Raw genomic sequence first — 257,166 nt, 5'->3', positions numbered from 1 at the left:
GATATGGACATGTCTTCAGATAATAGCATAAGCTACAGTCTTTTGTCAACTCTCTCTCTCTCTCTCTCTCTCTCTCTCTCTCTCTCTCTCTCTCTCTCTCTCTCTCTCTCTCTCTCTCTCTCTCTCACCCATTTTGAGCGGGAACCCCTTTTGGTGGTTACATACCTTACGGTATGTTATAATTTAGCTATTGAAAAATAGCAGATCTACAAGCTCAAGCTATATGAACTTGTAGGTCTGCTATTTTTGAAAAATCGTTAAAATGTGCCTCAAATCTTTCAGAACATTGTCATGATTTAGAAAATGTTTTATTTTATTTCGACGTCAGGCCTGAATGGGTCCTTTCCTATAAACCTGTCAAATATATGTGCATTTTCAAATTGGGACTGACTGTTCCTGGAGAGGAAATCACAGCCACAAACCTAATAGCGAAGCCTTGACGTTTCTTTTTTTATCTGTTCTGCCCCTGGTGAACTCAACACAAATAACCTGGAGCAACCCCTGCCCACAGGTGTTCACTGCAGGGTTTGACAGTGCTGTGTTTGACAGTCACTGTTTCAGGAACAGGAGATGATTAAATCAAATGAGATGTAAATTTTGTTCTTAATTAATGATTAATGCATTGCGCCCGTTTGCTGCCTGAAGCTTCCCACAAAGGCTCTTTATCTGAGGCCCCACTGGGAGGTACAGTACAAGGAGGAAGGAAGACATTTTCATCCTTTCATCAGATGGCTAAAATAATCTTTTGTTTTATAAATTATCCCATATCTAGTGATAATGTGACAAAAAGTAGTTTTTGTATCGTGATGATTTGGAATCATTTGTTTTTCATTAGTAATACTAATTGTGTTGGTACAACTTCCAGGCAAAAGAAGCACTAATATATTGAACTCATCATTGGCAATTTGCCATTATAGTGTAAGTTAGAACTCATGGTTTGTTTTCAATATAATCATATAAGTCGCAGCTTGTCTCCGGATCTTTTAATTTATGCATCTTTACTCAAATCTTTGCTTCTGTGAACAAGATATTTTGAGATGGGGGTCCGCGGCCAAATACATATAATGTTGGGGGTCCTTGACATGAAAAGGTTTGAGCACCACTGGCATTGATAGCAACTATACGGTTTTCGGAAAACTGTTAGGATTTAGAATAGACCTCCACAGTAGGCTACTAGTACACACATCCTCCTCCACTTTCAACTATTTTTTTTCCTGCAGGTAAAAACACTGTATGTAGCGGTCAGTAAACAAGAGCCCTGCCTCAGGTGGCTGGCAGGACATCGACTTGTCACCATGGTGACACATTTTCCTGCCACCAGGAGTGTCATTCTAGGCAGCGCTAATTACAACAGGGAGCCATTTGGACAGTTTCCCGTGGTGAGCCCTGGACACAATAATGCAGTAAATCTCAATGTGTTCATGTGCGCGCACACCACACAGGTAAGGCCTGAAAAGTACAAATAAAGAGTCATGAACAGACGTGCATAAATGCATGCATTTTAGGGGTGTGCTAATACCCATATAGCGATATATCGTGATACTTCCTCCTGCAATACATATTGTATCATCCTCCCAATAGCGTGATTGATTATTAGTACTATAGTAGTAGTCCATTGTTGTGGACAGACAAAGTTGTGGACAAGTTGCAGTCAGTGTGTTACTGTTTGGAGGAGGCAAGATTCATGTGCTTATTGGCCAGGTTGAGACACAAAATATCTTGTAAGATTTTGTAATAAATACATAATTCAAGATGTTTGCATTTTATGGTTATTTTGATCATATTATCGAGGCACTAATATTGGCACAGATATCGTATCGTGACGTGAGGTATACCCATATCTATACACTGCACCAAACACAGTGCAGTGTATAGAACAGCAGCACAAACACACTTGACTCAGAAGAAGAGGCAAGTTGAAATGTCAGTCAGCTCTGCAATTTAATAAAACTGGCAGACCCAGTTGCTCCACAATTGTATTTGGGTACAGTACGTAGTCTCTTTTGAATGTCTTTTGATGTCCAGGTATTTTTGTTCCACTTTGCATCCACTAATTATGACATACTATTTCACCGATCCATTTCTATCTTTTCACTGTACAGCTGAAATCATTTACAATATAAACTACATTTCTATACAACTATTCTGGACACTATATTTAGAGAAAGTGTACAGAGAAATGCTCACGAAGAAACAGCCATGCACAACAGAAATAGTAGCTGCATGTCTAAGACTTATATCCCCTGATTGTAAGTATCTATGCAGGTAACCATTCATTCAAAGAGGAAACCTGAATGCTTGAAGAATGTTCCATTCAGGTGGTATAAACACACATCCCAAAGTTCTAGTCTAGATTGAATGCATCGCCACAACACGTACTGCGGAACTTGATGCTCCTGAATGACAGCGACTGCGGTGCACCTCAGATCAATTCAAGTTCAAGCTCCACAGGCCAATGACAGCTAGCAGAGTCATGTATGCTCCCACTGAATAACAGCGGCTCTCAAACGTTCTAATTTCAATGACCTCCATAAATCTGAGGCCCCGTCGTCCACAGATCACAAGCTGGTTATTGAGTGGTGCAGCCACTCCAAGGAACAGCAATGTCCCTATGTCCATAATATGTCCATGTCCATCCATACCTATGTATGTCCCTACAGTGTATGTTTAGAGTACCAGTAGGGGCAAAAGTGGTGCTGTTGTGAGAGATAGTGTTGCACTGTTGCCTGCTAATTACAATGTGGAGCGCATGATAGAGAGAGAGAGGGGGGGGAGGGGGGAGGGAGGGGGAGGGGGAGAGAGAGAGAGGGAGTGTTGTCTGCTAATTCCCCCACACAGTAAAGGTGGTTGAACACTGGACGCGTTTTGAACTGTTTTTGAACCGTGTGAACTGCACCACTCAGTTCACACGGGTGTGAGTTTTTAGAAACGTAGGGATCTAAAGTGTAGATTTTTTAAAGTCTGTTTATTCGTCCCCATGTGGACAAGATGAACTGGCTGCATGGTTTTGCCACTTTAGCTATGTTTTCGTGTGGACGGAGAGTTTTTGGCTGGCTCTGCCACTTTAGCTACATTGCCGTGTAGAGGCGCAGACTTTCAAAAACGAAAAAAGCTATATGTTATAAGAATGAGAAGTGAGTAGTGTAACTCCGTGTGGGGGTCCCCGGAAGTTCCAGACCCACAGGACCACGGCCAGGGTGCCGGCCCGGTTCGGGCGAGCCGCCCCACGTCCGAAACGGTACAGAAATTAGTTACCATGTGGGGGTCCCTCTACTGTACCCTCTACTCTACTGTACTGTCACTGTACTGTACTGGCACACCCGGAATCATCATGTATACAGTTAATATGTGCTTGTGTGTTTGTGTGTGTTAGGTTGCGCACAGGTGGTGAAAAACAACCATGCTGTTTTCGTGCTCAGACCCTGCAGGCACCCACCCACCCAGCCAGCCACCCAGCCACACACATAGCTCTGTAAGGGAGTGGTTGCACCACTCAAAAATACCTGTGTAGGTGTGTACAAAGCCTGATGCCCCTTTTCCACTAAAACCAAATTCGTTCAGAACCCTAAAAGTTGGTTTGGAACTGCAGAACCAAAGCTGGTGTCACTATTCTACACGTTGGAAGATGCAGTATGCAATATAAACGACAGCAAAAGGAAGCGAAAAATCATCACAGTTCTAAACAGGTGAATTTTCAAGGCAGTTTTGGGGAGCTAATTCCAGACAGAGGGGCAGCCACAGAGAAAGCCCTGTTGCCCATGTAGGTTCGGAACCTGCATGGACCTCAACGTCTTCTATTGGTTTCCGTTACGCCTGCCGGAAACCAATAGAAGGTCTTAAAAACATGGAACTTCATGCTGACTAAGTCAGCACGTACTACCCGGATGAGTGGGACTCAGAACTTCATAGCGGATGGCTACTGGAACAAAACATAACTTCATTTCCTAGAAGTTTGTCCTTTCCAAAGACTGGAAGGAGGATTAGTCACCCTCCATACAGCAGATCAGGAGGCAACTGCTTGGCTTAAGGACTTTGCATTTGCTAAATTACCTAATGTCATAACTTTATACAAGCAGGATCTACTTTAATAATTTCATGATCGATGGAAATCTCATTCTTGTTGCCAACTTACCTAACAACTGTTGCCAACTTTTAATGCAAGAGCCTGAGCATACAACACCTACAGTATGGGTGTTACGTACTGTATAAAGTGCCCACACATCACAGTGTAGCTTATGTTTGTATTATAGTGCCCCTGCCTGGCCTCAATAACACACTGTGTCATCTCATCTAATCCACTAATCCAGTCTGGTTCTGGTTCACATGGCAGTTGGGTGAGGGGAAGACAAGACAAGACAAACATACGTATTAACATTGTGGCACTAAAGCTACATGTTTATGCTTCACTTCTTTTGAACCTATGGGTGGGTAGTAGGCATTTAGCAGCATAGATCGGTAGGTACGTATAGCAGCAATGGACGGATCCTGTTAAACCTCGTCAAACCACTGGGGGGATGTGCACAACGATCATGGTGCTTTCAACCCTGGCTATCCTTCTGCGACGGCGTTTCAACGTCCGTGTCAGTCCGTAAGTTTATTTTATCTTTTTTTTTCTTTCCGAAAGGGTTTTTCCTGTCATGCAATCACTTCTTCAATACCATCATTATTTAACATCAGCACCTGAGAGCATCCTGGTATGCCCATAACCACAGTTTTTGCTGGTGCACACTTGTTACATACCTTGAAGATAGTTCATCTAAGTCTAAGCTGATTATTTACAACCAGATTCTCAGTTGGTACTGCGATTAATGGCTCAAATCAATCAATTGAAGATGGAATGCCCTAATGATGATATTATGATGTCACTAACATGGTGTATTTCGATTGGGCCTTTTGACACAAAGGCTTTCAGCTTTCAGGAAGAAACCAAAAATACACAGGGAAGACATATATTTCAATATTCTATTCTATTCTATTAGAGTAATGTTAACTCCACATACAAAACAGAAAAAGTGCAAAAATCACAGCAATCCATTTTTAAGTCACTTTCAGTACACACTTGACATAAGAGTGGAGTATAGTTTCCATTCATAGTATACAGGATTATAAAAGAAAGAAAGAAAGAAAGAAAGAAAGAAAGAAAAGTAGCGAGAGATACAGTGCATAATCAAGCTAATTTACGTATGTTGTTTTGGATTACATTTTAGAAATAGCCCTTGATCATTTAAAAGAGAAATCATTTGCACAATCATGGCCTTCAGAGTATTGTTTCTGTCATTATTTACAGTTTGTCAGATATCGTCCTCTTCACACTAATAAAATAGTGAGGTTTAAACACTCTAATGATGTTAATAGACGTAATGGGATCTAAATTGAGCCATTTTCCTGGAGACTTTTCCTCCCTCAAAGCTTCAACACCCCCAGGCAGTGTGTGGCTGTGTGTCCATGGATATTTAGCTTATCATATGCATTGCTCAACGGGGTCTAAAGAGGAACAAAGCAAGTCAATGGTGTGAAGACCACCCAGGCTGTTGAATTGATTAAAAGGAAATGTGTTCTGGGATGGGGAAAAAAAATACTTGAAATGAAAATGAATGAAATGTTATGATGTTTCTCAGTCTATTAACCTCCTTGGTGAATGTTTGGTAATTGAAGCGCACCTCCAGGAAAAGGTAGCCATGTTATGCTCGCTATCTGATTGTAAATGCCAAGGTGATTACATTGACTGCCACAATAACAATAAAAGGTTGATTTCTTTTGGACATGGCCGATTTGAAAATAGTAGCAGACAAAATGTTGTTTGTTGATAAATGACTAAATCAATATATGTCCTAACTATAGTGACGTCACCAATGCAAAATCAGCTATTTAGATTCCAATGATTATGTGCAATAAACTAGTAATCCGCCTGCATTCATAATCATATTAACCTGCATTTCACCTGCAGAAGAAAAAAAAAAGACTTGAGTGGCCGGTCACAAGTCCACCTTCACTACTGTCACGAAAGCTAAAATGAAACAGTGACAGGTCTAATTGTAATCCTTTGTCTTTTTTTATACCTTACCTCCCATCGGCCATCACTATAGGTCAAACCAATTTGTGAGATGCTGCTGTTTTGGATAAGTTTATGGAAATAGTCTGAATCCACAGACTAGCTGGGAAACAGAGAAAGTGAATTATAATTAATTATAATATATTCTAATTATTGATAAATTGTCCTTCTTAACTGAATCTTTTGCTACACTGGCCGTGATAAATGGTCAAGAATGGAAGTAAATTGTAACTGTGTGTGTGTGTGTGTGTGTGTGTGTGTGTGTGTGTGTGTGTGTGTGTGTGTGTGTGTGTGTGTGTGTGTGTGTGTGTGTGTGTGTGTGTGTAGGATTGGTACAAAAATAAAATGTGTTTTTTAATTGTGTGATCTTTCAGTGAGAAATAAATGTGAAAATGTAAACTGTCATACCATTGCTATCACTGCAATGGTCTGATGCACAAAAACATAATATTGTGTGTGTGTGCTAGTGTCATTGACTAGCACACACTCCTGCAGGTTAAATATTACTTAACTACAAGTGAAAGTTGCTCTGTCAGGTTTTTACTTGAGTTAAAATACTGTGTGTACGCCTACTGTACAGTTCAATCAGATTGTCAGTATTTAGCCAATGTGTGTGTGGTGACTGTTCGGGAGGAGAGGATGGATACGTTTTGTGGTGACTTGAAGAGTAGGCTATAGACCGAAAAGAGCAATATGTCCAGCGTTTCCATAGTAACATAAGATGGCGCTGTATTAGGCTACATTCAATTCTAGCCTGTGCTTTTTGTATTTAGTGTAAATCACAGTGGTGTAAAGTAACTAAGTAGATTCACTCAAGTACTAGTATTACAATAACATTTTAAATAGCAGATCAGAATAGTTTTTTTTATCTCTCAGTGCTCACACTTCCTCAGTTGTGATTATAACAGTTTATCGGACTAATTTATTAAAATTTGAATCAAAGAATCTATTCAGGGGGGGGGGGGGGGATTTATTTTCTTCAATAGGCCTACAGTATCTTCTAAAATACAGAAAATAGCCTTCTATAAGCACACAATGTGACGCGATGATGATCATATGAGTTATTGTTTCTCTCAAACTATTGTATTACAGTCCCGTGGTTATATTTATAATAATCCTTCTAGTGGATTGTAACACTGCCAACAGTCACAAAGAATAACTAGTGTTCTTTGATTCACAGTACTGTTAAGACACAGACTAATGGTATTTTATGGGCCAGCACATAGCCAGAAGGCACAGACATCATTTAACTTCCTTAATAGGAGATGGTACATCAGTTAGAACGTCTTAATCAATCTATTTCAACAACTATTATTAATTTCAACAACAAATCTTACAATTTACAGTTTAGGCATTTAGCAGACCAACAGCTTGGCGATAGGGTTGGACCAACTTATATCAATATTTAATCTGAGCCAGGGCTAACATTTCATCTCAAAGGAGAACATAAATCAAGAGCTCTTTAAAACTTTTTGTATGTTATTAAAAGGTGTATTTGAAAAACACAACATAGCCCTCTGATTGCTCTGTTTTCAGTCATTCATCAGGTATACACGTTATAAAATGAAGTTTCACTGCACAATAAATCCTATGTTGACCTTAATTGGAGGGCTTTAAAAGTTGACTGGAGTGAGTCAAATCAGTGCTAGTTGCATATGGACATAATGTATGGCTCTACAGACTAGGGCATATATGGACATACTGTATGGCTCTATAGACTAGGGCATATATGGGCATACTGTATGGCTCTATAGACTAGGGCATATATGGGCATACTGTATGGCTCTATAGACTAGGGCATATATGGGCATACTGTATGGCTCTATAGACTAGGGCATATATGGACATACTGTATGGCTCTATAGACTAGGGCATATATGGACATACTGTATGGCTCTATAGACTAGGGCATACTGTATGGCTCTATAGACTAGGGCATATTGGCATACTGTATGGCTCTATAGACTAGGGCATATATGGGCATACTGTATGGCTCTATAGACTAGGGCATATATGGGCATACTGTATGGCTCTATAGACTAGGGCATATATGGGCATACTGTATGGCTCTATAGACTAGGGCATATATGGGCATACTGTATGGCTCTATAGACTAGGGCATATATGGACATACTGTATGGCTCTATAGACTAGGGCATATATGGACATACTGTATGGCTCTATAGACTAGGGCATACTGTATGGCTCTATAGACTAGGGCATATATGGGCATACTGTATGGCTCTATAGACTAGGGCATATATGGGCATACTGTATGGCTCTATAGACTAGGGCATACTGTATGGCTCTATAGACTAGGACATACTGTATGGCTCTACAGACTAGGGCATATATGGACATACTGTATGGCTCTATAGACTAGGGCATACTGTATGGCTCTATAGACTAGGGCATACTGTATGGCTCTACAGACTAGGGCATATATGGACATACTGTATGGCTCTATAGACTAGGGCATACTGTATGGCTCTATAGACTAGGGCATATATGGGCATACTGTATGGCTCTATAGACTAGGGCATACTGTATGGCTCTACAGACTAGGGCATATATGGGCATACTGTATGGCTCTATAGACTAGGGCATACTGTATGGCTCTATAGACTAGGGCATACTGTATGGCTCTATAGACTAGGGCATATATGGACATACTGTATGGCTCTATAGACTAGGGCATATTGGCATACTGTATGGCTCTATAGACTAGGGCATACTGTATGGCTCTATAGACTAGGGAATATTGGCATACTGTATGGCTCTATAGACTAGGGCATATATGGACATACTGTATGGCTCTATAGACTAGGGCATATATGGACATAATGTATGGCTCTATAGACTAGGGCATATATGGACATACTGTATGGCTCTATAGACTAGGGCATATTGGCATACTGTATGGCTCTATAGACTAGGGCATATATGGACATACTGTATGGCTCTATAGACTAGGGCATATATGGACATAATGTATGGCTCTATAGACTAGGGCATATATGGACATACTGTATGGCTCTATAGACTAGGGCATATATGGACATACTGTATGGCTCTATAGACTAGGGCATATATGGACATACTGTATGGCTCTATAGACTAGGGCATATATGGACATACTGTATGGCTCTATAGACTAGGGCATATATGGACATACTGTATGGCTCTACAGACTAGGGCATATATGGGCATACTGTATGGCTCTATAGACTAGGACATACTGTATGGCTCTATAGACTAGGACATACTGTATGGCTCTATAGACTAGGGCATACTGTATGGCTCTATAGACTAGGACATACTGTATGGCTCTATAGACTAGGACATACTGTATGGCTCTACAGACTAGGACATACTGTATGGCTCTATAGACTAGGACATACTGTATGGCTCTACAGACTAGGACATACTGTATGGCTCTATAGACTAGGACATACTGTATGGCTCTACAGACTAGGACATACTGTATGGCTCTATAGACTAGGACATACTGTATGGCTCTACAGACTAGGACATACTGTATGGCTCTACAGACTAGGACATACTGTATGGCTCTAGACTAGGGAATATATGGACATACTGTATGGCTCTAGACTAGGGAATATATGGACATACTGTATGGCTCTAGACTAGGGAATATATGGACATACTGTATGGCTCTAGACTAGGGAATATATGGACATACTGTATGGCTCTAGACTAGTGCATATATGGGCAACTGGCTGGCCAGGGGCCACCTTAATGCAGCATGTGTGCACTAAACTGACTAAAATACTGATATATTATTGATTTCAGTTGTTACAATTCCAAACATGCAAACATGACCCACTTCAAAGTAATTACTATTATGTTTATATTAGTAGCTTAATGACTATAGTAGCCTATTAAAAGGCCACTTCAAGAGCGTATAGGGCAATGTTAGGCACAAATAAACAGGCACTTTACAATGTTGCATCAAGTTCAAAGACATTAGGCAATCCAATTTTCACATTTCTGCGTAACTAGCCATATCCTCTGCAAACTGAAGTACCTTAGAACAGCTATAGGGATGGACCACTTTGCATTTTGCACTCTTCATATTAATAGGCTGTGTGCTTGAAATGCTCAAATGAAAACGAGAAGCCCCTGCATCATGCAAAAGAAAATAACTTTTCCTCAGAGCATTTCCACTATTTTCACACGGTCAACACAATTAATCTACTGCATTTAAGTCAAGTAACTATTATACAGTCATGGACATTTTCTTTTACCTTTATTTTATTATTTTTGCGTTTTTTACGCCTTAACCCCTAAAAATGAGTTATTTAGCCGGTAGGCCCATTTATACTATACTACTACTTAGATAATCTTGTACCCCATCTCTGCCTCATTGCTTTCAGCTACACGGATGAAGATGAACCAGGGGAGAAAAACGGGAGCAAAACTGAGTGCAGCCCCTCCATCTCAACAAAGTGAGGATCCCCAGTGCTTCAAGCATAGGCTACTGCACCTCTTCAGGTAATACAATCACTGCAGAAAGGATTTTTGACTCCCGGAAACAGGTATATATAAAAAAAAATGTGATGACAGGGGAACGATGGCATGCTCCGCTATGATTTGTATTATTCACAATGCTGTTTATTCAAGATTGATAGGTTAGAGTGCAGTCCCATCTCTTCAAATATGGTTTCACTCAGTCAAACAATAACAATGCAATAAAACAGTGCAGAGAGAACCGTGTATAACAAGGAAACCAGAAAAACAATGATCTGTACAAAACTACCAGGTAAACAACGAACCTAGTATAAGTCTCTAAATAATATGAAAACGAAATAACATTAACAGGTTGTCAAGAAAAACAAATCTAAGAAACAAAGACACGACAAGAAAAACGTGTCAAGAAGAGGTACAGGGAGAGTGATGTGCCGAGGGTGAGGATGAGGAATCTGGAAAATTGGGACGCTGCAGTTCTGACTGCACTGTTGAGTTTATTCCACAGTTTGGGAGCCAGGAGGGAGAAGGGTTTGGGACCTGCGTTGAGCACTGTCCAGGGTGGTGTGTAGGGATAGATACTTACAGTATATAAATCCTGTGTTAGCTGATCTAAGTGAGTGGGAAGGGTTGTAACATGGGCGGATTTAAAGGGGGTGCACTGCACCCCCTGGCAAAAAAAAAAAAAAAACTTAACTTATGGCTTCTGACTGTAGTTTATAATCATCTCTCTTATCATGATATGATGCCTCGCTGTACGGCTGTAGTGCATGTGTGTATGTGTGTGAGCTGCTGTACTACCTAAATAACTCATTTTTAGGGGTTAGGGCATTGTAAAAGCGCGTGCGCGCGGGAGTCGCTAGCCAACCAGTCGCACCCCCTGGCGTCAGGTTCAAAGTCCGCCTATGGGTTGTAATCAGGACTTGAAGGTTTCGTACTTGGTGCAGGCAGCAACCGGGAGCCAAAGAAGGAGCAGAGAAGCTACTATTTCATGCAGTAGGTTGCACCTTTAACTGAGAGTGGCCTATTTCTACATTTAGTATAAAGAGTTAACACTGAACACATTTTACTGTCTGCACAGAGGTTCCATGTTTTTTGTTTGTTTGTTTACCACCCCACTCAAACATTGACACTCTATGAGGGCGTATCATTTTCTGGTATCAAATTCCATTGTGGAAAGTGTGTCAGTCACCTGAATGAGGATGCGCCGTATTGAGAGCAATGACCCAACACTGGTCCTGAGTGGTGTGCTTCATCATGGCAGGGGCATGTGACAGATGGACAGCTGACGCCCATGTCTACCAGCGCACTAGAGGGATGTGAGGGAATGGAGCATAGAGAAAAGACAAAGTCACAGGGTAAGAACTTGTAAGTCTTTTGTGAAAATCGTAGATCAACATGCAAGCTCACAGGACATCACATCAGGATGCTGTGTGGGCTTGTACTGTAGATGGGCTGTTTTTGGCACTCAATGCCGTCATGTGATCGACAAAGTACAAGGACAGGCCGGCTTTTGAGGCTGTACACAGCATTAACATTTAATATTCTGGTGGTATGCGTTCTGGTGTTTTCTTCAAGCATTATTGGGTTTCTTAGCTCTGCCAATTACATGTGAACTGAAAGTAATGAACCCTCTACTGTGTGATGTTCTCTCTCCCAGGCAACCCAAGCAACACCACAATTCTAAATCATTTATATGGTCTGTTATTTATTACTGTATGGGTGTACAAATCAAAAGGGTGGCTAGTTTAGTTGTGACTGAGGTATATAATAAATAAAGAACACACACACACACACACACACACACACACACACACACACACACACACACACACTTTACTACCAAGAAATATTCAGAAATTGTTCATGGAAAGGGAGGGGAGATATGAACTTTAAAGAAGGGAGCAACATTTTAAACAGTTTGGTGCCACTCTGAAGAGCATGTGCATATCTGTCAGTGGAGTAAAGCTATGGAATGAATTAACAGAGAATGTCCAGCAGTGCAATAATTTAATTCTAGGCTATTTAAGAAAAGGTAGAAGATGTGGGAGGCATACTTTGGTTAGACATATAGCATTGGTTAGACATAGCATTGGTCCGACTTGGATTAAGGTTGGTGAGGGGTGCGTTAAAACGACAGGATTAAGGTTGGTGAGGGGTGCGTTAAGGGTTGGGAGAGGGTTAAGGTTAGGTTTAGGTGTGCTGCCCCGTGGGAGGTTAGGGTTAGGGTTTGAGATATCGGACCAATGGTATAAGATGAGGCTTTTGGAGAAATACAGATATGATAAGTGATGGATTTATGTGTGTATACTGTATGGTGTATGTATACTGTATATGAATGCATGCATGCATGTGTGATATGTAGGTAAATAATACTGTGATTGGAGGTATAAGAATGAATTTTCGAAGGTAAATACTGAATAATGTTGTGTTCGTTTAACGAACAATGGAAGGAATATGAATGTAAAAGTTATTATATAGGGGGATCATTCATTATGAGAGTTTAAAATAGAAAGAATTTACTGTTAATCTTATATAGTATGACTATGCCACCTTGAGTTATCAAGGAAAATAATGAATAGTACGTAAATCGGGTTCCCCACACAAATTCACCAATGAGGTTTGAGACAGAGTTTTCCCCAAACACATGAGTTTATTTAAGTTAAAGACATGAAAGTATGTCAATATAAATAATACAGCAGTTTATTATAGGTGCCTAATTAAAAAACAAGAATGTCCTAGAAAAGTATCACCATAAATGCAATAAACCAATTGGCAGCAGTTGACCATTTATAGGGGGAGCTAAGCTAGGAAAGCTAACACCCAACTGACAACTAAAGGGACTATAAGCACGCACACACAGCAAGTTAAAACAAAGCATGCAAGAAGGGGCGACATCGTGCAAAGAGGTGCTCGCATCCACACAACACAGCAAACCTTTAGGGTCGTGGGCTTAAGTGATCCTAACGTGACACCCTTGCAGCCGGTCAGCTATACACCTGGGCTCTCGTTGACTGATAGCCGCAATACTACAACAAAACAAAACAAAACAAAACATAAATTAGTACAATGGAAATGGCTTATAAACAATAAATTAAAGCAAATGATAAAACTCAGGCTAAACAAAACAGCAGTGGTGAGAACTAGGGAGTGGAGAACAACCACCATTTAGTACAGTATACAAACACAAATAAATCACATTGTCTAACAAATTGAATGGATGTATACCTTCAACCTTATTTTTATTAACAATAGTTAATACAAATCCTGATTTAAACTATCAAAACATCAATGTGCGGTTATGTTACTGACCCAGGCAGGGAAAAGGAAAAACACAGAAAGACCCAGGTCACAGACCCCCAGCCAACATCAAGAAACATGTGTTTGTTAAAGGGCCTTTAAATACTCCCACTGATTGGCCAGGAAGTGACAGTGCAGCCAGCCTATGGTGGCCCCTGAGGCTCAACTCTGTCTGGCTACACAAAGGATAGGCATTAATAAGCGTTGAGCTTCTGCCTTTTTTTTAAGACTGTCCCAGGAAATGACCTTGTTGGTGTTTGTGATAGTGTTGATTCTAGGATGTAGGCCTTTGAAATATAGCATAGCTATTTCCTGTGATCAAATATTTACTTTGTTGTGCCAACTGATAAAGACTGTTGGCAGTATTGCTACATATGTACAGTATTGGGCAACGGTCCAGAAACTTTGGCATTCAAAATGCAAGATGACTGTCTTTACAAAATAAAAATGTAGTATATTAAAATACCATACAGGAGACATTTTGAATGCTCCTTGTAGGTATTGATCTCTCAAAAATAGAAAAATAGAAAAATAGCCACCGCTCATCTGCTGGAAAAGACTTAAGGGAGGTGCTGGAGCCACAAAGGTATAGTATAAGAAAAAATAAAGGGAAGCTCCGCACACTCAGATCTGCGCATAATCAGATTTATTAGCAATTAAGCTTTCGGTCTACTGACCTTCTTCAGGTATTGATCTCTCAAAATTTACTTAACATTTCATCTTTCTCAGAGTACCGCCTCCCTGGAGAATTATCTTCGCCATATAAATGGGAACAGCCAACACCGATATCCCTCTTCCTGTACTACAGATGGCAAGCTTTCTTCCATCAAAACAATTTATCCATACAGGCAGCTCTAGTCTAGATGTTCATCCTCCCACTGAAGGGACTCAATGTGGATCATGGGGAACGAACTCAAACAGACTCTACAAAAAGAGACGTTGAGCTTGCACTATGGGGGCATTTGAAAGATGTCCTCACTGGAATGGAACCTATGCTCCTGCTGCCTACTGGGTGTCCTCCTCTTCCTCATGGCAAAGCCATTCTCTGGAGTGACTTTATTCTATCCCTCACTCCTCTCCTGCAAGACTCATTTGGATTTTTAGTTTTTTCAAATGTACTGCAATTTTGGATAGCTTGCATAGTAATAATTTCCCCCACTCTTTAACACCTGTCTTCTTGTGATATGAAGTTGAGTTTGTGTTTATTTAATTACCTTGTGTAAATGACATGAAACACAAATGTTTTATTTTGTCCCTTTTTAGGAACTGGTTAATTTCCTTCATGCCAAATTATATCCTGTCTTTTCCTGGCTAATTAGATAAACTAGTGAGTGCTTGTTGTTGTCATAATTGTTTTTTCTGTTCTTGTTGTCCTGGGGACGCCATGTTGTAATTGTTTACAGTCTGTGAAAACAGGCCACAAAGCTATCCCTGAAAAGGGACCGAAAGCCATTAGTGTGACAAGAATATGCCGCAGTCATTCCATATACTCTATTATGTCTACAGTATATAGTCTATTACCATGAATATCTCTTTTGTTGTCATCACTGTGTACCAACTCCTAGTCATGATGTGCTTCTGGCAGAAACCAGGAATATAATGTGGGATAATATGTCCCAGGGAACAGCGCCTTTGCCAACTGTGCACTCTAAATTTGCCTGTGTAATCGAAGGGTGTGCAGGACATAAAGATCTCCCGATAGAGGCGGTGACACATCCATATCTCAATACTCCTTCCTGTCCTGATGAGCTGCGTTGGGTCTCAAATTACAAGGTGAAAGTGTGCCTCCTGTGTGACAAGCAAGGCAGGACAGCTTGCCTAATGACTGAGTATACTGTAGCTTTCCTAAATGTTCTGGCAGGGCGAGGTAATCTAATGATAGGGGAGAGGGAAGAAAGCTATGGCTCCTAATGACATCAGAGAAGCCACGGTATAGATATAGGGAGGGAGTAATGATGTCTGCAGATTTCTCCACCCTTCATCAACTTCCCCCAAAATATCACATTATCACTTCAGCCAGCATCACGCTTGCTGTTATGGGTTCAATTATCACTCCACCTGACTTCCACATTCAATATGGATCATCTCTGACACAGGTAAATAAATAGAATACATATTGAATGAAAAGCTATTATGAGACTGAAAGGAGTGCATTCAGACATCAATATTTACTAGTACCACAGCCAGCAAGTTTTCCATGTTAGTATATGAGGTAAGACTTTCCCTGAAAAGTCGGTAGAAGGCTCAGGCATTCATCTGGCATGCATGCCTGGACAATAGAAATGTATTAATGTACGTATGGTACAAGTCAAGTGTCATTATGGACTATTTTGAACATTTCAGATAAGTAGGAGACATGAAATTGCTCTGCTTCCTAATTATTTCTAGGTCGTGCAGGCACACATCTGTCTCACCAACTGGCAACTAATGCCTTTATAAGAAATATGAAATAGAACAAATAAAAATATGATGAAAAGGAAATACCGGTATGCAAGGATAAATGAAGTGAATCTGTTAAAATCTGTGTAAAACACGTTACTGCCTGACAGCTTTGAGACCCTTCAGACTTTGATGCCCCATTGCTCTATATTGATGTGGGTTTTAGAAACAACCAAAGAGTGTCCTACATGAGGTTCTCATACTGTGCTCGCTCAAGCTCATATGAAATGTAATAAAAAAATAATACATATTTATAAAGCACTTCAAAATGAGGTTGGAAGTGCTTTACATAAACTGATGGAATAAAAAATAAATAAAACACACACGAGGCACTGATGGCCAAGTAGTTAATGCGACCGAGTATCAGGGTCGGGAAGTGATTGGTCATCACTCACCCAACACCACTGAAGTGCCCTTGAGCAAGGCACTGAACACCCAACTGCTCCAGTGGAGCTACTTAGTGGCCAACAGTATAAGACTGAGGTTGTACTGGTCAGCTCCCAGGTTTTAATGTGTGTGTATCTATGTGCAGGGCGTTGCTGAAAATGGGCACTTGTGCTCAGCTACTATACCCTGGGTAAATAAAGAAACAAAAACAAAAAAAAACACATAGGCTTTGATGCCCGACAGCGTGTCCTGCAGGGTTCGATTCCAAAGCCCGGCAGAAGATTTGCTGCATCGGTGCATCCCCAGCTCTCTCCCCTGTTCTTTGTCTCTCTTTACTGTCTTTATCGAAATAAAGGTGAAAAGCCCCAAAGGAATAAATCTTAAATAAAATAATAAAAAGTATAACACCGTGTATAACATGGTATACATGGTACTGTCCAGTGAGAAATAAATCATTAAAGACAGCAACAGATATTCGTATCAGACTGTATACTGTATCTGAAGTTGTCCCCTACCTTTAAGAGAATCAAACAATTCAACATTTTAAATTATGGAAGGCTTTTTGATAAAAGTATGTAAGAAGTTATTTTATAAGAAGACACTGATTCAACCTGAGGAGCCCTGACAGCAGAGTCTACCCTTTGTCTTCTTTGGCCTCAAAGAACAAGCAGCAGGTTCCCCACCGAGGTCGAGGACCTCAGCCGCAATAGCAGCCTGGCCTTTGTAAAGCTTTAAAAGTCAACAGTACAATACGCACAAGCAGTGTGGAGAAATAAGGATGGGTGTAATATAGTTGCATTTCTTTTATTTGGTCTAGCTAGCAGCAATTTTTATGCTGGAGACGGGAGATATCATTTTTTACTGATGTGTTGTATGTGTCTGCATTCAAGTATAAAAATACGCCCACACACACACACGCAAAGACACGCGCGCGCACACACACACACACACACACACACACACACACACACACACACACACACACACACACACACACACACGCGCACACACACACACACACACACACACAGAGTGTGGAGATCATCTGGTTTGAAGGCTGCGTTGGTGAGATAGCGTTCAGTGGCTCGGAGAGGGTGTCAGAATGGTGAAAGCAGCATGACATCTCCTGCTCTCATTACTGCCAAGGTGCCACTTCATCTACCAGCAGGAGACAAAGAGGAGCCGCACCTAGACGCAGGAAAATACATCACGGAGGTCCATGGGGAAAAGAACAGGTCAAAATGTGTCTGATGAAAAGGTGTATTTATCAGTTATCAGTCAGGTGTTCATTATGTAAAAAGCATAGCAGTACATTTACTTAAGTAGGCTACTGTAGGCCTACTTAAAGTAGTTGAGGTATTTGTACTTTACTTGAGTATTTCCAATTTCCAATACATTTACTTCTACTCCACTACATCTCTGCCCATATGGTACTTTTTACTCCACTACATTTATTTGAAACCTTTAGTTACTATAGTTACTTTGTAGATTGATTATTATTACAAAACATACAGTAATATACAGTACATTTCAGCCATTTGAAAATAGGCAATGCGTCGACACATTGTGAGCTAGTTGATCTGCTATTTTCAAAATGATTTTTATTTGAAAACTTGAAATCTGACATTCTGCTAAATTAATACTTTCTATACTTTTGCTACTTTAAGTACATTTTCATATCAATACTTTTGTACTTTTACTCAAGTTCATTTAGAATTCCAGACTTTTACTTAGAACAGAGTATTTATACATTGCAGTATTGATATTTTACGTATAGTGAATAGACTTTTCCAACACTGAGAAAAAGAAAGTGTCACAATGAAGCGACACATGAAGGTTCAACATCTGAAACAACAGCCTATAGGCGAATAACCGTTGCCTGGTAATGGATAAAGCATATAAGCAACAATTTCCAGTCTTGTGCACCAATCACTGCATCCCTAGTAAATTCACCCTTGAGACATTTCATACATTTCTAATGCCCACTGGCCGTGATATTTAATGTGTGTACAATCTGAGCTGTGTTCAAAGGGTGAAATGGGCTCCCCCTAATCAAAACAGGCAGGTTGATTTATTCATTGCACAAAGCTGCTTTTCTCCTTTTATGACAGTGCACACTCCAACACAATGTTCCAAAAACCATCATACCGCCACCACACCCTGCACGAACACTGGAGTGATTCCCCATTACATATAGCGCCTACAACAGTAAGTCCTGGGCCCCATGCCCTATATGGAAATGGAATGGAGATTTAGGTTCCCTCCATGTGTATGATTTCCTCTATAGATATTATTGACAAATGAATTGTGGTGAAAATAAACAAGAATAGCGATGTGGCCTCCCTGTCCAGAATTTAGCTATCGATACATTTGTGCGCACTTTGTCAATGAGCTGATGAAGTCCTGCAAGGCGAGCCTTATATAATTTATACAGGCAAAATGAAACATGAATATGCAGCATGCTATAGGGTCACATCTGACAGAACATTTCTCAGGAGATGAAGCCAGATGGTTGTGAATATCACTTGTCACAATGTATGTGGCTTGTAATTGGTGATAATTGGTGCACAAGTGTTGAAATTATGCGATGAAAATGGTTGCTTTCAGAATCTTGGGAGCCAATATGGCCTTTCTAAGCTACAAGTATTGCAAGTTCATGTTGGAGTGACAGGAGAGTCTCTGGCCTCATGAAAAGGACCTTATGCAAAGACTGTTAATTCTCCACACAGCTGGAGAACTGCTGCCATTTGCAAAGCCTCTTGTGCCATCCCAATTTCAATCAACAGCTTTTAGGAAATTGTCATTCTTCTACCAGTTTCACATGAAAAATATATTCTGGTTGACATGCCTTTATGCAATGGTATGCAGTTAAATAAAAGGCTATATTTGCAAAGCCATTTCTAGGTAAAGCTTGAAAGCCTCATGAAGAGAACATTTTTCACAACCCAAACCATATGATATAACTAAACTACCCATCTTTCAGATTGGAGCACATTGCCTTTTCGAAGCATTTAAGGCCTACATTTTGTTGCACAAGACTTGCATGTGAATAAGATCATCTCATTTACCCTCAGGGCCCAGGTGTTTACTGGTACCGATATTTGCCATCTGCATAAACGAAAACCTCCCCCTCCACCTCCTCTTTTCATCTATGTGCATCATGTGCCTCTGCATGCCTCCAGGTTGGAGCACTATCACATTCAGGGTAACAAAACACTGAAGTGACTTTGATTTGAGCAACGAGAAGTCATACATGACCAGTTTCTCTTAAATGATTGATTAGTCTGTGGCAATTATGAACATAGAGCATTTAATTACCCTTCAGCCCTCACATCAAAATTGAATTGATGTTAATACATAACAAGTGACTGAGGTCAAGTTAATTTATAGAACAACGAAGAGTAACTGCATAAACTGTAGTAGCCTATGTTATGGATAATTTAACTTGACTCAATCCTGTAGCATGGAGGTGCTTTCTTCCTATAGGATCCTATACTGCCATCTGTTGGCAGAATGTGTTCATATACAATTGTTAAATTGTTTGCATAATCATACAGTAATAGAAATACAACATGGTAATTAAGATCAGATTAATGTTAATTTCAATAATAAATAGAACTGGAGCCAGCAACAGGTGCAGTGCTTCGGTACATGGCTGCATTAGCCGCATAAATGTAATTTTCGGGATGTCATCCACAACCGATTTTACTAACATTTTTCTTTTTCTGACATGGTTAGATGTATGTATGTAGCTATAATAACATTTAATCCAAAGAAAACTAAACAAAAAACAAGAACAATATTGTAATGATTGTAGCTAATACTAATAAGTGAATTGAGATGTGGTCGGATACTGTTGATATATAATTAGCAGAGCTGATAAAATAGATTAATTATTTACCATTTCAGACCCTGACATATAGCTCAGGAGAAGAAATAAAAAAACACATACAATAGATGTCCAGTACAAGAAGTGTCATATCGCACAAAATTATTTGAAAACATCAGCTAATTCTATACTATGTCCATTGCAAACAATAAGATATCCTAGTGGCCCTAATATAAGTATAGGCCCTGCTGTGAGAACATGGGGTAGGCATTTAGGCAACCTGTGGCTCTAGAGCCACATGCAGCTCTTTGGCCCCTTTGGCTCCCTGTTGCTTTAGCAAATATACATATGAAAATGAATAGCGGATGTTAGGCGTTTTTGTAAGTCTTTTTCTGGTTTTATACCCGTAGCAGTCAGATTTTGTATTGACCTGTAGGCAACTTGGTACAGTTCAAGTACCAAGTAGCCTACAGAGCACCGCTCTATATTTTTGAGCAGTGCAAAAATATATTCTGGTTGACATGCCTTTATGCAATGATATGTATGCAGTTAAATAAAAGGCTATATTTTCAAAGCCATTTCTAGGTAAAGCTTGAAAGCCTCATGAAGAGAACATTGCACCGCTCCCATGAGTGGCCGAGTGTGTATGTCTGTCTGTATGTATGTCTGACAGTGTAAGCACACCTAAGATTCCATGTGCGGACAAAAGAAGCTGTCTGCCGGCGTCTCTTCCGTGTCTTTAGACAGCTGGTGGATGGAAATTAAGCTCCACCCACGCGGCAGATTGTCGCGTCGGCCAGATTCCTGAAAAAGCTTGCCCCAGCTGCATTCTGCCGTGTGGGTGGAGCTTCATTTCCCTCCACCAGCTGTCTAAAAACACGGAAGACAGCTTCTTTTGGCCGTGCATGAAAGTTCAGGTGTGCCCAGGCTGAATGTAGTATGATTCATTGATCCCTGCAGCATGCTGATTGGGGTCACACACACACACACACACACACACACACACACACACACACACACACACACACACACACACACACACACACACACACACACACACACACACACACACACGAGTGGGCACCTGAATTAGAATTCTCTATCACAATCTATTTTTAATGCTTGTGGGTGTGATTTTTCTTTCTTTTTGGAAAGAAACTGTGAAACTGTAGAACCGTGATTCAGATGAGAGGGCAAGAGAGTCTTTGGCCTGCGTTCCATGATAGCAAATTAGTCCTTTCAGGCGGCAATAGACTCATTCTCTTAAAAAAAAGAAAAGAAAATTCTGGAATCTGAAAAGTAGGCTAAATGATAGAGGAGAGATCTGGAAAGAAAGGGGTGGGGGGGGTATATGGATGCATATGATGGTACTCGTTGGCAGGAGGTGTATCACAGTACTGTTTGATGAGAAGGTAGGAGTTGATATCACAAAGTGATTCAAATCAGGTGAGCATGGGAGGAGTTATCATCAATGACAGGTAGTGGGATGGTTGTCATCAGGTGAGATTGAAAGAGATGAGAAAGGAGGTTAGTCATGCCAAGTTGTTGCTATCAAGTGCTATAGAATCAAGTGAGTATATGGGAATAGACTATAGTGAGGCGGTAGCATGGATGTTATTCCATTTGATTGTTCCTCCTGTCTTTCCTCCTGAAAATACGATGTTCCAACTCCATATAATGTGCTCACATACAATCATGTCTGATTAGTAGCCTACAGCTTTTCCACTGAAGTTATTTGCGCAGTTTATGCATTCACAAACACTGCCCATCCAGTTTGTACTAGATTCGAATGACAAGTAAGCAACATCTCATGTCAGACACAACCTCAGACAGTAACTGTGTCTGATGGTCCTCTACTCTCACAGTGGGGGGGAGACTATAGAAACAACCTCATGTCCTCATTTTGATAGAAACTAGATAGAAACAACCTTGTCTGAAATTCTGCTCATTAGTCAAATCAATCACACAGAGAATTCTAAAAGCATTAACTGTTTATTTTGCAACAGTAGCCTTCAGATACACTTTTTCAATAACTTCTAGGCTATTATGACAGAGCTCAGAGAGCTGGAACAGGGAGGTTTAGCCAACCATAGTTAACCATTTAGCTAAAGCCTATTTGTTAAAAATGTTTTGCCAGCCCATTGCTTAGCTATATGCTTCATGGCTTCATCAATCATCAGTCTCTCTTTTATTTTCGTTGACATGTCCTGGATGTGCTGTTTGGTAATTCTCTCATTTCGTCGCTAGGTGGAGACGTGCGACCGCTTTTGGTTCTCCCAACTGGTTAAACTCGCTCACCAGCGTCCATCGGGCTCAACTGTATATCATCTCAGTGACAACTATCAACCGGTACACAGTCGCAGTCTGGCATCCTGCGGAGAGTTTGCTCGCATCCCCCCCGCGAGTGCATGAGTGCGTGCGGACTGTGTGCGCGGTATCCCGGACCCTCGCCCGCCGGTCTGCGGATCCCCGTCTGCTTTCAGGATCATCAGGATGGATCCAGAGAAAGCAGACCTGGACTCGTCCTGCTTTAACAACGGCTCCAGTCAGGTCGTGTTATACGGGGAATTCACGGGCACCCGAAAAGTCAGATATGCCTTAAGCTTGACCGAGACGGACCTCACGGTTCAAAGGATCCCATCCCAGAACAAGGTGGTCTTCAGGTTAAAGGACTGTGTGGGTTGCCGGGCGCACATCGGGGATGACACCGCAGAGTACTTGTTCACAGCCTACTTTTACCCACTGAAGAAGCGATGGATGAGCTCCGGGGGGTCGCGACAGAGAGTGGAGCTGTGCTACCGGGTCTCGGGGGTGCAGGACCAGAGCGCGCTTGCGGAGACAGAAAAATGGGCTCGTGTGATTCGAGAGCGCGCGGCCCGCCAACAATACCTGAGAAAAGGTGAGGAAAAGGCTAATTATGGCAAAACTTCCTTATTGGTTGTAAATTGCTCTAGGCCGCTATAATTCAGTTAGCCTCGGAAACCCAGACGTTTTTATTTCCATGCAGGGAGAAATTCAGTTGATGCGCTGGTGGTGTCCCAGTCCGGTCCCACTGCATAGCATTCTGTTTGTTCTGTTCTACCAGTCTCACGTAGGCTACACCCCCTGGACTGGGTCTATAGGTCTAGGATAGGCCTACAAGTATGATGATGAGAATGAGAATTCTATAGTCAGTATAGCCTAAGGAAAAACTAAGGATAACTAAGGAAAAAACGAAAACGAATGGTTGTGAACTTTGCAGTGGTCTAGGTTAAGTATTTATGTATTTAATAAATGAATACATAAGTCTCCTCTTGCCACTATAGCCAGTAGACACAGTCCAATAAATAAGGAAACAATATAAAGATAGAGCTATTCTGTGTCCATTAAATTAGTCACTTAATAGCCTGTGAAACTGGTTTCTTGTCTGGTAGGCCACCGCACTTATATTTCTGGTTATCCTGCTTTTAAGACTTGGCAAGGATCGAGTCACATTACTGGAATGCATATAAGTATTGTCATGTAAATGACGCAACATGGGAAGAACGACAAACAGTTATCATTTCTGCTATTAATTGATGTAGCAGTCAGACTAGTAGCCCACTTAATTAGTTATACTTTTTGTGTGCATGCACAAGCTCACAGCATCAGCACCAAGACATTTAAATCAGGCTTAATTACCAGTAGGTTACCACAGTGAACACAATGTTTGGAGGGGAGGTTGTCACCATATTATCCCCTTCAACAAGTTGCACTGGCTGTAAAAAGGCTTTACACAAACTGCTGTACGCAAACTCATATCTGGCACACTGTGACCCAGATAGTTTGCACATAATACAGTGGCAACATTTTCTGTTACTCAATACATGGGGCAGAGAAGAAACGGGCGGTTAAAAACTAAACATGGCATATGTTATCTTTTTAGAACGTTAATTTTAATCTGATCCAAGTTGACCTAAAACACAGTTTCGTCCCCATATGGGAAAGAAAATGATTGTGTTCAGCAGAAAGCCAAGATACTAAGAATAACACTGGCTCCACTATAGTTTTCTCACCCCAAAACCCCTTATCTTTGTTCGCAATACAACACAGCTCATGGCCATTTTCCATTTCCAGTGTGATTGTTTTGCTGGGAGTCAAACCCAAACCAATTTAGTCTAACCCATGGGGAAGCCAAATAGCTCGGGTTGTTGTGAAATATACATTTCAAGTAAGCCCAGTTCACGTTTCAGAAGTTTGACAATATTAGGATTGTGATCTCCTCTCAGCAATGCATATCAGTGTAGCCTACCTGTTCAGCTCAAGACCCAAAAGATGCAATTGGTGTCAGACACCCCAGGGCCAAAACTAGCTCACAAAATACATTCTGAATTAACCACTCGAGTCCTATTCCAAAAATAGTTAAAATAGTCGATCTACAAGCTTCAATGTGACGCATTGTGAGCTTGCTATTTTCACTATTTCTTAAGTCTTTAAAATATATGGAATCGTTTTATATTTTTCCCTCTGAAAATCTTTTGAAATTTAGTGTTTAATGTTTACATTTTTGAACATATTTTGAAACACAAATACTAATTATAGGCTATATATATTTATTTTTTTGTATTATTTAAAAAAAATAAATTATAAAGGAAGATAAAAAAAGCGATATTTACTGGTTTGCGAGCCAAAAATGGGTTCCGAGTCCCGGCCCATTGTTTTGGAACAACTGATCTATACTGATACTGCCAGAGGCTCTATGTGCCAAAGACTACTAAATCATGTTGAGTAATGAGGATCACTGGGGATCTTAGCTATTAGTCTAGTGATGTCAGCAAAATCTTGACTGTTCCATCAATATAGATGGACTTCCAGTATACATTATTAGTATTATTCGATATATTTGGACAATCTTAATTCCTCTGTCCTCCTCCTATACTATACATTTCTAACTACAGATCAGAGAAGATATTTGACGTATATGGCATAATAGATTCTAGTACACACTATGGTCCATTTATTCGCTATTTATATATAAATATATATATATATCACCCATTCTTGAGATAAGGGACAAAACTTTTTTCAAACTGGATTTTTTTTTATTTTAAGATACATTCAAATCAAATAGATGTATTTGTAGACACAGGTCTCAACTACCAATCTTGAGAAGGAACAGGTTTTTCGCATAACATTTCTTTCTAAAATGGGACATTTATGCACTTAATACCTGATTCATGTCAACTCCGTCAGACACACTAAAATCCCTTTTAATTGAATTTTATCATTTCAACAATAATATAAAGTCCTCAGTTATCTTATAATGGCTTTCAGTAGGCCTAATCAAGTTAAGTAATACAAATCTTTTAATATTATTTTGTTCCAATATCACACTATTATGAAATATCCAATTTCTCAAAACCGTCATTTCAACCTTTATTTTCAATATTATAACATGAAAACCATGTAAAAAAAAAAAAAATCATCATTACGTATCATTTCAGTTGGTGTTTCAATACATAAGCACAAAAGATTTGACAGCGAATTTTCTATTTCTTTGGAAATTAACAAAAACATCACGGGACGAACGTCTGACGGAGTTGACGAACATCTGACGGAGTTGACAAGTTTAACTGATTTAGGTTCTAGACCACCTAGGATCTTGATTCTGGTGACTAATCCCACATTTTCAAGGATGAGGAATACAGTGGTACTATTTAGATTTGCCCTGTGAACATGGCAGCCATTTTTCAAAATGGCCGCCAACTTTCTGTTATTTCCCAATAACTCAAGTTCTACACCACCTAGGATCTTGATTCTGGTGACTAATCATACATTTTCAAGGATGTGGGATACATTGGTACTATTTAGATTTGTCCTGTGACCATGGTAGACATTTTTCAAAATGGCCGCCAACTTTCTGTTATTTCCCAATAACTCAAGTTCTACACCACTATAGGATCTTGATTCTGGTGACTAATCATACATTTTCAAGGGTGAGGAATACAGTTGTACTATTTAGATTTATCCTGTGACCATGGATGGTAGACATTTTCAAAAATGGTGGACCTGCTATTATTTTACCAATTTACTCTGGGAATATTATCAGAATAATATAAAATCTGTGAATACATTTCTTACCAAGAATTTTCTTCACCAATGTTTGTAAAGGTGTCTACTAACATATCCCACATCGGTTTCTATTTGACCACCCTAGGGGCATGTTTGACAGCTGCTGAAAGTTGGGTACCATCAACAACCAATATAAGGCTAAATGTTCTAAATTTCATTATGCCAAGTAGCATGTGGCATGTCAAACTAGGGGCTTTTCATGATTCTGGATCCATTCCAAGCATTAGTTTTGCACAAAAAACACTACGTTGGCTAAAAACGGCCATAGCCATCATCACAGATGTGATGAGGTCAGCACATGTCGGCACATTTGGGCAAGTGGCTATGGCCAAACTAGGGGGTCTATGGCCAAACTAGGGGTCAAACTCCTTGGGCTAAATTCGGTGAGGTGAACAGTGAGCAGTGAACAGTGAGCGAAAGACTGAAGACAGAAGATTTGGCTTCAGGACCATCAGGCAGGATGTGCAGACACTGAAGGCATCAGTGTCTTTCTCTGTGTCCCCAGCATGTCAACCAAAGCAATGTTACCAAATCAAAGGAGCCTTCACCTCATGTCACCTGGGGCTGGGTGAGCAATCGTATCCTGTATCTAAACTCACAACTAAATACAGACACTTGGCCAGACTGCCGTTTGAAAGGGTCAAACCCCTCATCCTGATTGGGGAAGACCACCCCACCTAATCACACCAACCGAAACAAGTGAGGTTGGGGCCTCCAGGTGGGCCAGCAGCCATCTGCACAAGACTGGGCTGGACCCTGCAGGAAAGCAATCTCCAGCCAAGACAATGTAAGTTGACTATAACAGAGCCCCAGAACACAGAGCTCAGGAGAAGGATGGAGAAACACTGGCAGGAGGCCACCAAGATACAATGCCCCAGAGACCCAGAGTGTGCCACCACTGGCAGTAAGGAGATCAACTGCTGCAGCAAAGATGTCATGAAAGGCAAGTCTCCACCAAAAAAAACCCTGAACCTAATCGGGGAGTCAAGAGACCAAAGTTTCTCCCCCACAGTTCCCTGCAGTGGCCAGTGAAGTCAAACTGTGCATCTGTACCTGAAAGGGGCAAGTCAAAGGCCAGAAAGCCCACCTCCTTTTAATGTCCTGTCAGTAGAAACTCAACCTGCACCTGAAATAAGCCCTTACCTCTCCCAGAGAAAGTTCATCCTTTGAAATGTAATGATTAGTCGCCAGAATCAAGATCCTTGGTGGTCTAAAACTTGAGTTATTGGTAAAATAACAGCAGGTTGGTGGTCATTTTGAAAAACAATGGCTCCCATGGTCACAGGACAAATCTAAATAGTACCACTGTATTTCTCATCTTTTAAAATGTATGATTAGTCGCCAAAATCAAGATCCTAGGTGGTCTAAAACTTGAGTTATTGTAAAATAACAGCAGGTGGCGGCCATTTTGAAAAAAAAATGGCTGCTATGGTCACAGGACAAATCTAAATATTACCAATGTACCCCACATCCTTGAAAATGTATGATTAGTCACCAGAATCAAGATCCTAGGTGGTGTAGAACTTGAGTTATTGTAAAATAACAGCAGGTGGCGGCCATTTTGAAAAATGGCTGCCATGGTCACAGGGAAAGTCTAAATTGTACCACTGTATCCCTCATCCTTGAAAATGAGGTCTTAGTCACCAGAATCAAGATCCTAGGTGGTGTAGAACTTGAGTTATTGTAAAATAACATCAGGTGGCGGCTCTTTTGTAATATGGCTGCCATGGTCACCACGAGACAAATCTGTGATGGCCCCATAGCCAAAAATGTTCCTTAAGGCATGCTCTAACTGTGTGCCAAATTAGAATACTGCCCATTATTCAAAAACAATAATTTTATTGTTTTAGGAACACTTTTGTCAACTCCGTCAGATACACGTCAACTCCGTCAGACGCAACATCTGACGGAGTTGACGTCTGACGGAGTTGACAAAATGGCATTTGTTTTCATCTTAACCCTCTTTAGTACAATGTAGCCATTTTGTTTTTGCTTAATTTTGTTAGCTAAACCTAACCCCTAAACTAAAATAATAAACATTATTTTGGAATTCTTAACAAATGTTAAAAATGTGCAGACGGAGTTGACATGTAAAAGCTGTGACCACATTGTTATCAACATTGTTTGTTTAAAATATCAAACAATTGAATGCTTGTCAGACCAGGTACTCCACTGTTGCAACAAATATAAATGGGACTTGGAAAAGGAGTCTTCAGGCTAAATCTGTCGACAATATTTTCTGATTAATTTAAGACTTTTAAAAAAACCTGACGGAGTTGACGGAGACGTGGGACGAACATTTGATATGAGATATTTAATAGAAAATATAAATTAAAATTAACTGTGTATATTATTTGCTATGTTGTTGACAATCTACTTTAATTTAGTATGTATATTTATGTGATTGTGACAGTATTAGACACTTTTTTGGCAGTTTGAAATTGTGGCCACTTGCTGGGGACAGGCTAAATACAGGCCTTTTTGGGTACAGGGCCTGCTTTTAACTAATTCAGATGGAATATGAAAACAATTATAATGAAATTAAGGGCATAATAATACACAACTGTATTACACTTAACTTTGCAAGTGCTTTTATTTTTATGAATTAATTAATTTTTTACATAAAATAAGGCTCTTATGTGTGGGACATGTTTTTTCCACTTTTGTCCCTCATCTCAAGAATGAGTGATATATATATGGGTTTTGCATCAGCTCTGTCCTCTTGATCCTTCCATTAATTAATGTATTGTGTTCACTGCTGAATAATTGCTTTGTCTAATGTACATACACAGACCAATTATTTGTTTAAACAGGCTACACCTTATGCATGCTAAGCTTTTCCCAGAAGGCCTCCTTCTGACACTTGCATGCTGAACCTCTGCATAGCATCAACCTCAGCATACCTCAGCATAGCATCACACTCTGTACCTCCTAGACTGCGACTAATTTGAATAGAAAATGATTGTGACTCAGAGTAGCAGCGATTTGACCATTGACAATGAAGGGAAAATTTACATCATATTGTCCCTCATTACGTCATATTGTCTCTTTATTGTTAATGGCATTTAATGTTTGTGTTGGCAGTGTTTGTTTTATATCACCCTTACATCACCTAATCAACATGAGTTACTTAATATATTAGTGGTTAGCGCCCCTCACTTCACGTGATTTTAGTTTTTTTTGTAGAGTGATAGAATCTGACTTGAAATGGGGAGAGAGATGGGAGAGTGACATTCAGTAAAGGCCGTCGGGATCGGGAGTCGAACCCACGGCACACTGCCAGACTGGATTACCAGCCAAGGTGCCTGGACCGCTATACTGGCCCAGGGCTTGATTGTTTGATTTAACGTCACTGGATTGATGATTATTTTAACGTCACTGCATTGATGGGGACAAGAAGGATATAAGAGTGATCTACATCAGTGTTCACTCACTAGTGCCCCAATTTACTCCTATTGGTTTTAAACACTTCTCCATTACAAATAAGAAACGGAGACTGGGAGTCAGCAGGTGCATGGAGAGGAACTGTGGAGTGTAACCATGGCAACCATTATTAATGGCGAGTCTTTTGAGGTACAGAATCGTTAATTCAATTTTGTCTATTGTCTATTGTCTCCGTAAGGCGGGACAACTGAAGGCCGTCTGTCTGTCTGTCTGTAGGCCAAGGCCCCACATTTTTCAAAATCAACCTCATGATGGTGCTATAACAGACAGCCCACTTAACGTTTTAGCCTATATAACTGTTAAACCGTAGGTCATACAATCAAAATTATTTCCCCCTGGATTCCTTAGATCATGATGCAACTCCACATACAGGCCCCCAGCCATTCTTTTGTGCCAGACTACATTTTCCGCCATTTCGCGTTTTCTTCAAAACACAGACACGTTTTGATACAACGCCTACAACTTTGTTCAAAACTCTCACAAATCTGTAAACATTATCTCCGGAGTCATGTATGTGATCAAGATGTATCAGATTTGTCATATGCCATACCACTTGTCTTAACTGCACTTTTTACCAGCTGCAAAGCAGGCTGGTCTACTTTCTATCAGGTTGGTAGTGGCAACTTACACGTATAATTTCATTGGCTGCCGTACCTAGTGGCAACTTATCATTTCATTGGCTGCTGTAGTCACCTATCTTTCTGATTGGCTGCCTCATCTCTAGCCAACCATCCAAAGGGATAGCATTGCATTGCAGCCAGCAACAACCCACTAGTTATTTCACCCACAATTCTGCAGATAACGCAGCTGTCATCAATTCTTGTTTTGTCTTTGATTATGCAGTTATAGAAGCTCAATCAAGATCAAGCTTTCTGTATTAATGGATACATGGTGATTTTAGACCTACAGTATACTATACATGTTTATTTCTCTGACATATCTGTAGTATTCTACTAGCCTGCTAAGAAACTGTCCAAACAGATGTCAGACACCAGGTTCTACTCGCTGTATGTTTACAATCTGACCTGATGTAAAACTAGATCAAGATCACGTCATCACGTCACCAGTGCAGTCTGGGATGCAGCAGAATTGCTGTGATTTCCTCATACTTTCCTTGTATGTGCTGTTAAATAATGGCCATCAGTTTACGGCAAATTTTGACTCATGTAGTCAAGTTCTTCTTTTACTCCATTTACTGCAAATGTGATAGGATGATGTCACCATTACAGCGTGAGTTCAAGGAAAGTAAGAAGAGACACAATTTGTTCCACATTCTCAAGGGACGTACGTCCTTTTAGCAGCAGAAAGCAGGCCGCACTCAACCAGTCAATGCCATTACTAATAGATTACCTCTGGACCCAGCCAGTATAATGGTTTTTGATCTATTATGTATTGAGCAATGGGGAGAGTTCACTATTGCCTCATGAAATATCTTTATTTTTTTTTAGATAGAACACACCACTATACTTAAATTTGATCTTGTAGAGATACATTATTAGCCAGTATCGATGGCCAAAAGTTCAGAGAAATATTAGCACATCAAAAACCAAGAATTAATGCTTTGATCTGCTTGTTTTGTGATTACTGAAGAGTGAAGAAGATAAATATTCTAGCCTGACACTCAGCCTGAATTTTCATTTCGTTTCACGCCCAGAACATATTAAACTGTATGCCTACCAGTATTTAGAGATGTAACAATGGAAAAAGACAGACTTTGATCAGCGGTTCATTGTTGTGATAGTCACTTCAATCTTCAGACTTCATCATAACATATTTCATCTTTCGGCACAAGAAATTTGTCTGCAATACAGGAAGCAAATCTTTCATCCGGCCTGCATACATTTTGGATTCAAATATGTAATATTAGTTAACTACAGCATATTGCTTGCCTTTCATTTTTTACTTGTGTTGTCGGCACAGTTCACCATTCCAGCCATGTCTTTCCTGGGTGTAACCAAGGAAAATTATAGAAGGAAGTGTCATGGTCACGTGACTGTGCTGCGCCATGACACTTTCATGGGAGCCAAATCTCGCACCGGAAGTGACATGTATACAAAGCAGTGAATGGAGCAAGCTGGACCAGCTCATAACATTATTTATGAAACATTGAGACCTTTGTCATATAATCGGTTCAGGTATATAAAAGAAGACATATCACAGTTTGTTTTCTAATCAGTTGCTTTTCGATGTGCACAGAGTCCACAGTAAATCATTTTATTTGAGGATTTAAACAGCAGCAGGTATCGTTTCTGTTCCGGGGGTCTCGTGATATTTGGCTGCCAGACAGGAAACGGTGGGCAGTCTCGCGATTCTTCTGTACACATCGAAAAGCAACACAGCAGACAATAATGTGTTACATGTCTTCTGTTATTTGCCAGAAGTGATTACTTTGCACGTCGGTGACCTTACCTCCATTTAATATACCTTGGGTGTAACACTTGACACTGACCTTTCCTGAGGGTGTGACCATATCGAGTGACTAATCCAATCTTAAATAAAGCACGAATGATGAAACTTCCTGAGTCTCTTGTGGTGTCGGCTTAACCCATTTTGACCCGAGATCAGATTCTAAAAATGTCTGTTTGAAAATGACAGTTTTCTGAAAAAGCTATGTTTCTATGTCAGTCGTCACTCAGTGCCGCGCTATGAGCTTGTAGATCTGCTATTTTTCAATAGCTAAAGCATAACATAATGCTAACACCAAAAGGGGTTCCCGCCCAAAATGGGTTAAAGGCCAATTACCGTAAACAGAGACATTGCAGCAGTGATCTCCTCTGTTCCCAAAGATAGAGAAATATTATGAGAACTATACTGTACATACTGTAAACGTCTATCAATGTAGCCCCGTTTATGTAAATTGTGTGTCTAAAACACTGAAAGCTTGTAATATTTTGGGAGTGTGTGTGAGTGGGACACTGTGTTCCCTGATGATTCCTCACTTTTGGACATTCACCGAAATGTGAAAAAGAGCTTGACAAGACCTCAGAGCCAAGTCTCATCCATCGGTCTATCCTGGGGATTTGTACAGCTATGTCAGAGCTGTCAACATCATGCCATTATTTTGAGCATGTTGAGGTACATTTTTATTTAAATCCAAATGGAGGGATGCCCCTGGAATTTCACAACATCTAGTCCAACAACTTTAATTATGAGTTTGCCATGAAATATTATCTACAACAGGACAAGCACAAAGATGTAATTCAAGTAAACTGATATGCAGACAACAACCGCAAATTGTCTATTCAGTCTACAAAGCTGCTAGTTTCTCTCCGAAAAAGTCAGGATTTCTCCAGTAACAGAACATGTGGTTGTGGCTTTTTTATGATGGGAAGTCCATTTCCTCCACATGCAGGCAGGCTATGCTTTTTTAAATGGCTTTGCTGCAGTGCTTATGCCTTCATTTGTTTCACAAAAAATATATATACTTATTTTTTAAATATAAAGTCTCACACGCCTAAATTATGAAATTGAGAGGAGGTCCTGTTAGATAAGGAAGTAAAATATTTACTGCCTGTATTAAATAACAAACGGGGGAAACAAATTCCACTATAAATTCCACTTTCACTAAACGACAAACTCATTCTGAACACTGTCGGAGCCATTGAAGGAGAGTTACTGTACGACCGTTCACTTCATTGGGCCAGTCCAATTCTCTTCTACATAGACTTATATTGGCGAAGTGCATGGCAAAGTGTGACAAAGTCCTGGACCGGATCGGAAGTTGACAGAATGCACTGGAGTCAGGCAACAGCCCAGCTTTAATGATCTTAAATCCATTTATTTGAAATAGTTTTTTTTTTACTAATATTACAACATAAACATTACATAGACTTTAGTTGTGACTCAGTTGGCATGTTGCACACATGCCTAAAATTGCTGATATTTGCGCCGCTCTCGTTGAAAACAATGTATTTCAAACTCCAGCTTGTCACACTCCAGGTCTGCATGAACAGCACTCTACTAGCAATGTTTTCTGCCCCCTCAATGACACCACTTTCCTAGTCTACAGTACGTGCACTCTGAACATTGTTAGTGGCAGCAAATGTTCTGCTAGTTGAGAAATCTTAAGCTTTTGAGTTTGACTTTCCAACACCTCCTCCCTAATTTGAACCGGAAGTCTAAAATATCCATACCATTCCAGAAAGAGTTATGAACCCCCACAACGAATACGGAAGATGCTGGTGAATCAGTGCATTGTCAAATGGCTCACTGCAATAAATACAAACACATACATTGTGCCTAACTTTAACTACTTGTGTTCGTCTACTCTATACTGATTCCAAATAGCAGGTCTACACACCGCCATACACTTGTAGAACTGTTCTTTTTGTTCTTTCTTTAAAGATTTAAAATGTTTCGCCTATAGCCTTATGACATGCCAAAATAGTTAAAGTATGTCAGATGTAGTTGCAAGTGAAATATACGTATTTATTCATTATAACAATGTGACAATCATGTATGTTTTCTGAAGTGCTTAAGTGCGTCCAGTCTATATCTCGTTCTTCATTTCTCTGTCTCATTCTCCCTCCTCTTATGTCTCAATATAGACTCACAGAACGTACACCACCACCACCTCCCTCCACACCCTTTGTGGTCTGGCTCAGCCAAGATCTGCTTACATGCTTCAAATGATATTCCATGTTGCTGTACAGACTGCACTGTGAACAACAATCCTCACCTCACATTATTATACAGTACATTGAGATTTACATGAATCTTACGAGTGAGGATATTTTTAGTATAACTTGTCCCAGGAGGACTTCATCTTAAGATATTGCCATTTGACAGTTAAACACAGCTGAAGGTAATGGCATTAATTGTGGGCATCTTTCATTAAGGTCTTACTGTGTGTGCTAGCATTGACAGCTCCTGTACAGTAAATGCTGGTACACAAACGCCTAACTGAAACAGCTGTCATGACTTGCTATCTTCACTTGGTATGCAGTTAATGACGGAAAACTCTTAAGCTGATACAAATCTCATATCCCAAAGGGCACATTTTCAGAAGCCAAGTTACAGACTTCACAACAAATGCATTATTGATTTGTTTTTATTTGTTCAATAGGTTTTATAGGCACAGTATTAATGCAACTTACTGTACAGCTAAGATATATAGAGCTGGTCATTTTTGAGAAATATACCCAGACAGTGGATTTATTTCTCAATGACACCCTTTCACTATCCTGCTTATTACATGGCGGCTTAATTATTTAGTTTGTACACAAAGCATAAGAGATTTCTTATTGATTAAAATAATTATAAATTTAGATTCTACCGGTAGCCATCTTGATTGGTCTGCCATCAAGAAATAACAGACTGCAGAATACTGTGATTGACCAATCAGAATTGAGCATTCAACCAAGTCATGTAATAATTAGTGCATAAAATGTATACAGCTCTACAGTATTGCATATAAGCTACTATGTTAGTACTGTGTACTACTGTGTAGCTTTGAACTATATTTCATGACACCTTTCTCTGAGAGTTGAGTCTATCATGGGACCATTTGTAGACTCGAGTTACAGACCTGTAAGGGTCCATTTGGAACCCCCTTCAAGGAACCCAGAGGTTTCCTGTACCACTAGACCAAATTATGTTCATCCATTATTCCCTTAATGTGTGCATGTTTTGCTAAGATTAGAACTCCCATCAGTGACTGAAAGGCATATAGGCTTTGACATGTATCTGAATTATTCCTATCCTAAATCAAAATGCTAGCTACAGTAGCCATGCTAATTGATAAATATTATCTGTAGACTGTACATTAGTTTGTATTCTTGTAATGTTTTAGGACTCGACACAATTACTTTCAGAAAAAGATCTGAATGATTTTTTTTTAACATTGCAGTAGCCTAGGTAGAATGCAGTGGTGGAAAGTAACAAAGTACCGTACATTTACTTAAGTACTATACTTTGAGATTTATTGTGTACTTTACTTGAGTATTTCCAGTTTCCAATACTTTTACTTCTACTCCACTACATCTCAGATCCAAATATTGCACTTTTACTCCACTACAATTATTTGACAACTGTAGTTACTTTGTAGAGTTTGATTATTATTATTACAGAACATGCAATGGACACTTCAGCCCTACATACATTTTGGCCATTTGAAAATAGCCGATCTACAAGCTCACAATGCGTTGCAAAGAGACGGAAATAGGAAATGGGACATTCTGCATAAGTACTTTCTACTTTGTAGAGTGGCTGGATGGTAACCGCAAGGTTGCCAGTTTGAACCCGGGTTAAGTAACAAATATGAGTACTTTTTCCACCCCTGAAAGAATGTCAACAAAACTGCGCCTACCCATTGATAACATCAGTTCACAGCTTCACCATCCATGTGGTCGAAACAATGATAAGAATGTGAACATGACTTATGGATGGTCAACATCCATGGAACCATAGGAGTATTCGATAAACATTAACTACTAGAGGAGTTGAGGAGTTATTAACATGTATTAATTATTTTGAATTGTACAGCCTTGAAATTAAATTAAAGTTTACTTTGAGTCAACTGCAAAAAATAAGAAGGGGCAGAGAAGGGCCAGATGAGGACTTTCTTCTTACATCTTATGACGCGTAACACAGCTTGCACGCTCGTGCGCACACACTTCAGGCCCTCCACCCCTCCTTACACTCCCCAAGGACCCCATATCTTATCTAGACAGATATTTGGATGAGCCTATGACTCAGTCAATCAGGCTACTCTAGCTGAAGCTAACCACGTGTGACAGAAACGGACCTCTTGCTCAACCCCATAGAGTTAGCAGTCTCTAGTCTTACTCACCAACAGTAATTAAGCTGTGTCATGCTTCCCTGCAGTCGTGGAATGGCTGGAGAGTCGAGACAATCGGCATGACCGACTGATACAGGAAATATGTGATATTTTTATGGCGAGTGTAAATAATAAATTGGCATACTAATCTATCTATAAATTCACTAAACTTTCATGTCGTTACTCGGGTGCCGTCCAACTGATTGGCCTCAAACATGGAGTGTGTGCCGGCAATGACCCGAAGGTGTCGTGTGGCACAACTTGTTGATATTACAACCCATTGGTTGTAATGTCTAATGTTGTTGGTACTGTGGTTGGGTACTGCGCTGGATACTCTAATAACAGCGAATATTTCGACAACCGGTAAAATAAAATAAAATAAAGCAACATAATAAAAAAACAATAAATTAGTAAAACTTGAGTCTTAAAAGTACAAACTGACTTCAATAATCTACTGTAATGTTGTTCCAACATGTAGGGGTTGTGATGGCAAAGGCACATAAGATCATACAGGTATATCATTCCATGACAGGCAGCTCAGTAGACAATATTAACAAGCAACCCATGTCCAATTAAAGAAACAGCTGAATACATCAGAATGTTTCTGATGGGCTATTTTGTGGCACTGAAACACCACCGTTCTTCCTTTATGCTGTGAAATTGTAGCTTGTAGACTTGCTGAGTTTTGTCACACAGTAGGCTATACTGTAGTCGGCCTTTCTCAGATATCGTGCACCTGCAGTGTTATTCTAAGATTCTGGGCTGAAAAAGGAGGCACTTTGGGTTTTCCCTTACATTTTAACTTCCGTTTTCCTTTGGTGAAAACCTCAGTAGTGATTATCCAATTATGCTCTGGAACAATTCCCACGCTGTGGTTTAAAGCCTGAAGATCAGACATACTGTGTAAGCACTACTTTGGAGAAGAGCAATACTGTGCATAGTGTCTTTGCAGTAGGCGCTACTAATTTAACATCAATCCTGCTCAACTATGATGATGGTGAGTGACTATGATTTACGATGACTCTTTTATTCTTCAGAATCAAGTGTTTAACAGTGTTCACCTTTTATACCGTAGTTGACCATCCTTACTATATGGTACATCATATCATACAGTTTGTCTGTTTGTCTTTCATGCATGTCCACAACTCAGGTCAGATGAGGTGTGTTATGATCCGAGGAAGGTCATGGGCATTGGGTAACCTTTGTTATTGGTTTAATACTTTAATATTTAACTTTGGAAACTGATTTCATACTGGAAGTCAATTGGAGGTCGGATTGGGCTGAAACATTGCCAAAATATTGTCTATTTCACCCTTGCAAAAACAAGTGCATATTATTTCACCCTTGCAAAAACAAGTAAATATTGTTTACACAGAGGCCATTAGATCATGATGTACGGCTAACGTGTGACATCAAATGACAGACTATCCATGCACTTACAGTTTATGGGCAAGAGCAGCACTATGTCATCACTTGAACCCCAAATAGCTTCACTCAACATTATCCAAACAACTAAAACAAGCAATTGAAAAATGTCTTGACTAATAACAACCTCCCAAGTTAACTCCAAGACATCACACATGTATTCCTTACTGTCCAGCATATTGAATGATATTAATGAAACAGTACACATAATCTACACGTTCATCACAATGGTTTGTGTTGATTTGATGCTGTCATTCCTGAGCTTTGTGCTGTGACGTAACAGCAAGCAAACTAATGATAGAGGGGAAAACCCAAACCTAGAATAGACGCACACATTGATATAGCTGTGGGATATTTTCAAAAGGGGAGGAGGTAGCGGCATGCATTGGAATTAAAAGTAGGCCTGTGTGGGCTCACTGGGCTGAGGGCTCCCAGAACGGCAAGGTCACATCCTCTAATGTCAAGTAAACTGTTTTGAACTGTTGATTAATGAGGACACGTCGTTAGCATCCTAGTTCCGTCTGGAGCTGTGTCATTATCTCCTTGGAGAGTTAGAATCTAGTCCATGGATGCACATTGCACAAGGAGGATCTTCATCTGTCTACACAATACACATCATTGGCTCCAAAACTTTTTCAGCGGAGACCCAAAAGATAAATCTCTTCCCGGGACCCAAACTTACAAAAACATCCATTATGAATTATCCACAATAGTAGTTCTTCTGGTTCTACCAGTTCATCAACAGTAGCTGTGCCAAATGTTTTTGGCAATCTTCAGGCTTGTTTTGGTCTTACCCTCCACACTCATAATTTATCACATATTCGCACATCAGCCATGTTGCTCATTAATACTACTGTAGGTTTTCCACCTCCTGACTATGAAGTGAGACATGGGAATATGTTCCATTGTCTCATTTTATATCCCTTTTTTCCATGACCTGACGAAGATGTAATCTGCCATTGAAGCGTTTTCTTTCTTTTTTTTGTCTGTGCTTTGCACCCTGTTCTCAAAATAAAAAGGCTCCAATCGTCGTATCACGCTCCTGAGACTCACCGTATAATGCCTGATTTAATTTTCGGCTTGAGGCACGGAGGAATATCTCTTGATCAATCCCTGCTTTTTTTCTTTCTCCTTGTGTCTTATCTCAGTGTGGCTCTTGTTTCTTTTGCAGGGCTGATGTTCAGTGAGCTGCAGCGGCCCTGCAGGGTGATGCTGCTGGTCAACCCACAGAGTGGGAACGGACAGGCACTGACGCTCTACAACAGCCATGTGCAGCGCATGCTGCATGAGGCGGGGGTCCCTCACACACTGGTCATCACTGGTGAGTAGCACGCGCAAATGGCAGAATGGAGAATTCACCTGTCAAGGTCGTCTGCCAGAAATATGGGGAGGGGATTTGTTTTTTTGTTTTGTTTGATAATGCGACTGTGTCCGACAGACTGGTTAAGACTCATCCGTCGCTTCCGCGTGCGGTGCCACTCAAAGCGACTACTGGGTTGGACTGCTGGATGCAAGGGGTTGGGCTTTTTATGTCTGGCAGACATAGTTGAGGGGTGAGGATATGTCCTGCGTGCAGCCATCGATTGAACAAATCAATAATTTAATAAAATATTTAGGTCATGTCTTCATAGGCGAAAGGTTTCCAGAAATGTCAAAACATATCAAAATTATTGGGTGAATGCAGTACAAAATGTAATGTAGGTGGTTAATCGATTTGTTGATAAATAAAAATAGGCTTCTCAACTTTTTTGATTAATTGAAAAAGTAATCGATAGAATGATTGGTACAAATATAATCAATAGTTCCAGCCCTACAACAACACAAGCACATAGATGCACGCCAGGCACACAGGCTAACACACACACACACACACACACACACACACACACACACACACACACACACACACAGTTTTGTAAACAAGATATGGTTTTATCCCTATACGTAATTAGCACAGAAAAAATCTCTATCCCTGCCAATAGTATACACGCACACACCAGATCTTCTGCTGAACAGTTCCTTTCTCTGCTTCTTTATCAGCCCATTTTCTCCCTCCCTCCCCATTTAAATCCTCAACATGGTGTTTGCGCTGTCGCCGTTATACACCCATCAATTGCAGTTGACCCACATGCATGCAGAGCTCTTATGCAATATATTGTATGTGTAGAAAGACACACTTGTGATACACAAATTGCATGCGCATGAATATAAGTACACACAAGTGCAACACACACACACACACACACACACACACACACACACACACACACACACACACACACACACACACACACACAAATCCTTTATCCATGATTTGATTTGATGTAATCTCACAGGGGGCTCATATTGATGGAGGCATAATCATCATCGTAATCTAAACTAATGATCAAAATCGTGCCTTTCCATATTGGAGCAGCTAAATCGGTTCATGACTGGGGATATAGCAGAAAAGTCATTGGAATGTGTCATGAACCTGCAGAGCTGGAGCATTTAAATTATTTGGTGGAGGCCTAATGTGTCTGTCACTTTGAACCTTTTCCCTCATGGTCATAAATCACCACAGTGTCAGACATACAGACTTTCACCACAGAAGGAGAGGAGGGGGGAGGGAGAGAAGGATGCACTTGAAAATGTCTTGTGTGTATGCAATCTCAAAATTGCTCATGACTTCAGATATGTGCTTTTCAGAAATGTAATCCAGGGTTCTATACAAATTTAAAACCCTAATGTACAGTGCATGTGGCAAAGAGCATGCCCATTCGGCAAAAAATTGGAACTTCCCAGTAATGAACAATGTGTAGGCTACCGACAAAAACCCTTCACGTCAATGCCATACTGTGCGGTTCCTTAGTGCAAGAACATTAAAAACAAATGGTGACTGTATAGATGCATGTAAACTCATGCAAAGACCGTGGCATGCTTCCATAAAGGAAAGCAAATTGAATTGGAAATTATGCAGGACAGAGACCTATTGTGCCATGATGCGTTGGTGGGAACGAAGCTCTCCATCTACCATGCATTACACAAAGTACAAAGTTAGAGGGTGGCAGTGGCCAAGAGATGGAAAAACCTAAGAGTTAAATCAACAGATTCTTTTGCTGTGTCGAGACAGAATATGAGACATAAACAAACGAAAGGACAACAATTTACAATAAAACCTTCCTTAAGGTATCCATTAGCAAACAAAACCTTACAGGGAGGAATGAACTCATTGCAAAATTCTGGGCCGAAACAGATATTGAATATTGGCCGATTATAGCCGATTCATTTTATTTCGTTTTTCATTCCCAATATTGTGCCAGTCAAACAAATACATTTTCATTAAGAAATAACAGTTTCAGGGCTTTAAGGGTCATGATTCATAACACTATCTTTTAAGTGAGCACAAATTCAATCAAATACACAGATTTATGAAACGACAGCTAATCCGGGTTAGTCCGGGTCTGCTTGTGCAGCACAACACAGTGCAGAAACAAATATTTCCCACTGATGTGGGAAAATGTTTTGTTTTTATTTTTATACTTGCATTACATAACACCAAGACTTGGAGTATAAAATTCCCCGCTAGAAACCCCCCTAGAGGCTGTGCTGATCAAAGTGCTTTGAACCGACCTACAGTATGTTCAGAGAGGCTGGAATACTTTTCTAGCCACACAAAGTGAGTAAAAGGAGTGAACAGGCTTCTGCAAATATAATTACAATTGCTGATTTTCTTTTCTATAATACAGTTTCCCCTCTTCTATAAATGATAATGGGCAGCAACTTAAAATAGTCAATCATTAACATCAGAATTATTTCTATTTTTCAGTTAACTACTCATTAACATAAGACTCTGACAAGTCCCTAAGTCCCTTATGTTTATTCTCACAATTATGTTTCCCGCATATTACAGTATTTTACATTTTCAACAAAGTTGGGTTCAATGGGCTTCAACTTGAACACCATAAAATCAGTCATAAGTCATTTGCCAATAAAATAAATTAATAAATGGAGAAAAGATTTCAGAAGGTTTTTAGCTCATTTTGCAAGCATGCATGCACACATGCATGCACAGTTGCACACACACAGCTAAAAGCTGTTTTCAACTAAACTTCAACAGAGAACTCAATTTGTAAAGCATATTCTTTGGCTGTACTTCAAACATCTGCTATGACCATTTAACAAGTAAATGGCTTTGACAGTTGAAAACGACAACAACAACTTAAAATTAGACCGCAAGGCCCTGATACAGTTGTTGTCTTGAAATGAAAATTAGCCTGTGGCAGTGGCGGGGAGCAGTTTGTCGTTCCCTGCAGCTGTCCACAGCCACACGACCTGTTCATATAAAGCTGGGGATTTAAGGTCTAATCAGTGTGACTACTGACTGGCTGGAATTTTTACTGCCTTTGTTTTGATCGGGACTAGAAGTACAGTATGTATAGAGTTTCTCAGAGATATAATATATTTCAACTCTGGTCTCCATTATAAAAGGAGACTAAAGCCTCCTTTTAATCCACAACACTCAGACTCTCAATTTCTGGAGCCTTTCTCTTACTAGCCTCGGAAACCCAGACGTTTTATCTCTTACAGGAAGGAGGACTACAGTGTTGCCAGCTGCCAGCTCATGTATTTCCATCATTCAGTAATATAGTCCATTAATCATTTTTGGGGCTGATTTCCCCTTTCGTGATGGACATGTAACAACCTTCAATCTGATGTGACCTATTTTAGGCATGTCATTAGGCCTATATGAAAAAAACATTTTCAAAAGTTGCCAAAAACAGCTAATCGCAACATTTCACTTTCCACTAGTCTGTAACTGGAGAGAATATCTCTGCATTGTCTCCTTAGCTCACTCGTTTTCTATCCTTGGAGGATGAGAGAAGGATTTTCTGTACCGGCATCATGAGTTACATCCTGTGCATATTGTTGAACGCTCCTCAGCTCAGTATCACACAGCTTCTCCATCTGCTTTTCCTGAATCAGCCCGGTGTGCTTAGCCAGGCTTCTCTGCTCATTAGAGCTGTGAGAATACCTACAGTGTCTGCCACCTTTCTTGCTGAACTCTGCTTGGTGTTTTACCTCCTGAATCTTCACTTCAGCTGAACCTTTTTTAATTTATATGCACTTCTTCTCTTGAGGAGAAAATAAAGAAACATTGTAATGTGTGCCATTAGTAGAATCTGCAAGCACTTTCAAATCAAGTTATTGCCTCAGTTTGGCTAGACTAGAGTCTTAAATCAGACCAATGGCTTGCTGCTTCCGTTAGACTGGAACATTAATTTGTCTCGCCTTATTCTCTGGGTGATTAGGTGGGGTGGGAGCGGCCAGCTTGGGAGAGCTTTCTGTTTTGTTTTGTAATGTATGCATGGATGTATTTGTTGTCTACTGTATTGCTATGTATTTGCTGTATGTTGCTGGACCCCCTCGAAAACGAGATGATATATACGGCATATTCTTTTCTCAATAAAGGTTCATATATTGAGTTAAAAGAGATGCTGTTAGATTTACTGTAGGCCCCTCCCAGCTTATTAGTACAATCTGAACCCATTAAACTTACATTTTAAAAAGCCTTTTTAGGATGGTTCATATTGATGTTACTGGTTGAAATAAACAACCACTCAATGCAGGGATTAGTAAGGGGAACAGCGGTATGGGAGAGAGGTATAACACATGTGCAGCAGGAGCGTCCGAAGACCTTTCTCATGCTAATTTGCTCATATAAATGTCACCACATTAAAACACAATCAGTGCCGGGATTTCTTTCAATACAGAAGCTCGGGGTGCCGGGCAGATATGGCAGCTTTTACCCTGTACAAAAACCGGGAGGCATGGCCATGGCTCAGTGGTCCAGGCACCTTGACTGGTAATCCAGTCTGGCAGTGTGCCGTGGGTTCGACTCCCAATCCCGACGGCCTTTACTGCATGTCTTTCCCCCCCATTTTTCCTGTCAGCCTACTGTCTGTCCCTCCATAAAATATATAAAATAAAAGCGAAAGCCAAAAAAAAGAACACATAAAAAAAAAACCCCAAAGAACGGGAGGCATAATATTGCTTGCTTACCTTACGATAATAGAAGCGTTAATATTCCGGGCGAGAGACATGTTGTCAGAAATGAAGTCAGAAATGAAGACGGAAGTATAACCATCTGGTCAAAACCACGGAGAGCTCCTTAGATTACGCGTGGTGAGACTCTTTCTGATCCGTAAATAGGGAAGTGAATTGCGTAAAGAGTACATTGCAGAAGGATAGGCCAACTAAAAAAAAAGAAATTAAATCAATCAGCATTGGTAAAAGTTAACCAATGGTAGGTTTATTCACCAAATGAGCACTACAAACCGGCATAAATACAGGAAGCTCTCTACTCCCAGCACAGACTTCAGTTCACTGGCAAAATGGCAGCCTTTTATACCCAGCTGGAGATAATGAGAATGTACTATCCCATTTACAGGGGTGTCTTCAAATGAGAACATACCATAAATACATACATAAGCATACAATAAATACATATAAATAAAAAACCTTCAACCATACAAATGTCACACGTTTCTGTGAACTACATGAACTATACAAGTTATATAATAAGTCTTTCACTCTACAACATAAATAATCAATCACAACAGCACATCTTAACCCCCCCCCCCCCCCCCCCCCCCTGCTATCCTGACATGGTCCAGCCCAATCCTTACTGAAACACATCACAGGCAATTGTTAGGCATTCAATCAAACCTCAACAATAGAACTCCACATTATTGCACTTCCCAAACATATTGCATCTATAACCTACATTGCACTTGCCCCTCAGGTTTGTCAATCACCAAACATTTCCCCAGGTGGAACTCGTTGGCTGAGTGGCCATCTCAGCTAAACAGGAAACGGTATTCAACAATAAAATCATGATTGCAAGTTTAAGATGTGCCCTGAAGTGAATCACCCATTCACAATATTAGTACAGTAAACAGTACTGTAAACGGCAAACCTTTGAGACAAAGCCGATCATTGTCATCAGCCAATTTTTAGGCAAAATGTGGTCACCTGATAATGGCCGTCATCTGTGCGGTTTGCCATTTATTTGTGCTGCTTTATTGTTAAAGCAATAATGCACAGGGCCTTGAATCTTTTGACACTACTGAGATGCTTTAATACATACATTCTTCAAGAGATAACTAGGGTTCACAACACTCTCAAAATCCAATATAACATTAATCCTTCACTGTGTGTGTGTGTGTGTGTGTGTGTGTGTGTGTGTGTGTGTGTGTGTGTGTGTGTGTGTGTGTGTGTGTGTGTGTGTGTGTGTGTGTGTGTGTGTGGTTTCGTCCTGCATTTACACAGCAAAATCCTAAGTTTAACTGAGTGAGAATGTATGGAACCCTCTCATGAGTTAAAATAACACTGAGGATTTTACTGTGAGTGATGATTGCACATGTCTGTGTGTGTGTGTGTGTGTGTGTGTGTGCGTGTGTGTGAGATCAGATCAGATGTGTCTTCCTCTCCTCTCCAGCCTAGACGATGCTTGTCAGACAGTATTAAATGACTGCTACATCCTTGCCATCTGCATGTCCCCCGGTGCCTAATCTGCTTTGTACAAATTAGAATTAGTTATGAAAAAAGACAGATATTCGCAAGGGATTACTATTCATACATCTGTATGAAGCAAGCATGAACTTGAGGACAAGATGACACCAAGGCAGCACCACACGACGATATGTTCCAAGGTTTATATGTTCTATTTGTAAATGTATGTTGCACATACATTTGCATTAGCCACATTACTTGCATGCAGAAGATAAGTCATTACGTATGCAAGATAATGCAATAATAATCAATGTGTGTTCAGTGCTGTCCCCCTCCCAGCAGGCCTGTCACAATTATTACATAATCGCCTAATCGCATTTTTTTTTGCATAATTGTCAATCGTTTTCATGTTGAAAAAATGGCCAAACAAAAAATATATATATATGTTTTTGTTGTAAGCTTGTAGATCAACTATTTTTGCTATTTTGTACATTCTTTGGAAAGAAATAACAAAAATATGAAATGTCTTACTTGTCATATCTGTCCTGTGCAACTTGTGAGATGCAAAAAGGAAATGTTCATTGGAAAATACAATTATATCATTAATCGCAATTATTTGTGTGACAATCAACTTAAATTTGTAATGGTGACAGTCCTGCTTCCCCCTCTCTGTCTATTGGTGCACTTTGCTTGCTGATTGCAGGCCTTCAGTCCATCTAGTTTACAACTCCTGCATGGATACTGTGTGGGGGGATGTGATGTGACTGCACTGATAAGGAGGAATTGATTTCTCTCTTGCCTGCGCAAGGAAGAGAAGGGAATGAAATGTAATGTAAGAAGAGAAAGCCTGGTAATCAGATACTGTGTGTGTGTGTGTGTGTGTGCGTGTGCGTGTGCGTGTGCGTGTGCGTGTGTGTGTGTGCGCGTGCTGTATTTGCCTGTGCGCAGCAGGAACATCTCTGTGTTTCTCTGCGTCTCCGTTTGTGGTTTCAAAAGAGGTATTGCTGCTACCGTTTGTGGACAGTTGTGTAATTGTTTTGGCGCGGCAGCTTGTCAGTCTACTTAGAGATGCGATATGGAAGTCAATGGGAAAACAAGGCACCGTATGTTTAAATTGCTGGGACTGAGCGTGGTGTCTACATGGCTGCACTGCACAGTTAGTGGCTCAGTGGACCAACCCACAGGTGTGGGGGGGTAGACTTTTGTTAATCCCGTGGGGGAAGTTCTGTTCCAGGAGGCGAACCGGTGACGTTCTGATTCCCAGACTGCCTCTCTGCTCAAGCTATAGCTGCCCCAGGCAATGTCATATGAATCGATCAGTACTCCACCCTTCTCTATATTTTGCGCCTCTCCCTTTCCTTTCAGTTCTATTGTTTTGAAAGGAGAGTACGTGGTAGCATTAGCTGAGAGACGGGTAGCGAGAGAGAGAGATGTGATTGCTATTCAGTGTGGAAAAGAAGCAATGGCACATTGTGGTTTATGGTCCACTGCACTCGACTGGCTCATTTTCTTTTACTGTTCACAAGACTGCTCATGACCTTTCACCTTGAAGAATATACTGTATGAGAAACAGTGAGACAAATGTCTCAGAGGTGCATGGATGGATGGATATCCACCGGGGACTTATTAAGCGTTCCAGAACACAACAGGCAGCAAGACAGACACACAGAACAAGAGTGCACTTTTACACTCTATGCACTTTTGTCTGTATAGCTGTATGTAGAAAATAGAAGCATTTAAAACCACACTCCAGTATAAACTCCTTTTTTAGTGCACGACTGCATGTAACCTTTTCCCTGACTATCGCAGAATAAGACAAAGGACAGTCTTCTAAGGCGCAGCTCAAGCCTTGTAAACCACACGAATGAATTATGGACAGTGAGGATTTGGCTGCATACTGCCTGTTGGAAATGGGACAGCACACTGCTCACTGTGGGGGCATCACTTTAGATGGGTTCTTTTCACTAAAAGACCAGCTGTAATCCACAGTTGAGAATGAAGGCAGTGGTAGAATGTAAACTGGGAACAATGTTGGAACACAATGCATCGACAGTGGAAGAGTTAATGTATGATGGAAGTCTTAGGAACCTATACCTCAAGTTGAACAAGTGTAACAAGTTATAAGTTGGGTAGTTTTATTCTGTAAGAATAGGTGCCATCTATTTATAGAATGAAGAATTTCTGGTTTTCAATCCCTTCCAAAAAGTACCTTTCACCTCGAGGAATGGAAGAACATATATTTTTATTTTAACTTTAGATTTTTATTTTAACTATTAACTACTAATACTATGAATTAAATTCCTTAACTATTTGTACATTCTACTTTTTACTGGCTCGGAAATACTGCCATGTAGCATCCCCCCTAAGAGATGTCTGGCCCCGTCATGAAGGTGCCACCTCATCAGATTAGACGGCCCTAGTTTAATTTGATGGAGTGCTCCTGGGTAATTCAGCGCTCCTGATCTAATTGGCACTGTGATAGACACTTAATTTAAGACCCAATATCAGCTTTCTCAGCCACTTGATAACTGATACAGGGACTCAACGATGAGGGAAATGAGAGTTTTGAGTTTGGCTTACTGGGATACAAACGGTGTAGTGGATGTGTGGACCCGTGCGTGCATGCACAATGTTTCTCTCTCGGATTGATTCTCATTCATTAACTTGTTTCCTTATTTACACTGATATTTGTTTACTAGGGGGAATGTATTGTTCCATTTTCATACAAAGTGTATGAAAACGGAACAATGTATTTCCCCTAGTAAACAAATGTGCTTTTATAGTATAGTCAAGTGTATGATACACTTGACTTGACTATACTGTAAAAGCACATGCCATGCAACACACACACACACACACACACACACACACACACACGCACACGCACACGCACACGCACACGCACACGCACACGCACACGCACACACACAGTCACACACACAGTGACGGTGCCTCTAAAGGTGGAATCTGTTGTTTTACAGAGCGGCAAAATCATGCCAGAGAGCTGGCCAGGGAGGCAGACCTGTCACAGTGGGACGCTCTGGTCATCATGTCCGGAGATGGACTACTGTTTGAGGTAAACGCACGCGCACACACGTAAAATATTTACTTTATTTGCATGATACATCTCTAAACCGATTATCCCATTGCTAGTAAAACATTTATTTGATCTAAATATGAGAACAGAATGTAAAAATATGGAACAAGTACGTTTCTGCCCAACAGTGATGACATACAGAGACATAGAAATATACTGTACATATAGAGTATAGGTACCTGGGCTAGTGTAATATAGACATGAATGGCTTGTGATGTTCTGTACCCTACATGTTTGGTTATTAGATCAGATTGACTGACAGCCAGGCTGCAGTGCAGGTAATGACTAAGGACAGCCCCAGCACATTCTGGTCCTTCTCCATTAGAATCTACTTGATTCAAGCTGTCTCGTCTGTGTCTGGCAGGTAATAAATGGCCTACTGGAGAGAGCAGACTGGGAAGAAGCCATTCGCACTCCACTGGGCATCCTGCCTGGGGGCTCAGGCAATGCCTTGGCTGCCTCCATACATCACTACTCTGGGTGGGTTACACACACACACACACACACACACACACACACACACACACACACACACACACACGCACACATGGAGTACGCCATTAAGATTAAGTTAAAACTGTGATCACCTATTTCTACGTAGGTGAATGAGCCAAATAGATGAAGCAAAATAACCTGCATGCTTCAGGGAAATGCTTGAGGCTTTTGTGAAAACTTAATTTAAATAAACCATTACGGTACAGAAAAGGTCATGTATTTTTTCTCACTACGTATTGTTATGTACACTTACTTTGAAGAATACATTTCAGACAATACACACTATGTTAGGCTGCTGTTGTATACAAAGCACCACCATACCCTGCCTAGCCTAGGGTATGTGTAGTTAAGCGATACCCATTCTGATGCAAATAAAAATATACGTAGCCACAAAACTGTCATACCCCAAATCACGGGAGGAGTGCCTTCTCTGGTATAATGAATATACAATTTGTTGGCTGTCATACAGTACAATACTGTGGTTTCTGTTATTTATATTATGACTGCTGATTTGCTATGTACTAAATACCACTCACACAGTGAATTTTGTGTAGCAGCTGTGTTAATTGTTGTATCTGTATATGTGTGCAGCCCTGACATTGCCATACCTGTCAAACTATACATTTGCCCTTGCACTTAACCTTTGACCTTAACCAATGCCCCTCGGGAGATAAGAACGGCTATCAAACAATGCTATCATGATGACGACGTCATAGTTCATACTTCCCCCATCGGCTTCTATGCGGGCTCGCCGGGCTTGGTGGCAGTAGTAGCATAGCAACTTATGCTACTATTTTGGTGTCACATTTAGCTTCATACTGGGTGAAAGTCTCATTTAAAAAAATATTTTTTTTGCTCGAAAATCTTACAATGACATTGAGTTGACAATGGACCTTTAAAGGACCATACAGGCATCCATCCATACATGTCATTGTCTATTCTCAGATTTGGATGTAGATTGTTCATAGATTTTACCATGAATGGCTTTTTTGTGGTCATTAAAATATTATCGAACTTACATGAATAATTTTGTATTTGCATAGCAGATATGCTACTTTTGATGCTTTTCTGTGACGCTGTACTGCGACTGATCAATTAGGGTATTAATCTGCAACAAAACACAGTGTAAAATATGGAGAGCAGAGGTTCCTGCCCAACAGAGACGATATAGATGCATGATTTTGAGCAGTGCTACTGTAGCTGCTCCAACATTTGACCGTGTGTGTTTGTCTATCTCAGCACGGGAATTGCCCATATATGGCCATGTGGCATGTGCATATGGAACCGACCAACTTCAAACCTTAATGAACTACAGACCTTATTGAAATTAACTCAAAGGCACTGCTCACTTCACACTGGGTGTGATTTATTATTATTATTAAAGAATTCACCCCCCACTGCTGGTGGTTTCCACAGAACATCATTCAATGCTGGAACAGAAATGACCCATCAGCCACACATTGTCTAATGTTCGACTCTAACAGCAACAATGACAAGAAGAGACCAGACTCTACATTGTTCTGCCCCCCCCCTCTCTCTCTCTCCCCTCCACTCCATTCCTCTCTCTCTCTCATTCTGTCTCTCCTCTCACCCCATCTTTGTCTTTCTCCCCCTCTGTCTGTGTCTCTACCTATTTCACCCCCTATGTGTCTCTCCCTCCCACGGAGCAGCCAGCAGTATCCAGAATATCTACAGTATCTACACGCAGTGGTTGGTGCAGCTACAATGTATCTGTTATCATACCTCAGCTGAATGTAGGGGTTCAGCGGGCTGTGAGAGCCGCATGTGGATCCAATGAGTGGCAGCTAGAAGAAGTGTGTCTGGTGGTGTTGTTATGCACTGCAGAATGTAAAGACTCAGTGAGTGAGTTCCTGGACACGGCTGCATGGAACGTGTCCTTAGTATTATGCATGGCTGAATGATGGGTCCAGTGGTCGCTAGTACAGTATGAGCTGATTTAGATGTCACAGGCTATGTGACCTGGACAGGTTGGAGATATGCCTCCCCTGAGAGTCTCCCTCTCCTGGTGATTTATAGTCGCTGCTATAACGATGATCACTATCCTGATGCAGTACATGAACAACACTCAAGTATGAAGATGGGTAAAGCTATCTTCATCAGAGATGGCCATTACAAAACCATGGTGCTGTTATATTTGACTGAGTAGAATTCTTTTGACCAACCATTATTTTTCTTGGACAAATGGACCAGGTAGGATGTTTCATTCAATTGCATTTTAATATACAGTACCAGTAAGACGCTCTGAGGGTGAAAAGCAACCTCGAACTAAAGGACGAGGTCTTGTACACGCATTGGCCTGCGTGGCGGCAGACTGCCGGGCGAGCGCTGTGAGACGCAGGATTTCATAGTAAATTCGGTCGCAAAAAAATCTAATGACTCTTTATGTCATCAATGATTCAATTTGTGGAATTATTAATGTAATTTATGACGATTATGTGTTTTACCACAAAATAGTTTTCGATTATCTTTCATCTTATACCCGGTGTAGGTACTGAGCACGAGAGCTCTTTTTCAGCAACGCCCTGCTTCACTTTCACACACTGATCAGAAAGAAACATGAGAAGACTGTGTTTAGATAGAACAGCTAGACCAGTGAATATGATCAGGCTGATGAATATGGATGGGATTCTAGCCATGAGAGAGGCAGTCAATTCCATTGAGGCACCCAGCTTTAAGAGTGTGCGTGTGACCTTTTACCCCTGCCTCCCAGTCTTACAGCTGATGCTGTCTTTGTTGTCTGTTGGCCCATGAGCTGATCTGTCCCTCATGATTCCCTGCTATCACCTCCCAATTAATTTGAGACCCTTTACTGGTCAACGTTAGTTGGTCACCCCCATTCCTCAATGTCGGCTCAATTCCCAGATCCCATATCTGACAATACTACTCCCAGTAATTGCCACGCACGCACCCACTCCAGCCAATGATGATGGTAATACCTTCTCAGATGTCTACTCTTCCCTCACGGTCATTAGTAGCTGCATTTCAGTGGTGATGTTTACTTCTTGGCCCGGGGCTCCCCTCCCCATGCACTCCCCTGCATGGGTCCGCCCTCTATGCCACTCTATGGTGTTTTCGGACTCTTCTCGTCCCACTAATGCTCTCCCTCCACTCCCCCCGTTCTCCAGAGCTGTGCAGGTGTTCGGTGAGGAGCTGTTGGTGAGCTGCGGCTTCCTCCTCTGCAAGGGCCTGGTGTCCCCCATGGACCTGGCGTCCGTCCACCTGTCTTCCAGCCCGCGCGTCTTCTCCTTCCTGTCGTTGGCCTGGGGCTTTGTGGCAGACGTGGACGTGGAGAGCGAGAAGTACCGGCACGTCGGATCCGCCCGCTTCACCGTCGGCACCCTGGTGAGGTTGGCCTCGCTCCGCGTCTACCAGGGCAGGCTGGCATACCTACCTGCTGCCCACAAGGAGGAGGACGAGGAAGGGGGACTTTTGGGCAAGCACACAATACCATATAAGCCTTCGTCTTTCTGCCCGGCCTCCCTCGGTTGCCAGCCCTCCCAGGACTCTCCCCTCCACACGTTCCACAACTCGTGCAACTCCAACAACTCCCTCAAAGTGAGGAGGACAGATGGCACGCCGTCTCGCAACGCCAACAAGGCCCTCAGCGGTCCTCCCGACTCCCTGCTGTCGCCCCTGGACCAGCCAGTGCCCAGTGACTGGGTGGTGGTGCAGGAGGAGAACTTTGTCCTCATGCTGGCCATGTCCCAGTCCCACCTGGCAGAGGACCTGATGGCGGCGCCCGGCTCCACGGCGGACGAAGGTGTCATCCACCTCTTCTATGTCAGAGCGGGAATATCTCGCACGGCGCTGCTGAGACTGTTCCTGGCCATGGAGAAGGGCAACCATTTAACAAATAACTGCCAGCATCTGACTCATGTCAGAGTGCGGGCGCTACGGCTGGAGCCGCACTCGACCAAAGGGGTTATAACGGTGGATGGAGAGGTGGTGGAATACGGGCCAGTGCAGGCGCAGGTTCACAGGGGCATGGCGAGATTGATCACTGGATGACCCTGAATGGAAATTAAATTACCACTAAGGGTTCAACGAGGTTATTCAAGACCTAGTTTATTTGTAGTTCCATCTCTGCTCTTCTCTTATGATGAGGCACACGTTTATCAGATATGATAATCTACTCCTTTGTAAAGGTATTAAAATGTAAATTCCAAATTAAGAAGCTTACATTTCCAGCAATGGACGTATACCTGTATATTGTTTTAGTTGTTCATGCTGCAACACAGTGAGAATTGCCACTCTGTTTACTTTGGGCTCGTTTTACACTGGCAAACATGTTGGTTTTGCAAATGGTTGGGGATATTGCATTGACATTCATTCCATATCCTCATGTATCCCTAACCATATGCAACTGCAGTAAAGTCTAACCTATGAACTGGTTTGATGTCCACAGTTCTCCTTTAAACATAAGTCAATAATGAATGGAGCGTCATTGTCATCTCCACTATAGGTGCTGTTATGCAATAGCGACCATTTTCAGATTCATGCCGTGATGATGACTCTGCACTACAGTGTCACGCAAGCACAATACATGTGTGTGCAAGACAATAGCCAGGAGCTAGCAGCGACATTATCATGACATTCTCTTTGCCCTCGTTTGAACAGAACCTAATAAGCTTTGTGAGCGTTCATTGTGAAATCAAGCCCCAAGTGTGGCTTACAGCCATGTGTCAATACTGTAGTTCAAAAGCTCAACCGTAGAGTAATGGACTGATGCACCTAGTTATGCAATGGAGTGAATGCAGGTGGTCTTCAACAATAAGGCTGACAATATCACTTAATCAACCAAATTGATAGATCGAAAAACTACATTGTTTTTTATCACTTCGGGCATAAGTGAACAATTTACTAACTTTTATTTATCAGGCACAGGTACATTAATGACTTAACTAAGTGCTTTAGTTTGGAACAGCCTCCTACTATGCACCCATACTCTATCTGGATTGATGATGTAGGATAGGCCTTTCCAAGCATCTCCTCTGGGGAGTCGGGGGTGGAGCAGCAGCAGTAATGTCGCTAATGTGTAAAACCAACCAAAACAAATATGATTTAACAGTGGTTCCATACATCAGCGTGGCCCGGTCTGCTTTGTCCTCCAAAAGAAAAGCTGCTTGTGCTGTTCAGGTTGGATGATTGATGTCTCATGGTGCCTCGATAAGCCATATGCCTCCCAACCCTCCTCCATACAGCCCCATACCCTTACTCCTTCAACACCCCCCCCCTTTCATCCATTTGTCTTCCTCTGCAAGTGCTGCAATGCGCTGGAGAGCACTGCGAGACTCAGCTGCTCTTTCATACTGTTTATACAAACAGTCACCTCTCTCTTTTTCTTTGTCTCTCTCTCTCTATACACACACACACACACTACACAGCCATTCCCCATGGGAGATGTATTGACGATCATCACCTGGGTGTTCTTACCACCGTGAGCATGAAGTCACAGACAGTGATGACTAGCCCTCACTGTGTCATGAAGTCACCCAGACAAAGAGTCTGGCACAGTGAGGGCTAGTCATCAGTCTGCCTCTTGGACTCACTTGCACAAAACATTCTCATGTCCTGTTCGAATCCTGACGTTATTTGTCTCATCCACCTGACGAACCACTCTGCTATTCTGTTCCGTTGTACTTAACTGTACGTCCAGACATGACCAGGCCCAAGTGAATGCTTTTGAAGGATGATTATACACAGGATTATACACATTAGACACAGGTGGAGGCTAGAGAAGTAGAAAGATCTTAGTGACAATAGGGATGGGAGAGAAGGAAGGGATGACTCTAGTCTAGATTGTGTGATAGGTTGTGGTATTGACTTGTTAAATGAGGTGGGTGACATTGTGTTCCTTAACCAGGTGCCCTCCTTTCTTCACCTCGGACCGTGGGTGATTGTTTGGTTGCACCATTTCATTAACCCTGTGGTCCTGTGAAAAATGTGTATGACATTTATTCCACCTGAAGGCTGACACTAAGGGTGTAACTAGGGGTGATGACGTGATGTCCTTGCTAGCAGAATAGATGAAATACAGTATGAACGAATCCTTCACTGATAGTTGATGCTGTGTGTTTACGAAGAAAGAATGACGTGTAGTGTGTAGGCCATTTGTGTGTATGCACCATGTACGTTAATGACATTTAATATAAAAGAAAACTATTAATGTTGATTTCTTGCCAATACAATTTAGGAAATTCATATTGGGTGTAATTTTCTAATTGGCTGACAGATGGATACGTATAACAAGCATTGTATTAACTTGGCCTCTTTAACTGAACACGTATTTGAAACATTCCTCAATGATACTGACGTTAAGGCATTTCAGTTTCCATCAGATGTGGGATGATATTTTGACTGAAAATCGTTTGAAACATAATTCAGATGGATTATACTTTTGAAATCAAGCACAGGATTTCACTGGGACTGATCCCATGGCCATGAACTGTATACTGCTTCTATTTTGCTTGTTGTTGGTTGGTGATGTATGTAGTGTTCCTCTATACTATTTGCTGTGCCTTGATTGTGCTGCCTCCCAGTGTTTAGAATAGGAATAGATATATTCACTTTCCATGGTCTGAAAGAAAGTAGCCTGGCTCCGGCCACTGAATTGTTAGCCACGGCCATTAAAAATATGGAGTGAAACAAAATGAAAATTCAGGCTAGAAAGCCAGCTCTCTTTAGCTGAATTTGAAAATGTTAACTTTTTGATGCCTTTGAGAGTAGAAGTGGGTTGTTTAATTTCATAATGCTGCTTTGATTCAATATAATTAAACTGGCACAATGTGAGGAATGACAAATACTACTATTCTTAATGGAGATTCAACGGGGCATAGCAGTGGTGGTCATTTTCTATTCCCATCGTTCCAGACCCCATTCATGTTTCCCATCGATGTACATTATGTGGTTCGGCATGATGGCCACCACAGCTATCCCCTATACTATTTTTTCCCCTCTTTACAAAGGCCTAACTTATGCTTCAGGGAAAAAGTGTAACTTCACCACATTGTCATTAAGTGTTAACCAAAGGTTGGGTAGAACTCCATCTACTTGGTGAAGGACATCGACCCCTTCAGGCCTGAATCAAATTTCCACCTAGAAGCCTCTGAGATTGAAAATAGAATAAGGACAAGCAAGAGTGTCCCAGTTTTTATTCAGCCTAACATTTTAGATGACTAAGGCTTATGCTCAATTCATGCTCAGTCATTATGTCAAAGTATGAATCGGGCTTTAATGTATAGGTCTACTCCTTTGGCACAACAGTGTCGCTTGCTAATGAGATGCAGTTAGCTTGGAAACATTGTACTACAGAGTGTAAATTACGCTATAAACCGTGCCGTTAGTACGTGAAGGTACATTACAAGAATGTCAATTCCAGTCACACACTCAGACCCCAAAGATATACTTGATTTGTCTTACTGCTGCTTCTGAAATATTATCTCACGTGTCTAAATGTTTGTGTGGGTGTGTGGGGTTATCTTGACTGAAAGACTGATTTTCTGTACTTGAAAATTATATAGATTTCTATTTTTTCCACTTTACAAATGAAATTTTTATGATGGGGGGGGAAAAAGTAATCAAATTAAGCAATCTACTGGAGTGTTTTCTATTGACCAATAAAATGAAAATGGATAATGTGACAGTCTTCGTCTTCTTTCAGTCAAACTAATGGTACATTATTTATACACATACTGTATAGTGAGCCCAAAGCCAATTTACTTGCTCAACACAGACATGAGAAAATGTCAAATTAATAATCCTGTCCATTATTTGTTGCTACACTACATTTGCACACAGAAGAGCAATTTCCGCAATTACCATTTCCGCAATTTCCATTTCCCAAATTTCCATTTCCGCAATTTCCATTTCCATCCGCAATTACATTTTCCGCAATTTCCACAATTTCCATTTCCGCAATTTCCATTTCCAACTATTAATGGCAGCTGGGTTTCATCATTCAAATAAAATAGAATTCTGGTCCGTTTAGCTATAAAATTATGTCAGGGAATAGGGATACACAGTATATGTCTTTCATTTGCATTGCATCTCCCCCCCCCCATTTTCGTTCGAGTAATAGTACAACTCTAATAGTATTACTTATAATAATGTAATTAAAGATAACTTCATTCAGATTTCTTTATTTTTATTTCATTTTCCAGATTTTATTTTCTTCTTTTTTTTTTTTTTTCATTGGTGGTCCAGTCATAATGGTCCCGCGGGCCTGATGTGGCCCGCGGGCCTGAGGTTGAGTATCACTGGTATATAGAATTAGCTGCAGTACCATAGAACCCACTCATTAAGGCAGGGAAAGCATCTAAACATTTTAGATTGTAACCACTAACCATTATTTTATACTTTGGCTACAGCGCATCACTGTCACACTGCAAGCTTGTAGATTTTTGCTTCTCTGGGGCCCTGGAACGAAATATTGGAAGTAGGGGCGGGGGTGCATACATTTAATTTTGGGTGTCATTGACATGGAAAGAGTTTGAGCACTGCTGATGCAGAAACATATGTTTTTCAGAAAACGTATTGTGCGAGTCTGTCCGCTTTCAGTTGTGGTTCTTTGACTTCCACAATGTGAATACAATGACACCAGACTCGACTCAGTGCTTGGATATTTGCAGTGGTGGAAAGTAACTGTAAGTACTTAAGTGCAATTTTGAGTATCTCCAATTTAACTTACTACATACATTGTGGCATTTCTACTTTTACTTAAGTAAAACGGTACTTCAACAAAACAAATTTCACCCAGTTTTACAGTACACCTGTATTCATGTGATGTGACAACGTTCTGATTCTGAATATTAATACATTTACCCAGTGCTAATACATTGTGGTATTTCAAATACCACAATGTATCTCCTCTTTTACTTCACTTATTTGTGACATTAGTAATGTGGAGGCATCCATCTACTGTATTGTCTGCAACGTGTAGTTATCTACACAGCTCATAACAACGTGTAGTTATCTACACAGCTCATAACGTGTAGTTATCTACACAGCCCATAAAAAGAATCTAAATGGACAAATAAAAGCCACAGTGGTATTATACTGCTTGCAAAGTTTAATGCATCAATTTATACAGTCTGAATGCAACAAAAGTAAACTGTAAAAAAAGAAAAGGAAAAGAAAGAAAGGGTACAATATTACACACTCATTTTTATACATTTATGCCCCAAGCATTCACATGACTACTTATACTCAGGTTTCAGTTAAATATATATGTATTTATATATTTATATAGTCATGACTTCTGTACAGAGGGAATCAGGCTACAAATCAACTTCATCAGTTACTTTTCTTAATATATCAATAACAGGCCACTGTGGAAATGTAGACATCATACAGTCAAGTCTTGTGTTTAGCCCATTCAGGAGGCTTAAAGCAACATGTTACATGCTTTGGCTATAAAATAATTCTTGCAATAACAATAATAATGGTTAGATCTGAATAATATACACAGAAAATTGTACATAGCTTCATGTGCTTGATCTCCCTCTGCATGTTGTTTCCGAGAGCTAATCAGGTTTACATTTTCCGTCTTCGTTAAGAAAAAGGGTTAAAGATTTATGTGTGGCACATGGCAATCGTGTTGCGGTGGTCACCAACTCTAATCTATTAGACCAAGCAGTGACCATGTTTTAGGCCCCTGACTGTAATGGCTAAATTATACTTGGTACGGCTGTGTCGCTTGCTGAAAATAAAACCGTCAAGCAGCACATTCATACTGTAAAAATTTGGGCTCAAGAGAAAATACACTCCTCCTTCATGGATTGAGCACTGGGTGAGTGACAAACATCAGGAAGTGACGAAGACGCAACAAAATAAGGCTACATGCAGTAGTTAGAGCAGCCCATGACGAGCACACAACAAAACAAATCAGGAAGAGGGGCAGTCATGGAAGACTGACTGCAATGAATGGTATTGCAATGGAAGTTTAAAAAATAGACATAGTTGGGAGGGTGAGCGGAACAATGTAACAGACAAAAGCAATGCACCCTCATTAATATGTTCTCTTTCGTCACATCACAACTTTAGTTTTGGTTCTCACTCCCTCACAATGGCACAATGTACTCTCATTCAAAACACTCTTAAGGATCTTTGTTCAAGTAAAATGCTAGAGAGACAACTCTCCTTTTATTTCACAGGTAAAGCAAGCACAAGGGGTCTGACTGACCTGTATTTCATATTATAATCACAATAAGTGGCAAAACAGCAGTATTATGTTCTGGCTAGGCTGTTACTTATGGATGTCAACATATTATTATGATTACCCAGGAAGCACTATCAAATCCATAAGTTTCAAATTAGGTCGCAGCAAGTTGATTCACAGTACTTTGCAGGACAGAAACATCGCGCAACACGCAAGCAGAGAACAGCTCGCCAACTAGGAAAAAGTAGCCTTTCACAAGAAAATGCAACCAAAAACACTACTTTATGGCGTAAGTAATAAAAGGTTATAGGCTAGGAACATTCTGAACATGAGTGCTGTGTAACATCTTTTAACTTGAGGCGTTTCTGCAAAGGCAAATTTTGTTATAGCTGGAAAATGAATTCAAAACAAATTCACACTGGTGTCCCAACAAGGGAATTTGGGTTCAAAATGGGTAACTTGCGTTATTCTGTGGCTTTAGCAGTTCCCATTCGGGGGGGCTAGACAGTTATTAGTGTGCTTCAGTCAGGGCAAACACATCAAAACAACTTCAGCATCAAACTTCTATAGTCATTTAATTAACTGCACGTGCATGGAAGGGCTGAATACAATATGACTTAAGTGTACTGTAAGACTTCTCCAGTTATCTTGGAGGGGTGTGGGACAGAGGTTTATCTTCAATACAGATCTGGGTTCAGTTATCTTGGAGGGGTATGGGACAGAGGTTTATCTTAAATACAGATCTGGGTTCAGTTACGTTATCAGAGTCTCTTTACAGACAGACTCAAGAATCGTCATGGGAAGTAAAAACAGATCAAAGTTCTGTACTAAAAAAAAATAACTCTGCTTGGAGAAAACACTGGAATAGGGTGTAGTATAGCCGAGCGTAGCGTGTGTGTACTGTATGTATGTATGTGTAAGAAATGTCTAAAGCATGGCGCAAGCAGCTCTTTATATATGATGGTCTGAGATCAGTTAACAAGAACAATTCAAGTAAGGCAACATGTCGAGATGAGATGACGGAATGGATGCTGTATCTGTTATTCTTTTTTTTTTTTTTTTTTTTTTTTAATTGTGTCATTTGCAGTGATGTGGGTCCACTTACGTTAACGATGGCGGAACTCAAGAATGGGGGACAACCTAGTGGAGGACAGGGGGACAGCTCTGGAGGATCAATGGTGAAACCTAGTGGCCATCCTATCCTAAACTTGCAAAAACGTGAATTTGCCCGCATCGCGTATCGTGATCTTAATTGAGTCAAGAGGAAATGTTAGCCTACAGAAGCGGTGCAGCTTGTATAGGTTTCTAGAGCCGACCTTAAGCAGCATGGAGCCATAGCTCCAATCGGACCTCTCCCTCCGCTGCAGAGCTCCAAGATGAGGTTTCACTGTGTAGGGTGTCGGCAGAATGCGACTCCGACGAACGGTGGCCAATACTGTTGATTCTAATTTTTTTTAAGAATCAACAATTAATGGCCACCGGTCGCCGTTCTGCCGGCACCCTACGTAGCGGGACCTCATCTTGGAGCTATAAAACAGAGGGAGAGTTTCTAAACGGGTCTACAAGGAGTACTGTGGACACGAGGAGAGGGGCCGACAGTGGAGCACTCTCCTCCTGTTCTAGGCTTGTTTGATTAAGAGCTTCATCACGACCCACCCTGACCTCCAGAGGTGATGATTATGTAAACTTTGTCACTCAATGATCGCTGCGTGGTTCAGTGCGTGCAACCGGCCAAGTGGATGGAGGGGGGGGGGGCATATGGGTTAGGGGCACGGGGTGTGGACCACAAAGTAATGTAGCAGTCATGGGAGGCAGTTTTAAACATTCAGATATTTGTATGGGTATGTGGCGTGCGCATGTGTGTGCGTGCGTGTGTAAAAAGAGAAAGGGAGAGAGAAATAGAGCGAGAGAGAAAAGAGTGGAAATCGTACAACTAGTAACATCTACTTGAAAAAGGAAAGAGGAAAACAAATAATCTTCCCGACCTACAGTTTCTATGGCCTCTGCCAGACCAGATTGTCCATTAGTATACTGTAGTGCAGGGCGATACAGCCATCAGAACTGTGTGTAGGATGCCCGTTTGCGTGTGCATGTCTACGTGTGCATCTGTGTGTGTACCACGCAATGTCATAACAAAGTCTGCGTTGGATTTCTTTTTTGCGGTCTGATTGACAAAGCAGACAGATATGTGTTGCCATCAACACCCATCTTGTGGTCGACCGCTGGAGGCAAGATACGGGATTGGGGAGTCAATGGCACCGTTTAGTCTAAATGGTCTGTTGTGTTCTACGTTTTTCTCTACACTCAGTCAAAACACAACTTCCAAACAAGACTCCAGTTCCACTTCCAGGGGCAAGTGTCCACATGCTTAACGCATCCATGCCCTCTAATGTGTCGGCTCTCGATACGTGTCAAATATCCAATCCACTATTCCCACAAGTACATCTGGCTTCTGTAGCAACATTGAAGGAGAGACACGTAACCAGGTCACATATCCACAGCAAAACACTGTTCACTGTTCTTCTGATGTAAAGTGCTATGCTGTTCTCCTGCCCCGTGGTGTTGATTTGTGCCGAGGCAGGTAAAAAGGGGGATCCGAGGTTGGGTAGTAGCTAAAAAAGCACTAGGGGAACGATATGGGGAGGGTAAAAAGGATCTGAGCATAGATATGGGGCAGAGAAATGAGCAGAGGCTCAGGCAGTACTGGGGACACAGTACATCTCTGATGAGCGGTGCAATGGACCAGAGAGAGATGGCAGGACCCAGTAGAGTAGAGTACCAAGACCTCAGTGGATTGAGGAGGATAATACGTTTAAGAGTAGGAAGTCAGATGTAAAGAGCAGAAAGGTTACAAAGGGTGAAGTGGGTAAACCGTTGCTGTGGGGGGAAGGGGAGGCACTTACTTGTCCTCTGTGTGCTCGGGGATGCCGGCCTTGACCAGTGCGGCGCGGTACTGTGTCAGCACACTTTGGACGCTCTTCATGAAGCCCTTGGAGAGCGGGAAGAGAGGGAAACCAATGTCCGGGTAGCCACTGCGCTCCGGAAGGAAACTCCGGTAACTCTTTCTCCGCTTCTTTGGTCGCACCGCCGGCTGCTGGCTTCCTGCTCCCGCCGAAACAGGGTCCGACACCACCACACCGCGTACCGCCGGGCCGGCTGTAGAGACGCTGCCGGTCTCGGCTCCGGAGGAGGTGTTGGCCGCCGCCCCGTCGCAGTCAGAGTTCTGGCTCAGCTCTTGACCGGAGACCGCAGTGGTGGAAGGGCTCAAACCCGAGTCCTCCAGCTCCTCTTCCAAAATACAGCTTCCAATCACATCGTGATTAATCGGTTTATTAGGGCTGCTTTGAGCTATGGCCTGCACGGATGACTCGGAGCCAAGGGTCACCTGTTCATCCAGGGATTCCACCGATGGGGGTCTGTCCCGGGAGGACTGAGACTTAGAGGGCAGGGGCGCAGATCCCCTCTCTGAGGCCTCGTGAAGCTCCAACCAGGCGTCCAGACGGTGGACGAGCCGCCAGCCACTTGTGGAGAAGTGCTCCTGGATCTCCTGGCTGAAGACCTCGATGGGGGACTGCAGGAGTTGAGTCATGGACTGGACCATCTTGATCAGGGCCATCTCGTTATAGCAGCGGCTGTTCTCGTAGCCTTCCTGCAGCCCTCGGTCGCTGTCGAAGCCCGCCTCGTTGTAGTAGGGCTCGTTGACGAGGATCAGACCTGTGGGGAAATTATATGATAGAATTACTTCAAAATCTATAAAGCATGCTACCATCGAAAGTTTAGTTGATCTACATTAATTTGTACAATAATGATGAAAAAACAAAACAAACGACAAAGCAGAATTTCCTCCAGGTCAAATAACATGGGAAAAGAAATGTTGACTTTGTTTTAGTTTTGATCTTTGACCTTTTTGACTCACCTTGTATGGAGATAAGAACCTGCAGAAGGCTAGACTTGCTGGTCCATCTTTCAGTACCCTGTGGATCACATCACCATATAAATAGGTAGATGAAAATGAATTATTTGTCAGTAACCTTTTTTTGTTGCGACCAGAGGTCGCAGAGAACTCTGAAATCTTGCGTTTTTGACACCTAAGCCACAATTTATTTGTTTAGCCGTGCCCGGCGAAAACTAGTGTTCTCACTATGTCACATTTAGCCAAATACAATTTCAGGAAGAGAAAAAAATTGCACTTTGATCTCAAAATGCACAAGTGAGTGAGGCTTTAAGTGAGTTGCAACAGGCAAAACCAAACTCACCTTGCCAATCCAGGTGCCCAGGAGACTGACGCAGACCTTGCCGTTGTCGTAGAGGTTGGGGTTGAGGCGCCCGCTGCACTGGGACAGGTAGCGGAAGAGAGGCGGTACAGAAGGGTAGATGTTGGGCAGCTGGATGTCAAACAAGAACAAGCCGTCCTCGTATGGTGTGCGGGTTGGACCTTTGATCAGAGCAGAGAATATATCCTGTACAGAGAAGACGGGGAATTAAATGTTAGTATTTTTATGAGCTTGTTAGACGTAGAAGTTCTTTATTTTTATGATCAGTACTTTATTTTGACTTTTTACAAATAAACAGAAAAAACAAACAGCAACAACAGAATACGCATGTATGGACATTATGTATGATCACAAAAACATAAAATATAGACGTAGAAGTTCTAAGTTATTGTAGGAGAATGATTTATTTAAATTGAGGTTCAAGGATCGAAGAATAGAACTAGGAGCGACAGATGGGAGGAGAGAGGCTTTGTATTTAGTATTATAGAGAAATGTGCTTTTGGGAAACTCTTATGCCGACAATACTTTTTGCTCGTGTGTTCATTTGTTGATGGCCATCATACCATGCGATCTTCAAAGGTTTTGACCATGATGCCGTCAGGCAGAGAGGTAGCCAACAGAGCCATCTCTTTCCTCACTGTGCTGAAGAACTTCTTAGCCTCCGCTGGCTGGAATTCCATCTTCTTAAAAGTGTGCGTGTCTGTGGAAACAGCAATAGAAAGATATGGTAATTTACATATACCGTTTGTGCGTGTGAGAGAGAGAGAGTGTGTGTGTGTGTGTGTGTCTGCAAGCCTGATTTATGCTTTGCTATAGTTCTGTGTGTCAGTTGACAATACGTTTGTGAGGACACTCGTCAAAGTTGACATTTATTAGCGGTTCATGCATTCATGTCTAGTGGTATGGTTCAGTTCAGAAACCACATGGCACGACATTTTAGTCGCTGAAGCATACTGTAAATTAGGCTTAAGGCTGGAAGACAGTCTGAGAGATACAGTTATGGAATAGGAATAAAGGCAGATGTGATGATTCATAAGATATGAGGAAACATATTGGGAGCTGCTTCCAAAAGAACAGAAATGTGCCTTCAGAGACAGATGCCATCACAGGGTCACTTTAAACAGAGACAAATTGCCAGACAGAATCTCTAATTACAAATAAACGAATGAAAACAGACGCCGATGAGATTTCTGTTGAAGCAGTAATGGCAGATTGATGTCATTGTTGTGATGTGCCAACCACTTCTGTGGCTATCGTCAGCATAACTTTCACTTTGCAGGAGGCTGGCGTAGATCAGATCAGCCCGTGTTGTTGTGACCAGTCACATTTAGTTGCAGTACACAGCAGTGGTCAGTAAGAGGTCATGATGCAAGGACTTGAATAAAAAGCAGTGATGGAAAATAACCAAGTACAGTACGTAGTACGTACTGTACTCCGTACAATTTTGAGGTAATTTTGCTTTACCGGAGCATTTCCAATTTCCAATACTTTTAAGAAATTGCGTCATGTTGTAGATAAGTCTATGGACTTTAATGTTTGTTTAGGGTTGTCATGATGCAATTTGTTGACAGCCAAGTCTGTAGAGTTTAATGTTTTAGGGCAGTAAATTCTTCGCAACATCAACATGCCTGGTCGCCCCTCACTTCACACTAGTGTGATTTTCTTACCTGGTGACCACTCCAGCACAGAGAACACCTCTCCCCTTGCACTGGTGAAAGTGACTCCAGGTTTCCCCCCGCTCCCCTGGCACAGTACTGGTGTCGACTCACTGGGCCACTCGGGACCACCCACCGGTGTCTGGGGGTCCGGCTGGGGGTGCTCCTCCCCAGCTCGCTCTGCCTAAAAGAGTTGGCATGACCGATAGTGAGAACATTATACTGTAATTGGTCAACAAATTGCCTTTTGGTAGTGTTCGCCATCTAAGCTTTACAAAGGCATAGTGAAGATATCAAATCTGGTATTATTAGTCATTTATGCATATGCTTACTTCCAGGGGGTCTACTTGTACATCAAGCTGCATCACACTACAGAAAGAGGAGATAGGCTCCTGCCCTATGGGCCCTATGGCTCGGCAAGGCTACTACTAAAACAGCATGGTGATAGATTCTACGATAATGTAAATAATGTGATATGTCCGCAACTCTGCATGCTCACAGTAACCGCCATGTATGCCGCTAGTGCTGTAAACGTGTGTTCCGACCACGGTCAACATTTTTTCTACAGACAGAGGAGTCATCACAGCTTAAGGTCATACTAAATATTATTACTGTTTATGTCTGCTCAGTGCTGTGAAATGGGTACATAGCAGAAGAGTATGAGAGCATTACCAAACGTTTAGGATAAAATCATGTATTACTACAATACTTACTAGGGATGTTAATAGCTAATTGATTAATCGGCGTTAAGAAATTAGTCAATTAATAACTAATCGAATTCATCGATTAGTTTAATTTCTCATACAAAGATGCCATTGCCTGGCCCCGTTTCGTAAATGGTCAAATAACTATTTGATTAAGGAATATAATATGGCTTTTGTATTCTCTGTATATCAGCAAAGTGTAGATTTTTATGTTAGACATTGAGGGAAATTAAGATTCTCCGATTAAAAAAACTAAAACAAACGCCGCTTATCAACTAACCGGATAATCGATCGATAAGCTTATCAAAACTATCAATAAGTCAAATGCATTAATTGATCATTCCCATCCCTAATTACTTACCGTATATTTACAAATAGTAGCTCTACCTTACATAGATCAGTCTACCAAATAAATAAAAGCCTGCTGCAAATAGCCACCATGTTCCTTTTAAACGCCCAGGGTCCAAATCGATTTTGCATATTAAACGCCCAGGCTACTATTTGGAAATATACGTTATGCATTGAGACCGGATTTTCTCCAACTAAACATGACAGAACATCAATAGTGGACAGACAGAATCCCCAGGGGACAAAACGCTGTCCCCTCCTTCCCTGAAGCATCAGACCCACATTGGATGACTCTTTGTGATTTTCTTCAAGAAAATCACAAACCTCTGCTCCTGCCGCCGCACTGCTGCCTGGACTCCCCACCACGGCCTCCATCTTGTCCTCCTCTACGATGGCCACGTTGTCCAGCGTCTTCCTCAGGTTCTCCTGGAGCTTCTTCATGTCATCCAGGAAGCGCTTCTCCTTGGTGGGTTTCTCAGGCGCTGTGGGCGTCGCCGAGCTCGCTACGTTGGCGGCGGATGATGCAGGTTCGATGGAGGTGGGGGAGGTGGGTGAACCGCCGGTCCACAGTTGTTCCACCGTCATGTTCTTCAGACTCTCCAGGATCTTCAGCGCCTCCTTCAGCTCCCTGATGCCACGTGCCATGCCCTCCTTGCCGGCCTTCTCGGCCCCGTCGGAAGGCCCTCCCAGGGCTGGGGTGTTCTCTGGGCAGACGCAACCACCAACCGCGGCTCCTTCACCTTCTTCTCCTGGGGTGGTGGGAACTAATTTGCTGCCCTCCTCCGGTGGGATGATGTAATCTGAATCCGTGGGTGTGGGGGCTGGGGTTGCCGTAGCGGAGACGTCTAAGTTTTTGTTGACACGACTGTCGTCTTCCGTGGTGAGACCGTTGTCCGTCTCCCAGCTATCAGTTTCGTCCTCCCACTCCTCGGTAGACAGACCGCTGCTGGTCTCCTCCACTGAGTCATAGTCTGTTTCCTCGATCTCTGACTCCACGTTGTATAGGTGCTGTGTGCATGGACAGGGGGAGACGGAAAGATTCTCTTACAAAAACTCTCATGAAAAGATTATTTTGTCAGTTTCACTTCTCATGTTAGTATGTCTTAATTAATAGACCATGGGTCACAGATGTTTTAATACATTTTGTAGTCTGCTGCAGGGCACTACTCCAACCAGTCAAAAAAACGTAGTGATTTTGAAGTAGATTTAAAATGGAAGTTCCTGTGCAGGAAAGCTGAGCATTGTTATGTATTTAAATGTATTCATTAAATAAGTTTGAGAAACCATGACATTTCAATGTCACAACCACAACAAGACCATAGGTCTTGTGTGACCAGTTCAAATGTAAATATGCTTTTACACATACCAATATTGAACAGAACATGTTATTGACACATTCACATTTGTGTCAATCTATGGGATTTTTCAGTGGAACCAGAAATCCACACCCACTGCTATGCCCTATAGCCTCAGGTCTTATAATTACATTTGACATACAATTTGCTCAGACAGTCCACAGTCTGTACGTGAAGTTAAATTTAAACCGGTGATGCCAAAAAAGCTCATGAATGTATATGTTCTGATGAAGATCGAATAAGATCGAAACGTTGACGAGCAATACAACTTCAGAGGAGCCTTTTCAGCATCACAGTACTGCAGACTGTTGATATTTCTGCTTGTCTTGCACCTGGGCCACGGTTGTGTGTGCACTATCTTCCTTCATCAATTTGAAATGGATCCATGGTTACCTGTGGTAGGACGATGGTCATGGAGTTGTCAGCCCACACTACCTCCACTTTGCTGCTCACGTCCACTCTGGAGACCTGGCCTACCGATGTCTGGCACAAACAAAACCATACAATACATTGAATGTGTTTGATAAGCCCAATAACAATAAAGTCTGTGATTGTTCAAGGTTCGATTATTTATTAGACAACCCCATTTGACATTTCACCTCATTTTCACAGTCGTTGGTCTGTCCGTTCTGTCCGTTCTCAGAGTTCCATATTCTGATGACAATGTCCGTGGTACGGAAGTGGAAGTCTGGGTGGTCCGCGATGTCGTAAACACTCACATCCTCCTCCTCGCCTATGACCTGGGATTAAAAATAGAAAAGGTCAGAAAACTTGATCATAATACATTTTTTGTCCATGAATTTAACATTTGCCTTTAGGATAGATTAGACAAAACTCCTTTACCTAGTGTGATGACTGGTGCATGCAATATCAGTAGAACATCTATAACCTTGAACAACATACAATAGCCAGGTATCGAATCATAACGACAATGTTTCCCCTAATGGCAAATAAGAGCCATGTTGCTATGGTAACCATAATTATTTGCTTGCACTCACTAACCTCCCCGACATGCGCGTAGGTACATCCATACAAGCTGCCGTACACACACACACACACACTCTTTCCAACTTTGTATCTCTCTCTCGCTCTCTCGCATTAAACAACCGATAGGACAGGTGGACAGAATGAACACACAGTCACACACAACTGACCTCCACATCGTCACTGGAGGAGTTGAGTTTGATCCACTTCACAGCACACGTCCTGCCCTTGTGATCACCAGACTGGATCACACCATACACTGCCGGGTCTTGGGAGGCTTGAGCTGGAAGGACATGCACACACAATTTACAATTGTAATGAATGCAGGCATTTAGCAGACGCTCTTCTCCAAAGTACCAGGGTGGACTAAGACATTTAGCAGACGCTCTTCTCCAAAGTACCAGGGTGGACTAAGACATTTAGCAGACGCTCTTCTTCAAAGTACCAGGGTGGACTAAGACATTTAGCAGACACTCTTCTCCAAAGTTCCAGGGTGGACTAAGACATTTAGCAGACGCTCTGGTATTTAGCAAATATTTAAATAATGTTGGCCTGGGTCGTGGCTCAGCGGTCCAGGCACCTTGGCTGGTAATCCAGACTGGCAGTGTGCCAGACTGGATGTGCACAGAGAAAGCTTGTGACAGTTTGTGACACGCCATCACAGCTTGAAAATAAATCCCCACACTTCCTGTCCATTTCACACATGCATAAACTTGGTATATGTTCAGGAATTGGCCTAGATACTGTAGGCAGTAGGTGGCTGAAGATAGGTGGCCTAGATAAGCCATCACTTCACAATCCTCAGGGACTGGCATGGTATATACGATATGTCTTGCACAACACAAACAGTTACTGTATACTCAAACAATCCATGAACCAAGATTTTAAGTAAACAATGATACAATTAATTCAATAAAAGACATTATTTTATATAATACCCCAATACGATAACTGAAATGAGATCAATGAGACAAGTCAAACTTGATGTTATTTATGTAGTTAAATTCTTCAACATTTTGAAAATAGGGTTTAATCTTACGTCGCTTGTCAACGACAAAGTCTCCGGGACAGAACTCATGACTGTCCAGGTGCTGGATGGGGATGAGGGTGTTTGATCGGATTCCCTTCTCCACCCGACCGTCCTTCCACATCACGTCTGCTGACGTCTTGGTGGACACCACCTCCACTGCCACCCTGAAGGAACACAACACGCACATGCACACCCTTGATGAGATGAGATGAGATGAGATATACTTTATTGTCCCGCGAGGGGAAATTTGTCTTGGGCAAAAGTGCATTAGTACATACATCAACGCTTTTTAAAACAGACAGACAATACACAGTAGCAGCAAAGTACAAGTCACAAGAGTATCACAAGAGAAGTGCAAATTGCAATAAGAGAAGGTATAATATAAAAAAGTGCTAGAGTATTCAGAGTTTATAGTATCACAATCACAAAAGTGCAATAAATAACTGATGAAGGTCAGAAGTCCCTTCCCCACTAAGAACTATGAACTATGTGGCGGTTGTTTAGTAGAACAATTGAAGTGGGAAGAAAAGAAAGTTTGAAGCGGTTGCTCTTGCAACGACACGCTCTGTAGCGTCTACCAGAGGGTAACAGCTCATTCTCTGATAATATATGTGAAGGATCAGACAACACTATTTGACAGACTGAGCACCGTTTTCTCAAAGATTGTCTGAAGAGATGGAGAATCTTTCCTACCAATTACCTTCATGGCTGTTTTTTCCATTTTAGCTATTCTAGATTTGAGCTGGACAGAGAGTGTCCCAAACCAAGCTGTCATGCCATATCTAATAATGCTACCTAGCACTGCATCATAGAAGGTTGACATGACTCCCTTGCTCACACCAAAGAGCCTGAGCCTGCGGAGAAAGTGCAAGCGTTGTGCCAATTTCGCACACAGATAGTCCACATGGACGTTCCATTTGAGCTGGTTGTCCATTTGGATCCCCAGGTACTTGTATGATACAACCTGCTCAATTTGCGTGCCCCCCATGACCACTGGGTCATGGATGTGGACACCTTTTGGATCGAAGATCATCTCTTTGGTTTTTGTGGTGTTTAACATAAGGTGGCTATTATCACACCAGTCTTTAAAGTTATTGATCTCACTGATATAACCCACCGGGTGTTCAACACCCCTCAACAGGCTGACTATTACAGTGTCATCAGAAAATTTCAAGATGAAGTTGTTAGGCTGGCTGCTTCTGCAATCATTTGTGTAGGCAGTGAAAAGAAATGGTGAACTCACCCCCCCTTGTGGCACACCTGTGCTACACAATTTGGAGCTTGAGAGTACTGAGTTCACCTTTACCTGTTGAGATCTGTTTGTTAACATGGAGTGGAACCATCTAATGATGAAGGGATTTACATTCATGTCATTTAGCTTTTTGACAAGTAACAGAGGGCTTACAGTATCAAAAGCAGAACTGAAGTCTGCAAAAAGGACACGAGCATACGCCTTTGGCTCCTCCAAGTGCTTGCTAATTAAGTGAGTTATACTGACTACAGCATCCTCCGTGCTGCGCCCAGCCCTGTAAGCGAATTGTAAAGGATCCATAAAGGAAGCCACCTGAGACTTAAGTGAGTTCACGATAATTCTCTCAAAACATTTCATAAGCCCACAAGTTAAAGCAATAGGTCTGTAATCTTTGTTCACAGAGGGACAAGATACTTTGGGAACAGGAATTATTAGTGACTTTTTCCAGATATCAGGAACCATGTGTTTGTCTACAGACTGTTGGAAAATAGGGCACCAGGCAGCTGTAAGCTCTTCAGAGCACTTTTTTAACAACAAGGCAGGCAAACCATCAGGCCCCGTTGATTTTTTGTTGCATACCCTGCTAAAGACACTCTGTACTTGTTTAGGATCAATGAGAAGTCGATCAGAAGCATTACACATGATAGAATCAATGTTAAAGTCCACAGACTCCTGCTCTGAGGAGTCAGTGTCATGACGGAAGAAAAAGTCATTCAATTCATTGGCTTTTGCTAGTTCATCCAGTGTAGCAATGGGATTTCGGTTTGTGTTCATGTTCGTTATTTTTTTCATATGATCCCATAGACCCTTAGTGTTCATGGTGCCGACACTTTCCTCAAGTGCAGCTCGGTGGTTCCTTTTGGCCAGGGACAACATCCGATTGAGCTCCCTTTGGGCCACAGCCATGCCCCCCCTGTCCCCATTTTTAAAAGCCACTTTCTTGCTGTTAATACAGGCTTTTACCTCCTTGGTGATGTAGGGCTTGTTGTTAGGGAAGTGGCGAATGGACTTTTTTGGGACTACATTATCCACACAGTTAATGTAATCCGTTACGGTCTCTGTAGCCTCGTTCAATTCAAGGTCATGAAATATGCTCCAGTCTGTGCATAAGAAGCAGCCCTTAAGAGCCTCCACACTGTCCTCTGACCACTGTATCACTGTTTTTTGGACAGGCTTACTGGACTTTAAGACAGATTTGTAAGTGGGCATGAGCTGGACAGTCGAGTGATCCGAGTTGGCAAGAGGAGGGAGAACCTTGGCTCTGTACGCATTTATTATGTTGCCATAACATTTGTCTAGCACATTTTTGTTCCTTGTACCACATTTGACATACTGGTGAAACCCAGGTAAAACTGGCTCCAGTCTACAGTGGTTAAGGTCCCCCAGTACGAAGATAGGGGCTCCAGGCGTACGTTGCATTTGTGAGTGTACACAGTCTGCTAGTCTGTTTGCGGCTCTAGCTGCATTTGCACTAGGCAGTACATAAGCTACACAAATAATAATATTGCCAAATTCCCTCGGAAAATAATTATAGAGTTATTAATAAAATATGATGATTTGGGGAACATTGTGTTTCAAAATCTTCTCAACTAGAGTGGGCAGTTCCCACAAATTACATGGCGTAAACGGAAACTATAATTATGCTCCCCGTGGGCATGTTTATGTGCAAGCAACACCATCTTCAGAGTAAATACATCAGAGAGGGTGTTAATTATAGTGTTTACATGGTTGACAGTGACATGATGTCCCCCTAAATTTAGATTCAAGTCAGAGACCAAGCCGATATCAAATGAAATAAATATATTTGAGCCAAATAAAATGACGCCCGCATCGATTGTTTTACGAGTAAAATCTTCGGAAACGCTGAAATGCATTACAGTTGGAAGGAGCAGAGTGGTCATGCGAAGGTGTGACCATTTACACAGACAAAGAAGAGAAGGGATGGGGGTGGAGTGTCTGCAATCCAGACAGAAAGCAAAGGACAAAGAGATGGATGGATCTGGGTGTGTATGTGCACAGGTCAGAGGGTAAGAATAAAAAATGGAAGGCGTGTTGAGAGAGAGAGAGAGAGAGAGAGAGAGAGTGTGTGCGCCTCTCTAGCCAAAGGTTGAGGATGTTACACCATTAGGAGGTCAGCACTAAAAGGCTGTCTGTGTGTGGAGTGGAGGTCACCAGGTTCAGAATGCAGTACAGAATCAACACCTTACAGACTGTCCTTTTATACGCCAACGGACAGAGTGAAAGATGGAGAGAGGGAAGGGGTGGGAGAAAGTAAAAGATAGAGGTAAGATAGATTCTAGCTTTTATATATATATATATATATATATATATATATATACCATTCCACATTAATCTTTAACCAACCTGTCTCCGGGCTTGAACTCGCGAGAGAATTTAGTCCTCTTCTTCTTGTGCTTTCTCTTCAGGTTGCGGATGGATAGCGGGATGCTCTTCTTACGGTTCATTCCAAGACCGCCACTCTGAGACGAGGCTGTGGAGCTGGCCGAGGAGGTCAAGGAGCTAAGGGTGGGGTTAGATGTTACAACATGTGAAAATTCATCAAAATTTAGGTATGTTTTAACCCATTGTTTGTTTTTCTATTAGAGAAATAACGTGAGAATGAATGGCCAAATTGTCATGAAAGTTGGGAGTAAATAATCAGTAGGCTTTGCTTGAAGAGATATTAAATTTTGAGTTAAAAAGGTCAAGGTCAAGTCCAAATGTAATTATCTGTCATATCTCTACAATCAAGAAAATTTAATAAATACGTTTAGATACATTGATTCCTTGTGCAAAATTAGATCAGGTGTAATCCATCAAATTATGTCATCACGCACAAATGCAGCCTGTGAACAAAATAACACGGATATATATGCAGATGTGTGGATTCTGATGGGAAGGTCACAATCGAGACAAAAATTACTTGGCCATACCCACGGACACAGGCTGATTGGATGAAAAGTTAACCCATTTTGGGAGGGAACCCCTTTTGGTATTAGCATTATGTTATGCTTTAGCTATTGAAAAATAGAAGATCTACAAGCTCATAGCTTGTAGGTCTGCTATTTTTGAAAAATCGAAGAACCACTGACATAAAAAAAACATAGCTTTTTCAGAAAACTGTCAGGATGCAGAAGACATTTATAGAATCTGATCTCAGGTCAAAATGGGTTAATGGGTTTTTGCCTCGCCACGGTCTTGTCCAAATCCATTCACAACTGCTAGAAAGTCTGCCAGCAGACAGGAAAGAGGCATAAACAGCATCTCCTTGACAGATGACATAACAGAAAATCCTATAAAACTTCAAAGAGACCTTGTGTCGTCTGTGTCTTCTGCACCCTCGTCATCGGCATCCTGCTCCCCGGACTCCGTCCAGCCATCAGCAGGGTTTTGAGAATCTTTGGGGTTGTGAACGATGGATTCCACTGGACCATTGTTGTTGTTGTTGGGATAGGAGGACTCTGTCTGCACTGATTTGTGAGCCGCTGGAGGTGGGGGTAACAATAGGAAAGAGAGAGAAGCGGAGTGTGTTAGGTTTAAAACAGTAGAGATTATAACCAGGAAGACTAGATTCTCTACAGAACAGATTACTTTGGGAATGGGTTGGTCAAATAATAATAAAAACAGTTAGCTTTTCCCTCATATACTATATAAAGTGTTTCACATCAAAGCAGAAAAAATAAGGTACACAGGAACTGCTGAATGAACGGTTAAGCCTGTCCAAATATATCTAATCTACAAATCATAACGCTTTGTGACCCATTGTGAACTTGTAGATCTGCAATGTTGGACACATGCACGCCACAGGGTATAAATAACCATTCGTTTTTCTCACATACAGGCTCCCACAAGGAAATAATAAATAAAGATTAACTTTCTCTCCCAGCTCTCAATGTTTAAGCATTTTATTTTTTTATCTTGAGAGATACAAATTAATTCCTTCATTTGCTCAGGTATTAAAAGTTGTTCAAGTGCTCATGCTGCTGCACTTCAGCATAATTTCCAATTACTCACTTCCCACTGCAATGGCCTCATTTATCACCAGATCTTTAATAATCCTATGAGTAAGACTTCTTTTCACAGAGCTATCAAGTTCTCAGCTACTGGTGCCACCCTTAGGCCAAAATGTCTAATTGTCTTCTGTTAAGGTGTGTGTGTGTGTGTGTGTGTGTGTGTGTGTGTGTGTGTGTGTGTGTGTGCGCCTACCCTCTGGTTTCTCTGCAGAGTGTTGATTGGCACTTTGTGGGTCAGCATTCTCAGTCTTTTTCCCTGAATCCTTCTTGAACATTCTTTTCAACTGCAGGAGGAACAGACGCACCCACAATCAACTAACTCAAAAAGTCTGGTGTTTACAGTCTGTGAAATAGCAGGCGTCCCTGTAGCATTGCAATCGTCCGTTTGCTTCTGCATGACACACGGCGAATGGTTGGAACAAAAAATGCTTGTTGAAAACAAACCACAAAAATGTATTTCACAATTTCATCCACTACCAAATTAGATTTGACACAGTGACACAAATAAATTAAACATGCTTTATATTACCACAAACACACACACACACACACACACACACACACACACACACACACACACACACCTTCCTGGCCACTGGGTCTTCAGGCAAGACAGGAGCACCTTCAGGTCCTTCGCAGGTGATGCGTGTGGCATCTCCCTTAGCGGGGAAGACATAGAGCGCCCTCTCTCCCAGCTGCCTCTGTGTGTGGTCATAGTACCCTAGTCGCCTCACCCTGCGGACAACAACATGCACTTAACGTTAGTGAGATCGTGTTCAACCACATTTGTTGAGGTTAGATGTGTCTCAAGCTCAATTCATAACTATTGAAATAATGCTACGTTTAAGGAATTAAACAGTTAAGGTCCAAAATAAAGCATCTATCCACCCATCTATCTTCAACCTCTTTTCCGGGAATCAGGAGTAATAGTTCCAACAGAGATTGCCAGACTTCCCTTTCCAGAGCAACATTACAATTTACTCCTGGGGAATCCCGAGGCGTTCCAAGGCCAGTGATACCCCCCTCCCTCCACGCATCTGGTCCTTGGTCTGCCCGGGGTTTCCTCCCAGTGGGAGATGTAAAAATGTACAGGTATTAAGGTTGGGCGATATGCAAAAATTTCAGCTATGGTCTGCCCCCAAATCGCACATTGATGATATATTCACACTATAAAAGCAATATGTTCACAGGTCCTGCAGTGAAGCACGGTACTCTTCCACTTCATCTACGTTGGGGTCTGGTCTTCTGACAACATGTTTGTGTCTATAATATAATAATAATAAGACATGAGACAGCAGTGTGCATTCGATTGTATTAAACTGGGGCTGGATGGACGTAAACCTAACCAATGCTTCCCCAATGCTGCTGGGGCAGACCATGCCAAAGGGAGGGGGTTTCCACTCCCTATAATAGCCGCCCCACCATGCACACACAGCTGTTGCTGTGAGTTTGCTGGACAAAATTAATTCACATTTTGCACAACACTTTATTCCGCCGTACAGGTTATAATTGGGTTACATTTTAAGAGTTGGATTTTCGATAAGGCTGAGTATTCAAATTTGCGGGGAAAAAGAAAAGAAAAATCAGAGAAAATCACCTAATAAAAATATTCGGCGATTGCCGATATATATTCGTCCCATCGCCCAACCTGAATAGAACAGGTATATTTATATCTATGAATAATGAATAATGGCTACTAGCTATAATGTAATGAATAGAATAAAGGTTACAAAAATGTCCAACCTGGAGAGGTTTTCCTGTGTTATGGTGGAGGAAGGGGGATAGACACTGTCTGAACCTTTGGGCGAGTAGCTTTTGGTGATCCACGTCACCTTCAGCTCAACCACCTTGACCTGTCAAGAGCAGCACAGCATCCAAGAACAAAGATGCAGAGTTATCTAGGAAGACTGAATGTCGTGCATTGAACAGATAAGGGTTTACTTCATTTCCCGGAAAAGTGAACAAATGTAGTGACCAGCTTTACCTCCTCGACCACCACCCTGAACTTGCACTTCTTGCTGAGGACAGGTTTGACTCCCGACAGCCACAGCACATTGGAGAAGACTTTTGCAGGACCAATTAGGACCTGACCTGGGTAGAAACCATAGGCCTCGTCGAAGAACAGACCCTGGGTAACAACACAAGAACCAATAATGTCAATAGGCATTGAATCAATGTTCAGTAACTGAATTTTATATATTTTTTACAAACGAATGCAATCTTCTTGCACACTGAATGTACAAAACAAACCAAATTAAGGAAACCCAATTTCCTGTCTTACAAACACTGTATTTGGGTCAATCCCATGTCATCTCTTTGTGTCAAGGGCAAGGCACATACATAGTCTGGATTTTCGGTGGTTAGGTGACCACCGAACTACAACAACATGACGTCAAGAGCAGCGGTGAAGAGCAAACCACCGCCACCGCTTCAGCCCTTCTCTCTGTTTTTACTCACCACCGCTCAACGTTATTTCAGCTCCGGTGGTCAGCTCACCACCAAGTGGTGGTCACCTCACCACCGAAAATCCAGACTATGAATAGGCCTTCAGTTCTTTAGCCTTTATGAAATTGAGCTGACCGTGGAACACAGCTCAGCTGTTTAGCAAGAAGGGAGGGGTGAGGCGATATACAAGCTCCTGTAGCGGATACGACAGATGAGTGTGTGTGGCTACGCACACACGTCTGACATGAGGAGAGACCTGTCACAATTATTACATAATCGCCTACCGGTAATCACAATTAGTTTTGCATAATAGTCAATGGTTTTTTCAGAAATAGCAGATCTACAAGCTTGCAGATCAACTATTTCTGCTATTTTGTATATTTGTTTGGAAAGAAAAACATCAAAAAATGATAAAATTAGTCAGTGATTTCTTTGTAATTTGTTATTAGTCATATCTGCCCTGTGCAATTTCTGATTACAAAGCCTAAAAGGCAAACAGAAATTCTAATTGTAACATTCCAATGTTCAATGCAAAAAAAACGACACAATGAAATCATTAATTGCAATTATTTGTGTGACAATTAATCGTCAACTCAAATGTGTAACCGTGCCAGCCCTGCATGAGGACAAATGAGAGCTTGTGGCTACGCACCGAGTCACTGACATGAGGACAGACATCGTACAGCTTGGCACCGTCCTCCACACTCATGGAGCACCTGGAGGGAGGAGAGAGAGCGTATGGTTAACACATGTGTGTCTGTGTGCACATCCCATGCACACTGCAAGCCATGCATCAGATCCATATACACCCACAGACCAAGCATTCTCATGCATGTTCTTGAAAGACAATGCTGACGCAAACACAGACGTTCGCTCATGCTCACGCACGCCCCCGCCGCCATACATACTCCACTCGCACTGATTACCTGGCTCCATTAGACAGCTTGAGGATGATGTGATTGGTCAGGTCGTATACTTTCCCCAGCCAGAAGTCATAGGCTATATAGTCGCCATACATAAAAGACTGAGGAACACAAGCACAACAGTGGGATGAGTTCTGACACCACACGGAAAATCACATTCAAAATAACATATCTTTTTATGTCTACTACAAATAGTTCTATTGATATTAGAGCATGTTATTGCCATTGCCCAGAACTATCCTTGGGCCGATTTCTCCCAAATATTTAACTAAATAAAAATAAAACGTTTTAAGAAAAAGGTTTGAAATTAGTAATTACCTATAGTTTGTTGAAATGAATAGCATGCCATGCTGATTAATTAAATCGTGTACATTCAACATTTGTACAGATCTTCATCGTAGGCTACCATAATTCCACAAATATCCATTCTTACCCAGATGTGCTGGAGGTCTTTGCTGTTGACTGGGTACAGCACACAGTTGGTCCCCACGAGTTTCACTGCACACTCTATGTCGATGTTGGTCACAATACCACACTGGTTGTCCTGGAAACCAATCAGAAAGCAAGAAGGCAAGCTAAGCGATGCACTGTATCAAAGAGATATACTCCTAATAGTAAGAGTCACTTTTAAATGTAGAGGACAAATCTCACAACATGAAACTTGACTTCAAATGTCCCAAGTTGCCATTCTATTCAAACCTAGCATCAACTTCTTTATTATTGCAAATGTTCATCTCTTGTTTTCAGTGGTGTACCAATATTTTAATATTAGCGGCATGCCATCCCATCATGTGAATTACACACATTTTATTTTAACACTGCAACTCCAGTCTTCATCAGCTAACGCTCCTTTGATGCCTGTATGCGTCGGTCAGTAATGATATTCCAGTCATGCCTGACGCAATTAAACTAACTAAAAGAACAGCGTGATGAAACCGAGTGAAGCAAGACTGTGAGCATGTGACAGGTATAAAAGAGGAGTGAGAGGAGAGAGAGACAATGAGGACCCACTTACATTGGAATTCATTCGTCGCACAATGTCTCTAATGACTATGGATCGATCTTCTAGATTCAGCTGTAAAAAGAAATTGACAAAGGTTAAAAAACAGTTGCAAAATCAGATACAGACAATCATTGTCACTGGGGTGGGGTATTACTGAGTGGGTGATAATGACCTGTGGGTGGGTGATATTGGCTCTTAAAACACCAACCTTATCACATATTTGTGACTACCGGTATTCATTGTTAATGCTTGTGATTAGATTCCATTCAGCGTTTAGTATTTATCAATTGTTAATTTGTCTAGAGAAAGGGGTTGAAGGATAAATGGAGCATCATGGATGTATGGATGGATTTATGCCGGGCACCGCCAACTCAGCGTATGAGGACCACGGCTTGATGTCGTGCTTTAACCCATTCTGACCTGAGATCAGATTCATACGAGGTTTCCACTGGACACACACTGGTCTGATGAACCCATTCTGACCTGAGATCAGATTCTAAAAATGTCAGTCGTTCTTCGATTTTTCAAAAATAGCAGACCTACAAGCTCGTAGCGCGCCACTCGGTGGCGCGCTATGAGCTTGTAGATCTGCTATTTTTCAATAGCTAAAGCATAACATGATGCCAACACCGAAATGGGTTCCCGGTCAGAATGGGTTAAGTACTGGGAGCTGATGGTAGGTGTTGCGCTCCACCTTAGCATCCAGAGGTCTAGCGCATCACACATACACGCGCAAGTCTGGCAAGTGTTCCTGTTTTGTCTGGTGCTGTAACCCTACTCGGATGAATTCTTGAGAGAGGAGTGGAGGCAATCGATGGGCCGCCATGTTCCCTTGTAATCTATTAAACAGTAGCCTGTCTAATCCGGGCTGTCTCTACTGCAGGAACAACTAGTTCCCTCCTGATACATACAGCGACACTAATATAGAGCCAATTTTTTAGAGCGCACATACACACCCACACCCATCACTCTACAAATAATTAGTCCATTACTAAATTATCTCCATCCATCTTCAACCGCTTATCCATAGTCGGGTCGCGGGGGTTACAGCTCCACCAGAGAGCTCCAGACTTCCCTCTCCAGAGCAACATTAGTGACTTCCTCTTGGGGGATTCCGAGACGTTCCAAGGCCAGTGAGTCGATGTATTTCCTCCAACTGTGCCTTGGTCTGCCCCGGGGTCTCCTCCCAGTGGGACGTGCGTCGAGGACCTCCCCAGGGAGGCGCCCGAGAGGCGTCCTAACCAGATGCCCGAACCACCTCAGCTCTGTTAAATAATTAAAGGTTGAATAGAAATATATATCCAATTAGGCAGCCAAAGTATCCCACTAATCATCTTCTGACACTGAATTCAGGATAGTAATACAATTCCATAGAGACAACCTGTACAGAGAGCAGTGTACTGTGTACCATTCGATTAGCCACACTAGTAGTGACGGGGCTCCAAGGATGGCAACCAACACTTTGCCACACCGACTGTCTGTCTGGGGTCAGATGCAGCATGAATGTTGAACAATGCCAAAGACGCTGGCATAGGTCTGTTTTTTTCAGTAAGATTTATTTTTATAGTTATGTGTTAGGGACACAATAGTCTCAAGTAGCCAGACAACTATTCCACAATCTTCGAATTATACAGTATATAGTCTGGAACTACACCTCCCTAAATCAAAGTAAGGAAGCTGCCATTTCCGTTCAAGAAAATATATTTTAAATTATCTTTACATTTTTATTTCCTTTTCTGCTAAGCAGCAAGCTATATATTCTTAGATGATTTCAATTTATATTAGGATAAATGTGCGCGACTGTAAAAACGAAACGGAAATGGGGAGGAAGCTCCACTTCCGCTTTATATTTTACTCATGATAGCTCTTCCGTTGCTCAAGACTGTATGATGGAAGCAAAATTGCGGAGGCAACAGTCTGGTAACACGAGACTAGGGACACAACAACAGATTCTTGCAAACTTGAATGTATCATACATTCTCAATATGCTCTCTCCCTCCCAAATGAACTAAATAATAAAGTAAGACAAGGTCACTTTAGAACTTTTACAGACACTGCCTGTCTGTGTGATGAACAATGCCAAGGACACTGGCAGGGGTCACTTCACAGCTTGTGCATGCAGATAAATGCTTATAAGTTGTTTATAACCTAGAAGACCGTTGGAGTTTGTGCACACTACAGAGAACCTTCAAGAACCTTAAGCCATAGGTGTCGTCTACAATATGTGTTAATCCTTCAAAAGGATGGTGGCGGTTGGATGTAATAAAAAGCATGGCCTCTAGGGGATGCTAGCAGGGCTTTAGTCTTGACTCTTGTTGAAGCAAGCATTTCCAAAATATCTGTTGCCTGAACAAGGTAGCAGCAGTGTTTATGTGTGCATCTGTCTCACCCCACAACACAAGTCAAGCAACAGCACAACATGCACACTGAATGCAAATCATCCAGGAGAACCGGTTGCCCAGAAGCACTCACTAATGTATGCATGCAAGTGGTGATGTGCACAAGCAACAGAGTGGGTTTCATTTGACAAGAAATCTATATGCCTGTTTTGCGGCTTACAAATTCCAGCTTAGAGCGAAGTGCTTGAATGTCTTGTGTTTATCAGAATGCGTTATGTGCAGTATCAAATAGTATGTTATATGTAAGGTCGGGATTTCTACGTGTTCTTTTTGTTGTGCGTGTGTGATTAATGTTTCTGAAGCTCATCTATGAAAATCCTGGTGTTTCTTTGTGCACTCTAAAGCATTATGGATTTTTGTCAGGTCACCAAGCTGGTGCAAGTAGTGCGCGCAAGTCAGGTATGACTCGACATCACGTGGTACAAGGATCAAATCCTCATCAAAGACATGGCTAACAACACCACCACCAAAAAGGTGAAGTCAACAAAGCTAGCTTGCACATCATGTGAAGTTTCCACAACAGTGTATGTGCACAGGCACACACACAACTAGCCTACATGTGACACAAATATAGGCAGGGGTTTGTGTGCATGTTTGTTTTTTGCACACAACATTGATGATTGCAGAGGGCTCAGGAGCTCAACATTATGATTGCAGAGGGCTCAGGAGCTCAACATTATGATGGCAGAGGGCTCATTAACTCAACATTATGATGGCAGAGGGCTCAGGAACTCAACATTATGATGGCAGAGGGCTCATTAACTCAACATTATGATTGCAGAGGGCTCAGGAACTCAACATTATGATGGCAGAGGGCTCATTAACTCAACATTATGATTGCAGAGGGCTCAGGAACTCAACATTATGATGGCAGAGGGCTCATTAACTCAACATTATGATTGCAGAGGGCTCAGGAACTCAACATTATGATGGCAGGGCTCATTAACTCAACATTATGATGGCAGAGCTCAGGAACTCAACATTATGATGGCAGAGCTCAGGAACTCAACATTATGATGGCAGGGCTCATTAACTCAACATTATGATGGCAGAGCTCAGGAACTCAACATTATGATGGCAGAGCTCAGGAACTCAACATTATGATGGCAGAGGGCTCATTAACTCAACATTATGATGGCAGGGCTCAGGAACTCAACATTTTGATGGCAGAGGGCTCAGGAACTCAACATTATGATGGCAGCCATTGGCAGGGCTCATTAACTCAACATTATGACGGCAGAGGGCTCAGGAACTCAACATTATGATGGCAGGGCTCATTAACTCAACATTATGATGGCAGGGCTCATTAACTCAACATTATGATGGCAGAGGGCTCAGGAACTCAACATTATGATGGCAGGGCTCATTAACTCAACATTATGATGGCAGAGGGCTCATTAACTCAACATTATGATGGCAGGGCTCATTAACTCAACATTATGATGGCAGAGGGCTCAGGAACTCAACATTATGATGGCAGAGGGCTCATTAACTCAACATTATGACGGCAGAGGGCTCAGGAACTCAACATTATGATGGCAGAGGGCTCATTAACTCAACATTATGATGGCAGGGACTCAACATTATGATGGCAGAGGGCTCAGGAACTCAACATTATGATGGCAGAGGGCTCATTAACTCAACATTATGACGGCAGAGGGCTCATTAACTCAACATTATGATGGCAGAGGGCTCAGGAACTCAACATTATGATGGCAGGGCTCAGGAACTCAACATTATGATGGCAGGGCTCAGGAACTCAGTGGAAACCACGTTTTGTTCAGAGTTCAAGCTGCTACCAAAATACAATGAGAGCAAGTCAGCCGCATTGAGCGTGGAAATGACCTGTCTCTTGTTCGCTAGCCACAATGGAGAGGGGGGAGGGTTTCTCCATGTTTCCTGGGCTATCTTTTTTTCTCTCTCTCTTTCCACAACCACATGCATCCTTCTGTCTGGGAGTTTCTCTCTTAATGATTAATACACCATCCACCACTCGTAGACGACACACACACACACACACACACACACACACACACACACACACACACACACACACACACACACACACACACACACACACACACACACACACACACACACACACACACACACACACACACACACACACACACACACACACGTGCACAGTGCAGTAATGTTAGGGAGAGAGAGACAAAGAGGAAGGAGACAGAAAAAGAGGGCTGTGTGTGCTTGTTGTGGCTTGGCCCAAGACAGGAGCCAATCTTGGCTTTCTCTTCATCAAGGCCGATAAGGCTGAAGCTGCCAAAGTGGTTACGGGAATCGACGGACAAGCATTTTGCTTCTACTTCCTGGCCTAATTAACACACATCATTATACAGGTGCCGTGCAACTGGGGGGCGGTGAAAGACAGCGAGAGAAAGAGAGGGACGGGGAGACAGACATAGTGACAAAGAGGGGGTGAGGCTACAGCGGGACTGCAGGCGAGGACCACGCCCGCGCTGTTCTAATAGAAGCTCCGGCTCCATTAGCGACATGACGAGTACAACGAGAGATGTCTGACTTACACTCACTCGACTAAAGGAAATCACAACACAGGTTACTGTATGATTTAACACAGACACACACACCTTCCTCACCACACCACTATGCCGTCACTGCCAGACTCCTAGTAGTTACTGCAGGAATGTGGCGTCTGACTGAAAGCTATTGATTGTGATACACAGCCATCACCCATACAGTATCTCTATTAAGGAGGCAACAGCTTCTTACCCAGAGACAACATGACACTAATATCACAGGCCCTATTAATAATAACAGAGAGAGAGAGAGAGAGAGAGAGAGAACCGATTGAACACCACAGTAAAAAATAATAATATATTTTACCGTGTGGGAGAGCGAGAGAGAGGGATGGGGGAAGCCTGGCAACATGAGGAAGAGGAGAACAAAAGCAGCCTGGGAGCGGGTGTTCAAGTAGAATGAAAAGTCTAAGTACAGGTGAGAGCTGCAAATATCTATGATATATATATTGTATCAACGAAATGAACAAATCAATTAGCACAAGTGAAGAAAAGATTTGTGAACAAATAGAGAAAATAGGCAATCAACAAGCTGAGCTTGCAGAGCTTGTAGATTTATATTTTTTCATAAAGAATTAAAATGATTTGTTTGATTAATTGTTACACCCCTAAAGGTGAGGAGGACAGGAGGGTCAATGAGGGGGCGACAGAAAAAGGATGGAGATGAGACAATGTTCAGCTGGTGAACAGAGAACAGGGAGATGGGTGGGTGACAGAGGGGGAAAATGAAGACACAGCGAGCACAAGTGGGAGACCAAAACAGAACCAGAGAGAGAGAGGAAGAGACAGCAACAACCATGGCAAGTGCCAGAAATAGACAGTAACGCAGCAAGCACAGCAGATACAGGGATGGGTCAATATGCAAAGGGAGAGAGGCGAAAAGATGGTAGACACAATATGAGAACTATGGGGGAAATGAGGGGAAGGTATGGAAGAGAAGCATTCACACTGCTGTTTAGTATGGAGGCTGTCCACTCCTGTGTGCGTGCACACGTGTGTATGTGAGAGAGTGGGGGGGGGGGGTCCGAATGTATGTCTCCGTGTGTTCTATAGGGAGATGGAAAGAGGATCAGATGAGATCCATTATCTGAGGGGCAGGAGCTGGGTGTGGTGCAGTGCACGCGTCTGTGCACGTGTGTGCATGGACAGCCATCAAAACAGCACCACATTACATCACTGCTGCTCAACATTTTCCATCACAGGCCTAAGCGTGCGCTCGCGAGCGACTGAGAGAGAGGATGAGTGTGAAGTAGGGAGAGAGAGCCCCACAGGAAGAAAGGAGAAAACGGATGTGAGTGAGGGAGAGGAGATTTTCATAGGAGAGGAGGCTTAGAGTGACAGGAGAGCATGGAGGGTTTGGAAGATAAAAAATGGGGAGACCATTAGTTTTGAAGGGGGAAACTGAGGCTAGTGTCAAAGAGAGAGACAGGGTTAAGAACGACAGCTGGAGGATGGGATGGAATGGAGAAACAGAGATATAAATTATAAACAATAAAGGCAAAGGGAAGATAAGAATGAGAATTGAGAAGAAGAAACAAAGACAGGACTCAGGAGGAAGAAACGGAAGAGTGGAGGTGAGGAGTGAGAGATTAAGGAAACAAGGAAAGGGGGGGCAACCGTTGTGTGGGGAGGAGGATGAGAAGAGTGGGAAAAGGGCATAAGTGTCATACTGTAACTAATTCCACTTTACACCTTTTAGGATGTTCCGTCTGATCCCTCGCTCTGACAGCACGGTATTAAATGACAACAAAAAACTGTTTGTGCACGTGCATGCGCGTACATCTTGTCTGTTAGCTTTATATCATCTCACCTGCTGAGTCACCTCAGCACCTCACAGACCTCTGAGGCCACAATGTCTCTTCAGCCAGACGAGACAAGGTTCTGAATAGGTTGATGACACCAGAGTGTGAATGCTCGCTCACCTGTGTCCGTCTAGTCTACCCTAATGTACAGGGCATCAAAACACAGGGGGGTGGGGTGTATACGTGTGCATTTGTATATTGTCCTTGCACTCACATACAGTACACGATCATGTATTCAGCATAATTATGTACCTGGGATGGGAGTCTAATCTGGACTGGCTGGCACCCACTAAACTGCCTAACTCAGGCTCTGTATTCCAGAGCACTGCTGCTGGGCGGGCCTTGGCAACAACCTCCTGTCCAAGATTACACTCCCGTCTGCCTACACCTGCATTTAGCTTCCCTGAGCAACACATAGGACAGCAGGATACACAACACATGGTGACAACTACACCCGGTTGAGCGCATGGTTCGCAGTTACAAACAAGCTGCGTGACTGGCACCTGAGCATGGGTCCTGCAACTGTATTACCGTTTTGCAAATCATGCCTGTAAATCTCTGGAAGAAAGCCTAAGGTTCCTCAATCTGCGAAGCAATGGTGAGATATGAGCATACTGAGAAAATTGACTCCTTGGGGTGTCGTCTTCCTGGGACGGCCACTTTGCAGTCCGTCTTTGACTTCACCAGTCTCCCAGAACTTTGTCCGAATGTTGAAAAGGTACCAGGGCTGACACCTAATAATGCTGCCACTCTGCGTTAACGGAACAAACGGGACAAATGTGGCCATCCATGATGGGGGCAGTATTGCTGCTTGGAGCATACACACATTTAAAGTTGCAGGACCCATGCTCAGGTCACTCAAAATGAGTGAATACCAACAAAAGGCGCATATGGGGATTTTGACAAATTGTGGGGGAGCTACCCACAACATTCCACGATTTCTCGATCCTCACAAATTGTTGTAAAGGTGACTAATCAACGATAAGGATATAAAGTACAATATCAATTGGTATTATTGAAGGATAGAAATAATCGACTGAAGTTAACTTTCAAACTTGAGGAGTTTACATGGTTTGACTTCAACCGTCAGTCCTGTTTTCACAACAGTTTTAAACTTCCTAAGTCATTGATTACTTTAAACAGAGTCTCTATTTTGGGCAGGTCATTATAGGCAAAATGTACCCATGTTTTCTAAACAAAAGAGACATTCAAAAGACACATTCGTTCAGTTGGCTCATTCTGACCAAATAATCGACAAAAGTTAGTAACATTATCCATTATAGTAGAATTATGAACAACCATATCATTAGGCTAATGCAACAAGCTTGGTCTTGTGATTTGACAATTATGCTGGTGTCCTCCAAACTGTCCATGAGATGTCTTCCAAAACTCATTCTAGACAGTTTTTTTTAAGAATACAACCCTAAAACTAGGGGATAGACAATATTATTGTATTTTAACAAATGACAGCATTTGAAGTGGTCAGTAGATGATGCTATAGAATTAATTCAACTGCAACCGTTCTATGCCCAAAATGATGCTCACAACCATAGCCTTGCTAGACCACAATGCAAGTGTAATTTTGTGCTTCTGGCTTTGCAATTACAAGGCTACTAAAACTCAACCCAATGCAAACTCTACGGTGGAACCAATAGAGATCTTTCACCGTGTTTCACATACTGTAGGCCAGCCAGGTGGTACATCCTAAGAGAAGCACTGCCAATATTGCTCTGCTCAGAAGAAAGTACATCCTTATTCCTTTGACCAGTGCAGTGATACTCTAGCACACTTTAGTTATATGAATGAGACATGAGCTCGGCTTAGCTGATGGAGGGGAGCAACCCAGCACCACAATCACTCTCTCCCTCAACCAAACCCCTACTGCCATAGATGGATTCTTCCAATGTCCCATATATCACCAGTGGACGACAGGCTTGACCAGTAACAAAGCCAGGAAGGACAGAGACCACTGGGGGAGGGGTGGTGGTGGAATATTGACAGGCAGGTGGCTACACAGACACTGCAGGCCATTACATTAATTTCACCTGCAAGAAAGTCCACTTGGCCTAAACGGGTACAGACTTTAGTTTAGACATATTATTGGTCCGACAACCTACCTCAAACCCTAACCTAAAGCCCTTAAACCGCAAGCACGGGAGGAGTGCATGTTGGACGGCAGATCTGACCGTTGTTTCCGCATGTTGGTCCGTTGGCGTGTCTAATCTGCGTGTGAATTTAGAGGTGTTCCGATCCCAATCTCAGATATCATCATCATACTATAATTCAGTCAATGTCTGAGTGTGTGTCTGTCTGTGTGTCAGTCTGTCTGTCACTGTGACTGCCGTAGCTCCTCACTGCCTGCACCAATCACTCCCACTTTTCACACAGGCATTGACCATAATAATATGGAGGTCTTCACAAAGCCCTTTTTTCGATTTGACACATTAATGATTAATAATAATTTGGAGCAGGTGCGATGATGACGAGGCATATACAATGTGGAAAGGAGAGACACCCGCACAATGCCACTTGCTGGGTTCAGAGCATTTATTGAAGCAACGTTTCGGTCCTCAGGCTTGAGGAAGGTCGCTGCTTCAATAAATGCTCTGAACCCAGCAAGTGGCAGTGTGTGGGTGTCTCTCCTTTCTACATTAATTAAGGGACAAAAATGCAGCCAGAAGTATTTCAAAGAACCGACCACTGTAGAGGCCCTTAATGTTTTCTAACAAGAAAGAAAGAAAGAAAGAGGCACCTTACTGTTTAATGTATGTAGTGTATAAGGACAAAAAGTCAGACATTAACATAACCATCTGTCACCAAACTGCTGCCCTGCCTTATTAATTTGTTTTCCCACATATCTACAAGTTCCACTGGCTCCTTGAGTCCTTATACCTTTCAAGAACATCCACTTTCTTTCTAAACTTATCAGGTCTTCAATGTGACTCTTCACTCTTTGAGGGGTGGTTAGTGGATAGAAACTGTAAGAAGGCATTCCGGGAATCAGAAGGTCACTTTCTGGCATGACCAGCAGGGCTCGAAATAGCGACCATTTTGGTCGCAAATGCGCCTGAATTTTAACCTTTGCGACCTAAAAATATATTTGGGAGCACCAGTGCTACTACAAATAATTACTGTGGTGCGCCTGGCTACAACGATCAATTCTCTAAAAACGGGCGCTCTGAGCCGCAGCCGCTCTATCCAACTCCACTGCAGACTCCTGTCTGCTAGCTGCACTAGCACTTGATGCTAACAAACCAACGTGTGTAGTTAACTACTCTTTGACACAACGGTACGGGACAACGTTGAGCGCTGCATCGCTCACATTCCAGAGCGCCTCGGCTCGCAACTTCACTATGTGTCAGAAAGTACATTATTCCAAGGCAGCGATTCAGAAAAGACCGGAGCGGTACGCTACGGACTCTGTGATTGTGAATGTAAAAGAGGAGGAGGCGGACCGGCGTGTGTGCGTGTGTGCGTGTGCGTGTGTGTGCGCTCGCGCGCTTGCAAGAGAGAGAGAGAGGGAATGAGAGAGAGGGAGGGAGAGAGAATAGCAGACTTGTAAGTGTTTCTACCTGGTTTCTACATAGCAGCAGTATTGCTACTTTTACTTAAGTATAACATTAGAGTAATTTTCCAGCACTGAAGTGGTAGGCATAGTGAGTAGGCATAGCTATAAATACCATGTTTTACATAGAAATTATTTTATATTAGAAATTCTAATTATATGATCTAAATAGGCTATGAAGGTGAAAAACACAAAACAAAGAAAAAGAAAACGGGTGATGTGACTGGCCGGAATCAGTGTAGACTAGAGGGTCCTCAACTGGAGATGTTTGATGCCTCTGCCTCTTTGAAGAGATGGATGGATGAGGGACAGAAAGTCTGGACACTACATTTTAAATTCTGGCATGTATTTTTATACTTTAGTCATTTTATGTTATTTGTAAACCACACGTTATATTATTGTTTTTATGAATGTAAAAAATCGATTACATATTAGTGCTCCTTAGATTTTGGTGGGTGCTCCTAATTTTTTTCTGGTGCTCCTTCATTTTGAAATTGGGAGCACCAGTGCTACCAAGTAAAAAAGTTAATTTCGAGCCCTGACCAGTAATATGTCCAAGTGTCGCTGAGTAAGACACTTCACCCCGCTCGAGTGCAGGGCACACACATTCCGAATAAAAGAGTTGTCAATCACATACTCTGATTTGCAAGGACAGCGTTATAGTTTTTTTCAACCACGGTTCATGTTTTAAGTTATTAGAGAAAGTAAAAGATGAGCGTTCCTTTTTTTCCATTTGCTGCTTTCTTTCGTTTTAGCGTTTTTAGCTATTTTTGACAGCGGGGTGGGGGCATTTGAACATGGGGCCAACTAAGCGTTTACACTATTTTATAGCGATTTATTATTTACTATAGTCTTACTAGACCCCAGGAAATTACATCTGGCCACATAGATCACAGGATCTACTGAATGTGAAGGGGGGGTACTATAGGGGGATGCCATACTGTGTTGTATGGCTCAACATGTCAGTTTGTCACCTCCTTCACATTCAGTAGATCCTGATCTTTTGTAGCTAGATGTAATTTCCTGGGGTCTAGTAGGACTATAGTACCGTAAATAATAAAAAACTAAAATCGCACCTCTCAAAAATACATATTTACTTAGCCCCATGTTCGAATGTTGGGTTATTTCTAACCCAACACGAGTCAGAAGAGGACAGTGCTGAGGGCTCCAGAGACAAACTTTGGTTGTACTGATGCGCCTAACTTTTTCATTTAGCTGCACCAGCACATAAATACATTGTGTAAGTAAGCAAATAAAATTAGTCAACACATTTTGTATTACATTTAATCATGCAGCCAGACCGCACCTCCATACTTGCTCGCAAGTGGTCGCTCACGTTTCATAATCATTAACTCTGCCAGGCCGGAACACTATAGTTGGAGATTATGTTTGCGTGCCTGTGAGTCTGTGTGTCAGAACACCGGTCCGATTTGCCGTACATTTTTATCACATCAAGGGGCCTCTAACGGAGAGCCAAAGGCGATATCCTACTCCACCCATAGTTGTGTCACACACAACCCATACTACAAAAGTCAGTTGTCGAAATGTAAATTTCCTCCTTAAAATAAGGCACAAATGACCATCAAACAGGGTTTTGATACTCCATGTCTGCAATTAACCCGTCGCTAAACCCCACCCCAAAAGCGATTGTCCAATGCCAATCCAAATAGTTTAGCAACCGTTGCTAAGGATGGCAAGCCTTCGTCACCTCATTATTTTGCATGGTTGTGTTATTGAACACATGCACAGCTTAACGTCAGTCATGAAAGTTACACGACTGAGCCACCTAGGTGATGGCAATAATAGTTTATTTAAAAAAAGGAGGTCGCACAGCTCATAGTCACAATGCAAAAAAAAGCGTTTTATTAGATTTACAAATGTTTCACAACAAAATGCCTTCTTCAGGTGAATGGAATTTCTAGTTTATTGAAATAATGTCATGCACATTTGTCTAGTCTAGTGCATAGCCTACTGCAGGCCTAGTTGACTAGATTTAGAAGACATTTGGAAGCTCTTGCTACTGAAATGATCGATTATTTATATGGAGAAATCCTGTCATTTAACATGCAACTCAATGGATGAAAAGGGAAGCTTGTCATGTATCCTCTCTTAAGCCAAATTCCAATACCCCAAATCTTGGCCACTCGCTCACTCACACTCGATCACTCCAGCTTGGCGGTGTTATGGTGTAATTGGTGACCTGCCGAAATATGTGACCATTTTGTGGTATTTCACACAACTTAGAACTTATATGGAAGTCTTTAAATACATGGACTAAATACTGCTAGGTTAAACTCTGCTAATAAACAAACTGCAATGATTTACATTCGGACACTGACATTATGTGATTCTCTACATGATTTTCACATATTTCAGCAGGTAACCAATTTCACCGTAACCCCACCATGCTGGAGTGACCGAGTGTGAGTGAGCGAGTGGCAGAGATTTGGGGTATTGGAATTTGGCTGTATAAACCATTGCTAACGTGCCTATTGGACCAGGATGGGTTGGGGAGGGACTTAGTGAAGGGCTAATTGACCAGCTCAGTGGCCTTGTTAAGAGTGTCCGCCATATGTCTTCCTCTGGAAAGAATCACGTATACTTTGAAGAATAAACAGAAGATGTTTGATAAGATATGGGGAAAGTTTATTCAATATATTACGGTTAATGACTTATCTTATTTAATGGTGGAAATTGTCCAATTGTATTCTCTGCAGCCGTTTAGTCTTGTTTGTTGTTTGACTCTGTTACCATTCAAGTGCCATTATTATTATTATGAATGTACGTACTGTATGTTATTGTTTTGTTTTTTGTTTGTTTTTCATTTTAAGTAATTGTATTGTCTGTATTATGTATTGTTTTGTTGTATTGTCTGTTTGTCAAAAAGAAAAAAATTCAATAAATATATTGTTAAACAAAAGTGTCCGCCATGAGACTGGGAGCTCAGGGTTCGATCCCCGGCCAGGTCATACCAAAGATACAAAAAGCATCAAGGGATGGATTGGGGGTAAGTCCCTGTGACATAAAGTACTAGCATCATGTCCATCCAGGGGGTGTACTTGTACATCAAGCTGCCTCATGCTACAGAAACAGACCCTATTGACTTGGCAAAGCTACTTATACCTGTCCTGCAAAGCTGATTTTCATGGGTGGGCCAAATTGGAATCACATGTTGAGGCTGGGGCCTTTATACAGCACCCTTGCAAAATCGCTTTCACTTCTTCCTAGGGGCCAGCGCCGCCACAATGTGAGCAGTCTCTCTGTAGTACAAACGATGTTATCAGATGATTTAATCTCCGTCATCAGCCGTTATCCACACCATTCAATGCAGCCAGTATGGACATTTCTACATACTGACTGATTTAATTTGTCAGCCATTGTCCGAGTCCGTCATGGCGTTGGTCGCATTGTCCGACCATTACCAATACTAACCGTAACGGATAAATCTAACCATAACTCTAACCTCAGTCTTAACCGGCCACATAATTCCCTTTAAAACTCAGTGTTAACCGGCCATGTAAGTCAGTTTCACAATGTTTTCACTTTGGCGACAGTAATTTCACTTTTGCGTTTCCTAGTCGCCAACTCACGGCCTGCAGTATGTAGAAATGTCCATACTGGCTGCATTGCATTGGTCCAGATAAGAACATACTGTTGATTATCAGTTGATAACATTCGAAGCAGGAGACTATTTCCCCTGCAGCTTCCTCTTGTTCTGATGGCTGCAAGCCACGATTGACACAGCCCTGAGTAGGAAATCTCTTTTCTAGTTGAAAATGAATTACACTGCTAGTTATAGTACTAGAAGAACACTGTGGAGGTATATACAACATTTGAGCTACATTCTAAACACTACATCATGGCAGGCTTGGGAGCTAGTAGTGACACAGCATAACCACTATTCTGGTATAAACATTGTTGTAAATGTTTAAATGACATGTCATTCAGCCATTGTTCTGACCTCAACGGCACTCATGGCTAGAACTTTACTCATTTATCAAATAGAACAAAGCAGGGTCCCAACATAAGCTTCTTCCCAGGCATTGTTCTAGGCCATGAAACCCAGTGAGCTTTTCAATGAAGTCCTAGAGAACTCTTCATACATACTGTATGGAAAATTCTATTCTTTTATAAGGACAATCATCCATATTCAGCATTAGCGATGTCATGAGACCTTCACAAGAACAAATACAAAATGGGGTGAAGAAAAATTGTATGAATCTTTGTGTATCCAAAACTCATGGCATGCTGACAAACACAACTTTGAATTACGTACCCACAACACTTGGACATTCTCATTATGCATAGCATGGAGATGGGATTGAGTTTGATGCAGCTGGGAAACAACTACTAGTTTGTTGTTTTCTAGATTGGTAAACAACAACAATCCAATCCATACTTACCTCTGGCCTGAATTACCAGTCAGGTGATAATGTATTATTTTAACTAGTGAAAATAAAGGCCAATGAAATAATAATAAATGTGTCAACATTAGCTACTTTCTTGGGGACTGTCACTATCTCCGGGGCTTGATGATGTTTGAACAGTCACACCCTTGAGCAAATACTCAAGTAATCTACAGCTGTTATTTAATGTTAGCTTCAACATGGGTCCAGGCCCAGGGTATTTGGAATCTCTAAAGAACAGCGTAAAGTCATGATGGCAGAGAGCAGTCATTGATGACAGCTAGCTGCTGGGTGCAATCAGGTGGAAGTGGAACAGCCCTGCTTTGCTCCAGCTGAGTGTGAGGGATGGAGGATGGAGCTAAACGCTACACTGTTAGCTTGTAAGCGTGCTTGCTTGTTTGCTAGTTAGCTCGCCTCGCTAACAAACCAGCCGTGTTTGCAGAGAGATAAATGAGTTCACCTTACTGCTGACAAGCTAAGCAAGTTAGCTAATCCCTACACAATACACCTGGCAGTGCTCCGACGTTGACAGTACAGCTCTGAACACAACATAAGACCACCGTGCATCCTGTGTGGTGTGGGGTGGTGTGTGTGTGTGTGTGTGGGGGGGGTAGTGGTACCTTTGTCTCTTTGATGTCTTGCTTCCCTCCGTCAGGGTACCACTGGACGCGCACGAACCCCCTTCCCAGAGGCTGACTCTGGTCCGCGCCGCTCTCTGTGTCCGAGAACGGATACGGAGAGTCTCCGCGGCCGGCTCCACCGCCACCACCTCCTCCTCCTACTCTCCCTCCGCCATCGTCGTCCGAGTCTGAGTTAAATTCTTCCTCGCCGTGGATCATTCGCACAAGGCCGAACCGGACGGACCCGCGATGCCGCCCCGAGACCAGGTCGTGGGAGAAAAGCAGCCGCTGAGAGCCGCCCGCCGTGGGAGAGAACGCCATGGACTGGGGTTCGGACCCCGGGCTACCCGCGGGAGAAAGGGCTGAGGTCGGGGTGGATGCTGTTGCCGTCGCATCCGCTGCTACGGGCTCCGCCATATCGCTGCTGTTGTCAGGGAATGATGCGGGAGGGCGAGAGGGATGGTTAGGAGTTTAAAAAAACACACACTCACACAGAGAAAAGAAACCTGTAACCAGGGGAAGTGCACGTGTTTACGTCGTCTCGGTACGTAACAAGCGCAGTGCGAGGCTGCGCGCGCTGCATCACCGCATCATCAACCACCCAGAGCAACTGAAGGACAGTTGCGTCATCTCCGTTCACTTCATCGGGCCAAGTCTTCTACTATTACACTCACACACGCACCCATTGGCGAATAGTGACAATTTTAGCCCTGAACCGGAAGTTTCCGGAATGCACTGGAGTCTATGCGCATTGTCACTATTTCGAGTTACATGAGCCACGTGACCGGCGCTGTTTTCTGACCCCTTGATGGCGCAACCATAGCGTAACCCTCAGACCAGAACCAGATGTAGCCCTATTTGGCCGCTAGGTGTCAGTGTTTGAGTGTTGTGTGGATAGTTGGATACACAGAATGCTGTGTACAAAACACAGCGATATCACTTACTGAATACTGACTGTATAATGTAATGTACACTTTCACGTCTTTCAGATCGGTCACTCAGTTTCTGTATTATTTTAAACGTAGCTACATTTTCACTAAATAAAGCAACTGTTGAATGACTATTGATACTTCAAATGCTGACACACCTCTATTCTCCATATTCAGACCGCAGCCATCGGTCCCTTACATGGGCTACTGCCTACTGGCCACATGTGTCCCCCACCTTCACCTAATGCAGCCCGCAGGTTAATATCAACTGGCGGCCTGAGGGCCACATGTGGCCCCCACCTTCACCTAATGCAGCCGGCAGGTTAATATCAACTGGCGGCCTGAGGGCCACATGTGGCCCCCACCTTCACCTAATGCAGCCCGCAGGTTAATATCAACTGGCGGCCTGAGGGCCACATGTGTCCCCCACCTTTACCTAATGCGACCCGCAGGTTAATATCGGAATACTGATATATTATTGATTTCAGATGTTACAATTCCACACATGCAAACATGACTCTCTATTAGTAGCTTAATGGCTATAGTAGACCTACTAGTTTTTTTATGTCTAATGTATTTGCATTTAATTTCCTAAATTTAACATAAGAAGTAAGAACATATAAATGTATTTGAAATTAAATAAAACATTAACTTTTCAAGATTTCAATTCATATAGCTAAAAATAATTCAGAATTTCAATTAAAAAATGAGCAAAAATAGCAGATCTACTAGATCAATTGATCTCAAAGTGCACCAGATTGAAGCATTTTCATGGCAAATTTACAGATTTTTCTGGACCATGGGGGGCTATGAACTATCGCATGATGTCTAAAATCCGAGTCTGCTGTGCGTCTGACGAGGAAGCTTATAATTCTAGGGCGAATATCCCTGACCTCGTGATCCGGTACCCGGCCGGGAATGGGGGAGTTGCTACTCTATGGGGAGTTGGCCTCTGAGAATATAAATAGGCCTATACTCCATCCATGCGCACAAGTAGGCTACTCATTCAAACCATAGAGATTCAAACGCACAACCTTTTTTACGCACGCATGACGCACCGGACCTATAGGCTATAGAGAAACGGACTTGGACAAGAGAAAACAATTTAATTCCGTCAAGAAAGAAAACCAGGAATCCACAAAGCTTTTGAGGAAATAGTCTAGTTATTGAATAAAACACAATTATAAATCTTTGGGAAGGAAAGGGCAGCCAGGGAGTGGGACATCATGTCAGTGGTGGTAAGCGCCGTGCCATTCAACAAACCTCTCCACATGCGGTTTCCAGTTCCCCGGGGGCGACGCCACACGCTCCCGGCCAGCGAATTTCGTTGTCTCAGTCCGGAGGATGCCATCAGTGTATTTGAGATAGAGAGAGAGGGTACGTACTTAACGTAACGTTTAACCAGTCATTTAGCATAGGCATACTCATTTTAAAAGTCACATGTTCCATTAATTCTGATATTACATAGTCAGTAGTCGGACATGTTTCATGTCAAACTTGTCTTGCATACGCTATATATTGTTGCCTTTAGTAGTCGGCTAATCCTGCCATCTGTTCTCTGACTCTGTTAGCTTTCATCGCGGTGTCCGGCGAGTGTCCCCTACACCTGGACGAGGTGCGGCATTTCCTCACCCTGTGCCCAGAGCTGTCACTGGGCTGGTTCGAGGAGGGACGCCTGGTGGCTTTCATTATTGGCTCACTGTGGGACCAGGAGAGACTTGCTGAGGTAAGAAGGATTGGGAAAAACCTGCACAACAATTTAACTTTTTTTTTCTTTCTTTCTGTGGAAATACTGTTTTGTTTTTCCTTAGAAACGTGACACAACTTATGTGACATTTTCAGTTGAAATCCTCCTCCACATATTGGCGCGTTGGCCAATATGTGGAGTGCTGATAGACATTATAGTGCTGATAGACATTATAGATGGATACATGTTCAATGATAGAATGATAGTTTTACTGTGTGCACCCTGCACCTCTTTCACCATATAGGCTACTCGTTATTTCCATGTAGTTCAAATACAGTTTAGAATGGTGTATCATACATAAAAGTATGTCCCAGGAAATCTGGACCCTTCTGAACAATTTTTGTCATTCATTATTCAGTGGCAAATGAAAAAATAAGTAAGACTTGTCTTCATGTCACAACATAAAATAGAATAATTAAAGTTGAATAAAAGTATACAATTTAGGTTGAATGTTTACAATTAAAGCCAAACAGTGACCATATATCCCTTCTTTTCAGGACGCTCTAACCCTCCATAAGCCTCACGGCACCACAGTTCACATCCATGTATTAGCGGTCCACCAGACCTTTCGTCAGCAGGGAAAAGGTTCCATCCTGATGTGGCGATATCTCCAGTACCTCCGCTGTTTGCCCTATGTGCGTCACGCAGTGCTCATGTGTGAAGACTTCCTGGTGCCCTTCTATCAGAAGTTGGGCTTCAAAGTGCAGGGCCCCAGTGACATTACAGTGGGGCCCCTGACCTTCATCGAGATGTGCTACCCTGTGAGAGGTCACGCCTTCTTGCGCCGTAGCAGTGGTTTTTGAATTCTGGTGAACCCAATGTGGATTAATCTCATCAGGAGCATTGTTGAGGACGTGAGAACATGCAAGGAGCTTTCTTTTCAAGTGGGACCCCAATAGAGACATACAGTACGTATGTGGCTTGTTGTTTGTCTTAACTCTGAACATCATATATCATTCAGCAAGGTGCGTTCCACCTGACTGTATGCTGCTTGCAGACGATTCTTATAGACATCAAACTTTTAGATTCGTCAGATAAAATGCAATTATTACATCATAACTGTTAACAGTATTACTGTATTATGCAGTCAATGTTTTTATTTGTTTTTTCATTTTATTTTATATGAATGCTGGACATTTTTCTAAATACTAAAACGTATAATTATTCATACGTTTTTAGGAGTCACAATGTGGTGACAATGTTTGCTGAATGTTACAATTCCTTTTTGTTTGCAACATTTTTTTTATAATAAAATCTAGAATGTAGTCATATATTTTTTATATTGTCTTTATCAATGTGGGTGTTGCACATTTCCAGCATGTATATACTGTATATTATACAAATTAGAACTATAGGCCTACAGGTTTTCATATATATGATTATATATGCCCATTATTCATAAGATGGCCTACGATATCTTGTTGGGCTGGCCTTCGCTCGCCAATAAAGAACATTGTTATTTGAGGCCCTGTGTGGCAAGCTTCTGTTCACTTTTAAATCCACAAACCACAGGATATCTAACACACTTAAAACTCCACGAATGCCCTAAACAAAAGGAAGAAAATCCAGGACTGTGAAATTGGACAAAGAGGATGTGTCACATATGTACGGTCTACTGTACCGGTTTTGTGTAGGCCCGGTGTATTAGCATTGTTTTTTATTGCTCACTATATTTCACCTTATGTAAAATTGTGTTTGTTTCTTTTTTACGTTGTGATCATGTACTGAGGGCATCCAGAGCATGCACTCAATTGTCTTGCCTGATTAAATAAAATAAAGTTTATTAATGAGACCAGATCATCTTGAATACAAGTATGCATGCATAGTGAAACACCCAATGACACTGGAATTAAATTACATGGGATACAGGCAATCTAGGGCCTAGATTGACACACGTGCGCTGACGCAGTGTTGTCAGCGCACGTGTGTCACGACTCACGAGTCTACTTGTAAAGTTAACCTACATGTCTGTAGTTGTACAGCATTAGGATTTAGCCAGCCAGCATGTCTATTTTCATTAGGGGCTATGACGGTAAACGTCTTGGGATTTACTCAAGTCTCTGTTTACTGCTGCCAAAGGCCTGAGAAAGAATTGTAAACATGTTCAGAGAGCAGTGAGGGGAAAACATCAGAACACCAGATGATCTGTTCAAGTAATGTAAATAAATATACACTGAATACAGCTAACCTGCTGTAGAAATTAATCAATGTTTTATATTAAAAAATATATAACATTTCTGAATTTTTTAACACAACTACAAACTCCAGACTGGTTTTATAGTTATTTTCTATACAACCTCTTCCCCAATAAGCCTTGAATCAAGACACAATCTTTATAACCTTTTTGTTAATAAATTACATTCAATTATGTCTGCTTCTAAGTTGTTTCATTAGAACCACAAGCAATCCAATTCATGGTTTCAATATGTACATAAAGAGCTGAACTACTGGAACAACTACTGTTCCTCACATCACTTGGCAAGCAAGACGACCCATGTGAAATTGACTTAACGTGTGTATGCACACACAGACCCACATGTTATCATTAGACTGGCACTTTTAATTTGATTGTTTTAACAAATAACATTTCAAGCAGATCATGCTTTAACAAATAAACATTCAGGCAGATTGTATAAAACCAAAGCAACCGACCAGTGCCTTGCCCATGGCCTGAAATGAATCGAACATTCCCTTCTTTTTGTTTATGCCAATAAATAGAAAATACATTTGTATTTGGTCCTAATGCAAACATATAAGTATTATTACTCTCACAGGCATATTATTGTGGTTCAAATCATTCAAATGCACACATTTCAAAAGGCACTGACTGTACTGTACATTCCTAAAGAGGTCAGTGTTAACATTTGTTCGGACGGATTCCTAAAAACTTTGGACAGATGTGATTTCATAGCATGAAAATACACAGCATTTTAAAAAGCTAGCCTATGTTTAACAAATTGGATTTGCTCAAGTCTTTTACACCAGTTCACTGGTGAGGAAGTGGCTCCCTCCAAAACGTCTCGTGACTCTCGTCTTGGAGGGGGCCAATGACACTTGAAAACATGTTTTCTCTGTTAGGACTGACTACTGCATCAGTACAACCCTGGGCTGTAACGTCTAATCTATGTTTGGGTGACAGAGTGTTTTCAACCGATATATACTGATTTTGTCAAGCAAGACTTTGTCACAAGCCCCTGAATCGCTAGCCACGCCCATTACAAAATAATATGTTCAGGCCGAGTGTCAGACTATAGTAGTACAGTGCAAAAACACAAAATATCCTGTTCAGCCGGTGACAAATTATAATTGCTCATCTTGGGACTATGTCTTAATATGAAATATTCTACAAAGTGAGGACCCACCAGAATAAAGGCCAATGACCCTTGTTTCGACTCGGTAACATGCAGCAAAATTAAAGGCAAACCCAACAAGGTATGGTAGTCGTGTGTGTGTAGTCGAAGATAAGAGCAAGATTTTCACAATTTGGTTGTGGACTGTACCAAGTTATGGTAATATGAAATCTTATGTCACATCGATCCGCTCAAAGTTCAGCCAAATTCAACTTTGACCCCTTCTGCCGCTGAACTTTCAACATGCAGGCAATAGCGAAAGAGTGGGCGGGATAGAATGGTGAATGCACAGAGTAGACTTGGAATTTGGCTACAGAATGAAGTGTGCGATCTATAAGATTGAGCTTCTTCTAGATCTATTAATTTTTTTTGGAAATTATAGTAAATCGTTACCTATGACATGCTCGAAATAGGGATGCCAGGTTGGAAGTTGTTAATATGTTCTAGTGCACCCATTTTGGCAAAGATAGCAAGTGTAAATGGTTAAAAGGACAGTCTTATCTTATATATGTATATTTTGATTTAAGGCTCAGGCAATGTGTAAGATTTGTGAATCCACAATCATTCACCAAGGCACAGTTATACATACACATTATTCACTTCCACAAATACTTAAAGTGACCAAAATAAAATGCCCCTTCAACTATTACTGAAATAATTATGTAATTTAAATTCTACAAAGTGGTTTAGGCACAACAGTGGTAACAAATGAATATACACGTAGTGATTGAACAAGTCTTATTGAGGCAGCACAGTTAAAACCTTGTGTCTGTTATTGAACAACATGCACATAAGCATTCTGTGAAGCAGTTGGACAAATTAGTAATATGTACTTCAAACAATCAAATTTCCAATAAAGAAATGGAAATGTGATTGCTTTGTCCGACATTTATTTAATTTTTGGATTTGCTACCTTTTTGGAATTTTTTAAATTCCAATTCTTTGAGGTATACTGGATTTTGGGTTTAGCTGATGTGCAACCTCTTTTTCTCATTTAAGTAATATGTACTGTATGTTCCATCTCTCCTATGAGCTGATCTTGGGTATTATTTACATGTATTACAGGTATAGTTATTGTAAGGCAACTAGTGGTGCTGGAAACTAATCACCAATATGTTTGTGTTGATATTTCACTCTATTGCCATCTCCTCATCCCTGTTGCACAGCTAACACATATACTTTCAGCATTTTCCTCCCATCTGAAAAATATTGACATGAAACAAAGTACAAAAACTGATTATAAAAACAAACGTAAATATGCACCATTAAAATAGCGTGTAGCGTTAAATACATCCAGTGTTGCCAAAACAAATAAAGAACCAAGTCAGACCTGTCTCTCGTCACATTTTTAAATGGGTATATCATCCTCACGAGCCAAACCCACCAGAGCCATGTCCATGATGCTTGCATTTGATAGTATTAGAATCTTCTATGGAGTTGACAACAGTCCAGATGTGCTCACTTTGAATGTATGTTCCTTTGCGCCCTTGCAGACACTTTCTTCTTCCCAGAGCACCTCTTCCTAGCCCATCGGCAAATGAATGAGCTAGTTAGTTCCAGCCTAGACTGAGGATTAAAATGGTTGGGTTGAGTTAAAGTATCAGTGGCCTGGTCCGACACAGGGACAGCACAATTCATATTCACATGGATTCTCTCCAGTTCCTTTGATGTTCAAAAATGGGGCAGAGTTTGTCTTATTATTTAGCCTCATGTCCACCTTCTTAAGGGCCCATTGAGACAGGACTGGCGTACCAACTGAGAGCTATACAGGAGCATTACCATAAGCTAGGCTCCAGGTGAGGTTTGTTGGTAACCACTAATTATCCACATGGTCAATATCGTGGTCTATATCATACTTTTCACAGAACTTGCTGGTTAGTGGTAGGCAGGTAAGGTGCTCCAGCCAGTGCCAGTTGATTGGATGGATGTAAAACCAAACTATGAGCGAGGCGAACAACCCAACATAGACGACCAGAGATATGGCAATGATTATGCGTTTCCGGTACTTGTCAAAAGTCCCGAAGGTGATGTAGGGCAGGAAGGAGAAGGAGAGCAGGAGGCCACTGAGGAAGCCAAAGATGTGGGCGATGTTGTCAATCCAAGGCAGCAGGCCACACAGGAAGAGGAAGAGGACAATGCCCAGAAGCTTCAGAAAAGCCCTCCATGGCTTTGCCAGTATCTGCCAACCTTGGAAAAGCTCTACAAACAGGCATGCAAGGAGGCCGAACTGGGACCCTGCCGGACCCACCTGGAGGGAGAAGAGAAGACAAATGTGGGAGGAAAGAGGGAGACAACAGTCAGAAACTAAGCTCTGATTTATACTCTGATTTATACTTGGCTGCATGGAGTTGCAGCACCTAAAATAGCAGATCTACAACACGTCACAGATACGTTGTGAACTTGTAGTTTGGCCATTTCAGATGTGTGACAAAGTGAGCAAATTAGGTATACATCAGGCTTAACTACACAATAATGTGTAGCCAAAACACCTGGAAAGAGGCCTAACATTTTTAATTGAGCTAGGGGCATTAGGTTCATGGTCTGTCTGGAAAAAAATAATTATATATAATTTTATGGAGGGTCGGTAGAGAAAAGCACAACCACAAGTTTTTAGGAGCACTCAATAGGAGTAGAACTGTCGTATTAGCATGTTCCTCTACATGTATTACTCCTCATGGTCAGGTGAAAACAAAAGAAGCAACATGCATATACAGGTAAACTGCAAATGTGAAGTCTCATAAATCTAGTTCTTCTCATCCCAACAAGTTTGTGGAACTTGAAGGCCCTGTGGTAATTTGGAACTTACAGCCAGTACAACGCACCTAAAGATACTGCTCTATGTGCTGTGTGGTGTCTGATAATGCTCACAATGGCATGGCAATTTCAATTGTGCAATGACCTTTCATTTGTTGCCTTGGGCAGTTGATGTAAAAGGTTGCAGCAATTACATGAAATTCCTTGAATAAAGCATGGCCCCCCCTTTAATTTATTAATTTGCTCTTTGCTCAAGTTCTCCATTTGTACCACCAACCTCGGGTCACATTTGTGCAGATTAGCCGACGTCAGAGCAGAGCTCAATTGTGACACTTTACGAGGCACGAGGCAGATGGCTAATCTGTCAAGATGCTATACTGTCTGCCACACAGAGGGGCCACGTGGAGTTGAAGGTACAGTCCTGCACACACCAACCTGGACATGGCAGACTGACACCAATGTTAGTTCTGATCAAGTGACTCCCATTGCTTGCACTTAAAGCTCTAGTCCGCAACTTAGTGTTTCTTATGTCAACGCAGAGGTAAATGGTGCATTTATATAGCGCCTTTATCCAAGGCGCTTTACATAGTGCATTACATTCACAGTTCACACACACATTCATACACCGATTGCGGCGGACCCATGCAAGGTACCAACCAGCACATCGGGAGCAATTTGGGGTTCAGTGTCTTGCCCAAGGACACTTCGACATGTAGACAGGAGGAGCCGGGATTCAAACCACCGACCCATGGTTCATTGGACGACCTACTCTACCTCCTGAGCCACAGAGGGCAGTTAACCGTGCATGGTGCTTGATTTCTCCCAAAGAAGCTATTTATGAGCATTTGCGCCTGTCGTAGACATGCGCAGAGCAAGTTCAGTCAGGGAACCTCAGTCAGCGCGCCGGCCATTAATTGGGCCACCGCAACATCAGGCTCTCATCCACATGATTCACTCAGCCAATCACACGCTCACACCGGCTACTTTAACCGAAGGTTTTGCATTCATCTTCCTGCTTTCTTGCTGCTGCTTTATTGTATACTGTGCACTGCTGTATACAAAGTGCTCACCCACCTCCACCCCAGCTACCACCTGTCGTTTTGGATCTACTGTTTAGGTACGGGGGATTCAGGGTCCCTATGGTCGGGACTGATGCGCTTGACCTGAGTACCTAAAAAGCAAATCCAATAAATCGCCAAACCATAATAAATATATTGCATTGATTATCTTATATTCAAAAAATATATATATTACATCCTCCTTGAGTTGTCTGACTGAACTATTATTACCAGGAATAAAGCATGAGCATTCTCCGGCTAAACACGTCACAAGAAATTATGAACCCAAGCTTAAAAAAAACACAAAGCAATGGACCTTTAACTAACAAGAATCAATTGACGGCCTTGCTAATTTCATGATCCAATTTTGCATCATCTTACAGGACATACCCAAACCGCTGTGGGTAATGGGTATAATCTTGTGGGAACCAGCCACATAAAACCAGGTGTTTAAACTACCAGGTTACAGTACGTTATCCGCTGTCTACACACGTGCACATAATCACACAAGCTGTTCCCAGGAAGACAAACTTGGGTGACACTGACACACCTTCATTTCTCAGTCTCTTAATTCCCAAACAAGTGTATAAAGAATGGAAAGCTTAAAGGGATATTTCACTTTCAAATTAAACTTGAACACATACTTTCAGCATTTTCCTCCCATCTGAAAAATATTGACATCAAGTAGTGCTGCAAAAATGCCCACTGTACGAACAGTACAGTCACACTGAAAAAATGAATGTCAAGAGAGCAGGGATCTTTGTGGTGACTCGATGAAAGTGAACTCAGCACAAAGGTATTTGAAGTGCAAACTCTGAACTTTTCTCATGAGATCACTGGGAAGAGAAATTAAATTAATTTCCACAACGTTTAAAATCTACTGCTTTAAAGGACAACTTTAGTTTTTTCAACCAAGGTTTATGTTTTAGGTTGTCATTAGAGAAAGTAAAAGATTTGTGTTAATTTGTTTTCATTTGCCGCTTTCTTTTGTTTTAGGGATTTTAGCTGTTTTTGACAGGGGGGAGGGGGCATTCAAGCATGGGGCTAAATATGTATTTTTTTTACAAAATGTTATAGCGATTTCTTTTTTAAATAATTTACTATAGTCCTACTAGAAATTACATCTGGCCACAAAAGATCACAGGATCTACTGAATATAAAGGAAGTCTACTGGGGGGAAGCCAAACTGTGTAGGCTCAATATGTCAGTTTGACACATTCAGTAGATCCTGTGATATTTTGTGTAATTTCCTGGGGTCTAGTAGGACTAGTAAATAATACAAAAAGAAATCTCACAAAAAAATATTTCAAATACACTTGACTTTTGTTGCTCTTTACCAAACCCATTTGGGGCTTTCTTATCTCCCACAGTAATGGATAATTAACTTAAAAGGCCTCTTTAAGTAGCTTGACGGCCAAGAGTTGCATTTCCCCTGGTTAATCTTGGTATATGTGAAACTGTGTGAACGTGTCAGTGCTAAGGCGTGTAGGATTTCTGGCTCTCGTGTCACAAGACGTGACCTGGCACATGTGACAGATGAGAGTAGAGCCACCATGTGTCACAGAACAATAATATTGTTGTCCTCAAGAATTCCTGGCACTACATTATAGTGTCAGGAGTTCTTGAAGACAACTTATGGAGGAGATAGAAGTAAATACGGACATGTATAGTTTCATTTAGATACTTAGATAGACATTTATAAGATTAAGACATGGAGGACAGAGCAATGTCAGGGAACAACGGGAATTTCAAGCATTTGTGAATAAATCTCACACTCACACTCACACACGATAAAGATGGGTGTATGCGTGAGGGTGTGCATGGGGGAGTGTGCACGTGTGTGTGTGTGTGTGTGTGTGTGTGTGTGTGTGTGTGTGTGTGTGTGTGAGAGAGAAAGATCTTTAATCGTTTAAAGGTGAATGATGGGTATTTCCAGTAGATTTTCTTAACACAATCTTATGTCCATTCGGCTATCTTTTCTCTTGCAAACTAAAACTCTCCACAAGAAGTGTCTCTCTAATCTAGATCATTGCCACTGCCACTATGATGGATTTAATTTTCAATACCCAGTTTATTATTTGCAGATACTTTATAGTACGAAGTAACTAAAAATTATTTATGTCCAGCTTTGAGAGTTTGTGTAAACACAAACATTGTCCTAACATAATCATTGAAAGCCATTGACAATGAATGGCCAGCTTTGAGTGTTTGTCCTAACGCAAACATTTAATGCCATTGACAATGAATGGCCAGCTTGTGTTTGTGTAAACACTAACATTGCGTAAACACAAACATTGAAGATGAAGGTGAGGAAGCAAATTGTGATTGGCCAGAATGAGATGATGTATGATGATGTATGATGATAAAAGCACCCCTCATTGGATATTCTTTTCTCCAATAAACAAATACAAAAGGAGTGTGTGTGTGTGTGTGTGTGTGTGTGTGTGTGTGTGTGTGTGTGTGAGTTTGGGGGCTTTCCAGACTAGTAAGGGCCAGTCAGGGCTATAATCCTCAGCATCAGCTAACTCCATCCAGTAAGTGATTTAAAATGTAGGGATCAGAGCCAAGCTAATCTACTGACTGTAAACAGATTGGGATGTGGGTGGCTTCATCGGATTTGAAAAAATAAAACTTTTCCTTTCCATTCTTGGTGCAATTTCCCATTAGAAAAAGAACAACATCACTCAATTTAAATGACAGCCACAACCTGAATCCGAATACGTTTTGTTTTGAGCATCCTTGAACAGTCCTTGTTCTTTCTATACTGCACACAGAAACCCTAACCCGAGGGATCAAGGAATGTATGTTTTTGACGAAGGTGAACAAACACGGCACAATATCTCATATGCCTCATACAGTACCCCTCTGCCAAACTCTCACTCCTAACAAGCTCAACTAGCACCGCAGGGCAGCTGGATGGCCAGAGGAGTGTGTGCCTATATGTACTGTACAGTACATGTGTGTGTGGGGTTATGTGTGTTGGAAAACATTAGAAAGCAATTTCAGCAATTTCAGAAAAAGCTGTGAGGGATATATGGAGTTCTGTGTCAGGCATGCCCAAATATGGAGTGTTGTGATGTTAGAATAGGCCAGCTCCATATATGGACCCTGGGCAGGGCAGAGGCCTTTTGTGGCGGTTCTGGACAAACGTGGGTCCAACCGACTCAACACCGGGCACTGCACTCCCTGTCGGGGTGTGGAACGCGTGTGTCGAATCTGACCTGAGTTACGTGGATTAGTGGATTACACAAGTGCGTACATACAGAGATTTACAGATAGATAACAAATTTGTGAAACGGTGTGCCGTCTTTTAAATTAACATCGCAGCTCTAAACGTTCACAAGCCTCTCCAACACAGAGCTAACACAGCTCTGACACAGAATTACCGTATTTCACGGTACAACCAGGCCGCTAGTAGGTTACATATGGAAGCGATTTTGTAACATCACAGATTATCCTTGGTCCATTGGTTAGGCTTCAATGTTGAGGTGCAGACAGACAGACAGGGATATGCACCTGTTCTCTGCTGAACAATCAGCATACATTTTAGGCATGGCCCTACCCGAAAATGTCGGGTTGGTTATGGTCGGGTTCTGGCAGAATTTGAGAAATCTTGCGCACAGGAAAATCCTTAATTTATCCATTTGTGACTCAAAGTGAAATGGACTCCATCGACTTTACTGTGTGGTTATGCATGCTTCACGTACCTCAGCTCTATAGGGCAGGAACAGTGCTGAGGCCAGGTTCCCAGTTATGCCACTAAGGACGTATATGATGGAGATACGGGCCCACCCAGCCAGCTTTTCAAGGTCCCTCAGTATAGTCATCTGGAACACCACTGACACCAGGCAGTGAAAGAGCCTGCACACACACACACATACATTGACTTGGCAAACCTTTGGGATATTACAAAACTGCAGCTGCAAATGCAGAGACAAATCAGGGACAAGTGGTCCCCAAATAGCTGTTCTGAAGACAGGTACACACTCATACACAGATAAACTAAAGACATCATCTAGACTAGAGTGTGCAGTGCACCAATACTACAGTACCTCCTCCACAATACTGTACATATTGTGCACCATACTGTATGTACATGCAGACAGAAATTAGAAAACATTTTATCTGTATGCACACTCAAATGATGTCCATTGTGTCTCAGTACTGTATACGTTGCAGTGTCCTTCCTTACCCTGCATGGAGGAAAAGTGAGAGCCATAGGCGATAGAACTGATCAGGGACGTCCGGGTTGAGGAATGGTAACAAGCCACACACGTCATCCAGACAGTGCACCTGGGCAAGGACAAATGACCCGATCAAAACCACACACACACACAATAGAGTAGACCACAGTAGACCCAAACTTTTGGAGACATTGCATTGACTGATATACACAAACACATACCATAACCAATCTATCCAAAACCCTTTTTACCTCCCCCTCCCCTCACACATATGCCTAAACTTCACCTTTAACACTTATGATGCCTAGGACGTGTCCACACACACACACACACACACACACACACACACACACACACACACACACACACACACACACACACACACACACACACACACACACACACACACACACACACACACACACACACACACACACACACACCTGTGAGCAGAGTGTGGCCTCCTCGTGGAAGTAACCATGCATAAAGGTGCAGTATTCTCTGGTAGTGATCTCACACCTGCAAGAAGGTGAGCAGTTCAGTACAACACACTGAAGGTGATACACAACCGTGTGCATTGACAGCCGTTTTCTGTCCCCAGCAGTGTCGATTTCGTCTACTAAAACTATGACGCGGTTCGTCGACTACCTTTTTTCACTGACACAAACTAAATTAAAACGATGATGTCTATAACTAAATATATTGACAATTTCGTCAACAAATACAAACTAGATTAAAATGTTCTAGGCCTAATGGACTAAAAGTCAAGTCATTATGTTTGGTTGCACTCTGAAAATTGCAGATCTACAAGCTTGAAAATCTGCTATTTTCAGCATGCAACCACATGTAAAATCAGTCACATTACGGTGGCATCGAGGCCCACCAAATTACATTTTTGCTGTCAAAATCAACCCTGGTCCCCACCCCGTCTCTCACCTGCCCTTGGTTCCTATGCAGCAGGGTCTGCCCATGATGTTACAGTCCATGTGGCTGAAGCCAGTATGGTTGGCCTTCTCGGGGTGCGTACACAGCTGGGGGGACAGAGCGACTCCATCAATGTTTCAATAGCTTTCAATGTTCAAAAGCTTTAAGGTTGCAGTTCACATAGTCATAGATCGATAAAACTGTAGTTTCCAGATGGACACCGATTCTTTCACACGCTCTAGTCCACCGTTTCCCAAACAGTGGGTCGAGACCCATTTGTGGGTCACAGACAAATTTGTATGGGTCACGACTCGAGTAACAATGTTCTTTTCCTCCATAAAAAATAATATATATTTAGTTTGGTTCACGGGCAAACATCTAGGCGAGTTCGGAAATAGCGCACTGAGCGCACTGTGCAATGCAAACTAATAGGCGAGTGCGCTCCGGTGCGGTATTTCCGAACGCGCCCTCAGTCTCTCTTTTGGGTTTCAACCTGAAACTCTTGCTGTTGTGTGGGTCTGTTGTTTAAAGGCCGAGTACAGCCATGCATTATACAGAGCATAGTGCTAATCTTTCAACACGGTCATAAAATATCTGTGCATAAGAGAGTTCACTTAATGTGATAACTAGTAATTCATTTTTTTAATGAACGACGGCACAGCTGACATCAATTATGCAAAGTGCAGCGTCTCTCACCGGCCACTTGGTGATGTCATCAGGCCAACTGTGAGGCGGTGCCGAGGCGGGCTCTTCACACACTCTGGTATATAAAACATTGCAAAGTTAAGCAGCTTCATGACTCAGTCAGTATTTGACATTAAAACACGTTAACATGCTTTTTTGCCTGACACAATCAGTTCAACAGGCATTAATTTGCAGTGGTAACATCTAGTGACTACTACAGAATCAATGTAGGGGTTTTACATGTGATGTAATGGTACAGCACTGAACTAGAGCCGGTACCTGGGGTCCTGATGACAGACAGAGCCGGAGGACCTGACAATGTCCAATGTCTCATTCTTCCACTTGGTAAAGGTGGCCAGCGACTCCTGCACACAAGCTGTTATTTTAGCATTTAACACAAAATATATTTCTATCGTTATTCGTTTCATCAGTCCAAGTGGAAATAAGATGTCCATAGCAATATCCAATACAGATCTATAAGATGTCCATAGCAATATCCAATAGATATCATTAGACAAGGAGTATACCCTGGCTGCCAGTAAAGACATAGACAGTGGTTCAAGAGTTATAAGCCATAACATGAAGGACCCTGTTAAAGCACCACCATGAGGCTGATTTGAAAAATTAGGAGCAGAGGATCTTCCTCTGAGTTTTGTTGCTCACAGACACACGGACGGGCAAACAGGAACGAAAACATAGTTTCTGACAAAAATGCAATTAATACAAATGTTAAATGCATGGCAGACATTGAGAGTACAAATCAGTGTATAAATCTGTGTGTATGTTGAATACTGTTATTTATAATCTGACAGGCTCATGTGCAGGCAGCAATTTGTTGATATGTAAATGAATAGGTGTGTGTAAGGCCATAATCCTTATGTATCCATTGCATGTGAACTCATTTCAGAGGTCATTTAACACATTCTGACCTGAGATCAGTTTTTAAAAATGTCTTCTACGTCCTGACAGTTTTCTGAAAAAGCTATGTTTCTGTGTCAGTCGTTCTTCGATTTTTCAAAAATAGCAGACCTACAAGCTTAGTAGCGCTATGAGCTTGTAGATCTGCTATTTTTCAATAGCTAAAGCATAACATAATGCTAACACCAAAAGGGGATCACGCCCAAAATGGGTTAATGTTACATTGCGTCATTGAGCTGATGTTGGACTATACCTGGGAGGTTTCTACTTAGGAATGTTCTCTGTAACCACTAACCACTGGACAAATCCTCCGTTTAGTTTGAAAATATAAGAATACTGGATGTAAAAACAACCCACCGAGCAGCCAGACTTGAGGGTCTGCACACAACCAGAGTTGTCGTTCTGAACACAGCAGCCCGACTCTCTCTCCAGGTCCTTGGCCCTGGAGATCAGCTCCACCACCTGGCGGTCTCGGCGGATGCACGGAGAGAACTTAGCGCCCAGGTGGATCAAGTCATCCTGAAAGAGGGTGGTGAGGGGTATAAGCAATCCTCAAGGTAAAGCCACAGCCACGCTACAAAAACCCATACATATTTAGAGAGAATGAGACAACCAGGTGCTTCTTTTTTAGTAAATGTCCCTTTACTTTTGTTTCCTACATTGTTTTTAATTACTATTATTTCAAAACATTTTCAAAATAATTCCATGAATACTAATTTGATGACTAAAAATCAAAGAAATTCCATGAATTAGATTTTTTTTTAAGAAGTACTAAGATTAGCCGATCTACAAGCTCACAGAGTGGCACGAAGCGACGCATTGTGAGCTTGTAGATTACTAGTTTGGGTCCCGGACTCCCGGGCAAATGTCTAATTTCTCTGTTGGGTCTTGAGCTAAAAAACTTTGGGAACCACCGAATTAGAGGATCCAGAGTCTTTTCTATGCAGTAATTAATGGATCATCATCTCTATCATTAGATATTGCAACTGTATGAGAAAGATTGCATTTGTGAAGAGGAAAATAATTAAACATTAATGCAAGCAAATGATACAATCAAGCTGAACGATATAGTACTCACAGAACTAGGGCCAACCCAGAAGTTTTGCTGTTGGATATATTTGACACTTTCATAGATGCCTTTGTTCTTCAGTACCTAGAGGTCAACAGAGAGACACAGGCAACCAAATATGTATGATTAACAAAATATCTAACAGTGTATATTTTGACAGCTAATTTTTATTTAGTTTAGTCAGTCTTTTATATACAATTTAATTCAGTTCTAGTCATATCTTAGTAATCTCAAAAGTTGACAAAATATAAGACATCAAATATATTTTGGCAGAGCTTGATGGTTGTCGTAATGGCTGATTTGACACTTGGTTGCATGCTGAAAATAGCCGATCTACAAGCTCACGCTCAAGCTTTTTTTGCAGAGCACAGCACCAGAGCGCAACCAAAATTGTTTTAATTGTCTTAGTTAAACTGGATTTCATCTCCACTAGTCCTACTCCCTACTTAACATTTTGATCTGTTGACGAAATTGTCAGTATATTTAGTCTTAGTCATCGTAGCTTAGTTTTTTATTTTGTTTTCGTCAGTGAAAAAAGGCAGTCAAACATTTTTCATCATAGTTTTAGTCAACTAAATCAACACCGATATATCTAACCACATTTCTTATCTTGCATTGAACTGGTGCATGCACTTGACATGCAAGTGCTTCTCAGTGGCATTAATCACATTCCACTTTGGCGCAACAATCACGTTTTCACTATAAGCAGTAAAGATATTTAGATTTTTCACGTTCAATGGGTAAAGAATAAAGAATAAAATAACAAAAATATTCACTCCAGATCTTGTTTGTGGAACAGCACTACTACGGTTGCAATGCGTGTTACGTCACTAGACGTTTTTGCCAAGCAACACAGTAAAAATGAACCTCGAGTCTCTCATTGATGACTCACCAGATCAGTAGTAGAATGCTGTGCAAACCCAACTGGGGCAAAGCCATATGTACAGCACGCCAGCAGGGTGATTACAACGTGGACAAAGGTGATCCAATAGGTAAAGTAGGGCCTGGTGGGTTAAAGCACAGTGGGGTTCAACTACACTTACAATTACATCTTTGTCATGTCAATTATGGCCATATTAAGGACTTGACCTGCAGATGTAAATTTAACTATATGTGGTACTTTGCTTAACATACAAAAACTCAAAATACAGATGTTTTTCTAGCTAATGCCAACAACATACAATATATATTGTCACTTAGTTACTGTATAAAGTTATACTTTAAGGGCCATTCACACTGAGCTATACAAATAGTTTTAAAAATAGTTGGACGGCAAGTGGACGGCAAAGTTCACACAAACTATTAAAAAATACAATGATCAACGATAGATATAGTTATCTTTATAGTTATGTCCAGTGTGAACGTCCCTTTATACTTACAGCAGATACAGCTAGCACACAAACACACGCGCGCGCACGCACACACACACACACACACACACACACACACACACACACACACACACACACACACACACACACTAGTGGTGGAAAATAACGAAGTACAATTACTTCGTTACTGTACTTAAGTACAAGTTTGGAGAATTTGTACTTTTATTGACTACTTTTCTTTTGCTGTATTTTTACTTTTACTTCGTTACATTTACAAGGAAAAAATCGTACTTTGAATGCGCTATATTTAAAATCGGACACCTCGTTACTCGCTACAAATTAAATAATAAAATCTTATATTTGTCTTACTGGAGGAATGCGCAGTTGAGAATTGAACAGGGCTGCTCCACTCTCAGATAATAGGGGGGCGGAGTTGTGTTCTGCTGCCTGGCCTGCTTTGAAGACGGCAAGACGCACACACTGTGTTTTGTCACACGCATTCAACATGGATGACCGAGACACAGTCTTAGCAGAAGGATTTTTTATTTTTGTCCTTGCCTTATGCCTTACGCCCATGCCTTAATATTGAGCGGAAAACCAACCAATAAGTCCCTATCCGACACAAATTAACTAATCTTTCTCAGCCGTCACTGGAGCGCGCATCTAGCTACTGCATGATCATGCACGCTGACAGACAGCAGACACTGTCCCAACTCCTAACACAAACACTGGGGGAACTTGTTGTTGTAGTCACACATAATGTGCCACGAAAAATAGCTTCCAATAGCTTAGTTGGTTATTATCGCTTCGAGGAGGTACGTGTCCATAATATCGCCACGAACGGCCAACAAAAGACATCTCTCTTCCACAGTGAATGAAGCGCAGTGATGTCTAATTTATTCTTCGCCGTACAAAGTGTTCCGTGCTGAAAATAGCTGATATACAAGCTCACAACTCGTCGCGTCCGGACACGTTGTGAGCTTGTAGATCAGCCAACCCCAGCATGCGGAGATGCAGGCTCTGAGAACGTTCAGAAACTTTTGCCTTCACAATAAAAGCATGCAAAAGCCCATATAGAGAAGGAAAAATAATTCGGTGGCATTTCACATTGCAAAAGAGCAATTTTTGTAAAATGTAAAAAATATATAAAAATTAAAGCAAAAAAAGAACGAAAAATAACTATAATAGTTCATTTTTCAAACGATGAACTTTAGTTCAAAATTTGGAATGATGAACTATGAACGGAACTAGTTCATTTTAAAAATCAACAACTGTGAACTGAACTATAGTTCCTAAAAAAAAAGAACTTTCCCAACACGATGTATGCTGTTGGGGGTTCTGTATTTTCAGTATTTGTATGCTATTTAATTTTTTGGAATAAAGCCACTTTTGACAGGATGACAATTTTGGAAATTCATTTCTTTGTATTCATTTTGAAAATAATTTTGTATTTTGTACTTTGTACTTGTACTTTGTAATTTTTACTTTTATACTTAAGTACATTTTACGCCGGGTAAATTTTTGTACTTAAGTACATTTTATTTGAGGTACTTTTATACTTTTACTTAAGTAACTTTCTTAATGGGCACTTTGTACTTTTACTTAAGTAATTTTCAAGTAGAGAATCAGTACTTCTACTTAAGTAAAATATTTTTGTACTTTTTCCACCACTACACACACACACACACACACACACACACACACACACACACATACACCCACACACATATCCAACCTGTGACTGTGGAAGTCATCTAGCTGCTTTTGGATGTTGCTGCTGAGACTGCGTCGATAGTGGCGGTTCAGCCACTTGCCCACCACGCCCATCCCATACTGACGTTTTTGCTTGTCAAAGGCAAAGTGCTTCACCTGGGAGGCAATGCGACGGCCTCGACGAGGGTGGCCCTTCTCAAGCACGGCACTCCTTACGACTGTTGGCGTCCTCGGCGTTTGAGATACGTCCTTTCTGGTGGTCGTTGTGAAGTGGTGGTCGTGGGTGATGTGGAGGGAGGAAGAGAGGTGGCATGAAGGAAAGTCAATGGCACAGATGTAACAAAAAGACAGCATGTACAGAATGTACAGTAGGGTCAAAGTCATGGGTCAAAAATGCACGATCTAAGGATACACCCTGGCCTACCCCTGGGGAGGCCAGGGGGGACTCTCAGTCGTGAGTGCTGGAAAGTTTAGATTAATTAATTAGATTAATTAATGCAATTAACAATCAAGACAAAACATTTCTCTTTTTGGTGCACTACATTTCCTCCCCAGCATTATGTTTATTGATCACTGTGTGTATAAGCAAATGCAGTTTCCTACATTTTGTGGGGGGTAGAGGGGTAATGTAACGATGGGTCAATTTAATTAACACACCTGATGAAGACACAGGCATGATGAAATAGTGGTAAAAACATTGTTCACTTTGACAAGAGTCATAGAGTAGCATGCTGTGGATTTCACTTTGATTTATAGAGTTCACCATTTACCCTGCAACAGCACCATGTGTGCATAGCTAATCGATTTAACAGATTATATAATTGAAAAAATATAATCGAAGTTGTACAGTATGTAGGCCCTAGTAGTGTATAGCATTTCTTGAACTCCACCCATTGTTTTGTTTTTTTCTTAACTCACAAGCTCAAGTGCTGGTCAGGATGCTCGCTGGGGGCGAAAGAAGCAGACATGGGAGGAGACTCGAACACATCGTCAGCCATAGAGTACTCCTCATGGACATCCATCTGGGAAAGATGGAGGGATAGAATACATGTAGGTGGAGGAGAAGAGAGAGAGGAAGTTATTACAGAGAATAGATAGTGAGGGGCACTAATATATTAAAATCTAACTCATGTTGATTAGGTGATGTAATGGTGATGTAAAACAAACGGTGCCAACACAAACATTAAACGCCATTAACAATAAAGACAATATGACGTAATGAGGCACATTATGACATACATTTTCCCTTCATTGTCAATGGCGTTTACAAAACAAACATTGAACTACAAACCCTAACTTTGAGGGGGGGGGGGGGGGGGGTGGCGCCCCTCAAAACGCAGGGGGGGGGGGGGGGGGGGGTCACCTTGTCCGTAATGCAAACACCTCCATTTGCACCACCCAAAAGTCAGCCACAAAACACATTATTGTAGCACCTTTTCCTAGCCATTCTTCCTCTGCAGTCTCTCTTTTCACTCTCATTCACTCGCTTAAACTCAGCTCCTTTTCCTCGTATTCCTCTCCCATCATTTCCAATAAGTCATTTTCTTCCCTCTCATGTTACAATGCTCTAATCAGCTTTAACAGAAGAACGCTGGCAGGCTATATTATGTGTTATGGGGGCTGAGATAAATGTGATTAAGTCACATGAAAAGTGCAGCGGGAGAGACTCAGAGAAACCAGAATACAGACTGTGGCATTTACTCATCATTAGTATTACCTGTGCCAACTGTTGACAAGGGTTTCACACCTCTCCTATCAGAAACCTTATAAGGAGGACATACAAAGAGGGCTGACCTTGCTGAAGAAGATTGACTCCGAGGTGTCCGCTGAGTCCACAGTGTCTTCATCCATCCAGCTGGGCCGGACGAAGCTCCTCCTCGGGTGACTACGACCTGTCTGGGGGCCTGCTAGGCTGTTACGCCCCTGCAACGCACAGACACGTAACATAGAGGTAATGGTACATTGTCCGGTGTCAGTCCAAGAATTGGTATGCACAATGAATCATCAGTAGCTGCAATTAATCGGTAATCGTATAATATAATATTAGCTAAATATAGCTAAATAACACAAATACAAACATAATAGTCCCCACCCACAAACACCCAAATCTACCCTCAGCAGGTTGTTGGCAGCTCGGATGCTCATGCGAGCGACGGACTCCCGCTTGCGTTTGGGGAAGCGGTTGTAACCAGATCGCTGGCTGGTGTAGGAGGACATTGAGCCGACAGCCGGGGTGACTGGACCCCCCTGGGTCGCGTGTGGGGTCCGAGGGGGGCGGCCCTCTGTCTCATCTGGGTAGCGGAAGGCCCGACCCCGGGCCAGAGGGTCCACAATCTGCGAGAGAACGGGAGATCAGGAGGAGGAGGAGAGGATAAAGACCCATTTCAGATGATGTGATTATTAACAATTACCAACAATTACCAACTTGCTCTTATCACTAAACATTGATCGTGGCCAAACACGGTTGCCCCGCTACAAAGTCACAGCAAGACAAGGGCTCCCTTCTATTCTATCACCCTCATTAGAAATTTACACCTTACAGCAAGTCTCTTTCTCAGACTTGCGAACCAAGAACTACACTGCTGCTCTGTGAAACAAGTGTGGAGTTTGATTGTTACACTGTAACTCGGACCTGGGAACCACTCAGTTGTTCCCAGTTCTATCCGATAATTAATAGTAGTCACTCTGTGCATTATGTGTGCACCGTGCAAGATATGTAAAGAAGGAAAACGATATGCACATCCCTGTTTCAGAATACGGTGCTGGACCCAAAAAATGACTGAATGAAGGAAAAAGTGGAATGTCCGCACACGATATAGTTCTGCTCCGTCTTTTTTATTTCAACCTAATTACAACAACGTTTCGCCCCTCCAACTTGAGAAAGCCCGGAGGGGCGAAACAAAGACGGGGAGCACAACTATATCGTGTGTGGACATTCCACTTTGCACCGTGCAAGGAACCAGTTCACTGGGATAAAATGTCTTGGGCAAAACGCATGCATCTAATACCACTCTCTTGTTTGGGTACCATTTCTTGAATCAACATACTGTATAAACATTACTGTGACCATGTATGTGTGTGTGTGTGTGTGTGTGTGTGTGTGTGTGTGTACCACACAGCATGGTTTACCTTTGGCATCTTGTGTGCTGCTGGTGAGTCCAGGCCCTGGTCGATGTTGGCCTCAGGCTCTCTGTATTGGGCCTTGAGCTTGCCATAGCGCTGGCTACAGTGGCGCAGGCTCTTCCGCTGCCACTGTTGCTGTTTGGTCTCACAGTCCTCCCCAACACCAAACCACTGGGCTGTATTCCTGTAGCGAAAGGAAAGCCAGAGTTATGCCTAGGCCTTTCACAGTTATTACATAATCACATAATCGCAATTATTTGAAATAATCACAATATTTAATCGTTTCCATGTTCGTTGAAACATTTCCATACATTTTCAAACATAGCAGATCTACAAGCTTACAACACGTCACTGTGTGATGTTGTAGATCAACTATTTCCGCTATATTTTGTAAAAAATATATATAATAATAATAATAATTTAATGTGTCAGTGACATTACTCAAATGTCTTCGAAATGACATTAAATTTGTTAGATTTTTTTGATTTATTGGCTATTTAGAAGGAGCGACTGCCCTGTCCCTGTCCATTTAGTTCAATGGATCAGTGGTGCCACCTTTGGAGGTTTTCAGCTATTACTTTCAACATTGTGTCATGTTCTCCATTTACATTAAAAATATATATATTTTGAAATAAATGTATGTTATCTTACTAAATGTAAGTTCAGTTTCTCTAAATGACATCTAGGCAGTTATCATAACAAACACTAGACTGACATGTGGACAAACGATCTTGACAATCTGGTTTTGATAAGAAAAGATACTTTTGCACATTGTCAACTATTAATAAGTATAATAAGAGCAAAACTTTTCTAGATCTTCATAAGCACCCTGCTCACAGTACAGAGTACACACACTACTACTACACCCTCCAACAGTGAACATACTTGCGGATGCTCTGTGAGAGTGAAGTCCGTCTCTTGAAGGCTGCCCTCTTGTCCCCGGCTGCCTGGCCTGTACCGTCGGCTCCATCGCCACCCTCCAACATGGGACTGGCCTCCTGAAGGGTCACGCTCTTCTTCAGAGATGGACGGAGTGACTGTTGGCAGACCAGTTTCAGAAATGACTGTAAAATTACAAACATTTCAGGTTGTGGTGCAACAGTTATTTGAACTAATCGACTTAATCCATTAAGGGAAACAAAATGTTTCATTTGAAAAATGACGATTTTGAAAATATCTTTCATGTTTCTGCTGTTTTTGTTACACAACGTTGTACAATAACGGATAAAATAGGGTTTATGTAGTTAATCTCAGACTATTGTCGATTATAGAACAATCTATTAGAAGTTACGCGTAAATTTTTTAATACAGAATGAGATCATATCCACATCGGTAATATCGGTTATCGGCCATAACAGCAATTAATTATAACGGATTATCGATATCGGCCCAAATCTCTCATCGGCACATCCCTATAAAGCATGGATATCAATCTGTAGTGTGAGTTGATTTGTCATTCTGAGTGCAACCGGTTACCATTCAGTGGTTAAGACCCCCAGCACATCTCAAAACATACAGTATGCCACTGCCATCAAAATCTGATCAAATCGTGCCGCATTACATCTCTCCTGTTCTGTCTCTATCCACTTTCTGAAGTGAACATCCCACTATTTTTTATTTTTTTTAATGGGGAAAGAGTTGGGGGGGGGTGACATGCAGTGAAGGCCGTCGGGATCGGAAGTCGAACTGCCAAACTGGATTACCAGCCAAGGTGCCTGGACCGCTGAGCCACGGCCCAGGCCAACATCCCACTATTGTTATTTAATTGCAAACTTGTTCTTCTCCCATTGATAGTTTGTGCTGTCAGTTATTGCTGAATGCTTTATTCACAAAGTTACGTCGCGTGCAACCCGCAGGCTACAGAATTGTTACCGAGTTGTCTCATTTCGTTATGCGAGGTGCCATGACTCCATTATCCTGCCCAGAAGTAACTGCCAGTTGGCAGGGATAATTGTCTTGTTATTGGAGTCACTGGAGCACTAAAGGAACCATAACTGAGCCATATGTTTGGGCTTTACAAGGAATTGCACTCTACAGTAAAGGGGGAAAAATGGCTAAAACAATCCAGTGACCATGCTGCCACTTAACCCATTTAAACCGAGACTGATACAAAATGTCATGAGAGTTTTCTGAAAAACCCATGTTTCTAGGTCAGTGGTTCTCAAACATTTCCATGTCAAGAACCCCCAAAAATATATGAAATTGGTGGCCGACTGACTCCCATCTGAAAATATGTTGTTCCAGGGACCCCCCCAGAAGCAAAGATTTGAGTTAAAAACATTCACTCTGAAAGAATATGTTCAAAGATTTGCACCAAAAATAGCAGACCTACAAACTCGTAACGCGGCACTCGGTGCCACGCTATGAGCTTGTAGATCTGCTATTTTTCAATAGCTAAAGTATAACATAATGCTTTAAAACACCAAAAGGGGTTCCCGCCCAAAATGGATTAACCACGATTATGTACAAGGACCATGACTCACGGATGGATTCATCAACTTAATTATAGACCAATTAAAAAAAGACATGACACAAACAAAAGAAAGACATGCATAAAAGGCTGCTATGCCAATGCCTCTACAGGCGTAACTTGGTATGCCATAGCACTAAAACACAGGTTTTTGGTGCCAGTAGCACCATAATGGCAATCTGGGAGCCATTCCACCCACAGAAAAACTTGACAGAAAAATAGGTCACTTGTAAATACACAAACCAAGGTTTTTACAGCATGGCTCTCTACGAAACAAGACCCCTACAAATGTGTCAATGATCAGAACCAAAGGTGTTGTGCACATTACAGGCCAAGGAAGCACGCACGCACGCACGCACGCTGGAGTCAATGTCAGTGCCAACAGAATACATGAAAAAGGCAGCGAAGAACACCCCGTGAACTGAAGTAGCAATCAGCCATTTTTGTGCCACAGTCAACAACCTTCTCTAGCGTCAGAAGCACTATATGCTAACAGGGACAGCGCGATATTTTTTTTATTGAACTCCTAACATCGTCCCTCACCCCATATCACCTCAATCTGAGCCTCTAAAGCCTCTTGGACTTCGATGATATCACACCATGGAAGCAAGCGTTGCCTAGTGACGGGAAGCGAAAAGAAGCTAACATGCGGTAATAATAATAATAGTATTAATTCTGGATGAATAGATAAACAAAATACGAGTTTTCTCATATTGGCACAGGCGGGTTTAAGCTCTATATACAAGAAATCTCAAACCTGACATATATTGTGTTAACTTTCATTTTCTAATGGATGTGATTGCCCCTGGACCAAATATGGGATCATACGATACGCCGTAGATACAGCATAGATAACCAATGTCATAGACTAGCCACATGGAGCCGTAGATCCACGACATTACACCTAGTCTTGTGCTCAAGTCATTACGCCTACAGTGAATTGTAGGCAACATGAAACTTATGCATACTGTATGTTCACCTTTTTAAACTTGGCCCACAAGGGGGCAGTATATTATATTCATATAGGATTGAATTTATTATAACCGCTTAAAACCTCATATATATATTTTTAACCTACTTCATAGCAGCTTTACATGTTGATGAGTTGAGATATATATAAACTCATCAACATGTAAAGCTGCTGCAAAGCACCTGCATCCATTCATATAGTCGCGCACTTTTTGATATTGTACATAAACTGTAAAGACCTACAATCCTAGTATGGGGCATTTGATACAAATAAGTTCAGACCCACTCGATCCTTTCATTTATTGTGATGGCTTTTACTAGTAGTTCTGCGAAAGCTTCACGTTGGAAGCAAATGTGGCTTACACATCCACATAAAAAGACCAAAAGAGTAACCATAACTAGCAGGTACTCATTTTTAAAGACATTTTCGTGCTCTTAAAATAAACTTCACTATTGTGCATAGACCAAATTCTAGAAGACCATATATTCAAAGATTGGTCCTGTGAAAGATATGTTATGATTCATTGGAGCATTATACTAACTATACCAAGCATTCTGGCAGAAAAGAGGACCGTCTGGTCTGGTGGCAATACTGAAAGCCACCCCAAAGGCTCTGGTTCCTGCTTTGGTGTGGTTTGATCTGTGCGTTCTTTAGCAAGGATCTCATGCTGCCAAAATGTGCATTCAAAATAGCAGGCAGAGCCAGACAAAATGCAAGAAGGCCAGCATGGGCAACAGTATATAGAAATATAATATGCCAATATTAATGTTTGCACCTCCTTTAAAATAATAGATTTGATTGAAATGATGGAAAAGAAAGAGGTGACACTAAAATTGTTGCTTTGTTAGTACACTGAACTCCATGCTGAGGTGACAAAATGAGGTGACAAGATGCCATAACAGATTATCTGTCATCAAAGTAACTGTTGCTAATGTAGTTCCTGCACTTCACGTTAACTTCAGTAGAAGAACAGATATACCATTACCTACAGTAACATTTTGCATAGACTATTCTATTTGAATACTGTAGTTTGAGTAAACACTTGTATATGTGCAAACTAGTAAAACCTGTATACATACATGCTGCCTGGCCTAAAAATGGACCATTCACATTGTCTCACAGAGTTAAATTAAAAGATTTCTGTGTGCTGAGTTTAGCATGCCGAGTCATGCATGCATACATTGTGAAGGAACCTCAACAGTAAATTTGAGGACATTGTTCTTTTGTCTTCTACTCCGACAGTGCTAGGACTATACATACTACACTATTTATTTATATGAGACACTAACTTAACTGCAGTTAACAGTTAGTGTTAAAATATATTGACTTAAGTTCAAACATAACTTTGCAGCTCATGGTTTGTAGTCTGGAAACATGGGGTCCATAATGGGGAAACGTATGGCCCTGTGCCCATAAACGCTAGGCAGCTGCCCCAAATTCTACGCTGCATAATTAGGGACAGGACACAGAGCTTAGTCTCTTCATAGTCTGTTCAGAGTAACTAGTGCTCTATCACATAAAAATATATTATAGCTATGTTATATGTTACTTATGATAAAGTAAGTGGTTTAAGACGTTAAGATTTGGTTTCAAGTAAAAGGTACCCACCATGGTAATTCCTGTAATGAGTACGGTAGTTTCTATGCAGTAATAGTATTTACAAGGTGTTTTTTAAGCTATATTTGAGTTCCTTATTCTTTTGCTTTTAAAAAGTGTTGTCTTTAGACAGTTTTTCTCTAAGGGACTTCCTATTTTGTCTGGGTTCAAAATACTATTGAACTTCCACATTTTCATTCAACAGCAAGATTTCTTTCTGATCTTTTTCCCACAGTGATGGGGCTGTAGTCATAGCACCTGAATTAATCAGTTTAGACAGGAAAGACAAGGTTGTCTGTAGTAGCCAGATACCAAGTGGTAATTAATTTTTTTACTAATGACAAACGCACTCATTGACTTTGGTGAACCAAAATGAATCATAATAGTTTAAACAGAGTAATCAGGCTGTGCTAAATTACTAATTTTAAACACCTGCAATGACAAGACATCCCCCAACTGCACACTCTTTTTTTAGGGAGATTATTATTCTCCGTTAAAATTAGCAGGGTGTAAACTCTCCAAAAAGGACTCTGCCATTGAATAAAATATAGCAGAGGCTCACACTCTGGAAAAACAACAACGTGTATATCAATTTGGATCAAACTAATTCAATGCAAATGACTTGATAACCTCCTATATTCAGAATTACATAATTTCTTCACACCACCAATCAAAGCACAGACCAATGCCCGACCAAGAAGCTGAGGGTTTCCATGATCGAAGATGTACAGCAGTGGTTTTCAAACAGTGATCCTCGAGGAGGTTCCAGGTGGTCCCCAGCTAAATGATGGACAGTTGGTAACCAAATGAACCCTCATTTTCACAAATGGACCCATAAGGGTCCATTTGGTTTCATTTTACACTCTCAAGAGTTACATTTTTGTTAAACATCTGCATTTTCCAAGTTAATTTACAAGAAGTCTACACAATTAGAGAATGTAAAATAATTGTTATTTAATGTTTGCCTGTTATCTCTCTTATGGTACCACATCAATACAGCACAGAATTGTGGACAACATCTTATCCAAAGATAACAAGACGAAAAAACTCATCAAATGCTGATCCTTGGCTCAAATGCATAATAAATAATGGGCCTTGATATGAAAAAGGTTGAAAACCACTGAGGCCAAATCAAGGCCAAGCCAGGCTACCTGTTTAGCAGGGATATGGTCAGCTGTGTCCCGCTGGTCCTCAGTAGGAGGGATATCTATGACCAGGCTGGGAGGCTTCTTGCTTTGCAGTCGGGTGTCTCCCTGACTGCTGGCAGGGGACGGAGGCTCCTCGGGTCCCGGTGAGGACATCTTGTCAGAGTTCTGAAAATGCAAAAACAAAAGTATGAAATATAATTTGGAGTTAAAAAAAACAAAAAAGGAGTAGTTTAAAATATCGAGTAGTAAAATATAAAAGGAGAAAGAGTGATGTCACTCTCTCAAGGATAAGATTTTTTAATAAAGTTTTGTTCTCTCCAAGAGCATCAAGATAAAAACTAAAGGCTGAAAATGAAATGAAAAACAGCTTTGTGCAGGCCTTGCAATGACCCCCCAAACCAAAAACAAATCCCACAGGTATTTTGGAACAAGAAAGCAACATGGAAAGCATGAGGCTGAACCAGTTGCTTTAGCTAGCCTACAGAAGTCACCAACCATGCTCATGGGAAATGTTTATGTGCATTTCTTGCTAATAGCCAGATCCCAGGAGCAGACCCCCCTTCTTTCCTACAAGCAAAGGCCCATCCCGTCCATACAAAACAGGCACTGTAAAATAAACAGCAGCACTTTTTGGCTGTCTTCCAGGCAAATCTAATTAGTTAAGTGACTCTTTCAGATTTCTATAAAGGGCACTAGCAATAAAAAAACAAAAACAGAAATAGACATTTAGATGCATGTTCAATGTTGATATCTAGACTTCCTCAGAAAAAAAGAAAAAAGGCAACAACTCATTATTTTTAAACATAATAAGCAAGGGGTCTTCTTATACATCATGACAATAGCATTCATACAAGCAGGGCCAAAACAGTATACCGTATTTTAAACAGCAATACCAAATGACAAAATATCAAAATAGTTCTTCAGCTACATCAAATCAATACAATGTGGTATTGCAGATCAACCAAAATCCAACCAAAGGGGAGGATCACATTACAAGTATGTCTACTTGGGTCGATCCCTGTGACAAGCACGTGTGTCACAACTTAACAAAGACTGTTTACACAGCAAACAGCATACCACCTTAAATGAACCACATGCAACAGAATGCTGAAGCATACACTCCAGTAGAGCGGCAGCTTGGGAACCGCAAGGTTTCCAGTTCGATCCCGGGCTCCCCCAGAGTTAGTGTCAAAGTTTACTTGAGCAAGACTCAAGGTTCAAGCCTCAAGGTTCAAGGTTAGCTTTATTGTCCCTTGCAGGACATTGGTTTGCAATGTGCAGGTAATTGATTCCGATGTGCAGGTTTGTGCCTTGTATGGTTTCCTCCGCCATCTGTGTATGAATGCGTGTGTGAAATTCTATGAATGGGTGAATGTAATGCACAATGTAAAGCGCTTTGGATAAAAGCGCTTTTCTCTGTTGCCACCGTTATACAAACAAATGCTGAACGATCGAGACTTAACCACAGTCAGATTTTCAGGCCAGCTGATCTAATTGACAAAATTCAATGCATTACCCGTCTTCTTAATTCAGGACACACAGAAGTTGAACAGCAGGGCAACGTTGCCTTCCACTTTACCAATCAAAGTCAACAGCAACAATACTTCAATACTTTCCAAAATATGTTCAGTGTTTCCACAGAAACCGAAAACTAGTGTAGTTTCAGTTTTGTCCCATGCCTGCACAGCACACCTATTATCACAATGATCTTGAAGCCTTGGCTTTGTTCTGGAATTGTGGCTGTATGAATCAATGGAAGGCCTTGGGTGTTAGCGGCAGGAATGGAAGCAACAGGGAAATCTGACACCGGCTCGAAGAATAGCCCAGTTTCCACTACAGAGCCAAACGGTTGCTAGCCTTGGGCTCACTCACGGTTCACATCACTCTCAACTGTGTGCACCCAATGGCAAAGCAACAGTTCTTTCTTTACAGGGGGTTAAATTCAATCCCTAGACTCCTTCAAAACCGCTCTCAAAGAGCACTTATGGAGTCGGCTGCAATTCAAAACTGGCCCTGTACACATGTTCCCTATTTTTCTAACTGTGTATTTTGCATGGAAGTGTATATTTGTTGGTCTTTAAATGTTCTGGTGAATTGAAAATGGAGGACGCCGTCATGTAAACAAGACTTGGTGCATTTTCTGGTTTTATCCTCCAAGCAGAATTTGTATTGACCTGTACTTTCGTTGAACTGAACTCATTCCACAAACAATTTGCAATCAATCAATCCAGTAGCAGGGATATATCCAGTAGCAGGGATGTATCAAGTAGCAGGGATTTAACAGAAATACACTATATATACTATATAAATATAGCATTTTGCGTACTGGTTAAGTGTGCCCTGTTGAAGGAAAGCTGCTAGGGGCAATCTTGGTTGTGCAGGGTCTGTGGAATAGTAGAAAGGGGGTGGAGGCTCGGATTTGGACCCATGGGAGTACTGCAACTGCACACACACACCCACACACCCACTCAGATAATGAAATAGGCAGGAATTCAGCTAATGGACAGTGTCCGATAGGCAGGTTGATTGTTGCTGACCGCACTCTATCCATGTGGAGAGACTATCGGGAGGTTTTTCACACAGGGAAACCAATAGAAATGGATTGGAGATTATTCTCCCAAGAGGAACATATTATACAAGCCAGTCTGTTGTAGCGGCCTGTATGAAGGAGTTAGCAGGGGAAAATATGTTTCTTTTAGACAGACTACATAAGAATAGTTTTGAAATATCCATAAAATTGTCTGCCTGGGGCTGTTCTTTGAGCTTATTTTCCAAGTGAAAGAAAGTGCAGGGGGGGGATGGGGGTAAATTTTGTATAGACAATCCTCATCAGTTGTGCGTGCGACCGTGCGTGTGTGTGTGTGTGTGTGTGTGTGTGTGTGTGTGTGTGTGTGTGTGTGTGTGTGTGTGTGTGTGTGTGTGTGTGTTAGAAAAAGTAGGTCTTACACCACTCAGTCTGAATCAGTATACAATTTAGCCTGATTACGGCAGTCTTTCCCAAGAGTTTGCCATTCCATTAAGATGTCACAGCCTGGAGCCAGGATATTACATTACATTTTAGTTTTAGTTTCAGATTTTTCTGGCAACAACAAAGCATACATTGTTGATGCCAAATTGCCAACCCAATGAGTGGGTGAGGAGTTGTTTCAGGAACCGTGGCTGTAGCCTGTGTATCAGCCACAGTTCTTGTGCTTTCCACCTGCCCATACAAGGATAACAAACTATTGAAGATTATAGGCAAACAGAGTAGCAACAAACTGCAACCAGCTTCTGAGGAAACAGCCATAATTAATAATGGGTTATTTTAATAATGGAGTTAGTTGCCTGGTTAAAAAAGTTTACTTGGGCCCGGACGGTTAGCTCACCTGGCCGGGGCACCTAGGCTGCTGAGCCTCCCAGACGGCGTGCCACGGGTTCGACTCCCGATCCCGACGGCCTTTTCCGCGTGTCTTCCCCCCCACATCTCTCTACCCATTTCCTGTCAATATACTTTCAACTATCAAAAAAGCCAAAAAGATATCTTCAAAAAAATATATCACATCCGTGTGAAGTGAGTGGTGCAACTCTGTGTGGGGGTCCGCGGGGGGTCCCGGAGACTCCAGACCCACGGCCAGGGTGCCGGCCCGGTTCCGGCGAGCCGCCCCACGTCCGAAACGGTTGAGAAATGACTGTGTTACTGTGTGGGGGTCACTCTACTGTACTGTACTGGCACACCCGAAATCATCATACAGTATATACAGTTAATATGTGCGTGTGTTAGGTTGCGCACAGGTGGTGAAAAACAACCACGCTGTTTTCGTGCTCAGACCCAGGCACCCACCCAGCCAGCCACACACACAGCTCCGTAAGGGAGTGGTTGCACCACTCCAAAGGTTTACTTACATTATATGTCTGTGCTTTGGTGACCTAAGGGCATGTTACTAGTTAGCTTAATACACATTCCTATGTCCTAATAATTAACGAAGGATCCATTACAATATGTAGAGATGATATAAAAACAAAACAAGCCTCAGTAAGGATAGAATTGAACTGTGTGCCCGTCAATCTGCAATGGCAAGCGTAGATTTGTTTACCTGGAAACAGTAAATAAAAATATTTAAAGAAATGCTTATGTACGTTTAGGAGCGAATTAAAATAATGAATCACCAGTTGCACTTAATTTATTTAAAAGTTGCACTTTATACTTTGTTGAAAAATGAATAGCCAAAGAAGTAGCCGATCTACAAGCTTGCACTGCGGCTTGTACTGTACACGAGCTATTTTTGAACATTTGAAGATTTTGTTTTGTTGAAAATTCTGGTAAATCTTTGAAAATGTTTGCCAATAATGGCCAAAATAGCTGTGCCAGACTGAATGCTGTAATGTTAACCCAGGGCGGGAACCCAGGGACCCCGTTTGGTGTTCTACCCCTTGTTGCTATGTACAGTATATTAGCAGCATAACATTTTTGTAATTGTTTTATTCATATTTGAACATTTTCAGAAAACATAGTTCAGTATTTAGAAGGCAATTTTAGAATCAGGCTAGTCCTAAATGTGTTAACTACAGATACAATCAAATGTTAACTCCTGAGTCCTGTTCGTGCAGTTACACATGCCAGTGAGTCAAATGTGTGTCAGAGAAGAGATGTGCCCAGAATGACATCATTCATTGTTATCTCATCATGTGACATGGAAAGCAGTCTAGCTTTCTGCTAAGTGCAGCTTAATAGAGACCACACCACATAATAGAGACCACACCAACGCAACACCTTGTCTGTGAGACTACCGTATTAGACAAGGTTGTGGGAGTTGGCATGTTTCTGTTACAAACTACCTCCACCGCTTGTTCCTATGAGAGTGTGTAACCTTGGTTTTTCCTCTTCCCCTGAGAGGAGGATACTGTGTGTGTGTGTGTGTGTGTGTGTGTGTGTGTGTGTGTGTGTGTGTGTGTGTGTGTGTGTGTGTGTGTGTGTGTGTGTCAAGAAGACACAAATAGTCAACCAACCAAGCTCTGCACACACACACACTGGTCTTCTACATTGACATTACCACCTCTCTGGAAACGGTACCACACTTCAAGTACCTCGGCAGCATCCTCTCACACAGCTGTAATGTGGATGCAGACATCCAAGCCCGCATCAACCTAGCCTCTGCCGCAGTTGGTCACAGGTTTTCACTTTTCACCAACAAGAACCTGAACAAGAACCATACAGTAGTGTGTCCACACTACTGTATGGCTCTGAATCCTGGACACCATACAGACGGCACATACGATCCCTGGAGGCCTTTTACATCCACTGTCTGCAAAGGATCTTGGGCATCACATGAGAGCACCACATGACCTATGAAGAGATCTACAAACAAATTATGGCACACAGACAGCTCCACTGGCTAGGTCATGTGGTCCGTATGCCTGCAGTCCGGCTACCCCGACAGATCCTCTACGGCCAACTTCAATCCGGCCAGAGGTCTGCAGGACCACGAAAGCGCTATAAGGACCATAAAGGACTGCAACATTCCACCCTCCCACCTGGAGGTGAAGACATCCCTGAGATGCGCAAAGAAGCGCAGGCAGCGGCATGAGCACGCTGCAAGGACTGACCAACTAGGTTCAACACACACCTGCCCCACATGTGGAAAAGCGTGCAGATCTGCAATTGGTCTAAACAGCCTTATGAGGTGGCATGAGCGCACCAAGCACTGAACCCCTTACCCCAGGAGATATGAAGTCATCATCGACAACGATGGACTGCCATAAGCAAGTGCGTGCGTGCCCATGTGTGCTTCCCTGTTTGCCTGATGCATGAAGTGGTCTGAAAAAGCAGACCACATACGTATTGCAGCTTTGAACTCATTTATTAGGCCAAAAGAGTTCCAAATGGAGGTGATCAACCTGTGGCACTGTTGAGGTGGAAGCCCAGGTTTTATTTGATAACAGCCGTAAGTTAATTTGTATAATTTAGTCTAGTGCTTTGAACTGCCTTCCTCTTGACAATATAATTAGAGGGGGTTCAGGTCAGGCCAGTTGGCTGTTCAGTTAAGCACAGTAATGCCATGGTCAGAACACCAATTACTAGTAGTTTAAGTCCTGCTGGAAAAGAAAATCAGCATCTCCATAACGCAACATATGGAAGCACAAAGTGCTCTAAAATATCCTGACAGGTGGCTGTTTTGACTCTGGACTTGATAAAACAGTGTTCCAATGAAATAATCACCGACAGTGAAAACTTCACACTGGAGTCAACACAGCCACTGGTTGCACTGGTGCAGTCTGGCTTTCAGTATAAATCAGGCACCTTTAAAACAGTTTTTGCATCAAACGGTGTGAAAAAGAAAATGCAATAGTTAGCGTTATTAGCGGTTAACAATTGCCATTTCATGGTGCTGTGGAAAAGCTGTGTATGTAAAGCTTGCACGTTTGAACTGAATCGGTAATTTAAGAAGCCCAAAGACATGCTCAGTCAGCAGTGTAATGCTCTGGTAGTTAATTAACACAGATAATAAGATATTAGCCCTGGTATGCTGCAGTCGTTTGCACGAGGCAGAGTGCTGCAGATCTGGGTGTATTTCAAATGGTTTATCGTAACATGGTTGAGAAACTCCACCGTGTACTTCCCCAGCAGCTGCTCACTGTCATGAGGTTTCATAAGCTCTGTGTTTAGCCATTGTCCTTGCTAAATTTTCATCAAATATTCCACAGAACCGTTTGTGTTTTAGGACTAAATGGTTTGCGACTTATTTGAAAGTAATTTCTGAATGTGCATGATCGACAATACTATTGCATCCATAGGAGGTGGGATGTAAGGGAGCGCTTGTTTGAGAGCACTGACACGTCAACACCGCCTCACCCGCAGTCCAAGTTAACACAGCCGAGCGCTCCCTATCCATAACACTACAGTTTATACTTATGTATTGTACCAACTGGCAACGAAAGGACTTCGCATCAACGCTAATGTATCTTTAGCCAAGAACAACTCAAGACATTGACATGATGTTCTCACAGTAATGTCCTGCATGATGAATGCCTCATTGTCACAAATGTGCGAGCTGAGCACAGTGGGCAGTCTGTTTTTTTAATTACCCAGAACGCAGGCACTGAGCGCATCATTTGAACGAAGACGTTTGTGAACTGCACTGAATGATTAAGTACATTGAAAAGAAAGACGATCTGATCTAGTTCTTCTCTCTGCTGAACAGGCCAACCTGTAGGAGGCCCTGAATATACTTCTCATTCTCAAATATGGCTAAACTAGTTGGAGTCTTGCCAAGCCAAATGCAGCGCAAAGCTCATTTGGTTCTTCTTGTGTGTGTGTGTGTGTGTGTGTGTGTGTGTGTGTGTGTGTGTGTGTGTGTGTGTGTAGTCCATACCACATAAAGAGATAGAAAGACTGAGCTTGCATATTACTTTGCACAGCAATTCCCTGCCGGACGTAACATTCATGTCTTTTTGGTGTCACAGCTACAGCTGTCATGGAATGTTCTCCCGGCCATAATATCTACATGGCTACACATGTCATACAATCCTGAGCTTAACCTACTTGGCAGGAATGTACTGTATCTTCTACTCTTCCTTGCAATATTCCCTGTGATTCTTCAATTAAAGTCAGCAGTTTCAGCCCCATTTCATCACACTTTGAAAAGTGAATGAGCAACTGAATGTTATCCTGGACACAAGTGTCAAATTTATAATATGGTCAATCTTAGTTTTAAGGCTGTTTCCTAGGTCTTCATCAACCTTTTTAGTTTCAATTAATCACAGGGCTTGGTAGAGGTAAAATGGAAGCAATAATGATCTAAAATAGCAGGTTTGTGGTTCAACATAGGGGTGCAAGAGTTATTGTACAAATCGATTTAATCCAATTATTAAAAAATATATATTGATAATTTAATAAAGAAAATGAAATAATGGATGCCTATTTTGGACATAAAATAAACATTAAAAAAAAGTTAAAATAGCAAATCTACAAGCTCACAACGATGCAATGCGTTGCCAGCTTCTATTTCCACTACTTTTGCAAGACACCATTGGGTGATGAAGTGTGATTTACAAAAATGTTCATTAAAAACACACACTTCTCAATGCATCAGTGAGTCAGTTTCTCCAGGGTGATGTCAGTGATTGCAAATAACTTGCTCACTTACGACGGCATAACACAGCCGGCACAATCCTCTCCACCTAGACGTTTAGAGGATTAAAAAAGGCAGAAAGGGGGAGTCATCTTACTGTATGCATCCACAGTAGAAAGAGCTGCCGTCGCCTGATGCCACTATTAGTTAGCGGTTGTCGTTCTGAAACTCTGGCCAAATGGGGAAGTGGCTTTGCCTCATCACCTTCTCTTCCGATCTCCTAACATCCTCGACATGAATTCTGATGAACAGATCCTTTTAACAAAAAAAACAGAAATCGGTCAGGTTTAGGTACATACACAGAGCTTTCCCCGGTGGCTTTCCTCCAAATGGACCCATTTGGTTGCATTCATACATTATCAGAGTTATGGGGGTAACAGATTGTGGGGGGAAAAAGCAAAGAAAATAGTCATCACCACCCCCTGAAATGAAGGCCACTATAAACCGGTTATTCAACCTGTGCAGAGACAGCACTCTGACATTAACTTTTGTGATAGTTTGCATAAGAGTCCTTGGTTTCAAACAAAGTGTGAATTTAATTATTTCAGTGACAGCTGAAAACTTTTCCAAGAGCCTGCATGCCCAAACCCGCATACCAGCAAATACCTATGCAGAACAAGGCAAGCTAGCTCCCATTGCAAAACTATCACTGTCAATTTATCTGAGACATGACTTATTTTAGTTGTCTTTACAGTACATATAGAATTGCATGCATATAATTATGCAGAATTAGTGAGGAAATTAAAGACTGCTACCCAGATATAAGCCATTTATACACTTTGCCGTGCACGTGCGTGTGTCTGTATAATTTGGCCAGCACAGCTAGCAAGGGTCTTAAGGTTTGGCATTGCAATCCCTGTCAATTTGCCAAACTGTGTATCCCGATTTGAACTCGGAAAAAAATATACTAGCATAGCAATAGTCTTTACACATATATGTAGCCAGAGCAAAGATACATGTGATCGCCTATCCAACACCATCACACAGCAAGCAGTGAAGCACTTCCTTTAAAAGCCCTGAAAATTAACAGAAAGCAATGTAGATTTGTAGTAGACCACCACACAGACCACAAACTGTATTAGTCAGAACAGTTAGTCTTAGTAGTATCCACCACAAACACTCCCTTTAAATTTTAGGAGGCTTTGCATTTCCATTAAGTCCCTCTCAGATGATGCATCAGGCAGTCTGGAATGTGGTTTGGCATGTCATTGCAGGAAGGAATCACAATAGTCTGGCCTGCCATTATAGTCTTGGGATTGAGGTGGGTTTCTTGCTATAGGAGAAGCACCATTTCTTTCTGGGTGTGTCCCAGGCACCCAGCAAAACAACTGAGGAACACAGATAAAATCATGGGAGTAAAGCCCCAGGAGGGATGGAATAGAACTATTCATTTCCCACACCACACCAATCCAAACTTTATTTATAAACTTTATTTATAGGGCACATTTAAAAACAATACAGTTGACCAATGTGCTTTCTCCTCATGAGCAAATAGCAAATGACACAGAGGCAATATCTGTGCTAAAGCCAGCTAAGAACTGATGCCTCACTCAGACAGGATAGTCTAAAAAGTGAGTAGAACATGTCTGGACCTCATAGTTGATAGGGGGGAAAAATACAGCTGTAAATAAATACATAATTTTCACCTGTGAAACTTTTCTCAAGTATACAGTGCAAGGGTACATGTAGGGGAATTAAAATTGACCACTTCTTAAGCCCCAAAACAAATATAAAAATGCTGATCCACAAGCTTACAAGTAAGTAACGCATCACAGCCTGTGAGCTTGCAGATCGGCTATATTGTATGTTCACCTACCTACAGTATAACAAGATGCCAAAAATAGACACACACGGTTAACTTGATTCCAGCTGAACATGGCCCATGCTATGACCCTTCACCTCAACTCATGTTTTCCTTTTTTGTAAGGGCAGAATGTAAATGTTCTAATTTGCACCTAATAGCAGTTGACATACTGTAGCTTGGTGGCAGGTGTATTTGTCGTGCAACAGACACAGGGCTGTTCAACCGTAAAGAGGCCATGCAGGTGCTGTGTGGATCAGCACTGGAAAAAAGCAGTATAGCATAAATTATGCATACGATTTGCATTGCATATTCGAATTGTGTGGTATACTTGCCGGATATAAATAACATAAAAGGGCTTTGTAGTAATTCCTCCTTATCCATTAATCACTAACACGTTGTTTGTTTAATTAACTGACGAGGACACAATATGTTGTGATTTTCCTCTTGAAAGTAGCAAAGTACTGTTGCCAGTGGCCACTGATTTCGAGGTAGTGCTGGAGATTATTTATGGTGAATAGGGTTCATGAATGAATGAATGAATGAATGAATGTGTGTGTGTGTGTGTGTGTGTGTGTGTGTGTGTGTGTGTGTGTGTGTGTGTGTGTGTGTGTGTGTGAGAGAGACTGTTTCTGATTATTCATTAATATTTTCCAATAATAGTTTTTTTTGCCGGCTAAATAAATTCAGTAGGCCTATAGATGTGCAAGCAGCAAGAGAAAACGTGGAGAAACAGCCTCGATCTGTCAGACTCATCATAGTAGTTGACATACTTGACCTACATTTTCACGCAACTGAACGTCTGCATTATTTACTTTCACTGCTGTAAATGACTAGCTAGTAAATGACTAAAGCAGCATACTTAGTCTTCTGTATGTACACATGTGAAAGAGAAATATAAAAATAAAAAACAAGAGCTTCACCCTTTGATGATGTGTCTGTCAGTTCAGTGACAGACAGTAAAGCCCTGTTAACTGAACAGTCTCACAGTTAATGTAAATTTCCATAACCAATTCAATTCCAATGAAACACAAAACAGACCGCCTGACAATATGCCAATTCCCTTCCCTCCCACATTCTTTTGAAAAATGGAGGTTGTTGAACCCATTGGACACGTTTGTTGGCCAAAGGGCTTTTATTGTGATCAACTTTATAAATTGTATGCCTTTTTAAAACATCATGGAAATGGAAACACAATTGTTTTCCAACCACGACCCACAACTAAGAACAACAGATGAAGCATGCTTTGAACGGCTGGCTTCAGTGGGAACGTGTCCAGACTACTCCAGTCCAGACGAATTGTCGTATGTTCTCATGTTTAGTTACTAAACTCCAACACAAAAATGTTACACAGCATTTCAGCATGAGTTGCCTTTTCCCTTTCACACGTTCTTTTTAACAAACACGAATACTTTATTTTTGTATTTTTTATCGAAAGAAAGATCGCGCAATTGCCTGCAATATAACTGAGTTTCAAATGATACAATACAATCAAAGAAAAAGTGATTCCACTCACCTTCGAGATAAATATCAGTTATTTTCTCATATGAATGTAAGCTGTGCACCAACGTGTTGTTGACGAACGGTACGGTACTTCCCTCTTCGTTCTTCTCCAATATCTTTAATTGTAGCTCCCTGGACAAGTGGGCGGAGAATAAAGCCCTTGTTTTATGCTCCTTCGTACGACGGTGTCGCGCGCCGAAAATAGTCGATTTGTAAGCTCACAGCGTGTCGCGGAGGCGACCCGCGGTGAGCTTGTAGATCGGCTATTTTGAGCTGACCGCCAGAGGGAGAAGGGAGGGGTCGAGCCCCGTCGAGGCCGAGGGGAGATACTTGTGGGCCTGTCAATGAAAATCAAGTGTGATGTTGTTCTAAATACGTCTTGATCCCTACATGATCTCTTATGATCCAATTCTACTCACATCACACATGTAGCATACTCAGTCCTTGAACGCATAACTTTTGACAAAAAAAAATACAACTTATTTTCCAGACCACACAAACTGTCGTGATGATCAAAGTAAATATTGTAATTATACATAAATAATAATAATAATAATAATAATACATTTTATTTATATGGCGCCTTTCAGGTCACTCAAGGTCGCCTAACAAAACAGAAAAGAAATACAATACAATAAAGCAAGTTTAAAATACACACAAAGGCATGCAGCAGACTTCTACTCAAGGTGGGAGTAGGCTTGTCTGAAAAGGTGAGTTTTGAGGTGGGATTTGAAGGTGGGGAGTGAGTCCATGTTTCGAATGTCGGGGGGAAGGCTGTTCCAGAGGCGAGGGGCAGAGCGGCTGAAAGCTCTACCCCCCATGGTGGACAAACGAGCTGGGGGAACAGTGAGGTTGGTGGAGGAGGCAGACCTAAGTGACCGGGTGGGAGTGTTGATATGGATGAGATCAGACAGGTAAGGGGGGGAGAGGTTATGGATGGCATTGAATGTGTTGAGGAGGATCTTGTAATCTATGCGGTATGTGATGGGTAGCCAGTGGAGTTGGTGAAGAACGGGGGTGATGTGGGAGATGGCAGGGGTTTTGGTGATGATGCAATATTTATAGCAAATAATTTAAAATTGTAGTATTTTTGTTCAATATACTATACACAGGTATTGCCTGGAGGCAGTTGTCTAGTGACTAGTCTGACTACCACAGTTCACACTATTGCTTATTGCAGCTGGCCATCTAGTGGTTAAATATGAAATACAGAACAGAAAACACTGATGAATTCAAACCCTTTATTAATAGGATCAGCATGACAAATTATTTTTCAACCATTAAAATCAATACTTTACATCTGATTTGTTTCAATACATTATCATTCAAGAAGAATATCACAAAAAGCTAAAACGTCAACTACTTGGATGGGATGATGATAGTCATACATTTCATACAGAAACAGAAATCAACAGAACAAAAAACTACAAAGAAAAGTGAAATGCATTCTGTTAGTCACATTAATCGAGGACATCTTCCTCAGGCACATAAATCAAGTTTATAGTCCACAGTACTAGGACTTTAAATTACAAACTCACTTACCGGTAATTGTTACAATTTGTGGAAAAAAGTGAAAAATATGCAAATAAAGAGAAAAGTAGAATTGCACAGTATTGGTGTTTATAGAAATGTGCTATAAGTGTTGTCTCGTGTGACTATTCTGTTATAATTAAGCCCCACATAGCAGGGAGGGTTTTCCATGCAAACTGTACACGAGTGGATATATTAAGCCCTTGATTTGAAAGGCCTTACCACCACATACCAGAAATCCTAAACCGGTTCACAGATTATTTTTGTATAAACACATTTGACATCTCACTTCATCTTCCATCATTATCTGTAACATTCAAAAAGCGGTCTGTGTTTCACCCAGGTAGGTTATACTCAAATGCGAGAGTAAACATACAGTACATTGTACTTGAATCTTTCATTGATCATCCATTCCTGCACCTACTGACAAGCACAATACACGAAGAGGAGAAATCACATCCTCCAACTCAATTTCTTATAAAATATAGGCAAATGCTCCCAAGGACTTATATTGCATCTGCATAAAAATAAAATTAAATCCCATCTGCATAAAAATAAATCCCATCACATTAAATTAAATTGAGCTGATATTGAAGAGAGGGAGGAAAGGCAGAGATAACATGGGTCCCCATCAGGTTGAAATGTAGTTAGGACACAGACACTGCCAATCAAAGCTGGTCTTATTGGGAAGCAACATTGATGCAATGATTGCCTCATTGTACTTAATACTTTTCAGGGTTTTAAGGATGATGAACGTTTTAGATACCGACGATGTTTCTTCATACAAAAGATGGATAATTTTTACCCAAAGGGTGGCTACAAGTAAGTTGCATACTTACATGTACCCACGAAATTTGTAAAAAATATGATCAGGAATGTTGCGATGAACAAAAACGAACTAAACGAACAAAAACGATGCGTTGCGATGAACTAAAACGTGTAATTTGTGTTTCATTCCACTTTAACTGTTACCATGTGTGAGAATAGAACAGCTTGTATAGCGCATTTCTTATATCAATTCTTGAGACCCCAAAAATACATTTTCTTTCCAGTTCCTACCAAAGCTTGTATCTCAGGAAGTTATCCACATTCATTTGTGCCTTTCAAATTTACACTTCCCAACATAATGCCCATATACCGATTCCGAAAGAGGCTTTAAGACACCATGTTCTTCACACAGCTATTAAAAAATTATGTGAATAGGAGAGACCTGAAAGCAGACCAAATGAACGAAGAGATTCCTGTACATTTTCTATACTTTCTATACAAAAATACAGTACACAGTTTTGGTTCTCAGTCGTTGTCGGAGAATAGGCATTTGTCTGACAAAGGTCTGCAAACCAAAAACGGGTATATTGTCTCTAATTAAAGTATTTTCTCTCTTGTTGTTTGTTTTGTTTTATGAAAGAGGCATAAGGAAAATAAGCTGATCCTCTGTAAGTGCTATGGAGTATCTTCCATTTGGAGAGGCAAGTGACAGGGAAATGGAAGACCGAATAGCCCCTTCTGATTGGTAAGCAGCAGCTGATGGCCGGTGGCAGCCATCCTAGGGTTCCCACACTGGATTAGTATTATTGTTAGCAATGACCTTGACCCTGTTACAGTCAGAGGTCAACTCACAATTTGGACTGCAGAGGCTTCAGGTACTTGTGGAAGGACTCGTGAACCTGGAGAGGGGAAAAAAGTGGGGGAGAAAGTGTTAAACGAGATGCTTGGTTAACCCCTTCTGACCTGAGATCAGATTCTAAAAATGTCTTCTACATCCTGACAGTTTTCATTCTGACCTGAGATCAGATTCTAAAAATGTCTTCTATGTCAGTCGCTCTTCGATTTTTCAAAAATAGCTAAAGCATAACATAATGCTAACACCAAAAGGGATTCCCGCCCCAAAATGGGTTAAACGAGATGCTTGGTTAAGTCAGAAATTAGGACAGAACATTGGCGTTTCTGAATCATGGAGAGCGCTGTAGATTTAGAGAGAATAGCTTTGTCGGACAGTAAAAAAAAGGAAGTGAATGGCTGTGGTTATGCCGAAAACATGTCCAGGAGCTCTGAGCAAGGCGTTAGCAACGGCCGCTGTCAAAAAAATGGATTTCAGTGATCCCGTTTTATGTCATTAAAAAGGACCTAAAGACACGTCCGAGGCACATCCCGGTTTTAATTGAGTTTGTTTATACATAATAAAGGCGCTAGAGCAGTGGCGGAACAACATTGGGCCGGGCCGGGGGGTGAGACAGCACGACCGGGCCTCACCGAACCAGACTCCCAACAGCAACCCCCCCCCGAACGGAAGAAAAAATAATGACGTTAACAGTTGCTGCTGAGCTGATCACAGTCACAGATAGAGGCCGGGAAAGTGTTATATTTGGTTGATCGCGTCAATGCAATGCACACACGAGAGACGTAGATGTGTGTGAGGAGCTGATCACAGTCACAGATAGAGGGAAAGTGTTATATTTGGTTGATCGCGTCAATGCAATGCACACACGAGAGACGTAGATGTGTGTGAGGAGCTGATCACAGTCACAGATAGAGGGAAAGTGTTATATTTGGTTGATCGCGTCTGTGTCTGTGACATTGCGCAGCAATGCACACACGAGAGAGAGAGAGAGAGAGACGTAGAGAGAGAGAGAGAGAGAGAGAGAGAGAGGTGTTGCGTGTTAAAAAATAAATAGGCTACTACTCATCTTTGTGTTCTGTTTCACCTTATTGCTGAGTGATCGCACACAGGGAAAAGCAACAAGAAGGGGTTTAGAATCGAAACAGTCCGTTGTGGAGAAAAGGAAGTCCACACATATGCACTCCTAAATTCTCACAGCGTGATTAGCCTACTAATGAGTGACAGGTGCTGCCACTGTTGTAGCCCTGGACCGCTAGACCTTGGTAAAAGTCTATTATCGTAGCTGGGAAGCGTCTCAGGTCCCCAGCTTCTCTATAAAATGCACTATTTTAATCATTAAATAAAATTAATCCAACCAGATCGGCGCAGGCAAAACCCGAAAATGCCATAGTAGAAGAAATGACTGCCCGGTAAAATGCAGGGTACATTGCGTTATTAAGATGGCACAAAGTGTATTTTAGAGAAGCTGGGGACCTGAGACGCTTCCCAGATACGAAAATAGACTTTTAACAAGGTCTAGCAGGCTTTGTGTTGGTGAGTAGTTACGTGGTTTTGTTTATTTGCTGGGATTTGAAAACCCGCGCACGGGAGTGAGAATATCACCACAGGGCGTCAGAGAGAGACTTGCACTTTTGGAGCGTGGCTGGGATGTCTGTTGGAGAGAGTGTGAGACAGACTCCACGGTGCTTGTACAGTCCAGCGCAGTACATTCTCATCAGACATGATATTTTGCTAAAGTGTAGGCTATTATAGGCTATAAAAGCTCTGTATCTGGTTAATTGCGGGATTCGTGGGGGCCCGCTGGTTTTATCAGTCGTGAGTGACTGTGTAAAAAAATCGTCAATCGATCATCTGACAGCCCGGGCCCCCCGGAGGTCCGGGCCGGGGTGTGACCACCCCCCTCACCCCCCCGGTAGCTCCGCCCCTGCGCTAGAGTGCCAAGCAGATGAGGCAGATTTTACTCTGAAAAGCCATGATTCTGAATCCATTCTAAGGATTAGTTTGGCCTAAATACGGCCACTTGCCCAAATGTGATGACCTCATCACATTTGTGATGACGGCTATGGCTGTTTTTAGTTTTGCGTGCGAAACTTAAGCTTGGAATGGATTCAGAATCATGAAAACCCCCTAGTAGGACACGTCACATGCTACTTAAAGCATAATGAAATTTGGAACATTTTGCCGTATATAGGTTGTTAATAAAAGGACGGAGATTTATTGATATCAAAACCGATCGCATCACTCCACAGGCTGGGAGTGTCTGTTGGGCAACATTCAATGTCATTTGTCATTGATGTCATCGAAAATGTTCCCCCCCATTTTAGCCTATCAGATCAAAAATCTGAAAACGTGAATAACTCTTGATCTAAATCATTCCGTCCAATTCTAAGCAAAGATTATGTTTTAGACGGCCCACCACGGTCATGTTTCTGTGTCACAACCTCGTGGCAACCTCGTTGCATTCGTTTCCGACATTCTGTTCGTGGTTCAATCACTGTGTTTTGTTGTGGCTTTCCTGCTGTCCAGTTAGCTCATAACATTAGCAGCTGTTGTCAGTTGACCGTAGCTTGGAGCTACGGAGGCGTTGCATGCAGTGTGGGTGCAGACAGTATGTGACCCAGGTAGAACTGACCTCTGTGCGGTTGAGGGGAGAGTTACGGGCCCACTCGAACATGTGCTCATAGACATTTCCATCATATCTTCCCAGGGATGAGTTAAGCAGCTCGTCGCGGTAGTCGAAGGCATCTACGAGTGCCACAGCATTGGGCCTCAACTGTGACAGTAGCTCCTTTAGACGAAGTGAGACCTGCAGCATCTGTGGCACACTCAGAAGATCAGCCTAGGGGGTAGGAAAAAAAGAAAGATGTAGAGAAAGAGCTGAAAACTATAAGCATTGCTGGGGCACCGATTTGGTTAACTATGGCAGCCAATAGGGTTTTTCAGCATGTTGTCTCCTAATTGATGTAATAATTCAGCCTTAAGTAGATGATATCTAGCTAGCAACATCCAACATCAATAATATTATAATATATGAGTTCAAGTCCGTTGCTCTCCCCAGGTTGGCGGAGGGTGTGTAGAGCCCAGGATCACATTAGATAATTGACACAGGGCAAAATGGGTTACAAAATCGTGGGATAAAAAAAGTATAAAAAAAAAGAAAAGAAAGTAGTGTCCGTAACCGTTATATAACCAGGATAGGTACAAACTAGCATCACAATTTGGACTGCATAGGCTTCAGGTACTTGTGTTTCACAAGTGACACAAACCACAGCAAATGTGCCAATTTTTGTCTTGCTATACGTCATTATTTAGATTTAGATCGATACAAATTACTTACTTTTTTTTTTTTTTTTCTTTTTACTTTTCTACTGAAAGTCAAACCAAAATTAAATCTAAAACCTCGAATACAAAAAGAGAATTCTTGAATTTTGCTATAGTGCAGAATATCTCATATGACTTGCAGGAAAACTCCACAATGTTGTACAAATGAATGTGATGATCATGAATATATAGTATCTCTCACACAAAGCCCCCATTTTCCAAGCTGGGATACAACAGGGGCATTCAGGCCCAGTCTGGTACACAACTTATTACTTTTATTCAAGTGGTTGTGCCGTTATGAAGAAGATAGCATTTACAGTATGGGGAAAATGTAGATAAATAAGTGTCTTGCAGAGTCAAACAATTGTACAGTATCTTCGCCCCAATCCTTGATGTAGCAAAATCTTGCTAAAACGGAGCCACATCTTAGAAACATCCAGTACTCTAAAAGGTTCCGTTTCAAGTATCCCACCTTGACACAAGTGATTCAATCAGAGATTTTATATGGAGAACGTCTACACAGTTTTGTACAATACCAGCATTCACTTTGATGTAGAGTACACTAAATACTCAACTCAACGTGTACTGTATGTATTGGTATTGTATTGGCTTGGCTGACCGTTTTACTTACCAGTAGGAAGTCTCCAGAGTTCTGTACAATGCCCTGGAGGGCATAGAGCAGAGCCAGGTTTGACAGCACTGAGTGTATCGCGGTGTCTCCGATCTCTGTCAGCTTGGCTGAAAAAATCTTCACCACCACAAAGTGACAATGGGCCTAGTAAGGAGGAAGAGAAATAAGATAAGGCAGTCCCGAATCGCCCCCCCCCAGACGAAAGCACTTGATTCACAGGTTCACAGTGATCTCAGTGTACTACATAAAAACATATAATACTGTACGTTTAGTTATCCTCCTCAGTTTCGTAACTATTTTTAACTATTTTTTTGCAAAAACATAGGTGAAGAGAGAATTTAATTTAGCCCGATTTTATTGGCTAAGGATATCTCAAGCCAAACATTGCGCACATACGTACCGCAAACACACATGTGTGTGCCGTGTGCGCACACGCACACAGTACTTACATCTGATGCTCTGACCAGGTCAATGGCGCTGTTGTTCCAGGCATCTGCCTGGCTCTTCCTGTGATGCAGCTCCTGTTGGATGCTCTTAGCTGCCAGTTCCACCAGTCTACACACAAACACACACACGAGTAGGACATTGAATGAACATAAAAAAATGTCAGTTAGCAGCACATTCAGGGATACACATTGGCTGACAGGAGATCAGAATAGCAAGAATCAGAGTAGCCTAGAACTTGCTGTCTTACTTGGCAGCGCGTAGTTTGTAGATCTCCACCAAGCTGGCGAGGTCATTGATATCGACCACAGTGGGTTTGGCTGAGACAGGCTGGGGCTGGACCATATGCAGCTCTGCATCATTGAGATATGACACGATGCCACTCAGCTGATGGCCAGCCCGCGCCTGCTTGTAACTTTTCAGCAGGTACCTGTGTGTACAAAGAAACACAGTGGTAAAAGGCACAAAGAGAGACAGGGAGAGTCACAGTGAAAGAAAGAAACAAATTTATACTTTCATGCACACCGTGTCAAAAAGTGACATATTTTCAGCTGAAAAACATATCAACATGATTTTCAGTTGAATATACTGTATGATCCTGTCGTTAAGTAGGTTCCCAGTTCGATTCCGGGCTCACCCAGAGTTAGTGTCGAAGTGTCCTTGAGCAAGACGCTGAACCCCTAATTGCTCCCTATGAGCAACTTGGTGCCTTGCATGGTTTCTTCCGCCATCAGTGAATGGGTGAATGTAATGCACAATCTATGTAAAGCACCTTGGATAAAGGTGCTATATAAATGCACCATTTACCATACTCTCATAAAGTGTGTATGGCCATGGCCTGTGGTTGTGTCTGTATGCTTGCTTACTCATTGACAGACACAGGACCTTTTGATTTTGTATTATTTTCTTTTTTTACATAATCAAATGGGGAACTTCGATCGTATTTAATGTGAACTGTGTTCTACTGTGAAGACATGTGATAAGTCACATTGTCCCAAGTGCTCCTCACAATATAATTATAGGATTCAAGTTAAATGTTGTCACATACGTGGGACACACTTACCTGGCAGTCTGCAGCATCATGACTGTATTCTCCCCCTCGTAGGTGCAGGTGGGGGTGAAGTTGACGTAGATGTCAGGCAGGGCGCTGGCACAAGAGTAGCCGTGGCCCCCGCAAGACATACGGCACACCTCGATTCCTGCGTTGGCCGCCCATGTGGTGAAGGCCTTCAGTCCCGCAGACAGGGCATGGAGCTGAACAAGAGATGGCAAGAGGTTAAATGTGTCCGTGGCTACTGTGAGAAAACTTGTGCCACAGAAGCAGGACGTGACAAAGTGTGTGCAATCAGGAGGTTTGCACAATTATAACAAGCGATTAGTCATCTGGTTTGTGAAGTGCAGGTGCATGTACGATTGTACGTGATTGTATCGGTAGTACCTCCGGAAGTTCACTGAAGTCTCCCTGGCTGATGTCTCCAGTGATACGGTGGTAGGTCTGGGTCATGTACTGGCCGACAAAATGGAAGGCATAGGCCATGGCCAGCAGAGGGAACAGTTTGTACTGCTGCGTTTGGTATTCCAAGATCTGGGGCTCTGGCTCTCTACAGAACAAGAAGGGGCAGGTCTGATTATTCCAATAAAACCAAAAACAAACACTAATTTACTAAATTGACACAGGCAGATGTGTGGGTACCAGACTTCTGCACTTGCTCATCTTCATGTGAACATGAAATGTGCCAGTGATGATTGAAATTGTAATTTTCTATGCAGTGAGTTTGAAGGAGAAAACCATTTTAAATTACGGTTCTTCATCTTTTAAAATTGCAATCTCCATAATCCGTGTAATTGTTTATTCACTAAAGGATTACCTCTTGTAAACAAGAGTAAGTAAAATAAAATAATCAAATTAAAAAGCTACAAAGTGAAAATGGAAAACAAATTTGGTCCCAGGGTAGCCTTGGAAGGAAGGTCACAGCTTTCCATTTTGTAATCCAGTCAGCGTATTAACTTCAATGTTTGGGTGGAAATATGGCAACAAAACATCCTGAAGCATTTCAAAATATCAACAGTGTCCGTTTAATTTCTGTCATAAAATGCAATCATCTGACATCAAACATTATCTAGTTAGTTCCAAACTCATCCATCTAGTTAGATCCAAAGCTATAGTTAGTTCCAAACTCAGCAATCTTAAGATTGATTGTGTTACGTTCTTTACGGTACATGCTGCAGTGGGGTGCAGACGCTGGGGATGCGCCATGACACTGACCTCCCACCGGATGTTTGATGGAATACATGGCAGTGAATGGAGCCGGCTGAACCAACTCATTAACAAACATTATTTGCCAGACAGGAAACGATGGACAGTCCTGCAATACCGTTTCTCTCTTGTCCCTTTTAGATACCTCTATTAAATGATAGTGTACACATCAAAAAGTAGACAATAATGAATTATATGGCTTCTTTTATTTTCCAGAAGTGATTATTTTACAATGGTCTGAGTGAGTCTCAATCATTCAGAAATAGTGTTTGTTCATAATGCTTGTATTCTACCGGAGCTGGTATTGTGCTAATATGGAACTCCATATATGGATATAGTCAACTGGCATAGTCATTGTGACAAGCATCCATCTGACTGCATGGCATTGTCATCGTGACAAGCATCCATCCAAGCCCTATATAAAGATTTAGATAGATATTTTAACCTTACAACCCAGATATCTCTGCATTACAGTGTCAGCTAGCTGTAAAAATGGCACAACAAAAAGTTCAACTGGACGAGGATTGGTTCTGCTGTTCCATCTGCCTGGATCTACTGAAGGATCCAGTGGCTATTAACTGTGGACACAGCTACTGTATGGACTGTATCAACTGCTACTGGGATGAGGAGTATCAGAATGGACTCTACAGCTGTCCACAGTGCCGTCAGACTTTCAGCCCGAGGCCCATTCTGAAGAAAAACATCATGTTAGCAGAAGTGGTGAATAGACTGAACACAGGACTCCACCAGGAGTCCACGAGAGAAAGCCACGAGAAAAAGCCACCACGAGAGAAAGCCAGTAAAACTCTACAAAGATGCCACTTCGCAGACACAGCCTGGTACCCTAGTCAAAATATGGCCTTTGAGGAAAATTAATTGCGGAACCCTTCTATACGCAAACACCACTGTGAGGAGTTCAAATGTCCCTGGGAGGGGGATTTGGAGTCTAAAGCGACTGAAAGCGTGTGTGCACGTGCGATCCAGTCTTATGGCTAACAACAGATAGCCATCCGAAGCTAATGTGAGTAGCCTTTCCACTAGATCGGATCAAAACATTTTATACAACTGAATTAACATAGCCTATGTATTTTGGCGGTGTCACTTCCCGACAATTAACGTAGGCTACGTTTCCTGGCAGGCTAAGGGTTAATCATTCTGCTGAAGCGGACAGTGACAGAATGTTTACTGAGCTCTTCACTTCCATTAAAATAAGACAATCTGAGGTGAAGGATCTGATCAGAAACAAGCAGAAACATGAAGTGAGTCGGGCTTTACTGAACTGAGGAGAAGACATGCTCCATTGGAGCAGCTCACACACTCAGAAGATGACATTCATTTTCTACACAGTTACAACACCCTCTCAAGGATCAGTGTATCTACACACCCAGTCAGCAGCATTGTCCGTCCTCTGCGCTACTTCAACTACGTGACTAAAGTTGTAATACTTCGAATACGTGACTAAAGTTGTAATACAGGTGAAGGACATAATGAAGGACATTCTTAAGGGGAATGGACAAATATTTCAGAGACAGTGAATATAGTGGATGTTATACTGTCAACACCACCAGAGCCCAAGACTATGTATAATGTATAATCACACTGAATCCAAACACCGCAAATCAATATCTGACTCTGTGTAAAGGGAACCGAAAAGTAACACTGACGGACAAACAACAATCATATCCTCATCACCCAGAGAGGTTCACTGATTTTTTTTGATTTTTTTATTGTATTGCTGTATTGTTCTTTCTGCTTTGGCAAAGTAAACGTATGTTTTCTCATGCCAATAAAGCCCTTTGAATTGAATTGAAAGGTGTCAGGTTCTGAGTAAAGAAGGCCTGAGTGGAGGCTGTTATTACTGGGAGTCGAGTGGAAACATTGTTCATATAGCACTCTCACATAAAGATATAGGCAGAACAGGGTTCTTTAAGGAAAGTCTTTATGGTGTTCCAAAGAAGGTTATCTTATCAGACAGAAATATTGACACTAGAATAGCAGGGCCTGAATCCTCCAGAGTAGGAGTGAACAGTGCAGGTATTCTGTCCTTCTACAGCAGCTCTGCTTTTATTTTTTATTTTTTTTATCCCACGATTTTGTAACCCATTTTTCACCCCTGTGTCAATTATCTAATGTGATCCTGGGCTCTACACACCCTCCGCCAACCTAGTCCCCATATATGGGGGACATGGGGAGAGCAACGGTCAAACTCATGCTTCCTTCATGCCTGAGTGTCCAAGTTGCTCCTTTACACCTGACAGGGGGGGAGTTTCCCTGGTTGGATGTAGCACGTGGAAGGAACACGTTATTCCAACCAGTTCCTTTCCCCTCCATCAGGCACCCCGGCTGGCCAGGAGTTTAGAGACCAGGATTACTGCATGTTTTTTGTGAGGGTACCTACCCTAGGGGACACGGGGAGAACATGCAAACGCCACACAGAAAGGCCCTTTCGCCAACCCCGCCTCAGGTATGGGCACTGATGAGTGATGACTCTGAGGAGGAAACATGCAGCCAGCACCCACAGCGTCCCGAGCGGGAATCGAACCCAGGACCATGTCAGGACCATGACTCTCCTCCACAGAGTCCAGACCACATTCACCTGGAATTTGGCTTGCATCATATTCTGGAGGTTCTGCCTAGTTTTGTGACTTCAAGTAGCTCACCACATTTTGGGTTTTTCTCCAATGACTTCATAAAGTAATGTTTGTTCAGTCTCAATCTCAGATTATTATTTGTAGATTGAAAAAGTATGAAAATTGTGAAATAACTACATTCCCAACTATTGTTTTTGCACTATTAAAGCAATGAACAGAATTGATGGAACAACTCGCTTGATAAAGAAATATGACAAATAAAATTGTATAAAGTAATTTCAAGATGTATGATTGGGTTCCAATAACTTTAACATTTATACACTTTGTACCTGATTAACTTAATTCATGGTATTAATTCTGAAAATGACGAATAGTTGAAGCTTTACTGCAAATTCGATAATTCCCTAGAAAAAGCAAGGAGAAGTGACTGAGATTTAAAAGAACAGGCTAAAAGTGGAGATAGTGTGAGAAAGGAGTCTTGCCCCCTCAGTTTGATATTATGGCCCCACAAAACATGATGCCCTGCCGCTGCAGAAGCCTCGATACTCAGGCTGATTTTTCCACATTCTGCTCTCGCTTTCCTCTCAATGTGTTTTTTAGACATCAGTCTTTTGAGATTCTGAGGTCTAAGGTCTTATTGGGCAACATCAAGTGAAATACTGCACACACAATAACCAGTAGTAGGTTCAACATTGGGCATGTATATAACTACAGTATATGCACTGTTAGTTATATCACAATCACTCTGCTTCGAAAGACCTCAATTATGAAGCATAACCAGACCATACTGATGATACTATAATTGCATCAGTATGGTCATTTATTTGCTCCTTGTAATGTTAGAGGCCTGGCCACTGTTGGCTTCGTTTCGTCACAGTGTTGTGTACTGTATGTTTTGCTTGCAAACTCTTTGTGTAGACAAAGAAACTGTATTCAACTGGCACAAGGGTTAGTAGATAATGTGCTATGTGGGTCCTGTATAATTGTGTGTGTGTGTGTGTGTGTGTGTGTGTGTGTGTGTGTGTGTGTGTGTGTGTTTGTATAATTGCTCACCCAGGGCGGATCTCAGACTGATGTCGGACTGAACTGTAGCGGATGGCGATGGTGCATGATTTGGAGAGGGCACGGGAGGACTCGCCTACGATCAGGGAGCGGATAAAGACCATGGTGCCATAGGTCAGCTTGGCACTGGGAGGCTTTTCATAGCTGCCGTCTGGTGCTACCTTGTGGACGAAAAAACAACAACAACAAAACTAACAGTTAATCAGACTAAAAGTCAAGGCTTTCTGAACTGTTGCTCCAACCAAGAGGAGTTATTTCAAACGGGGGGACCGAACCCTAAAATTTGTAGTACTAGAACCGTAATAGTGTTAAGTTCACACACACACACACACACACACACACACACACACACACACACACACACACACACACACACACCTGTCATATGGTAATGTTCTCACACACCACACAAAGCCTGTGTAGAATCCAGTGTACAGTATATGATTAGTGTGCTCGTTTTATAGAATATTTCATCGTAGTTCAACTTTTATCAAATTAATCAAATACATTACAACTAATATATAACCGGGCATGAAAATTCCAACTGCGTCGGTTGGAAAATAGCAATGATAATTGCCGTCTTGCACCAGGTGGAAGATAGAGGACATATAATAGACTTCTACAAAAAAGAACAATCATCCTTTAGTGTGTGGCAGTGTCTGACCAGTCCCTCTGTATTGCATAGTTTTCGGGATGTTTCTGGGCATCAAGCTTTGGGCACTGTGATTCACTATTGGTGTCGTTGAGCTGGGGAGGTGGCAACTTTTAAAGCTGCATTTATTAACTGCAAATCATAATTGATATAACGTTTTAGTAAAACCATGTCCTTATGTTATTAGTCAGTCAGTGGCAGAAGTTTACCTTTGCGTATTTCATGAGCATGTTATCACGTGGAATTCGCACATTCTCCAGTTTCAGATAGCCATTATCAACCTCAGCAAAGCCAAACTTTGGGCCGATGTCGCCAATCACAATTCCTGAGACGAGAGTCAAAAGGACATAGACAGGCAGAGAGATGGAGAAACAAAGAGACAGAAATAATAATAATTATCCCATAGCTGATGGTGTATTGCAGAGATGGGTTAATAATGGAATCAGGACTGTGGGTGATTTATACAGCAACAATGTAGTATCAAACTTTCAACAATTATCAGCCAAGTTTAATTTACGTAACCATGACCTCTTTAAATATCTTCAAATTAGACATTGGATTCAAGCTAAATCTATAGATTTCCCGAATATCCTGGAAAAATCCCCCCTGGAGGATCACATGTTTTGCACTCTTATCACCTCAACTAAAGGATTAACTTCCTCCATATATGGTATTCTAAATAATAATTTACCAATTTACAATACACTGAACATTAAACATAAATGGGAGACAGACTTGGGATGCACCTATGACGATGTGGATTGGGAGATAATTTTAGAGAGAGCTCAGAGGGTTCTGGTTTCCACCAAACATAGACAGATGCAATTTAACATTTTTCACAGAACTTACTTTACTCCGCTCAGGTTACACAAGATTGATAGAAGCATCTCCCCTATGTGCCAAAGATGTAAGATAACAGAAGGCTGCCTATTACATATGTTGTGGAACTGCCCGCTTTTAATTGATTATTGGAAATTCATCATGTCTACTGTCTCTGAAATCATAGAGGTTGAAATACCACATGATCCAAGAGTTTGGTTACTGGGTGACGTCACATTGATCAACACAAATTTTAACAAAGCATACTTTGTGTGACTCGCCAGTACAGCTGCGAAGAAAATCATCCTGGTTAATTGGAAATCTGAAAAATCACCTTCACAGAGACACTGGCTGAATGAGCTTTCATCATACTGTACCCCTGAAAAAATACTGTACAACGTAAGAAGAAGGCCTGCTACTTTTGAAAATATATGGGGCAGGTTCTTTGAGGTTCTACCTTCAATATCTCCTCTGGGTTGATTTAGTTTTATTTATATTGTTATTTTCATATATTTTTTCGAGTTGATGCTATCAAGAGGTGCTGTGTACAATAGAGTAATGAGAGCTGTGTAGTTTTCCTTTCTAGGGTTGGGGTGGGGGGTGGGTGGGGGGGGTTTGTTTTTACTGTTTTTGTCTTTTTGAGTTTGTCTTGTCTTGTTTAAAAAAAAAAATAATAATCATGATTCTGTAATTGTTGTAAATGTCTGCATTTTCAATAAATAAATCTTTAAAAAAAAAGAAATAATAATAATTCATATTAATAAATAATAAATATAAAGGAGGAGGCGTGTCTGAAGATTGTCCTGTACGGGCTATCTGGACGTTAAAAAAAAAGAAATCCGCTTGATCAAGTGAAGTATTAATGACTGTGGTAACTGAGCTTCTTAAAATGACTATAAGGTCAGGGAACATTTTCTCAATAACTTCATAAAAAAGTATGTTTGTATTACAGTATACCAAGTACCAACCAACCAATCACATAACAAGCATGAACACACAAAGATAGAGAGAAATAGAGCAGGAGTTACCCGGCAGTGGTTCGTGGGTGTTCATACTGCGGAGTGGTACAATGAAAGCATGTAGACCACGGTGATTGCCTTGAGTGTAAAGCTGGGCCAGGACTATGGCATGGTTGGATGTCTTTCCAACTGGAGAGAAACGGAGAGAATGAAGGGTGGTAATAAGATAATTAAAACCTGACCACTCGGGCACAATCCATCGTCATCACTGACGGACAGATACCTATGATGATGATGATAATAATAATAATAATAATGTGTTATACATTTGCAGGGGAAAAAAGAAAAAGCTATAAAATATATAATACAAAAAAATATTTTAAAATGTAGCTGTAGTGTTTGAAAAATATTGAATCATTTTCTGGGGGGTCCCTGGGACAGATGGGGGAGTCTGTGGACAATCCTATCATATATATATAGGATCACATATCCTTTTGGGGGTCCTTGGCAAGTTGGCACACAAAGGTTTGAGAACTACTGATTTAGAAGGCATTTGTTCAATAAACCGCAGCTCATAATGGGTTAAGAAACATTGCAGAATGCAGGTACTTACGACCCCCAGGCCACCATTTGATGGAGGTAACAGTGGGGCTGTTCAAGACAAACTCCTGTGTGGCAGGGTCATACGTGGCAGTGGTCTCCAACCCTCTGAGATGTGTACCTAATACAAACAAGGCCCACAAAATACACACATTCAAGCGCACGCACGCACGTGCACGCACATACAACGGCAGACAATATAGAAGGCGAAGTTATAACATTGTTATGGAGGAACACAATTCTGTATTGAGATCAAATCACAAGGTCATAGGAATATACGGTTAGTAAATACTATATTATACTATTCTATGCATACTACAAAGGAATTTGTAACTGTTGAATGGAGAGTTGTGATTTTGTATTAATTTCAAAATGTCAAAATGATAGACAATTCTCTAATACTTTATTTTCTCAATATATTTTTGAATTCATGTAAAACACAAATTGGACAGACAATAGTAAAATAAATTATGCTAAGCACTAACCCTTTGTAGGAATTTGACAGATTTCTATAAACATCTTATGAATGTTAAATTACACAATGTAATATTTGATTTGAGTAAATATTTCTCATTTAAACTCAAACTAAAATTAGGCCAAAAAGGCAAAAAAAGAAGAAGCTATGTTTTCTGTACAAAACCAACATAAACTGTACCATAGTGTGTATATAATAACACTTTCTTCACACACCCCAACTCCACAATTTCTTTTATTTTACCACAGGGCTGAAGGGGGGCACGAGTTCTAGATTTCCCTCTATTCTGACAGCACCCACTGATACAGCAACCAGAGGCAGATTCGGACACAATAAGAACTGTACTATTCAGACTTTAATAAATATGAATCTATACTAGGAGGATTCCTCATAAACCACCAGAATAGTCTCATAAGCAGATTTGTTTTCAGACTAACAGAAAGGCAGTTTCACGAATCATGCACCTTTTCTGAGAATTTGTAATAGAAATGTATTAACTTCAGTGAAGAAAATAAAATCATGATTTTAGAGTTGTATACACCAGGGTATGGCTCTTCAACAAGGGGTCCAGGACCACTAAGATGTCCTTGGAGTAACTACGGGGCGGACGCCAAATTGTGTGAGATGATTTAAATTTCCCCAAACAGGGAAAGAATAAGTAAACAAAACGAACCAAAAACATTACAACATGTACTGTGCTGTACTGTCAAAGGTATCTATGAAGCCATCAAAGCATCAGCATCACTTGGAGGCAGCCCATAAGTACTACTTACTAAACAATGTGGAATACTGCAACGCTCTCAAATATCTCAACCATCAACCGAGACAGTCGGCTAAATATGGTCAGCTAGCTTTGAAAAAGGCTCTCCGGCCCCGCGAGTTGCATGAGAGGCTTTCTGAAATACATTTACGCAGCACAGTTTTATAGGATAGTGGGGCTCCCTCTCTCTCCTCCTCTCTCTCGTAAGGGGTCCTTGGACTGGAGGAATCATATACTATACAATACATTTGTAACAAGCTTGAAAGAGGTATTCATTAGTTATTCATGTAAGAGGGTAAATTGATTATGGGGTCAACTAGTGACAGCCTCGTGAAAACAAACAAATATCTCATCACACGTAAAGGCCAAGCAGAATGACCCATTTCTGGTCCAAACCAACAATTTCAGAGATGCAGTCTGTCTTAGGTCTGTTGATTTTACCATGGCCCATCTCAGTCTGTGCGTAGGTGCCGATGATTTCCAGATTCCAGGCAGACATGAAGAAATGGTCCATCTGTTCTGGGGTGGCCTGGTTAAGCAGTGTGGGCAGGAACATCCCCAAATGGAGATCCAGGGGAGATGGTCTATCACGTTGCAAACAACTAAACCAAGGAATCATGGGGCAATGGCAAAAAGAGGAGGAAATAAGAATAAAAAAATATCGGAGGTAATAAGACATAAGAGATGGATTTTTCATGGAGACCCACAAAAGAAAAAGGGAGCACAATGGAGAAGATGAATGAATCCCAAATGAATTACCGGTATGTAGAAATGTGAAATTGGAAATAATTTGGAACAAATTAAGGGGAGAGAAGGGGGAAGAAAGAATGACAGAGCAAACAAAACCTGTGAGCATATTGTGCGAATTGATTTAAAAAGTGCCTATTTGAAACACAAAATATTTGCATTCGATCATTCATAAACTTGATCACAAATGATTTATGAAAATTAACTAAATATGTTCATTCATAAATAACTATGAAATAAATGACTGAAAAGCATCAGCTACCCTGGACCAGCCATTTACTCCAAAACAACATTGGAGCTTTGAATGTTATAATATAAAATCCATCAGACAGCTGGTTGCGGGAATTCCAGGTATCTTGATCCAACAGTAGCCCAGAATTTACATACAAATACAGAAACTCCCATTGTCAGATCATAGGCATCCAAACAACATCTCAAGGACACAGGGCAAAAAAATAGATATGCGTGTACTGTGCGCATGAGTCAAAAGCATGAAACAAAAGCAAACAAAGCTTGCTTGGTCTATATTTTACACATCACAGATTTCTCTGCCTCTCAGATAACAATAGGATATTCAGGAGCTGCAACTCAATCTCTTCAAAGGCACTAGGGTACGTCATATAGCTAAAATACTGCATGCTGTCACTTTGGTGATGGCAGTGTAAAAAGCCTTGTTTCAATTGATGTATTCTAGTTATCCAGGCAACCGAGAGCCTCACCAATTTGGTCATCAGCACACATTGATGACTTAACTGGAATGAATGCTGTGGTTATCGAGCTAATAATTTTTCTAATGCCACTAATAACCAAATTAATTGTATAGGACCAACTATCAAGATGCATACAAGCTTCATGATTTATTAGTTACAAACAAACAGGAGTTTTGATGGAAAAAAAAATGTATATAACATTTTGGAAGGAAAAAGCCAGATTATGACTGAATACAGTGTTACTGCAAATCACTAAAGCAACAATATTAGCAATTCAACTGAACAACTCATATTAATCTACACGTGTAATTAAGAAATAAAGCAACCGTTGTGAATTTCATTTAAATAATTGATCTGTCAAATTCCTACAAGAAATTGGCACAATGTGTTGTCTGTACCAGGTCATAATTTCTTCATAAAGTCCTACTTTTCTCTGCTTGAAAATGGTGCATCATTTTGGCGAAGCTTGGCATTTTATTGTGTTGTCTGCAGGACAACAAAGCAGTGATTAACGCTGTAAAGGCTAAATCCAGAACTGACCATGTCCAAGCTCAGTTTGGGCATAGGTGCCCAGGGCCTGGAAAGACTCGGCCAGAGGGACCCATTTCTTGAACTGTTGGGGGTCACACTGACTATACAGCGTTGGAAGAAACATGACGAAGTGAAGACCCAGTGCCTCCTGATGGTGGCCCCTAAACACACTGGGTGAAGGAAACATGAGATACTGAACTTAGGACTCCGTCTTTGATTTGTTTCCGTTTGGAATATATTGATGTATATTCTTATATGAACATGGCAGTGTCAACATTTAACCACATGAATCTGGCATCCCTAGTGGGCATGTCATAATATATTATAGGCAAGCATTCTGCAAAGAATAAGCAAACCTAGGCTGAAACTAGGCGAATACAGCAGAAATAGCAGATGTACAAGCTCACACAGATCTGCCATTTTTACTTTTTGACATACAACAAAGTATGGGTGCTAGGGTTAAGTGGTTAAGGTTGAATCTCTCCTCGTCGTTGTTGCTGGAGCACAGACTTCACTTTTCTTTGACAGTAGTTGTTTCTATTTGATAATTTGAGTGCATGGTGCTTCAACTGTCCTTTAATGCTGCACAATTTACTGATGAATCTTAAAGTATGTGATTATGTGCTCATTCATTATGACTGGGACCATATGTAGCTACATAAGATGAAGCCAGTAAAAATGACCAGCGTAATAAGCTATAACACTTTATAACACTCCATCCACTACTGTTGTAGTATAGAGTGTTACAGAAATATTAATTAAGTACAGTCAGAGTGAATTACTGAGTTGTCACATTTTGAGCAGTTACATGTAAGAAAGAGATATATTGTTGTAATGATGACATCATTTACTAAGCATGCAGTCGTTAACAGAACGAAGAAACGCTCAGTCCCTGAATCACCTCTGACCCATTTGTAATCTCATGATCTTTGCTCTACAGACGGAAAAACGAGCCGCTGTAAAATAAACTTACACAATATGGCAGGGTGCCAAGCACATTAATGATGAAGAGCCTCAACACAAGCCTAGCTTCATTTATGAACAAACACTGATAACTCAGTATTATTAACATGATTTACTTTCCCCAAAGATAGAAATCTGACTGATGACTCTCACTCTGACCCAAGTAGTGAAGGCTTCTTATGTTCTCATTATTTAGCACTGCAGTAATTAAACTATAGTTAATCAACAGAGTAACTCCCATAGCAGTACATGGAAAATGACTCTGCGCTTTGTCCAGGAGGAACAGGTTGGGCTGGGCAATCTTTTAGCTCAGAAGTGAAAGGTTTCCAACCACCGGAGCGGTTAGCCTACAACAGTGTCCTGATGAGCAATGTCAAAGCTAGTATAAGCCTAAAAGGGATTTTCTTTTTAGTTTTGTGTCAATTATCACCATATTATAATTATGTTCAATATCCAAGTGTCCTTGAGCAAGACACAAAACCCCAAAACTGCTCCCGAAGAGATGGTGTGAATGGGTGAATTTAATGCACACTGTAAAGCGCATTTGAGAAGGGTGCTAGATAAATGCTATGCAAAATGCAAACTTTTTGGATTTATTATAATAACGAAAGAACAAATAATCAATGACAAAATGGGAGATTATATTAATGACATGATATAAAGGAAAGTTTTCCCTCTGGAAGGCATGCTGATTGCTGAACAATGCTGCTGATGCTGCAACTTTGCTGTTCCCCATTTTCGATATTTAAAAATATGTTGCTTATTTCGGCTGTATGTTTAATCCCTGATGAATTTTGAAATGTACCTCTTGTAGAAGTAGATCTCTTCGGGATCTGCGATGCCATACTCCCTGAGCTTTATGATCATCTGAGAACTCCTTTTAACCGCCCTGTCATAGCGCTCGCTCCGGGACAGGAAGTTTGGGTCCTCCTGCTGGAAATCTGGGTCGTTGAGCACCAGGGACTCTATAGGGAGTAGTCAATTCAAAATGCATAGGAGAATAACTTTAGTGACTAGTAGCCAATACTTTTTAATTTGCATAATGTATTACATACGGCTCATACATTTCATCTGGCTCAGGGTATGGCTCAGTCATTCTCAGATTTCATGATTGTTTACATAAAAAATGTATCCCACGATTTAACGGACTGACCTCATCCTTCCTTCTATACATTAGGAGTCCAAGCCGCTTCTTTTCACCTGACAGGGGGGATTTTCCCCGGTTAGACATAGCATATGGAAAGAACACGTTATTCCAACCATTTCCGTTCTCCTCTATCAGGCGCCCCACCTGGCCAGGTGGAGGCAGTATAAAGACCAGGATTACTGCATGTTTTTTGTGAGGGTATGTACTAGCACCTACCCTGGCTACTGTGGCTAGGGGACATGGGGAGAGAGCATGCAAACTTCACACAGAAAAGCCCTTTTGCCAACCACACCTAAGGTATGCCACTGATGATGCAGAGGAGATAACACGTCCACAGCGGGTATCGAAGGCAGGACCTTCTAGCTGTGAGGCAACAGATTACTTCTCTAAGTGACGTTCATAATCATTGTACCTGCTAATTTTGGTAGCTGTATGGGATTCTGGGAACAAACTCCTTTTTATACACTGCAGCTGTAAGGTGGAATGGGCTAACCAAAAGTCTTAAGACTATCAGCTAGTACCCTATCACCAGGCTGCAAGTGGACCTAACTTGAACCTTGTACTGTAAACGGGTCTTAATTGAACGGGTCTCCAGATTCCTAAGGCCGCCCCTGTGTGTACATTACAGCCTGCAGGACCACAATAGAAGGAGCCCTCATGGCTCCTTTAGCAGCAGCATTGTATAATCGTAGTTTAAGTGGTTAAATGTCTGAAAATACACATAATATCCTATACAACACACTGATGGATTATGCTGTAAAACAAGTCTAAGCCATCCATCAACTCTATGAAAAGGTTTAATCTGCAACAAAATACAATTGTACACAATATATACAATACATTCATTACATTGTATACAATATGTAGCAGCTGGGCCTGGGTCCTTGCCACGACCTAGCAACAGCTTGCACTATACTATAGTTGTAGAAAGAAACGCATCAGGTCAGGACCAGTCAGTAGCCAGAGCGTTAGCGACCAGGGGCTACACACTGTACACTATGGTAAATGGTCAACACAAACTCACCGATTTCTCGCCTCCTGCGGGTCTTTTCTGGACAACCATCCACAATGTGTGTGAGTTTCTCGACATCAAACGTGGCTCTTTGCCGCTCTCTAAAAATGTCAGGATTCATTATAAACCTCAATAGACAAACATTGACTGTTGTGTGACCTCTTAGCAGCAGTTGAGTGACCCACCGGACTGACCGGAGACGATATTTATGTCAACTTCCTTTGGTGCGTTTGTGTCGACATTTTCTGTTCCCCCATCGAGATGTGCCACCCTATAGCTCTGGTAGAAGCCTATGGACCAGAGCTATGCCACCCCATGCTTATTAATCAGCTCTATAATGTAAAATATATATATATAAAATACAAACGCATTATTGATGTTCCCTTGTATTTGCATGTCGTCGTTTTGTATTATTCCTTCTGTATACAAATATATATATATTATGTAGCATTATTAAATTAAGTGTTGTCGTTTTGTCTGCATTTATATTCCTTGTCTACGTCTGTAATGGACATAACAAAAGTAATGTAATCCTCCGGCTACAAATTACAATATTAACCACAATGATTGAAATGTATGAAAAGGTTCTGCGCATATTCTTAATGGCACACATTTCACCAGGGGAACAAATCTCCACACAACACAGGAATGGGGCGGGCGTAATATGTCGATATGTCACGTGATTCGTACGTGACGAAGCCGGCTAGCAGCACAATCCGCTCCACTGGTGTTGTTCTCCATGAGCAAAATCCAATAACTTCTCTTCTGTTAATCTGTTTGTTTAACATTTATTTTTTGTCTTGGTTTCTTCTTTGAACACCTTAAGATGCTCCCAGCAGCTGCATTGTTTACTTTCCCCTGGGAAATAAACTCTGATTTACAGGAAGAAGGCCAGTCAGTGAGAACATTTGGCAGGTGAATTAATGCTAACTACTGATATGATTCATATTGGCCAACTTGTTTTATTGCTAAGATCACGTTCGTCTTTATAATGTGTTTTTTTCTGCACATTGCACATTCCAGGTTGGGAAGAAAGAAGTACAGTGTTTCACAAAGTTGTGATCACACTGTTATTAACACACATTATTTTATTATAAATTACATTTGAGAACTATGATCATCACATAAGTTAAATTCTTGTGCAACATTACAGATTGAAGTATTACCAACCTGAAGAGTCTACAGCTACGCTGTCAGCCCAGCATTCTTCAATACATCACCAAGTACTGATCCAAACCTCATCTGTGGAGCCCTTTGTCCCCATAATTGGTGCCCAGTACATTGTGTTGGGTGAAATTGAACATCATGAAGGTAATGCTCTATGCCCAGGTTCAGTTCATTACTTGTGATGTTAAGTTGTAAATGATGGAGGTAGAATGACATGGTTAACTAATAGGACACATGTCTACCAGAATCTGAAATACTTTATTTACTTCATTTCCGTGACAACCGAAGATTAAACACTGAACAATTTTTGCAAGATATGACACTGTTGGTTGCACCTTTTGATGGATGTGCACTATTCAACTTTAATTAATTTTTAGGGCAACTAACATACAGAAATATGGATTTTACTCTGGCATACAGTATGTTGCTGCGACAACCTAGCATCCCCAATACCTCTTCTGAATTTGTTTCCCTTCATTTGGCAACAGGGCGTGGTGTGATGCTCCGTGCTCGTGTGCTGAACTGCGTTGACGGTGTGAACCTAGCCCTTCTACAAAAGGCCATCGAAGAGCAGAGGCGCTTCTTCAAAGATAAAGAGAGTAAAACGGCTGATGTACAATCGCCTGCTGATGACGCTACTTGACCAGGATGTGTAAAGCTTTTCGAGACTTTAGTGGTTCTAAACCCACAAAAAAACACACAGTGGTGTGTAATTATATCAACCCCTTTATGTTATTTCAAAAGTACAGTTAGTCTCTCAAGCCAGACAATCTTTTTCACAATCTTCGAATGCTACAGAGTCTGTAATTCCACCTCATAAAAGTTGAGAACAGGAAGATGTCATCTGTTCTTCAAATCAGAAGGGTATTCAAAAAATCATGACAAAGGGACATCCTCTTTATTTGCTTTCTACTTCTTTCCAGAGCTTCGGAAACAGAAGCGAGAGCCATTTTTCAAGAGCCGCAACTAAAAGTACATGGGTATCAATGAAAAATCACATCTGTGTGACTGTGAACTGAGCGGTGCAACTATACATTTATTGTTATAGTTACTGTTATTCTACTGTATTGTATTATGTAGTGTACTGTGCGGTGGTCCCCGGAACATCCAGACCCCCAGGAACGCACCCAGGGTGCCGGGCTGGTTCCGGCAAGCCGCCCGCGTCCGAAACGGTTGAGAAATGACAGTTACCATGTAGGGGTCCGTGTGGGGGTCCCTGGAACATCCAGAGCCCCAGGAACGGCCCAAGGCTCATACTGTAGTGTACTCTGTGCCACTTTACTCCGTGCTGTACTGTACTGGCCACTTTGGGTGTTGCAGCTTTCTGTGCTCGGACATACAGAGACGGACATACGGACAGACATAGCTCCGTAATGGAGTGGAGGCACTGCTCAAAAATGACATTTTCAGTCTACAATATACCACAAAATCCAATATTTTTCAATGGCTCTGCATGGATGTGAGAGGCTAAATTTGTGCTCATCATGAATTACAGGTTTTACAATCATAAAAATCACACCCGTGTGAAGTGAAGGGCGCTCTTATCATCGTACATCATCCATTCATTGTCAATGGCAATTTCATTTTACTTTGTGTAAAAATAAATTGCCATTGACCCCCACCCCGGGATAGGGCGGGGGTCAAGTATATGACATGGGCCCTAAGAACAATTACTAGGTATATTTGAAACATGAGAGCTGTTTGTATGCTGTCTCCCAAAGCACAAATCTAATGTTTATTTTCAATACTAAGTGCTATTGAGAGAGAGAGAGAGAGAGACTGAAATAAAGTTTGTGGGAGGTGTGGGAAAGATAACTGTAATGAAGACTGCAAGCCAAGTGTATTCATTGTAGAGGAGTCTGAGGAGAGCATCATGCAGAACGAAGGGAGCTGGAGGAAAGGGGAATGTGCGCAAAACTTTATGGACAAGACAAGATTCCTAGCTTTCATAGTGATGGCAATGAAATAAAAAGGAAGTCAGAGAGAATCAAGCAGAGAAGCAGCAAAAATATTTGTTAATATTGAGGATGTCACTGGGGAAGATTTGGATAGTTTGCTGAGGGAGGAATTCATGGTGACTATAGGGATGGGTTCACTGGGTGGACAAGTTACTAAACGAGTATGTTATGGTGAACTGTAGGCCCGTGTAGGGCACATGAATTACGATTGGATTCTGCCCTTGCTGGAGGGAAAGAAGACAATCCAGGGGGATCACACATTTTATTTTCACCTTCAGTATCGTACATGATAGGTGAATAGGAAGATAACATTTTAAGAAATAGTTATCACTGTTGTCACGGAAACGGATGAATCGCATTAATATATCATTAGAAAATATGCTGGAATTTGCATAAGATAACTTTCTAAAAAAGTAACATGTTTGGGTGTTTTCTAGTTTTTTTTGTTTTGTTTTTTGTACACCTCAAGTCAATGAGTTTGTTTCATATGACAGAGAGTTTGAAGGACCAAATGATTTATTTACCAAATAATGTGGAAATGTATACGGAAAGTGGGAACCCAGAAGGCAGACAGAGTGAAGATGGAGTGATACATATAGATATTGACTATAGGAACACACCCGGTGGCAAGTCCAGTCTCATTCTGAGCTGAATGCTGGCTAACCAATAACCATGAGGTGAAGAAAATGCCAGCGTTTATCAAACGCTGAGGAAGGCCATACAGGCCGAAGCGCGTACGTTTTCAGTCTCAGAGGTAAATAAAACCATGTAAAAGGACATACAATGAGTGCTGGCATTTTCTTCACCTCAACTTATATCTTCGAGCCTTGCACCCAGAAGGATTTTGTTAGAACCTGGAGTGCTGCAGGTTGTCTGCTACGGCAGTACTTTTCTCTCAGTTTAACCATTAACCATGCCTACTTACAGTACTTATATTTGTGTCCACACTACTGGGAGTATTATTTATGTACACTGTCACTATATTTATAGTTAATATACTTTGACTACACATATATTTATACCTGTTAATAGCTCTTTCACCATTCTTATTATTAGTTTTGTTACCTGTAGCCTTGTCTTCCTAATGTGTTTCATAACTGCCATGACAATTGAATTTCACCCAAATATATTTAGGTCTATGTACTGTATGTGTATCTACTGTATATTGTTGTGACAATAGCAATGAAAGGTTTCCACACATTGATAATATAATTTTAAATGTTTGTTTATTTTTCTTCATTTGGTATCAAACAAGATTCATCTTTCAAAGCCCCTGAATAATACAATAAGGATTAATCTTAGTAAATAGCATTGCACCATGCCCCAATATCTCCAATAAAACAGAGTATTACCGGTATAAATACACAAAATAATACAAACTCGTCTTCATTCGTTTTTTTTTGTTTAAAACATTTTTTCATTAGATGACAAAGAATATCTTCCCATATGAGACAAGTTTGGTAAACAAGAACAACTCAGCAGCAATCATTTTGGCTTGACAGCAAGCTTTGCAATAGTCAGAATTTTCCTGAGTTAAAAGTTAAAATGTATTATATTAAATGTAAATATATATATATATATTAATTGACGTTTGTACAACATAATATTCCTTTAATCTGATTAAAATATTTTCTGATATCTTATTAATCACCCCAGAGACCTGAATACCCTAGGCACGAAGTAAACACTTCTAGTATCTTGAATATCTATTGTACGAAGGAGTGTAGCCAGACTCTTTGGAGGAGGCAGGTAGCATCAGTAAGCCTGACAATGGGTCTACTTTGGAGCGATCCATAGCTTGCTTGTAGTTGATCTTCTCCTTTGTCAGCGGGTCCACAATATCCTTAGAGTAGTTGGTGTCTGCCTGCAGCTGCCTCAACATGTTGCTATCAATCATTTTGGCCCCAACGGCATCATAGATGGTCACTCGGCCACCGGTGTTGGGGTCGACCAGCCCTCCTGTCAGGTGTTGTGTCTCCATGTAGCGAGTGGCAGTCTCCTTAGGCATCCAGCCTTTCTGAACTGCCTCTCCCACAGACAAACGCTCCTTGGTCATTGGATCCTCAACGCCAGTGTAGGCCTTCTGGGCATTGAGTAACCTCTGTAGTTGACTGGACTCAATGAGGCCTCTCTCTGCTGCCTTATGGACTGAGAATCTCTCTTTGCTGCTGATCTCGATAATGCCACCCGTTGCTGCCTGGGCTTCCAGGAGCCTTTGGGCAGTGGTAGTATCAATCAATTTACGCATTGTGGCACTACGTATTGTAAAGCACGTGCCAGTGTTTGTATCCATTATGCCAGCAATTGGGTTAACTTCAGCAGCAACTTCAGAAGGGGCCGATTTGACTGAATTTCTAGACTTTGGAATGATTGAGTTAAATTGAGGTTGCGTCTTGTTGTCTCCTGCAACCAGCAGTGCAAACTCTGAAATCGGCATTTTGCCATCCTTGTAATTCTGCAGGTCAGACTTTGTCAGCCTGCCATCCTTTAGGGCATTTTTGATGGGATACTGCTTGCCACTCTTACGATCTTGTAGTACAGATGTCTCACCATCGGGACCCATAGAGGTTATCTCCTCCCAGTCACACTCCAATTCCTGCAGGTGGATGTACTGTTGGCGATCAATCAGACCCTCTAGGTAAGCGTCATAAGGAGACATGTCTTTGCCTGTTTCTGGATCCAAAATAGTGATTTTGGTGGAAACATTCGTCTCTTTGGTCCTAGTCTCTGCATTTTCTTCTTTAGCCAGGCTCTTCTGAAGCTCCCTGATGGTGCCGTCTCTATTGTGGATCTTGTCCTTCTCACTCAGAATGTCCTTCTCAAGATTTTGCATGTCAGACTCCAACTTAAGGCTCTTTTGCTTGGTCAGCTGGGTTCTGTCACTCATCAGCCTGTTCTGCTGCTGGAATGACACACTAATGTCATGTCTTTCAGACTCGAGCGTCTTGAGCTCATGATTGAAGGTGTCCCTCTGCCTTGATAGGGAATCTCTATTCAAAATTAGGCTGCTCTCCTCTCTAGAAGAGCTGGACTTGGTGGTCTTCAGACGGTTGATTTTGTCAGAAAGACGTTTGATTTCGTCCTCCAAATCTTGTCTGGCAAACTTCTCATGGGATACCTGTTCCCTCAGGCGATCCCTTTCTTCCTCCACAGCCTGATCTTTCTCAACTCGAATAACCTCCTTGTACACCGTCTTCTCACCAGACTTCTCTCGTTTTAGAATCTCAATCTTGGCACTGGTGTTTCTAATGTCTCTCTGAAGGCGCAGGGCATGGTTGGTTTCCTTGTCCATGTCGGAACGAAGACCATTTGTCATCATCTCTAGTTTTGGATCCCTTTCAATTTTCAGGACTTCCTCTACAACAATACTCTCTTCAACAGGAGGTGGGGCATTTTCCAGCTGTCTGATGCGCAACTTGATCTCTTTGAGTTCAGACTCCACCTGAATCTTCTTTTGCCTCTCATCACTTTCCCTCAGAACCCTCTCTTTATCTTCCAGGTTGCTTCGTAGTTGCTGCAACTCTAGATCTAGCTGACGGCGAGACTTTACTTCACTATCAAGGCTTCTACCAAGTTTCTCATGTTCAACGATCTGCCTTGGATCCTTCTGCAAGCGCACCATCTCCTGTACAACCACTCTCTCCTCAGGTTTCTGTCTTTCCAACAGGATGTATTTGTTTTGCAGGTCAAACACCATCTCCTCTGTGCTGCGTCGCAGCTGTGTCTCCTCACGTACCTCCCTTCTCAAGCGGTCTGCTTCTTTCTCCAAGAGTGGATCGTCTTCATACTTGATGACTTCTCTGGTGACAAGCTTGGTCTCTACCTTTGACTTTTCAGCCTTCCATTCATCTCTTTCTTTCCTTAGGAGCCTCAGCTGGTCCTGAATGGCATTGTAAGTTCTGTGTAAATGGTTCACCTGGTCATTTAGCCTCTGAATCTCTCTCTCATTCTCAGGGCTCCTCTCTTCCTTTACTACCTCTTGAAGGACTTCCTTCAACTCCACTCTGGGCTTCTCAGAACGGAGAACATTGAGATCACTTTCATCTCTGGTGATCTGCCTCTCTACATCAGAGCGCTGCTTGCCTATGTCTTGTACGTCTTTCTTTAGACGCATAATCTCCACTTCTGTGGATGGGTCTATTCGGTAGATCTCATTAACGATTTCCTTCATCTCTATTCTTGGCTTCATGTCCTGGACTTCACGGTACCTACTTTGAAGGCCTGCAACCTCTTTGATCAGAGTGTCACTTTCAAGCTTCTCGTCCTCAAGGCTTGATCGTATTCTTTTGGATTCATTGATAAGCTCAGGGTCTTGTTCAATCTTTTTCACTTCCTTGGTGATGATTTTAGGCTCGATAGTTGGAATGATTCTTTCTACTGCATTGATCTGGCTTCTTGTCTGGAAAATCTCATCATTGATCAATTTACTCTTATTGTCCTCACCATCAATTTCTGTCTCAAATGTCCGTACTGCTTTCAGCATTTCTGGATTCTTCTCCACTTTCACCACTTCTTTCTTCACCACCCTTTCTTTGATTGGAGGCTTCTTCTGTTGAAGAATGTTGACCTCTGCCTTCATCTGAATGCTCTCCCCATCACTTACTCGAACCTCCTCTTTTATCTTTGCTATCTCATCTTTCAACTTTGTTGCCTCTACATCCAACTGAGGGTCTCTCTCATACTCTGTCACCTCTCTGGTCACCAATTTTTGTGGGGTGCTTTTCAGGGTACTGTCTGTGGTAGTGATTTTCTTGTTAATTACTTCTATCTCAGCCTGGGTGGTAGCACGCTTAAGGGCCTCCTCATGCATTTTGTTCCGGAGGTCCTCCAGATCCTTTTCCAGTTGAGCGTCACGGTAGTATTGCAACACTTCCTTCTCTTCAATTCGCTCAACCCCTCTGCGATTCTTGAGTGACAACATCCTGTCCTTGAACGTTTTCAGGTCTGTCTCTGCATGTTCACCCCTATCTTTCTCCTCTGTCAACTCTTTCATTAGAGTATCTAACTCATCAGTAGCTCTTTGCTGGCTAAGCTGCACTTGTTGTTGTGCCACCAGTTGAATTACCTTTTCTTCATTCTGCAAAAGCAAGAAAATGCAAGTTTGAACAAATTATTATTTTGTCACAAAAAAGAGGTAATCAGAAAGTAGATGTACATTATATATTATGTTCACTTACTTGTGCAGTTAGAGTCTTAGCCAAACCCATCTGATTGAGAAGCTGGCTATTTTCAGCTGAGGTTTTAGCATAACTGTTTACCAGGGCCTTTTCCTGTAATAACAGAAATGACAAATGTTACATCACATACCCTATCTATTTCAGAGTTGTATTCAATTATTGTGAAAATAATATTAATACAGTATATTTTATTTTGAATTACCTGTTTCTGCACAGCATCAGTGAGGGTGGAGGTACATGGTGTCTTTTCAACAGTGGATGCATCATCATCAATGGTACCATTGTATTTATCGACGTTGGTCTCATATTCCTGCACAAATATGAAGTATTTATTTGTATTTAATCATGCATTCATTATAGATGATACACAGTGTAGAGCTTTTTCAAACCAAATTTGCCTATTAATAAAGGGTGTGGCCCTCAATTTAAGATACCATGGGGAGTGTTATTTCCTACAACTGACAACAAATTATCACTCTGCATATGCATAATATAATATGTATTCTTAGTTACAATTAGCCAGTTCAATCTTACATTGAGTATATTCTGCAGGTCCTGAGACAGATCCACCACTCTGTCCACATCATCACCCTTCCTCTTCAGGTCTTCCATCACCCTCTACAATGACAGAACATGATACATTCAATCAGTGAAAGTTGTGTGATATATATGTCTTATCATATCATATCTTAATAGCACATGGCCTTAAAAGGAAAGATGCAGGCCTAGCCACTATGTTTGCCTTAGTTTGGACAGTAGACGACTTTACCTCTTGGGAACTGTGCTTGGCATTGATCTGAGATAGATCATCATTGGGGTTGATCTCATTGTTGGGCAGGTTATCCAGAAAGGAATTCAGGGATTTGCATGTGCTCTGAAACTCCTGGTTCTTGATTGCAGATTCTTGCAACAGTTGTTCTCTGTGAGGAAAAAGTAATATGATGAAAATAATGAAAATGTGATCTTGTGTAGACTCTCCAAGTGTCTCCCTCCTTGTGCATATACCATTGACTACTGCAGAATATCTTTATTTTTAGGTGTGAATTTCAGTATACTTAAGATCAACGTAAAATCCACTGATTGTTTTTTGTTGGTTTTTTTGTATTTAGATGTGAGACAGAGACAGCGAAGACATGCAAAACATGACAGGCATTGAATTTAATTTGCATTCGGGTCCACACAACTCACAAGGAGCATTGTGGCAACCTGGCAGCCCCTCTGATGTTATTGTTAACCACCACTATAACGAATTGAGAAAATAGTAGATCTACAACACATTGCATAATGAAGTGTTGTGAGCCTTAGCTGCGATTTGTTAACATTTTGAAATGTCCAAAATAGGGATGCTAGGTAGTGATTGAGACCAAGACATTATGACATTCATGAAATTATTGATCTTATCTGTCTATATCCAATATAGACACATTCAGTAGCCCAATATTATACCCGTCAACAACAACAAATGCTCAAAGTGGTCAAAATGGACTGCTTCTCACCTCTCCTTCAGTCGGTTGGTAACATTTGCATGGCGGTTCTGCAGCTGCTTCACCTTAGTCCCCTGGCATATAATGTCAGGGCAGTATTCTTGGTGGCCTTGCTGGAGAGAGCTACAAAGCTGCTCTGTGGTCTCCAAGTCCTGTCCCAACTTCTTTATCTCATCTTGTGTCCCTGCTACATCCTTACACAGGCTCTGTATAGAGGGAAGCAAAATGTGTTACAATTTACAATTACAATTTAGGCATTTAGCAGATGCTCTTAATCCAGAGTGTTGTGAGAAAATGCATTAGATACAATGTACAAACATACTTAAAACAACAAATTAAAGACTTTGGCAAAAATAACTCAAAACTGAATGATGTTCTCAAGTTCAGAACAAAGATAATGTTTCTTTATTTAAGTATGGTTTTAGAAGGGGGGAAGAAATGTAGATTTCAGACCTGAATCTCTTCAGTACGGGCTTGGATTGCATCGGGTGAATCAGGGACGGCACTATCTTCACTCAGCCTTTTCTCAAAACCAGAAACAATGCCGTCTACCTTCTTTATTTGATTCTCCAGATTGAGAGATGCATTTGCCCTGAAGAAAAAGCAGGAGATAAGCACATTGAAAGGGTTCAGGTATGATTATCATTTTTAATAAGGTTTAGGTATTGAACACCAGCAACCAATAACACGACAGGCAGTTGCTGACGGTGTGCCTAGCCCCTTGCGAAACGTAACCATAGATATACACCTATTCCACTTTCAGTTTTTCAACCAACTAAACAGATGAAGCCTTCAAATATATGCAATGTCTACATAAAAATATATATCTACAAGAAAGTTTGCGTTTACTTCTTGGTGTAGAGGTCGCTAAGGGCAGTGATGCCATCATGCTTGTTGTTGGCGGCACTGAGCTTCAGTGGCAGTGCGGAGGAGGTGGTTCCATTGGACAGGAGGGGCTGCAGCTCAGCCTTCTGCTGCTCAAGACCTTTCAGTGCATCGTCTGCTTTCTACAAGAGGTAAATGTAGATATTGACAGGTATGTATGTATGTGGATTGTGGACATGACAGATACAAAGGGATTTATAAAACCGTTTTATAGTTAAGGAGCTAGATCAAATCTGATGCGACTAAACTAGCTTAACACCTTGTTGTACAGCATTCAGGTGTGTCATAAATAATAATGGGTCATTTGTTTTGTGTTTAGTATCCCTATTCTTGGCATGTCATAACAGGCAAAAATAGCGGAATTCCTCACCTCCTGCTCCTTCAGCCTGTTGGCCAGGTCCTCTGCCGGGGCATTTCGGTCCAGTGGGGCCCGCAGACGGCTCAGAATGCCTTTTTCAGTTTGGGCCAGATCACCGTCCAGCTTATCCAGCTGGTCAGCTAGTGCTGCTGCTTTAGGGTCCACTGGGGCACTGGATACTGGAGCTGCATCATGACACAGGATAATTCATTTAAATCGTTTGTGGTTGATTGGTTAATTGAGTAATTAGTCAAACAATTAGAATATTTAATGCGTCAATGATATTAGTTACTTAATAGCTCTGTCTATGTGGTTGGCTTATCATGATTGATATGATAATGATGTAATTAATGGAGTACGGGACCACAATGGAAACAAGACCCCATGGGCTATTTGAGTTATCTTTTTTAGCATGACCTTTGACTATACTACCTGTATTGTTAACAATAATACAATTATACAATTAATAAAGTATTCAATCCATCAATCAAACCTGCTTGTTGTGACCTCAAAGGCTCAGATTTGTGATTCTTCAGGGAGGCTAAAAGATCAGCTCTTCTCTTCTTTATGTCGGCCAGTTCACCACCCAGCCTAAGCAATTAGAAGTATAGACAGAACAAATAAATGAGTTCTCAGTCTACAACGGTATCGGATACAATTTATGGTAGGCTAGGGATTTCATTAGCAGACGCTCTTTATCCGGAGCGACATACACGATGCAAGGGAAACATACATCAAATGCAGAGAGACAGTGTAGTGCCTCAGTATTCTAGAATCTAGATCATACCTAGATCAGAGCATCAGTCTAAACAAAATAATATCCAAAACGTATAATCTGTACATTGAAACTGTACTAGGATGCCTGCTAAGTGGACTGGTAAACAAATAAACTTGACCTAGTTGTGAATGCAAGGCTATGGGCTAAGGTGGAGTCTGAACAGGTGAGTCCTCAAATTACGGCGGAAAATTGGGTGTGAAACTGCAGTTCTAACTGCAATGGGGAGTTTTAATTGTTCCACAGTTTGGGAGACAGAAGGGAGAAGAGTCTAGGTCTAGGATGTGTGGAGGGTTGTCCCTGAGATAATGGCACAACAGGTGCAAATAATTATTTTTCACTTATTTTTATTCATATTATCATATTGTCTTAAATTACACTTACAGGTCCACGTTGTCAATGGCTTCTGAGTCAGGTGGTGGGATAAGGAAACAAACTCCAGGGAAGGTTTTGGTTACCCCATCGCTGGAGACAACGTCCCAGCTCTCAGTGTTTGAGTTCGATTTAAGAGTGAACCTATCCCCACGAGACAAGGAATCCTGAAATATATTCAAGAATTAAATTAAATTCCCAGAAGGATTAAACATGGATTTGTTTTGGTCCAGTATTTCAACAGTGAAAGGTCTGGAATAGGGGTGCAACAGTTAATCGAAATAATCAATTGAATCGATAAAACAAATCGATTATTTTATAAAATAATTGACTAATAAACAATTAGTTAAATTATGGCTAGGTCGTCTACATGTCATGAGCTTTCATTAGTCAGGTTTCACCTGACAAAAAATATAACAAATTAAAGAATTGTGAAAATAGGCAATCTACATGTCACATTGAGGCACATTGTGAGCTTATAGATCGGCTATTATTTTCACTAGTTTTGCACGACACCGTTGTGTGACAAACACTAACATAACACTTAAGTGGTCATTCGATAACTTGACGTATAAAAACGTTTAAACACTCTTCTCGACTACTTGGCGAGTCCAAAAAGTAGTAACGGAATAATCGCTAAGAAGATAATTGACAGTTGTGGCCCTATAGTTTGGAGGGCTTGCCTTGTCTGTCTCCCAGTCACACAGGGACTCCACTGTGATGGGTCTGCTGGGGGCGATGCGCCGCAGCTTCAGAGGAGCAATGGTGGTGCTGCGCTTCCTCAGGTCAGCCAGCAGCTGCTCACTGCGCTGCACAGCCCTCTCCTCTGCCTGGAACACACAGGGACAAAGTCAATTAGGGGTGCAATACCTAAAGTTAGAGTAGTTCACCCAAAAAACTATTTATTTTCTATCAATTAAACACCCCATGAAGCCAATCTCCATGAATTCAAGGAGATTGATTTTTTTGATGACCGGGTCAGTGGTCAATAGGAGAATCTGCAAGTCTCCTACCGGAGACTCAACCGGTCATCAAATTATTGGTTTAGGAATACGAAAAAGGCCTTAATTTTCAGGCCTGATGAGATATGAACGGCAGCTCGAGGGTGACAAACACTATTAATAAACGATTTGTGGAGTTTGGAGCTACTAAAATATTTTTACTGAATTTTACTGTGGGAGGGATAGGGAAAATGGAAAACAGGGGGCTTCTATGAAACAATTCAAGGCCAACATGTATGTTGGGACAGAATTATAGGCTGATTCAGAGCACATTGGTCTGGATTTGTCCTTTAAGCAGATAAAAAGTGTCAATTACAATTACAAGCATTCCAAGTATTGAGCTCTTGTGTAACTGCACCTCAAGTTGAAGCAGGACCTCTGAGTTACTCTTCTTGCTCACAGTCTTGGGATCCAGGCTGTTGTTGAGTCTGGTGAGATTCTCTGACAGCTGTTCAGTGTCCAACTGGTACTGAAGACGAAATGTAACACACAAGTCTTTAGAGTGTTGTAAGAACTTTGAATATGTTAAAATTAGGGGTGTAACGATATTTTAAAACGATACGATACGATACGTGAAAATGACAAGTGGCAGTGGCAGTTGCTTGCCAGGTTACAGGTAAGGTAAATAAGATGGTTGCATTCGTAATGTTATCATGATATATTGGCACTAATTAGAGTTGTCTCAGACAATCACACCACAAAGTCTGAACTTATTGTGGTATAACACATATGATGGACAACAACAAAGGCAACATGCACTAATCACTCTCTCTCACACTCATTGTAATAAGTCTGTGGTGTATTAATAATAATTATGTCACCAGACTCACCACTAAATGACTAAACCAGAAACACAGCACAACTAATGTGGGGCATTTTTTTCGTTTTTAATTGAGTCAGTTGAATGTTAAGTAGCCTGTATGTGAACTAACCATATAGTATTTGTAGAGATTGATGTTGTATTTACCTTTATGAAATCTTCCTCATTGTCAAGATGCATCTCTTGGCAAATGCAGAGATTGAGGAATCGCTGCCACTCAGTCCGTGCGTCATCTCTCTGAGCCTTAAATACAAAATGTCAGACATTATTTGTTTTCCCCTATGTACACAATGTATGAGTTGAGACAGGCAACCTTTTTGACATGAAGTGTACCATATCAACCTTTAATTATGACAGCACATCAAACTTAAATATTACCAACTGATGTTGATTGTCCATAGACTATACATAACAGAGCAATAACCTCACAGACTCCTCCCCAGTCAGAGTTAGGACTGAAAGAATGTGGAATTATGTGCAGGATGTAATTTGTAAATAGATGTGAGGGGACTTAATTAAACTGACTAAACTTTATTATTATTTTGATATAACGGTATATCTTCAAATTCGACACACGTGTTCCACACCCCCACAGGGGGTGCAGTCGGTCGAGTCGGTCGGACCCAAGGTTGTCCAGAACCGTCACAAAAGACCTCTTCTCAGGCTCTGGACCTGATCACCTCTATATCCCTATATATGGAGCTGGCCTGTTCTGACATCACAACACTTCATATTTGGGCATGACTGACACAGAACTACGAAGTAGGCAAGTGCCCAACGGGTTCCGCTCTAGTTTAATGTTAAAAGGAGAAATAAAAAACTCACACCTGTCACCCGAGTAAGGATTCACTGGCCATATTCACATGGTGGCCTGCATGTTCAAGTACCTGGATTGTAGAGCTGGCGGGGTGCTTCAGGTCTATGAGACGGTCTCCCTCATCCTGGAGTTTGTTCACCTCACTTTCGTGTGACAGCAGGCTGTTGTTCTTGAAATTCTGTTTGAGGTCAAATAAAAGCGACATGATTATCATTATCTTATCATCTATCCCATGACTCACGAGCTCCTGAGCACCGTTCCGTCCCTCCTTTCCTTTCCTTTCCTTTCCTTTCCTTTCTTTTCTTTTCTTTTCTTTTCTTTTCCTTTCCTTTCCTTTCCTTTCCCTCTCCGTCTGCATGCATTAATGTACCATTAATTGACGGGGACTTCTTCCCCGGAGTTTGTGTGCTTTCTCATCTTGCAGGTTTCCGTGGATTTTGGTTGCGGACGCAGCGGACCCCCCGGATCCAGATCGAGGGCTTCCGAGCAATCCGAGGATTATGCCTACGGACTGTTATGATAGTTGTTATCTTGTTTTGTTGCTGTGTATCCCCCCGCCCCCCAACTCCACCAGTTGAGGCACATGGCTGCCCACCCAGAGCCTGTTTTCTTTGACTTGCCACCATTGCCAAGGGCTTGCTTGGGGGAGTAGAGTTAAGGTCTTGACCGGCAGGCACTTCATGTATGTCTTGAGACAAGGCAACACACAGGGTTTGACTGCTGCAGCTTCTATCAGACATATGATTGATTGATTGATTGATTGATTGATTGATTGATTGATTGATTGATTGATTGATTGATTGATTGATTGATGAATGTATTAACAGATTGGAGAATTACAGTTCATATCAAGCACAACTCAATACAAAACTGTTAACTGTGGACGACACCATAAAGCCCACCATGTTCAATTCATCATATGACGAGTGCTCACCTCATACTGCCTGCGGACATCGGGCGGATCCACCATGTGGTCACTCCAGTCCTGCTTTTTGATCTTCCCTTGTTCCTCTACCAGGTAGGCCAGCTCCTTGCTGCAGCCCTGCATGTAGTCGTACAGGCTGCTGAGGTAGTGCCGACGCCACTTGGAGTTATCCTGGGAAAACAATCATAATAATACTTTTGAGCGTCTTTCACGTCACCCAACGACACTACACTCATATTAGAAAGCAGTCAATAGGCTACTAAAAGATGATGTGAAAAGTCTTAAAATGAATGTGGATGCAATGCCATTTAAAATATTTAAAATATTTAGTAGGCCCGGGCGGCTGGTGTAGCTGTCTGGGCACCTTGGCTGGTAATCCAGTCTGGCAGTGTGTCGCGGGTTCAACTCCTGATCCTGACGGCCTTTACTGCGTGTTACCCCCCCATCTCTCTCCCCAGCCTACTTTCATCTATCCCTCTATCAATAAAAATAAAATATCTAAAAAGAAATGTATATATATATATATATATATATATATTTAGTAATGTTCTTAACTCACCAGAAGGTTGTTATATTGTTTCTTGATGGCTGTATATTGTTCCTAAAAGACAAATACATCGTGATTTCATGATCAACAACATTGAAATAAATATGACAAACACTCTCCAACACCTCCATCGTCTATTCACAGCTTTGGCCATAAATTACATACACATAGACCATTTAACCTAATGGATTGATTAACATTTCAATAACAAGGTCATCCTCCGGAGGAGGATAATGCTCACCTTGCTGCCCACAGAGCTAGCACTCAGTTGTGAACTGTAGGCATCTATCTCCTTGTGCAGGATGTTATGAGAGGCAATTTGCTTCTCTAGGTCTGCCATGCTGGGTCCAAACTCCTCTGTGTTGACCTCTTTCTGAAAACCAAAGAGAGAAGCATAGTGTTTGTTGTATGTATTGTCTGCAGGCCAGAGGAAAGGCACTGTATTGAGCCTAAAAGCCCCATCACATCCCCTAGGCCTAGAGGTCAACCCATGTAGTCCTTTTCAAAATATCTTGTCCAGTATGAGTACGAGTATGAGATAATGCAATGTTGACATTTAGGCCAGAAGGCACAATAGGAAAGGTCAGGGGTTATTCAAATTGGTAGGATCCATCATTCGGAGAGCATGAAAGTGCATGTCAACGGTAGTCTTTGTGTTTTTATGTTCATGCAACTTCACATACAGTGGAAATAGAATCCTGAATCATGCATGTATTCACAGAGCTTCGGAAAACGTACTGTAGGCTACCATGTAATACATCACATGATGACCATGTGAACCGTTACCTCACTATGAAAGTATAATTCTTATTCCAAGATAATGTTTCAACATAATATAATGCTCTCAAAGGTGATTTGCATTTGAGTGTGGTGGATACGTATGCAAAGCACATTTTAGTTCATACATTTCTAATATTCACTAAAGTGAGAACAGAGCCAACAACTGCAGTGTGCTGTTCCATTACTGTATAATAGCTATATTCAAGGAATATATAAGGAATAGCTATGTCCAAGGAAGTACTCATATTCTTAGGCTTAGTTTATACTATACACCCTGATGCTGACAAAGGTGATGTACAGTATTTTCAGCTGATTTTTTAAAAGCGTGACACGTCTTCAGATGAAGGCTAATCAAAGTGTTTGTTTACCTGTTTCTGGTTGAGAACAGGAGCCCAGTCAATCCTTGGCATCAGCGACACGTCATTCACAGGTTCATAGACATCCCGGTAGAAGGCACAGTCTTTCAACCAGCGCTCATGGAGATGGAGGACGCTATGGTCAACAGGAGATCACAAGATAAAATAGAGGGCTTAGAGAATGAAAATGGATGCCAGCCAGCCATTTTGACTGCTGAAGGTTTATTTGTTTTGATAAAATTCACAATCCACTCACTCGCTCTCTATCTCAGAGCCCTGAGGGTGCTTGAGCTTCTTGGCCTTGCCAACATCGAGGAAGAGGGACTGCAGCAAGCCCTCTGCCGATCCCAGCTTGGCTGCTATCTCATTCTTGTGCTCGAAGGGCTGTTCTTTCTTTTCATTCTCTGCATCCTAGAGTAAGGAATCAAAAGCATTATCGTTAAAGATGGCTGAAATGTAAGTAATAATACATAACGGTGTCATGCACTAAAGTGCTGTAGTGGGTTAACATGAAAACTGTGTGTGTGTGTGTGTGTGTGTGTGTGTGTGTGTGTGTGTGTGTGCGTGCGTGCGTGCGTGCGTGCGTGCGTGCGTGCGTGCGTGTTATTCTCACCACAGCCAGCTTTTCCTCTGCCCGGAGGATATCTTTCTCGACCTCATCAGCATGCTTTTGCATCCGGGCAATTAGCAAGGCCAAGCTGCTGGCTTGGGACCTGCAGGGCAAAGGACAGGTGTCAATGAGAGAGAGAGAGAGAGAGTGATAGACATCCATGCTAAAGGAAAGTGCTTGAGTGGTGCAGGGGAAGTAAAGTTCCTGCCCACCACCACAGAGATTGGAATCCTCTGCTGTGCTTCTGTGTTCATTTCTTTGATTAAAGTGATGATTGTTTCGGTTCCATTCTGCTGTAAGAACCAGTCTAATGAAGCTCCACTAAATAGGCTACTAGTACTGTTGGTCTATAAAGCTTTAAATGGTTTAGGTCCAAAATACATTTCTGATCTTTTATGATATATCATGGACCATCCAGACCTCTCAGGTCATCTGGGAAAGGTCTGCTTGGACAACCACAAATAAATGTGGGGAAGCAGCTTTTATGGACCACATATTTCGAACAAATTCCCAGAAAACAGCAGGTCTGCTGCCACTCTTATTTATTTTTGTTGCTGCCTTATTTATTTTTTCTTTTCTCCTCTGAACTGTATCTATTAATCCTTACTTCTTTAGTTTTATGCATCCCAAATGTCATTTTATAATTGCATTATTGTGTTTCCTTTGCTTGATGCTTTGTGTAAAGCACATTGAAATCACCTTGCCCATGGAAAGATTAATGCAAGCACGAATGTAAATAAAGCAAGCATGAATGTAAAGCCCTTTTTTTGTGAGTATGTTGTTGGTTCCTACAAGTCCAACATTTAGGAGCATACCGGTATATGATCTAACTTGCCCTAGGGTTTTAGGGGATGACCTAGGGTCAGCGTGAGGTTGGATCATTCTCCACTGAAGCCACACCCTGAAGGTTCCAAACACACTTGTCATTTCACGACTGCACTCCCTCTGACTGTCTGCATTGTTCTTTGTCAGGTTAATTTATGATTCATGTTTTACAACATACAGAACAGTATTAATTTATACTTATAACGTATTATCGCGTCACTCGCCGAAAACAACAGATTTTCAACAGAAATAGATGCATTGTGTCACATAAACTACACTCTTTAAATGTTATGATCAAATTGTTCCAGAACAATTGATATTTTATATTAGTTGAGTTGAGAAGTCAGAATGCTCTCTTTTGAAGATCATATATTTTTCTTTGTAAGCACCTATTTTCCCCACATGCAGACCTGCATTCAATGAGGACAAAGGGTTGTTGATAAATGGCAGCTATCCTAGAGCTATTTCTTCAAAAGCATCATTGTTCTGTCACTGACACCTTTTTATTTTCTTCAAAGGTCACAGAAAAGTAATTAAGGTAGTTATGTTACAGGAGTGGCATATTCACAGTTAAATTAACAATCTGAATTTGAAATAACCTATTTTATGTCTTTCACCTTTGACAGAATTCTGAAGTTGTGTGTAACTAAAATAATGTGGGTGAACCTGTGTAGAATTAAGTACTTTAACTATATCCACAACTATAGTGATATACAGTTCACAAGTGCTATTGCACTAAACAGTAAACAAAATACTAATTACAGTGTATACTGTAAACCGTGGCGTGTATATATGTCAATTCCAGTAGATAGATGTACTGTGACGAATAAACTCAACTTCATACTGTAATGATATCACAGCCATGGAATGCAGTGGAACGAGTTACAGTGTAACTAATTACTTCCGTTCTATCCTTCTGATTGACTGATGTGTGTTTCATTCTTCTTACAGTACATACTGTAGTGTAGCAGTCTAGCAGATGACACAATGGCTTCCCTATTCCTGCTCCCCCCCACACACACACACACACACACACACGTGCACTCACACTCTCTCTCTCTCGCACGCACGCACGTGACGCACGCACGCATGTACATCTTACATATACTTCATTATACGACCATGATGCTCACCAAAAATAACAGATTTGCAAGTGTTCTTTCTGAAAGCGGACTGGTACAATGTGTGACTAAAATAAACTTGAACAGAGATGATAGACATGGAGCATATACTCTGAAAAAGATAGACCCTCATACACAGGTCTCGTTTGAGGACCTGAGGGTGAGTTTTGGGGTACTTGGTGATGTTGCTATGTTGCTGTCTTGGATCAGATGAGTTGAGGATCAATGGGCAGACTTGGGTGAACTTGGTATAACCAATTAAACCGTCTATTGTCAGTGAAACAAACCTGAGTTGCAACTGTACTTGGTACAAGGAGGGAATTGTAGAAGAATTACACATTATACTATATTGTTATTATGGTTGTTTATACCTTTATATTTTACCATCACTTTTACTTATATTAAACATTATGACATGTTATTTAGTAGCAGGCAGCAGTCAAGATGTCTCCGCTATAGGCCTGATAGCTATTGTTTTTGTTAAAGCATATAAGGTTCAGCTTGTCTTTATAGCAGCTATGGTTTGAGACCTGTGCTCGATGGCAGAACTACTGTACCATCAACCTGAGAGCTATTGTACTCCCTATGAAATCATGTACATTAAAAAGCATAACCATCACCACCTGGAATATTGCACTCAACTCCTATTGCCTCATCAATTACTGATTGATCCAGAATTCCACAACATTATGCTTTTTGAGGGTCGCTGGCCCCTCCTATGCCCAACTTTGTGTGTTGTGTGTGTGTACCACGGAAATCATTTGATTGGCTGAACACGGAATGTGATGTATGATGATGAATGATGATAAGAGCGCCCCTCACTTCACACAAGTGTGATAATATTTTATAACTGTACACCAACATTTCTTAACCAAAAAAAGGCGGTCCACAAGCTTTACACACATGTTGTGTATGTGTGTGCATCTGTTTGTCTGTGTGTGTGTGTGTCTGTGTGTCTGTCTGTCTACTTGTCTCTCTGGCCTAGTGTTATCCTCCCAGGGAGTGAGATGAGGTGAGGAGTGAGGTGACTGCGTGACTGTGTGAAGTTTGAGTTTTTCAGTTGGTTGTCAATAGCACAGACAGTATTGATAGAGAGATATCTATTCGTAAGCAATGAGCATTGGCTGCTATTGTCGGCATGTGACACCGGTGTGCAACAGGCTTTAGGAATGCACTAAGACAGCGGGTGTTCTACAGGTATCGAAATCAAATTGTGAACATAAGATACAGACTGTCTCTATTCATGTCTCTATTCACTGAGGTTTCACAGAAATGGTCCCTTATGTTGAACCTCATAAAGTAACTGTATGTCCATTCATAGAACCTCTGAGTTACCAAAAAACAGTCCAGAATATGCTCTGATGTAACGGAAAACCAAACCCGTGTGAATTAAGTGAATTAAGGGCTCGTTCCGGCGAGCCGGTTCCAGTGAGCCGCCCCGCGTCCGAAACGGTTGAGAAATGACAGAGTTACCGTGTAGGGGTCCCTAGGGGGTTACTGTACTGTACTCTACTGTACTGTACTGTTACACCTGAAATCATCATATATACAGTTAATATGTATGTGTGTGTTAGGCTGCACAACAGTGACACTTGGTTTTCAAAACCAACCAAATGCTATTTTCGTGCTCGGACACAGCCAGCCAGCCAGCCAGCCAGGGTCAGACCCAGGCAGCCAGGCAGCCAGAGACACACAAATGAAGTGGTTGCACTTGCACCACTTAAAAATGTCACCCACAGGACAAGATGCATGGCTACCTTAGCATGACAGCCCTGAGACATCATCTGCCCCTATGTGCAATACCAGCATCCGTCACATCTATCTATGCCAAAATGCCATCTGCCGCACCGGGTCATGAGTTAGCTATTCTACCATATTGGATGATACTACATTACTGTCTTTAATCCGTTCGATCAGCAGCTGTCTGAGCGTTGTCTGAGGACATCCCTTTTTAAATACTGTGTTCGTATCACTGGGAGCCAACACCCAGAGAGAGAGAGAGAAGAACCAGCTGAGCAGCACAACCTGCCCTGCCCTACCCTTATCACATCTCATCAGTTACTGTAGAATACAACACGTCCAGTCTAGTACAGGGCCGGATGCGACCGTCCCATTCATAGTGCCAGTCACATCTTCCTCTAGTCTAAATCGATCTCGTTAATCTAGCCTTAACTGGTGCCATGAGAGATTTAGACCATTCGGTGGTGATATGTCACAGTTGCAGATGGCTGAACAGAAGAAATAAACTTGCAAAAAGCACCACCGGACCATTCCTGCTCTCATCACAACAACCAACGGTTAAAGAACAAGAGCATGGTAATATCAGCACACTCTTCACCACCACTCTTCATTCATTATCTATCTCAATCAGTTACACATTTAATGAATACAAAAACTGTTGTTACACAGCTGTCTCTAGAGGCTACAACTTCTGATGCGATTACATTTGATTGTATCCATTATTCTGGACACCATTTGCTCTACCACGAAATGAACCATTGACTTCTCTGTCTGTGGTCATAATAGTTCTGCTTTTTTAATTATTATTATTTTAATTCATTCTTTCATTAAAAATGACTAACGTTACGATGTTATGATGAAAGAGGTGAAAGGACCAAAACCCTGTCTGAAACCCTCTTTGAAAGGTGTTTAGGAAACTTTAAAAAGTAAAGGCACAATATACACACATGCTCTTTCCACAGGCTTAAAGTCTTATTGTAAAAGGTCACAGAGATATTCCATTACTATATGAGCTTTAACAATGCACCCATCCTTTGAAATATCAATGCTTTAAATTAATTAATCATGTATGAAATCAACTTTCACTTCCATCTCCCTCAGAAGTTTTATTGAGATAGTGTCACTTTTCTTGGCAACATGCACGAATGCAACATGTCTGTGCTCCAGGGCGCGCGCGCACACACACACACACACACACACACACACACACACACACACACACACGAGTTTATGACTCGTATTTTTATGATAAACACACAGCCTAGTTTACAATAGAAACTTGGCCTCAGGACACCTCTGCAAGTCTGCAAATATGCGAATCCACTTGAACCGTCCCAGGCCATTATTAAAACATAACTAAACATTTTCAAGGACTGGGTAGACGGAGAACTTCAACCCGAGAACTGGAAACCAAATGAATGAACGGAGGGGAGATTCCAGCACATAAACACACACACACATACTGTATATACAGAGAACGAGGCCAACAGAAACATAAGAAATATGACACAGTCCTTCCAAGACAGGAGGGGAAACATGACCGAGATGCACCACACACACACACACACACACACACACACAGCTCCTTGGGGGGAGGTAAAACTCACTTGCTGATCCTGCCGGAGACCTTCAGAGAATTCTCCTTGGTGGTATCCTTTTTCTTAAACATCCTGGCTGGTGGTTGGTTGATTGTGGGGTGATGGAGCTGGAGGTGAAGAAGCTCTTGCTGCTCGTCGGGCTCACACACTCTCTCTCTCTCTCTGTCTCTACTCTCTCGCTGGTCAGTCCCAAACTCTAAACACACACGCTCACCACCTCTTGTCCTTGTTGTTGTGCATGTGTATTGTGTGTGTTGCACACGTCAGCTCTTGTGTTAAAAGCGGAGCTTCTTGTCTCTGGTAACCCCTCCCCTCCTGCAGGTATAGCAGGTGTGACGCCGCCCCTACATGCACCTGCTTGAGAAAGACTGGATTAACCTGTTACACACACACGTGCGAGCACACACACACACACACACACACACACACTCCCCGCCCATCCTTTTCATTGGGGCCCTGCCTGTCGCTCACACCCAGACCAGATCACAACACTGTAAATCCCCATTGTTCATTTAACCACTTAGGTCCTCTTCCAAAAAAATTCCAAAATAGGCGATCTACAAGCTTGGTCATTCTTTGACTTTTATTGGGGGATGAAATTTTCACCTACAATTATGCCCAAAATAGGTATGTCAATCGAGAGTGTGTGGAAGCAATGGAATGTAACCAAATTGACTTTTAGAATAATTTGTATGAATAATCATTTGTATCGCATTTGTCATATTTCTTGTATTACATAATGTATACTCTCAGTGTCACAAATGGAGGGATTATGGAGATAAAATGTCCATGCGTTTGGAAGTATACAGCTGGATTGGAAAATAGGGTATGCCTACTGTGAATTCAAATGCATCTCAGTATCATTTGAATTCACGGCAGATTTGGGCCCTAACACAATCGGATAAATTTGGATTATGGCCAAATGTTAAATAGTAATTGCAAGTGAAGTTTAAAACCAATACTTCTAAATCTGTCAGCACATAAAGGCTATAGAAACATATACACTATACAGCCAACAAACAAATAAAGTGGGAACATATGGCTGATCAGATTATAGGGCAAAAAAAGTAAGTTTATACACAAATGAATGGATCGTGTTTATTTTTAAATTTGTAACTCAGGGAGTGTACAAATGAAACCAAATTATCTCGTAATGGTCCAATTGGTCAATGTATCTTTACACATTTATTTTGTACACTGTCTAAATTAACCGCTTTAACACTGGTAAAAAATAAAGTAAAAAAATTAAATAGATCGGCCATTTGTTGACACAGAAGATGTGACTGTGTGCGTTCCCAAACTGACATGTCTCATAACCGGACAGTGTGTGTAGGGTCCGTGCCAAAGCCAGCCTGGTTTTTCAGGGCGAGGGCGTCTCTGTCTGACCCACCAACAATGGTACATCATGGCGAGGAATGTGGCCGGGCAGCTTTTACTGCAAGTGTGGAGAGGAGTGGAGAGGAGAAAAGAGAGGCCGCATTTTTTGATACTCAGTGAGTCACAGTGTTTATCACTTTTAAGTAATTGTATTGTATTGTCTGTATTATGTATTGTTTTGTTGTATTGTCCGTTAAAAAATCAATAAATATATTGTGAAAAAAAAAAAAACTTTGCTAGTACATACGCAATGACACAAAGGACCATGAAATAAAATTGTGTCCATGTCATGCTCGAAAAGATGACACTTTGGAGATTCACATGACGTCAGTGAAATTCCACACAACCCTCGTTTTGATTCAGAGAAGAACAAGTGGTTATAGTCAATCAACCTGCTGTACATGATAGTGTGCATTCTTTCAACAAATTACAGTACATACTCATACAGTACCTGTTCTGCCTGTCCCATCTTCATCTTCTTCATGCAGGTCAGAAACCATCCGTAATGTATGCAGAGATTCCAAACATGTTACATTAATGAATTCACAGGGGTGGAATGCACATTCTGGAGTGAAAAGGAAGGTGCACAGAGAATAGTCATGACAAGGCACTGATAACCAAAATACCATGAATAGAAGACACATGTAAAATATAAACTAAAGTATTTTGACACATGTAACGAATTCCTATACATAATTTATGTACATGCCTTGAGATGTCAAATCTCACACATGCTCACACCCTACTGAGGCATCCCATTCCCATAGAGTGAAGTATTTCGTGAACGAATACTTACAAAACCTTGGTTTCTAAAGAAACCTCTTCGTTTTGTTAAGTATTCGTTCACGAAATACTTCACTAGTCTATGGGATGTTCCTTTTGCTCCGCAAAGGGAAACATCCCAGAGTGAAGTATTGGTTAGTATTGGTTTCTAAAGAAACCTCTTCGTTTTTAACCATCCACACCCAAAACAGTGTGCACCCACAGTCCCACACAGACTTAAAACTTTAACATTTCTTTCCATTTCAATTTGTTGCTACCCATGCCATGTACTGTATATATTCAGTTATAGCCTCAAGTATAAGGCCTTCAAGATGATCATAGCCTTACAAGTCACTTTGCTGTCAAATTAAGAAAATGAGTTCATAAAAAGAACAAGAATCACATAATGTTTGGCGCAAATATGTTTTTATTATATTTGGAGGCCTGGAAATCCATCATTGTTCTTGCCATCTCGTCATCATGTACAGTAGTTTTCAATCATAAGTCATTTCATGGACTTATCGGTTACAGTGCGAAAAAAGTTGCAGCACTTTCTACCTCGCCTATTTAGACGGTACATTTCGGAAAAAATGAAAACCAAAGAGTTTTGATAAAAATCATGTGTGAGAGAGAGATGAAAATGTCTCACGTGTGTAACCATTAAATATGGTCAGCTCAACATACTGGTAGTTATGCATTTTAAAACAAACAACTGCCTTTGGTATGGGGGACAAGTGGAAAGTGGGCTTAAAGTCCCAAACCATTCATTTTACACACAATGCAGAATAACAAAATGAGAAGAAAACAGAAAAAGAGTGACATTACATTATGTCTACAGGGACAATTGCTAATAACCATCTTCCTATACCTGTGTGACTGTGGAGGGGCTTAGTTTTGTGCACGAAACAAGTTAATACTCACAATGATTTGATGACCGGTCACAGCCACAACAGTCATGTGACAGCATGGCTTAATCGTGCATTTACACGTCTCTGCTCGTCTTCGGACACTGAGATGATAGATACAAATATAGACTACGGTTTCTTAAACTCAAAATGGTCAAAGTCCTCTTGTTGACGTGCATTTGTCAAGTATTAAAACAACTGGGTTCCAAAGTGAGAGTGAAACTGTATCCCAGGCATGGACAAATGGTTGCAATTCTCAAAAAAAATAAGAAAAAAGTAAATGAAGGCGCTTTCAAAAAAGAAATACCAGTCTGCCATCCTGGCTTATTTTACTGTAGCAGTACAGACCGAGATTGAGAACTTGGCCCAAAAATCACAAGGCATAAAAACCTCTATAACAGAATGTTATATCTTGGCTGCTCAGATGGGAGGAGGGCGCCAGTGTGCCAGCAAACCATGCAACCTTTTATTACCAATGGCGCTAGTTAGACTTGGGTAAGATTGTTATTTGAATTACATTTCTATTATTGATTTAGGCTAAAACATTGGACCAGATCAGACCGTCACACAACATTTCCAATCCTCACATCTTGCACTTGAGGCAGTCCAAAAGCGATTGCTAAAACGTATCTCAAGTTACACCAATTAACAACTGACCCAAGCCTGGTCGCATTGCACGAGATATCAAGTGGACTTCGTGGGCCCTTCCCGGAGGCTTCTTAAAATCCTGGGGCTCAATTTAGCTGCCGAAGCCGAAGATGCCCTTGATATAGCCCGTCAGACCGCCCTTGCCCTTCTGCTCCACCTTGTCATCCAGCGGTGGGAAGGCCACATGGTTGAGCGCAAGGTCAAAGAACAGGGGCTTGCAGGGGATTGGCTGGAAGTCAGGAGGGAAGTGGACTAGATTGGGCTGCTTGCCTACTAAAGTAGGGTCAAGGTTGAAGGTCTCCAAATGGTCACTGAGGGGCTGAATAGATTAAGTGGAAATGAGAAAACGTGAGTCAATACCATCTGAGGTGATCATATTGTTACGCCATTTTAACTAACTGATCTCATTCTACAAATTAATACATTTGAAATTACTAATAATAATTATAAATAATTAAATAATGTTTCGCCCCTTTTTTACCTTGTTGTCTTTCACCTGTTGCTGGGATGGAACCTCAGCAGTCTCATCAGTGTCTAAAATAGAAACAGTTCACTTAGCATCACACTCAATAAACTTAACACACTTACGGTACTCATTACTTCAATTCTATAAATGTTTTGAATGTAAAAATGTTGATAGAAAACAAGAACATATATAAAGTGGTGGGCAGTTTCGGTGTGTACCAACCTAAAATGGCAGCAGCCTGAAGTGAATATTTTTCAGCGTTGACATCAGCAATAAGTTCCTGAACATCAGGGAGATCCTGTAGGGGCCATAAGAAACAGCAATCAAAAACTGCTGAAATATCAATGCCTTTAAAAAAGGAGAATTCCGGATTAATCTGATATTATTATTATATCCAATAATGAGTGGTACAGGTGAAATATTACATAACTATATCCAGAGCACAAAGAGCTCGTCCTTTACGGAAGCCCATTTGGGACAAAACACTGTGCAGCGTATTTGGTCATTATGTGTAGAAGAAAAAGATAAATAATTTTCGAGCGATCAAAAAAGTAAATTTAGTGCATGACACTGCTGCGGTGCCCTCTAGGCTCTGGATGGAGTTATGTAATTTTTCACCTGTAGTCCTGCACCACTCGGTATTGGATTTAACATCATTAAAAGGTAAGAAAATGGTTAATCCAGAATTTTCCTCCTCTAAATCATCCACAGTATGAGACCCTTTCACCAACTCGTATTCACTTATAATTTCTTTCAAATCTAATTACATGCTCCATTTATGTTCATAGCATTTACTCATCAATGGATGTAGTGTTGTGCTTTCATGCATTACACACACTAATGCAGAAAAACAAGCTTGGAAAGAAGAAAATGCAGGAGTATAGTAGGTGTACAATGTACGTGTTAGTTCTGCCTAATGTATGTGATGTGTGCGTTAGTGGGTCATGAACCTTCAGACTGTTGTTGAGGCTCTTGGCCTTAGACTGGACCTCACTGGCATGCTTCAGCACTCTCTCATACAACACCAGAGCCTCGCTCCACTTCTTCACCACCACGTAGGACTGGGCTATGAAGAAACACCTGCAAGGACAGAACCATCACACATTACATCTGCATCACTCACACATATCGTCGCTGTCCGGGAGAAACCAGACAACTGGTTACTTTTTTATTTTTCATAAATTAATGCTACTGAACAACCTTTATGGCTGTGTGTTGGTAAAAAAAAAAGAACATTGAACCAATGAGAAGTATTAAAAAGTGCTTCTGACAAAGCGTTTTACTGACCTGTAGGCCTTATAGACCAGTGTTTTACTGACCTGTAGGCCTTATAGACCAGCGTTCTACTGACCTGTAGGCCTTATAGACCAGCGTTCTACTGACCTGTAGGCCTTATAGACCAGCGTTTCACTGACCTGTAGGCCTTATAGACCAGCGTTTTACTGACCTGTAGGCCTTATAGACCAGCGTTTTACTGACCTAGGCTGTAGGCCTTATAGACCAGCGTTTTACTGACCTGTAGGCCTTATAGACCAGCGTTTTACTGACCTAGGCTGTAGGCCTTATAGACCAGCGTTTCACTGACCTGTAGGCCTTATAGACCAGCGTTTTAAGGGCCACCTCCTTCTGAAAGGTGGCGTCTTCCTCCAGTCCCTGCAGGGTGGACAGCTCAGCTAGACTCTGAATGAGAGGCATGGGGTTAGGGTGCAGGTACAGTAGGGATGGAGGGGTTAGGGTGCAGGTACAGTAGGGATGGAGGGGTGGAAGGAGGGGATTGGAGAACGGAGAGGGTGGAACGGAATGGGGAAGGGAAGCAGAGCGAGGAGACAGACAGGATGAAGTTGAGATTTATTACATTGCGACGAGGAAATGGCAGAATCAAACAAAGTAGAGTTCCTTATGGAACCGACCTGTTCTGACATTCCATATGTTGATCTGACCTCATCAAACCCTGTAGACTCGAGATACGCTCCATATATGGTCAGACCTCATCAAACCCTGTGCACTCAAGACCCTTTAGGGTGAGGTCGCTTCTCGCCATTAGGGCGTCATACTGGTTATAATTATTATAAGCATATTTACATTTATCCTGACAATTCCACTGTGTCATGCGTGTGTGGATGTGTACTATACCTGCAGGATGATGTCATACAGGCGGATGAGGTCCTGGGGGCGAGGGGTCCTCTTGTTGTCATCAGCTGGGGGCTCCTTCAGTTTAACCTGCAGGGTGTTGGCCATGCTCTCATTTCTCTTCACCACAGTACACAGCTTGATGTAGGTCAAGTAGCTGGTCGAGGAGAGAGAGAGAGATGTAAAAATAAAAGTTAACGGCCTAGATGTTTAATTTAAACCCTATGCTGCATACTTTGGTGCATCTCGAGAAGATAGTTGATTCTGTTATTGCAGATTGTTTGTGCAATTGTTCACCTGCATGTGTTGCCTGATGTTAACTTAAGTGGTATTTACCTGTGCAGGAACTGCAGGTTGGACACCTTGCTATTGTCTGGATCCCTCTCACGCTGCTTCTGCAAGACCAAATGGCACACATTTGTTTAAGTTAAGGTCCCCACACACCGAGCGCGTTTTTTGGATTTCTAGCTGCGTTTCTCCATCGGTTTTCCGAAAAACGTGCCCAGTGTGCAAGCACCTTTAGTTAAAGTATTTTCAGTATTTCCAGTTAGTCAGCAGACATCACGTAAACATCTTGTGAGCAAGCAATTCCCATCTGAAGAAAAGGAATCTCCGCACATGATAAACTGCTCTCCCGTCTTTTTTTATTTGAACCACAAGTGAATAACATTTCGCCCATGCACAAAACATTCACTTTTATCCCCAGTTTATTCCAATGAATTCCTCCCCACACATTTCTGTGTTGCCATTGCTGTTGTATCCCGTCAGTGAGGAGCCTCCACCGGAAGAATGTAGAGCCTCTGTCATACTCCTCCCGCCCAACACTCCTTGCTGACAGGTGCCACTTCAACCCGTAGGATTAACCCATTTTAGGCGGGAACCCCTTTTGGTGTTATGGTTACGTTATGCTTTAGCTATTTAAAAATAGCAGATCTACAAGCTCATAGCACGCCACAGAGTGGCGCGCTACGAGCTTGTAGGTCTGCTATTTTTTAAAAATCAAAGAACGACTGAAATAGAAACATAGCTTTTTCAGAAAACTGTCATTTTCAAACAGACATTTTTAGAATCTGATCTCAGGTCGGAATGGGTTAATTATCAATTGTCAATTATCGCCCTCCCCGTTCGGCTTCCCTCTCCCGAACACGGGCCAATTGTGTTGTAGATGCTCGACAAGGCTGGATGCACCACAGTGGATTTGAACCTACGACCTCCTCAGTGGTGCATATCCTACCTTTTCTCAGGCAACTCATCACCCATTAACCCTGATGACAACCAAACGTATTCCTCTTACCGCCTCTGCCTTGAGCTCCTCTCTCACAGTCTGGATGGTGTCTCTGCACTCCACCAGCAGAGTCTCGTACAGGTGCTCTTTGGTCTCTTCATTTGTTGCCTGTGTATTACAATATATCCAAAAGATGCATTAGTTACCAACTGCATGTGGGCCTTTTCTTCCGAAGATAAATTTGGCATATACATCCCAAATACATCAAACATTTTGCCGACTTGTCAGAGGTGGTGAGGCAGAGTGTGTAGATATTTTTCTTTTAACAATTGGCTTTTATCTGGTGTGTTTATTTCATCTCATTATTCATTATACATAAGTTTTGTGTATTGCATTTTGTTTATTCATCTTTCATGATTTGCCTCGTTACTTTGACCAGCTTTTATTTCCACTTTCATGTTTAGCCTGTGGAGTTGCATCTGATGTATGACTTTTACTATATAGTCTTACTGATTGGTTGAAAAGAAACTATACAAGTCACTGGCTGAATCCAACATCAAACTTTTAAATGAGACCCTTGGGGAGTTTAAATCTGACAAATACTTTCACCGTGGTTGGAGATCTTATCTGATAAACACGGAGACTTGGCACATAAGTTGGAATGTGACTGAGGCTGAGAGAAGGGGAGACATAAATATGTAGCTGAGCAAGTTGCTGATCCAATCCTGTACATGGCATCATGACTGGCTCTAGAGTTGTGTGAATGAGACAATTGTTCATCCTCACACTCCCCTATTATGTCTTCTGTCCATGAGAGAAGAGACAGAGCAGTCCTGCTGTAAACCAAATTGGGTCTATTGGAGTTCAATGTGTCAACAAAATAATTATATAGCAATGAATTATAGTTAAAATGTAGGAAAATAAGTTTGAAAAAGCTGTGATTTAATGTGAAGACAGTATGAAAATTATGAGATGATAAGAGTTTGAACAAAGTGGCACTTTGTTGGTTTTACTACAAATGTATTCATTTCTGTCCAGTCTTCGTTTACAAACGCGCAATATACATGTACCCATTATTAGGCAATCCCAATGTGCTGAATGGAGTGAGGAATGTTACGAGAAGATTCCACACTGTATAGTAATTAGTAATAGTTAAGTTATGCGGCCACCACACATCCACCCAGGGGATTACCCCCACTACGCCCTGATGACTGGGGCTGGGCCAACCCGTCAAGCATCTTTTTAAGTATGAGGGGAGGCAAGGGTGGTTAACAAGATGGGGAGGAGTAAACGGGCATTTAGCAGAGCCAGCCTACAGCCTTAAGGCTTTCTTAGTGTAAACTCAAGTGTTTGACAGTTAATAATTGAAGCCTAATTTTGATACTAACGCTTAACGCCATTGCCGTTGATTAATGGTAATTGCGCTTCGATCGATCGAGCCATAATGCTACTTGTGTTAGCCGGTTAGCTAGCTATGTTGTTAGCACAGCACTGGATCGTCCATTTTAGATCGTCGTCGCCATAATAATACATTCTATCAGTTTCTTTCAATCGCCTGTATCTCCTATTCCTTGTCCCAGATGGCATTTTGGTCAAAACAGCGTTTCTTTGACGGCACAGAGCCGGAGATGTGGAGCTCTCCAGTGTACAATCATGTAAACAAGGCCTCCCCAGGCTCCGTCGAGTTTGCTGGGATAAGCTACTTCCGGTAGACTGGAACTGTGGCTTTTTTTAAATAAGAGCTCGACTGGAAAAAATGCTGCCGTGAATTACATCCTAATTTTTCAATAAATGCCAGCGCTGAAAGGGTTAAGATGGATGGTCCATGATGAGTAACCGTTGATTCTCTACTCTATCAACTAAATTGAACATCACTGATCTTTGATGTGCTCACCGTCTGCAAATTGATTTTCATACGGCATTGAAATGAACTGAATGGCTTTCTTTGAAAATCAAACAAACCACAGAATGCTTGGAAATTAACAAGTATACTGTGTTATAGTGAGCTAAACATGCCAGAGCACTGGTATGTTCACTTAATATAGTTTGGTAACGGTAATCTTGAGTTCTCAAAATGTAGACATCTTAAAAATCTGGTTCACACAGGCAATATTCATTTGCAATATGGGGAGAAACTGTTGGATATTGTATGATTGACCGCGGTGCAATACAAAATAAAATCACACCCGTGTGAAGTGAGTGGTGCAACTCCGTGTGGGGGTGGGGGGGACGGAAGTTCCAGACCCACAGGTGCCGGCCCGATTCCGGCGAGCCGCCCCGCGTCCAAAACGGTTGAGAAATGACAGAGTTACCGTGTGGGGGTCCCTCTACTGTACTGTACTGGCACACCCGAAATCACCATATATACAGTTAATATGTGCGTGTGTGTTAGGTTGCGCACAGGTGGTGAAAAACAACCATGCTGTTTTCGTGCTCAGACTCACCTAGCCACCCACCCACATAGCTCCGTGAGGACTAAAAAACTGCATTTATTTATAAAGTCTGCCACAAATGCCACTGGCAGGTGAGTTGAAAAGCTACACATAAGCATCACAAAAGCCCATCCAAAACGGAAAGGCGTTTAGTAATGATTCTAATCTGTCCACAGAGACCTACTGGGTGTAGTCCCGTGCACATTGAAATGAACAGAATGCAGTCAGGCGGTGAGAGGGGCCACATGCCAGAGACCTGAGTAGATGGGTAGTGCGATAGGTGGGTGTGACAGGTGAGGTGTGTACTACATAGTAGTGTGCCTTCAGGCACAAGTGGGATGAGTGTACAGAGAGCCATTAGTGGATGTCATTGACTGTTTTTGAACAGGTGACAACTCAGGAGAATGCCACCTAGTGGAAGTGCTTGAGCACAATGTGTACGGAACAAGGTGTTGACAGGACATTGAGGACAACATTGGGTTGGTGAAGTCCACCTACTGGCTGTCTAAGAATCTATCCGTCTGTGTCCAGAGCTGATCTCGTAAACCCCTGGATCGATCTGTGCCAATTTCTTGTGCACACTGGTTTCAGTTAAAGTTTGAGGTCAAAATAAAATATTTGGGTATTAACAATGGTCAAGTTACGTAACCCTTAACACAACCAGACTGACCTGAGCAATGGCAGCCTCATTGTCTGCTAGGCCCAGGAGGAAGATGCGGGCCTTGTCAACCTTTACAGGCACTGAGCGATCTCGCCATTGTACCTCACTCATGGTGGCCGCCTGCTTGGCTCTCGTCTGGGTAATTAGAGCCTAGAAAAACATCACATATTGTCAACATGCAACACTGTATAGTGTATAGTGTACAAGGTAACAAAAACACATGGGGAAAGAATTTACATGTGCATACAGTATACTGAGAATTTAAAAGGTAAATAATAAAACAGTACTAAATCTAGTTTCTGACTGGCTGTCAGATTTTCCGGAATGGCCATGAGTGAACTCCGCCATGTCTATATTTTACAATATAATTCGGAACACGTTGGTGTACAAGTACATTATCGTTTACATATTTCCAGGTTGACAGCCTATCGTACCTCTAGTTTCTCAGCCATAAAATCTCCACCTCCCCCAGTCAGTCTCATTTGCATCAGGTCATTGATAGCATTCTGGTCACCTGCAAACAGACGAAAAAGATGCGAGTGAAGGATTTATTGTGATGTCATTGGGATGGATTGTGCATTTGTTTCCACCTGTTGAGTGAATGAGCAAAGTGATTGATTTTGTGCTTGCATTGCTCACCAATGTTGTATGCACAGTAGCGAATGTTGGGCGAGATTTCCTCCACACGCTGATGATACAGCACTGCCAGCTCCTCAGTGAAAGCGCTAGCAAGCTTCTCATAAATTGTCCTGATGAACATTGCACACAGGTAAACGGAGATGTTTACATTGACAAATAACATGACAGCCATATCTGCATGGCAAAGACCACAATTTCCATCATATTTTAAATGTATTTTCAATAGTTTGTGAATAAGAAACTACAGGAAACATCGGAAGTGGGGCCATTTTAAGCTGCCATCCATTCTAAAATATAGATAAATTGATGACAAAAATGAACACGGCAAAGACATGTCAAGACTCAAGACTGACTGCTGCAAAGTCAAAACTCACTTGCACTTGTTGAAGGCCTCCATGGCAGGCTTCCACTGCTGCAGCTCAAATTCCACCATGCCAGTCAGGTAGGAAGTGTAGGCCTGAAGCAAACCGCATTAATTTGTGATTAGTGGTACTCTTGCTTTCATATTTGAATGCAACATTCTCTTTTGGGGGTCCCTAGCACAAAACTGTCCAACGTCCAAATGTGACCAACTTAAGTACACAACCCAAACCTCTACCAAAGTTAAATTATGCTTTAAATAAGAACTGTTGTCTAGTTATTGACAGTTGACACATACTGTACAATTAAGGTAAATAGTAAATACACAAATTGTGTTTAATATTTCAGGGGACAAAAATGTATCAAGAACTTGTCCCAAAGTTGTATCAGGCTCATGTAAAGAACCCTGGCCCTTCCTTCCAGTCACCTGAGCCTCCAGCTTGGTCCTGGCATCTACACGGGGACTCTCACAGAGCTTTTCCAGCCTCTCGCCATGTTTGGCAGCCTTACGCAAGCGTCCCAGTAAGTGGAAGCGCTTACGAGGTTCCGTATTGGCTTCCTGCTTCAGCTGCATGGCATAACTCCATGCCCGCTCTGCCTCCATTAGAACAAGTAATAGGTACCTAAGCAGGGAAGAGTGGGATAAGATAGGATGGGTCACATGACTGAAGCACCAAAAGGCACACAACAAGGTTGTGTGGAAAATATTTACTAGTTCTGCCAGCATACATTCCTCACCTGCTGTCAGAAAGCATCTCAACTGTGATTTTCTTCCCAGTAAATTTGTGTCTGTTGCCCATTTTGAAGCCCAAGGTTTTGCGCAGACGGCGCAGTCTGCGGGAACAGTATCCTCTGGGAATAGTAACACAGAGAATTACTGCATTGTATTTTTTTAAACATTCTATTCTATTTCCCCCAAATGTACTATATGAACAATAAAGCTGCAAATCCATAAATAAGTATGTTAATACAATATAACCATTATCAAAACATAACTGAGGTGGTTTTAGTTTGTCGCCCTACTTTTCTATGAGCACAATGTATGTCCTGTGGTCGGGTTACGGGTAGGACCACTACAGGTTGTATTGCATGAAGAGCAAAAGTGCAATAATCTATATGAATATACCCTCTGAAATGTTGACACTCACGTGGGGACATAAAAGTTTACCGTTTACTTTAAATGTTAAAATGATCAACACGTTATGTTCTAAATGCCAAAAACAACGATTTAGCGGGTTGTAATTCAGTCTGCCTTAACATAAGGCTGCAGGCAATGTATTTGAGACTGTTTGCAACAGTAGAGGTAATGAAGATACAGTAGAAGGAATTAACCCCTACTAATCCTGGGATTAAAAAAGTTAACTAAATGTTGGTTCTAGAAGGCAGTGCGATCATGTTGTGCACCATGATGCTGAATTACGTTGACAAACAATTAAGTCACATCTTTGGTGGTTTTGGCCACAGCACAAACTCACCTATATCTCTGGTAGTCTCCATGCCTGAGGCCATGTTGCTGCTGGGAGTCCTTGATTATCTGCAGAACTGCAATTCACTGTTAAGGGAAAGCCTTGTACACAACATGCTTACTAGCCCCTCTCGGAACCCTCCGTAAAGCTTTTCAGTACCATTGGGTTCTGCTTGTAGGGCTACATGTCATGCTTAGTACTGTAGCAGTAGCACACACATCTGTAACCAAGCTCGAGTTTGTGGATGATAGACACTGTTCAGCAGCCATCAAAGGGGACTTGTCATCAAAACATTTGACACGTGGACACTTATATAGCTATATAGCATTGGAACAAGACTATTTTGATGTATTTAATCGAATTTTTACATTTTCATCAGATACATTTAGATTTAGTAAAAGTAAAAGTCAGGCTCGATTAAAATACATCTAAGGCATTAGTCTTGATCCAAGGCTAGTAGCTATACATGTAGACACATTCTTAGTTGACAAGATATATTGACAAGCTATTTGGGATACTCCTTTGGGCTAGGATACTCCATTCATAACGTAAGATGTAATCACATTACAGCACGCCTGTTACTCAAGCTACACTGAATGACTGACACGTCGCGTTGTTAGCCATCATCCTCTCTTGCTAAAGTTAGCCTATGAGCTACCGTTAAGCCACTATTGGACATAATATACTGAACAATGCAGCTTCTCTATGAGATTACATAGTGTTCAAAGGATACTTTCCAGTCCAAGACCTTCATTCTCTTTATTTTCGTCCAATGTGGCCAATTTAGCCTCGTTCTGCTTGTCTGCGGCCATTCTGCCCAGGTCCAGTCAGTAGCTCAGCTAAACTCAACTGCACAGATGCCCCGGAAGTACAGTAAATTAGGTTTTCCACGTCCTTCTAATCATAGGGACAGAAACTGACACAAGCCTACAGCGCCCCTTGTTGGCGACGTTTTTAACAGGAGATCCACATCCATTTCCCCATAAAGGCAATATGAATTTATAAATTAACTACATTACAACTCAAGAATAAAGAACTTTCATGTACACTCTAAGTTATGGGGGTACTTAAAATGGTGTCTAAAAAAACCTATACCCATGTACTCATAATGTGCCATAGTAAATGAAAAAACTAAATCTAAAATTAAGTCTTTGCCACAGACACATTTGAAACAGGTGAACTGTTCTCGAGTTGCTTGGGAGAGAGTGGTTATACCTCAGGCCTAACAGATTACATATTTACCTCCTTGCTCTGCGTGAAGAAAGAGAAAGTCCAGAGTAATTAACTACACTCATATAAATTATCTATTAGTAAAAGTGGTGGTAATGTGGTAAACACATTTCAGCATTAGCATACTGCAGTTAGTAGCTACTACAAGATTAGTCCATTCCAAATGAACTCTAGCACCAAAGTTGCATAAATGACTTCCTTATACAGTCACTAGTAAAAGGTAATAATAATACTAGACATTATCATTATTGGCGTAGCTGCATCAAAGTCACATTCAAATTCAGACAAAAACTAAAAAGCCAGGGTGTTTTAAATGTAATATACATTTAAATATTTCTCTACATTCAAGTTATTTGTTTGAGGCTAGTGATCAGTTTCACCTGGACATGTCTTCCAAGGCCCATCTAAGGCACAATAACTTGTCAGAAAGTAATGAAAACATTCATAAGTGAAAAGGGAACACACTTTAATGGAACGTTTACACTTTGAGGCATGATTTGAGAAAAATACCAAACAAGACATTTCATCCCTACAATCCACAAAAACACTTCATACTACAGTGGTGCTCCCCACCACTCCCAATGGCAACTGCTGTGACAATTTTGTCTCGTGCATTAGTAGGGGGCATTGTATATGTTCACAGACATGTCCACTTCTTCTACTTCAAAAATAAATGTTATGCTTTGGTGAAAACGTTTCACTATGACTTGCTTCAACACCTTTTTCTGTTGAAAATATGTCATATATATGTCACTTCTGCAGGATGGGGCAGCACCCGTCAGCAGGGAGTGTTGGGCGGGAAAAGTAGTACGAATGACGCCTCCCGATGGGGGCTCCTCAATGATAGGTAAGGCAGTAGGATACAACCGTAGTGTGGGGACTTGGGAGGAATCAATTGGCATAACGACTAAATTGGGTAGAAGAATAGGTAAAAAGCACCAAAACAAACCCCCCCCCCCCATAATTTCCCATTTGGCACGTAAAAAAGAAAAAAATCCAATTCAGATGTTGTCAGCAGCAGATATGTATCTGGTGAGAAATTTCTTGACCTCAGATATGTGCATAGTCTCCTTGATAGTGGTGTCTCTGCTGCGGACCTGCAGCAGGCCACTTTCCAGTGTATTTTCACCTATTAGCATGGAGAAGAGAACCCCCATCTCATCATACCTGAAAAGACGCGCGCATACGCACACGCACACACACACACACACACACACACACACACACACACACACACACACACACACACACACACACACACACACACACACACACACACACACACACACACACACACACACACACACACACACACACACACACACACACACACACACACACACTTTTTTATCATACTTTGATGCATTATACAATATACATATTCCCACTGTTACACGCCTGCTGACACTGTACAGTCCAATATCCACTGTTGATGGTCTGTACAAAATTGTACATAATATTTATTCATAGAATATACAACTACATTTTCTTAACTGTCAGAACTCTGTACAGATAGCTAAGGTCCGAGTCTAATTATATTTTGTTCCTTTGTTTTATAACTAATCCTAATAACCCTATTATGTTCTTATATAACAATGTAATGAATTGTTTCAGAGAAGAAATAACACATGCGTTGATCTGGAGCAATAGATAAAAGCCTGTGTTTTACCTGGTGTTCAGCTGCTCCATTGATGTTGGCATTGTTTCTAGATACCCAGGCCACACAGAGATTCCAGCCTCCAGGAACTCCAATCGCAAGACATCACTAATCTACAAAATAATCATTGCATAAGTAATCACCAATAAAAAAATATAGTTTGGTTGAATTAATCCAACAATCTATACCTCCCAGAATAAATCTATCTGTGAACGCACACATTTGCTTACCTGTCTGAGCTCCACAGTTGCTCCCCTGCCCATATCCAAAGCTACCTTGACTGGTGCCAAAACTGGATGCAACTTCAGAACCTGAAACCAAATTCAATGAGAAAAGACTAAAGACTAAGACTAGAAAATGTGCTCAGCAGAGCACTGAGCTGAACTAAATGACCTGCCTACAACCGGAGTCTAGGGGTTCGAATCCACCAGCGTGCATCCGGCTTTGCTAATGTTCTAAACATCTTGACCACCTGGTACTACACATGCTGTCTGTATGTATATATCTTTTGATTTGATGTTTGATTTTCACCCGTTTCTACAGTTTTTTTCTCTCCTGCTTTTACTCTACCTCTATCATTTCACGAAACTACAAAATGATGAAGCAGAAAAAGTGTCTATAGTCGCTACTTGGGGTAGTAGTGAATGTAGGCCAGGAAGCACCTGGCAAAAATGATTGGCTACTCTAAACAAAAAAGAAGTCAAGATGATACATGATACATTATGAAGATAGTGAAAACTTTCAAGCACACATATTTCTTGCCGTAACAATTACACCGTCAATGGTCCCAGTTCAAACTGATTGTCACCTTTCTCTGGTGTAGTTTCTGCTTGCTATCTGCTTTCTTCAGCTGCTGAAGTGAATTGTCCAAGTAGGCCATTACTCCACGGTCCATGTTCCCAGTTACAGAAACAACATGCGGAACAACAAGCTTCCGCCCGTCTCGGCACTAAAACATAAGAATGACATGCAATGCATGTTCCTCAAGTCCAACAATGCAATCAAAATCACATTCAAAATTAAACAGTTGTGACATTGAATAGCAGACTTTTAATAAAAGGCGAAATTAGTTCCATGGCCATTTGCTTACAAACCAAAATATGATCAATCAATAAGTGTAGTCATCGCTGACATGTTGAGCTATAAAAGCATATTTACATTGAAATGTATACCATTATGTCTAAATAAAGGTTTCCATTAGGGATGTGCCGATGAGACATTTTGGCCGATATTGATATCCAATATAATTAATTGGTGTTATGGCCGATATTACCGATGTCGATATGATCTCATTCTGTATTGAAAAATTATAATAATTTTGTCCATTCTGAAAAATACATGTACAGCGTAACAGGGTATCTGCACTGCAGGCTTAGGCAAGTCAGATTTAACTTAAATACCTTTATATTTAATATTGTGAGCTTGTAAATCTGTTCAAGGCTTGTTTATCTGTAAAGACAAGACCGATTAATCGAACCGATGCCGATTAATCTAAAAACAACTAGAATTGGCCGATATATGTGTTTGCCGATAGATCTCCCATCACTAGTTTCCATAGTGCCATGGTGGGATCAAACTGTACTGGGTTATTGCGAACGCAGTGAGCACTTACTATGAGACCTAGCAGATCATGTCTGTCTGTCCGTGTGTCCGTGTGTCTGTCCCACTATCCAAATATGGAGTGTGTTGCATCAGCAATCACTCAGCTCCATATATGGGCACAAAAGGGGCCAGGTCCACTCAGCTCCATATATGGGCACAAAAGGGGCCAGGTCCACATATACAGTAACAGCGGGACAGACAGACAGACAGACAGACAGACAGACAGACAGACAGACATGATCTGCAGGGTCTCAGCTGCGTTCGCTTCCCGCGTTTGCGCGTCTTACTGGTACACATTAATCCAGATGGACCAAGCAGCTTAAACACTATAATTCAAATCCCATATTTAGCTAAAGTCATTGTGGAGTTCAAAATGTGGTAGAAGCTCAGTTTAGCACACTGACCTGTAGCTTGGCGCGGATGTCCCCGTGCGTCTGCAGCAGTTCAGTGTCTCCTCGGCTCCACAGTGTCTCCAGAGGCTCCTCTCCCCATGGGAAACTATAGACAATCTTAATGCCACGAGATGCCCTCCCTCCCAGTTCATCAGCGGTGATGTCGCTGCAACTGAAGTCTGATGGAGCCACGGCAAACTATATACAGTAGATAGAGGATAGAAAAGATGGATGGATAACAGAGATTCTGAAAAACTTAGGTCTGAGACAACACTATAGTAGGAGCCCTGAAAAATAGCTCCATGAGAGATTTTGGTCCCAAATAAAGTTGTGCCGGCACCAGCCATGTTGTTGATGTCTACTGTGATGTCTCTGCATACTGCAATCATGAAAACTTGTCTTTTGATTTGATTTGATTTATTTAGAAAAGCAATCATAATACAACATTATAATCAGCGATTCAAGGATTACACAGTGAAGTCCAAAGACTTATTTCCACTGGGGTCCTCTCACACTGAACGGAACAATACTTTAAAATACATCACAAATACATAACAGTACATATACATTACATACACAACACAACAAGTACATCCCTATCCATCCCTCTAAGATGACCCTTTATAGGGGAACCTTTTCCAGTAGCCATTTTTTAGTCTTCTGTTTAAATCCTCAAATTGGAGGTCAGTTTAACACTGGATTCCAGGCTATTCCACTGTGTGGAATTCATAAATGAATGAGCCTTTGCCCACTTTACTTTTAAAAGCAGGGAGCACCACATCTGCAATACTGGCTCTGGTGAAATGGTTGTGTACCTCGTTTACCTGCCTGAAACATGTTCTTAAAACTTCTGGGACCTCTCCGTATTTAATTTTATGGACCATGTTTAGTCTAGCCATTGTAACCTTTGATTCTACTGGGAGCCAGTTCAGCTCTCTGAACTGGTTCCTTCCTATATGGGTTCTGGGTTCTATCCCTAGTATAACCCTGATCAGTCTATTTTGAGCTGACTGTAGCTTTGTTTTAAAAGACTTAATCAAGCCCTCGAACCACGATGTACACGCAAAATCAAAGTGGCACAGGATAAGGGAGTTGACCACCACTAATTTTGTCTCCCTATCCATGTATCTTGCTGTTCGAGCTAGAAACGTAGTCAGTCCGGAGACCTTGTTTAGCACCTTGCTGGCCATACTTCGGCCGTCTAAGTTACCCTCTAAAATACAACCCAGGTATTTCACTGATGATTTTGCTGATGATTTTGCTGCTATGTATTTTTTGTTAGCACTAAAAAGAGCTAGAGCCATGATTTCCAAAACTGTTACTCAAATTCAAAAATAGCAAAAGTAGCAGATCGACAAGTTCAAAACGTGGCGTGGGCTTGTGGATCTGATACTTCCAATGCTTTTGTGTGACGCTGTAGTGTGATGTGATCAATTAGGTCATTAACTTAAAAACACTCACCTTCCTCCACCACTGCAGCCGCTGCCGTGCCCAGTGGTCCAGCCACTGGGAGGCTGTACGGGAAGAACAGAACCACACAAGTGATGTCTGAGTGACTTCTGCTGGGCTGGTAGAGGAAAAAAGAAAAATATCGTTGTTGTTGTTGTTGTTGGGCACAAACTTCTTATCTCCATATTGTAACTTTTTTTGTAAATTAACGACCTACTTGATCACACTACAGCGTCACACAAAAGCATCACAAGTAGCAGATCTACAAGCTCAAAGCGACGAACTTTGAGCTTGTAAATCTGCTACTTTTGCATTTGAATGCTGTAGTAAACAGTTTTGGACATATGAGGTGTCCACCCGACAGAGACGATATAGATGAGAGATAGATAAAAGGGGTATATTACTGATCACCTAAACACAATATCTCAAAATGTATTCACAAAAATACATTTTACCCAAATGATACACCTAGCAAAAGCAAATATTAACATGCTAAATATTAACGTATCATACTTATTCTGTAGGTGAAAACGTATGTCAAGGCCAAAACTACCAGTTTCAGCCACCAGGATGATCTACTACTCCCCCACTACTTTGTTTTTAATATTTATATGTGATTTACGGTCAGGTTAGCTTTTTACTGACCAATGACCATCTACGAGATATATATCATTATAGCAGAAGCTTCATGGTGAGATTTACTTGTTTGCAGATATAAATAACTGTCTGCAACTATTAACCCATTAAAACCTGGAAAGCATCCGTGTAATTTAACCACTTTAACCAGTTTTATACTTTGGCCATTCAAAAACAGCAGATATACAAGCTCATCGCGCGACACTTCACACTACGAGTGTGTAGATCTGCTATTTTTGAAAAATCTTTAAAATTGCAAATCATAATGTTGTTGGGAATGATACCGGAAGGTTTGGAGGGTAGAGCCAACATATATTTATTACATGTGCTGCTTACAGCGGCCATCAAATGCATTACAATTAAATGGCTAAAACCGCTCCCATCAACATATAGTTTGTGGGTGGAAATAATATGGGACATTTACCAGATGGAACAAATGACATATGCCCTGCCCCTGAGGCTTCAACCAAACATATTTAGTAAAAGATGGAGTCCTATAATGCCTTTACTAATGAGGTAGTAGGTATTGGAATCTTGAGTAACAATTCAACAAAATACACTTCTCCCCAGACCTTCCGGTACATTCATATGCTTGCCTTTGTCCCCAGTCATGTATGTATTCAGTAAAGCTCCTATTATCGTGCGTTGTTCACTTCCCATTGTTGTTGATGTTCTGTTGTTTTTATTTTTTACTTATATTTACTTTTATTTCCTTGTTTTATTGTGAATATGCTACCATTTTTGGTGGTCCTTGACATGAAAACGACTGAAATAGAAACACGTTTTTCAGAAAACTGGATTTAGAAGACATTTTGTAGAATCGGCATCAGGTCTTAATGGGGTAAATATTGTCACTGTGAGCAAAATTGAGCAGATTGTGATGAGACGAGAAGACCCTCACCAACCAGGTTGATCCGAGGACAGAAAACATGAGCCTGTCTCAGCCAGTCCAAAGGGGAGCTTACTCTTCACCAGCTCCAAAGATGGGATATACTGTTCCAAGGCACCTTAGAATAAAAAAGACCACAGAATTTAGTCAGAACGTTTAGTCTGTAAAGACAATGAGTTATGGCAATGGTTCTTAAGGTGGGGTCTGGAGAACCAAGGGGGTGGGCCGTGGCCCCCAGCATCAAAATCAGCTCAACCACTTTAACACTATGTACAGTACTCAGATATTTGACAATAGCTGATCTGCAAGCTCACAACAAAACTATTGTATGGTATGGAGGGAGGTCATTTCAGAAGGGGGTCCACAGCTAGCTCTGGTCCATAGCTCTAATGTGGCTCTGGTCCATAGATTTTTACACACAAGGCATTTTTACACACATGTATACATACATAGCTGCCTTCATTAGAGCTATGGGCCAGCCAAATCATTTGGGGGTACTGGAAATGAAAAAGGTTTTGAACCAGTTACGATGTATTGGTTGGTGGTGGTCTTTGTTCCAGAGTTAAAGAATAATAATATTCCTTTAAAACTATCACAGCTCATGGCATAAGCATCTTAAATCACTTTGTGTAGATGTTTACTTATAGAATAAGGAACACTACCTTGGAGAAGGCCTGTTCTCAGAGACACAGTGTTTCGAAGAAGTGTCCTTAACCTCTGAATTAGTTGGTCCTTGTTCAAGTCTTGCAGGTCAAACTCTTGGTTTAAAGTCTCCATATTGACAACCTTCAACTGTCCATCCCCATCAATAGCTCTCCCCTTTATGGTGTTTATAGTGTTTATCCCAAACACCTGCACTTCTTTGGACCTTGTTAGAGAGTGCCACCATTGATCCAGCATGTTTTTCTTGAGTTCCGTGCCCAGAGGTCCATAGTTGCATCCTGTCCCGTGCTGAAACGAGTGGCCAGGAGGTAGGTAGAACCTGTCAGCAGTGAGCTGCAACAATGCTTGGATGTGGTCATCTGATGGACCATTTGTAGAGCCTGTTGCTGAACAGCGCCATCTGCTGGGATGCACAGCGGGTGCTATTTTGCACTGTCGCGTTTTAAAGAGGGCTTCGCGCTGTATTATCGGGCAACGTCTGACGAAGTAAGCGAACATGATAAGCGGACAAACATACTCTGTTGAACCTGACCGACAGGCCAGTTTGTCCAATTTATTTGTTCATCTAAAATATAATTTGCGACCATACAAACAATAATAGTGTCCAATAATCTGTAAATTCCGCATCATATGGTAATTTCTAAGAGATCGAGAGCAAAACATAGAACATACACACTGCATACATAATGTAAAGCAAACGAGACAACACAATATTGACAGAATAACCCGGAACCCAAAGAAGATTACCCCGGAACTGAAAAATGCTTCTTCGGGCTGCTTGACTTTTACTGCCACCTTCTGGAGTTAGTCATCATCCAGTTTGTCACACGTTCGTGTCATATACGATTCAGAATCATATGATCCATTATCTGCCAATTGCCATATATATATATACGGTACGTGTATATAGGCCTACACATAATATAGTGTATACTGTGTATTTAATAAATAGTTAAACGAGTTATAATTGGCTACAATTATAACAAATACTATTTATATCATGTTATAATTGTGGGTGGCCAATTATAAAACTTGTTTGTTCATGTCAAACACTGAATATTAAGTCAAGTGTACCATTTATTGTGAAGAAAGATAGGGTCCGCACACTGGATGATGACCATTTGAAAAACTAAGTTTTGGAACATCATCCAGTGTGTGGACCTTATTTATTTTCTATTATTCTAACCTCGGCCCGGTACCTGTTTTTCAGTGTGGATGTACGTGCTATATTGAGCTTCTATTTATTTCAAATCACATTAATGGTATAGCAGTCATAAAAGCCAAAATAACTACCTACATAGACAAAACACACAATATGGATTTTATTTTTTATTTGAAAGGGCCATGCGTGCCCTTTTGTATACGATCTTCATAACATATCACTTTAAACATACCACAAAATCAAAACATTGCATTACCTAGTAAAAATAAATTACTGAGGAATGTAACAAATAAAACAATCAACAAAGTAAAGTGCAAAAGTTATAGTTGCACTACAGGAGTCTATGACTCCCTTTCGGGGTTACTGAATAATTCCAACGCTGCTGTAAGCAAAAAAGTTAAACAGTACAAAGGATAATAATCATACTATAAGATTTCAAGACAAGAGAAAACCAAAAATCTAATTGGTTCAGAATATTGTGCATTGTGTATTACATCTACTGAGGGAAAGGTGGTGGCATGGGGGGGTACGGCACCATTGGTGGTGGTGGTGGTGGCTGTGGGGTCTGTGGTGGTGGCTGTTGAGCACTGAAAGGGAACGGTGGATGGTTCATTCCGTTCTGAGCGGCCCTCTGCACTCCCCCAAACTGAGGCGGGCCCTGGAAGTTTTGATTACCAAAGGCAGCCACCTGGTTTGCGGGAGCACCGAAACTACCCTGTCCGTTGCCGTTGTTGTAGCTGTTGCCATAGTTACCACTAGAACTACCACCGTTTCCACCGTAGTTCCCACCATTTTGGCTCTTATTGCCGCCAAAGGCACTCTTTGGCCCGCCACCGAACCCCCTATCGTTGTCCCGATCCCTGAAGCTACCACCACCACCGCCAAAGTTATTATTCCTCCCTCCCCCAGAATACCTATCCCGGCGGTCATCCTTGTAGCCACTTCTTCCCCCCCTTCCACGGCCTGGAGCAGAAGAGAAAGGAGGGCGAGGGAAGGAAATTAAGAGAAAGGAAATGATGAAATCAGAATGACTTACAACTCTTGAGGTCATCACACCAAGTCGTTGAATAGGGCGACCGCTAAGCATCTGTCTGGATTTTGGTCATATAATGTGCAGTGTGTATTGCGGCATCGGTAGTAAACAGGCATTACACCCTATTAAGTATGTTTGAACAGAAATCGGATGCATTGGGAATGGAGAGAATAACACTGACATTTGCTCAGTGCAAACCGAAAATATGATGGACAGAATATACAGAGAAAGAAAGAATTCAGCAATTATTTATGGAACACTCATTTCTGGCAAACAAAGTTTTATGTCCATGTCCACTAAAAGTAGTGTGATGAGCAACTCAAAGGGCTGCATTCATTACAGAGATAGCCACTTTTTTCAGAGGGGAATGTTCCAAGTTGAGATTATTATAACGTAGATTTTTCATGCATTCACCTAGTAGTCAATTTAAGGTAATTCCTCTCACAAAGGTGCAGAACAGTGCCATCAACTCAATGACAGCTGTAGTCTGTGCAGTGTATTTAGATCAACTTTTACATCACCCATGTAGCAAAAATTATGTCTAGCAACAACTAATGAGACACAGAGGTATAGCTCCCGGATTCAAAGGTACAACAACGCATAGGTTACACCAGGTCTAAATGGGTTAATGTGAAGACATTACACATTGGCGATCATCGTGTGTGTTGAACTGTATTCATAGGAATTTACCTCCTCTGTCCTCTGCCATCTGGATCAGCTTGGGGTTGATGGCCTGGTTGGCCTCACGGAGCACAGAGATCAGGTCAGCAGCCTGTTTCATGTTGTTGGGGGTGAAGAAGGTGTAGGCCGTGCCCGTTTTTTGACTGCGGGCCGTGCGTCCAATACGATGGATATAATCCTCAGAGGAGTTAGGGTAGTCATAATTGATGACAAATTTCACATCCTCCACATCTGTGAAAGTGTTGCAGTGTGGCAAAACAAAAAGGAGGTCGCCACATGGGATTTTGCACACCACAACAGCCAGATCAAAGGGACAACGAGTTAGCAACAGTGGAGGTCGGGGGGAAGGTGGAGTGGTTATTAGAATAGGCTGCGGAGGAAATACGTTAAAACATTGGAAAATAGTACATACAGCTACTCCATGGGAATACTACTGTGGGAAGAGAGAAACGATGCACACTCCAGTTGCTTACCATAATCAATAAGATCCAAACGACATTCGCCCTCCCTTTTGTTACCAAGGGAGGAAAAACAAACAAAAAAACAAAACGATTTGAAGTCTTACCATAAAGGAGTATGCATTCACTAGTCCTTTCCCAATGCAGCGAAATCCCCCACAAATTGTCAAGTGACATCCAGGAGCTTCTATGCAGTTGGGCCACTATGTGCACTGGGGCCTCCTCATGTGCCAATATCTGACCTTTCAAAAGGTATGTTTCTGAAGGTCCTTTTTCCCCCTGTACATACTCATAAGAAGCTTGCTACTAAAGGCCACACTGCACATCTTGCCAAGACCTAATGGACCATGAGCTAATTTGACAGGGGCCCCAAAAAAGAAAAAGGCCCAAATACTGAACCTGTGAGAAAACCTGTGAGCCCCCTCCCCACTCAGTATTGTCAAGGCAAGATCTTTCCAGAAGCCAGTGTTCACTTGAGAAAATGTCTCTCGTTGGCAGGTCTCGACATGACTTTAAAACGCAGGCGAGGGAGGAACTTTGGTTTTTGAGCTGTCTCATTATTTCTCTAGATGCCACCCCCACAATCCCTTTAAACACATGTGCCAGGTGTCACCAATTCCAATGACTTACACAATAGGTATAAACCTGCTCTCTCCATTTCATGAAAACCAGCTCTTTGAGGAAACAAAAACAAAAACGGAAAGCTTAGACAGGCTCGCAAACACCCATGCTATTTGGTACAAGCTCCGAAGATAACAATTGTTCCAAATCTCAAACAAGTGACTTGCAATACAGTGCTCTCTAACAAAACAGCATGCAAGGCAAAAGTCACAGCATCAAGCATGTCGTTTTTACGTTTGAGTTGGAAACAGCTGACTGGCTGGCTGGCTGAGTATTGGTCCTTAAAATCCATGGAAAGAGAACAGAGTGTGCGTGTAATAAAAGGACAAAGGCTTAGCCACACCGCCTTTTGATGATTACTGGCACACAAGTGCTTTCACCTCTCTAGGCCCACTGGGTGGCAAGCCAGTGGAGCACTTCCAATATGTCTTCCTTCACCCTCTCGAGGCCTGGAACTGTCATGCCTAGCGCCTGCCACAAAGACTGCACCTTTAGGTGAGAAAAACTCAGAAAATGCATAGAAAAGTTAAAGAAAGCAAAAACACTTTCTTTAAAAACTGTGTAACATTGAAGAGAGACAACAAATGGGGCTAGTCAAAGATATACTGACCTAGTCCACGGGAGGCCACGTCAGTAGCAATGAGGATTGGTGCCTTTCCGTATTTGAACTCTGGAGAAATAATTAATAAATCATAATTAATTAATACATAAATAATTTCTGCATTATATAATGTAGAATGATTTCTTTAAAAATCACACCCATGTGAAGTGAGGGGCGCTAATAAATTAAAGTTTAACTCATGTTGATTAGGTGATGTAAACAAACATTCAATGCCATTAACAATAAAGAGACAATATGACGTAAACTTCCCTTCATTGTCAATGGCAAAAATTCATATGTTGAGTGGACTATTCACTGCAGCAATAATATGCACTATGAAGAAATAGTGCAACATCCCAGAACATACCATTGAGAACCCAGTCCCTTTCTTGCTGGCTCTTATCTCCATGAATGCCCATTGCTGGCCAGCTGTGGTTGACAAACAATACACATCAGAAATGAAACACTGAAACACTACATGCATGACACCAGAACATTGAAGCAAAGAAATCTCACACAGTTGTTGGTCTACTATTTTGCAGATTGTGCAATTTATTGTTGTTATTGCATGTTGTAGGCTAGGCCATTCATGGCATTTTCATTTTGTGAGCACAAGCCTGACATGCCCATACAGTCTATGGCTGCCATCGGTCCTTACTTAAATGCAGCTACAATTTAGGTATTTAGCAGATGCTCTTAATCGAGAGCAATTTACATTAAGCAAGAACAAAAGCATGGCAATAAATCACATACATAAAAAGTAGTTATCATGAAACATACGTAAGCTAAGAACGTAACAGTGTAATATCTATAATGAAAGTATGCTGCTATGTGCTATGACTACATAAAATGCAAATCTAGTGCTGTCTACGTAACATGCTATAAGTCTGTATAAAATGCTATCACATAAAGTGCTATCTAAGGGGCTAGAGCAAGTGCTACGGGCAGACATAAAAACAGCTGTGAAAAGGTCACGCCTGGTGCACGCTGATAAATGCAGGATGTGCGGCGTACCTTTAATCAGTTTCTTTAATCCTTTTTTACAACTTGTGCCTACTACTACTGCTGATTGAGAATGTGCTATAGAGTAGTAATTATTTTAGAACAAGAGAAAACATATCCTTAAAGGAAGACTGACACGCCCCTCGGGAGCTAATAACTGCTATCAAACAATGCTATCATGATTCTGACGTCAGAGTGGCGAAAGCTTTCCCCAACGACTTCTATGCGGGCTCGCCGGGCTTGGTGGCCGTGGTAGCATAGCAACTTATGCTACTATTTTGGTGTCACATTTAGCTTGAATACTGGGTGAAAGTCTCATTAAAAAAATTATTTTTTCGCAACATTGTTCAGGTGAACTGTGTGTTTATGCTTGTTCATTGTAATAATCAATATCGCTATGATTATTTTATTTATCGCCGCGTCGCTCCGCATGACAACATAGTCTTGCCCGTCTCAGATGCAGGCTGCACACACACGGACGGACGGACGGACGGACGGACGGACGTATAGTCTCTGGTCAGGTCCCCGCATTGAACTGGGCATGTGTGTACGCACACACACACACACACAGACACACAACTTTTAGCCGTGGCTATAGTGCATGACAGCGGGGAAGAGATTCCGTGCCATTGCATGTGTGTGTGTGTGTGTGTACACACATGCCTAGTCCCCCGTAGAGGCTCATGATCTCGTCCGCAAGACTATGCCTCGGCATAGCGATATTTATTATTACAATGAATACAAACATAAACACACTATAGTTCACTTGAACAATGTTGTGGTAACTAACTACGGTATTACAGAATGAGAGCGAGGGTGTACATGTCAGCCTGCGGCTGAGAGGGGAAAAGAACAGTAGTCGCGCTGCTCTCACAGCGGCCAGACAACAGCAGACCGTCCGTAGTCGCGACTGTCGCGCTGCGGGGCTGAGAGGTCTCAGAGCGGGCAGACAGGGGTGTTGGCGACCGGGGGAACATGGGACTCCAGTCCAAAATTTGCGCTTGTGCTGCAGTTCCCCTAAAAAACCCCACGCCAACCTCAATTGCATTCAAACTAAGCATTTCTGGCGAAAAAATAATTTTTTTCAATTACATTTATAGCCAATATGACGCTAAATGTACCGTCAAAAACGCTAGCCTGACCTATAGCCACTTGTTGCTAGCGCCGTAGCCCCGTTTCAAACTGTTTTCAGTCAGACCACGTGATGTGCTGTACCACCCATATTAATTTCGGGGCATGTCAGCGGACCTTTAAGGTTGGCATGATAAGTGGATCCTTACCCATCTCTCCTCATCCTCCTGGTGATCTCATCACAGCGCCTCTTGGTCTCCACAAAGATAATGGTCTTATTCTCTTTCTCACTCATGATCTCCTCCAGCAGACGGAGAAGTCTGAAGAGGACAAGAATGGTAGCATGTTAAATAATTCTCAGATAAAATAACAGTGTTCCCCCATGACGAGGTTGTAAAGAGTTCTGCTCTTTTTATTGCGAACGCAGTGAGCACTTACTACGAGTAAGACGCGCAAACGCGGGAAGCGAACGCAGCTCGTACATATTTGGGTTTTGGACGTATAGCTGCTTTGGGGACTCCTTATATGGTGCCCCTTTTGTGCCCATATATGGAGCTGAGTGGACCTGGCCCCTTTTGTGCCCATATATGGAGCTGAGTGATTGCTGATGCAACACACTCCATATTTGGATAGCGGGACAGACAGACAGACAAACAGACAGACAGACAGACATGATCTGCTAGGTCTCATTGCGAACGCAGTGAGCACTTACTATGAGACCTAGCAGATCATGTCTGTCTGTGTGTCTGTCTGTCTGTCTGTCTGTCTGTCTGTCTGTCTGTCCCGCTATCCAAATATGGAGTGTGTTGCATCAGCAATCACTCAGCTCCATATATGGGCACAAAAGAGGCCAGGTCCACTCAGCTCCATATATGGGCACAAAAGGGGCCAGGTCCACATATACAGTAACAGCGGGACAGACACACAGACATGATCTGCAGGATCTCAGCTGCGTACGCTTCCCGTGTTTGCGCGTCTTACTGGTAGTAAGTGCTCACTGCGTTCGCAATGAGACCTAGCAGATCATGTCTGTGTGTCTGTCTGTCTGTCCCGCTATCCAAATATGGAGTGTGTTGCATCAGCAATCACTCAGCTCCATATATGGGCACAAAAGGGGCCAGGTCCACTCAGCTCTATATATGGGCACAAAAGGGGCCAGGTCCACATATACAGTAACAGCGGGACAGACAGACAGACATGATCTGCAGGGTCTCAGCTGCGTTCGCTTCCCGCGTCTTACTGGTATTGCCTGCTAAGGACTCAAACTATGATGTAAAAATTCCAATACTATCTGGTATTATACAAGATTCCTTCTTCACTACATTTTTCGTATCCCCCAGCTAGGAGACGTCATTTGCTAGGTCCATATATATACGGACCCCAACGTATACTCCGTGTATATAATGGTTGAGCTGAGCCCCAGCTTTTAACATTGATCGGGTTGCTATGCAACGCCTCCGTCACCACCAGCTGTGGGACGTTAAATCTGAACTCTGTTTAACTTGGTTACGACCAGGATTTTAAAACCTCCATAAGTCGGAATCCAGCAGAGCTGTCCATGGTGGATCTTTAGCCATGTAATTTGTGACTTTGTACTGTGTCGCTTCCAACATGTAAACATTTCTGGCGAGATGTAAAGTGTGTGCTTGTGCTAATGATACTAAAGTGTGTATACTGAGTGTGTGTATGGGGCGGGGAGGCGGGCAAACTCCTTCTCTTAAAGTGAACGTGGATGTTGGCATAGGTTAACTTAATTTATGCTAATAGCTAGTGGCAGAGAAAGAATTAATTCTTTCTCTGTTAGAGAGTCCGCTACTCACTTGTCCTCTTTCTCCATGTCATTGCAGACATCAACAATCTGCAAGATATTGTGGTTGGCGCTGAGCTGGAGTGCACCCACATTGATTTGGACAGAGTCCTTCAGGAAGTCCTCAGCCAGCTGGCGAACCTCCTTTGGCCAAGTGGCACTCCACATCAGTGTCTGACGATCCGGCTGGGAGGCGAGGAAAAGTCATGCTCGACCAACCAAAATTTACGACTTATAATGTTGCTAGAAAACCCCTTGATCATTTCTTGAAATGGAGTGATGGTTAATAATCTACAGCATTTATTCTGAGACGATAAAAGTACATACCCGAATTTGGTCTACTATTTTGCGGATTTGTGGCTCAAAGCCCATGTCCAGCATACGATCGGCTTCGTCCAGCACCAGGTAGGTGCAACGTCGCAGGTTAGTCTTTCCACACTCCAGGAAGTCAATGAGTCGCCCCGGGGTAGCGATGCAAATCTCAACACCTAAAATAATGGATTATGTTAAATATTCTATCGAGAAAAATAGCTTTTCCCCCAAACTAAAACAAATAATGTATCAGTCTGAAGTTTTTTAACCATATGATGAGCAAATGGCCTGTGAAAATGAATAAAAGAGCATCAGTGCATTAGGCATCCCATGGCCAAACTTAATTGTACCTCTCTCAAGGTCTCTGATCTGGGGTCCTTTTGGTGCTCCACCATAGATGCAGGTGCTCTTCAGACGGGAGGCCCTACCGTACTCAGCAGCAACCTGCTGCACTTGCTGAGCCAGTTCACGGGTTGGAGCCAGCACCAGACACTGGGGGAACAAACGGACTGTTCATGAAGCGCATTGCTTGAAAGTTAATTACTCTAGATCAGGGGTGGGCAACTTTGATGATGGAAAGGGACACAATATTTCCACACTCACTCCAGAGGGCCACATTGCATATTTCTGTTGTAACAAAAATAGCCGACCTGAAAGCTCAAAACGGGTAGCACCGAGACGCGTTTTGAGCTTTGTAGATCAGCTATTTTTGCTATATTTGAATTGAAATCCTGAAAAGTTACATTTGTATTCATGAACTAAATCTAAATACAAACACATTGGACATTAAAAAAAATGACAATAACATTTTAATACTAGTCATCAAGCTACAGTATAGACTGAAGTCATTAAAGCGGGTCAAGTTTGCATGTTTGGAACTGTAACAGCGGAAATCAATAATGTATCAGTAGTGTGATATTAACCTGAGGGCCGCATTAAGTGAAGGTGGAGGTTATGTTATGTTATGTTCGATTGTCAGTTCTCTAGACATGCTTTCATTTAGTTTTTAATTCAGAATTGTGACACTTAATATGAAACCATCTATGGAGCCATACAACTACTTCGTAACAAATAAAGGAATCAAATACATGCATGTTTCGTCATATTGTCTCAAGTACTTACAATGGGTCCATCTCCATGCTCCAGGAAAGGCTGATGTTGGATGTGCACAATTGCAGGCAGCAAATACTACAACAGACAGATAATGGCATGTTTCAACCAAATGTTATACGCATACACAACTAAAGAAGGGTGCTCCTCTGAGGGCAGATCTCCAGTTAGTTGCAGCCATCAGGACACGAGGAAGCTGCAGGGGGAAATACTTTGTAGGACAGAAGGTACTACAAACTTAAACAAGTAATTGAAGTCCTAGTTAACACAGCCAGCCTAAATAAACCACACTAAATAAACCACACTTCTCAAGTGTAGAAAAATTACTTACTGCAAGGGTTTTTCCCGACCCAGTCTGAGCGATGCCAACCATGTCTTTGCCACTTAGGGCAAGTGGCCATCCCTGAGACTGAATTGAAGTTGGTTCAGACCAGTTCTGTTTGCCAATAATATCCATGACGTAGCCTGAAAGACAAATTGAAATATAACATCATTTTTAAATACCGGTATGCATGTATTCTGATCACGAAGCCCCGGCCTAGTTAATATATGGAATTACGACATGTCACTCTAATAGGCTACAGCCTTTTGGCCTCGTGTTCTGGTTGGATAGCCCTTTATTATTACCACTTCCTTAATCAAAATCCCATACAAACTGGATCCAAACAGAAGACTACTTGTCATTCGACACTTTCTCACACTCATTTTGAGCGTTACCGTCTCCTTAGCAAATTAGCAGCAAATCTTTATAAAATGGGGAGTAATTGCATGATATCAAGCGACTGGCAGCTGTAATAGAGGATTTTACTGTAAACAGTAATTTCCTTCATTTCTTTCCACAATCTTAATAAAGTGTAATTATTTATTTAAAATCACTACTGCTGATAGTATTATCAGGCTATATAGATAAGCTATGAAAAAGATATGCCAGTGGCAATCCATCCAAGCAAGCCATTTATTGCCTATATACACACATTATTACAATGACATATTCTGCTGGTGGTGGTGTGATGTCGATCTTACTTGGAAAAGTGGCCTCGTGGAATTTGACAATTGGCTTGGGACATTCTCTGCCCTTCACCGTAACTTCCTTGCTTCTGCGAAATTGCTCAACCTCTTGCTGTAATCGAAAAGTACAATACAAATCAATAACGTCTTCAATCAAGTAAGCAATAAGCATGCAGGTATGGTATACACAAGAACTAAGAAGACATATCAACAAAGAGAAAACATCATCCATGTCTTACCAATGATCTGCGGGTGACATCTGGGTGCTCCTGGTAAAAATTCTTCTGGAATTTTGGGAGCTCATCAAGGTTCCAGTGTTTCTTTCGCAGCTTGTCACCTGGGTTTCCAAATTTCCCTGGAGGAGGTCCACCCCGGCTGCCTCCTCCACCTCCTCCACCAAAACGTGGTGGACCGCCACCATACCTGCAAAAGGAACAAGATATAAATGTACAAGATAATGTCATGCCTTCAGTATCGATAGCTAGGACCGTAGGCTGACCGTTAATGGGGAGATAAGGAGTGACACGCACTCACGCAGCAAAGCCACGACACACTGTCAGGCTAGGTGCCCGGACCGCTACGCCAGCGAACTCGGCTTAGTATTGCCAAGTCTGCTTATTCTTTGGCCTCGTTTCTTTTTCCAGGGTTGCAGGAAAAGATCTTGAGTTGAGGGTTGCAATTTTTTGAGCTTGTTTTAATAATTTGTCTAGCTTTCTTTGGCAAGCCAAAATTTCTCTTTGATGTATATATATATATTCACCATAGGTTTGGAGGAGTGTGAATGAACAATGCATCACATTGTGTGTGTGAGACAGTCAGTCTGCTCCCTACAATTTACAATTTACAATTTAGGCATTTAGCAGACGCTCTTAATCCAGAGCGTGAGGGTACTTCCAGCTTCCCTGCGTTGGCTGATCTGAGTGAGCGGGAGGGTTTGTAGGGTTCGATCATACTTGCAAGATATGGGGGAGCCATAACTTTGGTTGCTTTGAATGCCAGCATCAGAGTTTTGTATTCTGTGCGGGCAGCGACCGGGAGCCAGTGGAGGGAGCGGAGCAGGGGGGAGACATGTGAGAATTTTGGCTGGTTGAAGACCAGAGCTGCGGCATTTTGGATCAGCTGGAGAGGCTTAAGTGCACATGCTGGTAGGCCAGTAAGGAGGGAGTTACAATAGTCGAGTTTTGACAAGACTGTTGTCTGGATTAGGAGCTGGGCTGATTCCTGGGTGAGGAACGGTCTAATTCGTCGTATGTTATAGAGTGTGAACCTACAGGATCGAGTGACAGCTGTGATGTGAGTTTTGAACGAGAGCTGACTGTCCAGGACAACACCAAGATTCCTGGCTGTTGGGACAGACGTTACCAGGGCGTTGTCAGTGATACTGATATTAAAGGGGGTTAACTCGCTCAAGCATGCATGTCATGTTATAATAAATAACCAAAGCATAAGGTATTATACATGTTAATTTGAATATGTGGACAATATGGATCAACTACTTTAATTTGGAATATATTTTATGTCTATTGTTGCACTTAGGGCTGTCATGGCAACAACTGGAGTGGAGGGCACAAGACCGAAGGGGATGGAGGAGCCTCATCAATGGCCCTCAGGGAATTTAAGTGCGCTTGCTTAGGTTGCCTTATTTCTCTGGCGATATTTGACGTGTAGCGAACGAAAATAAAAGCCTGGGTACGAGGCGATTTGACGTGTTGTTGGAGGTGGGGTTGCTTTATGAGCTGGCAACACAGACGAAAGAGAGTGAAACGTGGCAATCCTGGTTTTCATTTGATTTAGGTCATCAAAAGCCAAACATGCAGAGATACACTAAATTGAACATTACCACAGTCTGTGAAATATGCATTTCATTGCAGGCTGCAGCTGTTGTGGATTTGACATTAGACATTCATGTATGTATTAATTTAATACATGAATACACGTAACAATGAAGTAAAAGAATGCTGCTTTACAAATTACAAATACATACATGTCTTGTCCGCAAGCGTCATAGGATGCAGCCTAGCTCTGGTCCATAGCTCGCCTCTAATGCTATGGACCAGAGCTAGATGCAGCCTAGCTCTGGTTGGTCTAGGATGCAGCCAATGGCCATACATAGCCCCTCTCGGAACCCTCCGTAAAGCATTGGGTTCTGCTTGTAGGGCTAGGTCCCACCATACGACGGTTTGGCCGCTCTTAGCCATAGAATGGCTCTTGTTGTTTCATACAGTAATTTACGAAGTTAAATAAATGATCACAGGCATTCTAGGTCTAGGCCGCCCTCTACCAGATCGGCGAGTTTAATCGTTTATTTATTTCTGTCGTGCGACGAAGTGTGTGTAACTGTAAATGATCAAGCTTGCCGATGGTTCATTTGGTTGTGACTTCGCTCACTCAATGGCGAATCCATCCATCCCTATCTGGGCCGCACTGTCTGTATAGCTGCCATTTTAAGTATATCCACAAAATAATCAACAATACAAACACTCGAGAAAGGAGGAATCGCATTGAAAAGTATTCAAACACAGACATTTTGTTGTATTGGTGAAGTTCACTGCCATCACGTGACGTAAAATCAGTATATTATATATCGCTTTATCTCGTAGAACAGCGCGACGAGCTTGGCTAACGCTAGTCTTCTAACGGGGGTGTTTTTTTAGCTGTAGCTGTCGAACGTGTCAGTTATGACCGACTCACCCCCTATCTCTGCCACGATCTCTGTCAGAAAATCCCGGCATCGTGCTGAAGATCGGTTAAAAAACTAAAGCGTTCGGCTTATTTTTGTGTAGGTCAATACAAAAATGGTCTATATACCAACTACGACACCGGCAAAAAGGTAAAGAAAATGCCGGCAGATAAGATTCTGGTTGTGGTTGAGCGGATGTGACGTTCCGAAGACAGAGCGGATACGGAAACAGAGCGTGCGTTTTTTTTATTGATTTAAATATTTATTAACAGTTTGCAGAATTACAGTACATTTCAAGCACAAACTCAATACAAATACTGTTAACTGTGAGTGGACGACCCAATTAAGCATTACACTTGTTTACAACAGGGTCCACCATGTTCAATTCATCCCGGTGGAAGTGCTCGCCGGAGGTCGCTGGTAGTGCATGGCCGGGATTGGGCGCTCTTCCCCCGGGCAGAGTTCCCCAGGGCGCGGGCCCTGGTCCCTGCCCGGAGGTCACAGGAATTCATCATAAATGAAGCAAAAAGGGAAAATAAACATATAGGCCTACAGTGAGGGGGAAACGTACATGTGTATGTTGAAAATACTCGATACTAGTAGGCCAGGCCGCCAGGCTGATGGTAGCTAAACTCTTGGGATACACTAGTTTTCAGTTTTTTCTTTAATTCTTTATTTTTTAAGTTTCTTTTTACATTATGTCATGTTGTTTCTTTTATTCTGAAATGTTTTATGAAGCCGACAAGCCGTCTTATTTTTCATTAAATTAAACTAATAATAATTAGCACAGTTGGACCGCCGCCGATTTATTAACAAATAATAATAGAAGACACCTCACGAATCGATTCAACCATTGTGAGCTTGTATAGTAGCCTATATACGAATACGACAATGGTCGGGTGGGCAACTTTGACGATGGAGAGGGCCACTATATTTCCACACTCACTCCTATAGGGCCATATATTACTGCAAAAATAGCCGATCTACAAGCTCAAAACGCGTTGCGCTATATTCGAATTGGAATCCTGAAAATTTACATTTTTATGTAATTTCATATGCCTTTAATTGTGTGTTGAGCATTGAGCTACTAATTTAGACTGAAGTAATTAAAGCAGGTCATGTTTGCATGTTGTGGAATTGTAAAGCTGGAACCAATATTATATCAGTATTCTGATATTAACCTGAGGGCCACATTAAGTGAAGGTGGGGGCCACACCTGGAGTATACTGTATAATATGGGATATGCAGCTTGTTTATACTTCACTGTGCAACGGTCCTATGCTGGAAAATAGCAGATATGCAAACTCACAGCACATCTCATTCAAGACACTGAACTTGCAGATCTGCCATTTTTGCAATCCAAATGCATTATATGGTGGTTAAATGGGCCCTAAGAGATGCAGAAATTAACTAGAAAAAGTGCCCTTCTGCATGGGCACAGGTCACCACCAGGAGGATAGGAGAGTGTGTGATGTTTGGCAAAATATTTAGGAGTAATTTAAACGTGTTTGTTTGGGTTTGTGTGTACAGTGTGTGTGTGTGTGTGTGTGTGTGTGTGTGTGTGTACGGTTGTAATGCACGTAACTCGAGAACTGTTCGTCCCACCGACTTCAAATTCGACACACGCGTTCCACACCCCCGCATGGAGTGCACTGCCCAGTATCGATTCGGTCGGACCCACGGTTCTCCAGAAGACAAAAAACATAGTTCCGTGTGAACAATACAAATGACTTTAGTTTTATGGATTTACTTTTAATGCGTGCCCCCACATTACTCTATGGTGGCCCCCTGTGCCCCCCACAAAATGAGCGGAACTACTTAATATTTCACCAAAACCAGAGCAGAACTCCCACCACGGGATTCGGGCAATCAATTAATACAGTTGCAAGTGCAACCACTATTATTATTAATGGCAAGTATTTCATACAGCTTAAAGGGATAGTTCAGATTTTTTTTAACTTAAATTGTATGAAATACTTGCCATTAATATAGTGGTTGCAAATGTATTAATTGATCCCGTGGTGGGAGTTCTGCTCTGGTTTTAGTGAATATTAAGTAGTTCTGGTCATTTTGTGGGGGGCACTGGGGCCACACAGTAAAAGTAAATTAATCCACAAAACGAACGTAATTTGTATTGTTGGCCGATTGCTAAAATATTAGCGCGACTTTCTTTCAACTTTGACCCCTCCATCACATGGGAGAAAAAAATGTGCGTAGTGATATGGACACTGTGTGATAGAGGGGTAAAAAAAGAACACAAGTTGCACTAATATTTTAGAAATAGGTCAACAATACAAATGACGTTCGTTTTGTGGATTAATTTACTTTACTGCGTGGCCCCCAGTGCCCCCCACAAAATGACCGCAACTACTTGATATTTCACCAAAACCAGAGCAGAACTCCCACCACGGGACTCTGGCAATCAATTAATACAGTTGCAACCACTATATTAATGGCAAGTATTTCATACAACTTAAAAAAAAAATCTGAACTATCCCTTTAAGTTAAAAAAAATCTGAACTATCCCTTTAAGCATAACAGGGGGGACATGCTTTAAGTTTAACACATCAGTAATGCAACCTAAAACATTGATAAAAAGTCAAATTATAAGCAGTGATACGTATACTTCTTGTGTAGGGTTTCCTATCAAAAATATATGCTATTGCTGAAGTCATTTGCCTGCCCTGGAGAAATAGTCAGGGGACATTTACAGGTGGATTTGCATCAGCATAACAGGGGCATGACAGTAAAGTCAGGGACAACATTTATTTCAAGATTTTAAGCATTAAAATTAAGCATTATTAAATAATTAAAAATGCAATATACTACTCTGGGGATAATTTTGTATTTATTTCACTGAGGTACAAATATATATATTTTTCTATGGTAGAAAACCTGTAATAGTAGAAAATAAGCTTTTTGGAATTAGTGTTTTTACTTTTTGCTTATTCTACACAAGATATACTGTATGCTGTACCTGGGGATACAGTATACTACAGCCTCTTTCTTGGTGCCCACTCCAGTGCCCAGTGTGCTTTTATTAGTGTGCCACCCTATGAATATACTATACTATACTATACTATACTATACTATACTATACTATACTATACTATACTATACTATACTATACTATACACTCTAGGGTGCCGCCCCCCAGTGGCCACCTATATCCTGTTACCGTGCTTCTTGCCGTGCTTCCGGAAACAAAGAACGACCGGATCATCCAATAGGAGAACAGCTGCATTTAAATGAGTATCGACAACTCTGGCTGTGAGTTCCCTGTTTAGTCAACATTACATTAGTTCCTCCTTTGGCTTTAAGCGAAACTAACTTCAAGGACGTATGCCCAGAAATGTACTGTATTTTACTCGAGGACACATTTTTTTGTTGGTAAATAAATACATTTGGAGCCACAACGGCCTCTTTTCGACAGCTGTTTGATGGGAACCCAAGAGGGAGAAAGAAGTAAGACGAAAAACCAGTACAGTAGCTAGCTAACATTAGCCGCTAACAACATACCCATTGTATTGCTGTTGAGGGAAATTGGTGAACGTTACATAGCTTTAGTTGACCAAACAACCAGTCGCATATTTAGGCATGATTTGGTGGCGTTTGCCGTTATTTAAAAGTATTAAAGGAGCAGCAAGACAGAACGAGTTTATTACATTTGTACAGAGTATCCAGGCAGCAACCTTCTACTTACGATTCGAATAACTTCACTACAGCTAGGTATCTAAGGTTGTCTAATGGTTCATGGTTGCCAATACTACTCATCCGAGTCATCCCTGATTTTCTCGCTCTTTTGCCGCTCTAGTCCCGCGACTAAACGTTGGCAAGTTGATGTCACCTAGGAGATTGTACTTTATCTGTATCAGAGCTTTCAAGCCGAGAAAACCCGCCAATCTGTCATACAGTATATTGTTCTTGTTGTACAATCAACATAATTACACCGTAATTACACACATGTCTATTGTCTGTCTGATAAAGGCTTGACAACCGAAACGTTGACCTAATAAAGAGCAACATTTTTTTAAGTTCCAGCAGGACCTTTATCTTTGATTGTATTATCATAGCCCTAGAATGGCTCTTGTTGTTGCATACAGTATGTATAATAAATGATCACAGGCATTCTAGGTCTAGTATTATCAGAGATCCCCTTTTGAACAATTGCACTTTTGGCCTACGCACCTTTCAACCACCTTTTGAGGTGTGCATTCTAAAATTCTGACAGTGTACAAATATACATAATATTATACACTTACATTTGTAGAATCTCAGAGTAACAAATGGATAGAATAATACAGTTACTTTTACTGGGTAGAGTGACCTACTTGCTTTGTACTGGCCTATTGACATAATTAAGTTGGATTGTCCTGTTTTAAATAAAATTGTCTTTTTGGTAACGATATTTCTTTCTTGTACAGATTGGGTGGATGTGGCGAACGATTTACTCAGCAAATGCCACATAAATCTCAGGCTAAGGAAGCTGACAGACTGTGATGCCAATGTTTTTGTTGCTCTGTATGAGAACATCTTGGGGGAGAAAGTTCCAGGTGAGTACTAATTTCCAACCCATAAAGTTGGCTAATTGAGCTTAAATGTAAGCTGGGTCATTTGCAAAGTTCGAGATTCCCCCCATTTTTGTCCCCACATCCCCCCCCCCCCCCCCTGTGCATGTTTAGAATGTTAAGAATGTGTCCTAAGAACTTCAAACCTGCCATCACAAGACTTTATTTAGGGGGCTCTGTGAACCGGGCATATGTTTTCACGTCTTTAATGGGCATATTGGTCTACATGCAAACATGAAAGGATTTTTGAGCATTTGTTTGAACATACACAAGTCAAGTGCATTTGTGTGCACTGCACACATTGGTCATGCTATTTTTGTTTGTGTTTAGATTATATTGCTGCCCCGGGAAGTCAGGAGGATGATGTACATAACGTTCAGTCTGTGATCGACTCCCTGGCCCTGGACTACCTTCAGATAAGCCTATCACACATCACGGGTATGTCCCTTTGTACTGTTTTACTGTACCAACTAATTTGTTAAAATATCACCTGACTTCACAGATTATCAACCTTGTCTTTTGTATTATTGGGCCTTCCTCACTCAGAACCTGCATACCAATGTCATCATCGATAGGGGTTCCAAGCTAATAGAAACTACAGTCTTTCTCTCCCTGGAAAGTTCAATCCGGTTTGAAATGACCAAACTGAAACCTTGATGATTATGTCACTAGACATGTCTATGAACTGTCCGCAGACAAGTAGGGAGTAGACAGAAATGCTGCCATCTTTCATGAGCACGGTGAGGAACAGTTACAGACAAGGCTGAAAGTTGGTGAAGTGGTCCTTTAACTGTCTGTGCCTGTCAGTAGTATTGTATGTAAGTATGGCTAAGACTACAGATTACCATAATCATTATGCTGTAGCCTTAGCCAACACAAACCCCTTTGTACTGTAATGTTGGAGATCTAAAGGAAACCCCTAAAATAGTTTTCCCTTTGTGGCCGTAGGGGAAAATGTGGTCATAGGGGACAGAGAGTCCATCAAGAACCTCTTGGAAATCTTCGATGGCCTACTGGAATATCTCAACGAGCAGATAAGTGAGGACTCACAGAACGGAGGTATGAGTTTGATTCCTTTTTTTTATTGTGAATTGTGATGCTTATTATTTCAGTGTGATTGAAAACCTTACTCTCAGTGCTATACTGCCTGAGACACAAGGCTGGGTGGATAAGATCATCCATCTGTGCACAAGTCTGATCCAGACATAGGGCTGGGCTGGACATACTGTAGGACAAAATTTATATAACATGACATTTTTGATATCCTGATATCCTTTTTTTATGGCTCAGAATAATGGATGTGTTGTGATCTTGTAAGAGGCTATAATGGCCTAACTTTAAAAAATAATGTTTTAGTATAAAATAAGACTTAAGTGATTAAGACCAGGAAAATTATGATCATTTTTGGGATAAAATAACTTTGAAGCATTTGTGCTATTGTGGAAAGTTCACCGCAATCTCAGTGACATTGATGTGAGTTCTGCTGTGATTTGTACAGTGGGACATACCACCCACATCACATTAATTTGTCTCTACTCTCTATTGAATGTCTGTTTCTATGCTGTTTTGAATTTGTTTAAAATTTGAATTAATTAATCTTACTACTTCTCTGTGTTTCTTCCTGGCTTTCTGTCTTACTCTCTCTTTCATTCTGCATTTCTCCACTTTCTTTAATAAGAACCGAATGACAATGTCATTGATGATGATGTCCTGCATGGTAGCATCAGGCCAGAGGCCCCTGAGGTCACAGAGCAGAAGGATGCCATGTTGGAGAGAGCATCCCAGTCTTCCAGTGCACAGTGAGTGTTTGATCAAGTTCATAATGCTTTTTTTACTTTAACCATTTGTAACAATCGCCCTTCACACAGTAATGAAAATTATTAACTAAGGAAAAAAACAGGATTGTAGGGTTAGTCTGTATGCTTTAAATAGAGATGCCACGAAAAGTAATTGACAAAATAAAACGGTTCTCAATTAAACCAATACACTTTACACAAGTAAGACGCGCAAACGCGTGAAGCGAACGCAGCTCGTGTGTGTGCATGTCTGTCTGTCTGTCTGTGTGTCTGTCCCGCTGTTACTGTATATGTGGACCAAATCACTCAGGTCCATATATGGAGCTGAGTTCTCTGTAAACGCCTCGGGTTACAAACACAATGTCCAATAATCAATAACCCCCCCCAAAGTCAGCGGAGCACCAACCTGCTCGGTATTACTATTAAATAAAGAATAAAGTCCGCGTCCGTCCTCTTTAAAGGAAGCACACGCCCGCGATAGTCTAACAGTTCCTTAATTGATCCAAGTTATCCAAAGAAACAAAAAGTTCTTCCGTTCTAAACTGTACAAAGAAACCGAACGGGGTAAACCTTAGTTAGTAGTTATAATCCAACAGAACATGTTAGGATCGATCTCACCGGAATAGTTGTCTTGGTTAATCTTCAAACGGCAAACACTGACGGGACTCGTTAATTTTTTTTTTAAATAAAAAAGTACAGTGTTTCACAATATTTTTAGCTCGAGACCCAAAAGAAGATTCTTTTTTTAATCTGGACCCAAACTAGTGTGAAAAGTGAATTTAAAGTAATTCTGAGGCACAAAAAGCCTTTATTATCATGGATTAGAAAGGCAAAAGTTTTTTTTTAAACGACCTACACGTTTCTGCTAGAGAGTCTTCATCATCAGGGTCCGACATTGGGGTTATTTTCCGTGACCCACAAATGGGTCCCTAGTACTCTCTACCCATTGTTTGGAAAACAGTGCCTTGCCTTAGTACATGACTCTCCCACTGTGTGTTTATCAGTGTCGGTAGTTCTGTTGACACAACGGCTAGTTAGGTAGCTCTGCTCAGCGCTCACCAGGGCCATTAATTCATTTCTAAACAGAAAGGCGGATCTGTTAGCTGTCCAAAATGTTTTTTTCCTTTGTTACATTGTTGCAGTCTAAGTACACTACAGTATACTGTGCTCAGTGCTGTCTTTTAAATGTGTTTATATTTTGTATTCTTTCCAATGATTACAATTAAAGTACGGTATTTGTGTTCTCTGCTGGTGATCCAATGATGCAGAGTAACAACGAAAGAATAACAAAAGCAATGGTTTGATGTGCAATCATGCCATCAATAGAGTTTATTTGATCCAATCTGCAATCTAAAATACATTAGTACAAAATGTATTGAAGGGAGTCCTACATCATTTATTTTGTAAAATATTTGACCACATGGAATCTGTAGAGAGAATTATATATATTTTCCTCTTACTGTGGTGATTGTTGTATTCATGTTGTGTTGTCTTATCAGTGGAAATTGACTTAAAAACATATTATTATATACATTATAGGTTATCTGACTGGATGAATCAATGATAGGTCATCCTTACTCTTCTCTCTCAGGTCCACTGTCCAGTCCAGTAAACATTCCCTGCATTCTTGGAATGCAGAAGAGACGGGATCGACCAATGAACTCATTGGGCTGGGAGATACTGCACGGACGTTCACAGCCAAACAAGAAGGTTAGACCCACACATGATGAACATTTTCACTTGTGGCTTTTTTTCTTACATTAGCTGTCAAACCTATAAGTATCTTATTGTCTTTATGCACATGTTGATGCCACCTAAATAAAGTGTCATGGATATAAAACACACAATTTCATACATTTCTTGAATATTACAGCATCAAATATTTAAGGGCATTGGTCTGTTTTCAAGCAGTTTTGCATTAAAGCACTGGTGTGTAGATATGTAATATCTTGTATCAAATAATGCACATTTGTTTAGCAGTTTAGCTATCTGATTTATCAATAGGTTGTTTGAACATATTTATAATTTCATGATTTAGTTTGGCATCAGCAGACATCAACTCACACAGTGTCGTACTTACTTAGCTATTGAATGAAGTGCATTCATTATTTTGTTCCCCCTACAGCAGTCGTGGCGGTCCCTCCCTCGTTGTTGGAACCTGTCCCCACCTCTGACCCTCTGGACACCCAGGCATCTCTACTGAGGGAATCTCTGCACCCAGCTGCCATCCCTTTACAGCCCCCTTACCAGACCACGACGCCCCACAGGCCTGACGCAGCCCCGTACTCCCCTAGCCAGTATCCCCTTGCCAACGGGCTAAGTCACAGACACGCAGAAGAGGAGGCCGCTCCCGTCACTACAGAGGTGAGCTTGTACTATGAACTTTACCAACAGTATGCCAACCATTTACATATTTGTTTATTTAGTTTTGCTTATTACGTGGGCATAATGTGGCATCTTCTTGTGATCTTTAAAAATGACTGTACTGTAAGTTTATAATGCTGCAGTGTGGCCACGGACGGTTTAGTACAATAATAAACCTTATGTGTGTGGTTAGCACATGCAAACCACACACATAAGCACACTGTCCTCTAGTTTGGGTAGTAAATGTTGTATTACTCCTGGGTTCATTCAATGACGACAACTTTTTGAAAGGGCTGGCATGAGTAATCAAGCAGGGAAATACGATTTGCTCATATCATTACAAATGTTAATCAGTGTTATTGTCAATATTCCTGCTGTACAGACATATAGATTTTCCATTGCTTTAATAGTACATCATAAGATTAATTTAACCTCCACTCAGTTTGATGACTTGCATGAACCTGCCTCTCTCACTTATCTACATTCTCTTAGAACTCAAGGCAAATGGCAAATACAGTTTATACAAATGGACAACAATCTCCTATCCTGTGCCACTCTCCTGGTGAGTGAAAATGGAAAACAATCAATTGTGTAATTATTTTCAAGCACACATTTTATTACCTTATTAGTTCTGTGGGGAAATTTACGTTTTCAGCTTTGGGTGGTTGCTCAGATGGTTATGATTATGAAGAGTGCTCATGGGGCAGCATTTAGGGGTTAAGGGGATAAGTGTCTCGCTTGGGGGAACTTCGATCATATACCAGCCTGGGTGACGAACCAGTAAACTTTTGATTACCAGATGGCATCTCTAGCCACTAAGCTACAGCTGCCAATTGTACATGTATGTGTTTAAAATGGTGCCATTTGCTTTTACTCTTGAAAGCAGAGCCATAATACTATTTTAACTTATTTAGACCTGGGGCCGATTTCACCTTCTAAAACCTAACCTAACCTAAAAAAAAACAGCATGTATAGCAACAACTAGGTAGCTCCTGGATTCAAAGGTATAACAACGTATAGGTTTTCACCAGGTAAAAATGGGTTATTAGTATTGGAAATATAATTTTGTTTTGCAATCAATTTGGCATTTTAGATGGTTGCTAATATACGGTCTTGTTCCTGAAATTCTGTCTGTGGGTTTGTGTTTGCATTTTGTGTGTTCTTAAAAGAGAAAAATCTATTCATTCCCAGTTCTGAGTGAGAAGTCTGCCTACAGTCGTCAGAGAACCAGGGGAGTGGAGGACGGTGAACAACTAAAGGTACAGTAGAACAGAATCTCTTAAGGTTTATATCATAATTCAAAGGTTACTGAGAGCTTTGGAAGCCGTTTTGATTGTAATGGCTTTTTTTTATTCCTATCCTAATATAACTGCACCACGTCTCTGTGTGTACGTATGTGTGTAATCCACGTAACTCACATGTTCCACAAGTGCAGAGCCCGGCCTTGAGCCGGTGGGATACACAGAACCAATTCAAGCCTGCCCAGGCTCTGGACAGGGCCCAAATATTATTGATCACCCCTAGATCTCCATTATGTAGAGCTGGCCTGTTCTGACATCACAATGATGTACTGACATCGGCATAGACACCTGACAAAGAACTCCATATATGGGCATAAAAGGGACACAGACATAATAACTGGGTGGGGCATGCATTTCCAACTTGCATCGCTCCAAGTAGGCCAGTGCCCAAGGGGCTCCGCTCTACTTCCTTTAATTTCTCCCCTTTCTTTCATTCTCTTGTTTGTTTTTCCCCGATTCTTTCCAGTGGCATCTCGTACTCTGGGGCCTTTTTAGTAATTTCAACTATTTATGTCTACAGCCAACTAACGGTGGTCCCAGGAGGGTCTTGTTCCGCACCCAGCCAGACGTGCTCTTCCTCTCCCTGTCGGACCATGTGGGAACCACAGCACAAAGCACAGCCGCGTATGAGGACGAGGAGGATGTAAGCCCCACCCTACACCAACAGGACAGTCGGCCTCCATATGAGGAAAGGAACGGTCTCAGGTGAGATTGTCAGGCAGATATTTTGGAGAGGCCGTTAAATATTGAATAAAGAATGTTATTGCTGTATCTTGCATCATACATTGGTCTGCTGGTCTCGAATGCTCTTGCACGGGTCTTGAGGGCAACTATTTGTACAAGCATTTGCTGATTTTATTTCCATGCTTGTTGTTGTTATTTGCTCCCGTTTGAGATTAATTGTACAGGCCTTTTCTGTTCTATCTGCCAAGCGCCCCCTTGTGGATAAAACGGAATACTGTCATAAACATTACAACTGCTTTAATGCCTTGTTTTGTTTTTAATCTCACTGTATGTTAAACTTAAGCACTTTGTGAGTTGTCTCTGTGTATATAAATAAAATGTACTTACTCACACATCGTTGATTTTCTATGTTTCATGTTTTGTACGAGTAGCAGTATCCGAGTGGGGGAGGACAATTCCAGGGAGCCTCTGTCCTTTCATGGACAGAAGAACAGGCAGGCGGAACAGGAGCTACAGGACATGTCACAGAAGCTGTCCCGACGACTGGAGGACCTTGACCAGGTGGGTACATTGTTTCTCTGTGTGGTGGTGGTGGGGGTGTTTTGACAGGCATTTCAAAGCATAGCATAGCAAGTAAACATTATGATGTATATCATGTAGTTTTTCTGCATGTGATGCATTTGTTAGCTATTACTTGTAATAATAATAATAATATCTCAAACTTATATAGCGCTTTTCTGAGTACCCAAAGACGCTTTACATGGGGGGGCTTTACAGAGGTAACAACAAATTAAAAACAACTTTAATAGAAAAAAAAGGAAAAATAACACTAAAAGCTAAAGAACATTAAAAGACAGTGAAAAGGGTTAGCTAGGGAAGGCAATTTTGAAGAGGTGGGTTTTGAGGGTGGATTTGAAGGTTTGAAGGGTGGGGGCATCTCTGAGTGCCTTAGGGAGGGCATTCCACAGGGTTGGGGCAGCAAAGGCGAAAGCTCTGTCCCCCCACGTACAGAGTTTGGTTTTGGGGACATCGAGGAGGTTTGCATCACCAGACCTGAGGGAGCGAGAGGGGGCATGGCGTTTGAGGAGGTCACAGAGGTATGGGGGAGCCAGGTTATTTAGTGCTTTGTAGGTGGTCAGGAGTGTTTTGAAGTGGATTCTTTGTTTAACCGGTAGCCAGTGAAGGTCACGGAGGACAGGTGTAATATGGTCTCTGGAACGGGTACTGGTGAGCAGGCGGGCAGCTGAATTCTGGACATATTGCAGTTTATTGAGGACTTTGGAGGTGGTGCCGTAGAGGATACTGTTGCAATAATCAAGGCGGGATGAGATGAAAGCATGGATGAGTGTTTCGGCTGCGGAAAATGACAGAGAGGGTCGGAGACGGGCAATGTTCTTGAGGTGAAAGAAGGCGGTTTTGGTGACTTGGTTAACATGGGGGAGGAATGAAAGGGTGGGGTCAAAAATTATACCAAGGTTGCGGATGCGGGTTGAGGGTGTAACAGTGGATCCATCAATGTTCAGTGAAAAACCTTGGGTGGAATTGGTGAGGGAGTTGGGACCGATGATGATGATTTCCGATTTATTGCAGTTTAGTTTGAGAAAGTTATTTTGCATCCACGTTTTAATATCTGTGAGGCAGGCAGTGAGAGTGGAGTGGGTGGTTGGGGTGATGGCTTTGGTGGAAAGGTACAGCTGTGTGTCATCGGCGTAGGAGTGGAACTGAAGTCCATGGTGACGGAGGATCTGACCTAGAGGGAGGATGTATATGATGAAGAGGAGGGGACCAAGTACTGAGCCCTGGGGGACACCGTGGGTAACTGGGGCAGTGGAAGAGTTGCAGTTATTGATGGAGATGAATTGTTGTCAATCGGAGAGGTAGGATGCCAACCAGGAAAGGGCAGTGCCGGTTAAACCGAGGGAAAACTGGAGACGGGTGATGAGGATGGAGTGGCTGATGGTGTCAAAGGCAGCGCTGAGGTCGAGGAGGATGAGGATGGAGAGGTGACCAGAGTCGGCAGACAGGAGGATGTCGTTGGTGACTTTTGTGAGTGCAGTTTCAGTACTGTGAAGTGAACGGAAACCGGATTGAAATGATTCGTAAAGGTTATTGGAGTCCATGTGTGATTTGAGCTGAGATGCAACAGTGCGTTCCAGGATTTTGGAGAGGAAGGGGAGGTTAGAAATGGGCCGGTAGTTGCTGGGGGAGTCGGGGTCAAGTCCAGGCTTTTTTAGTATTGGGGTGATGGCAGCAAGTTTCGCATAGTATTTTCCTTTCCTTACATTTCATTTGTTAAAATATTTTTTATTTCATTAGTGTGTGTGCACGCACGCTCGCACACACACACACACACACACACACACACACACACACACACACACACTGTATATCTTTTTTACTAGCCTGCAATGATGTGCATTTGGCTTTAACTTCATGTGAATGTATGTATGTGTGTGTGCTTGTTTTGGTATTAATGTAGATGCTAAAGCGAGCGCTGGATGAGAGTGGAGAGTCCACTGACGTCAGAGAGGAGGACACACAGTCCCACCACAGTGACAGTGTCATGGAGTGTCGCAGGACCACCGGACCACACTCAGGTTCCATTCACAAATTCTCTGTCCTATACTGCACGGTGCACACGGCACACACACTTTCTCATGCTCTGTAGTCTGTCCAGTTAAAATTGCTGCTTTCTCAAATGTTGCTGGATGGTCATCACTGTGTCTGGGGTTTTACATAGAGTTTGCAAGTCAATTGAACAGTATGCAAATGTTATCTGTGAGCTGCGGCTGAGGAACACAGTAGAGCGATAACCCATCTAGCAGTGTATAGATAATGCTGGTGGGGTACTCCTATCTGTGGCAAACAACACTAGGATCATAGGATGTTACTGAAATTACGTAATTCTTGTGTTTATATAAGCATTGATATAATAGGACATAGGTGTGAGAAAATACCCTGAATTCTAAAGTTCCTTACACCCTCTGCCAGATGCATCTCAGCTTCAAGCCGCTCACCGGACACGTTCCCTGTCGCCATCTCCACCACGGCCATGTCATTCCCTGCAAGGACAGCCAGAGGGCAACTCAAGGGAGGCACTGAGCCTGGATGACAGGAGACAAGCCAACCTCACTGCTCCTATTCGAACACGGCGACCAGATCTACGACACAAACACAGTCACAGGCGACACAGTGAGGTATGGGTAGTGAATACAGTATATGACTGAGGGTATTTGTATTTCTTTATTCGGCACAGTATAAAAACAATACAGTGAGCATATAAATATGGGCTAAAGTGCTAGGCTGAGGCAAAATAGCCCAAGACTATTAAACATTGTAGTATTGTACAAGAAATATAGTGTATCCAGAATACATGATTGCAGTATATAAAACAAGAACAAAACAACAAAACAAAAAACAACATGATTAAAATACATGGGTGGGTGAGGTAATTCTGGAATTAATTGAAAACAATGCTGAACTGGCAGTTCTTGATTCAAATGATGCATATATTCTATGTTTACTGGAAGATGAATGTTCCAAAAAACAACAATAATTATTAATTAAATGTCTGACTGTTAATGTCTCAGAATGTGCAGTTTTGATATGCTTGTCACTATGTGCCAAGCGTGCCTGTCTATATTTTCAAAGCTGTGATCAAAGCTTGTAAAATGTGAATACATTACATGCAGCTTAACTAGCAGTGAAGTTCTTGCTCTCTCTTTGCAGCTGGTGAATAAGGCCTATGAGGAGGAGCTGAAAAGGCTTGAGAATAGAGAACGGGCAAACTTGGCAAAGGAGCGACTCAAAGCCCAGGAAGCTGTAAGTAACAGAATGATTAAGAGGTCCAATTTGACCAACACGTACTGAAAGAAAACCTGCAAAAAATGGGATTTAGTCATTACCCGAGGTCCGAGACATACGGGAGCCACTCCGAACATACCCGGGAGTCACTTCTTGTGTTTGGAACCGGAACTGGCTCCGGTTTGGTTCGGGCCCCGGGTATTTTCGGATCTCAGGCTTACCCGAAGACCTCTAATGCGAGCTTATGGCTACTTTGACCTATGACCTTGCTGAAATAAAAACTGTCTGTATGCTAAGGAGCGGGAGTACAGAGAAGCTATACTAGAGGACATCCCCCAGACGCCCAAACTGGACCCAGCTAAAAGACGAAGTCTTCAGTCGCCCCGCACCAGGCAGACCACACAGGAACGCAGGCGATGCGACTATCCCAGGAAGACTCAGCCAAGTAAAATAAGATTTTCTGTTTCCCATTCTCTTGAGACTTTGTGGGTGTGCATATCAGAAAACCATTTTTAAAACTACAACCTTATGAAGTGCAAAACTAAACAACTCAGTGATTGAAGCTACACTCATTAAAGTAAAGACAACAATTTGATTACGGAAGCATCAACAATCATCTTTTTCTTTTTTCCTTTCTCTGGCTGACAATCTGATTCTCATTCATTCCTGCTCTTTCCCCTTGCAGTGAAGGTGAAGGACAACGACCTCCTCCCGACCCTCTTGGAGGAACTCCCCCATCTTCACATCTCGCCCCATACCATGGGCCGTATGTGGGAACAGCAGTTGGAGCAGGTGGACAGACTCCACGCCGTCTCCTCCTCTCGCAGCCCCCACCGCAGCAAACTCTCCAGTCAGGTAGGAAGAATCACATCTTTAATCACTATCTCATACTTCATCACACGATGGTATCACAAGCTTATCTCTCAAGCTTAAATACTTTTTTGGAAAGAAATTGGCCAAAATTGGGATGCCAGGTTGAAAGTGGTTAATACCTCATATGTTGTGCACTTACATGGCTTGCGTGTTGCCATAGACGCTCGCTATCATAAGGGATTTGGCCAGAAAGAGGAAAGAACCATAATTATAATAGAAATATGAATAAAATGAAGATGTGGATAACACATGCACATAGTAAATCTTGAAATGTAATGCATATCTAAAGACGGGCAAAATACCATGTGGTGCAGGAAGTGCCTCAATTTTGTCAGTGTTAGTGCATTGATGTGACATTTTGTCATCAGTGGCATATTTCCATTAAGTGATACATTTTTTTTTACTTCCAGGTGGAGGAAGCTCAGAAAAAACATGACCTACTGGTGGAAATCATCCACAAAGAGCAGGAACACAACAAGCGCCTGGTGAGCCAAGGTTTTTTTTTACTTTGTACTCTCCTTAGAGGGGGAAAAAAGTCTGGGAGCTTGGTTGGAGGACATTTTTGCAGCCACTGGTTTCCCCTGTCCCAGCCATGGCGCCATCTAGTGGATCAACTAAAAACACAAAAGTTGTACTCAAATTAAATCCTTGGCAGTGTGGACTTTAATACTTCTTAAAAGAAGAAGACCATTACTGCATCAAACTATACTACAAAAACTGATTAGACTAAATTGTCAAATAATATAAGAGGCAAACATTTTTTAAATAGCCGACCTACAAGCTTCTAGATCGGTCCTCAGTTCAAATATGGAATAAACAACCAACTGGACAGTGTCATGCTAAGATTTCTATCTTCCAGAGGGATTTTAAAGACCGTATCCAGCAGCAGAAATCAGCCCAGAACAAACTTAAGGAACAGAGGCAGCAGGTTGCCCGAGCCAAGAAGTACCACAGTGACTACCATGTGCAGTTCCGTGCCCGCCTCATGCGGGCACGCTCCAAGGAGGAGAGGGTGGGTGGCGCGTGCATTATTTTTATTCGCTTGTTTTTCATCACACCATTCATTTGTATTTTCTAGTAGTGTAATTTAGCTTGCAACGTTGCACCACAAACCAGTTTATTGTTATAATCTTAGTGACTTAACTTGGTTTGAGGTTGTATATAGCACTAACCTTTTAGTTTTGTCAATGTCAACAAACAACCCTCTTGTTCTTACCATTGTATTGTATCTTAGTTGATCTCCTGTATTAAAAGACGTAGGTTATTTTTGGGTGCATGACAATAGCTATTTTACACCTGTGGCACCAGTGTACAACTAATGCACTGATTCCAGTCATTCTAACATGCACTGATCAGTTAACTAGCAGCAAATGGCCATTTCTATGTACAGAAACAGCACAACCATATTGCATTGGCAATCATCATTATCATTTAAGAGATGACGAATACCACACACTTGCATATCACATTCATAGTCATGTCAGGTAATTCAAAGGGCTTTATTGGCATGAGAAAACATACGTTTACATTGCCAAAGTGGAACAATTCAATCAAAACAAAATGTATGTATGTAGTCACATACTCCCCAGTCCCCACAACCCCAGCTATAACATAAAGAAAGGGAGAGTACAGTGATTAAACGTACTTTGAACATTCGTCTGTAGATGTTTCGTCAAGTGTTTGAGGAGGGCCTGGAGCTGCAGAAGGCTCGACTGCGGGAGCAGAGGGCCTACGCCAGGGAGCAGCGTCTGGAGCACCAGCAACGACACCAGGACCAGATCAAGTCCATGGAGAACTACTACAAGGACCAGGTTGGAGAGAAACTTCCATGAACAGAAACACATAAGACACAGTGCCACTTTACACGGTGCATTTCTGACACAGTAGATGCCAGTTATAGGCTGCTACATAGCAACCTACAATCATACTATAATTCAGCGAATGTCTGAATGAATGTCACTGACAGAGCGTTATCTCATCATTGGCTGCACCAATCACTCCCACTTTTCACACAGGCATGGACCATAATTATATGGAGGTCTTAACGGAGCCCTTTTTTCCATTTGACACATTAATGATTAATAATGAATTTATTAGTGGATTAAAACAGCCGTTTACAGCCGTGGTCTTTATTCGTGGTCTATCTCCGACCGAGCCACACTATTAGCACACATCTCTCCATGCCAAAAAATTTCTGCACGCTCCCAGAATCCAGCTAGGCTACTTTTTACAGACGCAACTGTCATATTTACTGTACAAATATTGTTTTTGCATCACCACACGATGGGCAATGCGCCCGGGCGCAGTACCCCCCCACGGCCACAAGATGGGGGCAAATATCTCACGGGTAAGGGCTAGTAAGAGTAATTAATAGAAAATAATAACATTAAATTGCATGTTTTCACATTGAAGAAAAAGGAATCCTTGATCCTGCACGTTCCGCGCAGCATTGATCCCATCACCAAGTTACTTGGTGTCATAATTGATGAGCGCTTGACTTGGTGGGATCATATTGATACTGTTGTAAAAATGGGGCAGGGTATTGCGGTTACACTCGAATGTTCTCCCTGTGTTACACCAAATGTGAAAGCACTAATGCCTGTGTTACCTACTTTTTAATAATGTTAGTATTGTACGGTTGTGTGGTCCTCTGCTGCTAAAAGAGATATTTAAAAAACTATAGCTAGCACAAAATAGAGCTGCAAGATTAAAACCAATGTTGCTAGGATGCACCACAGTTTAGTATGTCTTAAGGCCTATTCATAGTCTGGATTTTCGGTGGTGAGGTGACCACCGGAGCTGAAATAACGTTGAGCGGTGGTGAGTAAAAACAGAGAGAAGGGCTGGAGCGGTGGCGGTGGTTTGCTCTTCACCGCGGCTCGTGACGTCATGTTGTAGTTCGGTGGTCACCCCACCACCGTAAATCCAGACTATGTATGAGCCTTAACTGTAGAGGCTAAATTAAATTCTAGTCTTATAGAATTTCACAGAAATGCAATAATTTAGGGAAAGCCAGATTTCTACAGAAATCAATTATTTAGTTCAGGTCTAAAACATAGATATCAAACTAGACAGGTAAGCTCAGGGTATTCCAAAACCAAATACAGAAACACTTCTGTACAAAATCTGTCATTTATCGAGCCACTCAACAGTGGAATCTGTAAACATAAAACAAATCAAAAGTAAATACTCTTTAAAAAAATCTCTTAATAAACATTAATGGGAGAGATCACACAATTGGATTGATGTGCTTTTGTACATTTAACCTATATTATCTATATATCTTTGGTATTTTAATGTAATTGTAATTTGGATTTAGACTGACAAGTGTCAGTTGTTGTTTGTATATTTTATTGTATGTTGTTTTTGTGTGGACCCCAGGAAGACTAGCGACCATGGCAGTGGAAGCTAATGGGGATCCGAATCCCATTGAGTTATACAGTAGTTTGCTGAAACCCAGCTGTCAGCCTGGCACGCATGAGAAGCTCAAGTTTAATTCCCATTATTTTGTGCTACAGTACTGATTCTAAGTCGGCCTCGTCATTAAGCAGCACTTCATGCTTTCCCCCCCCCTGTTCAGCACTGAGTAGGATCTACTCGGGTATTACACATAATAATAAATAGATCTGGGACCTGAGGTAATAGAATCTGAACCAATCCGGGCCCAATTGACCATAATAAAACACAGATCCGTACAGGGCTCGGCATTGTCCGGTATTTGCTCTTCAGGTAGATCGGCGAAGACTTACTGTAATTCAGACACAAGCAGATAAATTATTGTATTGTGTTATTTCTCTAATCCCAGAGTTACTTCGCCACGCACTCCGCGGCAGAAATGCCGTGTTTGCATGAATGAAACTGTATGTAATCGCGCATCTATAAGTTCTAATCGTGTGTGGTGCTTCTTCGGGAGCCGTGTGTGTGTGTGTGTGTGTGTGTGTGTGTGTGTGTGTGTGTGTGTGTGTGTGTGTGTGTGTGTGTGTGTGTGTGTGTGTGTGTGTGTGTGTGTGTGTGTGTGTGTGTGTGTGTGTGCGTGTGTGTGCGTGTGCATGTGCATGCAATGTGTCAAGTAGCGAACAGTCAACAATGTTGATGTAAGTAACACGATCGCTGAGAGAGATATAGTTTATATACAGAGATTTAGAAGGAATAAGCGAAATCGAATTCCTGCCCTTCCTTGTTTGTGTTCTCCTGCGGGTCTCGGAGAGAGAGGAATGAAATTGCAGGCTCGCAAGGGGAGGGGCTGAGAGCTCTGACGACATGTTCACATCTTTTGGCGCTTTTCATTGACTATTCTATTATTACAATTGTGAAGTTGGTAGCCAATGAAAAGCGCCAAAAGATGTGGCGGCCATGTTCACATCTTTTGGCGCTTTTCATTGGCTACCAACTTCGCCATGTTCACATCTTTTGGCGCTTTTCATTGGCTACCAACTTCACAATTGTAATAATAGATAGAAATGGAGTAACTTACACACAATACTAGTCTACAGAAAACGGATTGCTACTTTGACCATACATGGTTTCCTTTTGCTCTTGCATCATATCCTCCCGAGTACAATAATGTAGGAATATTCAAGTTGTGATATGGACCTTCTTTTGCAGTTCTCGTTGTTGGCTGAAATGCTTGCAGAAGAAAGGCACGAGGTCCAGGTTCGAAAAAAGGCCCAAGAAAAGGTAAACGTCCAGGGTGTGATTACACCATCTATATGGAAGTCAAAACGAAGCCTAGTTGTAGCATAGATGGGTGGCAACTAAGTTATGACTTGCACACTACTAAATATTACTGTTTTGCACCACATAACATGATGAAAACACAGCTGCATGTGTGATATTACAAACCCTTGATCTGGAATAGCAGTTCTTAGTAGAGTGTGGCATAAGCTCTTTTAGTTATATATTATTAATATTATTGGTCTCATTGTGTAGACTCTACAAAATACTTTTATGGAGAGTCTACAACATCTTACATAGTTTAGTGAATGTACAATGTCATTTAGTAGCTACCTGGCATTTAGCAGACACACTTGTATAGTCTGAAGAGATTAATTCCAGACTGGGGCACAGAGATCTGCTGAGTTTGTAGATCTGCTATTTTTGGCTAACCCAGCATAGGGATGCTGGGGTTCAAGTGGAAAAAACATATAAAATGTAAAAAAAGGATAGTCTTTTTCAATCTGTTCTAACTGGAAACTGGTAGGGGGACATAACAAAATTTTATGTATTCTATAAAGTAACAATGTAATTCAGGGGTGCCATGGATGAAAAGGTTATGTTAGATTATGTCCTGAAGCTAACAAGCCCATGGTATAACAGCTGCTTCTACTCGCACTGTACATTTTATGTCACATTTGTTCAACTGTCTCCCTCTTTTGTTTGGTCCCTCGAGAATACTGGAGAAAACACTTGTTTACTCCTCTCTTCTGTCTGTGCAGTCTCTGCAGAAGATGAAGCGAGAGCTGCGTTCCAGGATGGAGCGTGAGATCGGTGAGCTGCAGAAGACCGTGATTCAGAACGACGAGGATGACTACTTCAGAGACCTAGAGGTCCAGAGGCTCCGTGGCCGTGTTCAAATGGCCTCCTTTCAGTACAACAACAGCTGTCTGCACTGACCCAGTAGTTGGGGAGCAAGAGTGCATTTTCTGCTCCATGTGAAATACTTGTTTAAATCTTTAGTTTGCTTTTTTTTTTACACTAAAGAGAGGATGCAGTAAGAGACAGCATCATCACTAGAAATCCAACACAGAAGGTACGACACGTCCTTGTGAAAATGACTTTTCTGGCCTCTTCCTTTTTAGTTTTTACCCAGAAAAGAAAATGGATATTTAAAAATCATATGAGATCCATATTGTCATAGAATTGAATCATGTTTATTCAACAATTTTAAACAAAAACATGGGCTAAAAGTCAAGGTGTACGTATCTGGTAGTGGGTAAACCCAGTCAGTTGCCTTTTTCCCTATTTTATTTTTCAAAAAATTGTGCCTACGGTAATAGAAGTGCAAGTGTTTTCATGAATGCACACCCAACCAATATGTACGTAGCTAGGCTATTAGAACACTCTTCCTCTCACCTGAGCTGCTACCTTGGACCAAGTCCTTCTCTTCCACTGTTTTTAATACTTGATTATTTAAGAATGACCTAAAACGACTCCCTCACTGTGCGTTTGTGTGTGTGATGCTGTTATTAGATTGTGTCTTCTAGCAATACATTCTAATACATTACATTCAATACATTTTTCTTTTCCCAACTGCGACCATTGTGGGTAAATGGATGCAACGCTAATGCTGAGAATGAATGTCACACTGTCAGGATTTACGTTCATTATGACTTCCTACCTACCTTTATGCTGGATGTCTTCCGTACCATTTTAACTGTGCCAGGGACCTATTTATTTAACCTTTTTTTTTTACTAACTTGGTTGTGCTTTCTGATCACCAGGGGGTGGTCATAATCAGATTTCTGTAATGTTATTCATCTTGATTATATTTATATATTATCAGGTTGTCTAGAATTGTATCAATTGTCCAAATATTAAGAGATCTAAAAGCTTTATTGTAACAGACGTACAATGGAATAAGCTGATTTGGGGTGAACATATTAATCAATTAAGTCCAGAATATGCTGTTTTAAATTAAAAATGTATGTGATCACAATGCAAACTATACCAATATTGTGGAATCTGTCTAATCAACACATAAATGCCCCTTCATCCTACTACTGTATTTAGTGTGACTCTTTTCACTCTTTAACATTGTATTATATCAAACAGAACAGGTACAGGTTTTATACATTTTGCCAATGCAAAACAAGAAAGGACAATGTTGGTGCTGTAAGTGATATTATTTGGTTATATAAAACATTTGTTGTTGAAAAGTTAAAAGCTCTGTATTCTGATGTTAAATCATTGCTATAGACTAGTGTTGGTTCGGTAACAAGTATGCCTATGTCTCCAGTGCTACAGTAAACATAAAATACATTGTCAGGTGGGTTGCCAATTTCATCCAGTCGCACAACTCATTTAACAGCTTCAATCTTATAATGTTCCAGATAGGTTCAATTTTGTCTGCTCATGTATTTGTTTCATCACTTCCCATTTCAGTTGTTTACTGCAAAGACAGACAATAATATTATAGACATTAATATCTATGGTTTACTGTGCAAGTCCTGATTGGATAAGATTGGTATCCCGATATTGAACATCACCGTGGTACATCGGTAAGAATGTAGTATGGCCAATCGGTTCTGTTTAAGCCCTTTATTCTACACACATTTGAGCAAGAGATGATGAGGCTTGACGGTTAGGGTTTCTTTCTATGAAACCCATAATTACAACAATACAGTTAAACAATGACATTATACTTTACAATTGGGTAGGCCTACCTAATAGACGAACACAAAGTAACATTCAATGATATACCGTAGATTCATTACTGCATTCTTTCCCTGAATATACTATAGAAAGTAAGTAAACTATGTGCACTGCACACACCTGACAGGACATATTTTCTAAAGAGCAGGACCATACATATATTTTGTTTAAAATGACATTTTGGATAACTGCACATACTGTCTCATGACTGAGTAGTATTAAAGTGCTTGCAGGTCCTTCTGCTGAATTTCCTCAACAGTGGGGACTGGGTACATTACCCGAGACCACCAGTGGGAGGGAGCAAAATCCCAACGCGAGCGTGACGTCTACCGGAAACTCAGAAGAAATAGAAGAAGAACACTTTTCATTTAAATATGATTTAAACAAAACACCGCGATCGACGGTCATCGACCTAAGCCTGGGACCGAGGCTAGCGATTGACTACGATGGCAACAAAAACATTGGCCAAGTAAGTTTAGGAGGACCTTGTTAGATCGATATATAAATCGTGCTTGAAAAAGGAACGAAACAAAAGGCGTGTTGTTTAACTTGTGTTAATCTCGTTTTGAGCTTGTTGATCATGCATCATTCACATGTTTTCTAATATTCACAACTTTACCATAGTAACTAATGGGTGATGTCTGTGAAAGTGTGAAATCAATGTAAGTTATCGAATACTGATCAATCTTCTTCCACAGACAACTGGGATCAGTGAGGAAGCGCTCACAGTCCTCCACTGGACAAAGGAAACTACTAGTTTCCAGTAAGTTGGAGTGCAAATATAATTATGTAGCTACTGAATAATATACACATATATACTGATATTTTGGATGATACTTCATAGAAGTTCATACTACTAACTACTAGACCACTTTGGTATAGTCTCGTGAGTCGTGACAACAATTAACAGCAGAGGGTGCTGTTTTTCCTTTTTTCCGATTGGTTCCCAAATTGGTCACTCGATCTGGATCTGGTGACATCAAAATTAAATGCTTGGGACTTTTTAACTCCAGAGAAAACAAGCGTTGAGTGACAAGTTCTGACAACTATGACCACTGCTTTGAAAATAAATCCTGCCACTATGTAAATTATTATTATTATTTGCCCATTCATTGAATTTTGTTGTCTATGATGGAAAGACTATGTGTTGCATCGTTTGCATGTGAGAATACTTGATATACCGGTATACAACTTATACTACTACTTATTTCAGATCAAATATTTTCATACCTGATTGTGATTGACTACGAGTCCACTTGCTGGAGAGAGAAAAACAACTATGGCCCAGAGATCAGTAAGTCTACTAGCAATATACGGGAAAGACTAATTTCTTGATGCTTTGTGCTACATTTCATAATAATTAATTTCCTAACCACACATTTTATTTTCCCCTTTATTTCTCTGTCTGATCCTTCTCCCTCCTGATTCCTTACACATGGTATTGTAGTCGAGTTCCCTGCTGTTCTGTTGAACACATCTACTGGGGAGGTTGAGTCAGAGTTCCATAACTATGTTCAGCCTCAGGAGCACCCTGTTCTGTCGGAATTCTGCACCGAGCTGACTGGAATTACACAGGTGAATGTGATCTGATTAAATATGCAATCACAGGTTCTACCAGTATAGCTTTCTCTGCATCTCTAACATGAGCTCTCTCTCCTCACAGGGTCAAGTGGAAGCCGGGGTTCCCCTCCATATCTGCCTTGGTCGGTTCAGCCGTTGGCTGCAAGCTCTGCAGCTCCAAAAAGGTGTGGCCTTCCCTAGGGACCAGAGAGGCTCTGCACCCTCGGCTTCTAAAAAACCCTGTGCCTTCGTCACGTGGTCCGGTACTGTACACCTTCTCTTGGTCTACAATTTTAGGTGGACCTTAATTTTACCACAATTGGTTTGACATTAATTAGTTTATTTACCTGGACATAAACCACAACCAAGTAAAGGGTTAGTGGGCTTAAGTGGGGGCATAAGTGCCCATTGCTTCTCCGTGCATCCGGTAACTCTGCCCTACACGCATTGTGTTTTGCTTCATGTTGTCGATTTGGTTCCCCACGGCTTCTGTCACCCATGAACACAAGCTTACCATTTGTTCCACTGTGCACATGAATTAATACTGTAGTGTAGATGGATAAAGGGGCTTTGTGATGTGAAGTCTGAAATCATTATGCCAGTAAATGTTTATGCTCTATGATCAATCTTGGCCTAAGCCTTCCTTCTAGCAATATTGTGCTGCTTCCAGGAACAATCAGTCCTGTACCTTTCATTCTACTTGGTAGAACAGATAGGATTTCATTCCTTTATACTGTATTCAATTCTGTTCATGTTGTCATGTGTAATTGCATACACATGGAATAGTTTGGAATACCCTTCACCCACTTAAATTTGAAATATCAGTTGCAAACGATGATATACAAAGAAACAAGAAAAAAGTATTGGAAGTTCCAGAACCTTTACTTTAATGACTGTAAATAAGTCTAAGCACAATTCTGTTGTACCATGGTGGAAATGTTTGAGTTCTAACTAGCTTACAAAATATCCCTGTTTTTTTTGCTGTGTTTCAGACTGGGATCTTGGAGTGTGTCTGCAGTATGAGTGTAAGCGCAAGCAGCTTCACAAGCCAGATGTACTCAACAGCTGGATAGACCTAAGAGCCACTTACACGGTAGAGACACTGTACACTCTCATATTTCTTTCAGTCCTTCTTTCTGCCAATATTGATGACGTCTCCCATGTGTGTTTTGCAGTCATTTTACAATAAAAAGCCGAAAGGTCTGAATGGAGCACTGCAAGACCTAGGAATCCAGTTTTCTGGACGCGAGCATTCTGGTACTAAAAATCAACAGCTAATTGATAAAGCTATATTTAAAAAAAGGAAATTGTTTTATCCTAAATTCCTAATGTATTCTCCCCTGACTTCTTCCTTTATTTCCCATTTGTCCTGGCCTTCCTCAGGTCTGGATGATGCACGTAATACTGCCCAGCTAGCACTGAGGATGATGCAGGATGGGTGTGTGATGAAGATCACCAGAAGCCAAGATGGGGTGAGTGTGTCTGTGCCAACCCAACTGATGCCTCTCCCACACTACTAACCTTCCCCCCATGCCATGTGCCAACTGCCAACCCAACTGATGCATCTCCCACACTACTAACCTTCCCCATGCTATAACCAAGATGGGGTGAGTGTGTCTGTGCCAATCCAACTGATGCATCTCCCACACTACTAACCTTCCCCATGCCATGTGCCAACTGCCAACCCAACTGATGCATCTCCCACACTACTAACCTTCCCCATGCTATAACCAAGATGGGGTGAGTGTGTCTGTGCCAACCCAACTGATGCATCTCCCACACTACTAACCTTCCCCATGCCATAATCCCCCAAGGACTTTCGCAGGTGATTCCCCATCACGATCTGTTCTGTTTGCGCTACCTTCTCATATCTATTTATTTAACCATATCACATTAATTTATCATCTATACCATTCTAATCTTTAATCTTCAAAGACTACTTAATAATAACAATGCCATATTCACAAAACATTTTATATTTTTAGCCACTCCTATATTCAGCTAGTGTAGATGTGTCCGTCCTACACAATATTAAATTCCCATTGACGATGAATGGAGAATTTTACGTCATAGTGTCTGAGTGAAAGGCATAGGGCTCTATTTTCGCCCATGCTAAACTACTTTGCCATTTCTTACTATTTTGAAAATCATTTTTGAATAGTTAACATAGCCAATCTATATCGACACGTTGTGAGCTTGTAGATTGGCTATTTTAAATATTCAAAAATGTATTTCAAAATACAAAAAAAAAAGGCAAAGCAGTTTAGGGATAAAGGGTTTACCATGGATGAAAATGGAGCCCATAGTGTCCATTTTATAAGAGCGCCACCTCACTTCACACAGGTGTGATTTTTCATGTCTAATCACATCAATCTTTCTGCTCATAGAGACCATTGCAGACCAAGCCTCTGTTGGGAAATGCAAATAATCATGTCGCCAGCGAGAAAGAAAAGGAAATGGTCCTTGACACAGCTAAAACATCCTCATGTAAGACTCCAGAGTCTTGTCAACATAAGCCATGCTCAGAAAGCCATAATCTAGTAGTGGACACAAAGATGACCTCACACTCAATCCAAGAACTTGCTCAAGATGTCCAAAGTCTCATCTCTCCAAGAACACTGCTGAATGGTGTGACTACTCCTTTGTATGGGGATAGCAGCCGCAGGTCTAAAATACAGGCTACTACAAACCTTTCCTCTGGAATGGTAATAAACAATATGTCATTACGCAACAACAGTAAAAGCCTAATTTTAGTCTCAACCACTGTGGACTGCCTGCCCCATCTACCCCAGCTGATTCAGAGCTCTGAATCAAAGGAAACAGTAGTTGTACAGCAGGAGGAAATTGTAGCTGAAATGGACGAGGGGTGTGGTTCATATGATGCTGTGGTGTTTGAGTGTGATGGTGTCATCAATAACTTAAACGCATCAGAGTCTGGCAGTAGATGCTCTTTAATACGAGAAGAGACAAAGATTTCGGTCTGGAGTCGTACCAAATTAAATTGTATGGCAAGAATTCCTTCTAAAACTAAGGCACCAGAAAATTGTACTGTCAGAAACAATATGTCTACACCCATCAATAAGGAAGGCATATATCATTTTGCCACGCCTAAAATGTTTAATCAGAACTCTAAATCTCTTGCCTCCACATCAAATCATCTCGCAAGAGCAAATGGCAAAGCATCTCAAAAACGCAAAGAAGAGTCAGGGACATCCCATAATGAATCCCCAAAGCTTGACGGGTCTCTGAGACCTATGTCAGACAAAACCCATGCCTTATTTATGGGACCCAGATCTGTACTCTCACATCAGAACCCAACCAGAACGCATTCAAAAATGCACAAAGAACCTGTGAAGACCTCCTTTGCTATCTTTACTGACACAGCAAAACACTCTGCACTTTCACACTCTTCAAGTTACAACATCCAGCAGCGTCGTACCCCCTCTCCTTCAATCCAGACTCTCTCTGCCCTTTCCTCTTTGTCTACCAATCACTCTGGTGCTGCTGCGCCAACATCTAGGAGAATATCATGTAAAGTCACATCTCCACTGTGTGCTTGTGGGCGACGTTCAAAGCGTCAAATTGTGGCCAATGGTGGTCCCAATCATGGGCGAGGGTTTTATTGCTGTCCAGTCCGTCGGTCAGGCAGTGGAAACGGGATCAAGAAGGGATGTGAATTATTTAAGTGGGAGTCTGCTTTAATTCAGAGCCATTCCAAAAACGCTGCATCATCTGTCTCTCTCTGTTCCAACTCAAGTTTATACCGTCATGCTCCACACACCTCGAATTTAAGAAAGAGCTATTAAATATCAAATATCAGCAACGCAGGGATGATGCAGCGACTTTGCTATGCTCACAAATGAAATCTAATTGCAAAATAACTGTCTTTTTAACACTAGCTTTTCTGACAATCGGAGGAAAGTACAGATCAATATAAGGTCTTTTAGGGATTTCTAAACCCAAGAAAGCACTATTTCCATTGGGGTCCTTTGTACTGGATTCATCACACTACCGGTACTTAAGGTTTTGATTGTATTGACACTTCTGTCTGAATGCTGCTAAATATGCCACTTTTAATATTAAATGATGATAATAGAGTTTATTACATTTATTGTGGATACTAAATTATGAACTGTAAAATGAATTAATTGTGTAAAAATAAAATGTGCTAATGTTTCTTTTTCTATTCATTTATTTAAAACAGCACATTTTGATGAACACCACACCTACAACACATACAAGTTTATTTGAAAAACATCATTGCAATATGAAATAAGATGTTTCTTACACTTTGAGACACAAGAGGACAAGAGAACCACGCGCACTCTATTAAAAACAACAAAAAACAACTTATCAACTATCAAACAACGCTAAAAAAGTTTCTATTACTTCTGGTAAAGCTTGTACCCTCGGGAGGAACGAAATCTGGTGCCTTTTCGTGTGACTCACAGGTTGTGTGAGTCTCTCCCATTTCGTAGTGTGTAGCGACTTGTATTTGTAGACACACTCAATGTAAATCTGACAGATTTAGCAAGGATGCAAATTTCCATCTGTTGTCCCCATACAGAAAACAAGCAAAATTACAAAAAGAGCACATATATAAACATTACTAAAAGGGTCCCAAATGGACCTTGAAAGATGTAATGGATGGACACTCTTTGCGCTTCCTTGAACTGAGAAGGTGACGTGTATATAGACTGCACCTCACAATCCCCTCTGGGAAGGCATACTTGGTCCCTTGACTCCCTTACTATACTTGTTATTTATTAATTATTCATTAATTTTGAAGTTGCTGTGGCATGTGATCTCTTTTTGTATGTGGATAATTCGGTTCTGATGGTCGCACACTTAGGTCCCTGACTGCAGTCACATCCAGCTAAATCTGATTAAAATCGGATTTATTTCTCAAATCTGATCTTTTGGCCCGACCATTCACACTGCATTTGCAAGTGTCACAGATATGTGTGTTCTATTTGTTTAAATAAGTTAAACAAGCCACATGGAATCCGATTTAGATCAGGTTGTTACATTTAGAAATTTTAGACTGCCTCAGATCGCCTGAAATCAGATTTGAAAACAAACCACCTTTGAATGTGGCTCAAGTCACATTTGGAAAAAAAACAGTTTCCATGTAAGTCAAGAGCAGTGAGCTGCAAAGAGCTGTGGCAGACTGGCTGACAACAAACAGGCTGACCCTGCACACAGGAGGTAAGACTGAGGCCATATTTTTGGTAGCAGAATCAGGCTGGCTGGGTCACTAGGATTTGCTGTTAATATTGGTGACTGTGAAATAAAGTCCACAGAGGATAAATGTAACTGGAGAAAGCCAGGAAAGCTTCCTTCCTAGAGCACTTCACATCTTGGCTGTGGTATTGGTTCAGTTCAGACTCAGTCACTTCAACTACGGTGACACCTCTTGTTACACTGGCCAGTGGCCTCTCACAGCAAAAAAACAAACAACGGTCATCCATGGCTCATCCACATAGACATCTGGGGTTGGAGAACTTTGTAAACTGGTTGTAAACTGTAGAGAAGCGGGCAGTATATATTAAATTCTGCTCACTTTTATAATAGTTAAAATAAATGGTTCCAAAGTATCTGTTTGACTACTAACTGGTGAGTGAAACTCATAGGAGTTGCAGGTGAGTTTCACCCACCCGGGGCGGTGAAACAGACTTTGTACCATGTAAATTTAAAAACCTCATGAGTCATGAGTAAAAACAGATTCAGGAAATAAAAAGGTCCTCTCCAAACTGTTAACGTTATTAGTATATTATGCAGTGGATTGGATGTACCTACAGGGTAAAATTAAAAAAATGCATTGATTGCATTTTTTTTCTCCAAAGAGCTCATGATGTTATGTAGTCTGTATAGTTATATTGTTGTAATGTATTTTTTTGAGGACCGCAATGAAAATAAGCTGAAAGGCTTTCTTGTGTTTTTGATGACCTAAAGTATGTTGGAAAGTACTCTGTGCTCATTTTATCATCACCAAAATAAAATAAATCAATCAGTCACATTAATTGTTCTCTGTTACATAGAGATAAGATTTAAACCACTGACTGTAGCCCAGTAACACAAGGATTCTTACCCAGTAGAGTCGGTAAGAATCCCTTTATCCTCTAGCTTTTAATGAGAGAATAAAGGGTCCTCTCTGTGGAATGGCAGGCTCCGAACCTAAACTGCATGGGGTGCAGTGAGGTATGACCTTTGTCAAGATGTTTAAAGGTCAAATTCGATACCCATTTTCACAGGGAGGATACTGAATACTGATGGTCCTGCAGTTTCGCAGTTCAAAGTTGCCACTTCTGCCTCTGTAATTTCTTCTAGGTAAAACAATCACCCCCGTGTGAAGTAAGGGGCTCTCTTGTTTGTTGAAGTGATTTCAACCCATCTTTTCACCATGATCATGTAAGATGACAACTGAATTTACTGATAAGCACAGAGCTGAATTAAATAGTTGCACTGTTTAGAAAAGTCGATTAGCTCAGACACATATGACGTAAATTATCCTTTCATTGTCAATGGCATTTAATGTTTGTGTTGCCACAAAAAGCTGATTTGTTCAGACACAACATATGATGTAAATTCTCCTTTCATTGTCAATGGCAAATGTGACAAGTGTTGTGACGAAAAGTTGTATACAGGAGGGGCTTGCACCCCTCAAAAACTGATTGTTCATTATTAATAGGGCTGGAAAGAAACTTGGAGGTTTTAAAAGGTTGTGTGATCTCACAAGGGGCGGCGGTGGCTCAGGGGTAGAGTGCCTGGATGGGAACCGCAAGGTTGCCAGTTCGAACCTGGGCTCCCCCAGAGTTACTGTCGAAGTGTCCTTGAGCAAAACACTGAACCCCTAATTGCTCCCGATGTGCTAGTTGGTGCCTTGCATGGTTTCCACTGCCATCGGTGGGTGAATGGGTGAATGTAATGCACAATCTATGTAAAGCGCCTTGGATAAAGGCGCTATATAAATGCACCATTTTATCTCAGAAACCGAGATTATGGAGGGTAAAAATTAATTTACACGCCTTTCACCAGTGTAGGCTACTATCATATATGTATTGATTGATTGGTTGAAATTGTATCAACAGTTTGGAGAATGGATAGCCGCCCTACAGTTCAGGTAAAGTACAGGTGATACAAAAACTCAGAGGATAAAACCAGAAAAAGAAATCATCATATATATACACGGTTAGAAAAAAGGGGAAATATGTACATTATTGAAAAAGGGGGGATTCAGAACTTAAGTACCATGTACATTGTACATCTCATGAATCATTCGTGATGATTGTGTTCGCAAAAAACTCTTTGTCCCTCGGCACACTCCGTACAGCCGCATTAACGCATAAGAGCGTAGGTGCGGAAGTTTCACGCTTGAAGAGAGAAGAGAGATTGCGGCATATTGCGGTAAGGCGAGCTAGCGAACAGCTGCCACACTTAGCTTAGCCATAGTGTCGTGCTGCACGATTCATTAATACTCCTAATAGGAGCCAACTTATCAACAAACGCGTACATTTAAAATATATTCGGGTCAATAATAGTCGACGCTACTGATTGTATGTGATTAACGTTTCATTTCTGCCCGGAGGCGACTTGTAAATCGACGGAATTGCAGAAGGAGGTACGTAGCGCGTGTTGTCGCCATTGTTTATAATTTGGGGTCAGACTAATTCCTAGATAAGGTTAACAATAGATATCTATATATTTATTAGTGTTTTAATTGTTACTTTTAGTTTTGGGTTTATTGGGCTGTATGTGAAGTATCACTCATTAGCCGAATAGTAACACGAAGTAGTTGGCTGTTATTTCATCTTTTCACAATAAGCTCCGTGTGCTAACGTTAGCTTTCCAGCACATAGACTTCTACGCGTGTGCATTCGATCAGATTAGTAGGAATATTGTCCATACTAATTGCTACTGTTATTGTTAAATTTAAAACCTCAACACATTTAAAGGGTTTGTATTGCGTCTTAACATCCATGTTTGTTAGTGAGAAACGTTGGTTTCAGTCGCTAGCTAGATGAAACCAGAGCCTATCGCTCTCGATCAAACGATATGTTGTAGGCCCGACCATGGTCCCAAATGGGCATGGACGAGCGTTAAATGTGGGCAGATGTTTTGTTTCGCATGTAGCCACAGCGTTTGTTTTGTGTGTTCACCTTTCTTTTCTTTTTTGCAACAAAGCATGAGCCTTGATGGTTAGTATTTTTTTAAACAAAGTATGATGTGTAGCCCATACACATACAGCCGCACACGTGACTGAACTTGGTGGCGCGCAATGATGGCCATAGATAAGTTATCAGTGCATATCTACATTACTGTGTGCTGGCCTGTGTTGTATTGACCATGGAGACAAATGTATTTATCTCAATTATCAATTATCTCAAAACTACGCCCATCGTGTAGAAAGCTCCTGGAAAGAGCGAGTCTTTTTGCAGATTTATTTTTTTGTATATGAATGATTTATTTTTTTGTTCTTGGTAAATTGTACAATGCTGGATAGACTGGGCCACTGGCTTGTTGTGATCATGACATTCTGCTGTCATCTTATGTAAATTCAAATTGTAACGAAGGCTTTCACACACGTTGTAGTTACCCACTCAATATTGGTACTCCATATATGGAGATATCTAACTAACCTATGTAAGTCTGACATCTCAACTCCATATTTGGACCAGGTTGATCTAGCTCCAAATATGGAGCTGGCAGGCATCTAGTGCTGACATCATGCTAATGTAAAACTCCATATATGGCCCTATCGTGACATCAGTAACTAGTCAGGATATTTGGCCTTACAACCCATATATCTGCATTATACAGACATCTAGTTCCTAACTTCCTACTGGACACAGGTTCTAGACTGACAACCAGTCCCCGTTTTTAAGTAGTGTTTCATGTAAACATTTACCTGTCTCTTCTCCAACAGTCAAGGAGAGATGTCTTACCACTCGTCCTCACGTAGCTCGTCAAGGGCTACAGACTGCAAAGTCTATGTTGGTGACCTTGGCAATGGTGCTGCTAAGGGTGAGCTGGAGCGAGCATTCAGTTATTACGGCCCACTACGAAGTGTTTGGGTGGCCAGGAACCCACCTGGGTTTGCCTTCGTTGAGTATGAGGATCCCAGAGATGCAGAGGATGCCGTGAAAGGCATGGATGGAAAGTAAGTAAAAACCTTTTAATTACGAATGCAGTGAGCACTTACTATGAGACCTAGCAGATCATGTCTGTCTGTGTGTCTGTGTCTGTCTGTGCCGCTATCCAAATATGGAGTGTGTTGCATCAGCAATCACTCAGCTCCATATATGGGCACAAAAGGGGCCAGGTCCACTCAGCTCCATATATGGGCACAAAAGGGGCCAGGTCCACATATACAGTAACAGCGGGACAGACAGACAGACAGACAGACATGATCTGCAGGGTCTCAGCTGCGTTCGCTTCCCGCGTTTGCGCGTCTTACTGGTGTATCTTTATGTATAACCTTTTGTTTTCACATGCTTATTGTCAATGTTCTAAACCCCTTTCCATCCCTGCTCTTCTTTTATCCAACAGAGTCATGTGTGGCTCTCGTATTCGTGTGGAAATGTCGTCCGGGATGTCTAGGAAGGGCCGTGGTCGTCCCAGCCGACGCCATTTTGATCCCAACGATAGTTGTTACCAGTGTGGCGAGAGAGGCCACTATGCGTATGACTGCTACCGCTTCAACAAGAGAGGAGGTGGTCGTCGTAGCAGGTAATGGTCTGGAACCGTAGACTTGCATGTTTGTTTTGTTTTTTTTGTAACTCAATGTTTTGTTGATGATCCACTTTCTATTGCACAGGATAGAGAAATGTATAATGATGTGGGAAGGCTTCTTATTTGGGCACATTAGGATTGTACTCATTAAAGTGAATTTGTAGGAATTGGCTTTAAAACTGTTTGAATTCTCATACACAACATAAAAGGGAATATATTTTTCAAATTAATTCACATCAAGTGAAAATGAGATCCAAATGTAAATGTAGTCTGGTGTGTTTGTTGCAGGTCTCGCTCCAGGTCCCGATCTCGTTCCAGGTCTCGGTCCCGTGGGCGTCGCTACCGCTCTCGCTCCCGTAGCCGTAGCAATGACCGGTAAGTTTCCTTTAGGTACAGTTCCCTCAGACCATACTAGTTGAGTGTAATCAGATTCATTCAACATAATTCAGATTTGGAACCCAGAAATGGGTGGCAGAAGCATTGGGAATGGGGCCATTTGGAAAGTTCCTAGTTTGATCCCTGGTTCCTCCTGTGTTTTTGAAACAAAATAAACGACAGAATGTATGGGGAGTAAAGTTGGGTTTTTTAAATCTAGCTTGTTTGTTCCTCTCTGATGCCTACTTCCAATTTCTGACTGCTCTGTCTGTCTTTCAACAGCCGCCAACGTACTGCATCCTACTCCAAGCGCAGGAGCAGGTGAGGCTACAGATTTAGAATTTTCTCATTTGGGTGATTTTACACACCTAGTTACTGAGTGCTGTTTTGGTCTCTACACTGTAAAGAACAGATTTGGCATCTTTGCCAAATGCATGGATGGCAGAGCTGTGTACAGACTGATTTCCATCAAACCACAGGTGGCTGTGACATGGTGAATAGTCAAGTGGTGCTAGTAAGGTCGTCTATCAGAAACTGCTGTGAACCAGTGCAGATAATTTCTGTCTCGTTTTGAGATGATGGCAGTGTGTAACGCCACAACTTATATAAATATGGTGATATTTTGGCTTTAAAGTGAATGAACGACAGTCTGTACAATGAGAAGCTCTGTTTGGACATGAACACTTTTTTTTAGTTTAATAAATTGTGAGTGTCTCTCCACAGTAGTAAAATACATAGCTGAAAATAACCTAATCATTTTGATGACTCATGCATACTGGCATACCAGTTATGTGCAGGGCTGGGTATAGCAACTTGGATGCAGATAGCATTTAAGTTCCAGCTAGTAAATGCATACATAATTGAAGAAAGTATGACATGGATGGCATGGCAGCTTATAAACATGGCCACCCAGAAACATGGTTTTGCTTGTTATAAAACAATCTTTTCTCCTGTGATGTTAGGTCTGGCTCCCCGGCCCGTTCCAACAAGTCCAGAACTCCAGTGAGAAGGTATGTATGCATCAGACTGACAGACACACACGTATATGTGAGTGACCCGGTATAGATCAGGGGGCCTGTGAAGCCATGACTCACTAATATATTTTATATAATTTATATAATATCCATTGACTATTGTCTGTAGAAGAACTACCTTCAGCCCAGTCTCGTGCTGTTCTCTCAACAAAATGAAAGGTGATAACAATGCCTTGTGTGCGACACCTCTACCGATTAACATGCAAGCCCACTGGCTGGTCAGGTTTAGCATTCTAAAAGAGTGCTATTATCATATGTATGGACTTCTCACCGAATAGTAAGTCTTTAAATTAATTGTAGTCTGGGATGGCTTTTGGTATGAAGAAGAATATATATCTGTTTTCTCAGTTAGGTTGTTTTTTAACATCCTGTCCTTTCCTGTTGTAGTCGTTCCAGGTCTCGTTCCCGTTCCCGTTCAGCCTCCAGGACGTCCAGGCCCAGAGGGCGCTCTGCTTCCCGCTCTCGCTCCCGCTCCCGTTCAGCCAGCCACAAGAGGAAAAGGTGAAAAACACTCTAGCTTCCTTACTCAAACATTGATTGAGGTTATAGATGAGTGATGTATTTACCTGTCTTTTGATTTTCTAGCTGTTCATGCTTGGTACTTCTTGGTCCACTTGGTTTTTGACCAGGACTTCAGTAAATTGTCCTAATATAATTCCATGCACAAAGAATTCACTACTAGTTCTAGAATCTAGATCGTCCCTTTTCCCCGCTATTGTGTTTTTATATGTGACAGTACAGAGGTGAGGCTCAGAATGTTAGCTAGAGCTAGATCCTTCTTCCTAGGTAAGTGTTGACTCTAGGGGATCAGGTAGATTCTCCAATGGAACGTTGGACTTCACTGGATGACTGCCATGTTGCTCGAAGCGGGAAAACCACAAAGAAGAAGGCGGCAAGGCGCCAGATAATCCTGGCGAGTTTGCATCTGCTGCTGCCGTAAGCAAAGGTGAAACAGAGGATGGGGACTTTGGACCCATAGAGAGGGATAAGGAAGTAGTCAGCATGGTTAGCTCTTCCCATGTGTTCTCTTTCACTTCTTACTATAGTGGTCATATTGTGTACATATTGCATTACTTGGAAAGAAAGCACATGGAAGGACAACCTTAACATTCTGTAATCCATGGACCATCTAGCACAGCGAGGCACACTAGCTAGATTTTTTTTTGTGGAAAATAATTGTAGTTATTCAGGTAAGTTCAGGTAGGAGTACTGCACCGTTGGGTGTGATATACTTTTTTTTTTTTTTTTTTAGCCTTTGCAGTACAGTTTTGTTTATTTTTCATATTTCCTTTAAAGCGTGTGTTGGGAGCTGAGCACTGCGCAGGCACCGCAGCTGTCCCCAGGCCCAGGGTCTGCCAGCTGGCGGTGTGCACATCCTGCGGGAGGGTGACTTAAGCGCCGACCTGAGATCAGCCTACGCCTGCGGCTACTGCTGGCGTTAGAGAGAGAGTGAGGTCGACCTACCGACCGACCCCCCTCCCCACCCACAGTGAATGAGTGTCCGACCGACGCACACGCTCGGATGAGATCAGCCCGCTCGCACATACAGTTGTTCTACTAGAATCGCCCAGCCAGCCAGCCTTCCTTCCGAGCTACCAGACGGGCTGGTCCACACAGTTCAGAGTTCGACCACTACCTTAAAAAAAAAAAAATCCCCTAACTACCAGACCCCCCCACCCCACCTACCTACCAGAGCACTCCGGCCTCTGACTTAGCTTCTGAAAGTGAGAGAATGTGAGAGAGAGTGCTGACGAGAGATCAGTCTTCAAGAGCCTCGCAGCGCAGTGTGTCTCCGAGTTGTAGTTCTTCAGTGCTTCGCGTCTCTGTACTTGTTCGTTCTGCTACTGTCTCCAAAGGTAAACCAAAAATCAACTCCCATGACAAAGATCAGACATATAATTTTGATGGGGAAAATTAAACGGACGAGTAGTTGTCTTTATCCACCTAGAGAGCTAATGCTGATACCAGACATGCGCAGAGTACCGATGTGGGTGTACGTAGTCGTGTGTGTGTGTGTGTGTGTGTGTGAGAGTGGGATTAAGAGGAACTATTCACCATGTACGTTTGGAGTGCAAACGTTAAAATTAACCCTTTTTCATAGCGGTGAAGATGGGTTAGAGGGGCTCTAATAATGAACTAACCTGGGATCATGTGATCATGATTCCCCTAGTAGTTAAAAACGTATATAATTTTATTTATTTTGGTATGTTTTTTTATTCTAACTGGATTATTTTTTTCCTTTTTTCTAAACCGGATCACACAACTAGTTTTTGAACAAATTCCATGCGCGATGTTCATATTGAGGGTAATAATGGTCCAGGGTCAAGAGTAGTTTTATTTGGGGTTTGTATTCAGGGCTCTTTATCTGTGTGAAATATTAAGTTGGCTCTCTTGAATTGCCATAAAAAAAGATGGAATTTCTTCCACAAACCACCTGTGGCCATTTCCTTGGCTCAGAGAATTCCAGGCATCTAAAGGGTTTGCATTCAATCTTTAAATGGCAAATTGAGCTATGATGATGAGCTCAAAGCCATTGCCATACTTGGAAAGTGTCTTATTCAAGGAAATGCAGGTGTAGGGTTGTTACACAGGTGAGAACAAAGTAGTGGTGGTGTAAATGGCTGAAGGTCACTTGGGGTTTGTAAGCAATCTAAAGGACTGTTGAGATGCTCTATACTTTGACCTTCGTCCCACAGTTTACTAATCATTCTCTTTTTCCGTTGCAGTCGCTCCCGTTCTCCAAGTCCCAAGCGGAGGAGTCCAACACCAGCTGATGACTGAAGCTGCATTTGCTCAACCCTGATGAGTCTGTTCCCCCAAGAACACATTAAACCTAGACACACGTCCCTTAACTCTCATCCTTCCACCTGCTTCAAAAGCCCTGCAGCGGTTTCTTTGTCGTCTGTGAAGTAATGATTTGATTTTTTGTTCCTGCAGTGTATTCGCCATGCTGTGCAGACTTGGAATGTTGTACATGTATAGACAATTTGGATGACATTGTTTTACACACTGCTTTCCTGGTCCTGCACCATTATAGAGAAGTTGAGTAAGGGAGCATAAATGGTGAGGATGATGTTGTAAAAATTCCTATAACAGTAGACTTTTTAACAATGACTTGGGCAGTCCAGAAGGCAATTTGCATTTGTCTAGAATGTAGATGCTTACCTGAGTTAATTGGCACCATTCTGCAGGGTGAGAGGCACTAGTCCAATTTTAGAAGTTTTGGATTGACCACTTTTTAATCCCTAAATCCTTTCCATAACCCTAGTGCTAGATCTCACAAATGAAAATAACTGCCCTGTACCATCCTGTCTCGTACATCTTACACAAACACCAGGCTGGTCTGCATGCCTTATGTATGATGTTACATTCCTAGACAGAATATTTTAGTACTCTGCATGATGTTTGTCATTTTACTACTGAACTGCCCTTTTTACAATTGTTATCAGGTCACTGTAAACAAATTGGACTGTTCCTTTTTGTTCTGATTATCTGAAATTATTCTTGTGATGTTTTGAATTCATAGAGTGCTTAAGTTTAATTTCTGTAAGGGCTTCCTTGATTTTTGCTCTCCCTGGCCTTTGATGACAGGCAGTTTTATTTTTAAATAAATGTCTTAGACATACCTCTTGGTTCTTGTGTCCTTTGTACATGTGAATTTGTTTTATTAAATGAACAGCAGGCCTAACGTGCTGTGCTTTTATCAGGTCTTACTGGGCCTGTATTTCTGGTCCCTTGAGGGATGCCATGGTGCATGATGCGTTTCCCCCATGAGTTCATTAGCAATGTTAATTAAAAACATTGTTGGTATCAGCTGGCCACTATCTTTTGACCCCCTAGCTCAGACAACACCCATCTTGCAACAATGCCCTCATTAGCATCAACACACCTGTGAAACAAGTATCTTGCATACCCGTAGCTCAGGTTCTTTTTCAAGCCGTATCTGATTCAGTGCAGTATATCGCGTGGGTTTAATCTGTTCTGAAAGCCAATTGCCGAAATGCGTTGGCGCTCTCAATAAAATGAGAAATTGCACCTGAGCCAGTCTTGCATGTTTTATTTTGGAGTGCTGCATTTTCCACTTGGTTTGTGATTTAAGTTATATAGCCGAGCACACACTGCTCTAAACTAAGGGCAACAAACGGAAGGGCAGTTATTTTCATTTGTTCTTTCTTAACCATTGTTGTACCTTGTTTTTCTTTTTAGACTG

The 257,166-nt window shown here is 41.6% G+C and overlaps 13 protein-coding genes across 21 annotated transcripts; 6 read left to right on the top strand and 7 right to left on the bottom strand.

Annotated features, from left to right (window-relative positions):
* Positions 1–22,857: 22,857 nt before the first annotated feature.
* Positions 22,858–53,757, top strand: LOC308312993 (sphingosine kinase 1-like). Its single transcript, XM_080759831.1, has 5 exons — positions 22,858–23,394; positions 39,404–39,553; positions 48,708–48,802; positions 49,188–49,303; positions 52,465–53,757. Exons 1-5 carry the CDS (start codon positions 22,989–22,991, stop codon positions 53,345–53,347), a joined length of 1,650 nt encoding a protein of 549 aa, XP_080615957.1. The 5' UTR covers positions 22,858–22,988; the 3' UTR covers positions 53,348–53,757.
* A 4,629-nt stretch (positions 53,758–58,386) lies between these two features.
* On the bottom strand, positions 58,387–95,331 carry ube2o (ubiquitin-conjugating enzyme E2O). Of its 4 annotated transcripts, none has more exons than XM_080759727.1 (22): positions 94,832–95,331; positions 79,494–79,553; positions 78,912–79,022; positions 78,482–78,579; positions 78,208–78,271; positions 77,095–77,238; positions 76,854–76,963; positions 75,695–75,845; positions 75,304–75,394; positions 74,411–74,582; positions 73,462–73,617; positions 69,855–70,009; positions 68,986–69,098; positions 68,431–68,571; positions 68,225–68,314; positions 66,759–67,484; positions 65,437–65,608; positions 64,333–64,469; positions 63,752–63,955; positions 63,412–63,469; positions 62,399–63,209; positions 58,387–62,280 (listed from the first exon to the last, which is right to left on the bottom strand). In XM_080759727.1, the coding sequence occupies exons 1-22, from the start codon at positions 95,246–95,248 to the stop codon at positions 61,983–61,985; spliced, it is 4,479 nt and encodes a 1,492-aa protein (XP_080615853.1). In that variant the 5' UTR covers positions 95,249–95,331; the 3' UTR covers positions 58,387–61,982. The 4 variants fall into 4 exon arrangements, with proteins under 4 accessions (XP_080615853.1, XP_080615855.1, XP_080615854.1 ...); XM_080759729.1 differs by having other exon boundaries at positions 58,387–58,448; XM_080759728.1 differs by having other exon boundaries at positions 66,801–67,484.
* A 1,655-nt stretch (positions 95,332–96,986) lies between these two features.
* aanat1 (arylalkylamine N-acetyltransferase 1) lies at positions 96,987–98,408 on the top strand (the record flags this gene model as incomplete). The annotated part of the gene is made up of 3 exons (XM_080759005.1): positions 96,987–97,137; positions 97,332–97,486; positions 98,005–98,408. The coding sequence occupies 3 exons, from the start codon at positions 96,987–96,989 to the stop codon at positions 98,308–98,310; spliced, it is 612 nt and encodes a 203-aa protein (XP_080615131.1). The 3' UTR covers positions 98,311–98,408.
* Positions 98,409–102,132: 3,724 nt separating this feature from the next.
* On the bottom strand, positions 102,133–136,350 carry LOC308309742 (inactive rhomboid protein 2-like). The gene is made up of 19 exons (XM_080755659.1): positions 136,225–136,350; positions 133,005–133,162; positions 124,803–124,964; positions 119,501–119,652; positions 118,622–118,799; positions 117,605–117,826; positions 117,287–117,415; positions 116,411–116,514; positions 115,515–115,745; positions 113,341–113,452; positions 112,458–112,532; positions 111,737–111,898; positions 110,741–110,826; positions 110,474–110,537; positions 109,790–109,884; positions 109,297–109,372; positions 108,862–108,962; positions 108,377–108,530; positions 102,133–103,105 (listed from the first exon to the last, which is right to left on the bottom strand). Exons 2-19 carry the CDS (start codon positions 133,011–133,013, stop codon positions 102,674–102,676), a joined length of 2,544 nt encoding a protein of 847 aa, XP_080611785.1. The 5' UTR covers positions 133,014–133,162; positions 136,225–136,350; the 3' UTR covers positions 102,133–102,673.
* A 1,088-nt stretch (positions 136,351–137,438) lies between these two features.
* acox1 (acyl-CoA oxidase 1, palmitoyl) lies at positions 137,439–159,224 on the bottom strand. 3 transcript variants are annotated; one of them, XM_080760604.1, is made up of 14 exons: positions 159,056–159,224; positions 157,690–157,849; positions 155,931–156,091; positions 152,712–152,819; positions 152,168–152,287; positions 150,530–150,645; positions 149,660–149,829; positions 145,197–145,359; positions 144,822–145,012; positions 144,009–144,188; positions 143,764–143,869; positions 143,315–143,458; positions 141,995–142,201; positions 137,439–139,408 (listed from the first exon to the last, which is right to left on the bottom strand). In XM_080760604.1, exons 1-14 carry the CDS (start codon positions 159,162–159,164, stop codon positions 139,358–139,360), a joined length of 1,986 nt encoding a protein of 661 aa, XP_080616730.1. In that variant the 5' UTR covers positions 159,165–159,224; the 3' UTR covers positions 137,439–139,357. The 3 variants fall into 3 exon arrangements, with proteins under 3 accessions (XP_080616730.1, XP_080616729.1, XP_080616731.1); XM_080760603.1 differs by lacking the exon at positions 155,931–156,091 and adding an exon at positions 154,375–154,535; XM_080760605.1 differs by lacking the exon at positions 159,056–159,224 and adding an exon at positions 156,805–156,855 and having other exon boundaries at positions 155,931–156,082; positions 157,690–157,756.
* A 531-nt stretch (positions 159,225–159,755) lies between these two features.
* On the top strand, positions 159,756–163,272 carry ten1 (TEN1 subunit of CST complex). The gene is made up of 3 exons (XM_080759203.1): positions 159,756–159,958; positions 160,197–160,354; positions 160,699–163,272. Exons 1-3 carry the CDS (start codon positions 159,870–159,872, stop codon positions 160,851–160,853), a joined length of 402 nt encoding a protein of 133 aa, XP_080615329.1. The 5' UTR covers positions 159,756–159,869; the 3' UTR covers positions 160,854–163,272.
* Positions 163,273–163,377: 105 nt separating this feature from the next.
* On the bottom strand, positions 163,378–182,641 carry evpla (envoplakin a). The gene is made up of 22 exons (XM_080759202.1): positions 182,369–182,641; positions 177,079–177,178; positions 176,722–176,876; positions 176,478–176,601; positions 175,571–175,702; positions 175,342–175,383; positions 174,792–174,953; positions 173,928–174,035; positions 173,188–173,283; positions 172,579–172,689; positions 171,903–172,049; positions 171,232–171,386; positions 170,566–170,663; positions 170,085–170,257; positions 169,679–169,836; positions 169,283–169,421; positions 168,842–169,035; positions 168,115–168,265; positions 167,880–167,963; positions 167,548–167,655; positions 167,346–167,438; positions 163,378–167,245 (listed from the first exon to the last, which is right to left on the bottom strand). The coding sequence occupies exons 1-22, from the start codon at positions 182,428–182,430 to the stop codon at positions 163,859–163,861; spliced, it is 5,979 nt and encodes a 1,992-aa protein (XP_080615328.1). The 5' UTR covers positions 182,431–182,641; the 3' UTR covers positions 163,378–163,858.
* Positions 182,642–184,917: 2,276 nt separating this feature from the next.
* srp68 (signal recognition particle 68) lies at positions 184,918–196,294 on the bottom strand. The gene is made up of 16 exons (XM_080759248.1): positions 196,164–196,294; positions 195,440–195,506; positions 194,703–194,816; positions 194,392–194,587; positions 193,979–194,061; positions 193,605–193,714; positions 193,400–193,479; positions 192,975–193,115; positions 189,942–190,040; positions 188,984–189,042; positions 188,651–188,804; positions 188,103–188,197; positions 187,468–187,597; positions 186,740–186,815; positions 186,533–186,585; positions 184,918–186,370 (listed from the first exon to the last, which is right to left on the bottom strand). The coding sequence occupies exons 1-16, from the start codon at positions 196,240–196,242 to the stop codon at positions 186,143–186,145; spliced, it is 1,764 nt and encodes a 587-aa protein (XP_080615374.1). The 5' UTR covers positions 196,243–196,294; the 3' UTR covers positions 184,918–186,142.
* An 811-nt stretch (positions 196,295–197,105) lies between these two features.
* polg2 (polymerase (DNA directed), gamma 2, accessory subunit) lies at positions 197,106–204,625 on the bottom strand. The gene is made up of 8 exons (XM_080760652.1): positions 203,948–204,625; positions 203,298–203,403; positions 201,773–201,878; positions 200,324–200,509; positions 199,126–199,266; positions 198,548–198,628; positions 198,330–198,430; positions 197,106–197,827 (listed from the first exon to the last, which is right to left on the bottom strand). Exons 1-8 carry the CDS (start codon positions 204,444–204,446, stop codon positions 197,662–197,664), a joined length of 1,386 nt encoding a protein of 461 aa, XP_080616778.1. The 5' UTR covers positions 204,447–204,625; the 3' UTR covers positions 197,106–197,661.
* A 639-nt stretch (positions 204,626–205,264) lies between these two features.
* On the bottom strand, positions 205,265–217,680 carry LOC308313170 (putative ATP-dependent RNA helicase DDX5). Its single transcript, XM_080760119.1, has 13 exons — positions 217,506–217,680; positions 215,054–215,237; positions 214,830–214,926; positions 214,138–214,271; positions 213,819–213,884; positions 213,047–213,188; positions 212,712–212,872; positions 212,398–212,570; positions 210,787–210,897; positions 208,872–208,933; positions 208,514–208,573; positions 206,834–207,055; positions 205,265–206,073 (listed from the first exon to the last, which is right to left on the bottom strand). The coding sequence occupies exons 1-13, from the start codon at positions 217,544–217,546 to the stop codon at positions 205,607–205,609; spliced, it is 1,920 nt and encodes a 639-aa protein (XP_080616245.1). The 5' UTR covers positions 217,547–217,680; the 3' UTR covers positions 205,265–205,606.
* Positions 217,681–220,768: 3,088 nt separating this feature from the next.
* On the top strand, positions 220,769–239,600 carry LOC308312762 (centrosomal protein of 95 kDa-like). Of its 3 annotated transcripts, none has more exons than XM_080759471.1 (21): positions 220,769–220,959; positions 221,919–222,047; positions 222,393–222,500; positions 223,011–223,121; positions 223,741–223,861; positions 225,450–225,568; positions 225,987–226,222; positions 226,715–226,784; positions 227,414–227,481; positions 228,044–228,228; positions 228,639–228,768; positions 230,687–230,804; positions 231,199–231,404; positions 231,937–232,029; positions 232,309–232,456; positions 232,697–232,866; positions 233,295–233,369; positions 233,744–233,896; positions 234,549–234,695; positions 237,490–237,561; positions 238,320–239,600. In XM_080759471.1, exons 1-21 carry the CDS (start codon positions 220,935–220,937, stop codon positions 238,494–238,496), a joined length of 2,661 nt encoding a protein of 886 aa, XP_080615597.1. In that variant the 5' UTR covers positions 220,769–220,934; the 3' UTR covers positions 238,497–239,600. The 3 variants fall into 3 exon arrangements, with proteins under 3 accessions (XP_080615597.1, XP_080615596.1, XP_080615595.1); XM_080759470.1 differs by having other exon boundaries at positions 225,984–226,222; positions 228,642–228,768; XM_080759469.1 differs by having other exon boundaries at positions 225,984–226,222.
* A 1,070-nt stretch (positions 239,601–240,670) lies between these two features.
* Positions 240,671–245,878, top strand: eri2 (ERI1 exoribonuclease family member 2). The gene is made up of 9 exons (XM_080759486.1): positions 240,671–240,724; positions 240,954–241,018; positions 241,469–241,549; positions 241,703–241,830; positions 241,919–242,078; positions 242,808–242,908; positions 242,991–243,072; positions 243,199–243,287; positions 244,203–245,878. The coding sequence occupies exons 1-9, from the start codon at positions 240,702–240,704 to the stop codon at positions 245,619–245,621; spliced, it is 2,148 nt and encodes a 715-aa protein (XP_080615612.1). The 5' UTR covers positions 240,671–240,701; the 3' UTR covers positions 245,622–245,878.
* Positions 245,879–249,206: 3,328 nt separating this feature from the next.
* LOC308313186 (uncharacterized protein) lies at positions 249,207–256,581 on the top strand. 2 transcript variants are annotated; one of them, XR_013963860.1, is made up of 9 exons: positions 249,207–249,436; positions 250,742–250,975; positions 251,365–251,544; positions 251,836–251,922; positions 252,205–252,243; positions 252,885–252,932; positions 253,344–253,457; positions 254,253–254,812; positions 255,683–256,581. XR_013963860.1 is itself a non-coding variant. In XM_080760152.1 (8 exons), exons 2-8 carry the CDS (start codon positions 250,752–250,754, stop codon positions 255,735–255,737), a joined length of 747 nt encoding a protein of 248 aa, XP_080616278.1. In that variant the 5' UTR covers positions 249,207–249,436; positions 250,742–250,751; the 3' UTR covers positions 255,738–256,581. The 2 variants fall into 2 exon arrangements, 1 of the variants encoding a protein (XP_080616278.1); XM_080760152.1 differs by lacking the exon at positions 254,253–254,812.
* Positions 256,582–257,166: the final 585 nt, after the last annotated feature.

The sequence above is a fragment of the Protomyctophum bolini genome (assembly GCF_963924005.1).
Source record: "Protomyctophum bolini genome assembly, chromosome: 3".
NCBI lineage: Eukaryota > Metazoa > Chordata > Actinopteri > Myctophiformes > Myctophidae > Protomyctophum > Protomyctophum bolini.
Note: the sequence above shows the minus strand (reverse complement) of the source record. Positions and strands in the feature narration are given on the sequence as shown.

Bases quoted from the DNA above. Each gene is read 5' to 3' on its own strand.
- evpla (XM_080759202.1), bottom strand. From the start codon at position 182,430: ATGTTTAAGAAAAAGGATACCACCAAGGAGAATTCTCTGAAGGTCTCC. The intron at 176,877-177,078 runs GTGAGAATAACA...TCCTTACTCTAG, and splicing joins CAGAGGAAAAGCTGGCTGTG to GATGCAGAGAATGAAAAGAA. The intron at 168,266-168,841 runs GTGAGAAGCAGT...TTTTCCTCACAG, and splicing joins ACCAACCGACTGAAGGAGAG to AGAACAACTGTTGCAAGAAT.
- LOC308309742 (XM_080755659.1), bottom strand. The intron at 119,653-124,802 runs GTAGCCTGGCTT...GTCTGCCAACAG, and splicing joins ACCATATCCCTGCTAAACAG to TCACTCCGTCCATCTCTGAA. The intron at 116,515-117,286 runs GTCAGCCCTCTT...CATCTTTCCCAG, and splicing joins AGTCAATCTTCTTCAGCAAG to ATGGATGTCCATGAGGAGTA.
- LOC308313170 (XM_080760119.1), bottom strand. From the start codon at position 217,546: ATGCCGGGATTTTCTGACAGAGATCGTGGCAGAGATAGGGG. The intron at 208,574-208,871 runs GTATGTTCTGGG...TTATTTCTCCAG, and splicing joins AAGGGACTGGGTTCTCAATG to AGTTCAAATACGGAAAGGCA. The intron at 206,074-206,833 runs GTAAATTCCTAT...CTTCTGCTCCAG, and splicing joins GATGGCAGAGGACAGAGGAG to GCCGTGGAAGGGGGGGAAGA.
- srp68 (XM_080759248.1), bottom strand. From the start codon at position 196,242: ATGGCCGCAGACAAGCAGAACGAGGCTAAATTGGCCACATTGGACGAA. The intron at 194,062-194,391 runs GTGACTGGAAGG...GGTTTGCTTCAG, and splicing joins GGACCAAGCTGGAGGCTCAG to GCCTACACTTCCTACCTGAC. The intron at 193,480-193,604 runs GTGAGCAATGCA...GTCTGTTTGCAG, and splicing joins CTACTGTGCATACAACATTG to GTGACCAGAATGCTATCAAT.
- LOC308313186 (XM_080760152.1), top strand. From the start codon at position 250,752: ATGTCTTACCACTCGTCCTCACGTAGCTCGTCAAGGGCTACAGACTGC. The intron at 251,923-252,204 runs GTAAGTTTCCTT...GTCTTTCAACAG, and splicing joins CGTAGCCGTAGCAATGACCG to CCGCCAACGTACTGCATCCT. The intron at 252,933-253,343 runs GTATGTATGCAT...TTCCTGTTGTAG, and splicing joins TCCAGAACTCCAGTGAGAAG to TCGTTCCAGGTCTCGTTCCC.
- polg2 (XM_080760652.1), bottom strand. From the start codon at position 204,446: ATGTTCGCTTACTTCGTCAGACGTTGCCCGATAATACAGCGCGAAGCC. The intron at 198,629-199,125 runs GTGACAATCAGT...ATTTGGTTTCAG, and splicing joins AGAAACTACACCAGAGAAAG to GTTCTGAAGTTGCATCCAGT. The intron at 198,431-198,547 runs GTAAGCAAATGT...ATTATTTTGTAG, and splicing joins CAACTGTGGAGCTCAGACAG to ATTAGTGATGTCTTGCGATT.
- eri2 (XM_080759486.1), top strand. From the start codon at position 240,702: ATGGCAACAAAAACATTGGCCAA. The intron at 241,831-241,918 runs GTGAATGTGATC...CTCTCCTCACAG, and splicing joins AGCTGACTGGAATTACACAG to GGTCAAGTGGAAGCCGGGGT. The intron at 242,909-242,990 runs GTAGAGACACTG...TGTGTTTTGCAG, and splicing joins ACCTAAGAGCCACTTACACG to TCATTTTACAATAAAAAGCC.
- acox1 (XM_080760604.1), bottom strand. From the start codon at position 159,164: ATGAATCCTGACATTTTTAGAGAGCGGCAAAGAGCCACGTTTGATGTC. The intron at 150,646-152,167 runs GTAACTCCTGCT...CTCTCGTCTCAG, and splicing joins CACCCACGAACCACTGCCGG to GAATTGTGATTGGCGACATC. The intron at 139,409-141,994 runs GTCAGTTCTACC...TCCCCTCTCCAG, and splicing joins CTCCCCTCAACCGCACAGAG to GTTCACGAGTCCTTCCACAA.
- ten1 (XM_080759203.1), top strand. From the start codon at position 159,870: ATGCTCCCAGCAGCTGCATTGTTTACTTTCCCCTGGGAAATAAACTCT. The intron at 159,959-160,196 runs GTGAATTAATGC...GCAACATTACAG, and splicing joins TCAGTGAGAACATTTGGCAG to ATTGAAGTATTACCAACCTG. The intron at 160,355-160,698 runs GTAATGCTCTAT...ATTTGGCAACAG, and splicing joins TGAAATTGAACATCATGAAG to GGCGTGGTGTGATGCTCCGT.
- LOC308312762 (XM_080759469.1), top strand. From the start codon at position 220,935: ATGGGAACCCAAGAGGGAGAAAGAA. The intron at 228,229-228,638 runs GTGAGATTGTCA...TTGTACGAGTAG, and splicing joins GAGGAAAGGAACGGTCTCAG to CAGTATCCGAGTGGGGGAGG. The intron at 234,696-237,489 runs GTTGGAGAGAAA...CTTCTTTTGCAG, and splicing joins AGAACTACTACAAGGACCAG to TTCTCGTTGTTGGCTGAAAT.
- LOC308312993 (XM_080759831.1), top strand. From the start codon at position 22,989: ATGGATCCAGAGAAAGCAGACCTGGACTCGTCCTGCTTTAACAACGGC. The intron at 48,803-49,187 runs GTAAACGCACGC...TGTGTCTGGCAG, and splicing joins GAGATGGACTACTGTTTGAG to GTAATAAATGGCCTACTGGA. The intron at 49,304-52,464 runs GTGGGTTACACA...CCCGTTCTCCAG, and splicing joins TCCATACATCACTACTCTGG to AGCTGTGCAGGTGTTCGGTG.
- ube2o (XM_080759727.1), bottom strand. From the start codon at position 95,248: ATGGCGGAGCCCGTAGCAGCGGATGCGACGGCAACAGCATCCACCCCG. The intron at 74,583-75,303 runs GTAGGCGCACAC...CCCCACCTCCAG, and splicing joins CTCTGCAGAGAAACCAGAGG to CGGCTCACAAATCAGTGCAG. The intron at 69,099-69,854 runs GTAAGATTAAAC...ATGTCCTTCCAG, and splicing joins CTTTGTCGTTGACAAGCGAC to CTCAAGCCTCCCAAGACCCG.